At 42.4% G+C, this 228,912-nt stretch overlaps 10 protein-coding genes across 34 annotated transcripts; 6 read left to right on the top strand and 4 right to left on the bottom strand.

Annotated features, from left to right (window-relative positions):
- The first annotated feature begins 25,224 nt into the window (after window positions 1–25,224).
- wnt7ba (wingless-type MMTV integration site family, member 7Ba) lies at window positions 25,225–34,010 on the top strand. Its single transcript, XM_010887143.3, has 4 exons — window positions 25,225–26,287; window positions 28,208–28,434; window positions 31,348–31,619; window positions 32,909–34,010. The coding sequence occupies exons 1-4, from the start codon at window positions 26,205–26,207 to the stop codon at window positions 33,386–33,388; spliced, it is 1,062 nt and encodes a 353-aa protein (XP_010885445.2). The 5' UTR covers window positions 25,225–26,204; the 3' UTR covers window positions 33,389–34,010.
- An 895-nt stretch (window positions 34,011–34,905) lies between these two features.
- Window positions 34,906–42,707, bottom strand: atxn10 (ataxin 10). 3 transcript variants are annotated; one of them, XM_010887146.4, is made up of 12 exons: window positions 42,448–42,707; window positions 41,879–42,055; window positions 41,607–41,692; window positions 41,303–41,399; window positions 40,735–40,899; window positions 40,520–40,600; window positions 40,155–40,305; window positions 39,945–40,053; window positions 39,410–39,588; window positions 38,123–38,186; window positions 36,919–37,065; window positions 34,906–35,570 (listed from the first exon to the last, which is right to left on the bottom strand). In XM_010887146.4, exons 2-12 carry the CDS (start codon window positions 42,019–42,021, stop codon window positions 35,473–35,475), a joined length of 1,320 nt encoding a protein of 439 aa, XP_010885448.2. In that variant the 5' UTR covers window positions 42,022–42,055; window positions 42,448–42,707; the 3' UTR covers window positions 34,906–35,472. The 3 variants fall into 3 exon arrangements, with proteins under 3 accessions (XP_010885448.2, XP_010885446.2, XP_010885447.2); XM_010887144.4 differs by having other exon boundaries at window positions 42,523–42,707; XM_010887145.4 differs by having other exon boundaries at window positions 35,484–35,570; window positions 36,879–37,065; window positions 42,523–42,706.
- An 865-nt stretch (window positions 42,708–43,572) lies between these two features.
- Window positions 43,573–59,580, bottom strand: LOC105020261 (fibulin-1). Of its 4 annotated transcripts, none has more exons than XM_010887140.4 (17): window positions 59,050–59,580; window positions 58,643–58,754; window positions 58,192–58,327; window positions 57,882–58,038; window positions 56,358–56,411; window positions 55,355–55,450; window positions 55,085–55,222; window positions 54,840–54,977; window positions 54,548–54,691; window positions 53,869–53,991; window positions 53,603–53,728; window positions 53,356–53,475; window positions 51,934–52,065; window positions 51,436–51,559; window positions 48,963–49,105; window positions 48,633–48,773; window positions 43,573–43,917 (listed from the first exon to the last, which is right to left on the bottom strand). In XM_010887140.4, exons 1-17 carry the CDS (start codon window positions 59,102–59,104, stop codon window positions 43,778–43,780), a joined length of 2,079 nt encoding a protein of 692 aa, XP_010885442.2. In that variant the 5' UTR covers window positions 59,105–59,580; the 3' UTR covers window positions 43,573–43,777. The 4 variants fall into 4 exon arrangements, with proteins under 4 accessions (XP_010885442.2, XP_019898488.2, XP_010885444.2 ...); XM_020042929.2 differs by having other exon boundaries at window positions 48,963–49,099; XM_010887142.4 differs by having other exon boundaries at window positions 55,355–55,447.
- Window positions 59,581–60,149: 569 nt separating this feature from the next.
- trim24 (tripartite motif containing 24) lies at window positions 60,150–69,596 on the bottom strand. Of its 2 annotated transcripts, none has more exons than XM_013140131.4 (17): window positions 68,753–69,596; window positions 68,059–68,177; window positions 67,651–67,798; window positions 67,349–67,508; window positions 66,184–66,300; window positions 65,524–65,638; window positions 65,234–65,380; window positions 64,941–65,055; window positions 64,395–64,843; window positions 64,088–64,219; window positions 63,456–63,573; window positions 63,283–63,340; window positions 63,031–63,163; window positions 62,546–62,889; window positions 62,176–62,383; window positions 61,843–61,998; window positions 60,150–61,440 (listed from the first exon to the last, which is right to left on the bottom strand). In XM_013140131.4, exons 1-17 carry the CDS (start codon window positions 69,042–69,044, stop codon window positions 60,484–60,486), a joined length of 3,768 nt encoding a protein of 1,255 aa, XP_012995585.2. In that variant the 5' UTR covers window positions 69,045–69,596; the 3' UTR covers window positions 60,150–60,483. The 2 variants fall into 2 exon arrangements, with proteins under 2 accessions (XP_012995585.2, XP_012995586.2); XM_013140132.4 differs by having other exon boundaries at window positions 67,349–67,481.
- Window positions 68,827–79,427, top strand: LOC105020260 (aldo-keto reductase family 1 member D1). Its single transcript, XM_010887139.1, has 10 exons — window positions 68,827–68,909; window positions 70,017–70,144; window positions 75,840–76,007; window positions 77,639–77,755; window positions 77,838–77,915; window positions 78,137–78,259; window positions 78,390–78,499; window positions 78,709–78,874; window positions 79,024–79,106; window positions 79,199–79,427. The coding sequence occupies exons 2-10, from the start codon at window positions 70,052–70,054 to the stop codon at window positions 79,239–79,241; spliced, it is 981 nt and encodes a 326-aa protein (XP_010885441.1). The 5' UTR covers window positions 68,827–68,909; window positions 70,017–70,051; the 3' UTR covers window positions 79,242–79,427.
- A 2,007-nt stretch (window positions 79,428–81,434) lies between these two features.
- Window positions 81,435–103,799, top strand: kdm5a (lysine (K)-specific demethylase 5A). Of its 5 annotated transcripts, none has more exons than XM_034290057.1 (29): window positions 81,435–82,855; window positions 83,867–83,944; window positions 84,966–85,088; window positions 86,530–86,700; window positions 87,751–87,939; window positions 91,567–91,645; window positions 91,880–91,971; window positions 92,190–92,357; window positions 92,618–92,737; window positions 93,005–93,163; window positions 93,489–93,670; window positions 93,884–94,046; window positions 94,758–94,877; window positions 95,131–95,325; window positions 95,544–95,725; window positions 95,948–96,072; window positions 96,262–96,412; window positions 96,720–96,840; window positions 97,136–97,312; window positions 97,474–97,652; window positions 97,874–98,030; window positions 98,161–98,340; window positions 98,522–99,088; window positions 99,587–99,745; window positions 100,067–100,195; window positions 100,481–100,625; window positions 100,834–101,054; window positions 101,314–101,778; window positions 102,511–103,799. In XM_034290057.1, exons 1-29 carry the CDS (start codon window positions 82,709–82,711, stop codon window positions 102,850–102,852), a joined length of 5,286 nt encoding a protein of 1,761 aa, XP_034145948.1. In that variant the 5' UTR covers window positions 81,435–82,708; the 3' UTR covers window positions 102,853–103,799. The 5 variants fall into 5 exon arrangements, with proteins under 5 accessions (XP_034145948.1, XP_010885439.1, XP_010885438.1 ...); XM_010887137.5 differs by having other exon boundaries at window positions 91,877–91,971; XM_010887136.4 differs by having other exon boundaries at window positions 87,751–87,951.
- Window positions 103,800–109,437: 5,638 nt separating this feature from the next.
- On the top strand, window positions 109,438–120,728 carry LOC105020258 (sodium- and chloride-dependent GABA transporter 2). The gene is made up of 15 exons (XM_010887134.4): window positions 109,438–109,590; window positions 110,601–110,807; window positions 112,533–112,667; window positions 112,867–113,007; window positions 113,167–113,254; window positions 113,411–113,543; window positions 113,703–113,837; window positions 115,349–115,452; window positions 115,621–115,745; window positions 115,855–115,967; window positions 117,414–117,551; window positions 117,916–118,018; window positions 118,187–118,287; window positions 118,434–118,604; window positions 119,960–120,728. Exons 1-15 carry the CDS (start codon window positions 109,584–109,586, stop codon window positions 120,125–120,127), a joined length of 1,869 nt encoding a protein of 622 aa, XP_010885436.1. The 5' UTR covers window positions 109,438–109,583; the 3' UTR covers window positions 120,128–120,728.
- Window positions 120,729–121,379: 651 nt separating this feature from the next.
- LOC105020257 (ubiquitin carboxyl-terminal hydrolase 15) lies at window positions 121,380–144,931 on the top strand. 9 transcript variants are annotated; one of them, XM_010887127.4, is made up of 22 exons: window positions 121,380–121,503; window positions 122,195–122,325; window positions 122,894–123,024; window positions 125,033–125,159; window positions 126,134–126,279; window positions 130,254–130,315; window positions 131,385–131,474; window positions 134,945–135,089; window positions 135,346–135,519; window positions 136,145–136,303; window positions 137,052–137,276; window positions 137,568–137,651; window positions 137,764–137,858; window positions 138,413–138,601; window positions 140,115–140,221; window positions 140,361–140,669; window positions 140,872–140,942; window positions 141,157–141,272; window positions 141,537–141,686; window positions 141,793–141,896; window positions 142,036–142,124; window positions 142,295–144,931. In XM_010887127.4, exons 1-22 carry the CDS (start codon window positions 121,415–121,417, stop codon window positions 142,604–142,606), a joined length of 3,105 nt encoding a protein of 1,034 aa, XP_010885429.1. In that variant the 5' UTR covers window positions 121,380–121,414; the 3' UTR covers window positions 142,607–144,931. The 9 variants fall into 9 exon arrangements, with proteins under 9 accessions (XP_010885429.1, XP_010885427.1, XP_010885428.1 ...); XM_010887125.4 differs by having other exon boundaries at window positions 140,322–140,669; XM_010887126.4 differs by having other exon boundaries at window positions 130,242–130,315.
- An 18,017-nt stretch (window positions 144,932–162,948) lies between these two features.
- LOC105020256 (protein phosphatase 1H) lies at window positions 162,949–183,126 on the bottom strand. 5 transcript variants are annotated; one of them, XM_010887120.4, is made up of 10 exons: window positions 182,616–183,126; window positions 180,608–180,773; window positions 176,757–177,113; window positions 174,347–174,459; window positions 173,812–173,896; window positions 173,409–173,527; window positions 169,790–169,862; window positions 167,862–167,969; window positions 166,800–166,951; window positions 162,949–166,579 (listed from the first exon to the last, which is right to left on the bottom strand). In XM_010887120.4, exons 1-10 carry the CDS (start codon window positions 182,843–182,845, stop codon window positions 166,432–166,434), a joined length of 1,551 nt encoding a protein of 516 aa, XP_010885422.2. In that variant the 5' UTR covers window positions 182,846–183,126; the 3' UTR covers window positions 162,949–166,431. The 5 variants fall into 5 exon arrangements, with proteins under 5 accessions (XP_010885422.2, XP_010885425.2, XP_019898614.2 ...); XM_010887123.4 differs by having other exon boundaries at window positions 169,799–169,862; XM_020043055.3 differs by having other exon boundaries at window positions 162,950–166,579; window positions 180,605–180,773.
- Window positions 183,127–187,576: 4,450 nt separating this feature from the next.
- il17rel (interleukin 17 receptor E-like) lies at window positions 187,577–204,965 on the top strand. Of its 3 annotated transcripts, none has more exons than XM_034289968.1 (18): window positions 187,577–187,879; window positions 190,617–190,644; window positions 191,171–191,317; window positions 192,171–192,280; window positions 192,799–192,913; window positions 193,184–193,228; window positions 193,466–193,608; window positions 193,827–193,898; window positions 194,064–194,118; window positions 194,200–194,363; window positions 201,392–201,436; window positions 202,132–202,189; window positions 202,367–202,509; window positions 202,834–202,893; window positions 202,998–203,055; window positions 203,813–203,965; window positions 204,150–204,206; window positions 204,425–204,965. In XM_034289968.1, exons 1-18 carry the CDS (start codon window positions 187,778–187,780, stop codon window positions 204,532–204,534), a joined length of 1,665 nt encoding a protein of 554 aa, XP_034145859.1. In that variant the 5' UTR covers window positions 187,577–187,777; the 3' UTR covers window positions 204,535–204,965. The 3 variants fall into 3 exon arrangements, with proteins under 3 accessions (XP_034145859.1, XP_034145858.1, XP_034145860.1); XM_034289967.1 differs by having other exon boundaries at window positions 202,998–203,061; XM_034289969.1 differs by lacking the exons at window positions 187,577–187,879; window positions 190,617–190,644 and adding an exon at window positions 190,653–190,740 and having other exon boundaries at window positions 202,998–203,061.
- The last annotated feature ends 23,947 nt before the right edge of the window (window positions 204,966–228,912 follow it).

The raw sequence follows: 228,912 nt of genomic DNA, 5'->3' as shown, positions 1-228,912 counted from the left end.
AAGAAACAAGAGGTGGGGGTGCGTTTAGTTCCTGGAATGTAAAAGGTCTCGATCAGCTAATCAAGCCAGGCGGTTCGAATGTTATCATTGGATTGAATGGGCGTTATCAGTGGTTATCAGCCTCATAGATATGGGTCAGAAGGGGCCTGCTAGCCTACTGGTAGGCTCAGAAGGCTGTTATCATCCATTCACATGGTTAATTTAGTATTTAGATAATTTAGTATTGATGAAATCATCACAGTTTAAGGCTCTCATTTTAATGGTCTTACCTGTAGACTTACCCTAACCCTAACCTTAACCCATTTTAATGGTCTTACCTGTAGACTTACCCTAACCCTAACCCATTTTAATGGTCTTACCTGTAGACTTACCCTAACCCTAACCTTAACCCATTTTAATGGTCTTACCTGTAGACATACCCTAACCCTAACCCATTTTAATGGTCTTACCTGTAGACTTACCCTAACCCTAACCTTAACCCATTTTAATGGTCTTACCTGTAGACTTACCCTAACCCTAACCCATTTTAATGGTCTTACCTGTAGACTTACCCTAACCCTAACCTTAACCCATTTTAATGGTCTTACCTGTAGACATACCCTAACCCTAACCCATTTTAATGGTCTTACCTGTAGACTTACCCTAACCCTAACCTTAACCCATTTTAATGGTCTTACCTGTAGACTTACCCTAACCCTAACCCATTTTAATGGTCTTACCTGTAGACTTACCCTAACCCTAACCTTAACCCATTTTAATGGTCTTACCTTTAGCAGCGACCTGAATTCGTCTGGGATTGGATCTGGAGTCTTCTTGTGTATTTATCCGTGATTAACCATACGAATGGATGATAACAGCCTTTTGAGCCTACCAGTAGGCGTAGCAGGCCCCTTCTGACCCATAACTATGAGGCTGATAACCACTGATAATTCCCATTCAATGCATCATAGACTTCCAAGAAACACACCTGAAAAATTATTTTAATATAAGACTTGGGTGTAGATGTAGGCCAAATGTCTGGCCAAATATGTGAAACATACCAAACAAGTTCTGTTTCCATTAACCAAATTTAGGTCTTCCCAATAAAAAATTACCCAGCTTCTTTGTGTCAACAACACACTTTAAATCGATGCCAAAACCCATGCTCTCATGTACACATAAACACAATAGCATGGCACATATGTATACCAGCATACCATTTCTACCATCCATAAGGTTCACTCCAACTCTGGGACCTTAATACCTGCAAACCAAACAATGATTACCCTAGTGTTTCTTTTTAAAAAACTAATATTTTAGACTTGTGTGATCATTGGAGGGGATTTTAACTATCTGCTTAACCAGTATTTGGACAGACCCTCAACCCGACAAACCATTATTTCCAATTCAATATGAAGCTTTTGTGCATCTACATTAAAAACTAATGTATCTCTTTATATGTGGAGGGTATATCACTCTATGGCTGGAGCGAATTCCTTTCACTCTCATGTTCACAGTGTTTATAATCAACTTCTTCCTAGTTAATGCCACAGCACTTCTTTGCCATTTTACTTCCTTCATTATTGTGATGATTCAGAGGATCGCTGGTTCAAGCATGGGGCGATAGGAGTGAAGCTGTTACAGTAGCACCACTAAACTGGCAAATTGTTGAAGGAATACATCTTTGATGATACACTGTTGAGTAGTACATCAACTAACGTTCACAGTAGTAGCACCACTAAACGAGTGGCTACCTGTTCACGAAGAGTTGGTTTAACAGTCGAGCAGGCTGAGCATTCACAATCTAGTATGATAACATTATTTTTACTGGCAAAGAAATCCATGCAGCATCTACATCCCAACAATAATATATAAATCATGGTAATATGCATATAAACCTAGTTGTCAAGGTTAAGCTGATACCACATTAGTAAAAAGAATTGACCATTTGCACAATCATCCTAAAAACATAACAATTGTCTTATATTAACCTTATACCAAGGTTATGCTAATTATACCCAATACTATCATTAAGTAATATATGTAGATATAGCTTTTATTTAACTTGCCAGAGTAGCCTGTTATTAGAGCAGAAACTGTGGGTGAGTTGATAATCTAGCATATCTAAAGAAGCTTTTAGGTCATTAATGTGGACCAGGAGGGGTACAGGAAAAGTCGGCTCTGAAGCAACTCCATATATAGAATCCCTAAATCTGTGGTAAAAAATACCAACGATTCAGAGGAAGTCAAAAAACCCTCTTCTGAAAAGTCAACTTGAATTTCATGGGCAAGACATAACATTTTGATTAATGTTTTAAATTGAACATTGTCAGTCTGTAATAATCATCTATACAGAAAGAATATTACGACCAACAATCATTATTCATCTCAGTTCTGTCTTGATTATCTGTCTCGGTCAAATCCACCATGCTTAAATCTCCTCCTAACTCTCCCACACTTAAGGCATTCCAAACCAAAAGTATTAAGAGCAGAAGGCAGTTTGAGAATGGTATACAGAAATACAAACCACAAATCTTGCTTAAAGGTTTCATTTAAATATACCTGAATACCAAGTAAAGTATAATGTATGTTTGTAGTAGTAAAGAAATGCAATTCCCTGTTAGAAAAAAAATATTTTTAGAGCCTTGATGCTATCTTGATATGGTGTTCACAGTCAATCTGCTCTCACCCGCACTGCAATGGAGTGGGCATGTCCTCCTTGTAGTCCCATCTTAATGTCCACAAATGGCCTCTGCTGTGCTGAGAAATACAGTGGGGAGAACAAGTATTTGATACACTGCCGATTTTGCAAGTTTTCCCACTTACAAAGCATGTAGAAGTCTGTAATTTTTATCATAGGTACTCTTCAACTGTGAGTGACGGAATCTAAAACAAAAAAACTGAAAATCACATTGTATGATTTTTAGGTAATTAATTTGCATTTTATTGCATGACATAAGTATTTGAAAAGCAGAACTTAAAATTTGGTACAGAAACCTTTGTTGGCAATTACAGAGATCATACGTTTCCTGTAGTTCTTGACCAGGTTTGCACACACTGCAGCAGGGATTTTGTCCCTCTCCTCCATACAGACCTTCTCCAGATCCTTCAGGTTTTGGGGCTGTCGTCGGGCAATACAGACTTTCAGCTCCCTCCAAAGATTTTCTATCGGGTTCAGGTCTGGAGACTGGCTAGGCCACTCCAGGACCTTGAGATGCTTCTTACGGAGCCACTCCTTAGTTGCCCTGGCTGTGTGTTTCGGGTCGTTGTCATGCTGGAAGACCCACCCACGACCCATCTTCAATACTCTTACTGAGAGAAAGAGGTTGTTGGCCAAGATCTCGCGATACATGGCCCCATCCATCCTCCCCTCAATACGGTGCAGTCGTCCTGTCCCCTTTTGCAGAAAAGCTTCCCCAAAAATGATGTTTCCACCTCATGCTTCACGGTTGGGATGGTGTTCTTGGGGTTGTACTCATCCTTCTTCTTCCTCCAAACATGGTGGGTGGAGTTTAGACCAAAAAGCTCTATTTTTGTCTCATCAGACCACATGACCTTCTCCCATTCCTCCTCTGGATCATCCAGATGGTCATTGGCAAACTTCAGACGGGCCTGGACAAGCGCTGGCTTGAGCAGGGGGACTTTGCGTGTGCTGCAGGATTTTTATCCATGACGGCGTAGTGTGTTACTAATGGTTTTCTTTGAGACTGGGGTTCCAGCTCTCTTCAGGTCATTGACCAGGTCCTGCCGTGTAGTTCTGGGCTGACCCCCCACCTTCCTCATGATTATTGATGCCCCACAAGGTGAGATCTTGCATGGAGCCCCAGAGCGAGGGAGATGACCGTCATCTTGAACTTCTTCCATTTTCTAATAATTGCACCAACAATTGTTGCCTTCTCACCAAGCTGCTTGCCTATTGTCCTGTAGCCCATCCCAGCCTTGTGCAGGTCTACAGTTTTATCCCTGATGTCCTTACACAGCTCTCTCGTCTTGGCCATTGTGGAAAGGTCGGAGTCTGTTTGATTGAGTGTGTGGACAGGTGTCTTTTATACAGGTAACAATTTCAAACAGGTGCAGCTAATACAGGTAATGAGTGGAGAAAAGGAGGGCTTCTAAAAGAAAAAACTGAATTCTTACTGGTTGGTAGGTGATCAAATACTTATGTCATGCAATAAAATGCAAATTAATCATAGAAAAATCATACAATGTGATTTTCTGGATTTTCGTCTTAGATTCCGAAACTCACAGTTGAAGTGTACCTATGATAAAAATTAAAGACCTCTACATGCTTTGTAAGTAGGAAAACCTGCAAAATCGGCAGTGTATCAAATACTTGTTCTCCCCACTGTACAAATGCGCAGGGAAAATGTATATATAGTATCTTATACTGCTGCTGACTAGGCCTACACAAACATACAACACTGCATCACTTATCAACGTTTCGAAATCTGAGCTATCTCTATAATAACAAATTAAACAGTGTATTCTATGTATATTATTTTTCCTCCCATTATTGATCTGTGTTAGGTTTGTTCTGTGCCAGGACCTTTTTACACAAAAAAGACATTCACTTGGGGACACCGCAGTTAAAAACATTTTAGGATATTTCCACACTTTGAGTTCCAAACAACACCCAGAACTTGTGCATTTACAATAATGCCCTTTTTGTGTAAAAGCATTGAAAAAGCACAAAAAAGGCTGTGGCTGCTGGTGTATGCTCCTACCCCAGAAATTTCCTTCAGATGTCAATCTGAGCCTTAACATTTCTCTCTTCAGCATTAAATACGTTTGTTGAGGGGGCTGCAAAACACTTTCATACTGTTTTGCAAATTTTAATTTCATTTTTTATACTTACAAAACAATATTCCTTCTGCTTTAAATAAGCACACAGTCAGTAAGGCTGCAATCTGGGCAGCATTTTATTTTAAATAGAAGAGCTTGTTGCACTCTGGCCACTATAGACAGGTTTTTTTGGATCCTCTAAACCTGTCAGTTTGACTGTTAAGGTCATGGTTACACTAGGAATGGCTGCTGGGCATGGCTGAAATGGGACTGCCATCTATGTATTATATTTCTATAGTCTATTTCAGTGGTTTGTTTGCCTTTTTCTAAATACAATCACGGGGAAATGTAGGCCTACTGTTTGGAAAACAAATGCCTTCTGCAGAAAAGAGACAACTAATCTGTATATAGAGGCAAGTCTCAATTTTGAGTGAACAGCTGTGACTTTTTTTTTAAGGTATCTTGACATAACTTCATTGGCAACAGCTTATCGGTCAACACCAGTGAGTTGGTCTGAGTCATCATCATGCAATGCCACTGTATCAGCCTACAGTAATATATAGGTTAACTCCTAATATTCTCCAATCTGTGGCTATTGTTTGCATTCAATCTGAGGTCATTTTTATTCTAAGTTTATCAGAGTCACTCTGACCACTCATTGTGGTCAAGTAGTGTTAAGAACATTTCCTTTCATTGTTCTATGTCATGTAAATTATGTGAAATTGCAAGAAAGGCATTTAAAAAAAAAGAAAATTTTTAAACACAGCCAACTGAATACATCTTCCTGCAGCCATGCTCTGCTCAAAACTCAGAACCAGTTTGATCAACATGATGACAGCATACATCCCAGCCTCATATTGCTGGACAGTTAAAATAAAACCTTGCACAACATATATTAATAGAGCAGCGAACAGGAATAAACACAGTTCCCAAAAAGACACACTACAGCCATATTTGCAGCAATTCTATTTTCTTCACAAAACCAATAAAAACAGATAATGAGTCTAAATTCAGTGGTCAGTGGATAAACTAACAATGAGTGTAGTCATGTCCAACCAGTATGCTAATGTAGCCTGTGTGCTTCCGAGTTTTGCTAAATTACAGTCACTAGCTGTCTTTCTAAATGCAGTGTTTGCTGGACAACCTGGCTATGCATTTAACATATTTGTCTGAAAACAAGTAGACAGTTGTTGTTGCCCATGGTGAAATCATCTAACCCACAAGCTCCGCATGCCCTAAAGTGCTCCAAAGTCTTGAGGCAGCCTAGCTAGTCCAGGACTGATACAACATCTCACATGAAACAAGACAAAACTAGAGATGAATAAAGATAGGGCATTCAGATTAAGAAGACATCCTTGGCTCTTCATACATTCGTTGAGGCTTATTTCTTTAATGCAGAACTGCAGAACTGATTTGCATACACACTACCCCATTTAGAAACCAAAAAAGTGTTAAACAAATTAAAACATGTTTATATTTTAGGTTCTTCAAAGTAGCAACCCTTTGCCTCTGTGACAGCTTTGTACACTCTTGGCATCCTCTCAGACAACTTCATGAGGAAAAAGGTTAAACTAAACAAAACTTTCAACTGGTACTGTTAAAGCTCAAATTTAGATAAAATGTAATCTGTGAAAGTAACAAAAATGTACAGTCTATGTCCAAGTCTTGACTGTCCTGCTAGCTGACAAATAGATTGGAAGCCCCATGGACAATGCCAATTAGCCAGTATTACCCAGTGTGCGGTGAGCAGAGATTTCTTCTCATCATCACACTCTGGCGACTCCCTGAGGCACCTGCAAAGCTAACAGAAGACATCAGTTGAGTTAGCTAGCCCCAACATGCTTTGCCCAATGTCCTGGTTAGAAGAGCAGGGTTATAAAAAAGCTAAATGGCTTCCAGATGCCTATGAGCAAGACATGCCCCAATATTTAGCTGTCCCTAATCTGTTGGGAGTTAAATGCTAAATGATTATTACTATGGCCGCTTCAGGCTTATGTCACGGCAGGCTGTGACTCAAGAGATCCTGAAGAATGTATGCACAGACCTTTTTTCACTTACTATATTTGGCTTTATTTCAAAAAGCATTATTTTAAAGGATTGGAGAGTATGCTGATTATGATTAAGTCATATTCCTCATGAAAAAATACATAAATATTGCTTTACATGTCCATGTATGTAAAAAATAAATCTGGATTGACCCATTATGAGTACTTTAAGATTCACTTATTATACATATTAGATCACATTATCCTAGAATCATCTGGTAAGATTTTATCCTATTTTCTTCTTCCAATGGCAAATGTATTAAAATAGCTAGCCTGATTGGCCACCTCTAATCTGTTCTCAGACCACCTCTAATCTTTAAAATGTTCCGTAATATATCTAGCGTTAATGTACCAAATTTGATCATTTTATCATAAAATGTCCCATCTTTGGGTACATTACACCATCGGTGACTGAATTGATGTATAGATAATCCCTCCTTACTTTCTCAATTACATGTAAGCATGTGTAAAGCAATATCTTGAAAAGATACTTACATGCCAGGTTTGAGACTTTAATTAGAACCTTGTTCATGATTTGTTTATGTTATGAACATAACTGACAAGATCAATCATGAAGAATGACAACTACTTTATTGCAGTCTGGTTTCTGTATTTACTTTAACAGCAGAAAACTTTCCAACATGTGTAATTCAAGATTTGTTTACACATTAGAGAAATGGAAAGTTTTATATATCTCCTGTATTTTCACAAAGTCTATTTTGTAAAATTAGGAAATAGATTCATGGTCCACCATGCTAACAGGCTGTTCTGTTTCTACATCGTCTGGTGACCAATTAAAAACAGTACAAAAATAATAACAGCTGTGGGCCAAATTCAAACTCATGTTGTGGTGGTAAATGGGCACAGGACACAGCGGCTTAGACTGCTAGACCAGCTTGAGTCACTAGGTGTGAGGGGAGGGCTTTAAATCAGGGGTCCAAACTTTTTTCAACATTCAATTCATTTAGCCCAGCAATTAAGTATTTTATTAATTTATTTTGTTATTTTTTCAACTGAATAGTTGGCTGACTAGCTAGCAACTGTAAAATTCAGTTGTGTTAGTAGGACAGCTATGGAGTCCGAGTTAAATCTTATTCAGTATGTTTTCATTAAAAGGGCATTATGTAGCTGAAAATGCTGATGATATATATCCAAATATGCAGAAATAGTGGAATGACAGTGTTTCACAACATTGATTCACAATAAATTATGTTGGGTGAATACAAAAGATCAAAAATATAATTGTTAAAGCTTTTGTAAGGGGTCAAACAAAAGTGAAAGCGAGTATCGTATAGCAAATTCTATATAAAAGTAGGGTTTGTTTGAACGCGAACTGGTGTTGCAGTAATTCTTCTAACTTCCACAAGGTGGGAGCAAATTAGTGATATCTCCTTGAAGCATGCATGAAATGCCAGGAACCACAGACACCCCAGTTGGGAATCCCCCACTCGATATACATCTACAAGGTCTGTATATGCAAATATATTAAATCTCTATCGCCATGCCAACAGTTAAATAAAATTCAAAGGCTTTCAAATAAACAATTAAACACATATAGCGATTTATTAAACATAATGTTGCAATTTAAAATGATTCACTAAATAGACTGCATTTATCTACACTGCTTTAATATCATAAACACGTACAAAGTCATACAGCCAGTGTGTATCTACAAGTCAGAGGTTTCTCTGTAATTTAAAACCAAACCGGAAGGACCTGTGGAGCTACCAAGAGAGATTTGGATTCATGAAATCTGTGAGTTACTCAGGAACTCAACCCAGCTCCCCCTCGTTCTATGCTATCCTCCAAAAAAAAGGAATTGGGGGATAAAAAAATCAACAAACTCAGCCAAAACAGACAGTAAGGCAGGGGTAGGAGAGACTAACACGCCAGATTGTGATGGGTCGATTTAGTGCAAGGCAGCAAGGCAAGGGCTTCGGGATTTTTTTCTTTTTTTTCCTTCTTCCTCTCTCTCCCAAATGATTCACAGTGGAAAGAAAAGCCCTTTTCCCTGTCCTCGCATGAACTTGAAAATAAGCTTCCTGTTATAGGCCTGGAGGAAAAATCGTCCAGAGCAGAGAAAAAGTGGAGAGGCAAAGACCATGGCCCTACTCACCCGGCACCAAAACGACAGAAAACAATGTCAACCAAAGGAGGGACTACACGCAAACTTGTCAAAAAATAAAGACTTGTTTTAGTTTTCAGTTGCGAAACGTTTTGCTATGGTGTGCACAACCCAAAGCCTAAAAGAGCTGGGAGAAAGAGCAGATCTCAGTCACTGGTTCACAGAGGAAGGCTTTCTCTCTCTCTTTCTCTCTCTCTCTCACCGCCTGAACTGAATTCTTCACCAAGCGCCTGAGAAATTAGGTCAAGTTTAATAAGTGGTCCATACAAAAACATCATACACAGAATTTTAAAAATGGTTGCACGCATAATGTACTGCAGAAGTATGTGTGCAAGGACAACACAAACGTTTGCACACAAACACAAGCACAAACAAACGTGCATTTGCACACACGCACGCACGCACGCACACACACACACACACACACACACACACTGCAGATACTTGCACTAAGCAATTGCAATACTAGATAAAAAGTGAAATATAATCTGTGTAGATTATTCTAGCGATATATTCTGTCTTGAGCAGATTATCCCTACATTTTTAGGCTTTTTAACATTTTATACTTTTGTCACAAGTCACAGCAAACAATTTCTGGACGCCCTGCATGAACCTGGCTGACCCGAAGCTGGAGAAGGATCCCTTTGAAACATCTGTGCTTCTTTCCAACACAAAAAACATTCCAATGCAGAATAGCTTACAACAGCATGGCCTTCCCTAGTCCCTGACTCAAAATGCCTTTACATGCTACCATCCAAAGCAGGTTCAACATTTCTAGTGCACTCAGAAAGAACAAGACTGGGGCTGTGCCCTTCAAACAAAGACATGTTGTTAAGACGTCCCCAGAACACCTCAAAATGGACACCTAAAGTGGTCAGGATGTTGATGTGTCATGGTTGACTGAAGGTTTTGCCTACTTCACATTTTATCCTGAGGACATCACCAAGGACATTTTTAAGACATTGTCTCATAGTTCCCAGAAGGTTTATGTCACTTGATGCTCCCTGGAATCCCAAACCATTATTAAAAAAAAGCTATGAAATGGTAGCTGAATTAGTGTCAAAATATTTCTTCAATGCAAAAAGTATTACATTTCACATGCTCACTTACTGACTTTTCAACATGACCCAACCATTTTACAACCTCTGGATTTGTCATAGCATCTCTGCTGATCTTTCTGCTGCACCACAATGTCTGTAGAATGCAGTGCACTGTTGTGGGGTAAGCTAGGGTGATTGAGGGTATATCAGGCCACTTCCGAAGTCACAGGTTTTCCAGTCCACAGGTTCCGTTTATTTAATGCTTGGCATCTGAGAAACAAGCCCTTGTCTATTGTCTCCAGCCACCTGTGTTTGGCTGGTTTTCCCAAAGCACAATGGTTTTCCTTTTAAAAATAGCAAATGATAGATGCCTATCTCTCATAACCATCAAGGGACACAGGGTCATGTTGACCAGTTACATATTTGGCCCGTGTCTGCTCCTCTTTCCAGAAAGCAGCTAGGAGAAGAGAAAATGTGGCTGAATAAAAATGCCAAGTTTCTGTCATCTGTAGCTGCAGGTCCCAGAATTTTGGGAAACATTGCTGCAGTGCGATTGACAGGCTGGGTTCAGCATGACCAGAGCCCAGAGCACTGGGCCAGTTCACAAAAGAAGCTTCCGGTTGCCGACACAGCACAAAAAAGCCATATGTGTATTACGAAAACCTGGGACAGGTTTACGAGGTCCATCCGGCACAAACCAGGCCATGACACTTTTAACTTTCATTTTTGCGTTAAATTAAAATGTTTTTGATCTGATGTGACAGTTTGACGTTCGAAAGGTTTCCAACCAAATGACAGGAGGAGACAAAAATATATGTTATCTTTGGCAGAAGCAGGACAGCCATGAGAGACAACTATTAAACAATCAATATTTTGGGTAACAGACTGTTTTTCCATGAGTTGTGAAATAGGAAAACCTAAACAGAAATGTAAATTACGAAGGTTTTGATTTAATGATGTTAATATAAGTTTGGCTTCACGTCTAAATATTGTTCAAAAAATAAAATGTTAATTCTATATTCATATGTAGGGTCTATTCAAAACACACGCCTCTCTCTTAGTTAAACTGTGCAGCTGGCAGCTTTGTCATGAGAGGCAACCTGTCAGTACCAATCCTAGCACTTGTGTACACCTTTGCAATTGACATCTGTGCTGTGACAGATGGTTAAGGACTCAAATGAAGAAGTAAGCCACTATAAAAGTTAAAAGTCAAAACACAAGAGACTGTTGGATAAAACCAGGGATGAAAATAGGTCACTTCTTATCGAGACTGGACCTACAAGCACACACAAAAAATGGTATGGGTCTAATTATGGAAGTACCAATTATAAACAGAACCACGACATATTTATCTGATGATCAAACACCCCAACAATATGTTTATTTTCATCAAACAACTCAATTAATAGTATTTAGTATATATACATACATATATATATATATATATAAGTATTATTTTAACTTTTTACATAACACAGTAGTTCTGTGTGCTGCAACTGTATGCATTTCCTTGCAATTGTATGGATTTGGCCAAGTCATCAGTCAAAATGAATAACAGTTCCCAGAGTAAACATTTTTGAAATAAAGAAAATAAACTAAATTATACACAGCAGACATGCAGTCATGTAAAAAAAAGTGTATAATATAATTGTTTTCTACATTTCATTTTTGTCAAATTTTACCTGAATTTTGCCAGAATCATATAGCAGTGTCCTAATTTCTATGTCTTCCCAGCCTTGGCTGTCATTCTTATGTAGGTTAAATGTGATTTAAAGGTCCATATTTTGGATATCCATACTCTGGCTCATTCTAATAGGTATAACACATTACTTTGGAGGCCAGCTTAAAGTCACTTGCAAGCCTGACGTGGCCTGTAAACCATGAGTTTCAGGCCGCTGTATTAATTAAAAGTAGGCCCACAAAATAATGTGTTGTATTTTCTTTAGTGACTACATTTTAATGATAACATATTCACTTAGGACGTCACATTTTGGAAGGTCACAGGACTGAAAATGTATAAATGGACGTTAACAAAGTAATGTGTGGTAATGCTGTAATTCCCTCGAAAGGCAGGACACACTGGGAATTATGCAAATTAAGCTTTAAGCTAAGCACAGTGTTACTTTTACAGTAGAAAATGCTATTTCCATATACATACTGGAAAAGGATTAGATATAATGTACTGATTAACTGAATTTCCAGTGTTTATATAAAAAAGAGCCTCTTCTGGATCTGTGTCTATATTTCTACATTTATGGATAGAAGATGATTGTTTATGGTGAAAAGTCTGAGTATTCTCCAGTTGCCTACTGGATTTATAACACAGTCTAATGCACTTATTGGGAATCATTAGAAAAATATATTAAATAGAGGTTTTGCTACCTGTTTCTCATCTGTAATGCATCACTCACAAGTAATAAATGACATAATGTACTGATTTATAACAAAGTATTTTCACCCAGCAAATTAGGGCTTTAATTAGTTTATTATTTGTGGCAGGTTTTCTGATTATGCTGTAAACTGTTTTTGTGCCACTGAGTAGTGATAGAATGAATAAATATGACCTACCTGTTGTAATAACATTTATAAAATGCCCTTTTCAATTCTGTGACTTTCTGTCCTTCTGAAATGTCCACTTCTTTAATGTCTGAGGTCAATAGCAAGCTCTGAAACATACAAATCATAACACTTTACTAAATATAAAGCATTTTATGGTATTTATGTCATATTCACACATTTGTATTGCTAAGATCATTATCCATTTCATAGCAAAAGACCCAAGTCATTTAAACTCATCAACTGGCATTGTCTCCAAACTTTCAATATATAGATTTTCAGAAAATAGGCTATTGGGAATCACAATAGCTGAATAGCCAACTAAATATATACACCTAAATAGTGCAGGTCAAAATTAGCTTTATTTTATGCCTAAAATACTGAAAAATAGGTTTAGTCCCACAAATCCTTAATGGCCAAATGTTACTTTTCAATAATACTAACACCCCAGAAAACCCATTTCAAGGAAAACCACAAGGAAACAGAAAAAAGAAACGTCTCAATGTCTGATAATTTACCTACTGAACAGAACACAAAACACAGTTGTATGTTTTATTAAATGCACGTTTTTTCAAATGCCACAAAAATGCAAATTTTACGTTAATGTCGTTTTACTGTGGGTTTATGGAAAAGGGTAAAGCTATAGCTATTCATTGCATTTCTGTTTGTAAATAACGATGACAAAAATCACATCAAACATGCATTAAAACTAGGGCATAGAAAAATAAGAACCACTTTCTTTCTGTGATATTGCAAATTATAGACTAGCATATATATATATATATATATATGTATATATGTGTGTGTGTGTGTGTGTGTGTGTGTAAATATATATATATATATATATATATATATATATATATATATATATATATATATATATATATATATATATATATAGGTTACATGAACATATATAAACATACACACAATATATAAAACATATTCTTCCCTCATAAAAAAACACAAATGCACAATAAGCTTAGGTTGATTTTGTTTAGTTTTCTAATTACGTCATCATAAAATGGTTAGAGCTATTCAGTATGCTGTTAGGAGTAATGACCTCCGAATACGAAATTCCCTCATGTCTATGGACGAGTCTGTCAACATCTCACTCCGAATGGTGTCATCCAACGCACCGAAAAGAAACGTAATCCACCGGCAGAAGCACACGGTTAGAAAAAGCGATGCAGTGTACGCTACAATAAATCCGGTTGTTTTTTATAATTTTTAAGAGGAACATTTCACTTACGGTACAGTTTGCACGTCTTCAAACGCGTTATTTTCGTCATAACTCCTCGTACATAGTCATTGCCACAGAAAATAAATGTCGGTTAAGCTAAGAGAAAAAAACAGAGAAATGTCTATTCCACATGGGCGACAACTATAAATTCAAGTTCAAGTCCAGAGCGGCGGTCACGCAGTCTCTATCCCCGACGTCCAATTCCTCTTCCCGGGTTACTATTGTGTCCTCGCTGCACCGCAGCAACAATGATGTGTGTGAGGCGTGAGCCGTTAATACCAACATTGTAGCAGAGACTAGGCTAAAATTCGGTAATGAAGCATCCGTACCATAAGGAAAGCGTGGAGTTCTTCTATTGAAGCTTTTTAAAATAGTCATAGGCTCAGCATTTCCTCCATCGCCACATCGGCGACGGGGCCGGCCTATCGGCAAGACCGGACAGCCTTTACTGCGCTCCATTGCTGAACTAGATTGAGAAGTTCAGCTAAGGTGAGCTGTGATTCGGCTGTGAGTGACTTCTGGACTGACTGGCTCTCGCTGCACCGTCCCAGCTAAGATATGAAAATCACGAAGCATAGGGTATAAAAACGACATAGGAATTTACAAATGAGAGAATTTATAAAAGTGGATGGTGACGGAGCATAGGCAAGTTTACGGCGAAATTTCATGCACAACAGCCATGCACACATAATTCGTTTTGATGTAACGCATACATGCAACACGATTTAATTTTGCCGTGAAAGTCTCCAGGCACATTATACGCTAATATTAATATATTTTTACACAATATTGGCGAAGTTGTTTTTTATGAAAACATTGTTTTTCATTACATCGGAATAGGTTCGGTCGGTCGTGTCAAGTTTTAAATGGAGGCAATGTATTTGCAGTTACCCTAAAGTTGATATATTTATATTTAAAACGATTGATTTTAACAGACAAAGAAACGCCCGTGTTTACAAATGATGGCCCTATAGCTACTCAACACCATACACTACTCAACACGTGGAGTCCAGTTCAATAGGCTAAACTAAATATACCTCCAATGTAGTTTACGAGATTAGAATTACGATTTGTAGGCATGCTATGCATCTGCTACTAATGGTAGAGCATATTTGGTATTCTAAATGACTTACTGTTTAAAGTTAAATGAAATGCCATAGTGTAGGCATGTATGTCTCAAATACACGTTCTATGGTAGTAGATCGATAATTCCCTGGCATATAGGCCTAGGGCTAGAATATTCTCCCCAAAATAATTTTCCCGAATAGGTCTGCACTCAGTAGGCCTGTAGGTCCAATAATGCACCTGTTTAGCCTACCTGTGTCAACTGGAATAAAGCACGTGCCGTTCTATTTTTCTCTCCTTTCGCGTAGTGTTATTTGCTGTAGAATTTCAGGTGATTCCATGCCCGGACAAGTTGAGCCAATATAATTCAATGTCAACGGGTTTAAAGAGATAGACAATTGTTAGAGCTGCTATATTTGACTGTATTAGGTATTCGTTTTTTTAATGAAGGGTGGGTTATTTAAGAATATTTTTTAGATGTATTGAAGTGTTTGAAGTGCTTTCAGCAATGGTGTTTATAAACTAAGTAGTTTTGGTCCTATAAGCACAAAATAAAGTATTTCCCTCAAATTGTATACACACATCTGATGCAGCACATCAAGAATCTGATTAAACAACATGATCATTAGATCCATCTTGTAGGCTACTGGGGACAATAAAGGCCCCACTGTACAGTGAAATATACACAATTCAATGCTACAGATGTCTGAAGATTAAAGCAAGTGTGCCAAGTGAAGTGAATGTTAATTTGTCTTCCATAACCTGCCTCCAACACCATCTTAGAGAATTTCACACAAATGAAGGTCAGATGTAACATCCCCGGCCCAGATCCCAGCCCCCCATGGTGACAGTGGGGTTAATGTATGGGCGGGCATACGCTATGGACAACAGACACAAGTGTATTTAATTGATGGCAAATTAAATGCACATTATCGTGCCATTCATCCAATGCCATTACCTCATGTTTCAGCATAATTATTACCAGTCCCATGTCACAAGGATCTGTACACAACTCCTGGAAGCTGGAAATGTCCCAGTTCTTCCACGCCCTGCATACTCACCACACGTCACCCAGTGAACAAGTTCGGGATGCCCTGGATCAACGTGTACGTCAGCGTTTTACCAGCTCCCGCCAGCAGACGAGCTGCCATGCTAGCTTGGCGGTGTTTCTGCCTCCATGATGCGCATGAATCGCCCTCATGAAGCAATGTTTGTGAACACAGAAAAGGGTCTGTATGCACCACTTCACACAGCCCCTAAAGAGGAGTGGCACAACCTTCCACTGATCACAATCAACAGCTGGATCAGGTCTACGTGAAGATATGTCGCACTGTATGGTCGTCAGCTTTATCTTTGGTGATTAACGGTTGCATATCTGTAGGCTGAATAGCCTGAAAGCCTGGATGAAAATATGACAAGAAATTGTTTCTACTGTTTTAATTACATTAGTAAACAGTTTAGAATAGCAATAAGGCACCTTAGGGAATATGGCGTTCATACCACAACCCCTAAAGCTGAATTGGTTTAATATACTACAGGAATGACATAAAATGACTTCTTCACTGTTCTAATTACGTTGGTCACCAGTTTGTATGACCAATAAGGCGAACAGCTCTTAGCTGTGGTATATTTACCATTGCTCTAAAATACAAAGGGTGTGACAACAAACTGCTCCTTTAATGTTATGTTGGTAATCCATTTATAACAACAATAATGCACCTCTGTTGTTTTCTAGTACATGGGCCCCTCGGTTGCCATTCCCAAATTCTTGCCAAATGTTACCTGTGTAATAAATGTTATGCAAATAATGAAAATTTAATTATTCTTAACACACAAATGGACAAGATTTGTTTAGAGCAAATCTTTTCCATTGATATAGTATCATGTAAGATGACAGTGATATCCTGGGCCTAGGTTTAGAGAAATGCATTAAGTGAGCCTACAGTATTGATCCGTCAGACAAATGTAATCAGATTAAAGCTGAAGTGTGTCCAATGTGTGTGTGTGTTTGTTTCGGGATAAGCGTGGTCAATATTTTGGAGGAGGTGCAGGTTCACATGATGCAATCTTCTTTTTGACCTGTGAAAAATAAATGACATCACACACACTTGTCTTTGATATAGCAAAACATAATTTGCATATTTATTTGAAATAACATTACTGAAAATAATCAAATAGGCTTTTACGAGGCAAACAGAAAGCTAAACTAAACTCCATGTTCATACTTAAATTCCACGAATAGCCAAGCAAATTTAACAAACTGAGTTAGAATAACATCTATCGATAACTCAAAACGTAACATTTCATATTACCTCTATTACCTGACAGTATCTAAGGTACTGAGGTCAGGACTGAAGGGGACAGACTGCAGGGGGAGGGTAGCTCCATTTCACACTAAGGACCGCGCTAATTTGCAATCAGACACTCTCTGAGTTCTCTCTCCATGTCTCCAGACAGTTTAAATGGCAGCTGAGACAAAGCAGCCATTCTCTGGGGCCTGAGTGACTAACCAGCCAGGGCCCTAGCTAGCTCTCAGTTTTATTTCGGGCCAGTGCTCTCAGACAGAGAGCATTCTGGAATGGGAAAAAGCCAATAGATGGCAACGATGGCTGATGGAGTGCGGAACCAAAGCAGGAAAAAATTGCAAACTAAACTGGCCCCCATTCATTTCCCTCCCTAGTTCTATCCCTCAACCACCCTCTTGCACTCCATGTTCAGGCCTCTGGGTTAGTTTGACTTTTAGTAACCAATATCCGTGGTTATGTAATCTGGTTTTATAGCTCTGCTCTGTTACAATATATGGTATCCAGGTCGAAGAGTTCTTTCTGTATCTACTGGCTTTACACTATCCTAATCTAAACTATGGGTCTGTTAGCTTTACAGTTTTACAATATACACTGAATATGTGTTGACTTGACAGTATTACAGTATACAGTGGGGAGAACAAGTATTTGATACACTGCCAATTTTGCAGGTTTTCCTACTTACAAAGCATGTAGAAGTCTGTCATTTTTTCATAGGTACACTTCAACTGTGAGAGACGGAATCTAAAACAAAAATCCAGAAAATCACATTGTATGATTTTTAAATAATTAATTTGCATTTTATTGCATGACATAAGTATTTGATTACCTACCAACCAGTAAGAATTCCGGCTCTCACAGACCTGTTAGTTTTTCTTTAAGAAGCCCTCCTGTTCTCCTCGGTCTGCACTGTATTGAGGGGAGGATGGATGGGGCCATGTATCCTGAGATCTTGGCCAACAACCTCCTTCCATCAGTAAGAGCATTGAAGATGGGTCGTGGCTGGGTCTTCCAGCATGACAACAGCCCGAAACACACAGCCAGGGCAACTAAGGAGTGGCTCTTTAAGAAGCATCTCAAGGTCCTGGAGTGGCTTAGCTAGTCTCCAGACCTGAACCCAATAGAAAGTCTTTGGAGGGAGCTGAAAGTCCGTATTGCTGATGTATCAAATACTTATGTCATGCAATAAAATGCTAATTAATTATTTAAAAATCATACAATATGATTTTCTTGATTTGATTCCGTCACTCACAGTTGAAGAGTACTTATGATAAAAATGACAGACCTCTACATGCTTTGTAAGTGGGAAAACCTGCAAAATCGGCAGTGTATCAAATACTTGTTCTCCCCACTGTACACTGAATATCTGTTAGCGTTTCAGTATTCCATTATACATTGAGTATCTGTTGGCTTAACAGTATAAATTATTCACTGTATGTCTGTTGGCCCATTAGTCTTTTCAAAATTCTTCAAGCTGTCACAGTTCTGTTCTAGCTGACTTGCCATGGATTTTCAAGTAGATTTAGTCAAAAATGTAAGAAGGCCAGTCAGGAACGTTAACTGCCTTCTTGGTGAGCATCTTTGTCGTTGAATCTGCTTGACCAAGGGACCAATGTTGTATGTATGAGGTACAGAGGAACAGGTAGTGATTTGAAGGGATTACCAAAAATGAAGTTTGCCTAAAGAAGTGAATACTAACTCAACAACTTTAATTACATTGATTTATCCCACTTTGTGACAAAATTGTGGAGAAAGAAATCTAAGGAGGATGAATACGTGTCCTGAGTCAATAACAGGACACCCTTGTGCATGTGAGCTTCCAGTGATGATACGGCTCTGCTATATTTTGGTGGTTAAGGTGCCTGCTATAGCTCTGTTGCCACAGGTAACAGGTGAATGATTACCCAGGTCAGGACGTAGCTATTAGTCTCTGCCAGAGAACGAGACACAAGTACAACAATTCATATCCGGTAGCTAACCATTAGTGGACTGAGGCTAACATAAGGCCTGTACATTAGCCATGTCTTGCTCTAGGTTATTTAAGAGCTGGATTCCTCTGTAGGACATCTTTTGTAAAAAGACTTCCAGTCATAGCCTGGGTTGTGCTTTGTGGAGAAAGTTGTAGTGAAATTGAAAAAAAAATCATGAGAAAACAATGTGTGCTATCTCTGTTGGACTGATTGCCGCCGGCTGACATTGTAGCTTCTGCCTTTCTGAACTAGCTCCGAGACTACCTGGAGATCTGACCCCACCGTCTCCCACTCTGCACAACACCCCTCTCAGTAATACTAACACTCTACAATGCAAGGCATGGGTATATCTTTGTAGAAGCTCATTCAGAAACATTGCCTGTCCCTAATTCCTTAAATGAACCTGCTGCCAAGTCAGCAGAAATGAGCCTGAGTGAAAACGTCAAACCTGGAGGGACTTAAGGACTAGACTGTGGAGGAGTAGGTTTACAATTGCTAGCAAAGCTAAACGTTTGTCTTAATCTCATAATCGTTATTACAAAGGACAAGGGGATTGATAGTCTGACTGAATGACTGACTGGGAGCAGTTTGCCCTCGAGGTGACCCCTCCAGTGTAGCGGCGTGTACACACATACGCACGCACGCACGCACACACCCTGGTCTGGTCTCTGAGCTCTGTGCAGCAGTGAATGAACAGTACCATTACTGTATAGCTTGCCTCGGACGACCACAAACACCCATTGTCATTGGCATTCCAAAGGGAACAATTGACTTCTTATGCCAAGGATAGTCAGGAGGTCAGAGGGTAAACTTCAGCATCGCAACAACTGTACCATCAAGTTACAGTTGTGACCTGACTGGCCAGTGCGTGTCCTCACTTAGCAATCGCTCATTTGTGTTGTGCCGTTTGACTGCTGTTCAGTGTATTTATACAGTCACAAATTAGTAATAATTTTGTAGATACACAGATGATGTTGAGAATAATCATATTGTTTATTGTGCACTCCGGCGTTGTCACTTGGCAGTAGGAAAAATACAAATAGACATGTCCCATGCTCAACAAAGAACTGAATGTCTACATCTGTATTTTTCATCTGTGTACGGCGAGCTATTTACAACAGAAAATCGAACACTGGTCTGCAGGTCTGCGAGGAGCAGCGGCTGCAGAAAAGGTTCCCCCCTCCCTCCTACCCCCCCCCCCCCCCCTTGGTTTAAGGCTCCGCCTGTCTTCTGTCCTCCCGCGCTGGCTGCTTTTTCCTCCACCCCTCAACACGCCCCATCCCCTCAATGTATGACATCACCACACATCTGCTGCCCAACAGGGTACGGGTGACACAGGCAACCAAATGACTAGCCTCTCTTTCTTTCCCCCTGCCCTTCTCACTTTCACTCTCTCCTTTTTCTCCAGTTCTCTCCCATACTCTTTCTTTCCCTCAGCCTCTTGTTCTCTTTCACTCCCTCTGGCTCTCTCTGTCTCTCTCGGCCCCTCCCTTTTTAGCCAGTCTTCCTTTTCTATTTCACCGTACACCTTTTTCTGCTGAGTCGAACATCGCAGATAATCAGGCTATATACAATAACATGCTAAGCATGTCTGCTTGAGCTTTCCCCGACATGTGGAAGCGCGTATATTTGATAGGCAGGAAATGGTTGTTAAAGTTAAAACAAATGATCCGTTCAGCTGACCCCAGAGTTGACCCATGTGATTATAAGCAAACTCAATCAGCAAGGTCAGCACTAATGCGACGTGACTCTTAAAAAGTTTGCCTTCTGGGTTGAGCTATTAGAACCTGTTAAAACCGGTTAAGCGGCGCGGTGTGCATATGTGTTAAGGAGAGAGAGAAAGGGAGAGGGAGAGATTGTCAGTATGTATCAACAAAGGAACCCAACCCTGTGGACTAAAGCGCTAAGTATATTCAAGAGAGACTTACAGAAACTGAATACGGTTTGGTTCCCCTATTTACAATGGTACCAATAACTACTACCTAATGGGGGGAAAAACAAGAGCTGGTGTTTAAAGCCTTTTTTAAAGGCCTTGCTTTTGATATTTTCCTTCAAAAGGGTACAATGCAAAAAAAGTTTGCACTTTGCTGATTAAGTTTTACAGAGCTGTCTGTTTTTTTTGTTAAAACCACACCTTTAAAGACCATCCCCTTTTGAAAATGTAATTAGTATGGTAGCCTAAACACGAGAAGATTTATTCAGCTAGGAACAGGTTAATTGTGGTTAATCCCTTGCCAAGGTGGGAATCAAGATGGCGGAACCACTGCGAGGCAGAGGAGAGTCTCAGTATTGTTGGGTGGTTAGGAGGGGTGTTGTACAGTACGACTTCCATCCCTTCGCTGCAAATATGGACAATAAGAGACCCCTAGTGGACATTTAGTGCATTGCTTTACAGAGACAAAGCATAAAATTGGCACAGCATTCTATTTTAATGTGGAACATACTGAAACTAAATAAAACATGAATACATCAACTCACATGAAAAACTAAATATGAAAGTTCAAACATAAGTGAAAACCATGAGAATAGCTATGATGTAGGGACTCAAATCATGTACATATAAAAATAATTACTATTATTATTAAGAACAATAACAAGAATTGTAATAATGATAATAAATCCTGCACTAATATAATTACAGCCCCATTTTCTTCTCTGTCTTGAACTAATAAAAGTCTGGCAGCATGAGTATCCAGCATGATGCTATAAGATTCAAAGTTTGGAAACTTTGTTTCCATTCAGCTGTAATAACAGTATAGTAAATCGTTGACTTGCCAGTGAACTAGACAAATAAAGAGTAAATAGTTTACGTGGGCGAAAAGGGGTCATTTCTGAATATTAAAACACACTGTAACAATTGCTTACTTGTCTCAAGATGGTTTGTTTGTGAATTAATCTAGCTCCCATCTGGTACAGGTTTGAAATTCACAAGCAATACTTGAAAAGCATAAATCCTAGCAGCTTGTATGGAAAGGGATAATTTACATAGACATTTATGTGCAGCTTTTTTAACAGCATATGTTGTTTTCGTATTCTGTTCATCTGCTTTCCAAAAGCTTCAAGATGCTGCAAGGACAATAACAGTCCAAAACAGGGATTTGTGTTGTTTCCCCCTCCTAAACGTGGCAACACTTTTCTTCTGTCAGTTGTTAGAATTTCACAGTCTGTCTATAATGTAGATAGTGTAAATTACATTTGACTACAACGCAGCCAATTGGCTTAGTCATAAACCTTATTTTTACTGTCTGTCTGTGTGCGTGTGATCCAGGTTAATACAACTGTAAGTCTATACAAGATATCAAAACCTGACAAATGGATCCATGCAAGGTTTCTGTAGCAGGTTTCAACTAGGGAAAATGCTATTTCTGCTTTAATGGTAAAAGAAAAAGATACAGCATTCTGTAAGGCTACGGGCTCTTCCTTCAGTTTCTGCTAGAGTATTACAGTGCAAGACAGATAGGGCTGCTACGGGGGGTTGAAGTGACATATTTTTATTTATGAAACAATTCCAATGATGGTAAACTACTTACACAAAATAAGTTAGTAATGGGGATAATCATTTTAGTGGATTGGACCCAACGGGTCCCTGTTCACTACAACAAATATTATTGTTCACAAAAGGTATTACAACTTATAAGATGTAAGTTACTAGTGATGAAACTTTATTATTGTAGGTATTCTCACTGCAATACATGAGTTATGCAAATTATTTCCGGTAATGGGTTTTCCACAAAACAAGTATAGAAAAACAAATGCATCTGTGAGTACCACAGCAAAATGTAACACTGTATGGTCTTTCAGAATATATGGATGACACGAGTTCACTTAAATGTGGTTTGTCTCATTATCTTCTCCGACTGAAGTTTTAACATCCGTTAAGTGTAAAGGATGAACAATGTGATATTTAGAGTGCTCCCAGAAAGAATCACTTTATGGCCCTTTATGACACATTGAGGTCTAAGCGATTGGGCTATAACATATACTATCTTAACTACCACAATAGCAATAACATGGACTATCTAGCACAAATCTGCTAGTTTAAAGAAAACTTTCAAAGATAGCTGGTCAGTAATACATGGTATCTATACTGGCTTTCACTATTCTTGTCATTGAGTCTAATTTTAAGAGGCCAGAGGAGGTCATCTTGAAGTTTTACAAGGTTGCATATCATTTCTGTGCAGAACTACGACTACTGACTATTTACTGTAAGGTTTTTTAATATTCCTTTTCTCCTCTCGATTTAATTACATAAAAATAGGAAAATAAACAGATACCATTGTCCAGACAGTGAGTGCTCTGCTTAAGTGCTGTCTTGGCTTTAAACACAGTGGTCCAATATACTAAGGATGTGTCTCAAATGACCCCCTATTTCCTATCTAGTGTACAATTTTTTCCAGTCCTATCAGCCTAGGTCAAAAAGAAGTCCATTGTTTAACAAATAAGGGGCCATTTCAGATTTTTCTGTTTGAGGATTATAGGAGACTGAGAGAATGCAAATGGCACTCTAATTCCCATTTAGTGTCCTGCTTTCAATGAGCGCCTGGTCAAATGTACTGCATTATGGACTATCGTCTTGGTCCAAATCCTGGTTGAGGCCTACCAACAGTGCCATCAGGTCCCACTCAGGTGTGCATGGATTCATTACAGTCATGGCTGCCTTGTCTTGGTACCTTCTAGTACACAGGTGTCAAACCGGTTCCACAAAGGGCCGAGTGTCTGCAGGTTTTTGGTTTTTCCTATAAATTGGTTCCTAGTTCATACCTACACAACCAGGTGAGGGTAGAAACTAACCAATCAGTGACCTAATTAACCAATCAAGTACAAGGAGAGAGCAAAAACCAGCAGACACTCGGCCCTCCGTGGAACCGGTTTGACACCTCTGTTCTAGTAAGTCATTGTGGTTGTGGGCTGGAAAATGTGCTCTCCTCCAAGCCCGCATGTAGTGGGGAACGCTTCCTGGGTGAGCCAGTAGGGTGATAAGAAGCAGAACGGCTTGGTGAGATATGCAAAAGAGGACATTTCTTGACATTTGACTTTCCCAAATTTGAAGAGTAGTTACAATTATTTTTTTGAAAACACAATATACCCAAAAAATACAAATGCACTCAGGAGGCCCCCTCACTCTGCTGCATTATGTAGGGCCTGGGATTGGAAAATGTTATCTCTGAAATGTTCTCTCCCTGGATGTCTTCCAAAACAAGAGTCCTATGATCCTGATGGGGGCTTTGTTTAAACGAAAGGCATGAAATCATTGGTTGCAGACTTATCAGATAGAAACATCTAACTTTAATCATTGGCAAATAGGCTTTACACAAGATGAATCTGAGTCTATGTGCTTCCAGACAGTCTGTCGTTTTGTCTCAAACAGCTGGACAAGTGGTTAGCGAAGAGGACTAAGTAGGATGGGTGTAGCGCATTGCCTTCTCTGGCCCTAACCAAAGGTGAATCTGAGTCTGCAATCACACTGACCGCCGTCTAAGCCGGGGTGTGTTTCTTTTCTGATGTGTTTTCTTTACTTTTTGAATTGTATTCGATTGATTCCAACAAAGTCGGCGTTTTGTAGTTTTATGAGTTCTCTGTGAAGCTGGTTCGCTATGTTCCAGCAGAGCAAGACTGACATGACAAGATCCTGGAAAAGGTCAAAAAAAGAAGACAACATGGGCGTACTTTGCCCTCAGCCATCGTCCCATTGAGGGAAGTATACTTGTAAAAGTGCCAATGCTTTGAAGGTTGTTTAAAACTAAACAGCCTCATCCCCACCCATGGAGCTATTTTACTCACACAAGTTTCAAGGCAAACAAGCTGCTATTTGCAAGGGACATCTTTAAAGGGAAGGCAGTAAACATCGGTCCCATCTGATAATCTAGAGTGTTTTTGGTGGTTTTATTTGTATGTCTTGGACGTTTTAAACATGTGGTTAAAATTACGTGTTTGAGGAGAATCACTCAAAGAGTTTACATACATATCTCTTTATAATCTAGTAAATGATTAAAAGATTAATAAAAAAAGATTAATACCAAGAACAAAAATCTTCCAAATTGAAAACTAATCCTTACTAAAGCATTTTAATAGTTATAGTTACAATAAGTAAAAATAACAAACAAAGAATACCCATTATACATACAAAAGCACACAATACCTTTCTCCAGTGTGACATGTTCAGGACCAAAACTGCAGTATTGGATCTCTAGCAGTGGCTGCATTTCATGTTAACTTTCAACCACATGAGGGCGTATTTGAGATCTACAGATAATTGAGATAGAAAGAGATTTTCATTAATTGTTTCCTCAAAGTTGCCTACATTATTTCTATAGTTGTTGTTTAGATACGAGGCTGATATATTGTGTCCCCCGTTGTTTGACCTACGTGGTGCCACACCAACTGATAGTGGGGTGTCCTTTAGCCTGCCACTTTTAACAATGAACAGGTCACCTGTCCTGCATGTTTGCTGCGCATGCGATGGATGGTTTATGCGCATCCAATACTGAATAAAACATTCAAATTAAACCTAAAGACGGAATGTCCAGATCAATCTATGGCCCACCCAATCACCACCATAAACCAGTATTGGCCAAAAAGCACAGATAACATACAGATAACACACAGCGTTCGTCTCGTTTATTTATAATGTGAATTTTTTTAAAAATGTGTCAGGGAGGTATACACACTAAAGAGGGTACGTCTCGTCTCTTTCTACCGTGGCCGTTATAACAGGGGGTGGGCTGAATAGTATGTATGTGTCCCTCTGCCAATGACAAAACAGTGTCTCTCAGGAGGCGAGAGTGGCAAGTCCCTGCAGTCCGGGAATCTAAAATCCACCCCATCAGTCCAGGTGGACAAACACATTCACACCGCTGCCGCTATCGCCAAGAGATGGGTCCAGTCTCCGCGCCCGAAGCCAACGCTACTACCGGGGAGCTTGGAGCTGCATAGCACCAAAGCTCCGCCGACTGACATCAAGAACACGCGACTACCACAAAGAAGCGAACAACGATTTGTTTAATAAGAACTCCCAGGATTACTCCTCTCTAAAGGAATTATCTGATTTATTTGGTTTTCACTCAAGCAAGCAGCGGCCGTTGTGTTCAATGACACCATGCTCATCGTCTCGTCCCGCAGTGCGCTGCTGTCTGTCTACTATCCTCAGATCTTCCTCATCCTCACGAGCGGTAGCTACCTGTACGTTGGCTGCTTTTTATCCTTCTCTTCAACAGGTGCTTGTAGAGCCATGTGACGTTATTTTCTGCATTCTTAAGATTTTTTTGAAGTAGCATCTTCATGCCCTAGCTGAATAAATAGTTGATAAAGCAATGTACGCCAAGTGAAGTGTATTAACCAATTATGGTTTTATGATGCAATTTCACTCTTAAATTGTCAAAACAAATAAGTTATCGTAACTTTTTAAGTATTACAACTTAATAGCGTGTGCTACTGTAAAAGTAATAAAGGCACGTAAAATTGTCTTTGTGACTAAATACTGAACACTAGTAACAAAAACAATAATAAACATTTGAGTATTTAAACATTTTCCTTCAAGAAGACTAGCTTCAACCTCCCCGACATTCATTGAGTTTCCAGCTGACCTAAACTTGTCCTAAATGTCTACTTTTATACGTCAAACGTGTACAGGTAACGGACAGAAATATAGAAAACACTTATTCAAAATGTATTAAAAGCTGATGCCTTCACCCTGATGTGGTTGTGTACTAAAACACAAGGCTGGCCTAGTTTGCCCATTATTTTGGCTACCATGACAAGAAAAAGAGATCTCAGTGCCCTTTAAAGAGGGTTATGTACTATAACACAAGGCTGGCCTAGTTGCCCTTTATTCTGGCTACCATGACTAGAAATAGATCTCAGTGCCTTTGGGTTGATTGCAGATCTGGCAGAAGCTTAAGTCAAGAAGACTATTAAATTTGCTGATGTTTCACTGTCTGCAGTCTATCCGGAATCTCAGTCAAACTGAATATACAGGAGATAGCTTTTTTTATATTGCCGAATTATTTGTAAAACACAATTATGGAATTAGGTGAAAGAATGGTGAGGCATGCCTCCAATAGGTACAGACACTTGTAAAAACTTTGCCAGAATGCATTGAAGCTGTTCTGCCTCACCCTAATAAGACCATATGTTGGTGTTTCTTATATTTTGTATTTTCTTATATATATATATATATATATATATATATATATATATATATATATATATATATATATATATATATATATATATGCTCTACATTCAATTCAAGTAAAGGGCTATAATTGCAAAGCTACACATGGAAAAGAGTAGATGACATTCTATGACATCCCGTGTTCTGTGGACAGAAACCAGTAGACACGTACGTAAGTGAACTGAACTGGTTATTCCTAATTGAATTAAAAGATCGGGGGCCCTGATATTGAATGATTACTGCACTATAGTGGATGTGGCATGCTTACAGACCTGACTGTATAACTAAAATTGCCTTAGATGAGGTTCAGGGGTTTAGTTCAAATGTGTGGATAATAGGTTACATAGAGTTGGTCTGGAGTCTGTTCTTCATCCACGAACCAATGTTTGTATTTTTAAACCTAATTCAGTGACACACATTATGTCTTATGCACAGTGGTCCTTTGAAATGTAAGTGACTAGTAGCAGGTTTTGCTTAAGTCTGTATTTAATGTATTTTATTCCTCAGTCTCAAAACAAAGAAATCAGTGTGATGCAGATGTTACTGGCACATTCAAGTGCAACATTAGCCATTTACTATGCCAGTGTGTGTGATATCACCTCGTTTTCACTGTAATGACAAGGAAAGCCACATGAGCCACGCTCCCAATTCTCTCCATTGATAGGTGGTCTGTTGAGCAAGGTTTTTCCTAACGGGTTCAGTAATATAATGACACAGTAGTCAATGCCATTCAATTCTGAGCTCATCTCAAACTGTCTGTGTGTCTCAGGTTGTTAACTACCTCTGTGCCAAACCCAAACATAACTAATGTGGTGGAAAAATGTAACCCAGACAGAACCTGTTGAATCCTTACAATCCACGCCCTGGCGAATCTACGCTGTGATGTTTAACTATCTCCCCTCTCCCCCTGTCTGGAACGCCCCCAGGGCACTGTCTTCTGTGGTGGCACTGGGTGCCAACATCATCTGCAACAAGATCCCTGGGCTGGCCCCAAGGCAGCGCGCCCTCTGCCAGAGCCGTCCAGATGCCATCATCGTCATCGGCGAGGGCGCCCAGTTGGGCATCAACGAGTGCCAGTACCAGTTTCGCTACGGCCGCTGGAACTGCTCAGCCCTGGGCGAGAGGACCGTCTTCGGACAAGAGCTGAGAGTAGGTCAGTCTACCTGTTGCAATTGGCCTAGTCAAGGGGCCCATTACTTATTAAGGTGCGGTGAGTCGAAATAGAAGAGGGAAAAACTCTCTGCACTGGTCCCTGGACACTGATTAAGCCTCTTCCTGTCCACAAGATTCCCCAATGAGCAGGCTTTAGTCCTGGACTGGTCGTCGCTTGTATCCAGGGAACCACTCAATAGAGATCCATTAAGTATGATCCACAATTGTGTCTTAGTACTACTTCACCAGCTGCTGCAGACTGAGAAGGATCGACGCACACTAAATGTTAACGATGATGATGATGATGAAGTGGTGGCGTCAGAAACGGCCAACAGACAACATATCGGTTATTAATAAAGAGGTACGCTTTCTGATGGGGCCGAACAGACACGTGAAAACAAATACAGGTTTACTGTCAGTAACTAGTCTCTAACTCACCCTCCATCTAACACAGTGCGAGATGTACGAAACAAAATCTGGCTCGATTTATTACTAAAGATGATCAGCCTCTGCGGAGGACATAGGGATGTTAAGGCATCCAGATCAGGGCCATATGATTCGGTCAACATGAAAGGGATACCAATATCTCACCAAGAGGGTTGTTGTACTGAGTGTGGTGCTTATCCTGCAATATAGGTAAGGGTGAGAGGCTGAATTACTGCACACTCCACTTAGGTGAAGAGTGAAGGTCTACGGCAAAGCGAAACGGCTTCAGAAACCTTCTACAGTGGGAGTCCTATTCAGTCACTATCCACCTACAATAACCATACTCAATACTGTACATTAACTCCATGATACCAAGTTGAGGTTACTGGGTGGCACCTGGCTGACATATTTGTCATTCTCCAGCTGACAAAGTAGCACTGATGAATTCAATAACCCTTACTGCGGACGCGCTATGCATGGGTGCGCAAAGTTTAATGCAAAGAGCTCAGAAACACACAAATCTTTTTAAATGACACTAGATAAATCACAAGGGAACATTAGTCATATTGTCTCTGTAGCTGGTGGCGGTAACTTGTCATGAGTTACAGGCCCACAACCACAAAATACATTTTCACATCTGCTTCCCCATGAATCAACATGTCTATCAGTCAAACTACTACGTCAGATCAATGTTAGATACCCCTATTAGCCTTCCAGAAGGCCACCTTCTCCATTTCCGAACACGTTTATATTAACAGCATGGAAAGGAAATTAATTACTGGTACGATATTATTGCATTGGCCTCGTAATAGGATATTTCCCGCCTCAATCAAGATATTATGTTTGATTCCATTGTCCTTAATAACCCGAATATTATTTTATGGTGTCCAGTGCAAGGCAAAAGGGATGGCTTCGTTCCAGCCTGACAAACTCACTCATTGAACCCATTAGCTCTGTGGTTCCCTAAACCATGACTCTAAACTAACTCAGACGACTGTTCTCATCCGTCAGAACCAGGCATCCACGCCTTTCAGTAAAGGCATAATAGTGAATATTTTCCCCGAGCTGCCAGAAGTCATCCCCAGCAGAGAACATTTTGTTTTGATGAAACTGCTGTAGCTGACTTTGAGAAACTCTGTTCTTATTCCATAGACAACAGTGTATTAGACAGAGCTCCCTGTTCGTTGCATGTCGATCACATTTCAAGACTTCTGAAAGTATATGGGCACCTGTCATGCCGATGCACCCACCTGAAATGAAACAAATCAGCCGACAATAGGATAGGGCAACGCTGTCCAACCTGGGTACTGGAGATCTACCATCCTCCAAGTTCTCTACAACCTTAACGTAATACACCTGATTCTAATAATTAGCTCAGGATAAAGCTAAAACAGGTTAGTCACAAACGGGTTTAGAGAGACAACCTCCAAGAGGGTAGATCTCCAGGAACAGGGTTGGCCAGCCCTGGTCTAAGACCACCAGGCCCTGCAGTTGACCAAACCAACATGTCATCACCACCAATGACACACGGTGAATCCCACCCAAACTATCCAGCAGACGGAGAGTTCCTGTCATATCAACCTCTCCCAACACTTCAGTCAGTTGAGATGTCCCTGTTAGGCCCCTAACCATCCAAAACCCTAACACACCACGGCAGACAGAGGCAGAGATAAATGTCCTCTCCTGGATTATGGATCCAGTGTGCCGGTGAGAGGAGTGATTGTTCCCAGAGCTGTTGAATTAAACAAAGTTCCCTAACCTCAGTTAGACCGCAACAAACCATTTCTGACTCAACGACAATTTATATAAGAACCTTGCCTGTATTAAGAACAATACCTCTAGTGTGCTGTGGAAAATAAAAGGATAGAAAAATGCTGCTGACTAAAACCAGAGCCGAGCAATGTTTAGTAATCACTTTGATTAAAAGTATCCTGTAGATAAGGTATGAGAGGATGTTTGCTGTATGATCCCTGTGGAAGTCGTCCACTGTCCCACTAAGAACATTCTAAGCACAAGCCGGTTTATTTTCTCACAGGCCAAATGCATTTCAGACAGTCAGTGTTGGAATAATATCACCAACCATTCTTGAGCCCCGAAGCAAGACATACTGCTCCACAATGAAGTGACATGCAGGAAGGTCACTGATGTAGCATTAAAAGCCCTTCGGAACAGAAGTTGAATCTCTCGTACAATACAGGACTAGTTTCTACATTATCTGCTGTAAGGGCTCCTCTGGCCAACCAGCAGATGTCACTTGAGTTTTCTCACCAGAGTATTACCCCGACTGCCAGTTCAAAATGATAGTTCTGATTAAAGTCATTCAGACAGACAGAGTCTGCGCCACAAGAGTATTCACAAACAACCCCTTTCACTAAGCTCCCCAATAACATAATGGATCTTAAACTCACAATATTTCGTCATTCAATAAAACTCACCCAGGACTAGTGGAAGCTCATCATATGCCCCACTCTCTCTCCCTTCTCCCCAGGTAGTCGAGAGGCAGCGTTCACCTATGCCATCACAGCAGCCGGCGTTGCCCATTCGGTGACAGCGGCGTGTAGCCAGGGCAACCTCAGCCAGTGCGGCTGCGACCGGGAGAAGCAGGGCTACCACGACCAGGAGGAGGGCTGGAAGTGGGGAGGCTGCTCAGCCAACATCAAGTACGGCGTGGAGTTCTCCAGGCGCTTCGTGGACGCCCGCGAGATCAAGAAGAATGCCAGACGCCTGATGAACCTGCACAACAATGACGCGGGAAGAAAGGTAACTGACACGGCCGGCCTGGGCGCCTGGGCGCTGGGACCTGGGCTTCGAACACGCCTGACCACAAACGGAGCCGCTTATGTAGTGATGCGGGCATGTGAAAAAGATGAAAAGACTATAGAGAAAACAACGTGAGTTCCTTTGCCAGACTCCGCCAGAAAAGTCAACGAAAAGTCAGGAGACGGCATCACAGTGCTGAACGAGGCTGTACTAGTTTAACACATTTTCTGGGCGTGCGCGTGCGTGCTTGTGCAAGTGTCTGAGAGCAGACGGAATGCAAGGCCGGGCGAACTCACTGCCAAATGGAGGCCTGCCATAACCCTGCAGTCCCATTCACTGAATTACAGAGCATTAAGTCAGGATACAGGATATTATTGCAACGTCTCACTCTCTTCCTCTATTCGGTGGCAGCACCCAAAACGACGCCACTGCCTCAGTTCGCGCGCAGAACCAGCCTAATCAACAGCCAGCTCCACTGACTTGATAGCAGGGCAGAGCTAGACCCGTAGGCAGGTACACTGGCCTCCGGGTTCGAACCTTTCCTTTGGACGAGGCATTTGACGGCATTGCTGAGAGATCGTTGCTTTGCGTTGCACTGTAAGTGGCCGTTACGCTTCTGTTAACATCATGTTACGTACAAATGTCAGATTTGGTCGCAGCTACGCAACTCTTCCCTGACCGGTTAACGGTCGTTCTAACGTGTCCACTGTCCGCTGAATGTATCTGCGAGGCATCAAAACTTAAATGGCACATGAAACCTCAGTGTAATGTTATACTTGTTCTGGTTACTTGAGAGTTCTGGTCATTTTTTCTGCCCATTATGTGGTCTTTAGGAAGGTAAAGTTAATGAGAGAGTAGAGACTCTAACCATTATTTATTTTCCCCTAGATTTTGACAGCTAGCTGGCCTCACTGTCACGTTGGGGGATTTTAAATATGTACTCCATATGGACTTTAGAGCCAACTGCCGGGATGACCGTAGCTGATAGGCCTACAGTATTGTGAACTGTTGAATGAATTGGAAAATATAAGATCTGATTTGGCCTGTAACACTGGTCTTGCGTTCAATCTCACTGCTCCTTATTTCTGAAGCCAAAAAGAACATAAGCTCACAAACGCAAATGGTCGAACTCGTGCACAACCATCAATGACAGCAAATGACTTTCTTGGAGCCCACGTAGCAGAAAACAAACGGCGGTCATGAGACACACCGTTTGTATCACACGCTCATCTCAAACCGTGTATGCAGCCCTGAAACCCACCCGAACTCTCTCTTCACCCCTCTCTTAGATCCTGGAGGAGCGTATGAAGCTTGAGTGTAAGTGCCACGGGGTGTCGGGATCCTGCACCACAAAGACCTGCTGGACCACCTTGCCCAAGTTCCGCGAGATCGGTTACATCCTGAAGGAACGTTACGGCGAGGCGGTCCAAGTGGAACCCGTCCGGGCCTCGCGCCTCCGGCAGCCCTCGTTCTTGCGCCTGAAGGAGGCGCGGGGCTACCAGAAGCCCGCGGACAGGGACCTGGTCTACCTGGAGAGGTCTCCTAACTACTGCGAGGAGGACACAGCCACGGGGAGCACAGGAACGCGAGGGAGGCTGTGTAACCACACGTCGCCCCACACTGACGGCTGCAATTTGATGTGTTGTGGCAGAGGACACGACACACACCAGTACACCCGCGTGTGGCAGTGCAACTGCAAGTTCCAGTGGTGTTGTTTCGTGAAGTGCAACACGTGCAGCGAGAGGTCAGAGGTCTTCACCTGTAAGTGAAGGCTGGATGGGTGGAAGGGAAGGAGGAGGGGGATGAAGAGTTGAAGCGGCAGGCGGGGATAAGGGATGGGGCAAGGCCACGAGAGGATTCAAGGAAGAAAACAAGGATTTTAGCAAAGGTACTTAGTGGGGAATGACTGTTCAAGTAAGGACTTTACAGAGTGGACTTGGAAAATGATTAGATATGTCATGCCTTCATTTTGCACATTGGACATACTATCTGATTTTAAAAACGAAGGTAGAAAGTTGAATTTTTATAAAATAACTTTGAGAAAAATACTTTGACAAGTAAGCAAAGAATGTTTTCTTGTGCACTGACTGGAAGTCTGTGTTTCAGAAATACAATGTTGGGCAGTGTATCGATGAAGTGGACAATGTGGTTGTTTGCTTTTCTGTCCCGAACCAAGCAAATTGGCACTCTGGACCCAAACTTTATCAATACCCAAGTGCAGATTTCACAGCCGCAGAAACACTGTTCAATCCATCAGCAAAATAATCTAATCATGACTGAAAACGGTACACATGCCTTTTGACTGCGATACGAGACAGAGGGACAGTTTGGTTTCAAAAGACTGATGCTGTTGACTGTGAAATGGTGCCATTCCTTAACTGTCCAGTCACACTGTAATTATCTGTTTGAACACTGAAAATAAATGATTTATTTATGTTAAGACATCTCTGCACAAATTATCTTACAATATGGGTAGCATTGCTGAATTGTTGCTCTATGCTTTTTTCCTCCCTTTCTGAATGCCAGTGAGGTTTACCTAAATTAGTGTGGCATTAAGAATAAAACCACAACAAAACAGAGTGCTAAAATAAAACCTGCATTTTTCTAGCTATTTTAAGTAGCAATGTGAAATCCGGTTCTGTTATTTTGCGCTCACCATCCTTTCTCAATTTATTGGACATGATATTAACAAGATGTGTCCAGGGGTATTGGTGAGTGCTGCACTGTATCCATTTGACCAAAGGGGACCAGTAAAGCAACCTGTTGTCCATACAAGTACATACAAAGGAAAAGAGAAATCGCCTGCCTATTTCGGTCTCAATTCCAGCCGCCTGGCTACATTCATCTCACCCATTGTTATTCCTTTTTCATATTCAGAGGCGATTCAGTGTAAGCTTTACGGATGGTGAACGATTGGAACTGATACAGCGCATATTCCCACGAACGCAGACAAGGAATTTCACATTCGCTGGCCCATTGCTTTCACAAGATCTACACCCATCTGTCCAGAGCAGGAGGAATTTGCTAAACCATACAACACAAATGCAGGGCTATGGACAGAGGACAAGGGCTAAAGGTCCCAGGAGGACCTATTTTTAGCATGGACCTTCTATGTATTGAGAGATTTTGTTTACTACGGCTTTATCTAACCCAAAAACCTATTGAAGACTCGATTTGAATGGAGAACATATTGAAAATATTATTTACAGTCAGAAAGGACAGTTCTTATCAGTATAAAGACTGTTTGTTGATGTTGTTTGAAAAAGATATGAGAGGCACAAGTTAATTATTATTCTGACTTATTTATTGAGAATCTAAAATGTACAAAAACAATGTGCTCCAACCATGAGACCAGACTGCTATATTCCCAGTATGAATACCATAATTCTCTGTAGCTCTGGTGTAGATGTTGAATTATCAGGCAGTGGGGCAGCAAACCTTCATGTATTAAGAAAATAAACTAATGATTGACATCCAGGTGATGAACTGGATGCCTCCCACTGATTCCCCAACTTTTAGGGCGAGAAACATTGCACATCAGGCAAAAAAGGAAAATGATCATCTTAGGAATATCTTTGGGTGATTCCTGGCAAAAAAATACTGTAGCCCTAACATTAGACACAAAAGCTTAATTTTATTCAGGCAAGACAGGCTGTTTCTCTTGGGTGGGAAAAACTCTAAGAACATAATCACAGTCCAAAGGCTTTATTCAGCAGTAAAAATGACAATGATCCATCAGAGAGACCTTAAGTAGCACGGAGATCATTCAGGAAGATGACAGGGACAGAAGGCACATAAGCACAGGGGTTAAAGTTTGTCTGGTGATTCTGAAACGCTGATCCAGAGGGCACCTTTAGGTCCCCGCTGCGGTTCTCTCCTGACCCGTGTTGTTGAATAGACTGCGGTGAAGGCCGCCCCATTCCGCCCGCCTGACGCCCTCCCCGGGTTTTCCTGTGTGTGAAAAGCATTGCGAGCGGCCACCGGAGCGGAAGTAAAGGCAATGTTTTGTTAGCCGTCTGAAACGCCGGGGACCGGAACCTCATAAGCTCTTGTCACTATGCCCGACGGATCGGGGAAAGTCAACCCGATTGTTTCAATACATTTTGTCATTAAAATATAAGGGAGCGAGGCAACAGGGCGGAGCGGCCGGTGGGCCGGGCGACTAAAGCACGGCATTGTTGTGGTGTCAGGACCCATCAGCTTATTCAGGGGGGTCATTCTGCAAGCTAATGCTTCTGGTCTGATTCACTCACACTATCTGCCTGGTCTATGTCCACCCACACACGCAGGCAGACACACACAGCCCTTTCATATTATTTTATTAGCTCTATTAAAGAGGGATAGGGCAGTGGTAAAATATGGGAAGACAGGGGAAAGGCTTTTAATTGCAGCGGCTGGACGCAAACACGTGAGGACTCTGGCACACAGCTGCCGTGGGGCGAAACTTCCACCACTGGAGCACAAAAAGTTTCTTTTTTTTAATGAACGGGAAATTGATAGGCATTAGCTAAAGGACAATAATGGTCTTTTGTTACACTGATATCCACACCAAAAGCCAATGCGGGGTGGTAAAAGCAGATTTACGGTACAAAGCTTAAAGTCAATCAGAAGGCATAATCTGAAAAATACTTGTGGAATGGAAGTACTGTATACTTTGAATAGCACCGATAAATTGGTTAGAAATAATCTGTGTGAGAACAAAAACGTTCACCAGATCAAAAAGCCAGAGGGTTCCCTAGAATGTGGAAATTGCTGAGTCAATTCAACGTTCCAGTCTAGTTCCTGAATTGTGTCATTCTCTCACTTTCTGTTGATTTCCACAAAATTAATTGGTTTTGGGATTATAGCGCCAACCCCCCCTTCCCCCCTGCAAATGTCAGGAGTCCCTCACAGGGGCGAAAGGGCAGGAGACATGACTGCTGCTCTTTGTTGGTGGATTAAAGCCCAACACCAAATCACTATACCATAGCTACCAGCAGGAGTCCACCTGACTCATAGAAATCCTTCATTTCCCTTTACTTATGAAACACAAAGCAATATAAATAACCCTCCTCTATACTCTACATAAAACCTAAAAAAGGACCCCTCAACTATTTTATGTACCATAACAAAACCCAGCAGGTGATTGGGTCCAGTGCAACTCAGAATGTAAGCAAGGAAAGCTCCATAAAGAGCTGGAGCTAAAAAGTTTAAGTTGTACAACTCTGGGGAATAGAGACTACACATTATTTGGGACTGCATCCTTAGGATGTATGGCACCTTTAAGGGTCCTTTGAGCAGGGTTTGAGGAGCAGGTTACCATCTCTCTCCTCTAATCGGAAGCCCAGGGCCCTCAGGGCAGAGTCATCAGCAACGCCTTGACGTTCAAGAGCAGCCACCAGCTTCTGATTCTCCAGGTTGTGTTCTAGAATGTTCCGGATGGCAAAGATGGCCCACTGGCTGATGACTGGCGGAGGAACAGTGGTTAAAGAGTATTGTTTCCATTGACGATACAAAGACAGTTAGAGAGATCAACTGTCATTTTATAAATGTTTTACTTTGGGTGAGAAATAAGAAGAATGTAGTTTTTCTTTTTCTAAACAACAATAACAACTTGCCGTCTCCTACAGTAGATATTTTCATAAAGCTTAGTTTGAGTAAGACTAGCCCCCTTTTCAATTAGGTGCTACCATTCCCACATTTTCAGTACATGGAGAACTAGATCCATCCACTTCGAATGACCTTCGGCCTCCCTCGGTGCTCTTACCCCCACCATTGGCCCAGGCAACGTCAGCACTAAGGCCAGGCCATGGGTCATTGCAGCAGGGCTGCGGTAGCCCAGACTTTGGTTCAAACCCTATCCTAAATGTCTTTGCATACTTTAGCTGTGCTTGACTGGGGCTGATTGCCAAACCAGCACATCTGGCATTCTAGCTCAAATGCTCAAAGAATTTGAACAATTTCAAGTGGTATTTGTTCCTGGTCTGGCTGTGGCCCACCTGAGCATAGTGGAGTCTGCTGAACAGCAAGCTATGATGGAAATGTTCTTCCTAAGAAGGCCAAAGGGACAGTGGGGCTCAGATTAATAACTCATGTCCTGGTGAAAAAAACCTCCTGGTACCGTGCCTGGAGTGGAGCTAGTAGCAGTGGCGACACCGGGTGGTGTAAGGGGGTGGGGGGTTACAACAGTCACACGACAAGTAACATGTTACAACGGTTACACAACAAGTAACAACAGTTCACCAGAGACATCTGACTCAACAAAACACAAAGCAGAAAGGATACGGGGGAGGTTAGAGGAGGAGGGGAGGGGGGGGCCCAGGGGGGAGGGGTTGGTAGGGTGTAAGATGACCTGGGATCAGTCAGGCTAGGTCAGCATACAGTGGAACAATTAGAATGATACATAGAAGCACACGCCATTACACAACCATCCATTCAATAATAGAGACAGACAACAGTTAAACGACAAGTAACCAGTAGTTCACCAGATACATCTGACTCAAAACACAAAGCAAAAAGGATACATGGGTTGTTGCTGTCAATACTGCAGTTGTCCATAATGAGAGGAAGACAGTCGAGTTCCCTAACCTGGAAGAAAAACACAAAGCAAAACAAAAAATACATCAATTCAGAAACAGAACCCCCTTTTTTTTCTTAAATAATATAATAATGTAATATCTCTTTAACACAGCAACATACTCACAAAAGATTCTGTTTGTCTTTGATTCTATGGACAGGAGGTTTTTTTGCACAATGTACACACAAAGCTGAGATTTTGGTTAGGCAAGAGGGAGCTGTTAAAGAGAAGTGTTTTAGTGTTTCTATAGGATCATCTAAATACCCAGCCAACGATACAACACAGCCAACCAGAAGGTCCCCATCCTTAGGAAAACCCATACTACCATGGAAAATAGCTGTGTGGTTGTGGGTTGGTCTAAATCCGTCACAACGCGTTTCACTGGTCTCTGTCACCCATCTCATTTCACAGATTATATTACATACTCTGCCACCTCAATGGTGAAGCCGTGGACACGGCCGTAGCATAAGAGAACATGCTGAGTTAGTTACTAATTTACTAACTTTTCTTTTCACCCAAAATCAAAGTCATGGAAACCTGACTGGAGATCTGAATATGTAACTAATATTCATAATGTGCCACTAATTAGGTTGTATCGCTGCGTTAAAAAAAAAAAACGATGATCGTGTTCAATTATTTCATTACCAGCAGGAAGGCCGGGAAGGAGTCACAAACGATCATTCTTAATGGCCTTGTGAAGTGGAATCAGTTTTAAAGCAGGAATACTCAGTTGAAATAATAAAAAGCCCTCCTGTTTCTATAAAAAGCTGGGGGCAGGTGGCTTGGGGAATGTAATTAAACTTAACCAAGCATGTGTTTCCGATGTCATCCTATTGTCTTGAGTGGACCAGACATGACTCATTTTAACTAGTCACCTTTCACACATGCTTTTTCATCAGAGACCTGTCTTTTCCCAAGCCTGACCCTCCCCCTAAAAGACACTGTGATATTCACCCCAAGAGCTGAATTAAGGCTTCAAAAGGATCCTACAAATCCTACTCTGAAAGGATGCTCTCACAGACAAAACCTGTGAAGGGGAGGGGACACATTCAAAGGCAAGGATGTAATCCAGTTCATCAATAGTCCAGGTCACCAGAGAGACGGTAATTTAATCTTCCACCCCCACACTACTTGTTTAGTCCACTATCAGCCATATATCCATGCCAGCTGTGTGCTTGGGGCTTTATGGTAATGCTCGTCAAGCGTTTTTATTTGTTTATCTTTCCACGCGCACCTTATTCTGATTGGCGGCGTTTCCGTGGCAGAGGTTTCCTATGAGACGGATGAGATGGGCCTTGAAGCTGACTGCAGGAGAGGAGGAGCCGTCTCCGCCCTGAGCCAAGGAGAAGTTCTGAGCTGCAGTGAAAACATTCTTACTGGTCTTTCCCAGAGCATGGACCTGCTGCAGGAGACCTGGAATATTCGAAAGACAGTTCAGGGGAAGGACACTACACAGTTCACACACAAAAGTATAAATGAGCAGAATACCACATTAACCCTTAAAGCCTCATCATCATTTTTCTTTTTCAACAACAGGAAATGCAAAGTATGATGGCAAAATACAAAATAAGATGGCAAAATACAAGGGCAAGACAAAAGTAAGGCTGCATGATGAATATGTAGCCTACATCTTTTGACGGGCGCATTTAAGACATAGGTGGTTTTTATTCAAGGACAAAGTGAGTACAAACTGACATTTAACAGGGCTCTAGTGTAACAGTAGAACGCATCAGAGGTTAACATCAATAGACAAATAAAACACTATTTACCAACTGTCGAGTTGAGGAGTTCTGGGTGGTTCTGCAGGAACATGAACTGTTTGTGATCTGATGTCATCTCACAGAGAACATCTAACAGGCTGATCACGGTCAGAGCCTCCTACGAAACGCAGGTAAACAAACCAACAAACCAGCCAATCAAAAATGTCAAAAACAGCGGGGTGATTTACACAAGGAAAGAACCAAAATGAGTGTTGATACCTCGTCGTCAGACCCGGAGGCGAGTGTGAGCACGGCCCCACAACACTCCTGGAAGCAGGATGCCAGGAAACTGGCTACACTGGGGGAGATCCCGCAGTCCTCAGAGTTCCCCTCACCCAACTGAGCTGAAATGAGCTCCAACAACGTCACCCTGCAGAACCATCCATACTAATGGATTAAAAACAATATGATGAAGGCCTTCTTACATTAGCAGTGGTCGCAGATGGCTTTAATTGACTGGATTTATGTACCTTAACAAAAGATCAAACGAAGGAAACGCAAGTCATCACAGATGTAGTACTATCAAATTGAGCATTTGTGCGAACAGGTGAATTTCTGAATTGGTTGAAACTAAACAGACTTACCTCTCTCGATAACTCATGCCTGAATACATGTTTACAACGAGCACTGAGGACTTGAGGAAGTGCTGGGTAGCAATCAAAACCCTGTGGAAAACGATATTTAAAAAACATGTTTCCAATAATCTAATACAATTTATAGTAAATGTTTAAATACTGTGTGCTTCTAACACACACACACACACACACACAGAGCAACCCCCCCTCCAGAGGATACCTACGGCCAGTCCAGCTCCGGCTGAGTCCGACACAGGTCCATAACCTTCAAGGCCACGTGAATGTTCCCTGGCTGAGCCAGTTGCTCCACCTTCAGTCCATCCAGACAGGTGTGGAGCACCATGGACGCGTAGCCCGCCGCCCTGTGATCTTCTAGACACAGCAGCGCCCTGCAGAGACCAAACAACACCGAGTCACACCGAGCACCTGTGTGCAAACGGAGCCAAGAAACGCACTGGGATAAAGGGCTCGATTCAGACCAGGATGATTCACTGACACCTGAGTGGCCTTGAAGTGCCCACCCGTTTGGATTTATTCGACTCAGCAAGGTGTGGAAACTCCCTAAAGTGGGTCAGACGACTGCAAAACTAACTGAGGTCATCCGTCGAGTGAGCGTGACCTCGCACACGCTATTGGGGCTAACGTCCTGGAAGTCCAGAGACAAAAAGAATGGCTAGGTTCAACGTGTCTCTGGTCAAACAGGTCACAGTCGCAAACTCTCCCAAAACCCTTGAGAGTTGACACACGACACAAGGTCTTTATTACAACTGAATGGTTAGAAGGCCTACTTACAAGAGAAGATCTGGAAAGATGAGTTTCCATATGTCATCTTTACAGAACTGGTTATCAACAGCAAGGTTTCCAATGAACTGTATCCCACATCGAATGGCTGGATTAATGTAGAGAGAATAAAACAGTCAGACATATAAGTGAACACTAATATAAAAGCTGTTAACAGTGAAATCAAATTGGAATGTTATTTGACAGTGCCCGGTGCTACAATTAGGAAAGCATACACAACTGACACAAAAATGGCAAATAACAGGAGAACATCAGGCTAATTTGTCTTTTGCCAAATAGAGAAAAAAAAAATTACCTTCTAAAATGTAGTCACTGTTTTCAGCCTTCAGTTTCAGAAGCATGTCTAAGATTCTGATTGACAGGTCAATAAAACCAAGGGACCTGGAGAAAAGAAGTTATCGGCGCATTTGATAACAACAAATGGCAAATCAAGGCTTGGGAATTAGTCTGAAAACAAACTGTATTAACACCCACCTGACACGACAGGCTAAGAGATTCTTGTAAATGACTATCTGGTAAGACTAATACAAGAAATGGGTGTGCATGCCTTTGCGGGCCAAGTAGTACCTCAAAAGAGATTGGTTCCGTGCACACTGTACACAGCCATTCCTCTGGGCTCTGAAGCACGCTGTGGTCAACTGCAGGATCACCTCTTTAACCTCTCTGCCTGCAGCCTGAATTTCCTCTGATAGCTTTGACAGGATCTTCATGAGATTCTGGAATGTTTCTTCCTCACTGTGATCTCTGTAGCAGGCAAGCAAGCAAGCAAGCAAGCAAGCAAGCAAGCAAGCACGCACACACACACACACACACACACACACAGAGAGGCACAGAGACACCGATGTTGCTTAGTATGGTGTTGACTGAACACCAGAATAGATACAGAAAATACCTACTATGGCATTTAATTCGTTATGCATACAGTTAGTTAAATATGGTGTAAATAATAAACATCACTAATGTGATGACAGCATGCTGACGTCAGGTGATTTGAGTCAACAAAGTGAAAGACAAAACTTTCTGCATTGCAAATTAGATAAGTGTGGCTAACAAACAACCGGCATAATATAACTGTGTCAATCTGTACAGAAAAAAAGCCTGACACGGGTAAAATATCAAACGTGTACTTAGCTTACATATTTACGTTAGCTGAGCTGTGGACGTTGATTAGCTACAGTACAGTGTTGGCACGTTTATAGAACTTTGCGCACCTGTAATCCTGGATTCTTAATGCATTGGTCAGCGATTGTAAAACAGGTAAATGGTTTTCACTGAACTGTTCAGCAAGAATTTCATTCAATAATTTTGGAAAGTCCATGCTGTTTAAGAATTCTTGCGCGTGGTCGGCCATATTTGTTTCTCTCTCATTCTCACTCCCTTTTTTCGGCGGGCGGGACTTCCGTGTTAACTCTTAGGGTTAGATTGGATACAACTAGATGAGAGGCGGTACTAGAAAGTGTTCCTCCAATATTTGAAATCAATCATTGACTTCAGCAATCTTAAATGATACAGATGTTTCATATTTTTTCACATTAAAAATACACATGTGTAGCCTGAATAAAAACCCAAGCTGCAGATTAATGTACGATATTACATTTCACAATGAAGTAACTCCATCAAGCCTAGCATTATAAAGAACTCTGATCCCACTTTTCTTAAACATCTGCCACTGATCCACATCAAACACTGATACTTTCAAAGGCCAGTACCAGGGGATCAATTGATATTTATTCCCCAGACAAGTTGCGGGACAAGTGCTACAGCTGCAACAACAAAGAGAAACCATGTCCTTTGAATTTTCATGAGTGTGGCAGAGTATTTTGGGTCCATAGATTTCCAGTCTGTGGTCGTTCTTTGTTGACTCTGGCCTGGGTTAGAGAAGCACTGGTAAAACGCGGTTGAACGGAGAGGAAGTTAAGTATGGGATGGACAGAGTGTAAAATGAAACCTCCTCAGCCCAAGTCCTTAGCTAATAGATAAAGTGTTCCAACAGTGTAACCAAACCCTATAGGATGATATTCACTGATGTTTTCAGAAGGAACACTGGAAGTGTATGTTGGTCAGATTGAAAACCTCTGTATGGATAGTGGTAGCTAATGTATGTAGGGCTTATATTGTCAGGCGACCTGCCACAGAAAGTCATATTATAATGTAAAACAACTTCAAAGTACACAGCGACAAGGAATATATAGCAATACAATATGTTACAACCCAATGATGAAGGCAAAACATTAAAAGTAGTAATAATAAGTAGTTTTTATTCAATGGTAATGTGGTATAGAATAAAGGAGGTAAACCCTATGACTGGAAAGTAATGTTTATACATTCACTTTTCAATCATTGCAATGTTACACCTTCTCACATTCTGCTTAGTCATGGTTACATAACATTAAGAATAAGAATTCCACATATTAGCACTGAATTACATTACAGGACGTGTATGAATCAAAATGGTGTTTCTTATTATCAAAACCAAAACTCTGAAATGAATATGTGGACAACAACAATATTCCTGTGAGAGACGATCCCCCCCTTAACATAGTTCATGGCTAACTCCAACATGACATTCTGTGGGCCAGTGATGGGCTTGACCTGTCGAACAACACCTGAAGAAAACACCAAGACAGAGACAGACATTAGCTGGGGTAATTCTTGTTGCATGTTAGGCATCAGACTACTGTCACGTAGGGACATTTAGCTTTCAAAAGTTTATCAACTTTATTATCCCCAAGGGGATATTCTTTCCCGGCACACTGTATGCGCGTTCACTAAGTCTTCAGTTGGCTTCAATACATACACAGTTCAATGTTTACCATGTTTGTTACAATGTCATTGTACACCAGCCTGGTGGTACTACTTGTGAGGGTTTTAAACATTCAGAAGCTGCATTGCCACTGGGAATGTTTGTAGGATTTGAAGACATTGAGGGATTAGACATAAGCCTGTAGTGGGGTTTGAGGGCCTCCTCTCCATTACAAAAGGGGAAAAAAGGAAGTTCAATAGCTAAATGCCTGACTTTGGTGCATTCTGAGATTAAGACTGAAAGATTATTTCTAAATAAAAATTATTCTAGATATCTAATATTGTTTTTTAACATGTTATTCTGTTTAACTAAACAGAATAAAATAGTAGTGTTGTTCTGACTACAACAAAACCACCACCTTTCGTTTTGATGACCAACAGTGAGTAATTTAAAGGTCTCCAAACCTCTAACTTCTTGTCCCCTCCTGTCCCCAATCTCAGTGAATGATTGACAGGTAAAGCTTTTAACAGCATAGCTTGACTTGGAATTAAATAGGTGCCAGTACTCAAGCCAAAAAAAGAAGTACACCCTTTGTGGCCACTTAAATTGTACACAAAATAATTATATTATTTAAATATTACTGAAATAGTAGTAAGTCACAGATATGGACTGACATATTTTATACTGTTGTATACTTTAGTACATTACAGGAAATATCATTTTAGTACATGTACAACATACTCCTTATTTACTTAATATAAACATTCTATAATGTGCTCAAAAGCTTGGTACATCAAAGCCAAATCAGACAAACCTGTGTTCGTGTTTCTTAAAAGCCACATTAAATGAGTGGCAACAGTGACATTCTTCTACGCTAAAATGAATATGTGAAGCACCAATAATATTATAACAAAAGCATATCAAAACAAATTCAAATATTCCTTTTTATTTGTTGAATAACTAGTGATTTCCAGCTGTACTAAATTAATGCAGTTCTGCTGTGCATAGCAAAGCAAAACCTCCATCTGCAAAACCATTCATCTTGGAGTAAATTAGAGTGTATCAAATCAGGTAATTATTAGATAATTTACTAAATGGTTATATATATTGGACCAAAAGATCTGGTTCTCAACCAAAAAAATCTGGCACTGAAGAGGCCCAGGACTAATGTTGCCATTGATTAAAAGGTGAGAAACTATCTAACATATAGTTGTAAATAAGTGACATTCTCCTTTCAGGGAACGTTTTTTCAGAGATCCTATTACCCTTAAATTGTGTTAAACTGAATCTTAAACCAGATTTTTATGTTTAGTCCACTGAAAAAGGATATGGTGCTTCCACCGTCATTTGTCATATTTATAATATTCTCAATATTTCTCCAAAATGTTGTTTATAGTATGTTAATTCAACATTATTTCAGATGCATACACGCTGAGAAATGCAAATGAATGATATCTTGTAAGCAGGTGGTTTTCAGTTGTCGTTATTGATGTTTCTGTTAAAAGAAAGTTCAATCAGTATCGACTGTACTGTATGATTAAAATAGATATAGTATGTTTGGGTTGGACTATATTTACGTAACTGAAAGCATTTCAGAATGCATTATTGAAGACATACCCTATTTTGTTCAATATGCTATGATACAAAGTTTAAAATGGAAACCTGGATTTCAACTACAACAAAGCAGCATTTTTTACAGTCAATCTACGGGCTGCAGCTGAAGAAATGTAACCGCTCTCCAATTCATAGACAGGTATGGTATGGAATGACTGATCGTCCAGGAAATCAAAATCATGTAATTTCGGTACCAAACCTTGATTGTCCCTTTAATTCCAGTGGGCAGACTTTAAAAGCTATGGAAGTCATAAAGCAGACCTTATGATATTTAGCCACAGGCATTTGTTTGGGCTAGAAAGAATTTAGCAGTTTTTTACATTTGCAGACATAAGTATATAACAAAATCATTCATTCCTAAGTAAATAATTAGACAATATATAAATATCTAATTACATATCATGTAAATGTTTAAAAGTCAATTTCTTACAGTATTGTTTTGGAATAAATCAACAATTCAACCTCGGACTGTTTCACCATATTACATATTTTATCTCTTGACACTTTAATATTACACAGTGGCTTCAGTATTCACCCCCATTGGATGCAGCCATGAGTCTATTTGGATAGATCTCAACCAGATTATCATATCTGAACCCAGCAATTGTTGCCCATTCTTCTTCGCAGAATTGCTCAAACTCCTGGGACCTTTGGTGAACTTTTAAAACCCTTTTTAAACTCTATTCATTTATTCTCAATTGGAGTAAGGTCCAGGCTTTCACTGGAGAACATTGACCATCACTCCAGGACATTGACCATTTACTTTGTAAGCCACAGCAGTGTGGCTTTGGCTGTATGCTTGAAGTCATTGTCCTGCTGGAAGATCAATCTTCCCAAAAGTCCATGTTCTCTCGCAGACCTCAGCAGGTATTCTTACAGGATGTTCCTGTACTTGATTGCATCTATTTTGCCCTCTATCTTCACAAGCTTTCTAATCCCTGATGCGGAGGAGCAGCCCCATAGCATGATTCCGCCCCCACCATGCTTCACAGTAGAGACAGTGTTCACAGGATGATGTGTAGAGTAAGGCTTGTACCGAGCATAGTGATTAGCTCCGACACCAAAAATATTTATTTTGGCTTAATCACACCATATCATCTCAGTCTCTCACATGCTTTTGATGTGTTTTTCAAAACAATGGCTTACTCTTTGCCAGTCTCCAATAAATGCCACTATTTGGAAGGACCCAGGCAATTCTTCCAGTATGCACAATGTCCCTTAATTAAACCATGAAAGACAGTGACTCCATTACAGTTGTTATAGGCCTCTTCTTGGTTTACCTTACAAGTCCCCTTCTCACCCAGGTAGTCTGTTTTTCAAGATGGCCTGTTCTAGACAGATTCACAAACGTGCCATATTTTCTCAATTTCTCAATAATGGACTTGAATGTGATATTGTAAATATATTGGTGCCTTTGAAGGAGCTTACTCTGGATTTCCTTTGAATGTTGCTTCTTCTTCATGATATCGTTTTGGTAAGGAATTACGCTAACCAACTGTGGGACCTCCCAGAGACTGGTGTATTTAATCTGAAATCGTGTGACAGTCCTTTTACTCCACACAGGGGGACTCATTCAGCTAGTTTCGTGACTTGTAGAGACAGCTGATTGCGCCACAGCTCATTCAGATCTGTCATAGCAAAGGGGGTGAATACTTAGGCCCTTCATGATTTCCTGTTATATGTTTGTCATTTATTCAGAACAAATAGTAGATTTCATCTTTCACTTTGACATTATGGAGTTTTTTGCGCTGAACTGTGGAAAAAACCCCAAATTAAATCCCTTTTGGTTCAGTGTTGTAACATAAAGTGGAGAAGTCTGAGTTGGTGAATACATTTCATAGTCACTGTATACAATTCATCATGATTTATGGCTAATGGATTTGGTTCCAAAGAGTGGAGTACATGCGAAAAGGGCTGCAGATTATTATAATTTTTTATGAATAATATATTATTCTTAGACACAAGAATAACGCGTAATATTGAATGCCCATATACAGGGTGCTCAAAATGAAATGTTACCCATTAGACATCCAAAAGGGTCCCATGGGAATAATGTCCTTTGTATACTGGCTAAATCTCCTCTTGTCATATCTGTTTTTTGTCTTCATGAATTATTCCTTACATATCCAAACCCCAACCTCTTTCTCGCTGGCTTCTGATGTAACTAGCAGGAACACACCACTAAAGTATTAGCCTATCGCCAGAGGAATTTGGGGAGGCCTTGTTTAAATGAATATGTGATTGTAAGGGAGCAGAAATTCCATGTGTTTATGCTCCTGGCCACGCTACTTGTCTCAGTGCATCCCTGTAATATTCTAGCTTTCTTGGAAAATGCCAAAGAGAAATTAATACTGGAAAACTGGTATTGCAGAACTCATAGATCATTATCCCTTGCATATCACCCCTGATCTACACCTTTTTTCTTTCTCTCTGGACTGTTTTAAAGGACTGCATAGCACTCAACTTAAGTCCTTCTCTGCTGTTAGACAAGAAAGGTTAGTATAAGCTGGATACACGAGAAGGAAACAATTTCACACTCCATACCCAGATGGCAGCAACCAGGTCCAGGTGCTGCCATGCCTTGATAAGCACATCAGAGGATCAAGAGGATTGTCAATTGGGGGAGAGAGAGATCAGGCCAGAAGCTCTCAGTGGGCAGCTGTGTGTTTAGCTTAGGCATTCTGTCTTTGGCTTTCTTTTTGAATATTCATTTTGTCACCACGTGTACCTAACAATCTGCTTGGGCTCAAAAACTCTGATGTCAAACTGGCACTAGCCCTGAACTCTGAGTACGTTTCTGTCTCCTGCGGACATGCATTCAACACATGGTTGCAAGGACTTCTCACACCGATGCCCACATTCATTCAAGTTCCAGATCAGGTAGCTACAGGCCTAAGGACCCTAGACATTCAGTAAGTGCAGCAAAAAATATACGCTTGTTGTAGGTTTTGTAACACTACTCACCCATAATCATATCGTTTTGTGAGCGCTTCACAACATCAAAGGAAAACTTGTTGTCAGTAGCCAGTATGTCAAAGAAGACGTCCGCAGATTGTGAGAAGGGAGATGGGTTGGAAGGGGCCATGGTCTTCAGAAACACAACCTCTGTTGTTGAAAAGGTGAACAGAGAGGTATGCCGGTTACATTTTCAGAATCCCACACAGAAGTTGTTTCACCAACTACATCCAGCAAATCAAACAGACCTATGATTAATTACACTGCTTGTGCTTACCTGACACGGTTGTATAAATGAAATCTAGATATAATAAAAACATGCCAGTTTCTACGCCTCACCTTCTGGGCCAGTGAAGTCTCTGAAAGTTGGCAGGGAGACGACCGTGTGTGAGATGGAGTGGGAAGGGTCCAGGACACAGCCGATATCACTGGGCTTACAAGACTTGATGCAGCGCACATTTACTGAGCTAACAGACCTGTGCCTGACAGGGGGGAGGAAACAGATCGAGAAGCGGAGAGAGAAAGACAGAGACAGACTTAAATAACAGGGTCGTGCTTAATAAAAGTGCTCGGTTACAGTAGCAATACAGACCCGTGTAAAAATGCCCACAACACTTTGCAGAAAAGTAAACATACATTCACAAGTCTCCATCGTTCTGTGCATCGATGCAAATGTGCTGAATGGATAAGCACTTCTACAATCCAGAGCATTTCAAACAAAACTCTGGCAACACCTGAATAGATCCATAGATTAGAAATATTATATTTCCATAGTTTATTAAATAATCAATGCCTGAGAGGAGAGGCCAAACTGACGATGGACCAATCAAGGGTCTCCTAAGGTGAAGACAGAAGCCTCTTCATGAAAGTCAAGCTTCCAAAAGGGGAAAGGGGCTTGCATTTAGCCATAGCAGTGCTAACAGGTGGGTCCAAGTTTGACTGCAACTCTGTGGGCCAAAGCCACACAATGATTGTATGGTTTCTTATGCCAGGGGATTGCCACGGAGCCACAGAGGGTAACTGTAGTAACGAGAGCCCCCCCCCCCCCCCCCCCCCCCCCCCAACAGCACTTTAGAAACATGTCAACTAAGGTGACTGGATGGGTAGAAAATGAGAGAGAATAGAAGTGAACCACCAGCTGATCGTTTTACATCAGAAGCAACAGAGACCGGAATGGGAATCCCACATTTCTCAAATATTCCACAGACTGTCAATGCGAAATATCCATCCATACGTCATAAAACCGCTTCTGTATTTAACGGATCCCAAACCACAAATCTGAGAGGAGTAGTCGACAATCCAGAGTAAACTGCAAAGGAAAACCTGATCACTGGAAAGTAAAAGTTGTCTGGGTCAAGTCAGTCGCAGCTCGTTGTGCTTTCGTATCATGTACCAGCGGTCCCCATTGATAGCCACCCAACACCAACACTGAGAGCATCATCCATCTTCTTAGCTGTAATGCTGGGAGACCACTAATTGAGACCCCCTTTACTGGCCAGAGACCAGGTACCCACAAATAGGTGGCATGCTTTATTTTTCTTTGCTCCACTAAAGAGGGGGCATCCTTGATCCTGCATTAAGGCAGTTTGGCAGAGTCAGGCCAGCAGGAAGCAGGAATTAATAATAATCACCAACCATTAATAATGCCCAGAATGACTGAAGTAGAATGAATGGATATTCGGGTAGAAGTAGCCGTTGTCAGTGAGAGCAGTATGTAAAGGGTTATTATCAGGTTGTCTGGGGGCAGGAGGGAAATTGGAAAGGAAAAAAAAAATCACTTGGTGTAACAAATTCATTTTAATTGCAAAAATACAATAAAAAGTAACAAAAGTGAAGAATCCCAACCGTTGCTGCGATGCGAACTGTGTGGCAGATTGGTGAGGTAGAATAAATAATTCAAGCTATTATACTGTCAATGATTTCCCCCTAGTGGACATTAGACATCACAACATGTAAAGCCCCATCACTCGAATCATCGTTATATAACTTTCCCAGAACAAAGGGAGCTGAGGATGGAGTAAAACAACAATAGGGAGTCCTGCTGAATATTCTGTTGTGGCAGTCAAACGTGAGACGAGCCATTTTACGACAGCCGGGTTATCGGAACGGCCTTCAGAGCGGTTATCGTAACGGCCTTCAGAACGGTTATCGGAACGGCCTTCAGAGCGGTAGTCGAGGTTCGGCAGGCTGCTCGTGGGTGACAAACACAGCGATCTTAGCCACATAATGATGAGCAGTCCCGTAACGTGAGAGCCTCATCTCCACTGTGAGCAAGAAGTCCCGGGGTTCAGACACGGCACTGCGCAGTGAAATCACTCCACCGTGGGCCTGTCTCTTGGCAGTGAAGAACCCGCCCGGGTCTCCCGACACGATGTCTAGCCGGACGCTGTCCCCTTGCACTGAGTTGGAGGGCCCCATGCGGAAGACATCGGCCGGCACCGGGACATTGGTGGGGAAAGTGATATTGTAGAAAGAGATTTCCAAGGGGAGGGATAAACACGAGGGACCCCGGGTGAACTCACAGGGGATACGCTCACAACGACTGAAATAAGGGGAAATGGAGATGGGAACGAGGACAAGGAGTGTCAGAAATCAGGAAAATAACAAGAACAGTTGTGTGACTGTCAGATGGCGCAAACCAACAGTCAGACAATGACCACATGTCAAGAGACACCAGCCACCTCTTAAGATCTTTATAAAGACCGATAGCAGTTGATCAGAGAAAGTATCAAAAATTAAGTATTAAGTAAATACAGCCAGACACACAAGTCCTGACAGTGTTGAAAACACTGCTTTCAGTGCTAGTTCTCACCCCTCTGCAGCGCGGCGATAGTTGGGTGGACACTCAAAAGACAGGCACCTGAACCCTCCCTGTATATTGACACAGACCTCCGCTGCCTTGCAGCTGTGGGAACCAGTCGCACACTCGTCCATATCTGAGCAGAGACAATGAAAACATTACCAGTGTGTTTCAAATGCATTATTCCACATACACGAAAAAACACATGGGCATAATGCTTGTATATAATGGAAACAAACCCAGAAAATCACGTTGTTTTCCATAATGTTTAGATCATACCTAAAACATTCCACTCTGATACCACTCTTCCAACAGAAGAACTCCTTGAATAAAAAGGATGACATGTTCTACCTGGAACTAAAAATGGATCCCCTGTGGGGACAGCCTAAGAACCTTTTTTGGAAATCTTTTTTTCTAATAGGTTTAAATTAATTATAAAATATTAGCATTCATGAATAGTGAACAAGGAAGATATGGGGGAGAGGTGGGTAGATGAGGCTTTTTCCTTACCTTGGCAGGTGCGTCCGTTGGGGGCAAGGGTGTAGCCCATGAGGGGGCAGGTACAGTGGAAGCTGCCAGGGGTGTTGGAACAGCGGTAGGAACACACGTGGCCCCCGGTTGGCAGGGCACACTCATCTATATCTAATGATGGATAGAGGAGACTGGGTTGGCAGGGCACACTCATCTAGATCTAATGATGGATAGAGGAGACTGGGTTGGCAGGACACACTCATCTATATCTAATGATGGATAGAGGAGACTGGGTTGGCAGGGCACACTCATCTAGATCTAATGATGGATAGAGGAGACTGGGTTGGCAGGGCACACTCATCTCTATCTAATGATGGATAGAGGAGACTGGTTTGGCAGGGCACACTCATCTAGATCTAATGATGGATAGAGGAGACTGGGTTGGCAGGGCACACTCATCTATATCTAATGATGGATAGAGGAGACTGGGTTGGCAGGGCACACTCATCTATATCTAATGATGGATAGAGGAGACTGGGTTGGCAGGACACACTCATCTATATCTAATGATGGATAGAGGAGACTGGGTTGGCAGGGCACACTCATCTATATCTAATGATGGATAGAGGAGACTGGGTTGGCAGGGCACACTCATCTAGATCTAATGATGGATAGAGGAGACTGGGTTGGCAGGGCACACTCATCTCTATCTAATGATGGATAGAGGAGACTGGTTTGGCAGGGCACACTCATCTATATCTAATGATGGATAGAGGAGACTGGGTTGGCAGGGCACACTATATCTAAGCATGGGCATCTACCATTACATTTACCAACCTACTGTCACATTAACCAACCTACCATTTCATTAACCTTTGTACCATTACATTAACCAATCTACCGTTACATTAACCAACCTACCGTCACATTAACCAATCTACCGTTACATTAACCAATCTACCATTATATTAACCAACCTACCGTCACACTGACCAACCTACCGTTTCATTAACCAATCTACCGTTACATTTACAAACCTACCATCACATTAATCTATCTACCGTTACATTTTCCAACCTACTGTCACATTAACCAACCTACCGTTACATGAACCCACCTACCGTTACATGAACCCACCTACCGTTACATGAACCCACCTACCGTTACATGAACCCACCTACCGTTACATGAACCCACCTACCGTTACATGAACCCACCTACCGTTACATGAACCAACCTACCGTTACATGAACCTATCTACCGTTACATGAACCAACCTACTGTTACATTAATTTTTCTACCGTCACATTAACCTATCTACCGCCACATTAATTTTTCTACCGTCACATTAACCAACCTACCGTCACATTAACCAACCTACCGTCACATTAACCTATCTACGGTTACATGAACCAACCTACCGTTACATTAACCAATCTACCGTTACATTAACCAACCTACCTTCACAATTAATCCCATCGACATCACTGAGGTGGTAACCACGGCGACAGTAGCACTGGTAGGAGCCATAGACATTAGCACACTCCTGACTGCAGGGGTTATTCTCACACTCATTCACATCTAGAACAGGTCAAAGGTTAACAGAGTCAGACACTTAAACAAACATAATCCAGCTTTTCACTTTATAGCACACTGCAGCGTAAAAAGAAGTACACATACAGTCTTTGGTGGAGTCAGAATTTCCTACCTTCACAGTTCCTGCCATCGCTGGCCAGTTTGAAGCCGGTGGTACAGGAACACTGGTAAGACCCCGGGGTGTTGTCACACTTATGGGCACAGAGGCGTCCTGAGTAGTGCCTGCACTCATTGATATCTAACCCATGATAACAACAGAGATGTGTGAAAAGAGGCACCAACTGATTTCACAATAGGAATCTGCCTGCCAGAGAGGAGAATTAGTCTTTACATGCTTTGAGTGATGCTTCAGAGAGTAAGGATTGAGACATCTCATACCTTCACAGAGTCTGATGACACTATGGAAGGTGAAGCCAGGTCTGCACTCGCAGCGGAAGGAGCCCAGTAGGTTGACACAATCATGGCCCTGACAAGCCTCTTCCAGCAAACACTCATTCACATCTAGAAGGCAAGAGAGAGTAAACACACCATTCCCTATGAGACAATGAAAACATTTACACGGTAAAGAAGTCAAGTGTACTATTAATCGGCATTATTACGTGATAAAGGTGGGGTTTAGAAGGCTAAGACAATTCGGCTAATGTGTAAACACTTGTTAACAAACTTTGTTCACAGTATCTAGGTCTCCATCCAACTGGTGACAGATTTTCCAGCATGTGAAATCTGCATAAAGAGCATATGCATACTTCTTGCAGTAAGTGTGGTTATATAATGCATAAAGAAGTTGTTGTTGTTGTATTTTTTTACTCATGTGTTAATGTAAAGAGAACCAATTTTCAACTCTACTTACAGTCACAACAAGAATTCTGTGCTTGCTTTGTAAGCACACAATTGTATGGCAACCAGCTATTAAGGACTGTGAGTTTGCTCTAGGAATGACAGACAAAAGTTCTGCAAACTCAAACTCACTATCCCTTCCCCCTTAGAAATGTTAAATCCACATCATGTTTTTATACAGTGTCCTAGCAATGACACATTAGTAAACGATGGACCTTACCCACACAGTGACTACCGTCCCCACTGAGGTGATATCCATGTCCACAGATGACCGAGTATCTTCTACAGTTATATGATCCCACTGTGTTGATACAGGTCTGGCCCGGCTGGCACGGGCTGGACTGGGTTAAACATTCGTTGATGTCTTGCAGGAGAGAAACATAAAGAAATCAATGCACTCCCATATTGGAGCGTTATCTCCACTAGCGGGGTAGATAATCGCCCGCTCTCAAGCCGAATCGGTAACCCGTTCTCATGCCTTGAAAGTGATTGAATCAGCGGCAGCGTCTCACCGATACAGGTCCCCACAGCGTCCTGGATGTAGCCCTCTCCACATGGCACCCGCGGGAGACAGCGGAACGACCCCTCCCTGTTCCTACACTCAAAGTCCCCGCCGCAGTTGTGGGTGCCCAGAGCGCACTCGTCAATGTCTGGTGAAGGCGGAGGGCGGAGAAATGGTGTGTTACAGTTTTACCTGGCTGCTTGAAGACAGTCAGGCTCTAAGGGCGGTCGACAGGTAAAAAAAAACAACACGCACCGAGGCAAATGTTGGCGTCTGTGAGCTCGTAGCCTGTGCCACAGTTGGTGTCACGCTGACAGCGATAAGAGCCCTCTGTGTTGATGCAACTCTGCCCAGCGCCGCAGTTGTGAGACCCATTCAAACACTCGTTAATGTCTGGGCAGAGGGAGAGTCGTTAAGTCTGTCTGGTCCATGTGTACAGTATATCTCACAGATTGACAGGGTATTCCAGCCAGTGTTATAAGTCACATTTTCTTGTATTTTGAATACTTTGGTCTACATACTCACCCTCACAGGTGTGTTGGTCGGGTTGGAGGTGGTAGCCATCAAAGCAAGCACACGTGTCTTTGCCCACACACAGATGTGAACACTTGGTGGATCCTACTGAACATACCCAGTTCGGCTGTAATGTCATTGGTTATCACACACATCCCTACATTACCAATCGCATACTGTAGTTGTAAAAAGGCTGCATCTCCTGCACTGACTGAAACAAATGAATGTCAACAACAGGACACACCTGCCATATAGTGTGTGCTGACTACGGTTGAGAAATTCTCGTTTTCCAGAATATTACAGATTCAGAGAATCCTCCAACCGGAATTTTGGGAAATCCAGGTAATTTATTGAATGGCTCTATTATGTGCAATCCCAGTGTTGAACTGTCCCCTAGCTTGGTACAGTTGGCTGTTATTTATACTATATTTATACTTTTTTAAGCTGACCTTTACCCTGGCAAAAATAAATTATTGGTATATGAAGTATTTTTTCATTCAGATGTCCATACATCAGCTTGGTAAGCATTATAATGTCCGAATAAGTACAGTTTTGCTGAGCTACTACTTTATTTATAGTCACGATGAACTGAATGTTCTTCTAAAATAGACATAACGTTTATACACTGTTGTAGGTGATACATCAGATGACCTGTGTGTGGTAGTAATGAGTTACAGGTAGAAGCCTGCTGTGAATAGATTACCCCATACTTGGCCAAAAATAGTTTGACTATTTCCAAATAATATATATTTTTCCATGCATTATAGGAGTAACTAATATACAGAAGTTGGGAATCTCCAATTTTCACGTAAGTAACTGTCAAATTAGGACAATTTAAGTTTGCAAAGTAGGTTAATTGACTGTAGTTAAAAACTGTGTAGTCAATTCATCATTAAATTCCCGTCCTTTCGGCTCAGCTACTGAAGACTGGTATTGTATGCTTACCAGAACACTAACAGAAATTATACAAGCTCAAATATACAGTACACAACTGACTGAATCCGAGGAGCCTGACCTTTGCATTGGTGTGCCAGTAGGTCACCAGGTGAATGGTTCAAATCAGTCTTGGCTGTGGAAGAAATCAAATATTTTAAACAGGCTTTTTCAAGCTCCACAAGACGTAGCTCTTTTACAGCAAAGACTATTACGTTGTGGTACTATAGGATAGACTGATTTCCCAAATCCCTGCATGAGTTACTCAATATCAGTCTTATCAATCAACAGTAACTATATCAGGGAGCTTTGCTTGCATGCTTGCTTGATTGTCTTGGATGACCTCATTAGGCTGTAGTCCAATGAAAGTTCCATAGGATTGGCCTTCCTCAACACTCTTCAGGTCAGTGATTCACTTATCTTAAAGACGCAAACTCAATCTTGTGTGCGCTGGCAGCAACTATTCTGTCACAACTGACTAAATGGACAGTTTTTCTTTGCTTTGAGGTTGTGGGGTGGGGGGGTTGGGTGATGGGGGGGGGGGTGTTTGGCTACAAGGGAGGGTATTGTTATTTGTTCTGGTGAACATAGGCAATTTTGCAGGTTTAAGAAACATTTTGCTCCATCCTGACCAATTCATGTCACCACTCATTCCACTCCAATACACAGTGAACGAGATATTGTCTTTAGACCTCAGCAGTCGTGGGGGGTATCTGTCAGGGAAGTGTACCACATAACAACGACAGCGTGTGACAATCAAGACGTTCACCTATTAACATGATTAAAAAAGGTTCTACAACGGAAAGATGGCATCAAGTCATGTTCATCTAGAAAACAACGATTGAAGTGTAATAACACTCCTAGACTAGGCAAAACCACAACGCACAATTGCCTTATTGTTTTCAAATGGGGTAGAATACTCTGCCTTTAATCAAATTCTACTCCAGGCTGTAAGTTTAAATCACAGTGAACATTGTAACTATTGACACTATAAGCCCAGTTATTTGAAAGTTAAAATCCGTTTGGTTAAATTAGCGGTCTATTCTTGAAATGTGATTATGTCCAGAAAGGCACAGCAGCAGGATGTATTTTTATTTCTTTGACTGTCTGTTGTGGAACATAATTATCCCAAGTTGTTCTAAATACACATACAACTAGGGTTCTACCAGGCTATGTTGAGAGCTTAACCTTTCCAATTTGAGCAGCTACTCCTCGACCTAGAACCTAATCCTTCAATACAGCCTAAAACATTTAACTTTGAAAATGTATTACCTTTCATGGGTGGCATGAACACAGGTCACAATGTTATCAGATTAGGCTGCTTCAAACGCCTTCTATTTAATCAATACTTTTTCATGAGGGGGGTGGCGTGCAAATGTTTTTCTAGTACAAATGGAGGGTCATGGGAAGGAAATGTAAACATGGGGGGGTTGTTTTTTTTACACCTCAAATTGGAGCAGCCCCCAGCCCAGAACTGCCTCTAAAGATTTACAAAGTATTTTGTTATCCGGGAGACCATTTGGGACAGCCACACAGGTCATTCTGTCATACCATTTGGAACACAGTGTCATGGGAACTGGCGCCCATTTCGGTAGCATTAGGTTACCTAGAGTTCCAGCCACAGTGTTGTTGTGCCCCGGTTGTACCCCACCACAGCAGGCCTGGGCTGTCTCCCGACACCGTTTTCCCATGTCCAGGGCCAGCTCACAGCCATAACCCCTGCTAGCGGACATCAGGCCCAGCAGGCAGCAGTCACAACACATCTGATGGGGAGATGGAGGAGTGAAAAATAATTAGGAGAGGGTATAGGTACGCTAATGAGGATGGAAGGAAGAAGCAGTGTAGGGGGACAGGAACTACAAGCTGAACTAGTGGAGAGCTGAGAGAGATTAAAGTTCCAAAAGGCCATCGCACACCTTGGTGGTCTTGGTTTCGAAGGGGTCCTCTTGGGTAAAAGGCACCACACAAGCCCCCTGTTCCTTGGCCAGATTGATGCCGGTGGTACACAATGTGTTCCCGGCTGCAGCTGAACAACACTGCTCCTGAGCAATCCTGTTCAACCAGAGAAGAGCAAATCAGGCAGGAGAGCAGATCGGCACCTTTTTTAGGTGCAAAATAGGCATGGTGTTGAGTGCTCCAGGTGTCCTTCTCAGGGCATTTTTAACCTCAAAAGCAGAGCTGTTTTATAGGCACCGAAAAAGGCCAGTGCTTCAGTTAAGTGGCAATGTGGAGGTTTTGGGGGAGTGGGCAATGCGGTTTGAGAAGAGGTTTCAACCCACCCAGGGGCTTTCATGTTTTAATGACTCCATCACCTCTCAGCAGGCATACCTCACTACCCTCCTGAAACCAGGTGTTACTAATACCTACCTACAGATGTGAGAGGAAGCGATGAGAGGAAGGACTGTACAGTCTTCACCACCCAGAGCCCGGTGTCTCCCGTCATAACAGCAATCCTCCACTTTGGGAGAGGCTGGGTGGTCTACAGCATATGGTGAGAAAAATGTCTGAATGCGAGGGGCTATATCCATGGCACACGAGTTAATATTAAATTGTAGTCTAACCCAGAACAAAAAAAAATGTAGGTTGAAAGGTGAAATTCCATTAACTTTTTTAATTGTTTGATACAAATAGTGCATTTCATATTCCTGCCTGAATAATGCAGAATAAGTTACAACTTCATTCCTACTGTTATTGAATTTGTTCTAGTGTAGAATTTCAACATTAGTGAAAATGAATGCTCGACTGCGGAAACCTACCGGGTTGTCCCCACTTACCTTGTCCATGTAAAACTCCGTATAATGAAAATACCCATAACATCCACGGTTCCATTGCACTGGGAAAATATCTCCCAGGTAAAAAGAGAATAGAAGAAAATATTCTAGATTGCTTGCGTCTATTGAATTCGTTTTCTATTCCGTGTAAGGGTTCCTTTCATCAACCCGACAAGCGCAGAGATTGAGTCGCCTAGGGAGTTGGTCAGTTGCTGAGAAAATAATTTATTACGGAGGGGTAGAAAGACAACTTGTCGGGTATGGGGGCGTGTAAAGGGCAATTAATCTACCATAGGGTTTGCCCATGTCACGTCAGTAAAAAGGATAGCCTAAACCCTAATTTCACAAAATCTACTCTATCTAAAGATCTTTCAGGAGCTACAGAAAATGCTTACGTTGATAAACATTACTTGCTTTTGTGTTAAGGGTTAGCGGTACATACTGTATGTCAACAGAGGTAATGTACTCAACAGGGTGATTACATTTGATTTGGATTACGTCTTCTGCACGTGTTGGTGCGAACTTTTCAGTGATTAAGCAAGTAATGTACTGTACAGCTTGCATGGCGCTAGTTTTAACAATAATCCCAGCAGCTTTACACTAGTCACGTCGTAGAAACTGAATTGTACCGTATCTCTAGATACACAGATCAAGTATATTCAACAATGAAACATGCAAGGAAAAAGTGGAGGGAACCGTTTGGTTCCGGTTACATCTCAAAAACTAAGGAATAGCATTGGAAAACACTGCAACTTCCATTGTCTAAGCAAATGATTTTCATTTAGCATCCTGTAATATACCTAGTGAACACCTGCTTTACAATGATCTGTACAAATTCTAAGATTTAACTAAATTAACACAGCAACAAAAACATTAAAAGGACTAAGTAAAAATTATTCACCCAAATCCCCAAAACCTTCAGTTTTAAAACTTGAAGGTACTTTCATGCAGTTCTTGCTTTGCAGTTCCATTTTCTGGAAGTGGATAAATAATATCACTTACATTATCATAAATATACAGTTATAAATATACCGTATTATATGGCATTCATTTTTACAAAGGCCAACATGGAAATGACAAAGAAAGACAACTTATCGATAATGGACATTATTTGTGTGTCATGAGTGTTATTGTATAAAGTTTATCATCAACAGTTACATCATGATTGTAACTTTTCAATCTTAACAGACAAAAGTCTGTGCATTACTAGTTAATATATGTACATTGCTTTGTAATGAAGACAAACAACATTTGTGCATTCATTGTCCATTGTACCCTGTTATATATCTTGGGTCTCTTTTAATTATTATTGCAAATCATATCAAAAAGGTGTCCGATGCAGCAAAAATGTCTCCCTGTACATTAGGGAACAGATCCTATAGATAGATAATTGAAAACGCTTAATTGCCTGTCCAATTTACAGTGGAAGAACAAGAATCATTCCTCTTCAGCTTTGTCCGTCTCACATTCCGTCTTGCCCTCATTTTCTGTGGTTGAGTTAAAATCCAGGCTGGTGTCTGTGGTCTCAGTGGGGTTGTCCGGGGTGTCAGTTGGGTTGTCAGGGGTGTTGTCCAGGCTCTCAGTGGGGTTGTCCGGGGTGTCAGGGGCGTTGTCCAGGCTCTCCGTTGGGTTGTCCGGGACGTTGTCCAGGCTCTCAGTGGGGTTGTCCGGGGTGTCATGGGCATTGTCCAGGCTCTCAGTGGGGTTGTCCGGGGTTTCAGGAGGGTTGTCTGGGTTGTCAGAAGGGTTGTCCGGGGTTTCAGGTGGGTTGTCCGGGGTTTCAGGTGGGTTGTCCAGGGATTCAGGTGGGTTGTCCAGGGATTCAGGTGGGTTGTCCAGGGATTCAGGTGGGTTGTCCAGGGATTCAGGTGGGTTGTCCAGGGATTCAGGTGGGTTGTCCAGGGATTCAGGTGGGTTGTCCAGGTTGCCAGGGGTTTCAGAAGGGTTGTCAGGGGTATCTGAAGAAGGCTGAGTGATGGGGGATGATGAAACCTGTGTTGATGGATCTGCCAGTACACCACCAGGTGATGTTTCTGTATCTCCTTTGACTAGAGAAGTCCCTTCCCCTCCCTCCTCCATGCTCTCTTCTAAAGGAGGTATTCCGTCTTCCTCGATCCCTCCTGCCACAAGAGCTGGCCCCTCTTCCGGGCCTTCTTTCTCTACAGAAGGCATCCCTTCTTCAAATGGTGTTAGGTCTTCCTCGACAGGGGGCATATCCCCTTCGTTGGGAGCCATCCCGTCCTCTTCCATGCCTTCTTCCATCTCATCCTCCACAGGGGGTATCATGCCCTCTTCTCGGCCCCCAGGAAATATCCTATCGGGAAAGAGGAGCTTCAGTTGCTCCTCAAAGTACTCCTCCAGACTAAGTCCTGCACCTCCCACCTCTGTGTCCGCCTGTCAATTAACCAAATGGATTTCATTAAGTCTTTTTTACATGTGGCCAAAGTACTTTACAGTTACTAGGGCTATAGATGTCAAAGAACGTAGAAGCACCAACTAAGAAAGCATAAGAATTATACAGGACAACATCCATATTCCAGTGTGCAATGTACAGATAGAAATAAATGCACAGATATGTCTGTTCTGTTAACACATTCAATTATTTGACCTACATTTTCCAAGACCTACATGCTGAACAATGATCAGCATATTATATTGGTCTGAATATTCTTAACATGGGTCTGTGAGACCGGGACATACTCAGCTTAGTGGTTTGATTCAGAAGAAAAACAACCTAGTTATGTAAACAAGCACTATAATTCAACGCACGTGTGACATTCTCTTGTGATGTCCTACCTGGTAATACTTCGCACAGTTCCTAAATATGAGCCTGACGTCCTTGACAAACTCCTCAGCGCTGGAATAGCGTGGGCTCTCCTTAGATTCCAGCCTGTTCTTCACAATGGATAGGTCCATAGGCGTCTCAATCAACTCTTTATACTCTGGGATGGACTGGACATAACAGATGGGCAACCATCAATACCTGGTTAACTAACCAAAATGCAAGGTGTGGTGTCTGGGAATTCGGTACTGAAGTACCATAAAGGTCTCAAAAGAGTTGCACTTTTATCAATATCGTTACAACTATAGCAGAAACATTTTATTCTGCAATTGTATTTGCAGTCTTACCGATGGTGAAGCAGGCTCTTGGAAATCTGTGCTGAACTCATTGCAGTAGATGCGGAGCAAGAGTCGCTCACATTTCCTTTTATCAACAGGAGGGAATCCCTCTGATCCAGGTTCTTCCTTCATGGCCGGTGATTGTCCCTGGTTGTCTGGGTCATATTCCATCTCAGGACTGGTCAGGTCACGACAGAAGGAACAGAACCACTCACCACTGGAAACACGCACAGCACGAGGGTTAGCCTATATATTTTAGTGTTTTTTTCAGAAATATTTTTCTCACAATTCTCAGAGTTTGACCACATACAGAAAACGACAGCGATTTTACAGGAAAAGCAGGCATGACGGTGCATCTGTAGATGTGGCCAGTCATTACCTGGGGGACTCTTTAAGTGTGGGTATGTGACAGTTGAGGTGGAAGACTTTGGGACATTTGTCGCAGCAGAGCAGTTCTCCCCCGTTCTGACACACAGCGCACCAGTCTTCATTGGGATCCTCATCCGGGGCCCCCGGGGCCTTGTCGGGCTCGGGCTGTGGGTCAGCTTCTAGCTCAACCTGGGTCTCTGCTCGGGGCAGGGGCTCCGGCTGGGGCTCTGGCTGGGGCTCCACAACGGGGCCCGGATCTGGGGGAGACGGCTGCTGGGGCTGAGGCAGGGACTGGGGCTGGACGCCTGTACTGCTGTCTGGCAGGCTGGCCGAGGCTCTAACACTAGACTGCACCTGGAGGTTGGGAGAGAGACTAGGAAGATTCCATCATCTGAACTTCCATATATGGTTGTCAGTATGGAAGCAGACCGTTTCAGAGATGACAGAAACGGATAACACACAGCGTACACACAGCCAATGGCCCGTCATACTTACAAAGCTGACTTCGTCGTCGTCCTCTGGCTCGTCCTTGATGATGATGATTGGTCCGGGGGATGACCTGCGCCTCCTCTTTGCTGAGATGGCGGGGGCGGCAGCCTGAGGCTCTGTGCGCTTCCAGGAAGCAGACCTTCAACACAGACCACAGATATTCCAACCAGAACACATCAACCACATGGTATACACTAAGACCGTACGACACCGTACCCAGGTAGGGTGCCACCCAGTGTGGGATTTGGGTTCACCTACCCTGCACTGGATTCAGAGGAGGAAGGTTTGGACATTGGGGAATTCTGTCTTCCTTGAGCTGAGAAGGGGGATATATGGAGATTCATTCATGATTTTTGGACGACTAGGCGATTTAAGGACATCTGTATTTTTATGTAACAAATAAGAAGAGTGAGACAGGGCAAGAGGCCTACCATGTCTGTCGGGGATGGTGGTGGCTAGGCTCGGCGCGTAACTAGCTCTAGGGTTGGGCATGGATGAAGATCCACTGGGGTCACCCCTCCTCAACTGTGCAGCTTCCATCATGTTACGCTAAAAAAACAACCAAATACATAAAATGTCTGTCAACGGTGAAACTGGGCCAATGGCTGCCCCAGGCAGGTTTGTTTTTAAGAACCCACCTGAATTTGTTTTTAAGAACATCAACGGTGATAAAAAAGTAATGAGAAGGAAAAAAATACTTAATAGGTATTGTAATATATCTTGTGATCAACTTCACCAAGTCAAGTTACCAATTACCAGTGTTTACTCTAGGATATTTTGTAAGGGGGGGGGCAAAGCTAGTGGGTGTGGCTATGTCAGTGGCCATGGTCTCCTACAACTCAAGAAACAACATTTGACCCCTTGTTTTACAGTTAGTTTTCTGTCATACTACGTAATGTGTCATGCCAATTTGCTATGGCTTTTATTTGGGCTAGGTTAAATGGCCAAAATACCATTTCACAATATTTAGGCTAGTCTTAAATAGTCAAAAATTATTTATTCTTAATGTTTTCGCACAACAAATAATTAAGTTCAATTTCTGCTTAAGGGATACAACATGTACCTGGTGAATAGTGGCTTGAGTGCTAATGGGTCCGGTGTTTGGAGGCAGTGCATGCGAGTAGCGTGAGGTACCCTGCAGCACATCCATGGGTTTGGGAGGGAAGCTGGAGTTGTGGATGAGATCCCTAAGAGACTAGAATAAGATATGGAACAAATTCTGGTGAAATCACCATGGATAACTTCAGACAAAACAAATCACAATTGGTGCCATGTTACCACAACTGAAATAACTTTCAGTGGCTCAGTCAAAGTATAATAATGACAGCATTGGAAAAAAAAATGAAACACTTAAAAAAGTGATCCCACACCTGAGGAGGGAAGTTTGTGGTTTGCAGCATAGAGGTGGGGCTCCTGGGGTTAGGATGGGTCTGGGGCCCAGGGGGTCCATACCTCCGGCCTGGCTGCTGGATCTGGACCATGTTAGGGGGGCCCTGAGACGGAGAACCCCCCTGGTGGGGTCTCTGTGGAGCGGGGCCTCCTGGTCCTGGCCCTGGGAGCCTCAGTCCCTGCTGGTACCAGGACCAGTGGTTGGGTGGGGGCTGTCCAGCCCTGTTTGGGTGTTGGGCTAGCTTCTCTACTTGCAGCTGGAGCTGGGCCAAGGTGCTCCCACGCTGGTGGGCAGAGGAGCCGGGAGGGAAGGCTCCAGGAGGGCCCTCTCCTCTGGGGCCAGGGCCAGCCTGGCCAGGGTGGCCAGGAGGGAAGCCCTGCTGTATGGAACTGGGCTGACGACCTGGGATTCTCTCCACCGCCAAAGCGCCTTCGAGAAATACCCAGGAACATTTTATTAAAACAATGTTTGCATTTACATATCATGGGGATGATTTTGGATAAAGCTTGAGTTTAAGCAGTCTTACCAAGATCAACATTTGAGGCCCAGAAACCGGAGCGACACTGAAAGCGGACTAGGCTCTGTGGGACGATGGATGCGTTACAGTTGGCTCTCATCAGGTAATGGATTTGGCAAAGAATCTGGAGGGGGGAAAACACATCACATGAAGCACTCAAGCGGAAGTAGGCTAATGCTTTTGAGTTCAACAAATTCAGTTTTCAATGTGTATTTCTGCAATTTAGGTCAACATTTCCCTCATGGTTTTGGAAAGTAGGCCAAAACATTTTCCACGTCCATGGTGAATGTGGTGGTTCCTACCAATCTCTTGCAGTACAGGAGAGCTGTGCCACTGTGACTGGCCGTGGCCCACTTGGTGAAGTTGATCACGTGATCCAGATGTCTGGTGAGGTGACTGACATCTTCTTGCTGTTTCTTCAGTCCGACCTCATGGTCCTTTGTCAGTGCCTGTAGATGACACGTCACAACTATCAACACAAAGATAATATAAAATATCCAATATAATGGAATTATAGCCATATCAGCAGAAATGTACTTAATATTATATGTAATGATGTATGTAATAATGGATTGCTCATGTCCTGATTAACCTCAAGTTGATTGACTAAGATCTTCCCCTTTCTGTTGATCTCCATGATCAGGTTGCAAATGGACTTCTTTATCTCATTGGTGACAGATTTGCGGTTTTCATCAACTTGCTGGAGTCTGAAAGTTATAAACACATGTAGAAAAGCAAGAAATGTAACTTAACTAATCGTGTGCAAATATCTGATAGAACAGAAAGGAAAAAGAAAGCTTCTTCTGGTGATTAATCTCAGTTAACCCCATCTTGCATTAATGGTCAGAGGTTTGGGTTAAGTCCTGAGTCCATATGCTTTGGGAGATTAGATCAGACACAGAATGAAGAGCCCCACCATTGGTTTCAAAATTACCAGCAAGTCTATAGGCCAACGCTGCACTCCTCTTTCCCAAATGCTAAAGATGCTAACACCTGTAAATGTAGGATTTGTCCAAGGCACAGGGACTAACGCCCCTTGTTATCTCACACAACAGATCTACAGTACCATTTATGTTTGTTTATGTAGTCTGTTCCTGAAAGGTTATCCAGAGATGAACTTAAACGGTTGCAAGGAAACTAGGAGTTAACATTGTTGTTTTTCTCATACTCCCAAACCCAATATTTTGGATCATTAATACCTTAAATATGCATTTCCTTACTTCCCTAAAATATGCTGAAAGAATGAAGTTACCCATTGTTAATGCAATTGGAAACTTCTTCTATGGCTTTCCTCTTTTCCTGTAGCTGATGAGTCATGTTCTCCAGGTGTTGCCTGTGGTTTCTGTAGGCATCATCAAGAAACTGGTAACTGAAAAGACAAGATACGTAGAGTAAATTAATTCAACAATGACTTCCCAACCCACAGCCATGCTTTGTACATGGACTTGATATGTAATAAACATGATTTTATCACGTGTAGGGATGTGCAAGGGCATTCTTTGGGGAACAGAAACAGAAGTCAACCCTGCCTTTTCATGTCGCAATATATAATTAGGTAATATATATAATTTGCACCAGTTAGTCTGTATTTATCTGTTGTAACAAACAATGGATGTTTCTAGCTTCACCTAGGGTGTTTTCATTTTGGAAAGCAAAACATTTCAGTTGCAAAATGTTTCTTTAATATAAAATAATAGAACATACATTGGAGGAACCATTTTTTTAAACAGATTTTTGTTTGTGGAAATGAACACACCCATGTTAACGCATAGTTTTAAATGGCTGACAGTGTGGAATTTTATGGTTACATTTTGGTGCCAGACTGAACAGAAGGCCCATTTTGAATTTATCTGTGGCATCTGTGACTTTGGGGATGGTGATATTCAAGTAAACGGTCCTGTCATTAATATACAGTCTAAGGACCTTCTCAGACTGCTATTTTGGAGGTGTTCTCCTTGATTCCTTGTGGTATTTTATAATTTTTTTATGACAGGACAACAAAAGAGAGGCTATGAGGGAGACGGAGAGGAAGGCACAGACAGTTGTCCAAGCCGGGGCCGAAGCCTGTCGCCAGGGGGCATGTCTAGAGCCGATACCACTACACCAATCTCCATTTCCCATTTAAATGAATGGGCAGCTCATTTAAGTAATGTTGTAATAAAAAAATAAAAACAATCTTCAAGCAACCCGAGTCGAAGAAGTCTGAACATCTTGAAAGCACACCTAAATATAGAACAGGGTTGAACCTAGAATGTTGACAACTTTAAGTTCCAGCCCTGGCCTCCAATGGGTAGGCCAAACTCGGGAGGTATCTCAAGATATTTACAGTATTCATAGTTTAGCGGACCCACGGTGTCTTCCAGTTACCAAATGCATTATCGGTGAAAGAAAGGTTGAATAATTAGACACGGCCATACTTGTGGTCTTTGTGCTTGAGCAGCTGACAGTCCCTGCAGGTGAGACGATCACAGGTCTCACAGAACAGCTTGAGGGGCTCCTGCTTGTGGATGTCACAGAACACTGGCTTCTGCGTGGACGCACCCACAGCCTCTGAAATTAGACACACAAGAATTGTGCCTATAAGAAAAGAAATTATTGTCTGTGCATCTATGTACATGGTGTGGTTTCAGGGATTTTGTTGTTCAATGCCTTTTAAGCACCCCACTTTGCCTTGGACAATTAAAGTACACCATTCAAAAAGCATTTATTTAATTGCTACCTGGGGACATCTCCTCCTTCTGCCGTATGGTATGATCTCTGGTGAACTTGACCCTCTGGTGGGCTTCAATGCACGTTACACACAAGAACTCCACACATTCCACACAGAACCCTGTGGCTTCGGTCTTGTCATCACAACTCATACACACCTACAAAAGAGGATGAAATCGAAAACTAATATATCAAGTTTCATAAGCTAGTTATAGTACATGTTCTTTATACTTTAAACAGACTACAGCTTAAAACTGATTGCAGCCCCTAAAAAATATGCAACACTCTAGTGTTGTCTCATAGTATAAGCACATCTTATCAGATGAGAAAAATAAAATTGCCTAAAAAACATTACTCAATTTATTTAACCATTCAAGTGTTCAGCATGTGAACCTCTCTGGTAAACCCTTTAACACACCTGACTGGTCTTCTCCACAGTGCTGCTGGGAACCTCCACAGAGTCCTTCACAAAGAAGTTATCCAGCACCTCCACCTCCCAGCACTCTTGTCGACAAACTGGGCAGCGGATAACATTGACTAGAACAAGAGTAAAACAGAATTTACAGTTAGCAAATGCTCTTATCTTGAGCAACTTAATGCATACATCCTCATACTTTTGGTACTGGCCTACCTGATGAATTCCAAGCCCAAACCCTGGTGTCGCAAACACAATGCCCCAACCGACTGAGCTATACAGGACATCAACAGAGATGGCTAAAAGACGTCATCAATACAATTTCCAATATGAAATTACTGAGGGCAGTGACAACAACCAGGATCAGCCAATTAAGGCTACAAGTCCAACACAGTAACTCGGGGTAATCAAGTAAAGCTGAATGCCCCACTGAATGACTACATTAAATTGGTGGATTACTTCAATGGTTACTCTATTCTAAAAAAAAATATGTCCACAAACTTTCTCGATTTGCATCTTCTAACGTAACAAATGAATTATCAGATAGGAATATATATCACATTTACTAAAGTAAATATTCTTTATAAAATAAATGTACAAACAATTCTGCATTTGAAAGGAAAGTTAGGATTATAATGTTAAACATTATAGAGTTAAACATTATTAGCGGCCTAAGTAACAAATTGACGCATCTCACGTGGTTTCGAGTTGTCAGCTTGAAGTTGAGGGTCTCGCCGTTGTTGGTCAGCGTTTGCCAAGTTCCTTGAAGGGGGCGGAAGACACTTCTTGCAGAAAGAGTGGAGGCATGGTAGAAGTTTCGGCTCTCTGTTGTGGAAATTCAACTTGCAGACAGGGCAAGTATCCATTAGACCTAGGCTACCGCCTAACTGTTTTGCTCTCTCCTCTTCAGCTGGCAAACTCTCTGCCTCGTTTTCCACAATAATAACAAGGTCATCATTGTCCACAGCAGCTTCTGGGCTCTCATCCATCGTCTGAGATGCTGTAATGTGAGGTTTTTTTCAAGACTGACTCGCGTGCGAGGAACAAAGTATGTCACTACTACCGTGTAGTGCTGCTGGCTACCTCCCTGGGCCGTAGCAGATACTTGCTACTGGTTCCGTACCGTAGTAGCTAACGTTAGCGAGTATCTCGGCAGTCTGGTTACGTAAATATTAGTTGGACATGTTTTATTGTTGGTAAATATATAATATTACCTTCGGAAATTAACACCAGTAATTACAAGTTTATCTAGCTAAAGCTAGTCCAAAAGCATTAATTTAAAGTGTTGAACTCTGCGCTTGGGAAGCTAACGTTAGCTGTTAGCTAGCTAACGTTAGCTAACGTTAGTTAGCTGACACATTTTGTACAACGAAGGATAACGCAACTTAACTATTAAATAACTACCTAGTGTCACCAAAACGTAACGGTATTAGAGTACTGAAAATAATAAAGTTCTACAATAAAGTTGTAATACAAACTTCTATCAATGGAGAATGCTAACATCTGTGCGGGCATTCTTCGATTCTTTCCAAAAAAAAAAACACTCACCCAATACCCAGTTTGCACTACGATTTTTTTTTTTTGTTACAGCGACCAGATCAGGACAAAACGGATCCGGAATGCGTTTTAATTGTTCAAGGCAATTAAGCCCAAGTCACAAATGCATAATCATATAAAAATGCTTAGGTATTGTTAAATGAGAAAAATATTGTTATTTATATGTTCTATTCATAGAAATAATAGTTTATTTTTAAATCCCTGCCAGAAAAGCCCAGTAGCATCAGTAGGGAAGAGGCGATGGCAAAAACCTAACCCTGTAGCAGATATTAAAGAAACTGCAAAGACTAGAGGGTACAATGTAGGAGAGTCTAAATTATCTATTTGCTTCGTGTCTGGTATTTGAAACTCACACGTCTCTTGGCATTGTCTATTTTTCTTTCTCTTCTTGATCTCCTATTTAGAAAAGTAAAGACAAGTTTGGTCATACTTGTGAAGAATGGAGTTGACAGCTGCGAGTCACTCTATCCCACTGAGTGATGGCAACAAAATTCCCCTAATGGGACTTGGAACATATGGGGATCCTTCCACGGTAAGACATTAGTCAAGACACGTTGTCGTGAAAATGTTTCAATTCCTACTATCAATGTGTTTAGTTTTTTTTTGCATGAATTTCAGGGTTACAATTATTGTGGCTACACCATTTTTATAATGTATAAATAGATGAAATACTATAGTGGATGTTCACCTATTATTACATGTGGTTTTATTTTCACTATCTTTTGTGCTTGTGGGTGAGCCCTCTTTCATATATACAGGTGCTGGTCATAAAATTTGAATATCATCAAAAAGTTGATTTATTTCAGTAATTCCATTCAAAAAGTGAAACTTGTATATTATATTCATTCATTACACACAGTCTGATATTTCAAATGTTTATTTCTTTTATTTGTCTATCCATCCATCATCTTCCGCTTATCCAGGGCCGGGTCGCGGGGGCAGCAGTCTAAGCAGGGATGCAGACTTCCCTCTCCCCAGACACTTCCTCTAGCTCTTCCGGGGGGACACCGAGGCGTTCCCAGGCCGGCCGGGAGACATAGTCCCTCCAACGTGTCCTAGGTCTTCCCCGGGGTCTCCTCCCGGTGGGACGGGACCGGAACGCCTTCCCAGGAAGGCGTTCCGGAGGCATCCGAAACAGATGCCCAAGCCACCTCAGCTGACCGCTCTCGATGTGGAGGAGCAGCGGCTCTACTCTGAGCTCCTCCCGGGTGACCGAGCTTCTCACCCCATCTCTAAGGGATCGCCCGGCCACCCGGCGGAGAAAGCTCATTTCGGCCGCCTGTATCCGGGATGTTGTCCTTTCGGTCATGACCATAGGTGAGAGTAGGAACGTAGATTGACTGGTAAATCGAGAGCTTTGCCTTGCGGCTCAGCTCTTTCTTCACCACGACAGACCGATACATCGACTGCAGAAGCTGCACCGATCCGTCTGTCAATCTCCCGTTCCATCCTTCCCTCACTCGTGAACAAGACCCCTAGATACTTAAACTCCTCCCCTTGAGGCAGGCACTCTCCACCGACCTGAAGTGGGCAAGCCACCCTTTTCTGACTGAGGACCATGGCCTCGGATTTGGAGGTACTGATTTTCATCCCCACCGCTACACACTCGGCTGCAAACCGTCCCAGTGCATGCTGAAGGTCCTGGTTAGAAGGGGCCAACACAACAACATCATCTGCAAAGAGCAGAGACGATATCGTGTGGTCCCCAAACCTGAACCCCTCCGGCCCCTGGCTGCGCCTAGAAATTCTGTCCATAAAAATTACAAACAGAACCGGTGACAAAGGGCAGCCCTGCCGGAGTCCAACATGCACTGGGAACAAGTCTGACTTACTGCCGGCAATGCGGACCAAGCTCCTGTTTCGGTTGTACAGGGACCTGACAGCCCTTAGCAAAGGACCCAGGACCCCATATTCCCGAAGCACCCTCCACAAGATGCCACGAGGGACACAGTCAAATGCCTTCTCCAAATCCACAAAACACATGTGGATTGGTTGGGCAAACTCCCATGAACCCTCCAACACCCCGTAGAGGGTATAGAGCTGGTCCAGTGTTCCACGTTCCTGGACGAAAACCACACTGTTCCTCCTGAATCCGAGTATTCTCCTCTCCAGAACCCTGACATATACTTTCCCGGGGAGGCTGAGAAGTGTGATCCCCCTATAGTTGGAACACACCCTCCGGTCCCCCTTCTTAAAAAGAGGGACCACCATCCTGGTCTGCCATCCCAGAGGCACTGTCCCCGACCACCACGCGATGTTGCACAGGCGTGTCAACCAAGACAGCCCCACAACATCCAGAGACTTGAGGTACTCAGGGCGGATCTCATCCACCCCGGTGCCTTGCCACGGAGGAGTTTCTTGACCACCTCTGTGACTTCAGCCCGGGTGATGGACGAGTCCACCTCTGAGCCCTCATCCTCTGCTTCCTCAATGGAAGACGTGACAGCGGGATTGAGGAGATCCTCAAAGTACTCCTTCCACGGCCCGACGACATCCTCAGTTGAGGTCAACAGCTGCCCACCTCTACTGTAAACAGCGTTGGTAGGGCACTGTTTCCCTCTCCTGAGGCGCCGGACGGTTTGCCAGAATCTCTTCGAGGCCAGCCGATAGTCCTTCTCCATGGCCTCACCGAACTCCTCCCAGGCCCGAGTTTTTGCCTCGACAACCACCCGGGCTGCAGCCCGCTTGGCCTGTCGGTACCCGTCAGCTGCCTCAGGAGTCCCACAAGCCAACCAGGCCTGATAGGACTCCTTCAGCTTGACGGCATCCCTTACTTCCGGTGTCCACCAACGGGTTCGGGGATTGCCGCCTCGACAGGCACCGGAGACCTTATGGCCACAGCTCCGAGCGGCCGCTTCGACAATGGCGGTGAAGAACATGGTCCACTCGGACTCAATATCTCCAGCCTCCCTCGGGATCCAGTCGAAGCTCTGCCTGAGGTGGGAGTTAAAGATCTCTCTGACAGGAGACTCGGCCAGACGTTCCCAGCAGACCCTTACAGTACGCTTGGGTCACCCGAGTGTCCAAGACATACGGCCGCAGGTCAGATGAGACGACAACAAAGTCGATCATCGACCTGCGGCCTAGGGTGTCCTGGTGCCACGTGCACTGATGGACACCCTTATGCTTGAACATGGTGTTCGTTATGGACAAACTGTGACTAGCACAGAAGTCCAATAACTGAACACTACTCGGGTTCAGATCAGGGGGGCCGTTCCTCCCAATCACGCCCCTCCAGGTGTCACTGTCGTTGCCCACGTGGGCGTTGATGTCCCCCAGTAGAACGATAGAGTCCCCAGTCGGAGCACTTTCCAGCACCCCTACCAAAGACTCCATGAAGGTCGGGTACTCTGCACTGCCGTTCGGCCCATAGGCACAAACAACAGTGAGAGACCTATCCCCGACCCGTAGGCGCAGGAAAACGACCCTCTCGTTCACCGGGGTAAACTCCAACACATGGCGGCAGAGCTGGGGAGCTATAAGCAATCCCACACCAGCCCGCCGCCTCTCACCATGGGCAACCATGAGAGTCCATCCTCTCTCAAGGAGTGTGGTTCCAGAGCCCAAGCTGTGCGTAGAGGTGATCCCGACTACCTCTAATCGGAACCTCTCAACCTCACGCACTAACTCAGGCTCCTTCCCCGCCAGTGAGGTGACATTCCACGTCCCTAGAGCCAGTTTCCATGTCCAGAGATCGGGTTGTCTAGGATCCTCTTCGCACCGGCCCCTTATGGTCCCTCCTGTGGGTGGTGAGCCCACGGGAAGGCGGCCCCACGTCGCCCGTTCGGGCTGAGCCCGGCCGGGCCCCATGGGGGAAGGCCCAGCCACCAAGCGCTCGCATACGAGCCCCAACCCCGGGTACTCAAAATCTTATACAGCACGGTACTCAAAATCTTATACATCATTAAGGGGGTTTTGAATCTTTTAATTGTGATGATTATAACTGACAACTAATGAAAATCCCAAATTCAGTATCTCAGAAAATTAGAATATTACTTAAGACCAATACAAAAAAAGGATTTTTAGAAATGTTGGCCAACTGAAAAGTATGAACATGAAAAGAATGAGCATGTACAGCACTCAATACTTAGTTGGTGCTCCTTTTGCCTGAATTACTGCAGCAATGCGGCGTGGCATGGAGTCGATCAGTCTGTGGCACTGCTCAGGTCTTATGAGAGCCCAGGTTGCTCTGATAGTGGCCTTCAGCTCTTCTACATTGTTGGGTCTGGCGTATCGAATCTTCCTCTTCACAATACCCCATAGATTTTCTATAAGGTTAAGGTCAGGCGAGTTTGCTGGCCAATTAAGAACAGGGATACCATGGTCCTTAAACCAGGTACTGGTGGCTTTGGCACTGTGTGCAGGTGCCAGGTCCTGTTGGAAAATCTGCATCTCCATAAAGTTTGTCAGCAGCAGGAAGCCTGAAGTGCTCTAAAATTTCTTGGTAGATGGCTGCGTTGACCTTGGACCTCAAACCATCACTGACTGTGGAAACTTTACACTGGACTTCAAGCAACATGGATTCTGTACCTCTCCTCTCTTCCTCCAGACTCTGGGACCTTGATTTCCAAAAGAAATACAAAATTTACTTTCATTAGAGAACATGACTCAGCAGCAGTCCAGTCCTTTTTGTCTTTAGCCTAGGCGAGACACTTCTGACGCTGGGTCTTGTTCAAGAGTGGCTTGACACAAGGAATGCGACAGCTGAAACCTGTGTCTTGCATATGTCTGTGCGTGGTGGTTCTTGAAGCACTGACTCCAACTGCAGTCCACTCTTTGTGAATCTCCCCCACATTTTTGAATGGGTTTGTTTCACAATCCTCTCCAGGGTGCGGTTATCCCTATTGCTTGTACACTTTTTTTCTACCACATCTTTTCCTTCCCTTCGCCTCTCTATTAATGTGCTTGGACACAGAGCTCTGTGAACAGCCAGCCTCTTTAGCTATGACCTTTTGTGTCTTGCCCTCCTTGTGTTAGGTGTCAATGGTCGTCTTTTGGACAGCTGTCAAGTCAGCAGTCTTCCCCATGATTGTGTTGCCTACAGAACTAGACTGAGAGACCATTTAAAGGCCTTTGCAGGTGTTTCAGGTTAATTAACTGATTAGTGTGTGGCACCAGGTGTCTTCAATATTGAACCTAGTGATTAGAACTGACAACCTTTTCATTAGTTGTCAGTTCTAATCATCAAAATTAAAAGAAATAAACACTTGAAATATATCAGTATGTGTGAAATGAATGTATACATTATACAAGTTTCACTTTTTGAATGGAATTACTAAAATAAATCAACTTTTTGATGAAATTCTAATTTTATGACCAGCACCTGTACAAAGGAGTTAAACATTTCCTCAGACTCAGGAAAGAATAATGTCTGTGATGCAAAAATGCATTTTATCGCTTCATCACTGCAGTACAACACATTGAGATGCACCTTTTGACCCAGTAGCTGTGTGGAACAAATTCAATAGTTGCATATGCTTAGAAAATAAGTGTAGCAAATGGCTATTAAGAGGTTAATTCAAAGGACTTGTTGGTGTTATAAAATGGACAATTATGTACATACAGTATGTTACTTTTTGAAGTGTAGTAGAAGAATGATAGCTTTAGGTAGCTTTCAACCCATCTGCCATACAAAACATTTCAGTTAATTTACATTCAAAGACAGTTTTATCTGTAACTGGAATAAAATGTTATTGGGAACACAGACAAAGTGAAAATAAGCCTTCATGTACTAGTGTTGACCTTACCCTTAAATTCCTTGTGATCTTGCTTTAACAAGTTGACAAGTAGAGCAGCAAACAGTGAGGTGATGTTGTATCCGTGGTATACATTCTCCTGTACTTTGGCTTTCAGCCAATCAGCTTTCAGGATTTAAGGCAAACAGTTAATAATGTACCTTCACATCTCCCGGATATGAAAGCAAGGGACGACGCACCACTTACATAGTATTGTGTTTGTCTGTCTGCATTTTGTGTCTTTTCTGTGTGAGTTTGTGTGATTGAGTGTGAAATTATGCACTAGAATAAGGGGGGAAAATAAGGGGTGTAGAAATTATGCTAAAAATGACAGTATTCAGTATTGACTGGTTGAAATTAATGACTGATCTGCACACAAAAAAGGTATGTACTTTTTAGTGCTCTATTATAATAATAATATACATTTTAGGAAAATGTCTACCAAATACTACAAGAATTCTAAAACAGAACAACTCTTTTTATTTTGATAAGACTCCTAAAGGAACTACTCTTGAAGCAGTGAAGCTGGCTATTGAAGTTGGATATAGACACATTGATGGGGCTTTAATGTATTTCAATGAGCATGAGGTGGGACAGGCCATTCGTGAGAAAATTGCAGATGGAACTTTAAAGAGAGAAGATATCTTCTACTGTGGAAAGGTGGGTATTTGGAGAACGTTTGAATGCCATTCACTCAAAACAGCTATTTCAGTTACTCAAGTCAAACAATGTAGTTTTTAAGAAAGTTTGTGGCCATGGAAACATAAGTTTTGCTGATGCCACACCCAGCTTCCTCCAAATGTGATCAACATAATGATGTAGCCTATGTCTGCCTGATATAAGTGCTGTCTAAAAGCAAAAAACAAGGGCACACCCTATTTCTGTTTTAAAATGTAAAAAGAAGTGGCCACCCGGGAGTAGCAAGTATCTTGCACCAAGCCTTGCACCAAACCTCCACTCCTTAACGCAGGGTGTATCAGAAATGTCCCGCATCTGCCGTATTCTGTGTCTAGATTATGGTTCTGCTGCTGCAGCTTGCAATAAAGATGCTGAATTTAGCCACAACAGGACCGGAATTCTTTCATATCCCCATTCTACCAGTGTGAAAATTATCCTTTCCAGACGTCTCAGGCTCAGGACAATCTTGAATTGCATCCTACCTGGAATGTTTTTCGTACCAAGCGACATGTAAAGAATCATTCTGCACTACCGGCTCTCACTACTGGTGTCCCCCTGGCCTCAGTTCTAGGCCGTGTCCCTTTCTAAACACCAAGTCACTTGACTCATCATATACTGAAATAGTCTCTCCTTCTATTGCTAAGGAGGGATGACAAAACTCTACCTCCTCCCAGCCTTCTGACAATTAGGTAGCAAATTAGTAAATGCATAGCTGAGAAAACCGCTAAAAAAGGAATGTAATACTATAGACTCAATATTTAGTCCACACCATAAGTGGGATCTGTGGTTTGGAAGTGTCCATTCTCTCAATGCAAGTAAGGGACCATACCAGAAAGCCTGTATATGGTCTGAACAGTTTATTTGGCATAGCCTGTCCATAGGTCGTTTGGCGATTGGAGCCAAAAACACAAGAGGGCTGGGTTATGAATGTGACCTTGGCCCCTCCACAGTACTTAATTTGTAAATCGGGAGGTCCTGGAAAACTTTGGGGCACACCAAAGACATGGATCCGGTTGGCAAATTGACGTGAATACAACGCATCTATAGTGCAAAAAAGAAAAAAGCTAAAACTTTCACAATCTTGTTAGGCAATGCTGAGGCTACAGGAATGTCAACATTCTGAACTCTGATTGCTTTCAGTAGAATGTTTACACTGCAAAGGGAACACAGTGATGTAAAAAGACAAGTCAGGTGCAGCAAACTGGATCTGTGAAAAGTAGGTGCCGGAACAAACTGAGGACTATCTGAGAGGTGCTGGATCTTGTTCTGGCAGGATCCGGCTCAAATTAACCACTGGTCCTCCACCGCCATAAAGTTTGAGTAAAATTACAGAAAGTATTTGTAACCACTTCTCCTACTATAGTGATACGTCTGTAATCAATATTTGATATGAATAAGAATCATTGTCACATTCTGTGAAGGGAAAGGTCTTGCCTTTACTCTATTCAGAGCATAAAGGTTACATCCAACTACATTCAAAGAAATCTCAATTTAATGTATTTTAGTAACTGTAAGGTCACTCACCTGACTGTTTTATTGCCAGTAAAGAACTTAATGCATGTCAGTTACCATTTTTTTCTTCTTTTCTTCTTATCTGCTCAACAAATCTGTAGTTGTGGAATACCTTCCATCCTCCGGAGTTGGTCAGAGCAGCTTTACAGCAAACACTGAAGACTTTACAACTTGACTATGTAGACCTTTACATCATTGAAATGCCCATTGCATTTAAGGTATAGCCATGACCCACTTTCTAGATGACTACTGGATACAATTCATCACACAACATTTTAACATGAACTTTATTTTCTGAAGCCAGGAGAGACTTTTTTCCCAAAGGATGAGAATGGGAAATGTCTGTACCATGAGACAGACCTCTGTGCTACATGGGAGGTAACTCCCTAATCATGTTTAATTTACACATATTCAAGGTCTGTCAGTTACATTGAACCTACCTGGTTACAAAAGGACATATTTACCAATGTATTTGTCATTTACAAATTGTGCAAGACATCTCCAGCTTTCAGGTGATCCATTACTTCTTTTGTGCTAAAGAATGACTCGCGTGTGTTTCATGTTTCTCGGTTTGGTGTATTGTTCTTTCATGAAAACAGGCTTTAGAGGCTTGCAAAGAAGCAGGGCTGACCAAGTCCCTTGGAGTATCCAACTTCAATAAGAGACAGTTAGAGTTGATCTTGAAGAAACCAGGCCTCAAACACAGGCCGGTCTCCAATCAGGTAGTTGTTTATTGTGTCCCAAATGGCACCATATTCCGTAAGTAGTGAAATTCTTTTCACAAGACTTCTATGAAATGGAACATTTGGGAAACTAAGTGACCTACTTAGACTTTATTTTCTCTCAATGCAGGTTGAATGTCATCCGTATTTCACTCAACCTAAGCTACTTGAATACTGTCAGCAGAACAACATCCTTGTTGTGGGATACAGCCCATTAGGAACTTCGAGAGATGCATCCTGGTAAAACAAGTGTATTTCGGTAGAAAACAATTCAGTGATGTAATCAGTGGCCATTATTTTGGATTAGGACAATGTTAAACCCAATATAATAATTGATTATGAATTGCCTAGTTAATCAACTTAATACAGCTATAAGACTGCAAAAACTAACTAAAATATGTATGTACAGTTAGATAAATAAAATATTACTGTATTGTTTTCTGCAATAGGGTGAATTTGGCATGTCCACCAATGTTAGAAGATGAACTTTTGGTGTCCATTGCCCACAAACACAAGAAGACCCCTGCACAAGTTGCCCTGCGATTCAACATTCAAAGAGGGGTGGCAGTGATCCCCAAGAGTTTTAATCCTCATCATATAAAGGACAACTTTCAGGTCTGTGTTTTGGAAGTTAGAATGTAATGATGAAATTAATTAAGCATAGCTACATGCCAACATTGTAGTTATATGTTTGCAATCACATGAAGTCGAACTCCCGATAATGTAATGTCATAAGCATCTGTCACCCCCATCTCCCAATGAAGGTATTTGATTTCTCCCTATCTGATGCTGAAATGAAGGCAATACTGGGACTAAACAAGAACATTCGGTTTGTGGAGCTTCCCATGTAAGTCAACTTTTGCTGAATGTTCTGCAACAATGTCTTCTGTATTTGCTTCCAGGTACTGTCAATCTAATAAAATTGCACAACCTCAACAGGTGGAGTGACCATCCGGAGTACCCCTTTAATGACAGTTACTAGACCTTCTCTACACAAAGAAATGTCATTATGCTTTTGTTATTAGGTGCTTATACTATTATTTCTAGGGCAGCTTTACAAGATGTTGTTATAGTGTATAACAATATATCAATCGAACCATGAATGGGTTTTTTTGGGAATAATTGTACATTAAAAATAATAAAGCTTTCTATATTTTGTATGAAAAGACATATGACTCCCTTGCAACTATATGTATATTCTGCTGTGAGTAGTAATGTTAGACAGTAGGTTAGTAATGTAAAGTTAGACTTTGAGTTGGTGCAGGATTCTCCAGTGGCCAGTGATTAATGGGAAAGCTTCTCATAATTCCACAAGACTACATTCTTAGAGCATGTCAGCTTTAACCCAATCCTACCATTATGACAGTCTGAGTTCAGGACCTCTCTCTGTCTCTCTATTTAATGCAGATAAGAAAAGACAATTACCTTTTTTTATTGTGTCAACCAGGTTTTGCCAGACCAAGAACAAAGGAAATAATTTTACATCCTTGAAACTACATAGAAAATAAAGGAAATATGATTTGAGACAAAGCAACCAGCCTTCCACTAGACCACTTTGAATCAATAGCATCACACTACCTCTGCAAATTTGTTCAGGTCAAAAGACAGTCAATTGCGTCACCATCTAGAATCCAACATTCTTGGGTTTCCCATCTGTTTAACAAAATGACTATATCATATATTCAAATCAAGTCTTCCTATCAAACTTTCCTGAGAGAAACAGATATCAGTTTATCAGATATTTTTATATACATTGTTCAAGACTACTCATAATGGGCAAAATCCTTATTGTTGCAAGCTATTTAAAGAACTGCAATTTGATCTAAGACCCAAATATTTGTGCAAACCTTTCACAGTTGTATTCTATGAGTATCAGGGAATAAGCTCAGAAACTCTTTTCATGGGTGCACTATCCTTGGCTGTACAAACTAATACATACATTATGCTCAATATTCAGCAATGAAATTTTTTTATTACACCAACAGTAGAACTTAGAACTTCATGTATAATTTTTAAACAACGTTACTACAGTGTTTATCTAGTCTAAATGTGTAATGTTTCAATATTTTAAATCAGTTTATTATATTTGGGCCTTTTATTTTGAAGCTGGCGATAGGAAAAGCTAGGAAACCACTATAGTGGCATAATCCACTTACTCTTGTTTGGTGTACCTAAAGAAATGGCCAGAGTGTAGGCTGTAAAATTATATTAAGGAATTTCCGCTGACAAATTAGAATAAATGCACTATTAGCAAATTAATGGTAATTTTATAATTGTCCAAATACCAATAACAGCTACGTAGCTAATACCGTAAGACCCATAATGGGCCAAGACGCTAATTCTTGTGCAAATTATTCAGTTCTATTTATTTGCATCAATGAGTACGCTTCTACCCCCTTTATATGTGAATGATATGTATCGTAGGCATTACAGTCCAATTCGTTTGGACTATATTTTCAATACTTTAAAAAGATTCCCTATTTTCCTACGCTCCAACGCTGGAGTTGTTGAACACAGCCAATTAACCATTTCGATTGCATCAACCTCCAGTCGCACTCCACCAGCAGGTCAAATAAACAAGACATTAGAAAAAGATCATGATTTGTCACAACGCGTTGTTCAACAAGAACATACCGATCACGAAGTGTTTAACAAAATGAAATCTACTATGGTAACCTAACATTTTATTAGTTTTTTCACAGCTTCTGATTCTACCGTAAATTATGCGCGTTAGCCTACCAGGAGTGGCCAAACGACTTTCGTGTTTATACTACATATGCCACGTCTTTCAGTTAGCCAGCTACATGCCACTATTAACCCAATTTTATGTTTATTATATAAAAAAAACGAATGAAACAAATTTGAATAAAAGTAAAATGTCGCTATATTATAGCTAGACATGACTTCAAGAAAACGAGACTTGCAATTTTGGTAGTGAATGCGACTTAATAAAGGGAGAAAGGGAAGATTTGTTTCCGCAAGTTTTACCTTTGACCTTACGTAGGAGGCTAATTTTACTTTTATCTCTCCCTACATCTAGCTAATACCTTAAACATGTTAATTAATTTACAATACATTTTCATGCGAATATCTAGAAACATTATTTTGAACAGAAGGAATAAATAAAACATGTATGTTTCTAGTTTTCTTAAAGCGGATGTGGAGTCGAAGCGGAAGGAGGATTTGGACATTGTTGTTACTCGGTAGTGATACGGTCATCCCTAAAAGAAAGGTGGCAAATATGGCATTATCTATACTAGATTAAAGCGTTGAGCTACGAAGTTATACATTGAACATATATTTTGGTAACATTTTATTCAGAAAACAGGTATATTGTTCCGGAACCGTGCAAGGAAACTGAAGAGAGACACTATGAAGTTCTTCGGCAGCAAACTTACAACAGTGACAGCTTCAAGGCTAAATTAGCAAAGAATGTAACTAGAAAGTGTCTTCGATTTTCGCAAAAAGTGGTATACGCGGTGGATACGAAGCGGAAGGAATGTACTTGGGATGGATGACAATTAGCCTATAACCTACTGCTAGCTGCACCAGGAATATCGACATTTCAACTCCACGGAACTAAAGCATGATGTACAGAAACGTTAGCTACTAGCTAACGTTTGATGATAGCTCCGCAAGTAGCGAGCTAGCTAAGTTTTATTTTAAATGAATGGATGTCGTACATTGGACAGTTTTATTAACAATGTGACGATCAAAGAGGATTGCAGCGTTTTTTACCTTGGAAAACCACTGATTAACGTTTGAATTAAATGGGTAACCTAGGCACAACTTTAAATGGATAAAACTGCGAGATCTGGTAAAATAATGCACCATTATCCTGGCACATAAAGATTTAAACCGCGACTGATATCCAAAACAAAGTGCGGTCGCAAACATGTGTAGAATATCTAACGTTATGTTATTTCAATTATGACATAATTTGAGTTATAGAGTTGCTGAATTAAATTTACTTGGGCAATCCCCCCAGTAACTATCTTATGTTCACATTTTAATGGGGAGTCATTTTACTGATCTTGTCCTGTGCCCCAGGTAGCTCACAGCCCTGACTGCAATTCACGTTGCTACGCAGGGGAGTGGTGGGGGTTGGACTCCGCCGCCCGGCTTGGCCCAGCAATTTCCTTATGATGGAATAAGACTGGAATTATTTTTATTTTACAGTTTTGTCTTTGAGACGACTAAAAAACAATATTGTCATGTCGCCCAACTGTTCGTATATCAAGAAATTGTCTTCATTGAAATGATTTTCTGTAGATTAAAACAATCATGATGAACATGTAGAAGTTCCCGAATCAACAATATCTGCGCTAGCTAATTGAAAGATGGCCTAATCATGGACTGACGATATATGACATGTCAACATAATACGTTTTTAACTCGAATAATATTGGCTTCTTTTTTTAAAGAAAATTTAGCAGTTTTGAGTTCATCATGTCTGATTTTGCTGAATTCGTACCACCTCCCGAGTGCCCAGTTTTTGAACCGAGTTGGGAAGATTTTTCGGATCCACTAGGATTTATAAACAAGATTCGACCTATTGCAGAGAAAACTGGCATCTGCAAAATTCGACCGCCTGAGGTAACCTCAATGTTTCAGCTTTTGGAGTATAACACAGCTACCATTTTAAGATTTAAGCTTGTATCGGTTGTGCCCTTGTTGTCATCTAGCTATTTTCGGCCTAGGCCAACGTAATTTCTGCGTTAGGTAACGACATGTTACTCTTCACTTGTGGAGGTCAAATATGTCACTCATTTCTTGTTTGTTTAACTCTTATTTTTTACAACTATTTTCAATGTTTATATTTTTGGCAAACAGTAAAAGTAAACTCGTCATTCCCCCCCAAAACGCGGCCTGTATTTCAGACTCGTCTGTGACTGTTTTGTTTTGGGAGGCTTAATAATAATGTACAGATTCTGCGCTAGAGGCTAGTTTTAATTGACAGAATTCAACTGATCTTAGAATTAAACATTCGGAATATCGAATAGTAGACATCTAATGTTTATAGATTATTTTTAGAATCATGGATTGTGTGATGTTTCACCCCTTTTTGGGAACTTTTCATTTGATGGCATATGTGTCGAAGTGTTGGCGACATCAGGGTTGAAATATAGATAATCCACGTATTCTGCTTTGAACAGCGGTCTGAATATGTATAGGCCTACACATTGAAGTTAGAACCTTTTAACGTCCTACTCGTGTTTATCAAATTTGTCATTAATTTATGGCCTATTAGCCTTTTCTCAGTTATTTACACACTGACCCTTTAGTGATTTGAGGCTATCCTTCTATTTGTTCCAGTTTGCTTTGATGTATTTAACGCGTCTTTCGGTTTTCTATAAATACATTTTCTTGATGGACTGAACAATATTTTTGTCTTTTGTATGTCAGTCTGTAAACAATTAGACTAATTTGACTGCAAAGCATGTACATTTGTAAACCATCCAGTTTTCTGTTATTGTTTACATACACAATTTAGACCTAGTGTTATGTTAAATGGGGAAGTGCATATTGTTATTTAAAGTATTTTGTTTTTTGCTCTTCTTTTCCTTACAGTACTATTTCATTGTATTCAATGTTTCTGTTTTTAAGGACTGGACGCCACCTTTTGCCTGTGATGTACGCAATTTCCGCTTTACTCCCAGAGTACAGAGACTTAATGAATTGGAAGTAAGTGCTGTGTACTGTAACTAAGTTGTTACAGTAACACTAAAGTCTATGTTGGAGGTTCAGGTAGAAAGCCCATAGGTAGTCATAAGATATAGGCCTAAGTAGAGGCAACACGTCTACTGATTAGTTTCTGATATCTTTAATAGTTTTTCACTGCATCAGAGGTGCATACACTTCTTGAGTGTGAGAATGTACATTTATTTCTAACAACACAGCTTTTTTCGGTGGCAACAGGTGCCTCCAATCTCACTTGTCATTTATTCGGTCAATCACCAGTCTGTTTTTACCAATATACACATTGGACATCAAAGAGAAGCAAACAATTGGGTACAGAGGTTTAGAAATGTATTTAGAAGTGTGTGGGTGCAGGACAGCTGATGTCCTGCACCCGCACACATAATAAAAGTTTTCCTTGGTGGCCCTCTCTGCTTAAGAATCTACCTGTTTTGGATCTGGTTAACAGCTCAATTTGCCCTGACTGAGATTACTGATCTGCAAGTTTAGGACTAATGTAGTTGATTCCTTCCTTCACCATAATTTGAGAAAGATGAGTGATCAAACAATTTATTAATTCATGTTTTTGTTACAAGACCTATAACATTACTCATTTAGGAATGACAAATGGCATTTAAATGTTCACACACTAAAAGTGGTGTTTTGTGGAAAACGTTATGTGCTGGTTCGTGGGATAGCACACCGTTATTGTTAGGTAATAAAACAAAGATGTGACTGAAGCCAGTTTTACACTTTAGCTTGCTGAATTTTGCCAGACAGCTTTTGTGTGTATTTCGGCAAAAATTTAAATTTGGCAAAGAGTTGAACAGAAATCACTGGTGTTGAACAAATAAGTCACTGGTATGTGTGGTGATGCCTCTTTAGTTAGATTTGTCTTAGATTACGTCACCCCAAAATATTTCTCTTTACTCATTTGTAGAGTTGAGCATACAAGAGCTGCGCCTTTTACTTAATATGAATGCAATTTTGTTCTTTTTCCTTACCTCTCCCCTTCCATATCTTTAAGGCCCTCACTCGAGTCAAGCTTAACTTCCTGGATCAGATTGCCAAATTCTGGGAGCTGCAGGGATCCAAGCTACGCTTTCCTCATGTGGAGAGGAAGATCCTGGATCTTTACCAGCTCAGTAAGGTAAGACACAGGGTCACCCCACTCCCCTAGTGTAAGCAGCATTATTATTATTCCTATAACTAAGAAGTAAATCATTTGTTTCGTTTTAGTACAACAGAGATGCTTAGGACTGGTGTGCATTATACACTCACCTAAAGGATTATTAGGAACACCTGTTCAATTTCTCATTAATGCAATTATCTAATCAACCAATCACATGGCAGTTGCTTCAATGCATTTAGGGGTGTGGTCCTGGTCAAGACAATCTCCTAAACTCCAAACTGAATGTCAGAATGGGAAAGAAAGGTGATTTAAGAAATTTTGAGTGTGGCATGGTTGTTGGTGTCGGACAGGCCGGTTTGAGTATTTCACAATCTGCTCAGTTTCTTTGATTTTCACGCACAACCATTTTTAGGGTTTACAAAGAATGGTGTGAAAAGGGAAAAACATCCAGTATGCGGCAGTCCTGTGGGCGAAAATGCCTTGTTGATGCTAGAGGTCAGAGGAGAATGGGCCGAGTTATTCAAGCTGATAGAAGAGCAACTTTGACTGAAATAACCACTCGTTACAACCGAGGTATGCAGCAAAGCATTTGTGAAGCCACAACACGCACAACCTTGAGGCGGATGGGCTACAACAGCAGAAGACCCCACTGGGTACCACTCATCTCCACTACAAATGGGGAAAAAGAGGTTACAATTTGCTCAAGCTCACCAAAATCGGACAGTTGAAGAAGGTTGCCTGGTCTGATGAGTCTCGATTTCTGTTGAGACATTCAGATGGTAGAGTCAGAATTTGGCGTAAACAGAAGAACATGGATCTATCATGCCTTGTTACCACTGTGCAGGCTGGTGGTGGTGATGTAATGGTGTGGGGGATGTTTTCTTGGCACACTTTAGGCCCCTTAGTGCCAATTGGGCATCGTTTAAATGCCACGACCTACCTGAGCATTGTTTCTGACCATGTCCATCCCTTTATGACCACCATGTACCCATCCTCTGATGGCTACTTCCAGCAGGATAATGCACCATGTCACAAAGCTTGAATCATTTCAAATTGGTTTCTTGAACATGACAATGAGTTCACTGTACTGAAATGGCCCCCAAAGTCACCAGATCTCAACCCAATAGAGCATCTTTGGGATGTGGTGGAACGGGAGCTTTGTGCCCTGGATGTGCATCCCACAAATCTCCATCAACTGCAAGATGCTATCCTATCAATATGGGCCAACATTTCTAAAGAATGCTTTCAGCACCTTGTTGAATCAATGCCATGTAGAATTAAGGCAGTTCTGAAGGCGAAAGGGGGTCAAACACAGTATTAGTATGGTGTTCCTAATAATCCTTTAGGTGAGTGTAGTATCTCATGAATATTCTGAACCATGCTTACAGGTGTTGTGTATTGCCTAAACCACAGAGACGTCAGTGTTCAATAAAAGCCTATAACTTTATTTGTATTTTAGATTGTCTCATCCGAAGGAGGCTTTGAGACTGTGTGTAAGGAGAAGAGATGGTCCAAAGTGGCCAGTCGGTTGGGTTTCCCCTCAGGAAAAGGTACAGGCTCTCTGCTGCGCTCCCACTTTGAAAGGATCCTCTACCCTTACGAGTTGTTCCAGTCTGGAGCCACCCTCACTGTAAGTGCTTTTGTTCAACACATATCCATAAAGGCTTGGTGGAAAACATGCTTTTGTGATTTTAATGAAGGTACCAAATTGTGTCAGCCTTTCAGCAAATTGTCATGGGTTATAATTTCCCTTTTGCATTTTACTGTGCTTATGTTACGGTGCCACCTCAGCATTTTCTCTTTCTTTTCACTGTAAATATATTTTATCTCAGGTGGGCCTATCCCCACTTTCATGTGATTATCCTAGACACTTAGCACATGTTTTTTACAAGTGGACAATAGTTATTTACTGTTTTTGTTTGCAAGTTTACCTATTCAAATGAAACTTATTTTGGGTAAACCTAAAATAATCCTGACATTTTCTAAAGGTTTTGCGATAGAACCAAACATTTTCTGTTGGACTTGGGTAGGACATAATTCCATTTAATTTTGCATGGTTCCCATTAGTATTCACATGGGCAAAATTTGTATTTCAACGATGCCAATTGAAATGAAGTGTTCCCTCTTAACCAATGCTTCACCTGGCTAGCTGCTTCTTCTAACTCATTATCAGCACCATTTGTAGTTTTTGCAGCTCTGAAGTATTTTGGATTTAAACCGTAGCAGTACTACTGGCACTCAAAATAACCTTGTTTAGTAGCTTTTTGGAGCTGTAAATATGTCACTGTGTGGAGCTTAATATGTGGTAGATTAGATAACTTGTTGGGTGGAAAAGACAAAGGAAAAAAATAGTTTTTGTTTTTGCTCAGTGAAGTATGTGCATTACCAATGTTAAGGAACAGTATAGACGTGCAGGAAAATGTAAAAAACCAACACAATAAAACCCCCTAGTCCCTATGACCGAATGCGCACCCACTTTTATTCACTCAGGTCCCTGTGGCTGCTGTTCCATTTAATGTTGATACTCCCTGCTCTACTGTACCTAACCACTCTCCCAAGAACCTGGCAACCAATACCTTACCTACTGCTTCAACAACGCCTCCCATGCTTCCACCATGTTTGATTCTTCTGCCTCTGTTACTGACTTTTATGTCTGCTCCCTACTGTCTCTCCACCTCAGGGTATCCAGCGCCTGTACAAGGAGGGCGAAGATGGGGAGGAGCAGGACGAGGGGATGGGGGAAGAAAGGGGAGAGGATGAGGATGAAGACGAAGACGACAGAGAGAAGGACAGGGATAGCCTGTTCGATGGCTCTCTGAACAAGAACCGCCCTCTCCCCGAGAGACGCTCCCGACGCCTGAAGTCCGAGGTCGGTGATGAGGTGATCACCAGAGACCGTTTTTAGAATTTACTTCTCTACATTTTCAATTTGACAGTGTGATTTGTTAAAAATGATCCAACTTCTCACTTTTTGGCTTGTTAGGGGCCTCAATTTCCATAGGGATTAAATTGTAGAAAGGAGACATGTTGCAGTTGATTATCAAATACATTATAATTAGCATAATAATGTGAAGCCTGTTTTTCTGCTTTGGAGGTAGGTGGGTCATTCTTTAATTGGGAACTACATTTTCCTTGATTTATTTTCATTCAAATGGATTTGGGTATTTTCCCCAATTAGTTCTTAAACCAATATGGTAGCTAAATGGCAATGCAAATGCTCTCAACACTGAGGCTCTCAAAACTTTAAAAATATTTACTAAATAATATTTTTGCTCTCAATGTTGTTTCCCTTAGTTTAAATTGAATAACATTAGTGGGTCAAGCTTGATTCAGGCAAAAACATATCAATCTGTAAAGGTAGGCTACTTAAAAGTTGTGATGTATATTTTTGAAGGAGTAAACAGCAATGACATAAACGGAGGATCGCTTTAAATTTAACAAAGTTTCGATTCAGCACCTGTAGCCATATAGTCAATAGCTATTTCGTGACGGCTCAGTGTCCGTAGGATCAACAAGGATCTCTCTCTCTTGGCAAATCGGCTAGTCACCCTGTGTGTCATGGGGTCACATGGTTACACTAATAGCATTATCTTTTCCTCTTGTGTAATAACGCACAGCTAATTTCTTTTCACAAACTCTGTAGGACAGTTTGCTAGGGGTTCTAGTTTTTTACGCTAGGGTTTGTAGGGTTTTTTTTATAGGTTGGGATCATTTTTGGGATTCCGGCAAAGATTCAACTCTTCCCAAACTGTCTGCATGAATGCTGATCACTTTGTGAATGTTTTTTTGTTTACCTTGCTCGCTATTTCTGGCAAGTGGTGCTCGATTAAGGTAGTTCACTAGATCTAATCCGCATCCACTCCTATTCACCCACTTTAACTTTTAGACAGACTTTCATTAGCTCAGGAATCAAATTTGGCTTAATCGCACAAATTACATGGACTTACTCTGTGTGTAGCTATAAGAATTTACTGCCATGTACTCGGTCCCCAGCTTATATAAATACATATCATTTTTTTATTGATTTATTACATTGCAAGACAGGAATTGAAGGATGCAAGGATATCACTGTGTATTTAAATCTAAGCCTTATTTATAAAGCCTTAAGTTTCAGGGAAATCCAAAACATGGCATAACGGTCTCCTTATTTTCAAGCTTGTTTGTGGCAGAATCATGATATCATTAAGCAGTTTTGACTTTTTCTGATTTAAATAATTACAGAATCCAGATAAGCTCAGGCAAAATTGTAGGGACAGTACACATTTTTGTCTACTTTACCCCAGACACTGGGAGGGGATTTCACCTTTCGGCAAGATGACCAACTACATATGTAAAGTCTGTCCTGCAGAAAAATACCTAGAAAACCTCCTGAGTGGCCATGTTATAGTTTTATATTCTATTTCAGATCTCTTTAATACCTGTGATAAGACATGATGATGGCTGTATAGCCATTAGCCCCAACACAAATGCCTGAAATATTTGAGAAATAATGTTGTACCATCCAGGTGGGCAAAGCTTTTAGAGACTTTACCAAGAAGATAAATTCACAACTAAATACATTTCTGTCATGCTAACACAACATAATATGAAAAAGTAAAAAATGACAGTACCAGTCAAAAACTGCCCACTAGGTATCTTTTGACTGGTACTGTATGTCATCCACCATATGGTCCTGACTGGGGTACTGTAACCAATGTATAATGATAAATAATATTTTTCTATTTCATGAAGATGCCTTGAAAAGATCCAGGTAACTTAATGTGTATGTTGTCACCTTTTAATAAAAGCAGGTAATTTCTGTATATTTTGGCAGTAAGTTCAAAAGACCTAATATGCAGAGACAAACATTAAACAGCACATGTATAGCTACCAGCTTTTCCAGCAGATTTCCATTTTTTTCCTCTGTGTGGTTGCAGACATTTTTCCCTTCCAATGCCTGTGTCCAGTAAGCCATGACCTCACTGCACTGGCTTTGACCTCGGCCCAAGCGGGGATTGCTGGGTCTTTTCTAATAGCCTTTACAAAATGGCTGACATGATGTTAACACCTTCTCACAAGGAACTGTTTTGGTTGTGTGGAGGTTGTTCATTCTGCTCTTCTCAAATCTTAATTGTCATTCTCGCTGATGGAATCACAGTTCCCCAAAAGAGAACTCTAGAACCTTAACGCAATCGCTGGAGGCATTAGGTTTTTCTGTGGGTTCCTCTGTTTTCAATTTGTTTTGGCCCTGCTTGGCTGGATCATTTTGAAAGTAAATATTTCTACAGACACAATTGATGGTAGAACAGTCCATATTTCCCTTTCCTCTGCAAACAAAGCAAAGGGAAAAAAACAACCCCATAGATGTATATGTCGTTACCTAGTTAAAATGTTTTGCTTTTTATGTGGAACAAATGTTGTAAGGCACATTCAAGTAATTGAGTGCCTTAAGGACAGCAATTCTGAGAAGCTGTCTGTGCACAACAATTCATTATCCGCTGGTAGGGAATAGGCAGTTTTATTGTCCTTTGTTTACAAAAAATCCCTTCCTGCTTTATCTCTCAACTCTTAAATAAGTGTGGACTGCGACAGACTGTTTAGTAGCAGCATGGATAAGCACTAGACGTTTATTTAGGAATTGAGAGTAAGCGCATAGGGGAGACCTGAGCAGGTCAAATGTAGGGTAATCTCTAGCAATAGTTAACACCCAAGTGTTTTGCGCAATATCCTGGGGATGATGTTAATTGTATGCTGGCTTGGGATAAAACGTCACTCTACCTCAATCCTTTCTTAAAACACTGAGACAGGTGAAGTTATTATTAAGAGAAATACATGCGGTTATTTTGTTATAGCATTTCACAAACTATGCATATGTTATATTTACATTGCCTCTGGTAAGACGCTCACACATTCTCTGCTTTGTTGTGTTGTTGACTCCAATTATAATAGATTAAACTTTTTTGCCTCCGGTCTACACCCAATACTGTGTAGTGACAAGGCTAAAACAAATTTTTGAACTGTTAGCCAATTTCTGTTTTTGATTTAACATAAATTGTCCCACATTTCTAAAGAATTAGGATTTTGCTTTGTCATTATGGGGTATTGTGTGTCAATTGATGGCAAAACCTATTTAATCAGTTATTAATGCAGTCTATAACAAAACCCATTGTGAAGAACATGAAGGGGAATACTTTTGAAAGCATGGCAGGTTCCATTTTAAACAGCTTACTTCACGTTTTTTTATTAATTGAAGTGGAATGTTGTTGTTTTTTGGAGTTGCCTAAATTGAGCTTCACAGTACTTCTACAAAAATGTATTCTCTCCTTGCTGAAGGGTATTTTAATTTAGCTTTTAGGTGTCTATCATTTTCAGACAGAAGTTTCTACTTCATAATTTTTACTATATATATATATATATATATTTTTTATAGCTTTATCTTTTCCTATGAAGAAGAAAAAGAATGTTCTTTTTGTTCTCATTGCGGATGTTGTGTAATGATGTTTCTGTCTTTTTTCAGAGGGAAAATAAAGAACCCAAGAGCCGGCAAATCTTTGGCAGTGGTCCCAAGATGGTCGGGTTAGAGATTGTCCCGGCTGGTAAGATTGTACTGGAGTGCCTTCCAGTTAATGAATACATTGATCTTAATATAGCTAGTAGGAACCACCACGCAATTCTTTTATAGTTAGAAAGTTGTTAAAGTATTTTTTTTGCGAAGTCAGTGCTACAAGCCAGGGATCTTTAATGTTGTTTCCTTTATTAAGGGGGAAGACAATATATCAGTGTTGCGCAATCAGTATTTTAACACTTGTTCTCTTATGTTTTATGAGAAGACGATGGGTTCAATAGGAAGCAGCGGCACCTGAAGGCCCAGGCCTTCGCCATTAAGATGCGACCCCGCAAAGAAACCCTGGAGGTGAACTTTGTAAGTATTTTCAGCTGACTTCTTCCCCCGTCTATCTTTAATGCTCTGTCATACTCCACATATCAGTACTGTGGTTCATTTACGTTTTTCTTCTTTACTGTTTCCTATCCTGTTCTTTTCAGTAATGGCAGTGTATTAAAGAAGTAATGCAAAGCAATGTTTTGTTTGTTTTTTGAATGGAACCATTTCAGTTCTTGTTCTTCTGTTTTCTGTTCAAGATCCCGCAGATTGACATGTACATGTGCCTAATGTGTGGGCGGGGCGATGAGGAGGACCGCCTCCTGCTGTGTGACGGATGTGATGACAGCTATCACACCTTCTGTCTGATCCCGCCCCTACAGGATGTCCCCAAGGGTGAATGGCGGTGTCCCAAGTGTGTCGCTGAGGTAAGGGACCCTGGTAACCCACGGCCACTACCTAAACCCATCCCTCACTTGAGAGACTTGGTCTTTCACACCAGTCGTGACTTTGCTGTCCGTCTGTGTAATATTTATGCACTGACCCATATTCTGCATCTTATAGTTTTTCTGGGAGCGAGTAGTTTGTGGTGCTCGTCCTGCTGTGTTGACGTAGATGCGAGTGATGAACTGAAGACTTGGTGACGGGTACTAGAAATCTCAGTCTCTCCCCGTTTTCACCCTGACAGGAGTGCAGTAAGCCACGGGAAGCATTCGGCTTTGAGCAGGCTGTGAGGGAGTACACCCTCCAGAGCTTCGGCGAGATGGCTGACCACTTCAAGTCCGACTATTTCAACATGCCAGTGCACGTACGTACCCGACCCAAACGGCTAGCCGGGTTTAGATCTGAATTCTTCAACTTCAGTTCTGCTTGTACCGCAGAGTCCGTTGCAGTTAAATCTCTTCCTTTGGGTCATTTTTTATTCGTTATGTTCAAAGCTGAACAGAACCCCTGTTCCCAAATACTGCCCAGTCCTATTGAGCCTAGACAAGACGTTGGCACAACATCACCCGGATGCATTCAGCTTTAGGTAGCGTCTGAACTGTGTCTGTGTGTTCTTTATCCCCGCCTCAAGATGGTGCCAACAGAGCTAGTTGAGAAAGAGTTCTGGCGTCTGGTGAGCTCCATTGAGGAGGATGTCATAGTGGAGTACGGGGCTGACATCAGCTCTAAAGACGTGGGCAGCGGCTTCCCTGTGAGGGACGGCAAAAGGAGGCTGCTGGGAGACGAAGAGGTAACCGGACACCAACCGGGACAATGGCCAATTCTGGCGTCTTCTGTTCTCACCATTCTTTCAAAAAGCACTGGAGATGATTAGTTCAACCACCATTCATACCTCCTCTAATGTCTTTTAAGAAGGAAGAGAGGAGAGCGTGGGTTTGTGTCCGACCAGCTACACTCTGAAAAAACTAAAGTCTTTCTGCTCTTTCCTGTCAAATAAAAGCATATAAATGGCTGAAAAAATTTATACATAAAAAAAAATAGAAATAGCCCCCAGATGCCTTGTCACTATGTTGAATTGCCAGAATGTTAGTTTATTGTGCCTGATGCTCCTCTAGGAGTATGCCAACTCTGGGTGGAACCTAAACAACATGCCAGTCCTGGAGCAGTCAGTGCTCACCCACATCAACGTGGACATCTCTGGCATGAAGGTGCCCTGGCTTTATGTGGGCATGTGCTTCTCTTCCTTCTGCTGGCACATCGAGGACCACTGGAGCTACTCCATCAACTTCCTGCACTGGTAAAGGACCTGAATCTAACAGAAATGAATTGTCCAAAATCAACTATATTCCCTTGAAGAAGAAGAATCTAGATAATAGTCCCAAGGACACCCATGAATAATGTTTTTAACACCATCCTCTGTGTAAAGAAACTAATGCACTCCCAGGTTAACTGTAAACTCTGGCTATATGTTGGTGTGTATTCTGGGTTAACCCTCTGCCTGCGTCTCCAGGGGGGAACCCAAGACTTGGTACGGAGTTCCAGCCCACGCGGCAGAGCAGCTGGAGGCGGTGATGAAGAAGCTGGCCCCGGAGCTGTTTGATTCTCAGCCTGACCTGCTGCACCAGCTTGTCACCATCATGAACCCCAATGTCCTCATGGAGCACGGGGTGCCCGTATGTAGTGTTTCTGTCAGGGCTCGTATTCATCCAGCTGTTCTAGGAACTGTTTCGCCTGCAGTTAATGTTTATATGTACGGGGGTTTGGGTTAGATTAGCACTCAAATGCCAAACACTGGTGTTATCCCCCAAAGTCCAGACTATGTTCTCTTTCCGTTGACACGGACCGGTGCCAGTAGGCCGTGGCCGAGTTACCCAGCTCGCACTTGGTGCCAAGCCCCGGGTTTTAGGTCGATGGGCGGGTTTGGTGGTTGAAGCGTTACGTGCCGTGAAAACGCTGCATGTTGGTGCTATTCGAATAGCGATGTGTATTCTTTGCTTAGTTGGTGCATACGTGCTGCGACCAAATGTCCCTATGAGTATAGAAAAAGCTGAATTTTGTTTTACTAATGGGGACATTTTGCCGGTCCCCATGAGGCAAAAGTCAATTTCCAGCTCAGGGTTTAGGGTCAAACTTTTTCAATTCATTTTAGAGTTAGGATTGGGCTTTCTTTAAGGTCCAGGCAATGTTGGTTAAGGTTAGGTATTACGTCTAGGTAAAGTTTAGACATAAATGTTACTTTATTGAGGTTAAGGTTAGGGTTAGATTAGGGTTAGGGTTATGGTTAGGTTTAGGGTTAAGATTAAGGCAAGGGAGCATGCAATTTCAATTTTCTGGTCCCCATGAGGAAAGCTATACTAACGTGTGTGTGCGCGTGCGCCATTTAGGTTTTTCGGACCAACCAGTGTGCAGGGGAGTTTGTGGTGACTTTCCCCAGAGCCTATCACAGTGGCTTCAACCAGGGATACAACTTCGCTGAGGCTGTCAACTTCTGCACTGCGGACTGGGTGAGGCTTTACCACATTGTTGTGTGTTAGTGAATGTGGGCAAAAAAGTTACATTATAATTTCAGGAGCTCTCAACAATTATAGTAGACATGTATTCTATTACCCTGCTTTCTCTGCACATTGCTGTGTCTGGATTAATCTGCCATATCAGATGTTCTACTTCAAGTCTCTCATAGCTTTCCTTGAGTGTTTTGAGGAGAGCAAAAGATCCACGGGACAAGTTTGACATTTTCAAATTTGTGTCCTCTCCCAGCTCCCGATGGGTCGTCAGTGTGTGTCCCACTACCGGAGACTCCACCGCTACTGTGTTTTCTCCCACGAGGAGCTGCTGTGCAAGATGGCTGCCGACCCAGAAAGCCTGGACGTGGAGCTGGCCGCTGCCGTGTTCAGAGAGATGGGAGAGATGATGGAGGAGGAGACCCTGCTTAGACGGGCCGTGCAGGAGATGGTGAGGGACAGGGCCTTGTGAATCTCTGTCCGACGAGACATTGTCAGTGTAGGAAACCATACTTTAGGGCCAAGACAGATGCTGCTGAGCAAAACTAGCTGGGTTTACGAGAGAAATGCATTGTGGTGCTACAAATCACCCTGAGTAAGTTAAGTGACCTCCCACTGACCTCCCGGTGTAGCTTGTGCGGTTGATGTAATTCATTTCTCTGCCTGCAGGGTGTGCTGTCGTCAGAGCTGGAGGTGTTCGAGCTGCTGCCTGACGACGAGCGCCAGTGTCAGAAGTGTAAGACCACCTGCTTCCTGTCTGCTCTGACATGTCCCTGCAGCCCGGAGAGCCTCGTCTGTCTGCACCACTCCAAGGAGCTCTGTGACTGCCCCATGGGAAACAAATGTCTCCGGTAAGGCTGAACGGATGCTGAAGAAAAGTCCCAGAAGCCTGTCTGTTTCTTATTGTATTCATTGTATCTGGCTGAGATATCAGGGAGGAATTAGAGGTTGTTTTACTCACCCAGCATAGAGCTAATTTCCATTGCAAATCTGAATATGTTTAATATGGGTTTATTTAACCCCACCTAGCAATATTAAGTAGGTTTTAATGTGCCTCTGACTTTGTGTTCCAGCTTCCGGTATGATCTGGAGGAGTTTCCCTCCATGCTGCATGGGGTGAAGTCCAGAGCCCAGTCCTATGACACGTGGGCCAAGAGGGTCACTGAGGCCCTGGCTGCTGACCACAAAAACAAGAAAGGTACAAAAGCATCTGCACTGTGAAGTTGGGACTACTCCGAGCTGTATTAGAGCACCTGTAGTTTCCCATGCCTCCTTATTTCCCCCTCTTTTCCTCCTCTCTTCACTCACTTCTGTCTGATCTCCTTTCCGCTCGGTCACCTGTCTGATCTCCTTTCCGCTCGGTCACCTGTCTGTCCCCCTTTCTCAGACCTAATAGAGCTGAAGGTTCTTCTGGAGGATGCTGAGGACAGGAAATACCCAGAGAACAGTCTGTTTCGTCGGCTCAGGGAGATGGTGAAGGAGGCCGAGACCTGCTCCTCTGTGGCTCAGCTACTGCTCAGCCGCAAGCAGAGGCACAGGTCAGTGGAGTCATGCTAGTTCTGGTACACTGGAGGTTATGGCCTCATCTGCCTGTTTTCCCCCTACGTTTGCGCTGGCACACTTTGCATCAGTGAATTAAGTTCATTGTCGGAAGCATTCTCGTTTTCTTAACACCAATCCCTTCTAAATACTGGTCTTGGTGGCTGAAAAGGGGGAGTCTTTTTGTCTTAGCCCTACAAACTTTGAATCCAGTGTTTATTGCCCAGCCAAAAGCTCCGGCCTGGTTTGGTCTTTGAACCCTTCCATGTGACTAATAAAGTAACTCAAAGTGTCCCTTAATTCCAGTACAAGGCTTCGTCCAGAGAGCAGCAGGACGCGTAACAAGCTCACCGTGGAGGAGCTGAAGGCCTTCGTAGAGCAGCTCTTCCGATTACCCTGTATCATCGCTCAGGCTCGACAGGTCAAAGTAAGTCCTGAACCTAATACAGTGCATGTGCTGTAATTCTCCTGGCATGTTCCCCTTATGACCATGACATCACTCATGTTGACATGTCCTGTGGTCTGGACCGCTGCCTCCAGTGCCCATGTACTGCTGTGGCGTGTTCAGGTCTTCCATTTAAAAAAAATAAAAATCTTGCCGCTTTCCTGTCTAACAAAACATGAAGTGTCTGAAGATGCATGTTAAAAATAAATGTTGAAATGTCCCCAAACCAGTAGTTAATGTGTAACACCACACCTTCAATCGGGCTGTTTCTACCCAGGAGTTACTAGAGAACGTGGAAGACTTCCATGAGAGAGCTCAGATAGCCCTGGCTGATGAGCTGCCGGACTCGTCCAAGCTACAGGCCCTGATAGACCTGGGTGGGGGTCTGGACGTGGAGCTACCAGAGCTGCCCCGGCTCAAACAGGAGCTTCAGCAGGCCCGCTGGCTGGACGAGGTCAGGCCTATTGATATCACCGGAGATCAACCGAGTCTTTCACCTTATAGCTCACTTACATTGTTTCCTTGCATTATTTTACCAATAAAAGTCTATTTTAGTGTCTAGTATAGTTGGCTCAACAGGTAAAAGGTGACATTAAATCGTCTTGTCGTGATAAGGTGCGCGTGGCGCTGGCTGAGCCTCACAGGGTGACCCTGGAGCTGATGAAGAGGCTGATTGACTCCGGGGTGGGGCTGGCACCTCACCACGCTGTGGAGAAGGCCATGGCCGAGCTACAGGAGATCCTTACCGTGTCAGAGAGATGGGAGGACAAGGCCCGGGCCTGCCTCCAGGCTAGGTAACCAGAAACACTTCTCAAGTCCTCTGCCGATAGATTCTGACCACGTTCAGCAGTGCACATTGTAGTAAAAATATTTATACGTGTCTTTGCTCATAGGTTTGAACTTCCCTCTAAACACCAGTCGGATCTTGTGGGCTATAATGACAGAGGATGCCCTGGATGCATGTAGCTAAGATGGATGTCTCTATATACCTTAGTTGTTGACTCTTCTCCCCCAGGCCTCGACACAGCATAGTAACCCTGGAGAGCATTGTGATGGAGGCCAGGAACATACCGGCCTATCTGCCCAACGTCCTGGCCCTCAGAGAGGCTTTGCACAAAGCCAAGGAGTGGAGCTCCAAGGTGGATGCTATTCAGGTAGTGTCGCGTCGCACGGTAACTACTGATTAGTATGGATTCCGGTTTTTGCGGGTTGCATGTGAAGTTTGCGTCAAGTTCCTAATTTATGCTGTGGGTCAGAACGTGGTGGATGGAAGGGTCATGTGGATGGTCTTGCTCCCTACAGAGTGGCACTAACTATGCATACCTGGAGCAGCTGGAGAGTCTGCTGGCCAGGGGGCGTTCCATCCCCGTCCGACTGGACCCCCTGCCCCAGGTAGAGTCCCAGGTGGCCTCAGCCCGAGCCTGGAGGGAGAGGACCGCTCGCACCTTTCTCAAGAAGAACTCAACACACACCTTACTGCAGGTGAGACGTGATACTCTGGGTTGGTTGTCCCTGGGCAGTGAGATGTCACTGAATACCGGGTGAACCACCGTCAGCAGATCCATTGCTTCACGTTGTCGATGTTTGTGGAATAAGCGTGTTTGTCGTAGGACCGGTGGTTTGTTGGCATCTGTGCTAATCTGGCTTCTGCCTCATCACTCAGGTCCTCAGTCCGCGTGTGGATATTGGTATCTATGGGAACAGCAAGAGCAAACGGAAACGAGTCAAAGAGCTCCTGGAGAAGGAACGGGGCGGCCTGGACCTGGAGAGTCTCAGCGACCTGGATGAGAGTTATGAAGACGCCCGCGACCCCGCCGCCGTTGTGTCAGCGTTCAAGTCCAAGGAGCAGAAAGAGGTGGAGGCCATCCACTCTCTCCGAGCCGCCAACCTGGCCAAGATGGCCATGGCGGACCGCATCGAGGAGGTCAAGTTCTGCCTGTGCCGCAAGACGGCCAGCGGGTTTATGCTCCAGTGTGAACTGTGCAAGGACTGGTTCCACGGCGCCTGTGTGCCGCTACCCAAAACCGGGTCCCAGAAGAAGCTTGTGGGTTCAGCAGGATGGCAGAGCAACAGCAAGGAGGCCAAGTTCCTGTGTCCGCTGTGCCAGCGTTCGCGTCGCCCACGACTTGAGACCATCTTGTCTCTCCTGGTGTCTCTCCAGAAGCTGCCGGTTCGTCTTCCCGAGGGGGAGGCCCTTCAGTGCCTCACGGAGAGGGCCATGGGCTGGCAGGTAGGATGACTTCCACGCCGGTTTTCAGAATCTGTTATTGAATGCAGTGGGTCAATATACCCCTTGTCAAGCCCCACTTTGGGTTTAGCCAATATAGCTGTCCAAAATTTGGGTTTAGCCAATATAGCCGCCCAGTGGAAACGACAACTGTTGAGTCCGGCACCTTGGACTTCTTAAATGTTTCAAATGCATGAAAGCCAGTGGAGCTGTGTGTATTATGCCAGCTTAAAAAAGTCAATGATTTAACCAGCTAACTAATGCTGCTGTGATCCCTGAAATGCATGGCCTGTTTCCACAGTTCAAATAAAACCCCGATTAACACGAGCTGTGTTTAATTTATGTATTAACAAGATGGAGATCATTCCGAGAGGATTTGCCAATGGGTAAAAGGGAGTTGGTTTTCCTGGGCAAATTTTGCAGGAGATTTCAACCGTAACGAAGGGGGACGTGGCTCGGCAATCTCTTATCTCTCATCATCAATCTAATGTGTGTTTCTAGGACCGCGCCAGGCAGGCCCTGGCTACAGACGAGCTGTCCTCTGCCCTGGCCAAACTGTCCGTCCTCAGCCAGCGCATGGTGGAGCAGGCAGCCCGGGAGAAGACGGAAAAGATCATCAACGCCGAGCTGCAGAAGGCCGCCGCTAATCCTGACCTGCAGGTGAGACGTTAGCGGGTTGAGCGAGGTTAGTGCTGCTGTATGCTACCCAGAGCCATGCGTAACAAGTTGGGAGGTGCTAACGTGTAAGAGTCAGCGGAAATGTGTATTTGGCCCAGCATGCTTAGGGGGTATTTCAAGTCGACAAATGGCTGTGAAACTGTCATGGGACTCATCCCGTTTACACATGTCCACTCTCCTCTTCCGCTGTTGGTTCGGCGCGTCCACGGGAGCTAGTCCATTAGACAAACCGGACCCGTGATAGCGCTCTAGGTGGCCACTGCCGTTGAGGAGTAACGAATACCCCGTCTGTCCTCTCCTTAGGGTCACATCCAAACGTTTCAGCAGGCTGGGTTCAGCAGGGCAGCGTCGCCACGCCCGTCCGTCGACTACGACGACGAGGAGACTGACTCGGATGAGGACATCCGGGAGACGTACGGCTACAACATCAAGGTAGGGCCGTGGCTGTCTGTCGCCGGGCCAGTTTGGAACAGAGCCTGAAGAATGATCTGCAGTCATAACGTAGTACATGTTGAATCACTTCAAGTCACACCAACTACTACACATCAAGTGCTACTAATGTAAAGGTGTTAGTGCTATCAACTGTATTTTAACAGTAGCGGGAACTCCTGTAAAACAGTTCAGCTCTTATTCTCATGTAAAACCACAGAAAGCAGACCAGATCTTCCTCTTCTTGCACGGTGCTCTCACGTCTCGGTTTCTGTCTCTGGCTATCAGGACCTTGGGGAAGTGAAGCCCTACCTGTTCTGTGACGAGGAGATTCCTGTGAAGTCTGAGGAGGTAGTCAGTCACATGTGGCCCACCACGCCCTCCTTCTGTGCTGAACACGCCTACTCCTCTGCCTCCAAGTCCTGCCCCCAGAGTAAGTCCTGGCATATACAGGAATCTATTGTTACGTAACACCTACACATAAGGTGGTGTTTATCCCTGTAAAACCTTTATCTGTTCTACGTCAATCTGAAAAAAACTAAGTAATTTATACGTTTCATCAGTATCTGTTGACAGTACATATTAGGATTTATGTATGTTTGATTCGTTTCTGAACACTTTTCCCACTCGCTCCCCTTCAGACCAGGGCACCCCCAGGAAGCAGCCCAGGAAGACCCCTCTGGTTCCCCGCTCCCTGGAGCCCCCGGTGCTGGAACTGTCCCCCCCAGCCAAGGCCCAGCTGGAGGAGCTGATGATGGTGGGGGACCTGCTGGAGGTGTCCCTGGACGAGACCCAGCACATCTGGAGGATCCTGCAGGCCACACACCCTCCTTCTGAGGAAAGGTTCCTACAGGTCATGGAGGTAGGAGACATGCTGGTCCTTTGGATCTTATTTGACCAGGTTGACTGAAGGGGTTTTAAGGATAGTCCTGGCTTAGAGGGCATCCATCAGGGCAAACCTAAAAGTACAGCTGGTTTTCTGGACCCAGATTACGTCTAAATGGACCTAAATGCACTTTGAGTAGAGATTCTTCATTGAGAATGCTTTTTAGTTGAGGGGTAGGCTTGATCTAAGGCATGTAAATTTTTTCTTTCATCCCTTCCTAATCTTCCCTTTCCAGCCCGATGATTCTCAGTTTGAGAAGCCCATGAAGATCAAGATAAAAGACTCAGAGAAGAAGAGGAAGAGGAAGCTGGAGAGGGCGGAGCACCAGCTCCTCATGGCGGCCGCGTCTGGCCCAGGGGGGGTACGAGACGCCATGCGTTCCCCCAAGTCCTCCAAGGATCTGAAGCGTAGCCTCTTGGATCCTCTTGGAAAACCCAAGAAGAAGAAGCTGAAGCTGAACTCCGATAAGAGCCGTGAGCTGAAACAGCTGGCCAAGCGCCTGGCTAAAGAGGAGAAAGAGAGGAAGAGGAAGGAGAAGGCAGCGATAAAGGCTGAGGCTGTCAGGGAGGGAATGGAGAAAAGGAAAGAGAAGAAGATCCTGGATATACCCTCAAAGTACGACTGGTCTGGAGCCGAGGACTCCAATGACGAGAACGCTGTCTGTGCCTCCAAGAGTTGCCTGAGACCCTGCAAGGACAAGGTAAGAAAGAAAAGACTGTCAAAACAAAAGGCAAATACACAAGTGTTCCATTACAGGCTGTCTGGTTTTCTATTCATTTCTTGTGGTGTTCACAGCAGCAATGAAATGTTGATTTGTTTTTGAATATTCAGCAGATTTCTTTTCATGTGGGGGCATTGATTTTGCCAGTCCACAATGTGTATCTGTTTTATTCTCATAGACCGGTACAATATTTTGCTGTGTCTCCTGGCTGTTTTTGCTGCAGCAGTGTGCAAATGAAGTATTGTTTACCATTATGCACCTAGGTTTTGCAATTTATGCACACAAAGGCACCTTCTAAAAAAAGCTCAGCTTTTGCCTTGTTAATATTGGACTCCTTAATGCAAGCCTCTTTTAGAAATGAGCATCATGGAACAATTAAATATCAACAGCTGATAACAGCACTGGAACACCGTAGTTACACATAATGTATTAACAGGACAGGCCCGGCCAATTGGAAGGTACTGTAGATTAGACAACAAATCAATGAGTAGCTTCATGTCCGTTCCAGTCCCAGCCGTCCATGTGCTCTCCAATCAGGAAGACAGTTTATTTTACAGGAACACAGGAGTATGTGTATTAGATATATGTTACGTCACATTATTGTTACTGAGTATAACAGTGGTGAATATTAACGGTAATATCTATCTGAGCAAACCGATTTAATAAGCGGAATATCTGATGCCCTCTGTATGAATCTCTCCTCCCTCTCAGGTGGACTGGGTTCAGTGCGACGGTGGCTGCGATGAGTGGTTCCACCAGGTGTGTGTGGGCGTGACCTGCGAGATGGCGGAGAACGAGGATTACATCTGCATCGACTGCACCCGCAAGTCGGCCATCTTGAGCGGCAGCGTTGTGGGGAGCGCGGGCATCGGAGACATCGGCGCCACCACCGCGGTGAAGGTGGAGAGCGTTTTCGAGGAGACTGTGGTGCTGGCTGCCCCCATCTGCGGCGGGCAAGGCCAGATCGTCCTGCCCGCAGCCCAGACCCAAATGATGCCGCCGCCCCTTTCCCTCCCGCAGCAGCAGAAGCCGAACACTCAGGAGAGTAGCTAGCGCACGGCCATGGCCATGACCACACACACAAACACACACGCCATGACCAAGACCGCCAGAACAGTTGATGCTTGACGTATTGTGACCTACGCGTTTCCCTCCTCTTGCCTGACTACCTAGAGGGGCACAAAGGGGCTTCATGATAACGGGGAGTCCTTCAAAACTGGATGATGTTACTTCTGTGAAAGTGATCCTACAGAGGAATCACATGCTTTGGTAGACACCTTGTGGTCTGAATGAAGCGGGATGTCGTTCCACAGACTTGAAGTCCAGTTGATGACTGGATTGTGAAGAAGGAAAAAAGAGGGGTCAACGATAAGACTGAAAGCCACTGAATGTCTATTCTCATGGAACTGATTTGTTTGCTGCGTATTTTCCTCTGATGGTTGGTTTGAAGGCCTAACAATCTAGACAATGGTGGAAAACCTCAGAGCGGGTTGAACAGCGCACCTACAAATGACCATGGGAGATCTTGTGAGTTTCAGTTTTGGGTCTAGAACATCATCTACCAGCTCTTCGCCCCGGAACTAAAACTCACACAGCATCCACAGTGCTCACCTTGCTCTGCTGGTGTCATTGGTGCAACCATGCAAACGTGGTTAAAAGTAGTCTTCATCCTTCTCTGAAGCCAGTCTGCTTCAGGCCTACTGATGTTTGAAACTTGGGACAGCCGTCATGATAACTTTGACCCTCAAGTGGCGCCCTTTTACCCATGTAGTGCACTACTTTTGACCAGGGCCTATTTGGGATGCCCCCTAACACTCTGTACCCTCTCTTCTTGGCCCCAAACAGTAATAACTGCTCAATATGTAGGACTAGGAACGATGGTTGTATGTAGTGATACGTATTTATAATGTATATAGGTTTTAAGCGATTCAATGACTGGATGTGTTTTTGTTTTCTCACCTTTAATAAATGATTCCTAGTCAAATGAGTTAGGAACAGTGTTCTGGGTGTTATTTCTAAATCTAATGTGGATACTTTATCCTGGTTGCTGATGAGATGAAACCACGATTTAGCATTCTGTATATCAGACAATGGTCTCCTCCAAATGTATTGGCGCCCTTGATTTAACATGAGAAATTATATCCTGTTCGGTGCTTATAAAAAATTCAAACAGGTTTTTAATCAGGGAGACTTAGATGGCCATTGTATTGTATGTTTGGTGTACATTTAAGCATCTGGAAGATCCTCTGTGGCTTTTTTTTTTCAGCCAGCTGCCAGGTGAGGAGCCCAAGTTTTGGGTTAAAATGTTTTGAGTTTATAATACTTTGGACCTTTTAATGAGGACCCCGGGATCAGTAGAAGCAAAAGTGCAGAGATTCTGAGGTTTTGTTGTGCATTTGTTGATAACACTTTTTACCAACCCTTGAAAAGCAAGAGCATGTTTGAGTGGGGTGGTGGCTAATTGTATATGACACTTGGTTACCTCAAGATGTGACTGTTGAGTATTCCTCTTTGGACTTCTCTTTGGCCCCATAACACCTGGCATGGGGACACCAGGAAAGTTCTCACTGTTCCAGTGATTAAAACGTAGTTTTTATTACCTTTCTAGTGATGATATGTTCTTTGTATTGTTCCCATTGCTGTATTTTTGAGTCTAATAAGTTCAGTAATGCAGATTCCCCAATATGTCTATATACAGCAATAAAAAAACATATATTATGCAGACAAATATTCTACTAATTAAATTAGTATAAAATATAATTTCCAATTGATTTTGTAGATTAAGGTAGTTTGGTGTGATTCATGTCAAGTTTTGCAAATCTTTATCAGGGGTGCCAATAATTTTTCGGACACGACTGCCCCTAGTATGTTTATATTTCTGCTGGTAAACTGGTTATAAAAGCAATAAGGTACCCACGGCCTGAGATGTCTGCCCTTTCGGGTGTGGGTCATTCATGTATTTTAACGTGAAAACCAATGTTTTTCTAAATATGTGTGAACTCCTACAATGTTTTACATTGATTCTACAAGAGTTTTGAGTAATTCCTTAGACGGCCTGACTGTTTCAGCAGTTTTAAATGTGGAATCTGTGGATTCAGTTGTTGGTCACAACAGTCAGTCATAAAACCCAATACACCATAGTATCAAGCAGTATCTCAGATGTTTTCCCCCATATCAGTCGTACCCCATTATGAAAATTACAGTGCGTTTGGAAGGAATTCAGACTTCTTCACTTTTCCTACATTTTGTTGCATTATTAAATTAACTTGTAGTTTATTACAGATTTTTTTGCCATCTATTTATACCCTATAAACACAAATCTAAAACACTTTCTCTGAAATTTGTGCCAGTTTATTGAAAATAAATGACAAAATATCAACTGTTCCTAAGTATAAAGATGCTTAATTTACTATTTTGTAGAACAACTGTCTTCTTGGGTCTGTCTATACCAGCTTTGCAGTTTGGGATTGGTCTCAAGCTCTGTCAGAATCAGTCGGAAACGTCAGTGAACTGCAATCTTTAGGTATGCCAAGTTCTCGCTTCTCCGCAGAGACGTTTCCTAAGTTCTGTCGGAGTGGCCATTGGGATCTTGGTCTCGGTCCTCCCTGACCAAGGTCCTTCTTGGCCAGTTACTTAGTTTGGCTGGACGGCCAGCTCCAGGAAGGCTTGGTGGTTCCAAACTTTGCCCATTTCAGAATGGTGGAGTCTAATGTGCTCCTGGAGACTTCAATGCTTTACCTGTTTTTTTTAAAAATAATCTTCCCCAGTTCAATGCCTTTACAGAGAATTGGCTTGGTTTTTGCTTCAACATTTGCACATAAAGTGTGTAAATTTATGTAGACACGTGTGCCTTTTTAAATCATGTCCAATCAATTGAATTTGCCACTGTTGGACTTGAGACAAGTTCTAGAGGCAACTCAAGGATTTTCAAAGGACACAGGAAGCTTCTGAACTCAATTTGGAGTGTGGCAAAGGGTCTGTATACTTATGTACATGAAATTGGGACAAATATCTAAAAACCTGTCATTATGGGGTATTACGTTATGAATTATGACAGAAAATGTAATTGGAAAGTTATTTTGTAACAGAAAATTATGTGGAGAAAATGGAAGGGTCTAAATACTTTCTGAAGACACTGTATATCTTAGTACAGTCAAGGTTTAAGGGCTTATATAAGTAAAGTATTAGCAGGCAGACTACTATGAAGCCCCTTTAAACCTGCGAAATATTTGGTTTCTGCCCTCTTCCTTTGGGTTAAAGATAAAATCATTTAAATACCTTAATTCTAGAATGTGTCTTATTTTATAATTACGGTTATTTCTGAGAATATCACATTCTTTAAAAAATTTTATAGATATACTAATATATTTTATTTTTTCAATTCCTGCACAAAAAACGGGATTTGGTTGCCAAAACAATATATAATATAGAACCCTCTTAACCTCCCCTTCTTTTATCTCTTCTTTATTGCTGGGGGAGATGAAGACAAATCATAATAGGTTATTCACAAACAAACCATATTTACAGGGGAAGATAGCTAAAAGAAGGATAACAACGAGGGGTCAAAGGGTGTCTTCAAACCCTCCCACTCTGAACCAACAATGTGGGCAAAGCCACTGATGAAGGATATTCCCAGGATGGGAAGTAGCTGACTTCACCCATTACCCCTTATTCCCCCTTCTTTCTCTTTACAGATCAGTTTCATAATTATTGTTTTAACAATTAAATTGTTGATATTCTATTTCTGAATGTTAAAGGGAAAAAAGCTGCATTAAAGCAGTGTATATGGCATGTAATGTGAATGAGAACACACCTCCTTCATTTACATGGGAGAGCCACCAACCAGTGCAAATGAAGCCAAGCAAAATCCAGTCTGAACTGACTTTAGCTGCTTCTGGTCAATTTGACCCACTCACCTCTTAAAGAGACAAAAGCTAACCAGACAAACTACAAATTGCAGCCACGAGACAGGACATAAGTGATTAACCAAGACAACATTTGCTATTTCCCATTTGATTAATTTGTTGCCATGTCTATCTTCAGCAATGGTCCCTACTACCTTCTGTCCTATATGACTGTTCTGTGCATCAGAAACCACTGACTTCTCAAATTTTAGGCTAACTTGCTCTTGGGATACATTTTCAGACCACCAACTCATTCAGAGGCTGTACAGATGTGTGACCTGAGCAAGGCGTTGTGCAAGAAGAAACGTGAGATATGAGTATGTCGTGGCATTATGACTCCACCCAACCCACACATGTTGCTGTTGCAATTTATCGCCAGCAAACATTACACAACTCTTCATTTCAGACCTCACTGTACAGCATCCGATCCATGACCTTCCGCCCGGTTGAACAGTTGTGCTTTTATAGCCTCCTGAATAACTTGTAATTGGATGGCATCACATTTCTCATTGAATTCTCAAAGAACGATGAAGCCTCTGACCTTGTTCACTGAGGCATTTCCTTGGATGATCTTGGGATTTTAATCCCAGATTGTCATCAATCCACATCCGGCTAGTTCTTGGTTCGTGAAGTTAACGTCTGGTGAGGACAGTGTTGGGTCCAAAGTAAATGACTACTTTCCTTTCAGAATCTTCTGAAACAAGTGTCCCCCGATTGCAGTCAGACCCATTTGAATTCAATGACTTGTTGAGATTTGATGATTTTATATTATCCAGCTCCACCCAAACATACGGTATGAAAAGCTTTAATATAGTTTTCAGCATGGTGCACCTTGTTGATGTTTATTCAACTTTTGAAGATGACCTTTGAAGGTTAGATTTAGGGTTTTTACGTAGTTTAGGTATTCTATGCTACACTGGACAGTGAAGTGGTGAGTCTTTGCTGAAAAAGCAGTAGGTCGGACAAGAACTACATTGAGTATATTGAGAAGGCTTCATAATGTGTCACACTTCACATAGTCTGCCTACTGTGTGATCGACAGAGTAGTGATGTGTTCTGTACTGTTTTAAAACATACTAAAATATGATTAACTGATGCCATTTTTACAGCAATCTTAAGGTATATAGCACCAGACAGGTAGACAGTTGTTAAAATGGGGAAAATACACTATATATATCTGACAATACAACTAGAGGCCCAGAGCCGGAAGAGCTGTCGAGTGAGTTACAAGAGTCAAAAAAATGAAAGGTCTTTTGAGATAAAATGCTGATGAAGGCATCACCTCTAATTGATTCCAGAGTCTAAACTATCTTGCTCAGGCAAGGAAGAGAAAAAGGACCATGCTTCAGTGCATGTTTTCCAAAATGTTGACAGATCATAAGTAGTCTGAAGACGACTGTAACTTTATTTAGCTTTCATAAGTGCATTAGTGAGGACAACCTTCAAATTGAAATAATAAAGTTTCAGAATATTAGCTTTAATTTAACAGTATTTTCATATCAACTGAATAAATCCACAGTTACACATGTTTAAGAAAGGTTCTCCAAAGTTTATTAATTGATCACATATTCCTAGCATGCAATGATTACATCAAACTTGTGACTCTACAAACTCGGATGCATTTGCAGTTGAAAATAAGGTATTTTGTCGTTTTGGAATCGTCTTTATTGCGTAATATAGTAGGTCATGTTTCTGAACGTTTTACATAATCCAAAATTCTACACTGGTTATGGATAATTCTACATGAATCAGGATGAATGTGCACACGTTTTGTGCTGACAAAACCCCTGGGAATATTGGAGAGATGGTGGTTGGGTCTTAACAGAGCTTAAGTGTTATGAATTATTTTGTGCATGTCTTTAAAATATCCCAAAATGTACTCTTCCCAAACTCCAATCATATTCTGGCAGCTTCAGATGCATCGGTATTCATCACCTGTTGTTTTGTTATCCTAAATATACACTCAACGGAATGTTTATAGGTACCTATTAGTTGTGATCACGAATCGCTCCTAGAGTCATGTGGTCCTGGCTTGTTATATAAAGCATGCAGACAGGTATCGAGGCATTCAGTAACTGTTCCATTGAATGTTAGAATTGACAAAACGAGTGACCTAAACAACTTTTAGTGCGCTGTGTTGTCAGTGCCTGATACCCCTGTTCCAGTATTTCAGAAACGGATCTGAGCTTTCAAGTCATGACAGTATTAAAGGGTTATACCTAATATGTTGTCCGCTGAGAATGTAACGCAGACTTCGACTTTAACCAAATAGATTATCCATTTAAAAACCATATGCGATATGGATCTACAATTGAATACATGTTTTAAGTGTAAATGACTAAGGTTACAGTTTTGACATATATAAGATTACAACGGCATCGCCTTTTCAACTCTAACGTCGTGATAGTATGTTAGGGATTTCCGGAGGTTGGCTTTGCCGTCGACTAATCAATGGAAATCAATTATATACTCCCCAGGTCCTGTCTCCTCGCCTCCTTCTCAAAATCTATTTGGGTGAATAGCAAAGTATCCGTCCACTTAGACGATATTCTCCTATTGGTTTTGAGAAATAGAAGAGAGGGGGGAAGAATGGGGGGTTTATTTTACAAATCATTCAACTCAGCCTTGAAGTGCTAGGACAAGGTCCAGGCACCAAGGTGATTTTAATGGACTCCGTTATCAATCAGGAAAGCGCTTTAAACAAATGGGCGGAGTCACATGAGCAGATAGTGGAACAGGGATGGGCCAAAGTTGAGGATCGCAGACTCCCGCCTACTAGCGAATCTCACTTTAAATACTAAACTTCCCAACATTTACCAGAAATACATTATATTCGCTCCCAGAACCAACCTTTAGACTTAAACAGCGACACCTCCAGAAATGAATGGTAAGTCCTTTACGTACATGTTATCATGTTTCAGTTCGAGTACATTGCTGTAACATGTGCACACCATGTACTTTTAAGGGTTTTTCATGTTGTGTCAAAAATACATTGTAAAATTACTTGTGGACATATTTTAAAATGCATATAAACATTTGCGATTTATTTGTTGGGGTTTGTGATCTTTATTTTTTATTTTGTTATATTTTGAATTCATAATCAAGGGGGAACAAAAATAATGTATTTTTCAAGATCACAATATATACAGGAATAAATCTACGTTTAGGAATTGCATAATATGGGCCCATAATCAATTTAACAATCTACTGACCCAATATGGAGTAAAGACATGTGAACAAATATATGTGGAATTTTAGACATTTTCCAGTTAATACATTTTCTGACAAATGAATGTATGTATATGAAATACTTTAAAAAGTGTCTGTCCAATCAAAATGCTTAAATAATTGCATTATTCTGCTTTATTTCTTCATTTGTTTTTGCATTTCATCTGTGTCCATGACAAAACATTTTTTTCCCCACATTCATAGAGATTTGGTAAGCCTATGGATGTGTACATCTCTGTCTGTTTTTGAATCCTTTAATTAAGTTCTCCAGGTGGCCGTTTGAGAGAGCAATGCATTTCCTCCATCATTGTTGCTATTAATGCTTGAAAAATATACATACAGCTCTGGAAAAAATTAAGAGACCACTGCACCTTTTTCCTTTCCCTTCCAAAAAAGTTGAAAAGGAAAGTTTTGAGTGAGGAACAGAAGCGTTCAATTTGCAGTGGTCTCTTAATTGTAACCCTTCTGTTCCTCACTCAAAACCTTCCTTTCCAACTTTTTTGGAAATGAAAGAAAAAGAGCAGTGGTCTCTTCATTTTTTCCAGAGCTGTATTTGCGTCCCTTGTAAGCAGCACAACCGTAACTGAAGTAACTTATCTTTCAAACAGTCAAACTAATTTAATGGGTTTTTAATTTCATAAAACAATTTTACATGTTTAATCTGTGAAGGAGGAATTAAAGCGGGCTTCTCTAATGGGGAGAACAGCAACAGGCTGAAGGACCTGGTCCTTGTCTCTCAGCCTCAGTCAGAAGTGAAGATGCAGGAGAGAGGCCAATGGAGCAACAAACTAGAGTTCATCCTGTCAGTGATGGGATCCATCATTGGTCTGGGGAACATGTGGCGCTTTCCTTACCTCTGCTACAAAAATGGAGGAGGTGAGTTATTAAGAGCCCAGAAAAAACATTAGTTGGAGTCACAAATGCAAAACTGTTACACTTTCTGCATTAACATTGGTAGTCTATCTAGACAGACGCCTTGTTGAAATGGACTTTCGTGTCACATCAGCACAATTTGATTGGGGTGCTTTTCAATCCCCTTCTCACCAAACAAGTCCCTTAAGTGTCAGTCTGGACCAGCCGAGACACCTGGGTTACTTCACTGGCCAAGAGGAACCCCCTACTAAGTCCCAGGTGGACCGGTGTGTTCAGGGCATTGACCCCGCGCCTAGCAAGACCCCTGGGTCGTTAGCCAGTGGAAGCCCTTTTAAAATGATATGCTTGGTGGTGGCCTCCCTCAGTGTTACCTGTGTTCCAGCAGTGTGGGTTTTTGCTTTGGATCTAGAATTTCAAAGACTAGTCCTTCATGGGAAAAGTATAGACAAATAATATATGTGGCGTTTCAATAATTTTGAAAGACTTTTGGCAAAATGGAAAGTAAATGTAAAAATATTATAACACGACTACTTTAATATTTAAATACATTTTTGGAAATACACGTATAAAGAATATTAAAATGTTAAAATATGTAAACATTTTGTTTTAATTTTAAAAGAATATTAAAACAAAAATGTTTTCCTTAATTTGTATCTACAGTTCAGCTTTAGATTTAAGATCCAATGTACAGAATGTCACAGTTTATTTGACCCTGTTCATACATATTTCTACAGTTTCGAAATGCCCTTTTTCTAGCCCTCTCTCTTCAAATGTCATAGGTTTTTGTACAAATTCGTACTCTATTAATAGAAGTACACACTTTTATATTTGGTTCCGTATTTCTAGAATACACTGTTTACATAAATTCTGGAATCATAAAATGCTTCCATTTCCCAATGTTACAACATTAATCTATGAAAATGTGCTCAAATAATATGTGGCTTTCGATAATGTTGCTTCATATGACACTTTTGATATAAAATCCAAAATGTCTTGTAAAGCCAAATCTAAACATTTCTATTCACTTTTCAAAAAAATAACGAAGGGGAGTGTATCATTTACAAATTTATATTATTATATTTTTAAATACTTTGAATGAGGTTACTTATAGGAAATTATTTGAAATTATATTTGTGACAGAATACAAATACTTATACAACTCTGTGAGTTTTATCTAATTGAATGTGAATGCATAAACTGGTTATGAAATACACCGTTGCGTCTAAATGGTACTCATTCGTATAGCATTTAGGTCAGGCCAAGTGTTATGGGAAATGCTTATGTAGGTGCAATATCAGACGTTTCTGTCTGTGGGGTCGGGTGAATAGGTTCAGGGGTCAGAAGTGAGGCGTCAGAGAATGACACAGCTGTTGCTTCCCCTCCGTCCTTACTAGCTCTTAGTCAAGCAGTTGCTCGTGCTGCGCTCATAGTGTGCAGCACTTCAATCATGCTCAGATGTTAACTGTAGACCGATGGCTACATTTTTAGACCACGCCATTAATACAGCGTCACAATTATATAATTGACATTAATTGAGATGAACCACAAACTGACGTTTGTTAGAAATTTTTGTAAAATCCCATGAACAGAACACATATAACCGGATGTCTACATGTCATAATAATGTCCTTCTCTTACACATGGTTGTACTCAGTAGATAATCCTATAAGTGTTTTATTACTGAATCTTTTTAGATTATTGGTCTCATTAACTCTCCCTTTAATGTAGGTGCATTCCTCATCCCCTACCTGATCTTCCTGTTCACGTGTGGGGTTCCTGTGTTCTTCCTGGAGACTGCTCTGGGCCAGTACACCAGCCAAGGAGGCATAACCTGCTGGAGAATGATCTGTCCACTCTTTGAGGGTAACCTGGTCTTTGTTATGGGGGCAAATCTCCCTTTACTGTGAGTGATGTTAGGTTATCTTCAAAAAATGTTTGGTTCCAAGGTTTTCACACATTCATCAGGTTTTACCGCATCTAATAACTACGGGGAAAATGGCTAGAAAGTAGCACTTATTGACTTTCAATCCATCCCACGCTTTTATTCCTGTCTTTGCTTAAGGTCTTGGCTATGGCACTCAGGTCATTGTGGCTCTTCTGAACTCTTATTACATTGTGGTCTTGGCCTGGGGAATCTTCTACCTGTCCTTCTCCTTTACCTGGGAACTCCCCTGGTCCACATGCAACAACACCTGGAATACAGGTAAGTCAACAAACAACAATGCTAATATATCAAATTACTTTGTTTTACAGTGGCCTTGCAGTGTGGAGCGATATTACAAATGAAAAAGTATTACATTTCAGAATTTCAAATGAAAGGTCATATTTTCTAACATGTCTCTGATTTGTTTTTTTGACTAAGACAATTGCGTGGGGTTTCGTAGGAGGAATGATTCAATCAACCATATTGTGACCCAGAACTCCACATCCCCCGTAATTGAATTCTGGGAGTAAGTTTTCAAAGTATCTTGTCAATCAACACTTTGTCACTGAATTAACAGTGAGAGTCTCATGGGCCTAAAATGTTCAATATACAAACTGGAACTATTATTGTACTTCCTCCATTGTGATTTTGTTCTGACCGCCTGTGTGGTGTGTTTCTTTAGGAGAAGAGCCTTGAGGCTGTCACCTGGCATTGACCACATGGGTTCTCTGAACTGGGACTTGGCTATCTGTCTGGCCATTGCCTGGGTCTTGTGTTACTTTTGCATCTGGAAGGGGGTCAAATCCACTGGAAAGGTGGGCTTGTTTGGGCTATTTGTTCTGTTGAACCTTTAGTGATTTTCTTTACCAGGGGCTCATTAAATTGAAGAGTGAAATTAGACCTGGACCTGTCCAGCGATAAACTTAATGGGTTGGATTGCTGACATTTCCCATATGATTCCATCATATCTACAGGTGGTGTACTTCACAGCTACCTTCCCCTATCTGATGCTGATAGTGCTGCTGATTCGAGGAGTCACTTTACCCGGGGCAGACCTAGGGATTAAGTTCTACCTGTACCCTGACCTGTCAAGACTAGCAGACCCTCAGGTAGGCATCGATAACCACCGGTCCCACGTAGCCATGTATTTGACAAAACCACACACAATTACACTTTACATGAGAGGCTGGTCGGCCGTAAGTCTGTTGCAACTCTACCTCAGACTTAATATGTGCTCTGTCCCGTGACCTTAATATAATGCATATTATATACCATGTGAGCTATGCCAGGGAATAGATTACACATCCGATAGGGAGCAGGCATAAAACGTAATTAAACATAAAGTAATTCAATGACTGTATATTCCATTTTATACATTTTAAACCAGCCGTCCTACTCCTTTATTGTTTTTATTACATGGGACAGTGAAAGCCTGACAAGGTAGTTAGCAGGACAGGGAGTGCTAAAAGAACAGGGGTCTGGATTCAAACCCAAGCTTGCATTGGTTTGTGCATTCTGGAGGCAGCAGGTTAGACCACTAGACCATCTGTAATATTTGCAATATTTATCTAAATATTAACCAAAGTCAGTCCAATCTGAGGTTTGGAAGAAGGTCCTTGGGTGAAGGTCCTCCAGTTGTGAGTGCCGATATCCCAGGGTTCCCTGTCTGGAATGCTAGTATTTGCTGGGTCCAGCATCTGTAGCATGCTGTGATTGGCGGGGTCAGTCCAGGGTCGCACAGAGGGGCAGGACACTACAGCGAAGGTAAATACAGACTTCCCGGACCATGCGGCTGCTGGACTCCCTCACAGGACTCAGGGTCTCAGGGCACAGCCCTCAACCAGCACAGCCTGGTCTGGACCAGAGGGGTCCTTCAGGTTCAGCATCAAAGTGCTGATCTCCACATGGTTGTCCGGAAACATTCTGGAATACAGACCAACTGGTGGGCCGCAGCTGATGCCATATATTTAGAGTTTTACATACTCAGTATCAAAACCTCTTGTGTTTGTCTGCAGGGAGTTTGAATCTATGGGACTGATGGCATTGACACCACATCTTTCGTCTACCATTCCTCGAAAGCAACCCCACACCCTAGCAAGTCAGACATTTTGATTGAGTCATCATCCCCAGGGCCTTCTGCTGCACCCATTCTCACCTTTCAGATCTTCTGGCTCTGGTTGGGGATAGAGAGGTGGGGTTCACTAGTCAATGTTTAGACTACAGGATGTTTAACTGGCTAGTTGACAATTCGCCTGTGCTGTGTCATTGGTCTTAATGATTAAACTCAGTAGGAACCACAAAGGGAAAGAGTACGATGGTCCAATGGTCCCAGTGACGCTGCTGGATAGCTCCATTCATCAAGATTTCTATTTAGTTGGGCAGAAGCTGGGATTCTGAGTGACTTACAGTTAGTCCATTCATACCATAAGAAACGTTCTGAAAGCACATACGACGTTTGAGTTGTGTGTTTTCCACATGCGATGTGCGTTGGACCTTTTCAACGATAAAAATAAATAAATAAAATTTTAGAAAATAACAACAAATAATGTAAATACCCATGAGTTGGCTCCTCCAGTAGCTGTTTGACTGGCGTGTCTGTGTCCTCTCTCATGTGTTCCAGGTGTGGATGGATGCAGGCACACAGATCTTCTTCTCGTATGCCATCTGTCTAGGCTCCCTCACCGCACTGGGGAGTTACAACAAATACAACAACAACTGCTACAAGTACGCTACCAGTCGCCTCATAAAACACACGTACCAGACAAGCATGCACGCACCAACACAATATGGCAACTACTGCTGTAAAAAAAAAAAGAAGGTATTTTATGACAATTATGATTCCCTTTATAATCTTCGTTTAAATCAGAATGTATTTTGTATCTTGTACTGCAGAGACTGCCTTGCGCTATGCTTCCTGAACAGTGGGACTAGCTTTGTGGCAGGATTTGCCATCTTCTCCATCCTGGGTTTCATGGCTTATGAACAGGATGTCCCAATCTCAGAGGTAGCAGAGTCCGGTGAGTGTGCCTTTGTGTTTAGCTGTTAATGTTATGCTGACAACTTAAATCATTGGTTTAAAAGAATGGATAATGTGGTATTTAATTGTTTCACCCTATTTCTACTTAGGTCCTGGTCTGGCCTTCATTGCATACCCTCGTGCTGTGGCCATGATGCCATTCTCTCCACTATGGGCTTGTTTCTTCTTTATCATGATCATTCTGCTGGGCTTGGACAGTCAAGTAAGGCCTCCTAAAATGTATAAATCTCTCTTAAGTCTGCGTTTCCTTCTCCCTTAAAGGGTTGGTATGCAGAATGTATTATCCACGTGGAGGTTAGATCATATGCAACGGTTTGTGTGACTTATTCTACCAAAATGAACCTGGTAGAACATCTCACAACTAATTAGGCCAATTGGCAACAGGTCAGTAACATGATTGGGTATTAAAAGATCATTTCAGAGAGAATTTGTCTGTCAGAAGTGAGGATGGGGGGGGTTCACCACCTGGTGAAAGACTGCGTGGGCAAATAGTGCAGTGATTTAAGAATAACATTTCTCAATGTAAAATTGCTAAGAGTTTAGGGATCTCATCATCTGAGGTACATAATATCATTAAAAGATTCTGAGAATCTGGAGAAATCTCTGTATGCAAGGGACAAGGCCGTAAACCAATACTGGATTGTCGTGATCTTCGGGCCCTCAGGCGGCACTATATTAAAAACAGACACGATTCTGTAGTGGAAATCCCTTCCGAAAACCATTGTCTGTGAACACAGTATGTCGCTGCATCCACAATGCAAAGAAGAACCATACATAAACAACATCCAGAAACGCAAGCACTTTCTCTGGGCTCAAGCTCATTTTAGATGGACTGAGGCAAAGTGGAAAACCATCCTCTGGTCTGACGAATCAAAGTTATTTTGGGGAATCATGGACCCCGCGTCCTCTGGGCTAAAGAGAAGAGGGACCATCTGGCTTCTTATAAGCGCTTAGCTCAAAATCCAGCATCTGTGATGCATGGGGGTGCATTAGAGCACATGGCATGGGGGGCTTGCACTTCTGTGAAGGCACCCTTAATGCTTAGCAATATATATATATATGTTTTGGAGGAACACATCCTGCCATACAGGGAAGGCCTTGCTTATTTCAGCAAGACAATGCCAAACTGCCTTCTGCACGTATAACAACAGCCTAGCTCCGTAGTATAAGAGTCTGTGTGCTAAACTAGCCTGCTTGCAGTCCAAACATTTGGCGCATCACGAAAAATACGACAAAGGAGACCCCGAACTGTTGAGCAGCTGAAATCCTATGTCAAGCAAGAATGGGAATACATTTCACTTTCAAAACTACAGCAGTTGGTCTCCTCAGTTCCCAAACACTTACAGAGTGTTGTTAAAAGAAGAGGTGATGCCACACAGTGGTAAACATGCCCCTGTCCCAACTCCTTTGAAACATGTTGCAGGCATGAATTTTAACCAAAATAATAAAATGTCTCTGTTTCTTTTTTTTTGTTGATATGTTGTCTTTGTACTATTTTCAGTTAAATAGAGGGAGAAATGATTTACACATCATTGTATTCCGTTATTGTTTTTTTGCATGTTACGCAGCATCCCACTTTCTTTGTTAGGGTCGCACATATCCTAACAAAATACCTCTCTCTCCTCCCTCCCTTTTTCTCTCCCTCTAGTTTGTGTGTGTTGAGAGCTTGACAACGGCTGTTGTGGACATGTACCCTGAGGTGTTCCGTCGCAAGCATTGCAGGGAGCTCTTTCTGGCTGTTGTGTCCTTCGTCTCATTCCTTATGGGCCTGGTCATGCTGATGGAGGTAGGAGTCACATCTGGAATTTGGCTTGGGTTGTTTGGTGGTCAGACCAGCCTGGTGACTGATGGTGAAAACCCCTCTTGGGCTATTTCATTGTGTTCTTTAGCTGTATGCAGACAGACATAAACTCTAACTTACTGGGTGGCTGGGGTCGAGTTCAGAGTCAACAAAATAAACAACACACTGTTGTATAATTTGTGATTTGTTTTTATTAGTTAGGACTTTTTCATGTTTTTGATGGAACCCAGTTCGGGGGACATGCGACCGTGTTTCAGGACAGCATAATGGCATAATGAGCCGTTCATTGATGTGTACAACATGTGTGATGTCATTGAAGGCTGTTTAATAGTGTTTGTCTGTTTTTCAGGGGGGGATGTATGTCTTCCAGCTAATGGATTACTATGCTGCTAGTGGAATGTGTCTTCTCTTCATGGCCATCTTTGAGACAGTCTCCATCGCCTGGGTCTACGGTAATATGGAAGGCATCTCTCCAAGAAAAACGATCGGATTGAACAGTTAGAAGGACAGTTAAAGCCAATCAAGATAGAGTTGTCTCTAATTTTTCCTGTTGATTATTCTTGTTCCCCAGTTGTTGACATTTGCCACAGCTGTTGTTATGACCAAAAATGTTGTTCCAGGTGCTGACCGCTTCTATGATAACATTGAGGACATGATTGGCTACCGGCCAGGACCTTACATTAAGTACTGTTGGATGTTCATCACCCCAGCCACATGCATTGTGAGTTACCTACAAATCCAACTAGTTACATTGGTTGTGGTCAGGGTCAGGTCTTCTGATAAAACCTTACCAAGAAAAATGCTGAACCCTAGACAGATCCCAACGTTATGAAAAACTCTGAATGAAATGCTTTTTGTTTTTACCAGGCCACCTTTGCATTCTCCCTCATCAAGTACACGCCTCTGAAGTACAACAATGTTTATGTGTACCCCTGGTGGGGCTACGTGATAGGCTGGCTCCTGGCTCTGGCTTCCATGGTTTGCATCCCTTTCTGGATCATCTACAAACTCAGCACCACAGAAGGAATGTTCAGAGAGGTGAATTTGCATTCCTTTGCTCACATCACATTTCCTGTTGACAAAACAACGGTTTTGAGATCAGCAAAGGTGAATACATGTAACAGAGTCTAGTGACAATAACATTGTGGCTGATCAAAAACAAATTTCTTCTGTCAACTGGATCAGAAATCATTTCTAAGAGTTTTGTTGGATGCATTATTGTCTCAGTTTTGCTGTTGGCCCATTTGTAATTGGATGCCAATATAGGGATAATTCCTACTCTGGGGTGGCATTTGGACCTCAAAATCCTTGTAAAAATAGGTTCTTATAAGTTGTCAGTAAAAGAATGCTTGACTCTCAGAAAAACATATTGACCGAATTGGCTTCAATCCTAATACATGTGGGTGGATTGTTCATATGAGACCATGAGATATTTCCATCCAGTTAGAGACATACACATAATCTTCTGAAATTGTAAAAAAAAATATTGAGTGCACTTTATTTGCACCTACTAAGGTATTCAACTACCTGGTTTCGCAGATACAGATTAAGCGTAGTCATGGACAAAAAAATAAAGTTAAGTGGAAACTGAATTCATGTTTAGGTGAACCATTCATCCTTAACAAAAAGATCTGCGTAATATTTGATGGATAACCTAACAGGGAGGAATAAGGCATACCAGGTTGGAAACTCATTAAATATGTGTCTAATTACATATAAAAAACATGAATATAGTATTTGAATAGAAATTTGAATAAAAAATTATTTCATATGTTTTCTAACAACATTTCCACCCTCTTTAGGGACATGTTCAAAGTCATAGCTCTGAGTGAGCCATATTGAGTTGGAATGACGATAAACAGTTGAACAGGATTTGAACTCTATCAAAAATATTTTACAATTATAAAATGTGATTCATTTTCTGTAATATAACTTAACAGAGTGGATATTTAAGCAGAACTACTATAAACTAACTGGGTGGAATGAGATTTTATGGACACACATAAAGTGTCAAATATAATAATAATAATAATAATAATAATGAATACAATATTTGTGGGATTTTTTAAAATATGTTATTGTTTTATGCCTTACATTTCTCATGAAGGTTGATGAGCAATTATTTGGTACATGGGAAAATTACCTTAATTCAATGAATGACTTTTGGAATTTATATTTTCACTAAATAAATATTTTTTCCCCTAGGGACAGAAATGGCCCTACTGTACGTGGTAGCAGTGACCCATAAGACACATTATCAATATTATTTTATCTAAGACCTGTGTTTTTTTACTGATTTGTTTCATTTCTCTTTGATACTCACTATTACTAACATCAGTGTCACAACTGAATTAGTCATTAATGCCTCATTCATTTTTTTATATTTTCTGCAGCGCATTTATATCCTTATCCAGCCATCTAACGATCTACCCAAAACCAAGGGTGAACAAGAACGAATGCGAGCCATCTTTGCCCCCGAGTCCAAGGAAGGAATGGAGCTAGTAGGGGTATTAAACAAAGATGGCTACCTCCCAGTGGAAGTGAATGACTTAAACTGCTAAGAAGACGCCTTTCGCAGGCTAAAGTTCACTCAACATTTGAAGAAAACATACTGTACTCATTCAACAGTTCAAGAAAACATACTGTACAATATAATAATGAACTGTAAGGGATTTGAGGAATTTCAGTTTACCTCCTTAGTTGAATGTCCTGCTGTTCATCTGTACATGGAACTGGAGGCAGACATTCTGCTCATCATGATCATTCAGTATCCTGTGTCCCCCATCCATCAACTAGAAAAAAATTGAGAAAGGGGAGCAAGCATGCACTTGGGGTGCAACCCCTCTATTTTACAATAGCATGTAGCTTTAAGGTGGAAAACAGGACAACTGTTCTATTAAAAAAGTTTATTCACAATCTTTCTGATTGTTCAATGGACAGTGATCTACATTTGTATAATATTGTCTGGATAAGGCCAAGTGCTATATTTTTGTTAGGCCTACTGTACTGTATTTCATATTGTATTAACAAGCTACTGTTGGACTAATAGAAAACATGTACGATATTTTTATGATTTTATTAATAGATTTTCTCTGTAACATGACTGTACAAAAGAAATATGGATCTGTGTTTGTTTTGAAATAAACAAAATGTCTAATTTTATTCTATTATTCATAAATGTTTTTTTCTTGTATTTGACCAAGAAGGTTTTCCTGAGAACAAGAATAACCTAGAAGTAATTAGGGTTAACTCTTGAGAGAAATAAGAGATATTTCATCTTACTAGCTCAGTGATTTGGTCTTGACCTTTGTTAGTCGTCAGATTATAAAATAAATCATTGATAAATAGATTTGCATATGAAGTATGAAATATTTGAATAATTTATTATTTATACATTTTCATTGTTCACATTCACAACTTATCATCTGCACATCTGAGACTTGGTTCACAAATACAGGTATTTATTTTCCTTTTCACAAATGATCAGTTACGCACTTCAAGTGGAAGGCTTTATAACAGTTATTAACCAACATTTCTAACCACTAAGCTACCTCCCCATGCTAATCCTAATGATATCACTCGTTTCTAGGAAAGGCTTTCACTTCACACTTTATATTTCTATTCTCGTCTTCCTGTCTGGTCTTGCGCAAATGTCTATTATTTTCTATTCTATTCAAGAATGATCTAGCAACATTCTGAACCGCTAGAAGTCGCGCTTTCCCGTTTACTTCCAGGGACAGTTGATGATGACAATTGATGATTGGATGAACAGGTTGGTCTTTGCTCTCTAGCTACGTACGTGAGTGACGCTTCTCTCCCACCATGCATCGGGTGATGTCTAAGGAAAGATGGCGGAAGGAGGAGCGGCTGATCTGGATACCCAGAGAGCAGAAGTCGCAGCATTGCTGAAAACACAACTACGAAAGGGAGATACTTGGTAAGAGTTCGGTGGTAACTTTTTAAAGGTCTCAGGAGCACGTTGGCTGGCCCTGTCCGGGCTGTCAAAGTGCTTAAGTTGAGTAGAGCAGGTGTGACAGGCGGTGTTGACAGTTGTCGTCCCAGTGAACGACGTTAGCTGAAACTAGCTAGCAAATCCTCCAGCTTTTGTTTCGATAACATTATATTCAGTGACAATTATATTTATCAACATTACACTATCTAGCTACTAAGCTAGGTGACCTAGCTAACTACTAATGTTGTTAAAATGATTAACTTTCCTAATGGTTTCAATTCCATGATGATACGGCGATTTCACTTAGCTTGCTGCCGGATAACTAGCTTAGTTTTAAGAGGTTTGCCCGTGACTGAGCTCATCTGGCAAATCGGGGCGGAGTCGTGAAAGGCACCTGTCAAAATTACTTCACTTACCAAGTGCACTAAATCTCAGACATGCCAGAATCAAAAAGTAAACTGCTGACATAAGCGATGTGCATCGTTCGTGACAGTCAAATTCCACATTATTAGCTACTCTTTGGCTAGCGCCAACGCACTATGTTAGCTAGCATGTGTTGATAATTGAAACGCTTCCCTTAACCAGCTACAATGTTTACCAGGATTTACTCACTCAAAATGTATGTCAGTGATTGTGTCACTGTTACATTAGTGTTCTCTTCTATCTTCCCACGTAGGTACCTAGTGGACAGCCACTGGTTCAAACAGTGGAAGAAATATGTGGGCTTTGACAGCTGGGACAAGTATCAGATGGGAGACCAGAATGTCTACCCTGGACCAGTGGACAATTCTGGGCTGCTTACAAGTGGTAGGAATCTTTACATTCAGACCTCTTTCAATCAGTATATTTACTGTCTGGAGAGATTAGTGGCAATGGTTACTTCATAACATCCTTTTCCTTATCCCCTTGTGTCTGTGGTGAACCAATAGATCCACCATTGTTTTGGTTCTGAACTGTAATATGTGGTCAAGGTGCACAGTATGTTTTGTTTGCAGTCAACAACAACATGACCTATTATGCTCAATACAGGTCTTTTATACAGGCTTTTTTGATAAACCAAATATAAAAAGCATCAGTGAATTGTTAAAGGGTACATCTGGAGTTTAGGAGGCTCTCCAGTTCCATTGTGTGTTATTCTATGAGAAACTGCCATAATGAGTTGGCTGCCAGCAATGAAGCTGTACCTAATGAATGACCCCATTATTGTCATGGTACCCATACACTGTCCTCCCACTAAACCTGGGCCATGTTCATTATGGCAAGCAAACATTTGTTATCTCTCAGGTTCAGATAGTCCCTCAGTTAGTCACTGCATTTTCTTTTTTGTCTGTTGCTTTATTAACGTTCCCCTGTACTCCCCTTCTGTTGCGTAAAGATGGGGATGTTCTGGCCATTAAGGAGCACCTCATTGATGAGCTGGACTACATCCTGCTTCCAACAGAAGGCTGGAATAAGCTAGTAAGCTGGTATTCCCTCATGGAGGGACAAGAGCCAATCTCACGCAAGGTAAGGGCGCTTGACCTAATTTAATTTGTAATCGCGGGCGGTGTGGTACAAAAGCATGCCCAGCCGTGGCTAGTTCCGAGAACTGTTTGGGTGGTTTAGTTGGAGCAGGTAGTGCCGGTGTCACGGCTGTGGTCAGTGAGATGCGCACGGCACAGGACTCACTAACTTTCAAGCGGTGAGTAGTATGAAAAGGTAAAATATGGTCGGCCATTTCACTGGTGGGTTGCCATTTGGCGTGTTTTCGGATGTATGAGATGATTGATGGAGAAGTTTCACTCAGTCAAAATCCTGGAAGTGATCTGAAGCGTTGGATTAGGCTGGTCGTCAAAGGTCTAGGTAGATATCAAGGGCTGCTCTGCTTGTAACTGAATCTCAAGCATTTTGTATCTAATGGTCTTTGCTGTTTCTCTCACAGTCTTCAAGAGGAGAAACAGCTGAGCTGGTCATGAGATTCCAAATATTAGCTGATAGTTGAAATATGGTTAGATGGAAGGAAAGTAATTTGTTGTGTAAGGAAGGACTTGATGGGATCCACTCCGAGCATCAAAAACCTATCACAGATTCTTACTGATCGTTGTTGCCCTCTGAAAATCAGATTTTACTAGCAGAAAGTGTGCTGCGTTAACATGTGTATTTGTGTTTAGCGCCGGCAGCTGACTTGTGTAACAGCAAGTAGCTCACGTAATCACAGTTTTCCTGGAAATGCCGGCAAAGGGGTTTTGCTAACACAGGGCTATTTCTAAGTGCTAAATGCCGGCCAGAGCCGCAGTACTTCCGTGAGCCCAGACACGGCGTTCTGCAATTCAAATCTAGCCAGTCATGGCATAATGGCTGCTGCAGTGCTTTCTTTCCCCCCACCGATCCTCCCCTTTCTGCCATGTATGTCGTGGGGGGGGGGTATCGAGTGGCCCCCTCGTTTCTATTTTCAGAGAAGGCTCTGGCTGACTGAAGTGGCGCTACATGGAGCGACCTACGAGACACAACATGCAGGAGGTTCTTGTCTTTCTTTTACACGATCGGGGGGCTTCTTGCGTCGCTTTGCCCGGACTGTTGGAATGGTATCGAGTCCTGTGTTCTCGTCACACAGTTTACGTTGATATCACCTGCTGTCTGGAGTTTCCGTGTTTTGTTTGGGGGTTTTTGAAGTGGAGGAATGTCGGCTGAGGTCAAACGGAGACGCTGTCAGTGGATTTAGAAGAGAGAGTTTATGCTTAAGCAGAATTAGGGGGTGGTTTAGATCTGGTCTCCAATGTTCTTCGCATAACTGTCACAACTTTCTGAAAGCTCTGTTCTGTCTGTGTTGGTGTGTGTGAGACACACTTGTGGGCATTGATTGTGTAACATGGGTGGTCTGTTGGTGAGTGGGGGTGAATCTGAGCCATGCCTCCAGCTGATCTGACAGCCTGGGGCTGGGGCAGGTCTGTTCTATGCAGTGGGCTGTGGGGCTGGACGCCAGTGAAGGGTGCTCTGTGAAAAAAAAAAAATAGGATTGGATCCTTCAGCTGTCGCTACGCTCTGGGTCTATATTAAGAGTCTGTGACTCGCTTCTTTCAAGGGATCAGCGTTAGTTATAAAGTGGACCCAATAGTCTAGTGTGTACACGTTTTCACATTTCTTTTGTGAATAGGCAAATCATCTGGGTAGTCTGACACTTTGTTTTTGTTGTTGATTTGTCCCAAGTGTTGTGATTTTTCTTATGCTGCATTCTTTTATTTAGTCCTGTGTATTTTGTTTGTTGAAGTTGGAGAACACTTCTTGGTTCAAGATTATGCCGCAATCTGTCTGCCTCGCAAACCTTGGCGATATTGGAATAATGTCATGAGTTTAATTAGCAAAAACAAATATTTTAGTGTGCCATATGCCATGTAAAACAAACACTTAGTGCAAAATCTATCTCAACATTTAACTGCCAACATTGTATGTGCATCTGTGTGTGTATATATATTTGGTAGTATTCAAAAGTTTGGAAACACTTACCGATTCAAGCTTTCTCACCTTATTTCTCCAGGTGGTCGAGCAGGGGATGTTTGTGAAGCACTGCAAGGTGGAGGTCTACCTCACAGAGCTGAAGCTGTGTGAGGACGGCAACATGGACACTGTGGTGACCCGGCGCTTCAGCAAAGCAGACACGATAGGTAGACACACACACGTCTCTTCTCCCTGACGTCAAAAGGACTGAACTCCCCTTTCCTCATGTTTCATTTCCATCCCCGTCATTATAAATGCATACAGCTACACATCATTGTTTTTGACTGTCTATCCATCTATCCATATTGATTTTACAGTTAATATTTTCAGACCCTAGTAACCCAGTTAGAGAACAAACCTTTACGGTGAAGGTGATGCTGAACTTCCTGATATATAATTTTAAAAATATCTTTATTCACAGAGGTTTGACTTTTGTGTTGTTTGTGTTCATTTCTGTTTATTTTATGCCATTGCATTGGTCTTTGGGTCATTTTTCTATTTTCTTTTTTTTACTGCTAATATCAATATCTTTTGTTCAGAAGGCTCCCAAAAATAACAACAACCCACATTTTTTCACTCTTGATATCTCATTCTATCCTTCTTCCTTTCTGTCTTGGGCTTGTATAAATGACCCAGTTAGGCGAGACAAAAATCTATGCTATACTACTTTAAAATTTTGCTTGAACAAATGAAGAAATAAAACTGCTGTGATCTGATTTTTCCCCCTTGAAATGTTGTCGCTACAACATGGCGAGTAACATTTTCAGGAAATAGTCAATGAATATGACTTATTACTTATTCTTTCACGCAGTAGTGCTTTTGGCTAGCCTCAGAACAGGGGTGTATAAACTTTGCTTTAATATGTTAGCATAAATTCTAATTATAACCAGCTGAACACCAAAGTGAAGTGAAATATTTTCTGAATGTACTGTATGTTCAACCTGGTTTGTGCTGGGAGCTTTGTACATACACCTAAACAGCAGTTGAAAGGGCTGTTGTTATACTTATTCTCTGAAATAGGTATGTGCATGTGTCTAGTTTTTTCAGTTTGTCCTAGGACCTGGTTAAGTGTAGTTTCTTTATCACCTATGTGACATATTCCTTGTTTGTAATTGTTTTCTCATGCCCTCCTGTGATTCAGACACCATTGAGAGGGAGATGCGTAAGTTATTCAGTATCCCTGATGAGAAAGAGACCAGGTTGTGGAACAAGTACATGAGCAACACATTCGAGCCTCTGAACAAGCCGGACAGCACTATACAGGATGCAGGACTCTACCAAGGACAGGTATGAAATAACCCTCAGATCCTAAGCTTTATACATTAATGTCTCTTTCCAATCTCCCAGTCCTGTCATCTTAAAATGTAATCACTTGAAGAACTAAGTACACTACCTGTCTTTTGTTAAAAAAAAACTAAAAAAAACGCATGCATGTTTGATATTAAGACCAACCACATTAATTTATTGATAAACTTAACCCAGTTTAAGAGGGGACAAAAAAATTACTTTTAAACCACTTTTGGTTCGTTCTGTTAAAATAAAGAGAAGACCTAGTAAACCCCTACCGTCACACAAAATGGCTAAAATTTGAATCCGGTTCAGCAAACGGGTGCAAATTATTAGAAAGTAATTAGATAGTGACATGCATAATGCTTCCATAAGGATTAGACATTTGGTCTGGTTTGGTTTTAACCATATGGGTGTGTGGTCACACATGCCATTATCAAATGACCTAACCAAGGGCCCTCAGAAGAAAGATCATTGAAGCCCATGAGTCATAGGGAGGTTACAAAGCATTTTCCAAACACATATTCAAATTTAGAAAAATGCAGACCACTAGCAATCTACGTACGACTGCTTGTCCCACCAAATTTAGTCCAAGGTCTGACTGAAAGATGCTCATAGAAGTCTCGAAGAACCTTAGGGCAACATCAGGGGACCTACAGGCCTCTCTTGCTACAATGTTTGTCGAAGTGCATGTGGCAACTATTAGAAAGAGACTGCACCAACATGGCCTACAATAGAGGTCAGGAACTAAGAAGCCTCTCCTTAAAGAGTATCAAGACAAGACTGATGTTTGCCAGACAACACCTGGGTAAAGACCAAAGCTACTGGAATGATGTAATGTGAATGGATGAGTTAAAGATGGACTTTGGCCGCAGTGCCAGAAGTCGCGAAATGAAACACTGCCTTTAAACAGAAGAACCTCATATCCACTGTAAAGCATGGATGCGGTGGCATTGTGGTTTGGGGCTGCTTTGCTTACTCAGGCGCTGGCCATCTTGCCATCATTGAGACAACCATCTACTGAAGCTAGGGGTGTACTTATATTTTTCTCCATTTCTAATGTAATTGCATTTCTGTTGATTTTTTATGAGAAAAGATTGCTAAATATTATCCCTGTGTCATTTGTTCAATTAGGTTACGTTTGTCATAAAATAGTGTTGAACCGAAGAGTACATATTTGTATGTACAAATATTTAAGGAAAAAGACAACTTTCAAGGGGCTATACTTTTTTCCCCCATGACAGTTCGTTAGGCTGACAAGGAAACTTTCTACACACACCTGATTCAAATGTTGCCCTACCATTTAAACACTTGATTGACCTAATCAACCTGTTATCAAGTCTTTCATTTGAGTCAGGTGTGTGACTGCTAGGGAAAAAACAAAAACGTGCACCACTTGGGGTCCCCAGGACCAAGATTGGGAAACACTGCTTTACGCTCTTTTTATAGTCCAGGTCTGCCCCACCCTGTTCCTGGAAATCTACCATACTTTAGGTTTTATGTCCAACCCCAGCTGTTACGTACTTGGTCAAGGACTTCAAGAGTGCTGTTTGTCAATTGGATGATGTGAAGTATTCAGTGCCCCTGGTTTGCCCATGAACCAGCTCAACCATTAACCATCTCAATGTGATCTTTATGGTCATACATCATATCCACTATAATTATAGTATCTGAATATAGCCTACTCGTCTTATTATACAACTGTTAATGGATGTAATGTAAACGAAAATGTAGTACATGTACAATTATCCAGAAATAACACTGACACAAGTTTGGTTATTTTGGCTGTTTACCAAATTATATTCAAGTTACAGTTAAATATCACCATGACAGTGGGCTTAAAGTGGAGTCTCCCAGCTTTAATTTGAAGGTATTCACATCCAAATTGGAGGAAGGGTTTAGGAATTACAGCTCTTTAATATGTAGGACTAAAAGTAATTGGACAGTTGACTCAAAAGCTGTTTCATGGACAGGTGTGGGCTATTCCTTTGTTATTTCTTCATCAGTTAAACAGGTAAAATGTCTGGAGTTGATTCCAGGTGTGGCATTCGCATTTGGGAGCTCTTGCTGTGAACCCGCAACATGCGGTCAAAGGAGCTCTCAATGCAAGAGAAACAGGCCATCCTTAGGCTGGAAAAAAGAGAGAAATCCATCAGAGAGATAGCAGGAACATTAGGAGTGGCCAAATCAACAGTTTGGTACATTCTGTGAAAAAAAAGAACACACTGGTGAGCTCTGCAACACAAAAAGGCCTGGACGCCCACGGAAGACAACTGTGGATCTTTTCCATCGTAAAGAAAAACCCCTTCACAGTATCCAGCCAAGTGAAGAAAACTCCAGGAGGTAGGCATATCATTATCCATGTCTACCATAAAGAGGAGACTTAATGAGAGGAAATACAGAGGGTTCACCACAAGGTGCAGACCATTCATAAGCCTCAAGGCCTGATTAGACTTTGGCAAAACACATCTAAAAAAGCCAGCCCAGTTCTGAAACAGCATTCTTTGGACAGATGAATCCAAGATCAACGTGTATCAGAATGATGGGATGAAAAATATATGGAGAAGGCTTGGAACGATGTGATGCCAGCATACAGGTGTCCCCATGAAATGAGTGTTGCGCTTTATATTACAAAATGAGAACTATTATTCTTTATTCTTTTACTTGGTATGTGTCGCTATTTCCTGGTACTCTATATTTTGTATACTATACTTTCAAATTAAACATTCCTAAGATTCAGTTGTAACTGCTGCTTAAGATCCTATTTCTACATGTATCTCTCTCTAGAAAACGGTGGAAGCCAAAATTGTAAAGTCTCCCTACCTGAGGGAATAGACTAGGCCTAAACATCCATTACAAGCAGGGATTCATCTAGACAAATGGTCACAATGGCCCATGGACTGTAGTGACATTCCTGGTCAGTGGCAACAGCTGTTCTAGACTATATAGCGGTTTGTCTCCCAAATGACACCCTATACCCTTAACGGTTCACTACTTTTGAACTGATCCCTTTCAGAAATTGGGTGCTGTTTGTTTTGCTTTTCTTTTTTGCTTACAACAAAGCCAATTAGGAGACCTAGAGATGCATAGGGATTGAACTACCTTTGTTTCTCTATTTAATAAATGTGGATATACGACTGTTTACTAGATGCAGGAAACTGTGGGAAACAGGGTACTTGCTACAAGTAGATGTTGTAAACCGCTTAGGAAATCCAAAGTATTGCAGTCATACTATCAGGACCTAAAATGATGGGTATATTTTGGCATTGGCAGGTGTAATGTTTATTTCACCAGTCAAGCTTGCATGTGGTCACACTGGACTGGAATCCGTTGTGTGGTTTTATTTTACTGTACCTTCCATTGTTTTGCCACAAAATATACTCTGTAGTGTAGTCTGGGTACATGCAAGTTCTGATTTCTAGCACACACACATCCTGCCCGAGCTGTTCTCAAGTCATTCTGGCATTTAGTTTCATAGCTGTACGACCAGTAATACTGCCATGGCAGTAATAGACGCTAGCCTACCCAAGTGGAGTTTTAGGAGCCTGTAGGAGATATTTTCCCCCCAATATGACCTTAAATGAGAAATAATTCTCATATGTTTTGACTCTTTACATTGTTCTGTCTGCATGTTGACTGAATTTCAATGTTCATTTTGATTTTGTTTTAAACTGCAACTGTCAGCAAAATGTTGAATGGCGACACTATGTAGTCAGATTCACTTACTGGCACATGAAGTAATGTAATAAATGCAAATGTGGTTGTCTTACAACGGCAAACCTCCTGGGCAATATGGCTAGTGAACCTAATGTTCTGTTCTGAGGCCTGTAGTACTGTATTCCCATGTGTCTTTAGTGTGTTGCCATAGATTTATGTATGGTGCAGTCTAAAGAATTTGGTTTTACTGTGGTAGTATGTTTATGTTTCTATATATTTATATGTGTATTATGTTTGTATTTCTGATATCCATGCAGGTCCTGGTAATTGAGCAGAAGAATGAGGATGGAACATGGCCAAGAGGTTCCTCTGCACTTAAGTGAGTGTTTCTGGCTGTGCCATGACCTTAGTGGTGGGACAGAGCAACAGGACTTCCCACTGACCCTGGGGATATAAATATATGGAGTTTTCTGTTATTTTTCTAAATATAATGTATACATTCTTTATGTTCAACCCAGCAGACCGCTATGTTTTTTTGACGCTATTTGCTTGACTTTATTTGCTGGCATATCTTTTATTATTTGGAATCCACAATGTGGTGGAACAATGTTGTCTGGGATTTGGTTTTGATGGGGAAGCAGAGAGGTCCTTAAGAAATACTTACTTGAAATTGTGGTAAAAACGAATAGTTACATGTCTTTACAAGTACTATACTTCTATTGCACGTGCACTGATGTCTCAATGGAAGAAAGCAGTGTTTGTTATTCGCTGGAAATTCTTTGTTGTAATTTCTGCAAATGGACATAGCGCTTTCAACATTTAGATTTGAGCTTTTACCCATTTCCATGATTTCTGAATAATTTCCATATCTTTATAGAAGCCTTTAATTTGAAACTTTATTTTTCGCTCCCTCAAAAGCCAAGTTCAGATACATGAGGTATTCTCAAGAGTTTTTAGAACAACGTTTGTTAGATCTTAATAGTCTAAAATGTCTCATGCCGTTGGTTAGCGTTTGTAAATTAATTGGGTCAAATCTTTAAACTCTTTTGACAAGAGGTATTGGACAACAGTGTGCTATCGTTCTGTATTCAGTCAAGCAAAGAACTAGCTAACTAACCAAACAAACATAGAACTGGGCTGCTTTTGTGGCACAGCTGGCCTAACTGGGTGATATTTATCTGACAAGTTACAGATGTAGCCTGTTAATCTTGCATGTCTCTCAAGTTATTCATTTGCCACAACAAGAGAGAACTGTGCTTCAAACTTTCACCACATCATTCTAGATACACATTTGTCTTAAAAAGCTGTCTCCTCAAATCTTAAAGATTTGAATGCCCCGTTTTTATTGCGTGGTTGTAAAACACATTCTAAAGCTAGTTTTATCTCGTCTCATGTCGGCCGTTGTAACTGAACTAGGCTTAACTCATGATATTCTTTATCTTTTGAAGGTCATCTGGTGCTTCCAATCTCTCTGCTTTGCCAAAGATCTCCCCTTCATCTCTCCCAAACAATCATAACAGCAGCTTCAACAGCAGGAAGTAAGGACTAGTGGGGGTAGGGGGCTTGACTGATTCACTGTGCTGAGGCCCAGAGGGCCATAGAAACACTAGAGTTCGGCAAACTCAGATGGAGATGTCGAGTTTTGAACAGAAGCCATCTTGGCACCTGAGTTTCTATCTAGTCGAAGAGAGCAAATTAGATAGTTATTGATGTTCTGGAGCACTTGGTGCCAATACAGAGGATAGTTTGTGGAACTCTATACGTCTATGGTTCTGGGTTTGGGCTTGAGGTGCTTTTGCAGTGATTTGCAGTTACCTGCATGCATTATAGTTCCCCTCTCCGTGCTGTTTGCTGCTTTCACAGCACTAGTCTCGACTGAGGCTCTGAAGAGCTTCTGGGTACCTATATTTATATGTAAGCTCAGTTTAAGTCGTAATCTACTGAGGTAATGATTTAATGAATGATTTGAAAAATAAAATGAAAAAGATGAATACAGAAAAGGATGGTTCTAATGACACCCAATTGCTGGCGTGAACCTCGGGAGACCCAGAAACTCGGTGGGCTGACTTGGCAACCACTGCTGAGTGTGTGGATTGTGTTATCACTGTCCTCAAAACAGCCCCCCCCTCTTTTTGGGGCATCTTAGAAATTGGGGGCATGCTACTGGGAGATGTACACACACGTCGTAGCGAAGTTACGGCCTGGGCACCTCACTTTTTTCACACACTGTTCGGGCACTGTGTTGCCTGTTTTATTTCTATATTGTTACTTTATCGGTGGCATAAACAGTGGTGCACTGGTGATGAGGGAATAGGATCTCCCGGCAGACCCCCTCCCTGTCAACCCCCTGTAACTCACTCTACTGGCCCGGCTTCATGCGCTCGGGGATTGAATTATGCATAGGGTGCTGTTTTAATGTTGGATGTTTCAGTCCGGGGCTGGGTAGGGCTCTCTGTTTGTTTTGGACAGGATGGATAGCAGGCGGTGGCTATCGTAGTCGGGGACAAGATGCATGTGTTCTGACCCTCTGTCACTCTCTCTCTTACTCTCTCACCTGTCTTTGTTTTTGTTTCTGTAGCTCGTTCTCTCTCTGCTCTGAGCTCATCACGCTGCATATTCTGCAGTCCCTGTGTGACCTTCGGAATGCATTTTATCTTCTCTCTCTCTCCGCCTCTCTCTCTCTCTGCCTCTCTCTCTCTCTCTGCCTCTCTCTCTCTCTCTCCGCCTCTCTCTCTCTCCGCCTCTCTCTCTCTCCGCCTCTCTCTCTCTCTCCGCCTCTCTCTCTCTCTCCGCCTCTCTCTCTCTCTCTGCCTCTCTCTCTCTCTCCGGCTCTTTCTCTCCGCTTCTCTCACTCTCTCCGCCTTTCTCACTCTCTCCGCCTCTCTCTCTCTCTCTCTGCCTCTCTCTCTCTCTCTCTCCCTTTCTCTCTCCGGCTCTTTCTCTCCGCTTCTCTCACTCTCTCCGCCTCTCTCACTCTCTCTCTCTGCCTCTCTCTCTCCCCCTTTCTCTCCCTCTCTCTCTCTCCCTTTCTGTCTCCGCCTCTCTCTCTCCCTTTCTGTCTCCGCCTCTCTCTCCAATCCCTGCGACATGGATGCCTACTTAATTATTCTCCTCTCCTCCGCCTCCAGCTGTGCCCTCCACACCGGCTACAGTAGATTCTTAAGGAGAGAGCCACCCGACAATATGAACACCTCATTGCATATTTAAGAAGGTTGCTGTCTGCTAGAGAACAGTTGTGTCTATTTGACCACCATGCTCTCTGCAGCCTCAGCAGAAATGAGTGTATCAGCTGTTCTCTCCATCCTCTCCCATTTCTCTGCTGTCAGGTCCCCTCCTCCCCTCTTGCGTGCTCATGCTCATCCCCTCCCATTCTCTCCTCGACCCCTCCCTCGTTCTCCTGTACCTATCTGTGCGCTGCCTCTCCTCTATCTTCTGTCATCAACCCCCCCCCCCCCCCCCCAACCCTGTCTCTCGCTCATTTGCTTTTTCTCTGTATGCTCCTCTACCTCCCGAAGCGGCTTATTGAGCATTGTCGTAGCGTAACTAGCTGCTGCTATTAATAGGCTGTCCTGTGGTAGCAGCGAAGAAGAGCCCAGCGGAGCTCACGTCGGTGCTGGAGGTGGGGATGGGGCAGGGCAGGGGGATGACACCGTAGCAGCCCGGCCCAGAGGGAGAGGAGAGGCGCGACGCGGTTACACTTTACCTGTGACTGACGGAGTTGGAGGAGGCTTCTCTTCGGATTCCTCTCTAACTGTGACTGTTCGGCTCAGGTCAGGACGCTCCTCGCCGACCCCCTTTCTCTGTGATCGGTCCTGTGACCACGGCCGGGGGGGCTAATAGGGCGCTGAGCTGTGAGCAGGCTACACCTAGTCCCATTTCTTGGCTCTGGGAGTGGACTAAGGCTCGATTGGACTAAACCCCAGGACTGGGATTAGAAGCGAGGTATGGAGATGGATTTTGTGAGGCCGGCGTCGGACGGGTTAAAGCGTTTGAGATGAGATGCTCCTGTGCTGCTGGTGGTGCCTGAGGACAGAGCTGAGGACTGACGCCTCTACCGTCGAGTTAGACAGGAGCAGGGTGGCTGTGGAGAGAGCCCTGAGCTGCGAGCTGGCCACTAACACGGTTTCCACTGCTGCCGGTGTCGCCGGTATCGCTGGCGGTGCTGCTTCGCCACCTCTGGATCAATGGGACGCAGATTCACTCCACTCCCAGAGGTCTATGCTGCTTCTCATACTGCTGTTCCAAGGCTTTTTGCGGTCCCACAGGGCTTTAGAGTTCAGGCTCGACTATGCTATGCGATGTCTTTTAGAGGTAGACTCAGCGAAATGACATTGCACGCGCACGCACATGCACGCACACAAACACAAAATCTTTTCAGTTGTTTTACATTTCTGGGCCTGTTATGTTTGATTCATTTATTAGTGTTTGGTTATTCATGTTGTTCTCCTCAGACCCTAGGAAGAGTAGCTGTCTGCTTCTGGTAATGGGGGTCCAGTTAAACTACACAAACGACCAGCGTCACAGAGTTTGAAATGAGCAAGATGCATGATTTGTCTCTCATAACGCTCGCATTATCTGCAGTGGTTGTCTTTGAACGCGTGGTAGCTGCAGGACCAAAACTGAGAAGAAGTTGTGCATCTCAGCTCAACGCTCTTCGTTGTTGTGGAAGCTACACACTGTACTGTTCCCTTATGCGTCAATGTTATTTCGCTTTCTGCCTTTACGTGGTTCACTGTCCTCTGGTATTTGTTTTTATGTTAAAGGTTTAGGGTAATGTGTTTTGGTTACACAATTACCAGTTTGTTTTGTGTGGTTTGCTTTTGTGTGCGTCTCCCCACATTGAGTGAGAGGTTAGAAAGACCTTCTGACAACAAAGGGGAAAAGTGACAGATTTTGTGTGTGAGAACTGGCGGCAGGTTGTGTCCGCATGTGTATGGTAATGTTGTCTAGTAATTGCATTCAGCCACATGCAATTACTCCCTCCTGACGGATGTCCTGATCTCTGCAGTGTGAAAAACTCTGGCTACAGCCTTCCGTCCTACCACCCATATAACAGCTACGAGTGTTCAGACCAGGGCAGGCAAAGTGAGAGGCCGGGCTTGTGTGGACTTTCCAACCTGGGAAACACCTGCTTTATGAACTCTGCCGTCCAGGTACTGTACCGAAACCCAAGCTGGGGGCGTTGAATGGCTTTTTGTTATTCTATCACTTTATTGGTTTAGGGGTGTTCTTTTGGTAGTCTCATTTATTTCTTTGCTGCGTCTCTCCCCAAACTATTAGCTTTTTTAGCATACGGTAAATGTACATTGGCTTCAGAAAGTATTGAGACCCCTTCATTTTCCCCTTCATTAATATCCATATAAATCCTTAGGCAATGTATCTATATACTGTATATTCATTGTCTTGCAGTGTTTAAGTAATGTACCTCCTCTCACGGAGTACTTCCTGAAGGATAAGTACAATGATGAGTTGAACGAGGACAACCCTCTGGGCATGAAGGGGGAGATCGCCAAAGCCTACGCTGAGATCACCAAGCAGTCGTGGTCTGGGAAGTATAGCTACATCACACCTCGGCCCTTTAAGGTAACTCAGGGTGACCACACGTACCTACCTGGCGAATATCACATGGGCTGCATCTCATTACTGAAAGGCTTAGGGCTCGTTTACGTTACTCTAAATTGTCCAAGATGTATCGAAGGTGACTCGAGAACCTCGATTATTTTGTTGTGTAAACATGCAGATATCGATAGCTGGAGGGCCGCCACATTCTGAGGTAGCATGCGTCACATTGTGTGAAGCCAATTCTGTCAGAGCTGTATCAAGTTTCTGTGCGGCGTGTTCGCCCACTGTTCCAATTTATAAGGATTTGGAATTGGCTCAAACCAGGGGTAGGCAACGCTGTTCCTGGAGGCCAAAACACTGCTTTCTTTCATAGTTTTCTTTTAATCAGAGAATTTCTCTGACCAGAGATAAGGAAAGTTCAATTCACTTGTAGGTAGAAACAAAAGATTAGAAGTCTTTTGGCTCCATGACCACAGTTGCCTAACCCTGCTTTAAAGGATTCTCCAGGAACCTTTCATTTTGATTATGGACGTGAAATCTGTATTAATTCTGTTATCTAGACAAATTCCATTATCGTGTCAATCTTGAATGTCCATTATATCTGTTGCTGAATATCTTGTGTGGCTCTGCCCCCCACCCACTGTAGACCCAGGTGGGTCGCTTCGCCCCCCAGTTTTCGGGCTACCAGCAGCAGGACTCGCACGAGCTGCTGGCTTTCCTTTTGGACGGTCTGCACGAGGACCTAAACCGCATCAGGAAGAAACCCTACATACTGCTCAAAGACGCGGAGGGCAGGCCTGACAAGGTTTATCTACTTATACTATTTTCCAAGGACCATACACAGATATTGCACTGTTGTTCCACAGCTGGGCGTTGTTCCTCTGTCCTCCTAGATAGTCTTTCTACTCTGTCTTGCACCCAACGCCTACCTGGTCGTTTGTTGATCAATGGAAATCTTTATACAATCTTGAGTTTCGTTTCAGCACAATGAGGCATTTTATATTCAACAATCAATGGGTATACCATTAATTTAAATGAGCAATTTGTTGACGGGGCTTGGTTGGATGCCAGATTGTACACTACCCAATCAACTTGGTTTCTATTTTATTGTCTGGAGGAGAACCAGTGGAAGTAGAAGCAGTGTTCACCAGACACTCCAACGTGTCTTTTATGTACAGAGGTTGGAAAACTAAATTTTGAGCTAAAACATTTACGATCTTACCATGTAAGAAAGTTAAAATGTTCTTAATTCGATCTGAAGTTAGGTTTAATAATGGTTTTGTTAGTTCCTCAAAGGGCACTAAGTTCTTTTGAAGATCTGTATAGAAAAGAATGTCCTCATTTGATTATATCAAGGTTTGTGAAGGAAACGTTCCTGAGAATCTTATCTGTCAGAAATAGGGTTATGCCCCAACTGACAACAAGTAACAGGCACATTTCTAGGAATTAAACCAGCCAGTAGTAGTCGTGAAAAGGTCTCAAAAACCTCTGTTTTGTCCTGTCACTCGTGTCATGGTTCCTGACCGTTTCCCCTCCCCTCTTTGCGTCTGAAGGTGGTAGCAGAGGAGGCGTGGGAGAACCACATCAAAAGGAACGACTCCATCATTGTGGACATCTTCCACGGCTTGTTCAAGTCTACCCTGGTGTGCCCTGTCTGCTCAAAAGTGTCTGTCACCTTTGACCCCTTCTGCTACCTGACCCTTCCACTACCCATGAAGAAGGAGCGCTCCCTGGAGGTCTTCCTGGTCAGGCTGGATCCCCTGGCCAAACCCACACAGGTAACTGGATGGTGTTCATTAGAGCTTACCATATATATTGTTTTAGCAACTTAAAACTTGAATTATTTAATTTCTTAATGTGTTTTCTTAATGGACAGTTCAGATGAACTCCCCTAATTGCTTCTGTACCGAGTGAATTTCAGTTTCGACACCCAGGCCAAAGCCGCACAAGTACTGTGCCCTGACCTAAAAAGGAGTCATGAATTTGGCTCTGGGGAATTTTGCTGCCGTCGGTGAACTTTTGAGTTTGTGATCGAACCCTAATTGTTGTCTTGTCTTTCTCTGTTGTAGTATAAACTGACCGTGCCCAAGGTGGGCTACATATCAGACCTTTGTGCCTCACTCTCTGCTCTGTCTGGCGTCCCTGCTGAGAAGGTAAGATCACCGCAGTGAAAGGCAGTGACTTCGCATGTGTTACCCGCCATCTACGGCGGAACCAACCAGGTGTTTTTACAGAGTGATCGTAACGAGTCCTCTTCTAACGCAGATGATTGTAACCGATATCTACAACCACCGCTTCCACCGAATATTTGCCACCAACGAGAACCTAAGCAGCATTATGGAGAGGGACGACATCTACGTGTGAGTGTCAGTCTGTTTCCGATGAAGTGCTGTGTCTTCACGTTAGAGCTTTGCGAGCCGGACCGTTTTCATTACCGCGACATGGAGGAAACACACTGGGTGTCTAATGTGATAACAATATCATCCCTTTATTAGATGTCTGTGCCTTCTTGGTAACGTTAATAAACATGCTGGGGTTCAGGGGTCTGAGTGGCTGCCTCTGGTGGACATGAATGGGTTCTTCCAGCAAAAAAGACTTCTCTTCATCCAATTAAACACATAAATACTCAAGTAGAAAAAAAGATATTTAAAAAAAGAATTTAAATTTCAGTCAGTCGTGAATTACAATATTCATTATTTCTCAAAGTGTATCTAGTCTAACTGGGGTCTTAAAGTAAGTATTTTTGAGAAGGAACCGACCTTTACCCCAATGAAACATTCTGTCTGTCACATTGAGAAGGAAAGAAACAAGGCCACCAGTCCCCTCAGCCCCTCTTTAAGCTTCAGTGCACGCGTCATAACATTTCAGGGATGGCTGTAAGACATGTCATGACATTCCCTCCCTCCGTCCGTAGCTTTGAGGTGGCAGTGAACCGGCTGGAGGACACGGACCACGTGGTGATCCCGGTCCACCTCAAAGAGAAGTACAAGCAGTCCGGGTACAACCACACCTCTTCCCCTCTGTTCGGCCAGCCCTTCCTTATCACCGTCCCCAGAACGCTTAGCGAGGACAAGCTCTACAACATGCTGCTGCTACGCCTCTGGTGGGAACGCCTCAAAAACTAGCCCTAACTTGGTGCTCTGAGCTCTTGTTAAGTGTCAGAAGTTGCCCATGTACAAATTCAGTTAAATGTGTTGCCACCCTTAAACCTTTTTTTTGTGACTAATAGAAATGTTTTCAGTTGATATTGAAGAATACATTGTCAACATTATAGGTCACCCTAAAGCTAGTTGCTGGTTGCACAGCCTCTTGTTGGCATCAAAATCTTGTCACACCTTTCGAGGAGCTCGCTTCTCAAGAACAATTCTTTAATGTTTGATGAGTACCACACCTCCCCCCCACGCCCAACTGCATATTTTCAGCTCTTGTCACAAGTTTTAGATTAACATCTGGAGTTTTTGCTGGCCGCTCCAGATTAGAGCAGTGTTTCTTGAACTATTCCAGGGCGTTTTGGGATTATAATCCTGCTGGAAGAGCCGTAACATTTAACGGAGAAACTGTTTTGGACGTTGCGCTTTGAAACACCTTGTTGATCTGCTGACTGCACAATGTATTGCATACATCAGGCCACACCTGAACCAGCAACACAACCCCACAGCACAGTCCTACCTTCTTTGAGCTGATTGCAGGCAGTGTTCTTTAGATGGAACGTTTAGTTGCGTAATTATTAACATAGAAGGATACTTACTGAAGGAGACACAAGAAAGCCAGCTAATGAATGCATTACATGAAAAGAAAACCATCCCAACAATTAAATGTGGGTGGAGTTGATAATGGTTTGTGGTTTCTTTACTGTTTCTGGTACTGAGAGTCTTTAATATGTTCTAATTGTCATGAAATCAGTATGTAGTTTTAGAGTCCTTTGTTTAACCCAGAGTCCAAATACATTCATACATTGAGTGAGGTTGGTTTCCAGCAACATAGCCCCAAACAAAAGCATCAAAATGCAGCCAGAAAAGGTGGTAGAATATGGAGGACTTTCCTTAATTGGTCAACAAAGTCTATATCTGAATCACATCCATTATCTGTGGCGGCAGCTGAAAACATCAGTTGGAGGAGGGCCAGATTTTTGCTGCTGAAAAGTGGGCCAGATTTGACTGGTGGAAGCTGCAGCAAGCCTTTTGATGGCTGTCAGAAGTATTTGTTTTTGCAGGTACTTTGGCCAGTGGCTGTGCAACCCAGTACTAGCTGTGAGGAGCCTGTAATTGTGTCTAGGTCATTTGTCGTCGTTTTCTACATAATAACTGTTGACCTCAGTTTACAAAAGTCAAATTAGCTCTGCAATTTTAAAGTCCATAACAATATGTGGTGACCAATTAGAATAAGAATAGTGCATGGATAGTGAGGGATTTCTGTTTAATTTTCCTACTTTAACACAATGTCCCAGTGTTGTAAGTTGTCTCATGAGTACAGTGCATGACTGCCTAATACCAGCACTGAGGGTGGAAGGCCTATTATTCTTTGTCAGCGAGGATTTCAATTATGTTGTTGGGGCGTATGCATGTATTGAATAGTAACTGATTATATTCTTATGGTGTTTCCGCTGTGTGCTGTAGCCGGTTTGTGCATTCAGCCGTTGAGGAGGAGACGACAACTCCGTTACCTAAACAACACGCTGTCAATGGGAATGCAACTAATGGAGTCCTGGAGGAGAACTCGCCAAGTGAGTTTAACACACCCACAGAGCATGCACGCACTCACCCCCACCCACTGTAAAATGTGCATAAACAATCCCCTGTCCTATGTAACCCTTGTCCATAAAGCAATTCCAAAACCTGACGGGCTGATCCTGTCCGTTCCAGGCGAGATGGAGACTGACGAACAGGACGGCGACGACGAGTCCAGCCAGGACCAGGAGCTGCCCTCCGAGAACGACAACAGCCAATCGGAGGACTCGGTGGGGGGCGGAGACAACGAGCTAGAGAACGGGGTTGGTCCGGAGGAAGAGAACTCTGGGTCAAGAGGTCACCAGAACCAGACCACTACAACGAAGGTGGAGAAGAATAGGCTGTTTACATTCCAGTTCAACAACATGGGCAAGACGGACTTCAGCTTAATCAAGGATGAACCGCGCCAGATCCGATTCGACGAGGGGCACCTCCGGCTAAGTGGTCAGTGGCTTTATGCCCAGCGCACAGCTGAAGTGGCAGCCCTCTAATAAAGATAGAAACACGGCAACGTTCTCATGCCATACTCGAATCATAGGCATATCTCCTTCGTTTGTTCACATTCACGGGCGATCCTTTTATGTTGCTGCATTGTCCCGTTTACATTCAGTCTTAAGCGGCATATCGCTCTCTCTCTCTGTATCAGACAGGTCCTATCTCTCTTTGGACTGGGAACCAGAGGTGAAGAAGAAACACTTTGATGAGAGGATCACAGAGGTAAGGCATCCCTCCCTCCCTCCACAGACCGTACAGCTACTCACGTCACACTCTGGCTGTCTGTGGCCTCATGCACTGAAACAGCGTTTCCCGAACTGGCTGTGCTAGTTATAGTAGATGAAATAGTCGGCGTGTGTTTGAGGGGAGACTTGGGAAATCTTTGGATTATGATACAGTACAAAAGAATTCCTAACTATATTCTCTCTGTTAAAAGGTCTTTGAAAAGCACGAGAGCATGGAGTACAAGCCTCAGAAGAAGGCCTTCTTCAAGCTGAAAGACTGCATCGAGCTGTTCACCACCAAGGAAAAGCTGGGAGCTGAGGACCCCTGGTGAGACTTAGGCGCATATTGTTAAGCTTAAGAAAATGGTGAACATTAAAGGAATAGTTTATTCGAAATGCAAATGAGCATGATGTGTTAATGAACTGTAGAAAATTCTGTATTTTGATAAATGTAGACCTGTACAGCATTTCAGGTTTCCTACTCCAAAGTGACTGCTGGCTGGTTATCTTGTCTATCTCAGGTACGAAGAAACAATTTGCTTTTAAGAATGGTAAAAAATAACTACAAATGTTATTTATTAATCTATGCCAGGTACTGTCCGAACTGCAAGGAGCATCAGCAAGCCACTAAGAAGCTGGACCTGTGGTCTCTGCCTCCAGTCCTGGTGATTCATCTAAAGAGGTTCTCCTACAGCAGATACATGAGGGACAAGCTGGACTCCCTGGTTGACTTCCCACTCACGTAAGCATTTTCCTCAGATGACAAATACTTTGTTGTCAACAGATGACTTCCTCAACAAATGATTTCTTCATGTGTGGGATATTACGAATGGTCTCTCTCTCCTCAGAGACCTAGACATGTCAGAGTTCCTGATCAACCCCAACTCTGGCCCCTGTCGCTATGACCTCATTGCCGTCTCCAACCACTATGGAGGCATGGGAGGAGGACACTGTAAGTCCGATTCCGAGTCTGTCTTTTAGTTACCAAGGAAACGTGGCCAACCATAGTCTCGTTGAAGTTTATTTCCGACAAGGATGTCTCACTTAATTCTGTGCTTGTGCTTCACCCCCCTGGTGTTTGGGCCTCACAGATACCGCTTACGCAAAGAACAAGGACGACGACAAGTGGTACCACTTTGACGACAGCAGCGTGTGTCCAGCCAACGAAGATCAGATAGTGGTGGGTGTCTTGTCAAACACACATGGCCGTCTGGCGTTTAGCCATGAATTGCCTGCCTCCTCCAGGGTTATGACGGTGTCCGTCCAGGCAGTTCATCACTCGTTCTTCCCTTGCGTGTTGTTGTGACTACATTGTCTCACCCTGCTTTGTTTCTTTGTGTTTGTGTTCAGTCCAAAGCAGCATACGTGCTGTTCTATCAGCGCCAGGACACAGTGAAGGGAACAGGCTACTTTGCATTGGACCGGGAGGAGGAAGAGGACGACGATGAAGATGTGGAGGAGAACGGAGAAGCAGACGAGAGGAAGACCGGAAAGATCCTCGCCTCAACCCAAGGGGCTTCTGCTTTAGCCCAGAGTGACGACGAGGATGTCAACGACAACAAGAACGACAGCAAGCAGCAGCAGCAAGAGGAGGAGGAGGAGGATGAAGACGACAACGAAGAGGAGGAGCCTAGCTGCGACGTCACCATGAAAACCAACTGAGCAGGAGAAACAGAGTTTGGGACAGGGATATCAATCCAAAGCCATATCGACAAAGTCGACGGAGCAGTGGGCCAGGCCTGATGCCGCACTCCGACCTCTGACCCCATCTGGACGTACAGACAGTGGGCTAGATTGGGGAATCCAACCATGGAGAGGTTAGGTGCAAGTCAGTGCTGGAACACCCACAGGTGTGTGTGGTGTGACTGGCTGGACTGATTCGGGTCTCATTGTCTCTTCCATGTACTTTCTACATGAATCTTTCACTCCAGAGGAAACTGAACGATGGCGTCTTAACTGAAATCGCACTGATCCATTACAAGCTTTAGGAATGCCTGCATTACGGGAGTTCATAACTGCATAAAACTCAGAATGTCACAGTGTTGCTGCTTGTCGCTCCTAATCGACCCCCTCCCACCCACCTGCTTTAATTTTGTTACATTTTTATATTTTTGAAGAGAGCAATGCATTGACATATTATTTTACTTTTGCTATTTTTAAGATTTTTTTTGTTTAAATAATTCTTTTGACATATATCATATAGGTTTTCATGACGCGCTGAAACCTTTTTGGGGGTTCGTTCTCATACTTCAGTTTTTTGTTGCACAGTCACCCATTTTTATATAGGAATAGTTATTAGTGCCACAAGTACTGCAATTTCTTTACACTTTTTTCTCCAAGCCAAGATCGCCTGAGTTAAAATGATTTGAATGCTGCCTTTTTAAACACTGTGGTCAATGCCACAGAGTGACTCCGCTTTCTAGGGACACTTTAGCCTGTAAGATCACAATATGGTTGTGTGAACCACGGTGCCCGATACTAGCTAAGCACACCCACTCTGCACTGTGTGGGCGAGGAAGAGAAACAGACACGTATTAATGTAAAACGGCCAAACCGATAAAATCAACGTGGACAATCTTGCATTTTTTGTGACAGAACTAATGTACAAGCCTTCTGTTCTTTGCCTCTTATTCTGCTCCCTGCAGGAAGTATCCTTCAAGGCACTCAAAGCCCCGATCCAGGAATAACCTCTAAGCCCTTTCACGTTTTCGTAGATTTTAAGTTTTTTGGGGCGGAAAGGAAATCCCCCTTGTGTGTCACATGACAAGTTGGAACCATACTTGTTCAGTTCTTTCACACCTGCATAAGTGATTAGGAGACGTATTGGCTTGTGGTGTGGTCTGCTGTGTTCCAGGCCCCACCTCAAGCTGGATCATACATGTCTAGCTTGTTGCATGTCTAGCTTTACGCGCCTTCTTGAGCCACTCCTTCACTACTTGCTTCTCCTAGAGGCTGTTTTGAGATTTTGAATATTGGTGACACATTAGATTTCTGTCTCTTGGTTTGATCACCTCAGCCTTAACTCTTAATCTCAGATTGTAGCCGTTTATTTGCACATTATTTCGTCACACTGTCTGTCTGCATGGCCCAGAAACACACACACACACACACACACACACACCAGGAAACACATCCACTACTACCAGAAATCAACAGTTACACATGAGGGCCGGAATGTATGCTGAATGAATGACTATTATACTCATGCTGTAAATGATGCCTTCCATTCACTGTAGGGCCAGTTTGAATTTTTTGTTTTTTTTGTTTTGCCTGTTCTTGTTTTGGTTGAATGTGAGGGGGAATATATAAGGAGTGAGTTGCCTTTATTAGAAATTCTATAAAAATAGTTGGGTACTGCTGTATGTGTCCTTGGTTCCAAGGGAAAATATAAAATGTCATTGTGATCCGTTGTTTGGAGCAGGGTCTTCCTCTGTAAAGGGGAATGAGGGAGGAAGGGGTTATGGGTACTAATGAGTGAGTGAGATGTGATAATTACATATAGGCTATTCAATACTGTACATAAGAGTTCACTCTGTGAGTGCACATTTGATAAGATTATTTATTTATATGTAAGCATTTAATAATAAAAATGTATTTAAAGACTGGCAAGACCGAATACGTAATGGGGGGCATTTATAGTCCACTAGTCCAGGGTTGGGTCTTAATTGAGGCCTATTAGCTATAGTGCGCTGCTTTTGAAAGAGATACTACACGTGGCTCTGTTCAAAAGTGCTGCCCTCATTATGTAGTGTGCCATTGTGGACAGAAGCCCGTCTTGCTTGTGCTCTTTTGAGGGATTGGAATCTTTTTAAAAGGATGTTCTTTCGTTTTGACTTTTTTTTTGTAAAGGTGAATAAATCTGGACATCCTTTGCATGAAATGGGGTTTTTCAGGTTTGGCTGTGCACTTGAGTTCACTTGAGTTTACATTTGAAATGTGCATGTGTATTTATACACAAACTTCAATAAAGTTGTGTAAAGCCTCATAGTTATGTTCATTTATTTTTTATTTAACAGAGTGATACCAACTTTGAGGTTAAGTTACTTTGATGCCTTGATGACTGGGGGTATTTAAGCTCTCTGAAGTTATAAGATACATTTAGCAGGTGTATTCCTGGTTCAATGGACAAAGTAGAAAATTGTCAAGATGCCCTCTTGTGGTTGACGATGGACCGTGACTGGCATATTATTATATTCTGTTCCATTCAGTTCTACAAGAGGCAGATTGTATGCCTGATCAAATCATACCTTCTGGTCTTGTTCGTTAATAAGCCTATGCCAGTACCTATGGGATGTGCGGAACTGCTCTGATCGAATTGAACCGTTAACTCCTTAGGTATTATGCACTGGAAGCATAAGGCCGTTTCACACGACTCGCTGCAGATAGAATGCTTGGGAATTAATGAAAGAGTACAGACTGGCCTCGGGCATCAACACCTCAACGACGTCACAGCGCTTAAAGTTAGAAACCAAGTCTACGCGCGCAACTCAGCACAAATAAGCTCATCCATAACAGAACATACTCCACGTGTGCTCTACCAAGGAAGACATAGCTTAGTGTCCAATTTCTTCGTAACTCCCGGATCATCTCGTGAGTATTTACTTTTGGTTGCATATTGTAGTAGTACATTTGAGCTAGCTTGTGTGCATGCATCAGCTAGCTTGATAGTAGTAGCAAGATCGTCTGTAAATCCAATCAGTACAATAGGCTGTAGCTGAGCTGTTAAATTGACGCAAGCAAATTTATTTATACATAGAACCAATTCAATGTGCTTTACCAAGAAAAAGAAAAAATATCTAAATGTAATTGCATAAAAACAAATACTCAAATGAAGACAATTTGATATTACCTCTGATATTATAAGCTAACTAATCTTCAAGTTATATTTGTATTACAAATAGAAAACTCACCCATGATAAATAATTTTCACCACGAATTCCAAAAGTTCCTAGCAAGGTGGCAATAACCAAACAAACAAAGAAAACGTTTGCAGTAGTGTCGTGCCTAATGTGAACTGACCAATGGACTCCGACACCACTTTACGTTCCACTGTGCTCCGGCTGAGGTAGTATTTTGTGCTGTTTATCGAGTTGTGACATTGCCGGCTATGGAGATTACTGCTCAAAGTTCTGCCTTGCCTGGCGCTGGTGACATGCAGCAAGGGAACACCAGGAAAGCTTGGGAGAATGGTAACTCGTTAAGGATCCAAAAAGTAAACTCTTCATGGATTCAAACCATTAGAGTGAGGGTCTGTTGTGTGCTAGATGTGGTGGTGACGTGGTTAAATCGTTGCCCTTCTTCTCGGTGGTTGTAGGCTCTTTATCCCAGAGGTACCAATGTGTTTTCTTGTACGCTGTGCAATGTCAAATATACCAAGCGAAATGCTCTGTGTGAATCAGACTGTTGCTCTAGTATATGGACTATTTCTCTAAAGGATGTGGTGGTACATGCTGCTCTCGACTCTTCAGTGGTTAACAATGACCCCCACCCCCCAATATTACAGACCGGTCAATGTGACCCCCCAGGAAAATAGGGAAAATCCTGGGATCCACTGACCCTGATCCCCCCCAATATACAATACAAACCTATGCCGTTACTACTCACGTAATCATCACAGTTACACAAGCTGCATCAACGCAGCAGCAGGACCGGTATCAGCCAGAGTACTACAAAATGACCTCTAGCAGTCTACTGGTGTGCATGTTTCTGACCAAACTGTCAGAAACCGACTCCATGAGGGCCCAACGTCCTCTAGTGGGACCTGTGCTCACAGCCCAGCAGCTTGATTGGCATTCGCAAGAGAACACCAGAATTGTCAGGTCCGCCACTGGCGCCCCATTCTCTTCACAATGAGCGCAGGTTCACACTGAGCACTTGTGACAGACGTGAAAGAGTCTGGAGACACTGTGGGGACCATCATGTTGCCTACAACATCATTCAGCATGAGCGGTTTGGAGGTGGGTCAGTGATGGTCTGGGGTGGGTTGCACAGACCTCCACTTGCTAGCTAACAGTACCCTGAGTCCATCGTCAGACTTTTACGCTGGTGCAGTGGCCCCTGGGTTCCTCCTGGTGCAGGACAATGCTTGGCTTCATGTGGCCAGAGTGTTTAGGCAGTTCCTGGGTGATGAAAATGTCGATGCCATTGACTGGCACTCACGTTCCCCAGAACTTAATCCAATTGAGAACCTCAGGGACGTTATGTATCGATGCAACTGGCGTTGCCAAGTGGCACTACGGACAGTTCAGGAACTCACTGATGCCCTGATCCAGGTCTGGGAAGAGAGCCCCCAGGACACCATCCACCGTCTCATCAGGAGCATGCCCGGACGTCTGGAGTGCATACAGGCACGCAGGGGCCATACACACCACTCAGTCACATTCTGAGTTGCCGTGATGAAATTCACACAAGTTGGAACAGCCTGTGATTTCAATTGTTTACTTGGATTTTTGGCGGGAGTTTGAATCCAGCCCTCAATCGGTTGGTGATTTTGGTTTCCATTGGCCATTATGTCATTTTGATCTTTAATATATTTCCTTCATCAAGACCCGATGTGGGATCTAAGTGTTCCCTTAATTCTTTTAGCAGTGTACTTACTGCTAATTTGCCATGAACTTGAAGTGACCTCTGTAGCTGTGTTCATATTTGTGATATAGTTACTTACATATTCATTTATATGTGGGCCTACAGTAGTTAACATTGGCCCTTGAATATTGTAATGCCAGTGGAAACCTGTAAAGGAGCCATGTGTTTCCCCAAATTGAAGAACTAATTGGATAATGAGCATTATTTAAGCTCTGCCTTTTTATACTGGTAGATAAGTCCTTAATAATATTAAGACATGAGGCAAATGGTGGCCCTACTCCTTATTAGGTCCTTGATATAATTTTTTGTTCACTCCCTTTTTTGTACAAGTGTAAAAGCGTTGAGTGAAGACCAATGGAACGATTCATGGAATGACTCCTAAGAGTGAATTATTTCGAATGCGTTTTATGATGCTTTTAACATCAGCAGTTGTATCAAAGTGGTTGTACAGAAATCAAGCTTAAAACCCGAAAGAGCAAGCTAGAGCGAAGGACATGGGTTAAGATCAACTCTGTAGGTGGCCCTCAGTAGGGTAGCCATTACTCTCATTACTCTGACAGCGCCATGTGGAAATGTTCAGAATAAACCACCGTTTAGGATCAGCAGCAAATATCTTGTTTCATTAATTACTTCACAAAATACTATATACTCCTCCATGAACTGCCACCTTAACGTGGTGGAGGGGTTTGAGTACCTGAGTGACCCTAGGAGCTATGTTGTCTGGGGCTATATGCCCCTGGTAGGGTCTCCCAAGGCAAACAGGTCCTAGGCGACGGGTCAGACTAAGAGCGGTTCAAAATACCCCTTAATGATGAATAATTATTTGAGTTCCGTGACGTCGCCCGGTATGGCGCAGCCGGGGCCCCACCCTGGAGCCAGGCCCGGGGTTGGGGCTCGCACGCGAGCGCCTGGTGGCCGGGCCTTTCCCCATGGGGCCCGGCCGGGCATAGCCCGAAGGAGCGACGTGGGGCCGCCTTCCCGTGGGCTCACCACCCACAGGAGGGACCATAAGGGGTCGGTGCGTAGAGGATCGGGCGGCAGTCGAAGGCAGGGGCCTAGGCAACCCGATCCCTGGACACGGAAACTAGCTCTAGGGACGTGGAACGTCACCTCGCTGGCGGGGAAGGAGCCTGAGATAGTGCGTGAGGTTGAGAGGTTCCGACTGGAGGTAGTCGGAATCACCTCTACGCACGGCTTGGGCTCTGGAACCACACTCCTTGAGAGAGGATGGACTCTTCACCACTCTGGAGTTGCCCATGGTGAGAGGCGGCGGGCTGGTGTGGGTTTGCTTATAGCTCCCCAGCTCTGCCGCCATGTGTTGGAGTTTACCCCGGTGTACGAGAGGGTCGTTTCCCTGCGCCTTCGGGTCGGGGATAGGTCTCTCACTGTTGTTTGTGCCTATGGGCCGAACGGCAGTGCAGAGTACCCGACCTTCTTGGAGTCTCTGGGAGGGGTGCTGGAAAGTGCTCCAACTGGGGACTCTATCGTTCTACTGGGGGACTTCAACGCCCACGTGGGCAACGACAGTGACACCTGGAGGGGTGTGATTGGGAGGAACGGCCCCCCTGATCTGAACCCGAGTGGTGTTCAGTTCTTGGACTTCTGTGCTAGTCACAGTTTGTCCATAACGAACACCATGTTCAAGCATAAGGGTGTCCATCAGTGCACATGGCACCAGGACACCCTAGGCCGCAGGTCGATGATCGACTTTGTTGTCGTTTCATCTGACCTGCGGCCGTATGTCTTGGACACTCGGGTGAAGAGAGGGGCGGAGCTGTCAACTGATCACCACCTGGTGGTGAGCTGGATCCGATGGCGGGGGAGGAAGCTGGACAGACTCGGCAGGCCCAAGCGTACTGTAAGGGTCTGCTGGGAACGTCTGGCCGAGTCTCCTGTCAGAGAGATCTTTAACTCCCACCTCCGACAGAGCTTCGACTGGATCCCGAGGGAGGCTGGAGATATTGAGTCCGAGTGGACCATGTTCTCCACCGCCATTGTCGAAGCGGCCGTTCGGAGCTGTGGACGTAAGGTCTCCGGTGCCTGTCGAGGCGGCAATCCCCAAACCCGGTGGTGGACACCGGAAGTAAGGGATGCCGTCAAGCTGAAGAAGGAGTCCTATCAGGCCTGGTTGGCTTGTGGGACTCCTGAGGCAGCTGACGGGTACCGACAGGCCAAGCGGACTGCAGCCCGGGTGGTTGTGGAGGCAAAAACTCGGGCCTGGGAGGAGTTCGGTGAGGCCATGGAGAAGGACTATCGGCTGGCCTCGAAGAGATTCTGGCAAACCGTCCGGCGCCTCAGGAGAGGGAAACAGTGCCCTACCAACGCTGTTTACAGTAGAGGTGGCCAGCTGTTGACCTCAACTGGGGATGTCGTCGGGCGGTGGAAGGAGTACTTCGAGGATCTCCTCAATCCCGCCGTCACATCTTCCATTGAGGAAGCAGAGGATGAGGGCTCAGAGGTGGACTCGTCCATCACCCGGGCTGAAGTCACTGAGGTGGTCAAGAAACTCCTCGGTGGCAAGGCACCGGGGGTGGATGAGATCCGCCCTGAGTACCTCAAGTCTCTGGATGTTGTGGGGCTGTCTTGGTTGACACGCCTGTGCAACATCGCGTGGCGGTCGGGGACAGTGCCTTTGGGATGGCAGACCGGGGTGGTGGTCCCTCTTTTTAAGAAGGGGGACCGGAGGGTGTGTTCCAACTACAGGGGGATCACACTTCTCAGCCTCCCCGGGAAAGTCTATGCCAGGGTTCTGGAGAGGAGAATACGGCCGATAGTAGAACCTCGGATTCAGGAGGAACAGTGTGGTTTTCGTCCGGGCCGTGGAACACTGGACCAGCTCTATACCCTCTACGGGGTGTTGGAGGGTTCATGGGAGTTTGCCCAACCAATCCACATGTGTTTTGTGGATTTGGAGAAGGCATTCGACTGTGTCCCTCGCGGCATCCTGTGGAGAGTGCTTCGGGAATATGGGGTCCTGGGTCCTTTGCTAAGGGCTGTCAGGTCCCTGTACGACCGAAGCAGGAGCTTGGTCCGCATTGCCGGCAGTAAGTCAGACTTGTTCCCAGTGCATGTTGGACTCCGGCAGGGCTGCCCTTTGTCACCGGTTCTGTTCATAATTTTTATGGACAGAATTTCTAGACGCAGCCAGGGGCCGGAGGGTGTCAGGTTTGGGGACCACACGATTTCGTCTCTGCTCTTTGCGGATGATGTTGTCGTGTTGGCCTCTTCAAACCAGGACCTTCAGCATGCGCTGGGACGGTTTGCAGCCGAGTGTGAAGCGGTGGGGATGAGAATCAGTACCTCCAAATCTGAGGCCATGGTCCTCAGTCGGAAAAGGGTGGCTTGCTCACTTCAGGTTGGTGGAGAGTGCCTGCCTCAAGTGGAGGAGTTTAAGTATCTAGGGGTCTTGTTCACGAGTGAGGGAAGGATGGAACGGGAGATTGACAGACGGATCGGTGCAGCTTCTGCAGTAATGCGGTCGATGTATCGGTCTGTCGTGGTGAAGAAAGAGCTGAGCCGCAAGGCGAAGCTCTCGATTTACCGGTCAATCTACGTTCCTACTCTCACCTATGGTCATGAGCTTTGGGTCATGACCGAAAGGACAAGATCCCGGATACAGGCGGCCGAAATGAGCTTTCTCCGCAGGGTGGCTGGGCGTTCCCTTAGAGATAGGGTGAGAAGCTCGGTCACCCGGGAGGAGCTCGGAGTAGAGCCGCTGCTCCTCCACATCGAGAGGGGTCAGCTGAGGTGGCTTGGGCATCTGTTTCGGATGCCTCCGGAACGCCTTCCAGGGAAGGTGTTCCGGTCCCGTCCCACCGGGAGGAGACCCCGGGGAAGACCTAGGACACGCTGGAGGGACTATGTCTCCCGGCTGGCCTGGGAACGCCTGGGTGTCCCCCCGGAAGAGCTGGAGGAAGTGTCTGGGGAGAGGGAAGTCTGGGCATCCCTGCTTAGACTGCTGCCCCCGCGACCCGGCCCCGGATGAAGCGGAAGAAGATGATGATGATGATGAAATACTATATACACAGGTCAGTCAGTGAATGGTCACTGGCCCTGGCTACCAACATCATGCTGGGGCCTCATCAGTTCCAGCTACTTGGTCAAAGTTTGTCCACCAGAGGTAGTGGTACAGAAGTTTACCTGAAGAGAGGTACAGTGGGGCAAAAAAGTATTTAGTCAGCCACCAACTGTGCAAGTTCTTCCACTTAAAAAGATGAGAGGTCTATAATTTTCATCATAGTTACACTTCAACTATGACTGACAAAATGAGAAAGACAAATCCAGAAAATCACATTGTAGGATTATTAATGAATTTATTGGTAAATTATGGTGGAAAATAAGTATTTGGTCAATAACAAAAGTTAATCTCAGTACTTAGTTATATAGCCTTTTTTGGCAATGACAGAGGTCAAACGTTTTCTGTAAGTCTTCACAAGGTTTTCACACACTGTTGCTGGTATTTTGGCCCATTCCTCCATGCAGATCTCCTCTAGAGCAGTGATGTTTTGGGGCTGTCCCTGGGCAACACAGACTTTCAACTCCCTCCAAAGATTTTCTATGAGGTTGAGATCTGGTGACTGGCTAGGCCACTCCAGGACCTTGAAATGCTTCTTACGAAGCCACTCCTTCGTTGCCTGGGCGGTGTGTTTGGGATCATTGTCATGCTGAAAGACCCAGCCATGTTTCATCTTCAATGCCCTTGCTGATTTAAGGAGGTTTTCACTCAAAATCTCACTATATATGGCCCCATTCATTCTTTCCTTTACACGGATCAGTCATCCTGGTCCCTTTGCAGAAAAACAAAGCATGATGTTTCCACCCCATGCTTCACAGTAGGTATGGTGTTCTTTGGATGCAACTCAGCATTCTTTCTCCTCCAAACACGATGAGTTGAGTTTTTACCAAAAAGTTATATTTTGTTTTCATCTGACCATATGACATTCTCCCAATCCTCTTCTGGATCATCCAAATGCTCTCTAGCAAACCTCAGACGGCCTGGACATGTACTGGCTGAAGCAGGGGGGCACGTCTGGCACGGCAGGATTTGAGTCCCTGGCGGCGTAGTGTGTTACTGATGGTAGCCTTTGTTACTTTGGTCCCAGCTCTCTGCAGGTCATTCACTAGGTCCCCCCGTGTGGTTCTGGGATTTTTGTGATCATTTTGACCCCACGGGGTGAGATCTTGCATGGAGCCCCGGATCAAGGGGTATTATCAGTGGTCTTGTAAGTCTTCCATTTTCTTATAATTGCTCCCACAGTTGATTTCTTCACACCAAGCTGCTTACCTATTGCAGATTTAGTCTTCCCTGCTAGTGCAGGTCTACAATTTTGTTTCTGGTGTCATTTGACAGCTCTTTGGTCTTGGCCATAGTGGAGTTTGGAGTGTGACTGTTTGTGGTTGTGGACAGGTGTCTTTTATACTGATAAAAAGTTCAAACAGGTGCCATTAATACAGGTAACGAGTGGAGGACAGAGGAGCCTCTAAAAGAAGAAGTTACAGGTCTGTGAGAGCCAGGTGACCAAATACTTATTTTACAGAGGAATTTACACAATAAATTAATAAAAAATCCTACAATGTAATTTTCTGGATTTATTTTCCTCATTTTGTCTCTCATAGTTGAAGTGTGATGAAAATGACAGGCCTCTCTCATCTTTTTAAGTGGGAGAACTTGCACAATTGGTGGCTGACTAAATACTTTTTTGCCCCACTGTAGCTATGGTTGATGTGTAGCTGTACTTCCACACTGTGTAGGCTGCCATGTTCTGTCTACTGGGAGTTGATATGTGCTGCTGGTTGATTGTGCACGGTGATGAGTTCCTGATTGCAGCATGTAAAGGGCCTGACTCATCCCTTTCTGAATTTCCTGATGAATGGTCACCCACTCCATGCAAGTGTTGTACCTGTGAAAACATTAATCTTAGTTATTATTAGTAACAGGGTAAGTGTTCCAGCTCTGAACCCCACCCCCACAAATGTATTAACTCACTATTGTGTCAAGGGTGACCCCAAACAGTTGGAGCGTTGTGTGGATCTTCAGGTTTGGACGTCGCACCACCATGGTTCTTCATGATGACAGCCCACCCCAAACAGTTGGAGCGTTGTGTGGATCTTCAGGTTTGGACGTCGCACCACCATGGTTCTTCATGATGACAGCCCACCCCAAACAGTTGGAGCGTTGTGTGGATCTTCAGGTTTGGACGTCGCACCACCATGGTTCTTCATGATGACAGCCCACCCCAAACAGTTGGAGCATTGTGTGGATCTTCAGGTTTGGACGTCGCACCACCATGGTTCTTCATGATGACAGCCCACCCCAAACAGTTGGAGCGTTGTGTGGATCTTAAGGTTTGGACGTCGCACCACCATGGTTCTTCATGAAGACAGGGTGCTTTCCGGGTGTATTCATTGTCCCCAGAATTGCCTCTACTGGTCACTACAGACCACTGAGCAGGTCCAGATCTTTGCACAAGTGAAAAGGATATTAAACTATACAAGAGAACATCACATTAATGAGAACCATATGTACATTGTGTACAGGCAGTTTAGAAAAATGTGCAGCACTCACTATATATGCTCATCTACATATGAGCCTCTTTGCAACCTTGCCTACATCTGGAAGAGACCAGAGACCCTTGATTATCTCAAGGAGCTATCCACCAACCCCATCAGTCCAATGTATTCCTGGAAATTGTGTGCGTTCGTGCACGTGTGTGTGTGTGTGTGTGTGTGTGTGTGTGTGTGTGTGTGTGTGTGTGTGAGAAGTTGGGGGTGTTTTTTTGTCTGTAATGGGGCCAAGGTACTCTAGTGTGGAGAAGGGAAAGTGTGTTTTGTTGGATTTTTTGTTTGCTTATGCTAAACTGTCAGTTTGGGTAGGAGAAACTGGATCAGAGGGTCGTGGGCAATAAGACCCTGGGGTTTAGGGGAATGGTTTCTACGTGCCTTCATTTATGTTTCACTACATGATTAAAAGTATGTAATTGTTTGGGGACGGGGGGTGTCAGGGGTTGTCTGTGTGATTGTTCAGTAATGCGGGAGACTCGCTCTCCTCGCTTCCATTACCCCCCCTTGTGCTCCCTCTCCCTTCTCAAGGGGGGCTGGCAGGGAGCAAAGGGGGGGCAAGGCAAGTTGGCAGGTTGGCAAGGCGGTCAGCAAGAGAGTGGGTATGACAGTCAGAGGGGTTAGACGAGTCATTTTCAACTCACTTTAAAACATGTTTTGATTGACCTGGAAACGACAGGTCTCACGACCTTGACTGTCCCACCTACTATCTGGACTCTTACGGAAGAGACTGCCACGGTCTTGATAGAGCATCCAAAGTGGTCTCACAGGTTAAGCTGCAGACTTGACCTGTGCTGATGACTGCAAGTCATAGAAAATGATTTGTCCTTCCTCTTGACTCACCATGGATTTGAACTTACGCTCATTGGAGTCAAAGTCAGCAGCTTTATCCATGAGACTGCTTTGGATGCTTCCCCAAGACTGGCAGTCTGTTCCTTAAGTCTGTTCCTTTATGTGATATGAATTTACATGTGATGTGTCCACTAGGGGCAGTGTTGGACGCTGTTATGTATAAATAGACAAGTGGTGCATCAAAGTATTGTGGCCTAAGTCAGTGGCTGACTGTAAAAATCACTGACCTTGAGTCCTATGGTTGCAAGTTCAAATCTAGGGTGAGACAGTTGGCCACTATCCTACCCACCATTTTGGCAGGCTCACTGATCAGCCACCGCTCTGACTCACCAACCAGCAACAGCCTTGGCTGAACATCACCCACCCTGCCACCCGACCATCCCACCAGCAGCACAGAAACACAAGGCAGCCAGCATAACTGGGAGGCATAGGCATGACCCTACCTACTGTCTTGACAAAAGACAGTAGGTAAAATGGGGAGGTGGCTGGCAAAGGTAGTTAAGGTGGTGAATCAAGTCATTTTTAAAAGAATTCAAAACATTCTTTAACATAAAAATAACTCAGCACATTGCCACACCATGGATTTGAAGTCACAACCATTGAACTCCATGCCTACAGCTTTTCCACTTAGCCAACAACTCCAGCCACATTGCCTTGGTGCATCATTGGTCTATTTATGCATAGGTGTGCAACCCTGCCCCTAGTGGGCATATCACATGTAAATTCTTAAAGAATAGACTGCCACAGTCTTCATAGAGCTTCCAAAGTGGTCAAACAGGTAAAGCTGCAGACTTCAAATCCAATGGTTGTGAGTTCAACCCCATGCAGACTTTTGCGAGTCTGTCAGACCTGTCAATTAGTAGAAAATGACCTGCCGACAGTGCCAAAACGACTGGTTACTGGTTTGCTGCCCATGGTATTATTGTGCTTGATTTGTTGGGACTGCAAACTCCCCTGACCTGAACCCTATAGAGAGTCAGTGGGATATTGTCAAGAGAAAAATACAAAGATACACCAGACCCAACACAGAGAAGCTGAAGGCCGCTATCACAGCAACGTGGGTTCCATAACATCTCAGCAGTGTCCCAGGCTGATTGCCTCCGTGCCACACAGCATTGATGCAGTAAATCCTGCAAAAGGAGCCCCGACCAAGTATTGAGTGCATAAATTAACATACACTCACCTAAAGGGTTATTAGGAGCACCTGTTCAATTTCTCATTAATGCAATTATCTAATCAACCAATCACATGGCAGTTGCTTCCATGCATTTAGGGGTGTGGTCCTGGTCAAGACAATCTCCTGAACTCCAAACTGAATGTGGCATGGTTGTTGGTGCCAGACGGGCCAGTCTGAATATTTCACAATCTGCTCAGTTACTGGGATTTTCACGCACAACCATTTCTAGGGTTTACAAAGAATTGTGTGAAAAGGGAAAAACATCCAGTATGCGGCAGTCCTGTGGGCAAAAATGCCTTGTTGATGCTAGAGGTCAGAGAATGGGCCGACTGATTCAAGCTGATAGAAGAGCAACTTTGACTGAAATAACCACTCGTTACAACCGAGGTATGCAGCAAAGCATTTGTGAAGCCACAACACGTACCACCTTGAGGCGGATGGGCTACAACAACTGAAGACCCCACCAGGTACCACTCATCTCCACTACAAATAGGAAAAAGAGGCTACAATTTGCATGAGCTCACCAAAATTGGACAGTTGAAGACTGGAAGAATGTTGCCTGGTCTGATGAGTCTCGATTTCTGTTGAGACATTCAGATGGTAGAGTCAGAATTTGGCGTAAACAGAATGAGAACATGGATCCATCATGCCTTGTTACCACTGTGCAGGCTGGTGGTGGTGGTGTAATGGTGTGGGGGATGTTTTCTTGGCACACGTTAGGCCCCTTAGTGCCAATAGGGCATCGTTTAAATGCCAAGGCCTACCTGAGCATTGTTTCTGACCATGTCCATCCCTTTATGACCACCATGAACCCATCCTCTGATGGCTACTTCCAGCAGGATAATGCACCATGTCACAAAGCTTGAATCATTTCAAATTGGTTTCTTGAACATGACAATGAGTTCACTGTACTGAAATGTCACAGTCACCAGATCTCAACCCAATAGAGCATCTTTAGGATGTGGTGGAACGGGAGCTTCGTGCCCTGGATGTGCATCCCACAAATCTCCATCAACTGCAAGATGCTATCCTATCAATATGGGCCAACATTTCTAAAGAATGCTTTCAGCACCTTGTTGAATCAATGCCACGTAGAATTAAGGGAGTTCTGAAGGCGAAAGGGGGTCAAACACAGTATTAGTATGGTGTTTTCCTAATAATCCTTTAGGTGAGTCCAGATGGGAAACCTTTGCAGGTGTTTTGAGTTAAGTAGCTGATTAGAGCTCTTCTCAGGTCAACATTTCTCTATTATACTTTTTTCATTCTAATATTTTGAGATAGTGTATATTTGAGCTGTAAACCATAAGCATGTTTGAAACAAAAAAGGCTTGAAATGTTTCACTTTTGTGTAATGAAACTAGAATATATGAAGGTATCACTTTTTGATTTGAATTATGGACAAAAATGAACTTTTCCACAATATTCAAATTTTTTATGATGCACCTTTACATGATATAACCTACTTTTATGTATAAATACATAGGTGTGTGTCAAGGTATTGTGGCTGAATTGGTGGTTAGGTGTAAAAACTGTAAAGACTGACTTCAATGGAGTTCAAATCCAAGCCAATTCAATCTACGTGCATCCTCTACAACATCCCTCAAGGATTTAATAAGAGAAGACCATTTACTGATGCACTGGCCGCAAAACCTGTCTGAAAAGGACTCCCTAGCTAGCTATTCAGCCAGCCAACACATCCAAAAGGAGAAATATATCACTATCTGCAGTGTTATGGGATGACGAACCATGGTGAATATCAAGAAAACAACATTAAGCTATTTTTCCATTTTTTATAAAAATAGTAACTAAGTTGACAGCTCAAGGTAGGCTAAAAGCACTGGGAAATCTCACCCACCACCTAGCATCAGCAGAACAGCAGCAACAGAAAAACCAATGGTAAGGTACTCACCCTGTACGATGAGGCCATGCCTCATATCCCCAGTTAATGTAGGAGAGAGCCCAACATGAGAAGGTACGGTCTAAGACAAACCGTCCCCACCCTGAGTGAGATAAAGAACCTCTCCAGGCTCCCCCACAGACACATGAGAAGGGTGACCCCCCAACTCAGAAAAGGCCCAACCCTCTATACATCAAGGACTTGACTCAACATTTGCCCTGATGGAAGTACAACAGGTACTGCTCAGAGAGGTGTATACTACTCCATTTAAATAAACTAGATCAGAAATAGAGTGTAGACATTGTTAATGTTGTAAATGACTATTGCAGCTTGAAACTGACAATTTTTAATGGAATATCTACAGTGGGGAGAACAAGGATTTAATACACTGCTGATTTTCCTACTTACAAAGCATGTAGAGGTCTGTATTTCTTATCATAGGTACACTTCAACTGTGAGAGACGGAATCTAAAACAAAAATCCAGAAGATCACATTGTATTATTTTTAAATAATGAATTAGCATTTCATTGTATGACATAAGTATTTGATCACCTACCAACCAGTAAGAATTCCGTCTCTCACAGACCTGTTAGTTTTTCTTTAAGAAGCCCACCTGTTCTCCACTCATTACCAGTATAAACTGCACCTGTTTGAACTCGTTATCTGTATAAAAGACACCTGTCCACACACTCAATCAAACAGACTCCATATCTCCACAATGGCCAAGACGAGAGAGCTGTGTAAGGACATCAGGGATAAAATTGTAGACCTGCACAAGGCTGGGATGGGCTACAGGACAATAGGCAAGCAGCTTGGTGAGAAGGCAACAATTGTTGGCGCAATTATTAGAAAATGGAAGAAGTTCAAGATGATGGTCAATCTCCCTCAGTCTGGGGCTCCATGCAAGATCTCACTTCCTGGGGCATCAGTGATCATGAGGAAGGTGAGGGATCAGGCCAGAACTACACGGCAGGACCTAGTCAATGACCTGAAGAGACCTGGGACCACAGTCTCAAAGAAAACCATTAGTAACACACTACGCCGTCATGGATTAAAATCCTGCAGTGCACGCAAGGTCCCCCTGCTTAAGCCAGCGCATGTCCTGGCCCGTTTGATGTTTGCCAATGACCATCTGGATGATCCAGGAGAGGAATGGGAGAAGGTCATGTGGTCTGATGAGACAAAAATAGAGCTTTTTGGTCTAAACTCCACTCACAGTGTTTGGAGGAAGAAGGATGAGTACAACCCCAAGAACACCATCCCAACAGTGAATCATGGAGGTGGAAACGTCATTCTTTGGGGATGCTTTTCTGCAAAGGGGACAGGACGACTGCACCGTATTGAGGGGAGGATGGATGGGGCCATGTATCGCGAGATCTTGGCCAACAACCTCCTTCCCTCAGTAAGAGCATTGAAGATGGGTCGTGGCTGGGTCTTCCAGCATGACAACGACCCGAAACACACAGCCAGGGCAACCAAGGAGTGGCTCCGTAAGAAGCATCTCAAGGTCCTGGAGTGGCCTAGCCAGTCTCCAGACCTGAACCCAATAGTAAATCTTTGGAGGGAGCTGAAAGTCTGTATTGCCTGGCGACAGCCCTGAAACCTCAAGGATCTGGAGACGTGGAGTGGGCCAAAATCCCTGCTGCAGTGTGTGCAAACCTGGTCAAGAACTACAGGAAACATATGATCTCTGTAATTGTAAACAAAGGTTTCTGTACCAAATATTAAGTTCTGCTTTTCTGATGTATCAAATACTTATGTCATGCAATAAAATGCAAATTAATTACCTAAAAATCATACAATGTGATTTTCTGGATTATTGTTTGAGATTCTGTCACTCACAGTTGAAGAGTACCTATGATAAGAATTACAGATTGCTACATGCTTTGTAAGTGGGAAAACCTGCAAAATCGGCAGTGTATCAAATACTTGTTCTCCCTACTGTACATAGGCATACAGAAGCCCATTATCAGCAACCATCAGTCCTGTGTTCTTTTATGTTTGCTAATGCAAGTTATTTATTTTAAAAGACTAATTGATCATTTAAAACTATTTAGCATATATTTTTGCACTGTTGAAAACTGTTGGGCTGAAAACAGGATGCTGAAAGATCAAAATTCCTCCTAAAACAGGACAATGACCCAAAGCACAGCTTCCAACTATGCAAGAAATATTTAGGGAAGAAGCAGTCAGCTGGTATTCTGTCTATAATGGAGTTGCCAACACAGTCATCACATCTCAACCCTATTGAGCTGTTGTGGGAGCAGCTTGACCGTATGGTGCAAAAGAAGTGCCCATCAAGCCAATCCAACTTGTGGTATGTGCTTCAGGAAGCGTGTGGTGAAATCTCTTCAGATTACCTCAACAAATGGACAGCTAGAATGCCAAAGGTCTGCAAGGCGGTAATTGATGCAAACAGGATTCCTTGACAAAAGGGAAGTTTGAAGGACATAATTAGTATTTTATTTTATTTCTAACCTTGTCAATTAGTATTTTCCTATTCATTTTGCTATATTTCCTATTCAAAAGCACTTCATGTACAGTATCTCACAAAAGTGAGTACACCCCTCACATATTTGTAAATATTTGATTATATCTTTTCATGTGACAACACTGAAAAATGACACTTTGCTACAATGTGAAGTAGTGAGTGTACAGCTTGTATAAGTGTACATTTGCTGTCCCCTCAAAATAACACAACACACAGCCATTAATCTCTAAACCGCTGGCAACAAAAATGAGTACACTCCTAAGTGAAAATATCCAAATTGGGCCCAAAATATTTTCCAGCACTGCCTTAACCCTCTTGGGCATGGAGTTCACCAGAGCTTCACAGGTTTCCATTGTTGTCATTGTAGCACACACTGGGAGGAACGACCTGCGGGCACAGCAAGACAGTGGTCACATCACTAAGGAGGCTGATAGATAAAGCCACCTCCACCTTCCCCAACAGGAAAATAGTGGTGTCCACCCTCCTACCGAGAACAGACTTCCAGCCAACCACCATCCAGCGCTTGAACGCCAGCTACTATCGACTCCGCCCTGATACAGTCTTTATCAAACCACAGTTAATTTGACATCTGATCCAATCACAGTCCTCCATCAGCTTAAGCCCTTGCCACAACACAATTATTTGTCCAGGGTGTGTGCATCTACAGTCAGCGGTGAGAACACACTAGAGCAATCAAAAGGAGTTTTATGTTATTGAGCGAATAATCACAAAACTCAGGTGGTTGGTTTTTGCCCTAGCACTCACACACCTGCTCTATGGGGAACACTGCTTTATGACCACAGTGCCTCTGGCACTTAAAATGCAGACCCAGTAAAACCAGCCAGACCCGTTGAAAAGTACATATCACATACAAATTAAGGGTGTGACTAAAGAATGATTCCACTAAACCCGGCCACGACCTGTAAGGTTGTCTGTTTCAAGGCATGTCAATGGAACAAACATGTTATAAAGCAGATGCAGCTCAAGGGTAGCAGTATCCCAGCAAAGACGTATGTCATAAAAATGTCGAATCAATTGGTCATACATTTCAGTCTCTGATGTTTTTTTGTAGCATTTAAAATGTCAGAAAATCCACCATGACAGAATTTATATTTTCCTGAAGAAACTAATTTATCATGTCTTGAGACCAGCACACAAATTTACAGGAAAGCTGGTGCCCACCTTCAAAATGACATATTCACTATGGCGCCACCTATGGAACAATCAGTACCATTCCTACAGGAACATAACAAATGGCATGTAGTTATGGCCTGACAAATAACAAGAGTGAATCAAAAATACTTAGAGTTACCAAGGTGAAGAATCATAAAACCAAGGAAAAAAAGAGGTTGAATTTACATTCAATGTGAAAGACATAATTCTTTTAGCTTATTTGTTCCCCTAAAATCTCTTCTCTAACCCCTAAGAATGGTCTAACAAGAACAAGAAAAAAAATCTATCCACTGACTTCACATGAAATGTTATCAAATGCTTCCATCTTGTGGTGACTTAGCAGTGTTGCATCTGTTGGCCTCAAGTCTGCTTGAATTATTCAGATCCGATGAGGTAGCCCCGCCGACCAACCGCTCGCTAACCACCACCCACTAAACAAGTGCTGGCTCAACTCCTTGCGTTTGGTCATTTCCTTTCTATTTTGGGGTATGCAGATCTTACACTGAACAGGTGCTCTCTCCTCCTGACCAAGCCCACACTACTGTATGACGAAGAGAGCAAATGTGTTCCGGCAGAAATTATTGTCAACTCTAAAGTACTGCTGCTGCTGAAGAACTTCCCATGTCTAAACTCTTCAGACCGTTACCTATTAAAGAACTTAAGTTGGAATTAGGGCTGTCGATATATACCGGTATTGATGATAACCGTGATGTTTAAAAAAATCATGTTGATAATACACATATAATATTGCATTCACTAGGCTAAACTAAAGTTGTATTTCTACAAAAATCCCTTATGTCACTAATAGACAAACGATGCATGCGCTTAAACAAGGAGACTGGACCTATGCACTGGTGTTGAAGTCAACTCATTAGCCCCACTAGAACCCCCCATTTTTTTAGCCTATTTACAAGGGGAAAAAGGACGTTGTATCTTTCCAAAAACTCCTCTCGGTTTTTCCATAGCTTATTCGAGGACCAACGATGCATGTGCTTAAACAACGAGTCTGGACCTATACACTAGCGTTGGAATTAACGCTTTTTCATAGCCTATTCACTAGGCGAAAGTTTTTTTGCTTAGTGAAATCCTTGTGGATTTCTTGTTTATCAGTTCGTCTGGTTGCCATTTCATTAAGTGTAATTGTTTATTTTCTATGCTGTAATTAATTTGTGTAATTAATTTGCCAAAAGAGAAAAAACCCCACACAAAAACAAAGTTGAAGATGAATTTTACTGACAGGATTTTCTTTCTTAAAATATTCTATAGATACTGGGATAATATCATTACCGTGAATTCTTTTGGCAACAATAATCGTGTTGTGAAAACCAGATATCGTGACAGCCCTAGTTGGCATGTTGGTCTTTCTATCCAAGGCAGTGGGAATGCAAACAGCAAAGGCATCGATTTGTTTTTGCCACTGCCATTTTAATGCCACTTCGGATAGATTGGCCTAGTCCTTGATTGGACTGAAATTTAATTATTTCTGGAACTATTGAGTTTTGGGCCAAGCTGCTAACAGTCTCCAGTAAAGCAAGAGTATGTCTTCCCTAGTGTGGCGTGGATAAAAGAATGATGTTAAATTCATCCATGTATTTATTTTTATTCTTGCAAAAGAAAACACTGAAGGTAAAGTCATCATTGCACATTTATAAACATACAATAAACATTTAAAAATATGATTTTACTTCCTTTAATTTACAAATGTACATCTCACATTCACTAAGAAGAAACAGTTGGGTAAAAGAATTGACATCAGTCCAAAATGACCATTAATATCAACGTCTACCAGTGTTTCATTGGTCTCCTTTCAAACCGTGTACTTTGTACACGGAGATATACAGAAAGACATTCTACAGTCTTTCAATCACCACTGAACGACCTCCATTCCAGTCCCTTGAATGGTAAGTCCCATTGATATGTGTGGGTTTGAGTAACAGAACCAGGTAACACCCGTTTGTGCTTGTAACCAACTCAGTTTTCAAATTCAATGTACGCTACAGCACATGGTGTGCAATGACTCACAGAGGAGTCAGATGAACCACAGTCAAATATGCTACCAGGCCAGTTTGAACATATCTACTGCTCCAGTGTCAAATCTATTATGACCTTCTGTGTCTGACCATTGAACAACTCTAAATGTACAAATGACAATATCAAAAGGTCCACTGTCTTCTGCAATGTATAGACTCCAGTACAACGGTTATTTCTCCTTCCAAACTACCAAAACCTGAGTTGACATCTATGCAAAAGTTGTGAGTGGCACAGTTATAACGCAAAAATAAATACATCATTCTTTCTTCATCTTCATGTAGTAGGAAAGGCTAACATGTGAACTATGCATTCACAAATACCACGTAGTTAAGGATAAACAACCAATTCAGTGTTACAGCTTATACAGTACTTAAACAGTCATTCTGGATGTTTGGGGATAAATACAATACTGCATATCTCAATTTCATTCTTTACGTGTGAGATTGCTTTCTTTGAAACCCCCTTGAAAACAATACAAAAAGAAAGGAGATGGTCATCTGTGGTTCAGAGGATTTGTGAAACGACCAAAACAATTAATATACCTTTTCAGGACCACTCATACATAGAATGCTATTTGCTTTTGCTAAAACTGTCCACTAAATGGCATTTTCTTTCTTTAAAACCATACAACAACAATTACATTTAGCACATTGTGATGGGATGGCAAATAGCCTATAGCGGTTGCAGTATAGAGCCAGAAACAGAAATGTTGCTAGTTTGAATCCCCAAAAGACCATTTAAAAATGCTTGAACCCTCAAACAAGGCTCTTAAAGATGCAGTCTCTTTTGTGAATAACAAACCATAATTTTTTTAACTCCCATTATGGCTGAATATCTTGTTTATATGTACATAATCTATTAGCAGAATCACTGTCATACTTCAGTTCAGTCATGAAATTCCAAGTTTGAAAGCAAGAGATTGTACACATACAGACATGTGACAAATTAAAGGATAAACCTGAATAATTGAATAGAGGAACATAACCAATGCAGATGTTTCCATACAGGTGAACTGCATGATGCAATGAAGCAATTAACATCACATTCTCTGAGGCATTTATAAAATTACTGAGCTGGCCCAGTTGACCTTGAATTTGGATCAAGAGGGCAAAAGGATCTAAGGACCTTTGAAGAGGGTTCATTATTGGGTCTCATCCTGGATGACAATCCCGGAGGAATCACTGAATGGTTTGGCGAGTGTGAAAATGATCTGCATCATATGCCATTTCCTTTGCTGTCACCAGGATTCAACCAAATTTAACACCTATGAGAGATTGTGTTAGACAACGCTCTCCACCACCATCATTAAAACACCAAATGAGGGAACATGTTTTGGAAGAATGGAGTCCCATCCCTCCAGAAGAGTCCCAGAGACTCGTAGAATCTATGCCAAGGCGCACTGGAGCTGTTCTGACGACTTGTGATGGCCCAACAGCTTACCGAGACACTTTATGTTGGTTTTTCGTATAATTTGTCAACCGTCTGTATATATATGACAGTTCCTGTTTTTCAAGAAATTCTGGCACGACAGCGCCACTTTCAAAAACAAATTGCATCTAACTTTATATGCTAATGTACATCGCCTTGGTTAAAAGTGTTTGCTAGGTGTCAAAAATATATAGTTTTAGAGTCTTAGAGCAATAAATATATTAGAACATGAATGACTTTAATGTTGATAATGTCACAAAATGTAACATGGTAAGTAAAATTTATAATAATTTGCAATATGACAAAAATGTGGATGACTGCCACTGAATTGAAGGACCAATTGGGAAAATACATCAGTAAAAAGAAATCCTCCCTTACAATTCTGGAAAATGCAATACATATAGAATGGCACTTACTGAAGTGGCAATAATGGTGTAAGCGAACACACTTAAACCACAATGCATCTCATACCTAATAACATCCTCCAGTCAGAGCTGCTAAGCAACAACAGCATCCTCCAGTCTGAGCTGCTAAGCAACAACAGCATCCTCCAGTCTGAGCTACGATCCCCTCCATCTCCACATCTTTCCCAGACAACACAGCATTACAGTACAGGCAAACAAATACCAGCCTTGATAACTGGGTTATAAAAGGGTGGGGTTTGAAGCAATCGATGCATCCTAAAATGTTTATACAGCTTCAGACTTTGTTCATGTCATTCATTCCACGATGATGGTAGAGTTCTATGCATGTTAAGTGGCAGAAAAACCAATACTAAGCCACAGTAAACCATTGCACCTTGCTCAGTCAGATTGTCAATAACACATCACTATCTACCTTTATTCCATAGGCTACATCAACATACTGAAAGATTTGACCTTTACATATTTCAGTTTCCTTTTCAGTTGAGATTAGGAATATGATTTGGAACACGACATCGAATGTATACAACCATATACCGTCGGCAATTTATTACTGTACTTCAGGAAAGGACTCCTCCGAAGCCACACCGTGCAGCAAAGCAGGAAACGGCTACACTGGTCAGCTCACACCAGCAGCACGTGACTGTGACCTCAGGTCATATGAAAAAGGTACATACCACAGAACGTAAGCTCATCCCTGCATAAGGAAAATGGGGAAACTGTTACACCTTCAAGGGTTTGTTTCAAGTAGCCTACAGCACTGGGAAGAAGTGTTGAATGGAGGAAGAGTGAGACAACGCTTTCAAAAGGAGAGGTGTGCCGTACTGTCGGTTAAGGAGGGAGCCGGCTCCATTCCGGGCCTGAGCGTAGTCCTAGGGCTGACGGTTGCCGTACATCAGTGGGATGATGTAACAGGAGATGTCATCTCCAGATCCCAGCCTGTCATTAGTGATCCTCCAGCCTCTGTCCCTCAGTACTCCCCGCGCTCTCATCACAAGATCCTGAGCAGCCATGGTGTACCTGGTCATAGACACAATGTGGAGCAGAGTTATGGAAACAATGGTCCACTGCTGTTAGCTCTGCCCTGCCCAGCGCCGTTAGCTCTGCCCTGCCTTCTCTGGAAGATGTTGATTGCTCAACATACAGTAGAACATCAAAAAATGCCAGAGGGTTGGATGTGGAATGAAGGAAGGATTTCATTATTTTCCCAACAGTTGGGGCCTGTTGTTAACCAGCCTACCTGTGTAAGTCATCCGGGTCGCAGTTGGCCAGGAAGGTGGAGACTGATTCATTAACTTCTTTGTTTGACAGGACATCCCAGAGGCCATCGGTTCCCATCACCAGGACATCGTCAGCGCCATGCTCATACTGGTTCAGGTTGTACACAATCACCTGGGCAGAACAACAGCAAATGGGGTTGTCACAACAACAACATTGCGAGCTCCAGGCTCGCACTGAGACAATAGACTTTCCCCAGGAACGAACAACAGGATCTTGTTCAGGAGGACACAGTATACCAAAAAATAAATAAACAGTAACACTGAAAACACCTCCCTGTAATACCTATTTCTACTCCCTGCCTTTGTCCTACCTAAGTAGTAATAAGTTATTGGGTTTGTTAATTGATTTTTATTACAGAAGAAGAATCTCAAAGTGCATGTACAAGTGTTACTATAAATCAGCTCAGAAAACAACAAGGTTAGGATTTACTCCATGACACCATATTCACAATCCATATGGATATGGATTTATTTTGAGGTTCCAGTCCGTTAATGGAACTACATAAGATTCTAGAATAAGATCTCTGTAGGTCTGAAATCAGAGATAAGATGGATTGAACATGACAAAGTGGGTGCTACCAAATGCATAACCTCATCTTTTGCATTATGTGGTTTCATAACATTGAACAGTGTAGAATCAGAATCATTCAGCAATTCACAGCACAGAAACAAAAAGGGTTTTGGAAGAAAGAGGGAATCTTCAACGTAGCTAAAATGTTATGGAAGACAGATGAACACTGACCAAGTGAGCGGCAGAATTTCTTTGAAACATCGAACGATTCAGCAAATGGTCTGTGTGACGGATGAGTCGTAAACCACCAGCGCCAAACTGGAAAACCTTCTCCAGGAACCAACCAGGACCTTTTGGGAATACCTAATGCTGCATTGCTTTCCCCCCCAAGCTACTAGATCATAACCAGATCTAAATAGGTGAATTCCAAAGTATAAATGATGGAATTATGTGTATCTATGGGGAGAATGTTGCCAGGACGGTCCTGCCCTTGTGACACAATAGGATTTACCTCTGGACAACAGGACAGAAAAGGCTTGATGTAGATGTTGGAGTCGTGGACTTTGAGATCGTGGTCACCAAGGCCCCGGGTCACTCCAATGGTGGCCATCACTCTGGCCTGATGACCAGTTGGAAAAACAACAGCTATTATACAGTTTCAAACTATTATAAACCTCTTTTGTTTGTGCAAGAAACCGTTTTAACAGTATACTATATACAGTATACTATATACTGAACTCTTCACATCCACAAATCCACAGACATAATCCACAGACATAATATACAGTTAGGTAAACAAATATTTGGACAGACAATTTTTATAATTTTGTCTCTCTACGCCACCACAACGGATTTGAAAATGAAACAACAGATACAATTGACTTTCAGCCTTAATTCAAGCGATTGTATGAAAATATTGTATGAAAAGTTCAGGAATTGCAACCATTTCCATACACAGTCCCCTTATTTTAGAGGCTCAAATGTAATTGGACAAATTAACACAATCATAAATGTTACTTTTTAATACTTTGTCGAGAATCCTTTGCAGGCAGTGACTGCTTTAAGTCTGGTACGCATGGACAACACCTAACGCGGGATTTGCTCCGGTGATGCTTTCACCGGCATTTACTGCAGCGGTCTTCAGTTGATGTTTGTTGGTCTTTCTGCCTTAAGTTTTAAGTGAGTGAAATGCATGCTTGATTGGGTTGAGATCAGGTCATTGACTCCGCCATTGCAGAATATTTCACTTCTTTGCCTTAAAAAAACCCTAGGTTGCTTTTGCAGTATGTTTTGGGTCATTGTCCATCAGTAAAGTGAAGCGCCGTCCAATCAAATTCACTGAATTTGGCTGAATCTGAGCAGACAATACATCCCTGTGCATCATCCGGATGCTTCTGTCTTTTGTCACATCATCAATAAACACTAGTGACCCAGTGCCATTGGAAGCCATGCATGCCCATGCCATCACACTGCCTCCACCATGTTTTACAGATGTGGTACGCTTTGAATCATGAGCCGTTCCAAGCCTTCTCCATAAATTTATTTCATTCTGATACAGGTTGATCTTAGATTAATCGGTCAAAAGAATGCGGTTCCAGAACTGGGCCGGCTTTTTTAGAAATGTTTTGGTCTAATCTGGCCTTTCTATTCTTGAGGCTTATGAATGGTTCTCACCTTGTGGTGAACCCTCTGTATTTCCTCTCATTAGGTCTCCTCTTTATTGTAGACTTGGATAATGATATGCCTACCTCCTGGAGTTTTCTTCACTTGGCTGGATGTTGTGAAGGGGTTGTTCTTTACCATGAAAAGGATCCTACGATCATCCACCACTGTTGTGTTCTGTGGACATCCGGGCCTTTGTGTGTTGCAGAGCTCACCAGTGCGTTCCAGTTTTCTCAGAATGTACCAAAACTGATTTGGCCACTTCTAATGTTCATGCTATCTCTCTGATGATTTTTTTGCAGCCTAAGGATGGCCTGTTTCACTTGCATTGTGAGCTCCTTCGACCGCATGTTGTGGGTTCACAGCAACAGCTTCGGAATGCAAATGCCACACCTGAAACCAACTCCAGACCTTTCACCTGCTTAATTGATTAAGAAATAACAAAGGAATAGCCCACACCTGTCCATGAAACAGCTCGAATCAACTGTCCAATTACTTTTGGTCCCTTGAAATAGAGGAGGCTACATATTAAAGAGCTGTAATTACTGAACCCTTTTAATTACTGGTCCAATTTGGATGTAAATACCCTCAAATGAAAGCAGACTGCACTTTAAGCTCATAATCATTATTTAACTGTAACTTGAATATAATTTGGTTAACAGCCAAAATAACAAAACGTGTGTTAGTGTCCAACAATTCCTGGACCTAACTGCATATATACGTACACACAGACATACACGCACACGCATGCACGCACTACCTCTCTCTATCACTCACACACATAACCTTTTTCCCTTCGCCATAGACTAGGGGGAACCTCAGGTCCTCATCTTGAATGGTTTTATATGCCCTGTGTGGGGAGTGGAGAGAACATAATGGGCAATAAAGCATTACACACTGTTAGATGATCTTAAGTAGAACTATGACTTGAAAGGGAAGACAGAAGTAGAGTGGGAAAAAGGGAAAGAAGTGGTGCGATGAGGAGAGATGAGAGAGGGCAGTGAATTCACCTCAGAACAAGGGAAGCATCTTTTTTATTATGCTTGAGTTCATGTGGCTTTCCTTTTTCTGCTTTACAACAGACCAGGGAGCCATTCTAGATCTACAGAGCCACAGTCAGCAATGCTTTCTTTTCCTGCAGATCCACAAGCCTGCATACAATTCGGTTACATGGGAACATTAGCCGATAATCCCCAGAATCCTGATATTTACCACTGACATCATACAAATATAGTCCTGAACAAACATGCAATGTAGGCCTAGCTATTTAGACTATTTGTACTCCTAAGAAAAAAATTCAATAAGGAAAAATATTAAATAAGATAGGCTTCTATGGAATATTCTATAGGTTTGTTAAACAGACAGAAGTAGTCCAGGTGCTGGTCATAAAATTAGAATATCATCAAAAAGTTGATTTATTTCAGTAATTCCATTCAAAAAGTGAAACTTGTATAATGTATACATTCATTTCACACATACTGATATATTTCAAGTGTTTATTTCTTTTAATTTTGATGATTAGAACTGACAACTAATGAAAACCCCAAATTCAGTATCTCAGAAAATTTGAATATTGTGAAAAGGTTCAATATTGAAGACACCTGGTGCCACACCCTAATCAGCTAATTAACCCAAAACACCTGCAAAGGCCTTTAAATGGTCTCTCAGTCTAGAGGGAAGACTGCTGACTTGACAGCTGTCCAAAAGACGACCATTGACACCTTGCACAAGGAGGGCAAGACACAAAAGGTCATAGCTAAAGAGGCTGGCTGTTCACAGAGCTCTGTGTCCAAGCACATTAATAGAGAGGCGAAGGGAAGGAAAAGATGTGGTAGAAAAAAAGTGTACAAGCAATAGGGATAACCGCACCCTGGAGAGGATTGTGAAACAAACCCATTAAAAAATGTGGGGGAGATTCACAAAGAGTGGACTGCAGCTGGAGTCAGTGCTTCAAGAACCACCACGCACAGACATATGCAAGACATCGGTTTCAGCTGTCGCATTCTTTGTGTCAAGCCACTCTTGAACAAGACAGCGTCAGAAGCGTCTCGCCTGGGCTAAAGACAAAAAGAACTGGACTGCTGCTGAGTTATGTTCTCTGATGAAAGTAAATTTTGTATTTCCTTTGGAAATCAAGGTCCCAGAGTCTGGAGGAAGAGAGGAGAGGCACAGAATCCACTTTGCTTGAAGTCCAGTGTAAAGTTTCCACAGTCAGTGATGGTTTGGGGTGCCATGTCATCTGCTGGTGTTGGTCCACTGTGTTTTCTGAGGTCCAAGGTCAACGCAGCCGTCTACCAGGAAGTTTTAGAGCACTTCATGCTTCCTGCTGCTGACCATCTTTAGGGAGATGCAGATTTCATTTTCCAACAGGAAAATTGGCACCTGCACACAGTGCCAAAGCTACCAGTACCTGGTTTAAGGACCATGGTATCCCTGTTCTTAATTGGCCAGCAAACTCACCTGACCTTAACCCAATAGAAAATCTATGGGGTATTGTGAAGAGGAAGATGCGATACGCCAGACCCAACAATGCAGAAGAGCTGAAGGTCACTATCAGAGCAACCTGGGCTCTCATAAGACCTGAGCAGTGCCACAGACTGATCGACTCCATGCCACGCCGCATTGCTGCAGTAATTCAGGCAAAAGAAGCCCCAACTAAGTATTGAGTGCTGTACATGCTCATACTTTTCATGTTCATACTTTTCATGTTCAACATTTCTAAAAATCCTTTTTTTGCATGGGTCTTAAGTAATATTCTAATTTTCTGAGATACTGAATTTGGGATTTTCATTAGTTGTCAGTTATAATCATCACAATTAAAAGAAATAAACATTTGAATATATCAGTCTGTGTGTAATGAATTCATTGAATATACAAGTTTCACTTTTTGAATGGAATTACTGAAATAAATCTACTTTTTGATGATATTCTAATTTTATGACCAGCACCTGTATATCTTATCCAGCTGGTGTTTTCCTGCAGAAGTCATAGTGTATGTTTACAGCTGCCTAAGAAGCTCTCCCATGGGTGCCGTGGCCTCTGTTTGTTGCTGCTGAAATATTAATGAATGGGGGGGGCTGATATGAACGGCTGCTTACTACTGCGACTGAGACACGAGCAGTGGTGCAGTAGTACAACACAGGAGTAGAAACACGTCACAATCTATGAATAGAGCAACACCATCATTCTTTTTTCTAATACTGTACGTTTACTGTGACTGATACAGAACACATAGCATCCACGGCAATAGCTGTAAACAGGCTGACAGATTACTGTTCATCTCTCGCCTCGTCCGGACTCGTACCAAACCTTCAGGAAGCAGCTCACCGAGGAGAAACGGCACTGTGAACATCAAACAGCCTTTTCAAAACGGCTCACGTTTCATCCTGAAGGTCAATCTCTTTCTGATCATTCTGCATTCGAAACGACAGTCATTAGTGATTAGAGTGAACTGATGCACGTATGGAAAAATGTGCGCACACGTGGCCTGCGCGCCAACGGTTTCCAAATCGACGCTGACGTGACGTTGATGCAACCCGGCAACCATCCTATAATGATCAGAAACGCAGATATTTTCAACGGTCGTAAGAAGGATTTCTGACAAGCGCACCAGTCAAATGCATGTTTGCCGGAGAAGCTGTGCAGATCTTGCGCTGATAACAAACAGTAATTGTGATGTCTCAGCAGTTTCAATGAAATACACTACAATACATAACAGTAATATTACGAAAACATTGCGGAAAAACTATAACTTTCTCTCACTGTCTTCCTCACATGTTCCAATCAGATTTAAAGATCGGTGTATCAATATCGTTACCGTCCTAGCCTGTGGTGTTTTCTGCCTCCACACACGAGGCCTGCTTCCACACAGTAGGTCAACTAGACCTCCATTACCCCATTAAGGACACTGTCAGGCTGCTTCTGTTTCCTCAGCCTGCCCCACAGCCCAGCCTCCTTCTCTGCAGCACCCCCTCTCTATCCTCCCCCGTTTCTCTCCCACTCCACAGTTAGCCTTCAACTCCTTTAAAGAACCGGAAGGAAGAGTGTCGGTAGACGCTGAATAACAACTAGGTACAAATCATTAATCACATCAACACACTGCAGAAACGGGCAAAACTGCCAACCACAGACACGCATGCGCACACACAATGGTGAATTATGTTGGAGGCGCACAACACAATAGATTTGATACTTGGTATGAATAAAGATAACAGGGGGACAGAGGAAAGGACATTGTATATAATGTACAGTGGATAAGGAGAATAAGGAGCGGGATAAGGAGAATAGGATCAAAGGCCTAAATACATACAACAATGGTTGACTGAGAAAATGGCAAGACAGCGAATGCTCTCTAAAAAATGTGAAGGCTCGACTGCGGTAGATGAACGGTACTGACCATCCATTCATGGTGAAATCTCTGTAGAGCATCTTCTTGCCCACTTCCTTCCTCTGTACTCTCCTGGGGAACTCCAGATGGGTGAACTCTCCTCCCAGGAGGTGAGGCTGCATGAATCCCTGCTCAAAAAAAAATACGTTCTATCCTTAGAAAGGGCCACATCGCCTAACAGTCAAAGCAATTTGTCAGACATTTTGAATAGGTCCCTGAGCCGCAAAAGAAAAAACACCCAATAAGAGAGTCTTATGACATTGTGTGGCATCCCAAACTAACCTTTTGTCTAGTGAGAGTGGATTCAAGGCATCTTGATTGTTAATCATAGCCGGTTGTATATAGCTACTTATTGTGGATGTATATACTGTAGTATGTCTGGTTTCGATCTTAGAAATGGTTCTCTTCTCACCAGGAACTGCAGTCGTTGTCTCTCGGACTCAGGGGTGAACTCTGTAGACATGGGTAGCACCTGGCCATCCCGTAAAATGATCGCCCTGGGGACACCCACAAAACAAGTCAAACCGATAAACTTCCTAATTTAAACAGAATGGTGCAAGTCCCCAAATGGGCTACATTCTGCCGGAAAACCAACATAAGAAGAAATCCCACGTCCTCAGCGGACACCCGCCTAGAACATAACCCCCCGTTCTCTGCTACAGCTACCAGTTTGAATGGCAGATATATTCAAAGACTGCACGTACGCAGTTGCAGAACTGGACTTGGCTGGTTTGACTTTGAGCATATGGTCATGTCTCCAGGGTGTGTGCAGCAAACTGTCAGTGGACCGGAGATGTATTTAGACTGGCTCTTTCATTGTACTCTACATACTCTGGCGCATTCAAAGAATACAGGCTGCACTCACACGACAGTTAATCACGTTCAAACGAATGTACGCATCAGACGAGCATGCACGCACACGCACGCACGCGCACGCACACACGCACCTGCTGTCGCCCGCGTTCCCCACGTAGAGCTTTCCCAGCAGGTACACCACACACAGGGCAGTGCATCCTCCGGTAATATCGTACACCTGCTTCTCTCTCTCGATCTGGGCGTCCTGTCCGGAAGGGACAATAAAGGATCGGGACAAATTCAGGAATCTAATAAAATCTAAACAAAAGACGGAAGGATGTGGTACTAACACAAAATCTATGAAAAAAGCCATGTTTTGGGCAAAGAGCGTTCCAACAAAGCGCGCAATTAACATTCTAATGAAAGCAAACCTCAGACCATGCCTTGGAAAACAGCTCGAAAAGGTTGTAAGAACTCAAACCGCGGGTCGGTACAATGTGAAACAGTGGAAATCATGGAAATGGATGGATCTGTCAGGGGGCTGGGACAAGATGAACTCTACCGGAGCTGTGGGCAGGAGGAATGTTTCCTTGGACTAAGAAGTGCCCGGTTTGGCCCTTAACCCAAGGCCGTTATTCTACCTGCATTAATATGGGTCTCACAATGTACTCTTTTGCATCTCTGAAAATTTGTCTCATTGCATTTGATCTACTCAGAACAGGTTTGTAGCATGTTGTATTTGAGAGTGATATTGGTCTCACTCTCCCAGTGGCCAGCTCATTATGTACACCAACATGGAACGGAGTTGGACCCCTTTGCCTCAAGTACAGGCGGTTCTTAGCGCTTGGATTCTCCATGGCATTAGAAACATTCCACACGGATGTTGGTCCATGCTGACATCACACAATACATTTACTAGAGGTTTTTGGTTTGTCACAACATTTTCTATAAACCCTAAATACTGTCATGTGAAAAACACAGGAGGGTTGTTATTTCTGATACTGGAAATGACTCATCTGGCACCGACAATCATACAACGCTAAAAGTCTCTTACCTAACACATTGTCTATAACCCATTACTTATTGCCTATTCAAACGCTTAAATCGACCAGTAACTGAATCCAAAGTAACACCCGAGGGCTTATCCGTGTTTATTCACTCCCCTGTAAAGGGTTTAATAAGCAATGTGTGTGTGTGTTTTGGTGTGTGCTTTGGTGTGTGCAGAAGGTGTCTGAATTAGAGAAAGATGTTGTTTCTCTTCTGAGCCCTCTGCCTGACTGCTGTTTGGCCATCTGATGACTGTGGTGTGAACAATGAACAACAGATGGGGTAGCTTCAGGTCACTGCCAAAGCTAGGAAAAACTAACAGCTCTTGCTTGAAAAACATGACTTAAATAATAGATGAAAGGCCAAAATAAAATCGATAAGAGATCTAACAATGTTCAGGATCAATGCACTTCTAAAGTTATATGTTGCTCCTGGCTGGTTAAGCCTCAGAATGTGGCCTTAGCCTCACCCAATGTCAAAGCTGAATTAGAGGAAGCGTGTGTCAGAAAGATTTAATTTACATGTGAAGGAGTTCAGGATGGGAGACTAGAGACACTAGAGATGGCATTGCCATCTAGAGGCTGAATAAAGAATACCATCTCAGACTACAGAAACACATTACATTTATTATTATAAATCAATTCTATGAACAACACCACAAAAACAAGCGGTTGGTAACTGACAAATTTTCTGCTTGGAATTTGAATGTGGTGCATAAACCCCCATCACATGTGGAAAGGGCAATTAAAAAAAAGTAGATATTCAGATTTTGTGTTGCTGATATTTCCACACTATGAAGTCTGAAATAACATTATTGAATGGTATGCCTCTACCAGCTTTGCATATCTGGATTTGGGTAGGTTCTCCCAAACTTACATGAGATATTTCAGGCATTTTTATATCAATAAATGTAATCAATAGTGTTTTACAGTTGTTATTTTAATACAGTTATTTTCACCTGGTTATTGTGGGCTACGGTGTGTAAATGAAGCCGGAAAAACTAGGCCTATACAGCTTGGAAAAAAATAAATAACAAATAAATAAGAGACCACTGCACCTTTTTCCCTTTCCATAAAAGTAAAAAAAAAAAAAGGTTTGAGTGAGGAACAGAAGCATTCAATTTGCAGTGGTCTCTTAATTTTAACCCTTTTGTTCCTCACTCAAAACTTTCCTTTTTGACTTTTTTGGAAAGAAAAAAAAAAAAGTTGCAGTGGTCTCTTCATTTTTTCCGTGAACATTCTGAAAGAGGGTGGTGACTTTCTATACCCACTGTTTATGTATAAAATGAGCACAGTGTTGCATGAGACATTGTGCAAGGAAGCGGTCGCTATCTGGAAGAGGTCTTTGTTAAGTAGTAACATGCAGTTAGTAGACTAAGACCATATACTCATACATGTTTAACAGTGCACTAGACTCTGGATGAAACCTGGATGTGATTATGGAAAAATACCCATATCGCAAATTCAACCGGGAAAGACTTCTAATGAAAGCAACCTTGACACAGCAGGCACTCACCATCTCCTTGAAGGCATTCTCTATGGCTCCTATTACCAAGCTCTCGTGCTGTATCTTCTTCTCTATGAAGAACCTTTGGGGTGGAGGGGTACAGGGGGACCCGGGAGCACCAGCAGCCCCGTGGAGAGATGCGGCTCGGGCCAGGGCAACCCGGTGGGTCCCGGGGGTCATGGTAACGTCAGACTCTTCACCAAATACAGTGGGCGGTAAAACATCATGGTTCCTTAGGACTTCGAAGACAGACTGAAGCTGCTCGACTATGTGGTGATGGAGGAGCTTGGAGGCCATTACTGCAGCCCCAGAGCCGGCGTGGCCATCGAACAACGCCCAGTAGTGGAATACTAGACCCTCTGAGTCCTGTGGGGTTGTAAGGGAGGGTGGGACAAATTGAAGGATCCTTCCACAAACAGAAAGACTTTTACATCCCTTAAAAAAGCTGGGAATATTAAAGGAAGAATTAATATACACTGAACAAAATTAGAAGCGCAACACTTTTGTTTTTGCCCCCATTTATTATGAGCTGAACTCAAAGATCTAAGACTTTCTCTATGTACACAAAAGGCATATTTCTCTCAAATATTGTTCACAAATCTGTCTAAATCTGAGTTAGTGAACCCTTCTCCTTTGGCGATATATGCCACACCTGAGAGGTGGATGGATTATCAAGATGCTAATTAGACAGCATGATTATTGCACAGGTGTGCCTTAGGCTGGCCACAATAAAAGGCTACTCTAAAATGTGCAGTTTCATCACACAGCACAATGCCACAGATGTCCCAAGTTTTAAGGGAGCTTGCAATTGGCATGCTGACAGCAGGAATGTCCACCAGAGCTGTTGCCTATGAATTGAATGTTCATTTCTCTAACATAAGCCATCTCCAAAGGCTTTTCAGAGAATTTGGCAGTACATCCAACCGGCCTCACAACCGCAGACCATGTGTAACCACACCAGCCCAGGACCTCCACATCCAGCATCTTCACCTCCAAGATCATCTGATACCAACCACCCGGACAGCTGCTGCTACAATCGGTTTCCATAACCAAAGAAATTCTGCACAAACTGTCAGAAACCGTCTCAGGGAAGCTCATCTTCATGCTTGTCTCGACCTGACTGCAGTTCATCGTTGTAACTGACTTAAGTGGGCAAATGCTCACATTTGATGGCGTCTGGCACTGGAGAGGTGTTATCTTCACAGATGAATCCCGGTTTTCACTGTACAGGGCAGATGGCAGACAGCGTGTCTGGCGTCGTGTGGGTGAGCGGTTTGCTGATATCAACGTTGTGGATCGAGTGGCCCATGGGGGCGGTTGGGTTATGGTATGGGCAGGCGTGTGTTATGGATAACGAACACAGGTGCATTTTATTGATGGCATTTTGAATGGGCAGAGATAGAGTGACGAGATCTTGAGGCCCATTGGTGTTCCATTCATCCACGACCATCACCTCATGTTGCAAGTATCTATACACAATTCCTAGAAGCTGAAAACATCCCAGTTCTTGCATGGCCAGAATACTAACCAGACATGTCCCTCACTGAGCATGTTTGGGATGCTCTGGATTGGCGTATACAACAGCGTGTTCCAGGTCCTGCAACTTCGCACAGCCATTGAAGAGGAGCGGACCAACATTCCACAGGCCCCAATCAACAACCTGATCAACTCTATGCAAAGGAGATGTGTTGCACTGCGTGAGGCAAATGGTGGTCACACCAGATACTGACTGGTTTTCGGACCCCCCGGACCATATGTTGCTCCAAAACCTGTATATATTGTTCAGCATTAATGGTGCCTTCACAGATGTGCAAGTTACCAATACCATGTGCACTAATGCACCCCCATACCATCACGGATGTTGGCTTTTGAACTGTGTGCTGATAACAAGCCAGATGGTCCATCTCCTCTTTAGTCCGGAGGATGCGGTGTCCATGATTCCCAAAAATAATTTCAAATCTTGATTCATCAGACCACAGAACAGTTTCCCACTTGGCACCTTAAATGAGGTCGGGCCCAGAGAGGGCGGCGGCAGTTCTGGATCTTGTTTATATATGATTTTTTCTTTGCATGGTAGAGTTTTAACTTGCATTTGTGGATGTTCACAGACAATGGTTTTCGGAAGTGTTCCTGAGCCCTTGCAGTGATGTCCACTACAGAATCATGTCATTTTAATGCCTGAGGACCCAGAGAGATTTATCTGGATTTTCTGAATCTTTAAATGGTATTATGTATTGTAGATGATGAGACCCCCAAATTCTACGCAATTTTACATTGAGAAACATTATTCTTTAACTTGCTGCACTATTTGTCTGCAGTCTTTCACAGAGTGGTGAACTCCTACCCATCTTCACTCATCCTCTCTGGGATACTCTTTTTATACCCAGTCATGTTACAGACCTGTTGCCAATTAACTTAATTAGTTGTGAGCTATCCCACCAGGGTTTTCTTTGCACTACACAACTTTTAGAGTCTTTTGCTGCCCTTGTCCCAACTTTTTTGAAACAAGTTGCTGGCATAACATTTATTTTTAAAGAAACAATAACATTTCTCATTTTCAACATTTGATATGTACCATTTTGCACATTTTCTGTTGAATTTAGGGTTTAAATGATTTGCACATCATAGCATTCATTTTACACAGCGTCCCAACTTTTTTTTGGAAACCAGGTTGCAGAAGTTTTCACAGAGTGAGACAAGTCCAGACTGACTGTAAAGAATAAACATCAGTGGGGCAGGGTGTTTAACACACACACACACACACACACACACACACACACACACACACACACACACACACACACACACACACACACACACACACACACACACACACACACACACACACACACACACACACACACACACACACACACACACACACACACACACACACACACACACACACACACACACACACAGTGTGTTCAATTTGACACATTTCCCTGGGTTTGGCAGGTGGGAGCATGTCAGATTAATATGCTAAATGTAATTCCCACATTATTCTCATGGTGTTTAATCACATTTACATCCTTCATTAAGGAACAGCTTTCTAAATGGGTTATCTAAATATAATTAAAATGGCCTGCTTGTAGCTATATGTAGTCTATAGAACCATCCTGTGTGTGTGTTTCTGCTCCAGAGCCAAACCAGAAACCAGTGTTTGTCCCTTCAGGGGCTTCATAAGAGGATCAGTGAACAGTAGACACATTGAGCTCTACTTAATAAACGCCCCCATTCATTCGTTAATGCCAGTGTTCCAATGCTATCATTAGACATCAGTATACCACCTCGGAGCAAAAGAGTCCACAAGTGGGAGTGAAAGAGGCACTTGAACCACAAATGTCCCCTGCTGAAGAACCATAAAGGTTGTTGAGTTCACCCAAACACTGTGTGTGTGTGTGTGTGTGTGTGTCTATGCACAGATTTTCCTAACCAAGTGGGGACCAGAAAGGCCAGCATGGACAGCAAAGCAAGACAACTGTGACCTTGTGGGGACATTTAGCCAGTTCTCGTGAGAATAAAGTCCTTAGGTTTAGGGTAGGTTTAGTATATAGTCCCAACAAGGACAGTAAAAAATTAAAAATGAATAAACGTGTGTCCACTGTGGATAACAACACCGGGGAACCAAGGCGCCAGTCCGACCAGTCAAACCAAATCACCAACCAGCACTCTCCGCAAACCTGATTAGCTTAATGGGCGGCACAGAAACCAAAATCTACCGAAGGTAAGCATAGCCCACTGGTCAACAGCATAGACTACTGAAAAGAGATTGGTGGATCTGTTTGTGTTAAAATATATATATATATATTTTTTAAAGACATGAAAGAAAGGGATAAAGACACGCTCTCTCTCACCACCTTGACGTCCCTCAGGCCAAGTCCCTCTCCGTTGGGCAGTGACGAGCGTCTCTTGGTAGTGGGGGTCTTACTGGGTGTGCTGGAACCTCCTGGCCTCTTCCTGACCACCAGCACCTCACAGCATGCCTGGTCCTCATTCAGGGCACTTTTACCCGCGTTGATCACCCTGCACATTCCAAACCAACAGGATTAGCTAGGCAGCAGAGGAAAGCCTTGTGTGTGTCTGGTTCTCTCGGTGCCGTTGCAGTGTTTGCCTGTATCGTCACCTCACTGAATACATTAGAAAGCCCCTAGCACAAGACAGGTCTGAGGTAAGAAAAAGATGCTGTTCGACTCCCAGTTCATGTGTTGTAATTTGTCATCTGTCTGTGTTTTCCCATTGTTATAAACATTCATAAAGAAACTACAGTACCACCATATTAACTAAAGACTGTTTTGTCTCAGTTAGTTTTAGCTAGCTTGCTAATGGTATACTACATCTCAAGTCAAAATCAATCAGCATGATGACCATAGGTTGTCATACTAATTATTTCCCTTTAAAATTCTATCATGTTTCCAAGCCACAGGGATGCATTAGTAACCATCGAAAATGCATCAAGTAGAATGCTTTGTTCTGAAACAAACAAAACAATGAATAAGGAGATGCTCTAGCAGATGGTAGCACTGTCTTTTGTCTTTTTTCTTTCAAACTTTCATCCATCTTGAAAAACTGCAGTTTAAAGTCCTTGGTAGACTTTAAATATTGATTATCAGTCAGAAATGTGCAGACTTGGCCTGCTTTGCAGATAGGGGTCATGGATTGAGACTAACAGGTAGAAGAGAGATATGAGTTGAGACAGAACGGTGGACAGAAATGAAGAAGGTGGAGGTGAGTTGAGACAGAATGGTAGGGGAGGGGGGTTGAGGTGGACAGGTAGAAGAGGGAGGTGAGTTGAGACACATGTAGGAGGAGGTGAATTGAGACAGACAGGTAAGAGGGACTTCATTTTATTAGAAGTGTAAAATAAATGCATGCAAGATAGTGAGAGAGAAAAAGAGAAAATAAAAGAGAAAGGAGTGAGGAAGAGAGATGGAGAAAGAGAATCCCCAATTACATGATGCAAAACTTTAATGTCCTAGTAACTCAATGAAGTGCCCAGAAACAGAAATCTGTATACCTGTATGAAAAAGAAAGACATCCTAGAGCAGTGTTATTTATGCAGCAAAAAGACTGTAGTCCATTGCTGCTGTGTGGGTTTATTCAGTGTATTGATTGCCGAGTATTCACACTGTGATGACTTAAATGCATGAATGCTGAAATTCTCAGGAGACTCTTCTTTGATAATGTGCATTAGTGTATCATCGAGGGCTATAACAAAACGGGCAATACATTTGGGGTAGGAAATTGGATGACGTAATCGAGTGAGCACAGACCTGGTCCCGTTAATGTTAGTTTCTGAAGAACGGTAAACCTGTCTGGAACACGTTGATCAGTGCACCCGTCGTATTTAAATAGACTAAACAGACTATTGTGTCAAACAACTGCCATTATAGTGTACATTTTAGACTAACGGCGCAAAATGTAAATATTTTTGTTTCTAAACTCTAAACGCACAGGCCTAAACACTATATTATATTGATAAGCATGTCTATAAAAAGGTTCGTCTCTAGCCACCTACTATTCATGCTTCTTTACAGAGAGGGGCAGAAATAGGTCAGTGACATAAAACGCTCAAGGATGCCATAAATACAAATTTACAGACGTCATCCTATACCGTTTCTCTCTACCACTTTCTGTTGTCGTACGAATAACAGCTTTGACTGTGACGAGACATCTATCATGCAAAGGCAACGCATAAAGGTTATGTGCGTGGAACGTAATGGAGTGGCGTTACTGTTTTCAGAAGAATTATGCGGGTGTTGAGGCAGCGAGGTCTATGCACATTCTGATGCTGTCAATCTGGCAAGAAAACTCATTAAGAAAGGGTTGACAAGACATGGAAGATGGGCGTATGTGTTGGCTACTTACTCTGCGTAACCAGTTGCCCACGGCAATCTCTTCGTCTCTTTGAGGATGAGAATCGGACGCGCTATGTGATCCGCAGAACACTCGATTTCATCCGAGGACAGTCCTAGGAACTCAGGTCTCATGTAGGGGAATTTCAGTGGCAAATCTGACGCAGATTGGTCAACGTTTGCGCCACCATCCATGACGCCACCCATGAAATTGGCTACAGCAGATTTAACCCGCGTGAACATGTTCGTGCCGCGTCGTGTGTCGCTGCGGTACCTTGCTTCAGCGCGACTCCCCTTCCCTGAATTTCCCCCCAGCTCGGCAACGCGTTTCGACGACAGTGCGCTGATGCAAAAAAACACCTCTTCCTCCAATTCAGCATAACATTTAGAAAATACAACTACAGCCCTCTCGTGTACGCGGAAATACACTTCGCGATTAGTGGAGTCATGTGACTTTCAAGATTCAGGATTTGGTCGCGAGGGCCACCGCGCAAACACTGAGCTGCTTAAGGGTTGATTGACAGCAAGGGTCAAAGGTAACCCTTATACCTTCAGTCGGTAGCTTGAGTTTTATAGACCAAGTATATACAACCAACAGATGACCTGGACGTTGGTCCGCCAATTCCAACATGGGCAACTCCCCTGTCCCTAAGTGCAGAAGCCTTTGGGGAATGGGTCAGAATGCTAGGCTGTGGTTGTTCCCTACATAAATGTTCCTGAAAACACTGATGCCCATTCTAAATCAATATAGTGAGAAACAATCCATAGCCCTGTTGACTTCAAAAACAAAAACATGTTATCTCATTCTGTGATTAATGTAAATTCCTAAAACAACGTTTGAGTTTGATTTGGCAAGATGAGCCAGAGTTGGAAAGACTGCCTCAGCTCAGCCTGGAGACCAGCCTGTGGAAGGGCTCTGAACTAGGTTTTGTCTTAGTGCATGTCTCCATCTTCTGGTGGAACATTTTCAAATGGAGACCACATGAAGTACTTTATTTTTCCTTCAAAATTCACTCCTTCAATCATAAGTCCTTCTAAAAACAGGAGATTAACCTCATAAATGAATTACATTGAACATTTTCCATTACGTTGACAAATTGATATAGTAGGAGACAAAAAGCCAGGGATTTTAGACCAGTTGGGTGTGACCAATATGAGTGCCATATATTGCAGTGTTAACAAATGGAAAATGGTTTGTTGTTTTTGTTAAAACTCACAATCATTTAATAAGCTACATACATGACCATCTACCCAATTTATAGAAACGTGTGAATGTTATAGACAATACCAGCCAGTAGATGGAGCCATTACACAGACAGAAAGATCATAATAATACATATTTTGGGTGACCAGCTTGTCAACAGGTTTTCAAAGTTTTCCCTTTAAGGAAAGGCTTATTTCACATTCAAATATTTTGTGTGGCACTTTAGTAACTCTGTGGGATAATATTGTGCGATACACCCTTATACCAAGGTGTCCAAACCAGTGAGGTAGGCGCTTCTTGGACAATGCCCTACCCTGAGCTGGTTTGGCCAAGCAGACTAAGAGCTGGTCACATGACCAGAACCCTTCGACAGGTCCAGGTGACATGTATGTGTAATTGAGGAGCCATAAACTGATTGTAGGTCCATAGAGAGAACAGTCCACACCACTGCTCTCTCTGTTTTAATAGGCTAGAAGTAGTTATCCCTTATTTTTTCCTCTAAACCAATGATTGATTTGTGAGTTGGAGCTTTTTAGCTGAAGAGACATCAGATGGATGATCATGTGATGAGACTGAACCCACACCCAACTGCATCCTGTGACATTCGAGATGCAAGATGTGTTTTGGACAGTGTTAAAGTCTGACATGAATACCTCCGGCACCCCCCCCCGGACAGGTGAGTTAGGAAGTGGTCTGACATCTTGGAGGGGTAAAGTGGGGGTGTCCCATACTGAGCCCATAGTTAGTTGACTTACACGGCAGTGCATCCACGAGTGAACTGGCTATCAGTGCAGTCAAGGTTTTTCTGTCTTATATGGTCACACTCTGATCTTATAATCTCTCTGAAACCCTCTTCAGATGATGCTGCATGTCCTTGCTTATTAAGGTACGTATGTGGGAATGAGATAATTAAGAAAACAAGATGGAATGCAAGGGTCTACAGAGTGAATAGGAGAACTGGGTGGGAGTGCTAGGCTGTTATGACCTTATGATAGTTTATTTGTTCTTTGTCAAAGTTCCTTCAACAATTTGAGGATGTGTTTGTTTCCCTGTTCATTCATACATGTGAAAACCAGTAGGTCCATGTAACAAATACCAAATATAAACCATCCGTTCAGCTTTGTCTACTGGTCTGGTTATGGAAAAATCTTTTTCTGGAGCCATTTCTCTGACAGTGTCTGCTAGCCCTAAAGCCCCTGCCCCTCCCTCCTGCCCCTCACACATCCTTTGGCCGATGACCCCTTCTAACAGTTACAATTCTTATTGGTGTCCATAAAACTGTTGGATACACAGAACATGAGGAAGACAAAATAAAGTAAGGTATGACATATGTAATTGAACATTCAAACGTCAGTAACAGCAGACGGGAACTAATAGTGGAAGGCCAACTTGTGGAGACATCTATATAGAGGGAGTAGCAGTAGTGGGTCATTGTGGGTCGGTCCTATAGGTTAGGGGAGCCGTGGTTTGACAATGACTCGAAAGGGAGTGTGTGGCATGTGTGTGTTTTGTCAGTATACGTGTGTGTTCATATTGTGTATGGTGAGTGCAGGAGAGAGTGTGGGCAAAGTCAAGTGTGTGTGTGTACACTGTTCAAATGTACGTATATTTGATACTTGAGGAATAGTGAAAAAATCTCCAAGCCTGCCGTTCGGTGGTAATTATAACTGGCTTGTATTGCTGGAGTTTTTTGAAAATGTTTAAGGCCTTTCTCAGGGATTGCTCTAGAAATCTTTTATGAAAAAAGGGTGGACGTGATTCCTACGCTAACTTGAAAGAAGTTGGGTATTTGGCCTAGAGGTATCAAATCCATTTCTGCATCCAAGAGGCCACCAAGCCCAATGTAGTAACAATACTACATTGTCAGCAAATTGGGATGGACTGACATTCACTATCTGATTGACACTACTCCAAGAAAATGTACCGTTTCCTTCCTTGCCCGCATGTAATCTCATCTGTGACGGTAGAGTTAGTTTTGTTGTTGGATGCCTTTACCCATTATATGACAAGGAAATTGCTGAGGGTTATAGAAAAGGGAGGGATTTACAGTAGCACATTACTCACAAATAACTCCCTCTTGTCCTGATATAATTTCATATTCATATTTAAGGAACCATGGTGAGACTTTGCTTGTGAGGACCTGCATGTTAACACTATCTGTTTCTTCACCCAATAAGTCAAACAGGCCATGACAACGACATTCCAGTAAAACATTGCTCATATCCCACACATACAATGTTACAATTCACAATCAAGGAACTATATGTAACGCTACCTATGAGCATCAGTATGTCAACACCTTATCCTTCCACAATACAAACATGCTATGACAGTGACTTCCAATATGAGTAACTCAGAATCTCCTCTCCATTTTATATATGTAACTCTAGGAAAATCCCTTCCAGGAGAATCCCCTCTCCATTTTATATATGTAACTCCAGGAGAATCCAGGAGAATCCCCTCACCATTTTATGTATGTAACTCCAGGAGAATCCAGGAGAATCCCCTCCAGGAGAATCCCCTCTCCATTTTATATATGTAACTCCAGGAGAATCCAGGAGAATCCCCTCCAGGAGAATCCCTTCTCCATTTTATATATGTAACTCCAGGAGAATCCAGGAGAATCCCCTCCAGGAGAATCCCCTCTCCATTTTAGCTGCCCTCATGTTTTCTGGGAACATGGGGAGAGACCACACAGATGTGACGACAATACAGTATATCTTACTTTCATCAGAAACAGGAATTCCCTCAGAAGTTCAAGGAGGATCCCTGGTTCTCCATTCTGGATGACTGCACTTAAACACAAAGCTGCAGATGTTTGCATCATTGTGCAGCTGAGATTGAAGATGTTTTAAGAAGCTGAGATGCGGTGACATGCTGTATGGAAAACTTTGTTCAATAAATCTTTTTTTTTCTTGTCATTGAAAACATTTGAATGACAGCAATTATTATCAGAGCAAAATAGGGGAACCCTTTTTTGTTTCCTTTTATGGCAGTTTGCCTCATCAAAGCCTTCAAAGGAGAACTCATGATGCACTCATTTTAAATACCCCAGTGACCACAGACACATTTCTCTAAAGTTCTGATTTAAGATGACATTTTAATAAAAGTGCTAATTCAGTTTGCTCTTTAAAATCTTCCCTATTTTTCAGTGGACTACATCAAGTTATAGTCAAGTTATACATAGCAACCAATATAATCCTTTGTTTGAGACCAGTTTTGTCTATTAAATGATCTCATGCATGTAAAAAACCTACAGTAAAAAAAAAGTTACAGGAAACAGACAACCACTTTTGTTTTGAACTTGCAAAAGGTCACTGCAGATTTTTCTGTCTGCTTGGGATCTCTCAAAATCATTCTCAAATGTTGCAAAATCTCTCAGATGAAGCTTATCCACATACATTTTATGGGACACATTCTTTTTTAGTAGGATATTTCTATTTACTTTGGGACTAAGTCAACATAACAGTGCTGATAATAGGAGTATGAAGCTCAAATATAAGATATTATATTTATGGTGACAGTGAAAACTTAAAAGAAACAGCCCCACCTTATAATTAAGATGCAATATTGTTAAGTGTTCTTTTAAACAGGAAAGTCCTCACAGCATATGCGCTAAAATGTTTGGAATTACATAAAAAATATACAAGGTTTGATGGATGAGACCAAAATGAGAGAGAGAATGGGCAAGAGACAGACACACCTCCTGTGGGCCAGGCTGTTTAAAATGCTCTGATCCTATCTGATCCCTATATGGTTTCATTCTCTTTGAGTAATCTGAAAAACAAACAACCCAACACCACTTCCATCCTGTACTGGACAAGCAACAGTGACAAAGGGATTGCTACAGACCAGGCAAATTCTTCACAAAAAAAAATAATCCATCTCACCTAAAAGAAGAATCTCCGGAACACAATCCCTGGAACACAATTCCAAACAGCTGTAAACTCAGAGGACTGGGAGAGAAGAAAATGATTTATAGAATTGTATTGATACTATCTCTGTACAGGCTATCGCTGTGTCAAGAAGGAAGAATAGAAAAGATCCAAAAATGTGAAACAAGATGTTCCAAGGTCAGTCTTTCAGTGTCACTCCTTAACGGTCTCGACTTCTGTTATTTCTAACTGCCAACCATTGTTTATTTAAATCATGATCATTGTGCTGTACCTGTGTATTTTGTTATTCAAAAATACCATTGAACTCTTATTTCTCATATATTTAAAAGACCAATGCCTTGTTAATGAAATACAGGATGTGATGACCATGTCTAATAACTAAATGTTCATTGTTACTCAATATAGCCATTCGGTTGTGACTTTTGCTAAACTGACTGAACACTGAAATTAAATTGGAATACAGTTCCAGTGTGGAACTAAATTATGGAGATAAAAAGTTAAATAGTTAAAACTTTAAATCAACAATTCAAATCAACTCTATCCTCCAGATTGATTGATGAATCAAAAGGGCGTAATGCATTTTAAAACAAGCGTAAAACAGAAAGTGTTTTCTAATAAAAACAGTTCCAATTCAATTTCATTCTATTTCAAATGGGTTTCAAAACTAAAAGTTGAATTGCAGTAGCCTACACATGACATGGCAAAAAAGGATAATATAAAACCAAAACAAAACCCCACATTGGAATTATCCTCCAGATTACATAGGTTGCTGTCTGTCCCTTGGGATTAGCCAACAGAATTTACTAGCTAGCCCCTTCACTGTCCAAACCACTGTCCAGCCTATATGGTTGTGATGACTAGCAAGAAGCCTGGCAACTTGACAGACCTGTGTTGACTCACAATCTCTAAAACGAACCATTGAATAGCTATATTAAGTGACGCCTCCAACTGAATGGCCATGCTATTACTCATTCTCTTATCTCTAGATTAAAATAATCAAAACAAGCTGCAGTCATTATGTATAGGAATATACAATGCTGCTTCTCTGTTCAACATTTAGTGTTTACTTCCTCCTAAAGTGGTCTGAGGCCTTTGGAAGTCTTGAAATCTGAACAATAATTAAAACACCATTTGACTGAATAATGTGACCTTTTGCTAATGACTCATTTCATGTAGGTGGGTGTACCTTTACTGAATGTGTATGATCTGTTATCTTGGATGACTGATGATTTGTCTGCATCATTGCCTAGGCATGTTTGTCAACACAATGACACATTGACCGAGGTTAACTGAGCTAGCCGTGGAATTTTTGTGGGGACTGTGGAGCACCAGGTTCATTTGTTATTGTTAGACCTACCTGGATTAGTGTTACTACATAATATTAATTACCTAAGGAAAAGGCTACCAAAGGGAACCTACGGGACTCGGGTGCAGATAACGTGCGCGGTTCTGTTTTTGCTCGAGCGTTGACGAGAGACAGACCACTTCTCCAAATTTCATGAGAAATTAAAAGTTCAAATGTACGGCTTAGATACCCACACATGCGCCACCAGGGGTCTCTCCATAGTCCAACAAGCTCACCTCAATGCACAGTACAATATAGAACAATGATACCTTTGACCTCCCTTCCATCCTCCATTAAGCAAAGAAATAACCTTTAAAAGACTGATGAAACAACTCATCTCATGGCACAACAAGGACATTAAATCTGCACACATTGCATTTAGTGGTATTTTGGCATTTTCCATTCGTGAGACTGTTTGAGGCAAAAAATGTATAAGTGTTCAGTTACTTGTTGTACTTTGGTGTATTCTTTGGACCCCAAGAAAAGTCACTGCTGTTTTGCCAGAAGCTGGTGGGGATCGAAATACACAATAAGCTGTTTGAAACAGTTCAAATCACTGTGGCATAGTATTTCCTCAAACCCCGCATCTCTTTCAGTACAGAGGCTGTCACTCACTGTGATGTTCAGTTGACTGGTTAAATAAATAACAGGCCCAATTCATATATTAAACATAATAAAAGTTCACATGATTTTGCTAAACAAGAAATAATTTACTACCCCAAAAAGACAGGAACTGATTTTTGGCACAACACATCTGGGAGTGCTTGGCACAGTGCTTTGCTGTGATATATTGGCAAAACACTACAAACCCCTGAGATAACCCAGATCCCAACGTCATTGGAACAGTAAAAAGTAATGTATGACGCACACGGTACCCAGCTTTAAATAACACATTGGATTTGGAGCACTCAGTTTATAAACAAATAGAAAATAAAATGTATTGAATTATCATGTCGCTTTAAACAATAGCATTGCAAACTGAACAAACCAGCTGTCTTGAGTGGCATAGGATAGTGTACCAATTTAACTGAACTAATTAACTACGAGTGACTTTGAACAGCAAGAGCTGGCATTGTAGACACAACTTAGGTCTAGTCCTGGACAAAAAAACAGCTCAGTTGATTTCTTTGTCCTAGACAGGACTTAGTTTGTGTCTGCGAAATTGCCTTTTACAGTGCAAAACGGCTTTGTCAGCTGGTAAATTCTTATTCTGTAAGGATAAAACACTATAAATCATCTAATAAACTAACATTAAATAATGTTATAATATATTGTTGGTAGACTTTTGCAACAAAAAAACAACAACTATACAATCAGGGCAGATTTCACACACAGATTAATCAGTCTATGACAAAGAAAATCAAATCAATAGAAACTTCCAGTCTAGGCTTTATCTCTGTCTGCAAAACTGTCCCTCAAGGTTGTGGTAAACACTTTTTTCCATATACCTACGACTGGATCACAACCGTGCTAGAAAACATATTCACCAAGCCTTCTCGGGTAAAATTGCTTCAGTTTAAAAATGGTATAAGTAAACCTGCTACATTGTCTTTTATCATCTCTCTGCAGGGCCTCCAATGCAAAAGCAAACTCCACCGTGAGTAACTTCCACTGTGACACTGTGATATATTCCTGACAGTCCTCCGATCAGATCTAAAGCAATGTCTGAAATACATGACATTCACAACCCATGGTAGGTGGTCCGTGTGAGTAAACCTTCATTGTAGCATGGACCACCCGTATAGGACAGGAGAGTTATTGTCCATGTAGACCGCTTTCTGCTGGAGAACAGTGTGTTACAGCATGTTCACCACGCAAAACAAGTCAGATTAACCAGAGTCCAACTTTATCAGCACTTAGCACACTTCTATATTTTTCACGAGGGAAAGAAATCCTAACTTAATAGAGGAATAAGTAATGTAGCTATTATTTGATGTTGGAATCAAGCTGCTTTCTAGTCAGTAACTGACTATTGCTTATTGCAGGCTATTGTATATTTCTACACATTTCTCCTGACTTTTAAACTATTTTAATGTGGGTGATGAGTAAGATTTCTAGTGTCCTTTTGAGACAAATATACTTGGATACATCGTGTGACTTTCTGTCCTGTTTTCTGAATGCAGATTACTTTGCCCAGTGCCGGAGTCAACCCACCAGCCTCAGAGCAATTGTCACCTTTCAGAACGTCAGCCTGTCGACAGTAATGAAATGTGAGGGAAGACAGAATTGCTCTCTTCACCTGCAGGCCCACACTGCTCTTCAGCTCAGTGGTAGGTGCCTAAAGCCTCTCCTTGCATGACCTTAAAGTGCAGCATTATCCTTAAATGTTTACAGTACTTCATAAATGTTAAATCTGCAGACAATTATTTGGGGTCTTTTGAACTTTCTGGGATTCTTCTGGGAACAGCAGTGATCTCAGCTCCTGATTAGTGGAGAGGCAAACATATGGTAGAATATTTGTAAACCACTACGTGTGTCTTTTTGCATGCATTTTCACTTCTGAGCCTCTTTCTGGTTCTCAAATTACACCTGATTTCTGAGAAACCGTGGACTTCATGGGATAACCTCTTTTTCACTAGGTGCTTTTCAGCTTCAGGATGTCATTTTCTGGGTAATTCTATACAATCATGGTGCTCTAAAAGAGATCACTATGAAACCACTAAATCAAGCATGAACACAAACAAGCAAACGGAGCCATAGTGTGTGTGGTACTTCCTTAGTCAGCTCACCTCAAAGCAATTTTGTAGAGCTAACAGCGCCAAGAGTATGATGTTGACCTGGAGAGGGGAAACCCCTGCGATACTATCTGACCCATTTAATACTTTCTGGAGAAAGGTGTCACGCTGTGTTCAGGTGTTGATCCTGCTTTGCGTAGTTGAACATGTATGTATAAGCCAGTATTTTGAATATTGCAACGTATTTAGGGAATACACATGGAGCCTTGTTGGCATTAGAAATAATTCAAATACACCTGACCAATATACAATACATGCATTCAAACACTACCAGTGTTCAAAACGAATATATAAAATTATAATTGAAAACAACACTAACAGGAAACATGTTCTGCAATATGGTATTGATTGACTTACAGTAGAATTATTCATTGTTTCTTTTCCTCAGAGCACATCCATGGTTTCTCTATCTGCATTCTCACTGCAGGGATGATATTTAACCAATGTAGGCTTGTCACCTTCCCCAAATCAACCATGCAGACATGGGAGGGACTACAGGTACAGTATATTCTACAGTGTATTCATCTTAAAACTATGCAGGAACCCTTGTAGGTTCTTTAAATAGTGTCAAATGGTATTTTAATTGTTCATCAAAGAACCATTTGAAGAACCTACTCCCTCAAAATGATTCTTGAAGAATGCTAAAAGGGTTTGTCAAATTAATTTCCAGATTTACCTGATGTTGTTTTTGTTGTACACTGACCCACAATGCTCACTACAATAACACACACTACATAACACACATCACTTTCACAGAGCGACTGGAAGAAGAACAGGTACAGTCAGATGCTTTCAAGAACAATACACTTATTCAAACAAAGCCAAACAAAACAACGGTGTACAGAGACAAACCTTTAGGAACAGGAACAATATCTGCCCGTCACCACAGCTCAGAACAGTTTTTGTGCCGTCGCATTGTGACAACGCATAAAACAAACCAACACATGTAATAGCTGTTATGTTTCTTTAAAATGGTCCATCCGTGTCTCGGTCTCTGTCTCTCTCTTTCTCTGAAGGTGGAGGTTCAGGATGACTTTTCTCGGGTATGGCCAAGTCAAGATGTCCACGTCACTTTGAAAACATATCCAAGCTACTGTGGTGTGACTTGGTCAAGCACTTACCATGTCCCAGGTGAGATTGAGAACTCGGGCAATCTCTCAAATTAAAATGTATTCTTAATATTGCACAGAGTCACTGAACCTCTCTCTAGTTGACTTCGAGAATGTAAGATATTGAGTGAGGTAACGTAAATCAACAGCCCCCCTAAAGCATCCCTAGTACTCTAAGCCTGAAGTACCCCATGCTTCTCCTTCGTATGTGAACACAGTGAACACACACAGCATTGCATGTAGTGTTTGTTTTACAGTGAACAAAAAGTTGTAGTTTTATTCTTTGTTTCAGAATGTAGCAGCAATGATCTTCGTTCAAACATTCCAGAGTGCATCAGTAAGTTTGAGCTCTGTATTGTTCTGCAGTTCAAAACCATGGAATTGTAACAGAAATCCTTTAGAACGGGTTAGAAGGAAAAACTGTTTCTAAGTTCAAGAAGGGTACATTTGTGCCTGGTTAATTTAACTTACAATCTACTCATTCTACTTTTCTTTAGGTCTGAATTCAGCATGACGATATGTAGGCAGGTCTTTGTGATGACCGATTGACTAACTGTCCTCTCTCTTACACCAGCCGGAAGGCTTGCCTACACTGTGGACTCGAAAAGGAAAAAGCTGGAGGTGTCTGTCTCAGACATGCTGGAGAATAAAGACTATCAACTGAGGCTGTGTCAGAAAGGACAGTTCACATGCAGAGACACAGGGGAAAACACAATGGTAACGTTCCAGGAGATGGGGACCTCATAGACTCTATGTTCTATCTCAGACAGGCAGGGTTGCTTCCCCATATTGCATTTCCGCAGTGACAGTTTCATTTACTACTACCTGCCAGTAAGAGCAGTAAAAACAATCAGTTAACAGTAAATAATTAAAAGAAGTGAAATTGTAATTGAGCCCTGGTGTGATCTTTTGGTTTTTTTCTCCACTCTGCTCAGATCAAAAAGGATGACGTGTCAAAGAATGCTACTCTGCATTACTCCACACCGCTGCCTTGTCTCTGTATTGAGGTAAAGGACTCTTATCTGTTCGTTATCTAGAAAGATCAATCATTATCTACAGCTTATATATTTGTTATATCATTTTGATTGCAATCAAACGTCTTTTTTTCTTATTATTGTCCTGTAATTCTGTTGTTCTATAATCATAAAACAAATTTAATGTGTATCTTACAGGGCTGGTCTGCAATGTCTGATGCACCCAGAGTTCAAGTCTGTCCCTTCAAAGACCGTGAGTATTTTTGAACTATTTGACAGAATGATGAACTTATTCATTGATTGATTCATTTTTAAATATTTTTTTACTCCATAGGTCTGGAGGAGTTGTGGTCTGGCATTACCTATGACCCCATGGAGGCGACGTTGTCATGGGAACCAGTGTGTCCTGTTGCCGCAGTGATCTCACTGTGCCAGAAACGAGGGGATAATGGATGTGAAGACCTGGAGGGATCCTTACAGATCCTCAACAGGGAAAAGGTAAGGTGCCTCAATCAACCAATCAATCAAGAACCAAGGGTTGCCAGATGACAATCTAGCCTGGTTGGAAAACTATTTCTGCTTTGAGAGCTATCCACGATATGTCATCCAAGAGCCTGCTGTCTAAACCCCTGGATTAATCTGTGCGAGTCCCTGGAGGTTTGATACTCGGGTCAAACCCCATTAGCTGGGTATGTGGTATTGCATTTGCTGTGGTAACAACTGTAGCACATGTTGAATCCAACAAAAACCTGTAGTGCTACAGTATCACCCATATCACCCACCGTCTGCCCAAAGTTAAATACAGAGTTTGTTTCCTGTTCTGCAATGACACATAGATGGTGCCAAGTATAACCTTGTAAACGGGACAATCTTGCAATCCTTAACTGTGACAACACTGTGTTTAAGGTTTCTAACTTTAACTCCACCTGGCAAAAGGACTAGGACATTAATGGAGGCTTGTGAGCTTGTTGGTTTTGTAATGTAACATTAAACCAAAGATATTGTTGATTTCAGTTCTTTGTAAAACATGCTCACGTGTCTTCATTACTTCCATTCACTTTGAGCTACGAAAGTGAGCTAATACTTCGATTGCAATTCAGTACCAAACAAAAAAAAAGCTTAGTATCAATTGTGAGAATAATTGCAGATCTCACAAATTGATGTCAAATGAGCAAGAAGGGCAGAAAGTCACCGTCATCATAACAAGTGCAACAACTCAGCTAGTGTATCTCAATAAGTTGTGCTAGTCAACAAAAAACAGTGTGGAGTGCAGTGTGGAGATAATTATAGAAAAATGTAACATTAAAATGTTTCTCTCCTTCAATGTCTAATAACGATGAGTTGTCGCCCACACTTTGCGTATATTCACACCTTTGGAGGGTCACTGTGAAAAATCCTGTCTATAGAGTTTATAAGAATCCCCATACTAATCAAAACTGGAATAGTATTAACAAGTCCAGGATGGCCTAGTAAGTGTTTACAGCTAGAATGAGGACACTTCATGTCAATGCTAACAGATAGACGGACCGGTAAGAACGTTTAAATGGAGATTATCTCAGGCACTCAGGAATACATTTTATTTGAAATATTAACTAAAAACTTTCTGTATAAATCTTCTGGTTCTCTGTTGTGGTGTTTTGCTAGTAGTACAGTAAAAATCATACTCATGGCTCCTTTAACTGAGTATGTTATGGCTAACTGCCGGGATATTCTTTGAATATTCTGAGGCAAATCCTGTGTTAGCGACAAGAAAGGAACTTGATATTGTATTTAACTCCGCTAACTGCGATGAGATCATTTTTCTCTTGCTCCCCCCAATCTCTGCTTTGCTCAGTTAATGTTATCAGTTCAACTTCACAGCAGCAGACCATTCACGTTATGTTACTTTCCTACAAGAACTCAACAACCCATAACCGTTTGTGCATTTTTGAGTTAATTATCTTGTAGCGAAGTACATTTAGTTGACACATATGCATCATATAGCCTAGCAAGCCTAATGAATAGATTTATGATAATGTTTTCTTTGTGTGAAAATAAACAACAATGGCATAACTAAACACACTAGTGGACTTTTGTCTCTCGTGTAAAAGTTTTATTAAGCCTAACAGCAAGGTGGTCACCTCAGAGTACTTACAAAAAGATATAAAATCATTTTAGGGAAGAAAAGACCAGATTTGCACCTTTTTCTTTCCTTTCCAAAAACGTCGAAAAGGATGGTTCTGAGTGAGGAACAGAAGGGTTAAAATTAAGAGACCACTGCAAATTGAATGCTTCTGTTCCTCGCTCAAAACGCTCTTTTTCAATGTTTTTGGAAAGGAAAGAAAATGCTGCAGTGGTCTCTTAATTTTTTCCAGCGCTGTATTTATATAAATTATACAATTTCTAATTGTATTCATTATTTTGGGTCAGAGACTTAAGCACTGACAAAAACTGTCTAATTGAAAGGCATAGATTTCGTTTTCATTGAAGGTTTCTGACATTTCCTTGAAAATAAAGAAACAATGCTTTAATGGTAATTGTCAATATAAAAAAAATACAGAATTGATGTACATTTAGGTTCAGAAATAATTGGACACTGACACAAGTATGGTGTAATTTTGGCTGTTTACCGTGTTACAGACAAATAATGAATATGGGCTTATAGTGCCACCTCAGCTTTAATTTGAGGGTATTCACATCCAAGTTGGAGGAAGGGTTTAGGAATTGCAGCTCTTTAATATCTACCCCCCTCTTTTTCCAGGGACAAAAAAGTAATTGGACAATTGACTCAAAAGCTGTTTTATGGACAGGTGTAGGCAATTGTTTCATTATATCTTCATCAATTGAGCAGGTGAAAGGTCTGGAGTTGATTCCATGTGTGGCATTCGCATTTGGAAGCTGTTGCTGTGAAACCAAAACATCCGGTCAAAGGAGCTCTCAATGAAAGTGAAACAAAAAATCCATCAGAGAGATGGCAGGAACATTAGGAATGGACAAATCAACAGTTTGTTTTTATTCGGAGAAAAAAGTAACACACTGGTGAGCAGTGGCGTTGGACTGGGAGGAAAAGGGGTACTAAGTATTTAGGGCCCTGAAATGTAGAGGGGTCCATGAAAATGTTAGAATCTTGAATAAAGAGGGAACCTCAGAGCTGATATACAGGGCCCAGATGTTTGTGCTACACCCCTGCTGGTGAGCTTTGCTACACGAAAAGTCCTGGACGTCCACGGAAGACAACAGTGATGGATGATCTTAGGATCCTTTGCATGGTAAAGAACAACCCCTTCACAACATCCAGCCAAGTGAAGAACACTCTCTAGGAGGTAGCCATATTACTCAAGTCGACCATGAAGAAAAGACTTCATGAGAGCAAATACAGAGGGTTCACCACAAGGTGCAAACCATTCAAAAGCATCAAGAAAAGAAAGACCAGATTTGCCAAAAGACATCTCAAAAAGCCAGCCCAGTTCTGGAACAGCATTTTTTGGACAGATTAAACTAAGATCAACCTGTACCAGAATGATGGGAAGAAAAAAGTATGGTGAAAGCGTGGAACGGCTCATGATCCGAAGCATACCACATCATCTGTAAAACACGGTGGAGTCAGTGTGATGGCATGGGCATGCATGGCTTCCAGTGGCACTGGGTCACTAGTGTTTATTGATGATGTGACAACATTTTAAAGTGTATAGGGATATTTATCTGCTCAGATTCAGCCAAATTCAGTGAAGTTGATTGGACGGCGCTTCACTTTACAGATGGACAATATACAAAACACGGCAAAAGCAACCCAGGGGTTTTTTAAGGCAAAGAAGTGGAATATTCTGCAATGGCCAAGTCAGTCACCTGATCTCAACCCAATACATTTCACTTGCTGAAGACAAAACTTAAGGCAGAAAGACCCACGACCGAAGACAGCTGCAATAAAGGCCTGGCAAAGAATCACAAAGGAGGAAACCCAATGTTTGGTGATGTCAATGTGTACCAGATTTCAAGCAGTCGTTGCCTGCAAAGGATTCTCTACAAAGAATTAAAAATGAACATTTTATTTATGATTGTGTTTGTCCAATAAAATGTTAGCCCCTGAAATAAGGGGACTGTGTATGTAAATGGTTGCTATTCCTAACCGTTTCATTCAATATTTTTGTTCAACTCCTTGAATTAAAGCTGGAAGTCTGCACTTCAATTGCACCTAGGTTGTTTCATTTCAGATTCAGTGTGGTGGCGTACAGAGACAGAATTAGGTCAGTTTCTGTGTCAGTGTCCAAATATTTCCAGACCTAACTGTATTAGATGTTTTTGCAGTGGTATTATGAGAATCATGTAATTTCTTTGGTATTGCATCAAAGTCCAAAGTTCTGGTATCAAGTCATCTATACTGCGAGCTAGCAGTGGCTAAATTAGCTGATGTTTGCTAGGTTTAACCCTCCTGTTATCCTCAAGTTTTTATCCTTGAGGTCAATTACTCTCAGCATTGATGACACAGTTGTTTCCCCGTCCACCCACGTAACCTTGGTGTCACTCTGGACTCTACAGTCTCCTTTGATGCATTCATAACCTCCTGTTTTGACAACTGCAACTCCCTATTCACTGGCATCAGTTGTACATCCCTCCATAAGCTCCAAATGGTTCAGAACTCTGCAGCCTGACTACTCACCTACACCAAGTCCCGGCAGCATATTACCCCAATCCTCTGTGAGTTACACTGGCTTCCTATCTCCCAATGCATCAATTATATGATCCTACTACTGACATACACTCACCTAAAGGATTATTAGGAACACCTGTTCAAATTCTCATTAATGCAATTATCTAATCAACCAATCACATGGCAGTTGCTTCAATGCATTTAGGGGTGTGGTCCTGGTCAAGACAATCTCCTGAACTCCAAACTGAATGTCAGAATGGGAAAGAAAGGTGATTTAAACAATTTTGAGCGTGGCATGGTTGTTGGTGCCAGACGGGCTGGTCTGAGTATTTCACAATCTGCTCAGTTACATGGATTTTCACGCACAACCATTTCTAGGGTTTACAAAAAATGGTGTGAAAAGGGAAAAACATCCAGTATGCGGCAGTCCTGTGGGCGAAAATGCCTTGTTGATGCTAGAGGTCAGAGGAGAATGGACCGACTGATTCAAGCTGATAGAAGAACAACTTTGACTGAAATAACCACTCGTTATAACCGAGGTATGCAGCAAAGCATTTGTGAAGCCACAACATGCACAACCTTGAGGCAGATGGGCTACAACAACAGGGCCCACAAATCTCCATCAACTACAAGATACTATCCTATCAATATGGGCCAACATTTCTAAAGAATGCTTTCAGCACCTTGTTGAATCAATGCCATGTAGAATAAAGGCAGTTCTGATGGCGAAAGGGGGTCAAACACAGTATTAGTATGGTGTTCCTAATAATCCTTTAGGTGAGTGTATAAAGCCCTAAGTTATCACCCCTGCCTACAGGACCTCTCTGACCTTCTTCTTCCATATCAACCGACACGTTCACTCCATTCCAGTACTGCAGGAATGGAGTACCGGGTCGCTCCCAGGATTTGGTGACCGGGCATTCTCTAGGGTCACTCCCAGGCTTTGGTGACCGGGCATTCTCTAGGGTCGCTCCCAGGGTTTTGGTGACAGGGCATTCTCTAGGGTCGCTCCCAGACTCTAGAACTCTCTCCCAAAAAGACCAAAGAGACTATCCCCACTTCCAGCAATGCATCAAGACTCATCTTTTCTAAATCGCCTACTCATAGCCATGCCCAATCCCACTTTCTTTTTGTTTTCCCTCTGTATTTTTTTTGTTTGTTTCAGTTACATGTTCCTTTTTTTAAAGCGACTTTGGGTCCTTGAAAAGTTCTATATAAATAAAATAAACAATAATAATAATTTGAGCCTTGCAATTTAAACCTAAGAGTTAGTGTCAGGTACTTCATGTTTCTTTGCTGACTTACTAAATAGCCTTATAAATCAAGTATACCTATTGCGCAACAAAAGAAAAATATGCAATTCACCATAAAATCGCACTGGTTGACCTAAAATGTGGAATAAATATATTTTTGGTGTTTTAATGACTTTTTATTATTTCCAAGTACAGATTTTTGTTGTTTATAACATTTGGAATGAAGAACAATTTCTGTTTTAAAAAATGACAAGAGGCCAACGGGTAGCTGCAGCTGTCTCCTGACCTTGTCCAGATGACCCCTCCCTTTGTCCCGTTGTAGTCCAAGACCATTTGTGGTTTTCTGTCTTTTCTGGTGCTCAGGACAGCATCTTTGGTGCTCATCAGCAGGAAATTGTTCTTTTCCTGGGGCAATAGGAGACAACAGAGGCTCTGCCAGTGAAGGCAAACATTGAAGATGTTACCTTCCTGTCGTTCATCGCATGAAGCTCAGAGGGAAGCTCCGGCTTATTTTTTCTCACTGTCCCCAAAATGGTAACCTCCCATTCAGCAGTTCCTCCTCAGGGTGTATGACGTGAAAAAATGATTACATGTAATGTTATGACCATTCAGTCCATGTCTAGTACCTTCCTTATGCCCTGATTTATTTCAGGTGCCTGGACTGTGCATCACATGCTGCCCATATTTTCATACTGTATACGGCTGATTTGCTTGGTATGCTTGGTAAGGGACAGCGCCCATGAAATGCAACCAGACATTCATCCACAGCGACATGGGGGCCTGGATTCTAAAAAAAGGGTAATTGCTGGAACCAATTGTCCGATACGTCCCGTATTGTTGCGAGTTTGTCACACTCTCGTTGGCCCTTTCTGGTTTCTCTGTCATCAAAGCATATGACACGGGAGAACACACAGTTCAAAAGCCAGCATCAGTGATGGTATGGGCGTGCATTAGTGCACATAGCATGGATGACTTGCACATCTGTAAACAATATATACAGGTTTTGGAGCAACAGATTCTGTCATCCAGACAATAGCTTATTTCAGCAAGTCGATGCCAAACCACATCCTGCACGTATTACAACAACATGGCTCTGTAGTAAATGTCTGGGGGCTAAACTGGCCTGCATTTCACTTTCAAAACTACAACAACTGGTCTCCTCAGTTCCTAAGTGCTTACAGAGTATTTTAAAGAAGAGGTGATGCAACTTTTTTTAAATGTGTTGCTGGCATCAAATTCAAAATGAGCAGGTATTTTTGTACTATTTTCAGTTAAATATAATGATAATAACATTCTGTTATTATTTGCATTTTATGCAGCGTTCAAACTGTTTAAGAAGTGGGGTTGTATTTAAAGACGTTAAACATTGAATGGGGTCAAATAGGCCCCAAAGATAATAGGGGAGTTAAAGGAAATTGAACCTTAGATTACGGTTGATGTTGGCCCATACTACTTTTTGCCAATGGGTCAACCTGAGGAACCACCTAACAGTGTTGTACATAGTAAAATTGTCCTATAATTTAACCTTATCTTCACAGTTAAAATGCTATTTCAACATCTGATTTGACAAAGAAACCATCAGGCACCCAGGCTAAAACACTACAAACACTAAACGCTAAAACACTCTTTAAAAACTTTTCTTTCAGATAACATTCTCTGGAGTGGATCCACACGCACAGCTTTGCATGAAGGTAAGCACTGACCTTTGCATGCTGGCTCTTCCATGAAGTTCTTATCCTCTGAACATAGCTGTAGGGGAGACTGAGTTTTAGTTTAATTTCATGCCAGTTTGTGTAAACATTAAAAACAATGCGACATTTCTGCAGTAAATTCTAGTCCACCTTATAACACCGACTTGGATTTTTCCACTGTAGGTTCACATTTTTCTCTAGCAGCACACACTTCTTGCGGCTTATATTTGGGTGGTCTTCCAATGTCAGTCCAATGTCTTAGAAAACGGACAAACATTGAGTTGTGTAAGAGCAAATTTGAGTCAAGTAAGAGCTATAATTACAAAGCTAAAAGGGTGGTGAATTCAGTAACTCCTTTCTTCACTCAAATACAGGCATAAAATTGTGAAAACTGCTAAAAATCTTTGTGGAAAAACAGTATGACAACACATTCCATGATAGACAACCAACATTGGGAACAGAGGGTTTGATGACATAGCACTCCATGTTGGAAAAAGCATTTCAACTCAAGACACTTGGCTTTGTCCTGTTCATTAACAAGTAAGGATGTTGTAGGATACACCTGTGCTGAGATGTGCGCAAATTAGTAGAAGAGTTGGACAAATAGCCCGTCTCCCCTGCAAACTGTATCCCCTTTGAGTGTGCAGAACAAATACCTAAATTACGTTATGCCCTTGGCTGTTGTTTTTTCTAAGTTTACCACAGATTCAGGATCCTGGATCCAGTGCCCCTTTGCTGATGGGAATTTCCAAGGTAATAGCTATGTAAATAGTCTGTCTATTATGAGTTATTGGTTGCGATCTGTCAACGCCGGATTTGAAAACAGCATGAACTGTGAACCCTAGGTCGTGCATCAGTCAAACGTTTGACTCATTGCAACCAAGGCTTTGAAGACAGTCAGTTGATTGGCCATGTTGCTTTTTCTTCCAGCCTGGGACCTGAGTGTAGAGCAACGAGAGGGTCAGCAGCAACTGGTCGTGACATCGCGGGTCAAATCTCCACTCTCTCTGTACGTGTGTGTGACGACGGGGACCTCCAACTGCAGCCCAGTGCACTCGTTCCATGTTCACGTGGTAAATTAAAGTCTACCAGCATCATCGTCCTGTCAATGTCAGCACTACTGAAATAAGGGTGTCTGCACTAAAATGAGACAAAGGTTCACATGATCTCTGTTGAACGGTCGAAGATAAAATGAGTGTATGGCAACATTTGATGTAGCATTTGAACTTATGAAAAATATTCTAAGGAAACCAGTAATTGTAATAATGCATATGTGCATGGACACCTGAGGAACACACAGTAACTGACATACAACTCACAGACATATTTCATTGACATGTTCCCTAAGGCAAGAGAAGGTGCTACATTTCTCAAATGTTTATGTTCTTCTTTTGCAGGAAAAATCTGTTAGTCTCAACCTGACAGTAAACCTATGCCAACCAAACACCTGTCTCCAGGTAATTTATAGAAGTATGGCTCAAAAAAGTGTACATGGTCCAACATGCAGCATAGATAGAATCACAGGCGTGTTGAAATTGACTGATGACATTTATTTTGACAGGTGAAGAGGCTTCATGTGAAATATGGCACCACCATCCTTCACTGCCATCCGGAATGCTGTAAGAGTTGTGTAACATTTCCTTTGCTATAGTAATTCATTGAGGAGTTAGCTCACTGAAAACCTTTTTGAGTTTGACCTTGTGTGGACATTCAGCTCTAAGAAAACATCTCCTGCAAAGAGGCCCCCGCAAGGTGCTGTAAACACACAGAGTTAAATCAAAGGCGTCCGCCCTGGTCACTATTAAATGTAAACGGCAAAATTCCAAGCCCAAGGGTAGGATACTCATCACACAAGCATGATTCACTTAACACACATTATACAAGCTCATTCAAACCTCGTTCAAGCTGGCAGTCTCATGCCCTGGCTTTAGAAGTCCTAACACGCACATCTCATGTTGCCCCCTCTAACATAAATACTTCTGTGTTCTGGAATCTCTCTTTAATGTGTGTGTGTTATTCTATGAGTGTGTGTTTAGTGTGTGGGTAGTTCTGAACAAGCCTTAACAGGTCTAATTTAATGCATTCAAGTAGTGCCCTAGCACCAGTTCAGGAAATACTACAAAGACGAGCGTTCCTGTCCAAAGACAGGATTTATTTCTTTGATGTTAGAAAATCAAATGAAAAGATAAACACACAATTAGGTAATGGCTTTGAAAAGATGCATGCATATATTTCAATAACCACAAGGGCCAAACATTTTACAATATATTAAACACAGTCAAGTATGTATTCCAAATTCATCCTTGAGTTTAGGTCGAAGTCTAATAGGATTTTACGCTTTGATTCTGACAGTTTCTTTTTGTTTTTTCTTTAAAGTGGTCCAAGACGATGCCAGAGGCCATGCCACTTCCATGGCTGAGAGCCACATGGCATTGCAAGGCTACTGGGAGCTGACCCTGGTAGTCATTTCAGCTGCAGCTTTGATCTCTGTTGTCACAATGGCAGCTTCACTGAGACACATTTTAACTGGTACGTTAAGTGTGTCTTCCTGCCCCTAACTGAGGGTTGACAAGAAACCTTTTCAGTCCAAACTGTAATGGGCTGGCTTTGTATAAACATAGATATCTCAAATGCTGGAAAGTAAAACCAAGTTAATTTAACAACCAAGCATAATGATTGTATACGTGTACTATCTATCTGTCTGTTTGTCTAGTATACTGGAGGATCAGAAAAGGACAGGATGGGGTCTGTCTATCAAAACAACATACAGGTGAGGCCATAATATCATACATCCAAATGCCAATCCCTGATCCCAAACATAACCTTAGCTTCAACCACAACCCTTAACCAATCCAAGCTTCCACTACAAACATAACCATGACCCCAATCCCAGCTTCCAAGTATACATCCTGGGTCAACCCTAATCCTTAACCACAGCTTTGACCCAAATACAGATATAAAACAGTTAAACTAAATCTGTTTTTTCAGAACCTCCACACACGGCGGGCCATGTCAGCCTAGGACTCCAGTATCACGAGATCCCTGTGCCTGACACTCCCCAGTTTAAAAACAGTGAGAAGGCCAATTTACTCAAATAATCTAATGCCTGTACATAAAGATGATGATGTTACAAAAAGTTAAAAAGAATATAGTACTCTGTATATTTTTGTTCTTTTTGTTGCCTTTTGCATTGGATAAATATTTTTGTTGATGTAAGTAAACAGTATGTTTTAATATATTTAAGATATGACTTAATATGGATGAATTTAACTGTATATTATGTGCTGTATGTGAAATATGAAATGAGTGTTTTGTTATATGTATCAATAATTTTTCCTACTGGTGTTACTGTGCATTGTCATTTAGGTCCTACACAAATATATATAGTCAGTGAAAGGTTCTCCAGGACTGGTCATTTTAATTTGTCTCAGTTTTAAAAAAGACAACAGTAGACACTAATGGAGAGACCCCTTTTGGACCAATTGAGATATTGTGTGTGACTAATAAATATTACATTTTTACTATCGTCCCTTCCTTGGCAGTGTGGACTCTTTGGAACGATGCATAGTTCACCTAAGCTGTGTCAAATACTGGACAGTGCCATCAGATATTGAGAATATATGGAGACAACATGATGAGAGGACTTAACAATGAGAATCAGGTTATACTGTATACACAAAACCACGCGTTTCTCTACTCAGAGTACTAACACACAGATAAAACAGATTGTTGATAGTAAATATATTTCTATAATCTCTCCCTTTTCATCTTTCTATGACCCCCATGGGTTAGAGAGGTGGGGGCCTGCATCAGTTCTACTTGCAGACACAGACACACGCTGATGTGTGCAAGGAGTTGCGATACAAAGTCAAAGCTCTGAGCTAGTTTACATGTATATTGTTCTCTCATTGCATTAAAGGGGGGAGCGAATCGCAATTAATTACCACTGTTGTCACAATCTATGGTTCCTTAGGAACAATGTGTTTTCTTTCTTTTCTTTCTCTGTGATGCACACAAGCTTTAGGGGAGCTATTGAATGTAGGCATGTTGTGATATTTTTCAATCACTGATAAAAGCATGAGAATGGGAACACGGTCAAATATGGGTTTAAAGAGTACTTTTTATTATACCTGTCTGGTATAGGAAAGACAATATCACCCACGGTTATGAGTCCATAGAATTCACAGAATGCCTAAGAATGCAACCTGCCTAAATGACAGTCCTTCATTGACACTCACATTTTGATCAGTGAAACAGTTTTAAACGGCTGGTCATGTTCAATACATTCACCCCAGACACTTTGGAGCTGTTATATGGCATGACTCATCATCAATTATGCTAATGACACAGAGGCTGTAGGTAGTGGTGGCCATTCAAGGCTTCATTAGGGTTATTTTAGCAGCAGGATATTATGCTGGCAGCACTCAGATTTTCTTTATTACAATAAAGGCCATCATTGTATGAGGCAATATAGTTAACAATCTAGTCAGAGATTAATATTGGAACGGACATTAAACATAAAATGTACAGACTAGATTGTTTACTATATTGCCTTATATATTTCAATGATGGCTTTTATTTTGAAAAAGAAAATCTGAGTTAGCACTGCTAGCATAATATCCTGCTGCTAGCTGAATGGTAATGAAGCCTCGAATGGCCATCACAAGCTGTAGGCCGGTTAACTGTGGGATAGTCTAAAGGGAGGAGTTTAGGGACCTGGCAGTGTTGTTCCAGGACAATAAATGCTTCATCAACATTTTGCAAGAAAATTCCTTTTATCAACATTCATAATATTGAAGTGGAGCAGGATGAGAGCTTCAAGTGATTTGGTGTCATCACCAATGATATAACAGTCCACACGTCAAGATCAGTTATGAAGAAAGGAATTCAGTGTGTAATGTATGTCAGACGTTAGGAAGCTAAAATTATCTTGACAGATCATCAGATCCTTGACTCCTTCAACAGCTGAACAGCTGAAAGCATCTGGACTGGCTGCGTAACTGCTTGGCGCGGCAACTGCTCCTCCTTGGATTACACGGAACTTCAAATCATGGTCCGAGTTGCTGAGTTCATCACCAGGGCCGAGTTCATGCAAGACTTTTACACCAGAAGGTCTGAAAATAGTGAATCTGTAGTGAGAGGTGTGGGAGAGTGGTTCAAAATGTTTATCACTTAGAAGGTTACCGTGCAAAGGACGTAACCTTAGTGACCACTAAATATAAATATATAATCTGAGTCCATGTTGTTAGTAAATAAATGTTCTCGTAAATGACCAAATGTGGGAAGTCCTCAGCAAAGGTTAGGTACTCCTTTTGTCACGAGCCTAACATTAAAATGACGTGTTTCTGAGTCCATCCAGACCACAACACAACGTATTGGGAGGTCTCTTAAACAATGACAAACTCAAATAACTTTTTAGAGAAATGGCTATTAATCCTAAAATCAGACACAAACAAAAACACTCCCCCAAATAATCATTACCATTACTTTACCCTGGCAAACACAATGAACACAAAGAACAGGACCAAAATTATCGATTGGACAGGGCAATGCTACTTGTTGTTGTCAGACATGCAACAAGGACAATCATTTCTACAATATTCTTGTGAAGTTTGAGCCATAACCAGTACAGTACAATAAAGAATATCAGACTATTCTGCATTTTATGTGAAACAGGGGAAATCCAAACACTATAGATACATGTCCACAATATCATGCATTTAGTTACATTCCAATTTGCTCAGAGTTTCACACCTCTCCAGGTGAGCTCAGGAGGGTGGGGCTGATGGCCCCCACCTGGTTTTCCAGATCTTTAGAGAAGCAAATGTTACCAAGGACCCCTGATTAACATCACCAAGGGTGTGTTGGAGATTGGGGACAGACATGCCTCTTCCTCGAATAAACTTCCACTTTATCTCAACCGACATTTGTCATTACACTACAAAATCTACCACAAGACAAGCACGGTATCAATCCTACTGTATCAAGTCTGTATTTTGATCCCCTCAAGTATTTGATCCCCTCTCAATCAGAAAGATTTCTGGCTCCCAGGTGTCTTTTATACAGGTAACGAGCTGAGATTAGGAGCACACTCTTAAAGGGAGCTTGTCTCAGCTTGTTATCTGTATAAAAGACACCTGTCCACAGAAGCAATCAATCAGATTCCAAACTCTCCACCATGGCCAAGACCAAAGAGCTGTCCAAGGATGTCAGGGACAAGATTGTAGACCTACACAAGGCTACAGAACCATCGCCAAGCAGCTTGGTGAGAAGGTGACAACAGAAGAAACACAAAAGAACTGTCAATCTCCCTCGGCCTGGGGCTCAATGCAAGATCTCACCTTGTGGAGTTGCAATGATCATGAGAATGGTGAGGAATCAGCCCAGAACTACACAGGATGATCGTGTCAATGATTTCAAGGCAGCTGGGATCATAGTCACCAAGAAAACAATTGGTAACACACTACACCGTGAAGGACTGAAATCCTGCAGTGCCTGCAACGTCCCCCTGCTCAAGAAAGCACATGTACAGGCCCGTCTGAAGTTTGCCAGTAAACATCTGAATGATTCAGATGAGAACTGGGTGAAAGTATTGTGGTCAGATGAGACCAAAATCGAGCTCTTTGGCATCAACATAACTCGCTGTGTTTGGAGGAGGAGGAATGTTGCCTATGACCCCAAGAACCCACCATCAAATATGGAAACATTATGCTTTGGGGATGTTTTTCTGCTAAGGGGACAGGACAACTTCACTGCATCAAAGGAACAATGAACGGGGCCAAATCTTGGGTGAGAACCTCCTTCACTCAGCCAGGGCATTGAAAATGGGTCATGGCTGGGTATTCCAGCATGACAATGACCCAAAACATACGGCCAAGGCAACAAAGGAGTGGCTCAAGAAGAAGCACATTAAAGTCCTGGAGTGGCCTAGCCAGTCTCCAGACCTTAATCCCATAGAAAATCTGTGGAGGAAGCTGAAGGTTCGAATTGCCAAACGTCAACCTCGAAACCTTAATGACTTGGAGAAGATCTGCAACCCTAACCCTAACCCTAACCCTAACCCAACAAGGGTTTTGCCACCAAGTACTAAGTCATGTTTTGCAGAGGGGTTGAATACTTATTACACTCATTTAAATGCAAATCAATTTATAACATCTTTGACATGCGTTTTTTTGTAACATTTCTGACATGCGTTTGAACTGATCAGTTCTTTGTCAGTGGGCAAACGTACAAAATCAGCAGGGGATCAAATACTTTTTTCCCCTCACTGTACATACACAGAAACACATGCATAACATACACATGTATACTGACACCAAACTCCTACCCACACACAGTCCCATTAATGTTGGTAATGTATCCACTGCGAACACTAAATGACCCGTGTCTACCTGCGTACTGGTACTCTTTCATGTCACTGTGCATACATCCCCTTTAAAATAAATGTACTTCTATATGCACTTTTGGAAAAGACAAGTAAGCATTTCACTGTTATTCACCTGATTTTGGCAGAGTATGCGACAGATAAAATGTTATTCTATGTACAAAGACTAATCTATAATTTACTACTACATTTATATTATCCAGAGCAATTTAATGTTGAGAGCAGTCCAGCCATCCTTTCGATTTCCTTGTGAGGGGCAAGTATAACCAATACAATTATCTTTCTTGCATAATGTCTCCATCATGATGCCTTAACTTATCCTGGGTTTTTATATTTTGGGATGGTTAAGAGATAAGAAAAGACAGTTCATTTCACTTATTCAGATACACCATATTGTCAGCTATCCTCCCCCACTGCTGGCTAGGTTCATGCAGTCTGGGAAAGTTAAAAATTAATCTTGGAAAAGGAAGTTTGTTGATTTAGTATTACTGCAACTGGTCTACTTGTACAACTTCCCTGAGATTAGGCAAATAACCATGACTTGCAAATTGGAAGCCACCAAACAAGGATACAAGGAAGTGAAGAGTGTTCTGTCTGCTTTGTTGCTCACGTACAGCATTGCTGCCTGATGTATTGTTTGACGTGAACCAACTTTTGTCTATTTATAGGTTGTAGCGATAATTATTTCCTTGTTTGTGGGACGAAGTGCAATGCAGTCACGTTAAATGTAAAATACAAATATCTGTTTGCCAACTTAAATACAAAACCACATGCAGACGCGGATCACCGATTCAGGACGTAAGTGATTATATGTTTGGACACAAAAGCACACAGTACTTGCCAGTACTTGCCTTGCATGACACATCATAAATTATCATTATTCAAGTTATAAACAAAATATTACCCATACAGTATGTAATAAGGAAATTCATGTTGACCAAATCCAGCACGAGGAAGTCCAAACACCAGCCCGGGGACTTTGTTTTCTCAAGACGTATTAGACCCGGATGTACACAAACATCAACCTCTCCTCTTCATTCATCTGAATAACAAGTTCATCTTTTCATATCTCTAAAAACAGCAGGTTACAATGTTCTCCTCAAAACCTCCTCCTGTACATTAGGTCCTATTCCTGCAGCCCTGCTCAAGTCAAGAGCACTGGTCTTAACCCCGGAATAACACAAGTTGTTAACGAAGTGCTGGCAGTGTCCCGTCTGCTCTTAAAAGGGTGATGCACCCTGCCTTTACCAGATCGAAATTTATACAACGACATGACTTGTCTCCTCCTTGTCTTCCCTTATCGAATGAGACAGGAATAGCATTAGCTTGTCTAGGCTAGTTTAGCGTGGGAGGGATACCACTGCAAATTTGGAAAGTGAATATGAGGAGATCACCAGTCTATGCGATGTGACAGGTGTATAGGCGAGAAGTAGCAAATAAGTCAGGCGCTCAGAGTAATTATGTGGAGGAAGTATACTTGAAACAATAACTGCAGATGTCTACTGGTCATTGTCACTTATATTTGTAATAACAGACACAGGGCCCCATTAAGACTGATGCCAATACTAGAACTACAGTTCTACTGGGAGGACTGGTCTCTAGCCCAAACCCATGGGAAGGACACCTCCAAGCTACAACCGCCCCACCCTTTCAGACAGGATACACCGGCCCCCCGTCTCCATCTCTAGTTACTACAATGTAATCATTTGTGCCAGGGGACTAGGTCCTCAACAAGAACAACCTTTTTGACATCATTGAGGTTTTTGAATAAGCCCTGATCTAGTTACACTTACTTCTCAGACAGAACTGCATATCTTCGTTGCTATGTAGATGGGTCTAGGTCCCAGAACCACAATATCGATGGCAGCTTGTTCTTGGACCCACTGTCCTTTAAATTCCCCCCCACGGTTGCGTCATCCACTAGCCTGTATGTAAAAAAATCAATGTGTCAATCATCAAAGCTTCATCACCACTTCAAACAACTTCCCTTCACTTCGTAATTCTGCCTTATCCTCCTACACTGATTAGAAGATCCTAAACATGCCTTTGTCTCTTCACGGCATTCCTACTGTAAATGCACCCAGTGTCCGAATCCAGATAAGAGTGAGAAAAACAACATCGTAGCACCCTCACCCTGGCGACGCCACACTGGCTTGGGTTGAATTACCCTGGCTACGATAACTTTCCAGTTCCTTTATATAAATCCCACACATAGACTCAGGTCAAGCTCTAACCTGCTTCTCCACACCCTCATTAAAAGCAATGAAAGGTTCCTGGGAATGTATTTATGGAAGAAGCAGAGTAGAAGGCCTGTGGACAGATATAGGAGAAGAGCGCAATACATCTGAATCTCACTAATGGGTTTTACGATTAATCGGCAACTCAAAGAAATTCTCTGCATACAGAAAGTGGCTTCTGGAGCTCAACACACTACCTTAACTCAAGAAAGAAACATCTTACAGTATGAATATTAACCAACTGCACATATTAAACACCCCAAGGAAAGGCAATTCATTCAAGGAGTTATTTATTGACTCAGAGTCCCTTTTGTCTAATATTAGGTTTTGGTTGAAGATGGACCTAATTTATAATTTATTCAATATACAGTACCAGTCAAAGGTTTGGCCACACCTATTCCTTCAAGGGTATTTCTTTATTTTCATTTTTCTCCACATTGTAGAACAATAGTGAAGTGATCAAAACCCCAGAAAGTGTTAAATCAAAATAAAGGTATATTTTATACTCTTTAAAGTAGCCATCCTTTACCTTGATGACAGCTTTGCACACTCTTGGCATTCTCTCAACCAGCTTAAAGAGGTAATGGTCGGGACTGCTCCTCCTCCATTCTTGAAGAAGTTCCCTCATATGCTGAGCACTTTTGGCTGTTTTCCTTTCACTCTGTGGTTCAACTCACCCCAAACCATTTCCACTGGGTTGAGGTCGTGTGAATATCCAGGTCATCTGATGCATCACCTTCACTCCCCTTCTTTGTCAAACATCCCCTACACAGCCTGGAGTGTTTTGAGTCATTGTTTGGGTAAATGATAGTTGGACAAATGATAGTCCAACTAAGCACAAACCAGATGGGATGGTGTATCCCTGTGGAATGCTGTGGTCGCCATGCGGGTTGAGTGTGCCTAGAGTGCTAAATAAATCACAGACAGTATCACCAGCCAAACACCCCCACACCACCAGCCCTCCTCTTCCATGCTTCAAAAATCTCACACTTGGACTCATCAGACCAAAGGAGAGATGTTTTAAATACAAATTAAATACACATTTCTTGTGTTTCCTGGCCCAAGCAAGCCTCTTCTTATTCGCATCCTTGAGTAGTTATTTCATTGCAGCAATTCGACCATAAGGGCCTGATTCACAGAGTCTCCTCTGAACAGTTGGTGTTGAGATGTGTCTGTAGCTCTAATAAACTTATCCTCTGCAGCAGAGGTAACTGTGCATCTTCCTCTCATGTGGCGGTCCTCATGAAAGCCAGGTTTCATCACAGTGCTTGATGTTTTTTTCAATTGTTTTACACATTTTCCATAATAATGGACTGTTGTTTCTCTTTGCTTATTTGAGCTGTGCCATAATATAGACTTCTACAGTAGAAACATAAAGATGGTCTCTTAACTTGCCACATCTGTATACCCACCCTAATGCATTACGGAGGAAAGAAATTCCCCAAATTAACTTTTAACAAGGATCCACCTTTTAACTGAAATACATTCCATGTGACTAACTCATGAAGCTGGTTGAGAGAATGCAAAAACAGTTGTCAAAAAGGCAATGCTGTCAACAAGGCAAAGGTGGCTGCTTTGAAGAATGTACTATATGAAAAGTATTTTGAGCTGTTTAACACTTTTTTGGCTACATGTTATCATATGTGTTATTTTATAGTTTTGATGTCTTCATTATTGTACAATGTGGGAAGTAATAAAACTGAAGAAATACCCATGAATGAGTATGTGTCCAAACATTTGACTAGTACGGTATATTATTTGCAATCAAACTACACACAATGCACCTTAACGACAGCATTCAGACTCTTTGCCACTCCAAATTCATTAATTGAGGATTTTTGCCTCTAGTTAGTAAAATTAATATGGATGTGATTTCCAGGAAAAGTAAAGTTATCCTAATGTACTAACCCATTAGTGGACATTTCAAAACCTGATTACATTTTAACTATTGTCAGCCAAATTAAAGGATCCTTATAGCACCGATGGTGGAAGCTCTTATTTAATTCTGCAAAGTTTTAAATAGATGAGAAGCAAAGTAGCATAGCGTGGGTTTTCTGAGATAACAGCCATACTGCAATGTCCTTGTCAGATTATATCCCCTAGCAGTGACTGGTTCAGTTTATTTTTATTTAACCATTATTTAAATAGGTAAGTGAACTTAGAGCCAATTCTAACCAATGTTGACTTGGCCAAAGGCATTCAATTGCAAAAGGACAAAACATGTTAACACTCTGTGACTCCAAAATGTACTGGAGCCCTCTGCTGGCATGGCAACAACTAGCTTGACTAGTGCCATTAACCCATATTATTTTCTTACTGACCTTTATAAATGTATCTGAAAATATAAATCGTAATGTACTACAAATACAATCCATCTGGTGTTTCAGGTCAATTCATTTTAACATCTTCAAGACCTCAGTGGTTTTGCATATTTAATGTGTTGTAGTGCTGTTGTACCAGTATATTCACCAATTAATAAAGATGTATGTGGAGAGACGAAGAAATTTAAACAAAGATATAATAGTGTCTAGGATTTAAAATGCTTCATTTGTCAGTGACAATAAACTGAGTGAAAATGTATCAACAATTGACACCTTATAGACTACACCTTTAAAAGATTGAGAAGAAGATTTGACAATTTATTAATGAATGGCACCATCTATAGGCCTTTTAAAAACCTGCATTTAAATAAGCATTGTAGTAAGAACAGGTTTTTAATAAAATAAATGCCTGCACACAATTCAGTTGATAAAACAAAACATTATTATTTATGATAGAAGTTTAATGGTGAATACAATTATTTTTATATGTTAATAAATAATAAAATATACTGTTTAAATATAGCAGCACTGCAAAAAAAGCAAAGAAATGTACATAATCCCCTATGACACGTTTTCAAGCCCAACATCCAGCATGGCTCTTAATTCATTTAAGGGCACAAAGCATTTAAGCCTGAGAGCAATTTGCAGCTTATGCCAATTCGGTGGGGCAACAAAAGTAAAGGCGGTTTTACCTAATTCAGAAGAAATAAAAAAAGAATGTATCCTCATGTTGTAATTATTTGTTTTAACTTTTATTGCGAAACAGAAGTTTGTGAAAGAGTGCCTTGTGCAATCTCATCTGAAAGATTTCTCCTCTCGTCAGAGAAGATTATCCCACCTTCCGATGGAAAATGCAATGATGACTCCTAAAACTCCAGTTATAAAATGAAGGGCACAGTGAAAGATGACATGAATTGGTTTTAGTGCAAAAAATGCATCTTGCATATAGATTATATCCCCACAATCCTAAACGGACATACGTGGCCTGGACTATTTATATTCTACAACCCTGTTTCCAAAAACGACGCTGTGTAGAATGTAAAGAAAAACAGAATGCAATGATGTGCAAATCCTGTAAATCCTGTATTCAATAGAAAATAGTACAAAGATATCAAATAATGAAAACTGAGAAAGGTTATTGTTTCTTGAAAAATATATGCCCACTTTCAATTTGATGCCAGCAACACATTTCAAACAAGCTGGGACAGGGGAAACAAAAGTCTGTAAAAGTTGTGCAATGCAAAAAAATTAATCTGGTGGAACATAATATGCAACAGGCAACAGGTAATAAACATGATTGGGTACAAAAAGAAAATCCAAGAGAGGATGAGTCTTTCAGAAGATGGGGAGGGGTTCACCACTCTGTGAAAGACTGCCCAGGCAAATTGTGCAACAATTTTAGATTGTTTCTCAACGTAAAATTGGCAATAATTTTTGGGAACTCATCATCTGTGGTACATAAAGATTCTTAAACGATTCCGAGAATCTGGAATAAAATCTCTGTACTCAAGGGAAAAGACCAAAAGCTAAAATTGGATGGCCGTGAACTTCAAGCCCTTAGGTGGCACAGTTTTAAAAACAGACATGATTCTGTAGCGGAAATAACAGCATGGGCTCAGAAACCTTTCCGAAAACCATAATTTCAGTATTTCGCTGCATCCACAAATACAAGTGAAAACTCTACCATGTAAAGAAGAAACCATATATGAACAAGATCCAGCAATGCCGTCACCTTCTCTGGGCCCGAGCTCATTTAAGATGGACTGAGGCAAAAGTGGAAAACTGTCCTATGGTCTGACTAATAAAAATGTGAAATTCCTTTAGGGATTCATGGAGGTCAAAGAGGATAGGGACCATCCAACATGTTATCAGCGCACAGTTCAAAAGCCAGCATCCGTGATGGTATGGGGGTGCATTAGTGCACATGGCATGAGTGATTTGCACATTTGTGAAGGCCGCATTAATGCTGAACAATATATACAGGTTTTGGAGCAACATATGCTGACATCCAGACAACATCTTTCTCAGGGAAAGCCTTGGTTTTTTCAGCAAGACAATGCCAAACCACATTCTGCACGTATTACAACAGCATTGCTCCATAGTAAAAGAGTCCAGGTGCTAAACTGGCCTGCCTGCAGTCCACACCTGTCACCCATTGAAAACATTTGGACCATTATGAAACATGAAATACGACAAAAGAGACCTGAAATGATGAACAGCTGAAATCCTATATCAAGCAAGAGTGGGTGCTGCGCAAACAGTGCACTGTCTTACATGGTCATAATCTACCACCAGGTGGAAGTGTTGATTAAGATTTAACCAAAAGAAACTGAAACCGTAAATTCATTTGGCTTTCAGCGTAAAATGACTACAACAACTCTATTCTTGCTGTTTATGTTCCGATAGCACATGTCCATCAAAAGGAAACGGGTACAGGCTTGAAAACATATAAAGAGGTAATGGAGAGACAGAAAGGCACTTCAGATTATTGATTGATGATTGCAGATTATTGATTGTTTATACTAGTTGAATGACTGAAAATGATCTCTGTTGGTTCAGAGTTCAATCAGGTGATCAAAAGATGCATATAGTGCAATCAACACAAGGCAATCAACACAGATTAAACCTGCTCAGTTGGCAGAGTCTACGGCTTAGTTTTTTGTTATTTAGGGGGCATTGGCCCTTAGTTGGCCATGTTAGATGTCACAAAGACAGTGCAATTGAACTGAACACATTGTTAGAATATGGTCTACTATTGATCATTTAGGGTCTATGGCCCAACACTCAGAGTTCGGGCCATGATGACGGATGTCCTAAGCTCTGAGCACCACACAATAAAAGTTTAGAATCACAAGCCCATCCAACCCAGTCCAGAGACAACAGAACTGGGATGAGCTAATCTTTGTTTTTCAGCATTCCTGACATTCCGACCCCTGTCAGGTTGTTCCAGCCTGGAGGTTTTAGAATGGTTTGTCAGAGGGCACGGTGATGCTAAACTCTAGAGCTAAAACAGGAGACAATAATACAAACAAAAAGATGGGATAGATAGCTGATAACCAACCAGTTTGTAGCTAATTTGCAGAGTGGAAAAACTGATACATGTAGCTATTATTCTGGTTTAGGGAAATTTGGGCAGAGTTTAAGGGGTAAAAAAAGACTGAGCAGGGCAAGAGAGGAGAAGGGAGTGAGAGGAGTAAGGAATACATCCTGAAGTGAGGAAGTGGTTAGGAAATCTGGAGGGATGAGGGGAAATGAGGTGAGTTGAAAGGGCCAGGAGGAGGTAAGGAGAACTGGACAAGTGGGAAGGGGTTGAGGAGGAGGTGAAAAGAGATGGGGGGTGTTGACAGGGTTGTCTCCCACGCAGACAGAAACAGCTTTGTCTTATTGTCTTACAGTGAGTCACTAACTCAACAAACCACAACACAACCGAGTTGGCAGTTAAGTAAACCTTTGTACCGTATAGCCCAACAACACACATAGCTAAAGAAAGGTCTAAGCTATCCCGTGTCAACAACACATCCAGAGTGAGTGTGTGTGTGTGAGTCATCAACGGATAGCTAATACAAAACAAAGACACTTGGAATATGCTACTTAATGTGAGGCTCTGTGATCTCATGGCTTTATCCTGGCATGATCATTTCAAGGTGTTTCACCGTGTTTACACCACATTGCTTGTTCTAGGAATTCCAGAACACCCACCCACTAACCCCCCCAACACACACACACACACACACACACACACACACAGGCACACATGGCACTGTAGTTTAACCTTTGTACATGGTATATTTTGTCATTGTGGCCTTAATTGTTATTGTTTTGAGGTGAGAGAGGGTCCACGTGTCTGAACCCCATCTGTCCATACCACACCTGCTGCCACAACCCACAGGGGAGCAGCCGGAGTGCCACTCAACGCGACCCCCAAAACACGGCCGATCAGAGTTCAGAGGTCGGCAATCCGACAGATGGTCCCTCTCTTCCACAGTGGGGGACGGGTTTAGAGGGCATCGAAGGATAAGCGGAGGTTGCCGTTGTCATTGTGCGTTCACGTGGTTAACTTGTCAACAAACAACTCAGGGGTCAGGAGTGTGCGACGTGTGCCGGGGTCAATACAGAGGTCAGGGGTCACTGGCCACAACGCTGAGCTCTGCTGAGGGGCCGTGCTCTTTTATGGCTTTTTATTTGTACGGGTGTGTGACCTGGCATTTATTAGTCAATCCCTGAAGATTTAACTGACCAACTCTGTTCGCTGACTAAGCTGATGATTAAAAGAAATCACCCAGAATCATAAGCAGTAGGTGAATAGGCTCTGATGTGAGGAGTTTTGTGTGTGTGTGAGTATGTACTGGGTGCTAGAAGGATTAAAGTGTCACAATATGGGGTGCTGCTGGTGGGATTGAGGTAAAAGAAACCCCTAGCTGGGCCTTACTGGGGTGTAGTCGGAACTAGAGTCAACTCTCTGCCAAAGCTCCATAAGTCACACAGTTATCACAATCAAACGCCTCCCTATTCCCTATTTAGTGCACTCCATTAGATGTCGCCCCGTAGGGTGCCCTAGTGGGCCTAGGGTGCCATTTGTGATGCCGTCCCGACCCTGTGCCAGCTCCTTCTAAGCCCCACAGTTATGAGGAGCCCCTGGGTGGTGATGATGACTGCCTGATGCCTCGGCGCTGGGCTTGGCACGGCATCACACAGCTCCTAGGCCTCCCGGCGCAGGCGGCACAATGGCATTCCCTGGCAGAACACACTGCTCCACTGCTTCACCAGCACACACCGAGATGGAGCCCCAGAGCCTTCTGGACACCATCAGAGGGAAGGGCAGAGAAACAAAAGAACACGGGAGGGAGCAGAGAGAGCAGAGAGCAGAGAGAGCAGAGAGAGGGAAGAGAAAGCAAAAGAGACGTTTTGAAGGGTGGCTGCAGAGGGAGTACCACGGCTTAGCTGTTTCCTTACAGCCGTATACAATAAACGATGGGTCCCTTTCATCCTAATGGTATTTATGGTATTTATGATGTAGTGGTTCTCCCTGGTGGCGTCCCAAACGAAACCCTATTCCCGACACAGTGCACCACTCTCAACCAGAGCCTCACAGGAGCCAAGTTACGAAGGCAGCGCACTACATGGAGAACGGTGTGCCAATTGGGACTCTGCCATACGGTAGTAGGAATACCAGCAGCTGCCAGGAGGAGAAGGCTTGGCAACCCGACACCGCCCGGAGTCTGGGGAGCAGGACCGCAAGCAGCAGAATCTTAAAGTGGCTGAACCTGACGGCCCCTCGGTGCAAAACCTGCTGCCGGGTTCCTGTTGCCGTGACGCCGCGCATAGTGACGCTTCCGCTAGATATCTGCGTCGAGCGGCCTTATACGGCCAGGGTCTCTCGAAACAGGCTGTGCTCGCGTCGCCGCTCGCCGTGTGTGAGGAGGGCTTAGAAAAACAGTCTCGGGTATAATTATCTTTATTTATAGTCGTTACGACGGGCTCATTAAACGTGTCAAAAGTACCATTTGAAAATGGGAACGCGGTGCGGGCATCAAAGCAGCTGTTATTGTGGTTGATTGTGGCCCCGGGGTTCTTCACAAGGAGCACGTCCCTGGGGTCACCTCTGGGGGCGTTGGACATTTTAGTAGTGTTCCCTTTGGGGAAATGCCCTGTAATCCTACAACTCCCATGGGGCTGTGGGGCAGGGCCATTTTTGCTGGAGTGCTGGTAACCGCTGTGGAAGAGGAGGAGCTGTTCACTCTATAGATCTTATATAATATTCACAATAGCATACTCCTCCCTTTTCCCCTATCCAGATCTCCTATCACATCCCCTCCTTGTCTCTGTTCCCCTCCAGTCAGTGGCCACAAGAGGTAGAAAACGATCATACAGTATATCCAGTGTAAATTGTTAACAGCTTACTGGTCCACAAATATTAATGAGTGGTTATTTATGATGCAGGGTTCGATGTAGATCAGTGAGTCGGCTGTGATGTGGAACAAGCCCGTCGTCTTGAGGGGTGATGAAGAGTGCCAGTGACTGAAGGATGGGGAGTGCTACAGGCAGAGGTGGAGGGGGAGGGGATCTTTGAGTGGCAGGTGACACCTTGCACTTGTCTCTGGTAGGCTAATGGAGCTGTGAGCTCCATCAGTGAGTGGGGGGGTGGGGGGGGGGGGCTGCTATTTAAGCCCCTGAAGGAGGGATGATGGAGAGACCCTCCGACTGTGATTCCTGATGGTAATACACTACTGTGAGTGTGTGTGTGTGTGTGTGTGTGTGTGTCTACCGTGCGTATGTCTCCCACATCCTCTGCCTTCTCTGCCTCTAATTGCCCCAGCTCAACATCTCTGAGGTGCCGGGAGGGGGAGGGGTGGGGGAAGATGGAGGGACTATTGGGGGAAGGGGAGGCTGCCTGCCATCTGTTCCGGCCCCTCCCCCACCCTTATCCCACTCCCCACTCATGCAGGACCACTGGGGATTTTCCCTCTATTTATTGCTGTCCCACCGATTCTTTTTTTGGCGGTAAAAAGGATCACATGTGCAACGGTTTGCCACCGAGCCTCATTATACGCATCACCCAACTGATGCACGCATCACCCAACACCCCTACACACCCGAACCCCCCCGCACCCCCCCAACACCCGAACCCCTTCGCACTCCCACACACCTGAACTCCTCCATACCACCACACCCCCCCACACACCAAAGTTGACTGCCCTTCTGGGTTTGTATACTTGTATTTATACTAGTGTGTTTGTTAGTGCACTCAAAAACATTCATATGTCCCTTCAATATAAGAGTTAACTAAGAAACACACACGCACACGCACACACACACACACAATACACAGATGTCTAGGGAGAACAATCTGCTTCTTTGTGTACACTTTTTTCCTATCTGTAGTGACAGAGAACCAGGCTCTCCTAGCAACCTCCCAGCCCACACTGATTGATTGACAGGTGGATAGATTATGAGCTTCAGAACCTGAGTAATACACAAGCGCGGTCACACCAGTTCACAATGAAAATCTGACCAGGTTGGTGGTGGTGGGTGTAAAATGAGCTCCTGCTCTCAGGATTTCATTTCCAGACTCAATCTGAGCTTTAGTGAGTGAGGTAGTGAGGAAAGAGCACTTTAGGCCAAATCTTGCTCTTGAAACGTTACCCCTTCGGTTTGCGAATTCCTAAACTCAAACCACTGATTCCTGTTCAGTGACTAAAGTTGCTGTGCAGTGAGACATTTTTGACAGTGTCGAGTAAACTCCAAATACCTAGAATTAAGTGTAAATAGAGAGCATGTCTAGGTCACATTTTACCACCTTTTAGTCCCAAAATCCCCTTACCCCCAATTTTTAACCCCTGTAAGACCACAGTCATAAGCCAGTCCATTCAAATGAACATCTATTAAGTATATGAAGGCCACATTCACAAGATGGTATTTTAAAACCCAAACAGAGACATACCTAGTCTACAGAGACGCACTACCGTAGCTGCCATGGTTCATGCAGACACACATAAACCTTCCTCTGAGAAATAACAGATGAAATGGCAATATCCACTTGGTCTCAGAGCTCCTTGTACATGGTAACTGGGCTCAACTCCCCCGTCTGCTGTCCATTGATCTTCCTCTCCCTCCTGACTTGCTAGCTCATTCAGGGGGGCTGACATATGAGGAATTTAACAACTGGATTTGATTGATAATAAGTCCTTTGTTCATTGATAGCCAAACCACGCTCTACTACTCCTCTCCCCCTACATTTCCTCCAACTCCCCCCCTCTTATCTCCTCTCTGGTCCCCTTTCCTCTCCTTCCCCTCTGCCCTCAGCCACCCCCGGCACAGGCTGTCATGTAAAGATTATGACTTGGATAATAGGGCTAATTTAATCCCCATTATCAGGCATATCGCTCTCTCTCTCTCTCTCTCTAGGAACACAGAAGCTTGTGTTTGCATGTGTGTGTGTGTGTGTGGGTGCGTGTGTGTGTGTACTGCTACTACACAGCCAGTTGGCCAGTCTTAATGGATTTTTTTCATGTAACTTTTCTATATGCTGATTCAGGCATAACATTTTCTCTTTAAGTTGAACGAAAACCAGGCATATAATGATCATTTCCAGCATGTTACATTGCAGGTAACACCTTTTAATAGTTTTTTTTTTAAATGTATGTGTTTGCATTTGCATTGATTGACTCATTAATCCTTCAGAGACACACTGATCCCAGCCTTTTTGATTCCTTTAAACTGCCCAACCTGGATGTGAATAGTTCACATTTGACTTCATGCTAACTTGACTAACATCCTGAGTTAGCTTACAAGTGCTTGACCAAACAGAGGGAGTCAGTAAATATATCAGGGTCATTTGGGTGATTTCCATTCTCATTATGATTTAAAAAGGAGCCAAATAACTATGTGATAATAAATGGCTTAATTTTTTGCATGATCAGTTATATTTTCAAAATCAATGCCAACATTTCTGAATTTCTGCCAGTGTATCCAAATTGATGAGCACAACTGTATATATATATAAAAATAATATTCTGCTACTTTATACCATTTTACCGAATGCAGTTTTTCTGCTTTAGGAAACTTTGCAGCCATTGTGAATGATGGTGGGTGGGTGAATACATATTCAAAATGTGGGATATCTCCACTAAGCCAGGATTTCAATAGATAGGACACAATACTTCGTAAAATCAGTTTAATGTGACACGCGAGGCAATAAACCGTCAGCCACTTTAGTAGAGTTGAAATAAGGCCTTAACATAAGGCTTAAGATGTTCATTGGTGAAAGTCCTAGAACAGAAAAAGACTGCACGCAAAATCTCTCAGTAGTTGGTGGTGAGTGTTAAATTTAACAAAGTCAGTGTTGATTTAACACCGGAAAATTAGCAAAGCGGTTTTCCAAGACATGACATATGACAATGACTTCTATAATGACGCACCTATTGTACGTACACGGACTAAAATACCAGAAGTAAAGGAGCATTGTTTATGTTCATGTAAAAACTTCTCCATTTTAGGTCATTCCAGCCACAGGTTATAGAGAACAACCCATTCTCCCAAACGTCCTCCCCCATGTGTTTATATTTTCCATGGAGCACGTGGCATTCACACAGTCGTAACACAGGGGAACCCCTTTCCCTCTCTCACTGGCACACACCCACGCACGCACAGACGCGTACACACGGATTTATTCCGCAACCCGAAGTACCGAAACGTTCCACTCAAGACACACAGAACAGTGTTTTTGGTGTGAGAACCCCACCCCCCACCACCCCCCACCATTGGTGTTGTAGACTTGGTGTCTCCACGGCGACCCTGTAGTGACTCTCACTGAGTGGAATGGGAAAACTGTGGTAAACTGTAGCTCTATGGGGCCATTCAGCTACCCCACTACACAAACACACACAAGCGTCACAAACACCAGTCCGGGCCTCAGGGTAACCAGAGCCCCTGAGTTTATAGACCAGTGTTTGGATTAAACGGCTAATTGAAACGTGTCCCTTTTTCCATCAGACATTGTAAGTGCTGCCTCAGTGCTCTGCGCTGTGGGCTCTGTGTGTGTGTGTGCGTGTGCGTGTGCACGCGCGAGTGAGAAAATGAGACACAGGGAGCTGGCGAGAACATATACAACCTTGAGGAATATCTTTTGTCTGGACACTTAGCTACATAGATGGAGTTCTGCTAAATATTTGCACATACATTATATCATGGAAACTCCTCCACAAGGAAAGCAAAAGTTTAGATAATGACGGAGATTCCCATATATAGACCAGAACAGGAACAGCCAACTTGTATGGCACGTCTTTCTCGACACTGTAAAAATAGAAAGACTTAAAATACTATGATGGCGAAATGAGCCATGAAAGGTAGTGGCCAGAGCTGAGATCCGGAGTGTGTTTGAATGTAAACCCAATGAAAGATTTACGATACACAAGAAGTGTTTTGAAACATGATATAAGTACTCTGAAACACGTATAATGCTTCTTTAACCTGAATATTGATGTTTTAATCAAATGCTGTACAAATCTTTTTCAGAGTTTCAGTGATGTGAAAGGCAACTTAAAAATATAATAATTGGAAGACATGCAATGATATGGTTAAAAACCTAATTGGTTAAATGCTAATTGTTTATCAAATTGATATTGCTGATGGAAAAAGTGTAGAGAATGAAACAATACAGATTATCCTTCTTGGTTATCGCCAAAACAATTTTTCTTTGTTACAGAGACGTTGGATGTTAGTCAACCCATGCCATAATGAGTTATGTGTTTCTTCTTAACTAATAGAATAATAAGGCCACAATGCCATGGCAGGTTATAAAACCTTATATCAGCATAACACTGGCTTTACCATTCAAAACAAGGTATCATTTCCTCACCAAGCTGACATCAATTTCCGATTTTACTGAAACACGCTGTCAGGCCTTTTATCCATCTGTGAAGCAAACAGTAGCTGTTAGCCTGATTTCAGCAGAGGAAAGGTAGGCTGCTCACACTGGGTCCACAATCAATACGGGGGATCAATCTGTGTAGACGGAGTGATAGGGGGACGGATGGATGCTGAAGGATGCACTGTGTATGTGTTTGTGTTTAAGTGAAGAAGTGAGGAAAGATAGTCTGAGTGGTTCACCGGGGCTTTTGTATTGGTGTGTGTTTGTGTGTGTCTGCCCGCCAGTCTGCTCTGATTTGGTGTCTGGGCTGCCCGCAGCCCAACAAGGTCAGACAAGGAGAGAAGAGAAGCTCTGTTTTGTGATGTCCAAACTCTCTGGGTATATGATTACCAACAGCTTCCTCTTCTAGCATCAAAAATTGATACAGTATATCCTCCCTCTTTTTCATATCTCACTAATGTGATACCCCAGTTACCCAGACTGACCCCCATCTGGTTTCTTGCTAGTTATGAAAGGACATTAGGCACAGTGTGTGATGCGTTTGGTGAGGTGAGGTGTTTTTTCTTTTTTTACAGGATATTAAGGAATTATTTGTTTGTTTTTTATTTGATCATTCCCTTAATAGTTTCTACAGAACAATTAGCATACAAAAGTGTGCTACTATGGGTTTTATTTTATTCATCATTTAACCAAACCATTTAAGAACCCGTTCTCATTTAAAGAGAACCTGGCCAAAGGCATGCAAATTTAAGAAAAGACAGTACACAGAAAATTAATAACACAAAATGTTGAGGAAATATGCATAAAGACAAATAAACTAATAAAAATGTATTTCCCAAAATACATCGGGAATCGTTTACAGAATCGGGATTTACAAAGCTTTGGAGTAACCAGAGTGATACCTCTCCTGGACCGTAGGTCACTACTGGAGTAGCAGGAAAAGGCAGAAAAGTACATTTTAATTGAAAAATACTTATAAGTTGTTACAATTAAGTCTGGCGCCGATTGTGAAGGGTGGGGCAATAAACTAGGCAGCAGTTATGTGTTAAGTCTTGAAGGGGGCGGGGGTTCCATACCTGAGGGCAGACATTTCGTCAGTCTCATGCCAAAGGATTTTAGCGGCCAGCCTAAAAACTGTGTCACTGTAGTCTAGGATTGGCAGGATAGTTCATTTTAGTGTCTATTTTAGTGTCTACTAGCAACATGCGCAAAGGATGTCTTATTGTGGAATTAGATATCCATTCTGGATTTCAATTTCGACTGCATGTGGGTAATGTGTGAGCAATCAAGCCATATACTGTACCCCAAAATATTTGTATGTGTTGACATACTCCAGCTCAGTCCCATCTAGGTCAAGGATGTTTAGGGGGTAAACAGGTTCTGATAAGCTTTGGTGAAAAAGCCTACATTTTGTTTACATTTTGTTTACCTACTATTAAGGAGTAGGTAGAGGTCAAGAAAAAAGGTATGCTAGATGTTTTAGAAGCTATGTTGAAGGATGGACAGCGTAGTGTTCCCTTTTCTATAAGACAGTGTCATCAGCATGATGGAGTTACACGTAGCAAGGCTACCGTCATTAATAAAAACAGAGAATGGGGTAGGCCCAAAAATACAACCCTGAGGGACACCCATAAAAACGGACAGAGGTGTGGACAGCATGTTGTATAGTCAGGCAAATCATTTTTAAAACAGTTCTCTGAGAACCCTTGGTTATGTATCTAATTGACAAAGATACTGTGGTGCAAAGACTTGACCAGGCCTTCAAAATATTTTGAAAGGTGCGGCAAGATTGACATAATAGCCTATAACAGTCAGGGTGAGCTTATAGCCCCTTTTGAACAGAGGAATAATTGTGTCAGCTTTCCAAATCTGAGGGATTATAATGAGGTTTAAAAGGCAGGTGATAGGCGCTGAGATCAGTTTGGCAGACAGTCTAAATAAATAGCTATCCATGTCATCCACTCCAGCAGACTTGCATGTCCAGTTTTAGACCCCTGCACCTAATATACTAGTACTCGACCAAAGAAGAAACGGGGGTGTCCTTAGGATGAGCTCTGCAGGGAGTAGTGGGGCTAGTACAGGCAGAAATAATAGGCTGGGCAAATTCATTTGAAATTAAAAATACAAAGAAATTTAGATTCATAGATTACAAACTTAGATTATATACTCATGCCGGAGTGCTGTTGATAGACGAGATAAAAAATCTTAGTGGATTTTATGAATTTTGTAGTGTTCCAGATTGTTTTAGGAACAGATCAACTGGCTATTTTCTGTTTTTAAAATCCTGCCTTTGCTTTCCAAACTTCCTGAGTGCACTGATTCCTTGCTTCCTTTAAGCACTGGCATAGCAGCGGCATCTGGGCTCGCGGTGGGTGGGGTGGCCGCGGTGGGTGGTGGGCCGCGGTGGGTGGGGACGGCCCGTGGTTGGCCTCCATGATAAATATTTTGTAGCTCTTTTCATTTTAAGTTGTGTTCTTTGTGGCTATCTTAGTGAGATGTCGGCTGTGAGGTTATTCTACGTCAGGATTGTCCTTGACAGGAAGGGGATTTTTATCCTCAGTGCTAGGGTCAGATGTGTGTGTGTGTGTGTGCAATGTGGCAAGGTTGTGCTAGGGACAGATGAGGTGAGGAAAATAACTTACAAAAGTTGATTCAAAATACAGTATATGACTGCTGAAATATCATTACTGAGACGATCAAAATTACATAGCAAATACACTGATGAGCCAAAACATGACCACCTGCCTAATGTGCTGTTGGTCCTCCACGTTCCGCCAAAACAGCAATGACCCGCCAAGTCATGGACTCTACAAGACATTAGCAGCAGATCCTTCAAGTCTGGTAAGTTGCGAGGTGATGCTACCATGGATCTGACTTGTCGTTCTGGCGCATCCCACAGATGCTCAATCGGACTGGAGGCCGGGGCAACACCTTCGGCTCTTCATTATGTTCCTAAAACTATTCCCGAACAGTGTGGCAGGGTGCAATAACCTGCGGAAAGAGGCCACTACAAATTAGGAAATACCATTGCCATAGAGGGGTGTACCAGGTGGCACGTGTCCAGTTGAGTTCCACATGAATGCTTGGACCCAGGCTTTCCCAGCAGAGCATTTCCTCCACCGGCTCATCGTCTTGCCATCACCTCATATGTAGCCTACATGGCCATTCATTTGATGTAAAAGAAACCAGCCAAACTTCTTCCACTGCACCAAGGGCCAGTTACGACACTCGTGTGCCCTTTGCAGGCACTTTTGATTGTGCTGCAGGGGTCATCACGGGCACTCTGACTGGTCTACAGATACGCAACCCCATTTCAGAGATGTCCTGACTCCTGACCCAGTTGTCTGGCTATAACAATTTGGCCTCTTGTCAAAGTTGCTAAGGTCTGTACTCCTGCCCATTTCTCCTGCATCCAAACACGCTGGCTACCAGACCTGATTCACTTACCATCTAATCTACCCAGGCCCTTGTTATGTGATGATCAACATTATTCCCATTGCTTGTGAGTGGTCATAATGTTTTGGCTCATCAGTGTAGTCTGTAGCTGCCATCTCAATACAAAAAGTCCTTCCGCCAATAGATTGAATTAGTTTAGATGTATTTATTTTTTTTTTATGTGTAGCATAACACAAATAGACCAACTAACGTACATGAGAAAACGTGTTTTGAAACAAACAATTCTCAAAGTCAACGTGCAGTAGAGCAGTCATTCTAATTACCATGAGAATTTTCCTTTTGAGTGAGTAAAACGTATTACAGTATTGGTTTCCAGATTATTTTCGTGTCAAACTACCTGGAACTCAAAAAAAGACTGACGGAGTGGTCGTGGTGAGCTGTTCCCCTTGAATGGTTCCCCTTGAATGTCAAGCATCATTGACACAGCATCGCTGTCCGGTTACCTCAAGCAAATTTGTCGATAGACAAAGCTACTCAAACTAAATTGGATGTGTGAGCTGATATACGTTGTTGTGGTACTCTTTGAGTGTGTGTATGTTTGTGTGTTCATGCTCGTACACTTAATCTCTGAAACTCCAACAAAGAGAATAGGAGCCATCTGTAGCCTTTGTCTTAGCTTCGGGCTTAGCCTCTCCAACCCACTAACTGTGCGTGTGTCATGCAGGATTGCTCTGCTGTTCAGCCGGCATCCGCTAATCCTATTACCAGACGTAATTCTTTCTCCATATTGTTCTGTTACTCCAGCTAGTGACTGGAGAATAGCTCCAAGCCCATGCTGATAAACCGTTAGCTAGGTGTAACACGTGTCCTAGCGTTGGGGGGGGGGGGCGGCTGGGGGCCGGGCATTGTGAATGGTGAAGGGATACTGGTGGAGGGGAATGGGAGGGGAATTGGTGATGGGATGGAGTCATAATGGGGCTGGAGGGGGTGGAGGTTTAGGAAGGGCGGATAGAGGAGGGAGGTTATTGAAGTGAGACCTGCCGAATGCACTCGGCTGCTCCGGCCTCGGGAGGTGACTCTCCCAACCTCCTGTCACACGGCTCCTCAAACCCAGTGCTTCATTCTCACTCACTCTGCGGACGTGTGTCTGTGTGCGTGCGAGCGTGTGCGCTTCTCGTGTGTCTATGTGCGTGCGAGCGTGTGTGCTCGCGTACGAGGGTCTGCGCTTCACTTCTATGAAGATCGAGTCGCATGTTGCCCTTATTATTGCCTGACTGTGCGAGAGCATAATAAAAACTGAATCAACAACAAATCCCTTGGCTGGTGGCTAATGGTGGCCTGGCCTGCTATTATCATAATGATCTTCTTTCCTCCTCATAGGGTTTAAAGCACAGTTCCAAATGGCACCCTTATCCCTAAAGTGCACTCGGTAGAGAGCACTGAGTGCCCTTAAGCTCAAAGGCCGTGCACTAATGTACATAGGTAATAGCAGGATACGGGAAAGAAAATACTCAGAATAAATCAAAAAGAAGACCAACGTACCAAACCCAATCACAACATACAGGTGGCTAACACAAAAATGCATGTAGAATGTTTTCACATAAGAACGTCTGACAAAGAGCCCCATTTGAAAGTAAACAGCAAAGAACACTGAGTTTCAGGGACCAAGCTCATTATAATAACACTCAGCATGCTTTGCCAAGGTTCATTTTTATATTTAGACTTCTGTCATTTAACATTTTCTCTTATCCGACCATGGTGCCCTAAGA

Source organism: Esox lucius, chromosome 23 (genome assembly GCF_011004845.1).
Source record: "Esox lucius isolate fEsoLuc1 chromosome 23, fEsoLuc1.pri, whole genome shotgun sequence".
Taxonomy (NCBI): Eukaryota; Metazoa; Chordata; class Actinopteri; order Esociformes; family Esocidae; genus Esox; species Esox lucius.
This window is presented reverse-complemented; position numbering and strand designations above follow the sequence as displayed.

Bases quoted from the DNA above. Each gene is read 5' to 3' on its own strand.
- LOC105020258 (XM_010887134.4), top strand. The intron at 110,808-112,532 runs GTGAGTTATTAA...CCTTTAATGTAG, and splicing joins CTGCTACAAAAATGGAGGAG to GTGCATTCCTCATCCCCTAC. The intron at 118,019-118,186 runs GTAATATGGAAG...ATGTTGTTCCAG, and splicing joins CTCCATCGCCTGGGTCTACG to GTGCTGACCGCTTCTATGAT.
- atxn10 (XM_010887144.4), bottom strand. From the start codon at position 42,662: ATGGCCGACCACGCGCAAGAATTCTTAAACAGCATGGACTTTCCAAAA. The intron at 41,400-41,606 runs GTAATTTTTTTT...ACATTAATCCAG, and splicing joins CAGTGACTACATTTTAGAAG to CCATTCGATGTGGGATACAG. The intron at 40,306-40,519 runs GTAAGTCTGTTT...ATGGTTCTGCAG, and splicing joins GGCATGAGTTATCGAGAGAG to GGTGACGTTGTTGGAGCTCA.
- LOC105020257 (XM_010887124.4), top strand. From the start codon at position 121,415: ATGGCGGAAGGAGGAGCGGCTGATCTGGATACCCAGAGAGCAGAAGTC. The intron at 131,475-134,944 runs GTAAGGACTAGT...TGATCTCTGCAG, and splicing joins AGCAGCTTCAACAGCAGGAA to TGTGAAAAACTCTGGCTACA. The intron at 140,943-141,156 runs GTAAGGCATCCC...CTCTGTTAAAAG, and splicing joins TTGATGAGAGGATCACAGAG to GTCTTTGAAAAGCACGAGAG.
- LOC105020260 (XM_010887139.1), top strand. From the start codon at position 70,052: ATGGAGTTGACAGCTGCGAGTCACTCTATCCCACTGAGTGATGGCAAC. The intron at 78,260-78,389 runs GTAGTTGTTTAT...CTCTCAATGCAG, and splicing joins ACAGGCCGGTCTCCAATCAG to GTTGAATGTCATCCGTATTT. The intron at 79,107-79,198 runs GTAAGTCAACTT...CAACCTCAACAG, and splicing joins CGGTTTGTGGAGCTTCCCAT to GTGGAGTGACCATCCGGAGT.
- kdm5a (XM_010887135.4), top strand. From the start codon at position 82,709: ATGTCTGATTTTGCTGAATTCGTACCACCTCCCGAGTGCCCAGTTTTT. The intron at 87,952-91,566 runs GTGATCACCAGA...GTCTTTTTTCAG, and splicing joins AGTCCGAGGTCGGTGATGAG to AGGGAAAATAAAGAACCCAA. The intron at 97,653-97,873 runs GTAACCAGAAAC...CTTCTCCCCCAG, and splicing joins CGGGCCTGCCTCCAGGCTAG to GCCTCGACACAGCATAGTAA.
- LOC105020256 (XM_020043055.3), bottom strand. From the start codon at position 182,845: ATGTTCACGCGGGTTAAATCTGCTGTAGCCAATTTCATGGGTGGCGTC. The intron at 177,114-180,604 runs GTGAGAGAGAGC...ACAACCCCACAG, and splicing joins GCCTGAGGGACGTCAAGGTG to GACTCAGAGGGTCTAGTATT. The intron at 166,952-167,861 runs GTAAATCCTATT...TGTTCTGCCCAG, and splicing joins TTCTGTCCTGTTGTCCAGAG to GTGATTGTGTACAACCTGAA.
- LOC105020261 (XM_010887140.4), bottom strand. From the start codon at position 59,104: ATGGAACCGTGGATGTTATGGGTATTTTCATTATACGGAGTTTTACAT. The intron at 58,755-59,049 runs GTAAGTGGGGAC...CATATGCTGTAG, and splicing joins CGGAGTTTTACATGGACAAG to ACCACCCAGCCTCTCCCAAA. The intron at 51,560-51,933 runs GTAAGGAAAAAG...GTCTCTGCTCAG, and splicing joins CAACGGACGCACCTGCCAAG to ATATGGACGAGTGTGCGACT.
- trim24 (XM_013140131.4), bottom strand. From the start codon at position 69,044: ATGGATGAGAGCCCAGAAGCTGCTGTGGACAATGATGACCTTGTTATT. The intron at 67,799-68,058 runs GTGTGTTAAAGG...CCTCTTTTGTAG, and splicing joins CTGTGGAGAAGACCAGTCAG to GTGTGTATGAGTTGTGATGA. The intron at 67,509-67,650 runs GTAGCAATTAAA...CTTTTCTTATAG, and splicing joins GAAGGAGGAGATGTCCCCAG to GCACAATTCTTGTGTGTCTA.
- il17rel (XM_034289967.1), top strand. From the start codon at position 187,778: ATGATTTATAGAATTGTATTGATACTATCTCTGTACAGGCTATCGCTG. The intron at 187,880-190,616 runs GTCAGTCTTTCA...ATCTCTCTGCAG, and splicing joins GTGAAACAAGATGTTCCAAG to GGCCTCCAATGCAAAAGCAA. The intron at 202,894-202,997 runs GTAATTTATAGA...TTATTTTGACAG, and splicing joins AACCAAACACCTGTCTCCAG to GTGAAGAGGCTTCATGTGAA.
- wnt7ba (XM_010887143.3), top strand. From the start codon at position 26,205: ATGCTCATCGTCTCGTCCCGCAGTGCGCTGCTGTCTGTCTACTATCCT. The intron at 26,288-28,207 runs GTACGTTGGCTG...GAACGCCCCCAG, and splicing joins CTCACGAGCGGTAGCTACCT to GGCACTGTCTTCTGTGGTGG. The intron at 28,435-31,347 runs GTCAGTCTACCT...CCTTCTCCCCAG, and splicing joins CGGACAAGAGCTGAGAGTAG to GTAGTCGAGAGGCAGCGTTC.